Below are 288,358 nucleotides of genomic sequence, written 5' to 3'. Positions count from 1 at the left end.
AAAGAAGGTGAGAACTCCTATTCTATTTCATTCTTTCCTCCAGTAAGGGCTGTAGCCAGTGTAACATGGAATTTCCCAAGGGCATGCACACCTCGCCTTAGCAACTATTCATTTTTCTTCTTAAAACAACATAGTCTAGTCTCATAAATCTCCTATTAACACAACGTTGACTAAACCCCTTGTGAAATATAACGTTATGGGCATTCTTGGACGGAGGAGCATTTTAGCATCTTTCCTGTATCTGTTTACATTACAAGAGCTACCATATTGGCTGAGATCTGAGTGGACTACAGGCAATAAGTGGCACCACCCCCAAAGACATTTTTTTCTCATCCACAAATTGTTCTCCTGATAGAAAGTAGCGGTATCAGTTCACTCACACTTGTGTTAACTTGAAATCTCTCTCCCAGTGTCGTCTGCCCTTTGTTTAGTCAGGAGATCGATAGAGCATCATCCATCATAGAGATACAAATAATTTATCAGAGGCGTGTTCCTTTGGGGAAACAGTGTAACAAAGATCAGCTTTCACACCCTCCTTTGGCACAATCACCATTCTCAGAGACAGAATGCAAAACTGAACAGGCAATTATTTTCAATGCAAGATCTTTTCCTACTCCACTCTTCCCTAAATAGCACTAGGCTTTATTTCTTAAGTCCTTATATTTTTGAGACTTTATCTATTATATCAGGAGCTCTTGAGAGCAGGAATACTTTCTTTTTCATAATAGTATGCCCTGGGTCATAGAGAGCCCAGCACATATGAAGGGCTCAGAGAATGTTTACTGGAGTGGAATGGATGGAAATAAGCATAATATAGATGGATGGATGGATGCCATGAACCTAACGGGGCTCCAGCAGTGCAAGTATCCCATACACTTGTCCTGCAGGTTTGAAATTGTGATTTCCCAGGTAGGATTAGGGGTGAAGAGTGGGCCCTGGTTTTTACCTCAGCGGCCATGATTGCCTTGTTTGGTTGATTTTAGCCATTGCCCAAGCCAAGAAAGAGCAGATCTTGCTCATAAACATGATTATGCCAGATGGGAAACCGATTAAACAGGCCTGCTAACAATATCTGTTCATCTTAATTAGGGCATAGCTTGAAGACGACTGCCTAAAATTCAATCTGATCACAACCAGAAGCAATGGAAATTGCCAAATGTACTGTTCCCTCCCTAAGAACATGAGTCTGGGATGACTATAATTTGTTTAAAAAAAATATTTCAGACGAAAATTGATCTCATTTGTTTGGGCATCATTTGAGGGAGGCCCAAATTACAGCAGAGAAATATGGAAAACGACAAAATCAATCAAAAGTTGACGATAAACAAAGAAACTAGTGTCCACCCTTTATTTCTAAAGGCTTAGAATTTTTTAAAAGGGAAATGAGAGCCCACAAAACTATTATGTTTTATTTCTTCCCCGAGGCTGCCAAAAATTCATGGTTTTCTAAAATAAATAGTAGGTTTTACTACTTGGTCTTGAACAAACTCTGCTACTTATTAACTGGGTGTGACCTAGGGCAGAGCAATTAATCACTTTGAAACTCAATTTCCCAATGTGCAAAAAAAAAAAAAACTAGAAAGCACAGCCTATCTATCCTATGTGCATGTTAAAGAGGTATGCAAACCATTGGTGTCAGGTAGTAAGTCATCTGCATATGGTAATTTCTTTAACCCGGTTGGAGTAGGTGCTATTACACAGGAGGACACTGCAGCAATAAGAAGTTAAGTGACTTCCCCAAGGTCATGTGACTAGCAAGCAGAAAATCCATTATTGAAAAGCAGGATGTTTCACCCCAGAGCTGGCTGCTGTACTGTCTCACTTGGTTGGTTTTCAGGAAGTACTTGTTGAATGCATAGATGAGCAGGAGAGAGGGAAGGAGTGCTGGATGGAAGGTCTAGCTGAATCAGTTTGGTAATTCCCTGCTTTTTCTGATTCAGGCTTACCAACAAGCCTTCCAATTAGAGTTTGACTTTCTCTATAGATGAGATTATGAGGGAAAAAAAAATACGAATTGGGCCAATTCATATGGTGCATTCCACCTGAAAGAAGACTGCTCGTGGCAAATTAAGAAATTCAGATTAACGTTTATTCATAAATCTCTAAACTTGGTTGATGTGAGTCGGTCCCCGAGAGAAAGTCCACATCCTTTGGCTGATAAGCTACCTTCAAGAGCTTACAAGATCAGACTGTGGGCCACGATGAATCTACCTAGGAAATGCCAAGTGCAGAGTCTCTGCAGAACCTGCCAGTCAGTCTTAGGCAAGAAAGACACTCTGAGGGCAGACTGGCTTTCCTCCCCGACCCTTCTAGGGCCAGGAAACTATTTCTATATTTCCCAACCTCTCCTGCAACGAACACTAGTCCTGTGAGATTCTCTGTGAAGAGATACATAGCCAAATGATGCACACTTGAATATTGAAAGGTTTTTTTAATCCTGTTTTTAAAAATGCATTCAGAGACAACTTGATGCTTCCCAATCCCCTTGGCAACAGAACCATTTTTTTCCACATAACTCTCACCAACACTTCCCGGAATAGTAATTCCACTAGCCTAATTCAATTCAGCAAGCAAACAAAAATTAATTGAGCATATACTTTATACAAGGGACCGTGTTAAGTTCCGGAGAAGTCTCAAAGATAAATCTGGGAGATGGGATTTATAATTTTGAATACCCAACGTTTATAAGCTTCTTTGATCTTATCAAATGTAATTTTCACCTAAAAAGTCTCTGAAAGAGATGTTATCAGACTCATTTTACGATGAGGAAATGAAGATTCAAAGACGTCAAGTCCTTTGCTCAATGTCACCCAGATATTAACTGGTATGGCCTGGGTTTGAAGCCTTCTTTGTCTCACTGAAGATCTGATACTCCTACAGTTCTAGAACAGGGATCTTTTCTTAAGTAACTTACAACTGTGTATAACAAGCATGTGTGTGGCCGTATAATATGTGATAGAAAGCCCAGTGTCCTCAGAGAGGGACAGAAAGTGTGCTACTGTGCCTTCAGGGGAACTTGACATTACTTTCATCTAGGAAGATTCAAGAAAAATTTTATTTATGATGCGGCATTTGAGCAGAGCCTAGCAGGAAGAAGTCATTTCACATGGTGGAAATAGGGAAGAAAATTTGGAAAATCTTGTCCTGTCTGAGGAGAACCATCAATAACCTATATAAGGGTAAATGTTCTCCTCTTTTATAAAGTAATTCATCATTGAGTACTTAATATGTGCAGGACATGAGGAAGATGCTAAGGTGGAAAAAGTCCCTGACTTCAAGACAGTTTGCAAAGGAGTAGGGCAACCTTCCCTGAATACAACCATTGGAAACACAAGTGCTCTGGCAAAGCAGAGGAAGTCTAGATTGGTTTCAAGTAGGGGCAAATCATGAAGAGCTTCCTGGAAGAGGTAGAATTTAGGCTGGAGATGTATTTGAATAGGAAGGGCTAGAGAAGAAGGGCAAGCCAAGCAAAAACATCCAATTGAGCAATAGGACAGAGTGAAAGACTTAGAGAAAGATGGAACCTTTGGAAGGGCCAGAGCAATCTGGGCTTTGGAAGAGATGCCTCCATGGCCAGGGCACAAAGAAGACAAGGCATTCCGGTTCTGGATCCTCCATCATTTCTAACCAGACAATCCTGCCTTTATCTGTCCTGTGTTTTACAGCTCCGTACAACGTTTAGTTTTCTTAAAAAGGATTGTTTGTTTAACAAACATCTGAAAGCTGGAGCAGACAGGAGTTGGGTGTAATGGTAGACAAGATTGGAAAAGAACATGGTCAGTTGTTCACTGGCCTTAAACTCCACGCCATGGGTTCTAGGTTAATTTAGTAGGTAATGGGTAGCATTAAGTTTTTTAGTAAGGATGTAAAGTTGAGAAAAATGCCTCACAGTTGGCCATGTCCCATACTCTATTTCTAGAAAGTATTCTCATGGTCCTGAGATATAGAATCACCCTTTCTTACTATAGTCTGCTTTTCACATCCATGATCCTTATGTGGCAGCAACGTCAGGATGAAGACAGACCAGAATATTCCTTCCTGTCCTTCCCTTATCAGGTAACAGGTCTTCTCAAGATAAAGTCACTTCTCAGCCATGATGCTAACAAAGAAATAGAGGACCAAGGTTGCAATTTAGAAAGAATGTCTAGCTAACCTGGAAACCATCTCAAGAAAATACTGTAATAGAAAATTTACCCTCCTTAATGTCCCTCCTTTGTCTTTGATTTCTTGGGTTGAAGCCGAGAACTGGTATCTTAAAAGAAAAGAAAATATAATAAATAAATAAAATATACAACCTAAGTTAAAACGTTTCTCTCAGAGAAAAGTGTTTGCTAGGGGATTTGGGTCAAATGTTACAATCTGAGTTCCCCACTAACAGGAATGTTATCTTCTCTCTTCTCATATCGCTAGTACCTAATTCACAAGTGTGCAATAAATGATCGTTATTGAAAGGTCTCCAGCAATGGAAAAATCCAACGCCATTTGGCCCTAGAAATAGTTCAAGAATTGCTACCAAATAACTGAGGTATTTCCAGTAGGAATGTAAATTGCCATTTCAGTTTCAAAGCTGCTCTCTAGGGCTTGAGAAAATGCCATGAGTAGCAGCAGAATATCCTAGGAGGTTCCAGAATGCTGAGACTTCAACCCATGGGTGCCAATACCAATGTTCATAAACTCACCAATATGGAGCATTTCTCCTCTCTTTTGAAAGATCATACGCAAAGTTTAATAAAGAGCTGGAATCAGACGACAAATTTTCAGGCAAGTTTCAGGTCAGGACCAGTTTTCAGGCCTCCGAATTACGAATCTTCAAGTAAAGTGAATTAGATTAACTCAAACGGGCATTTTCAAGTGAAGTCAATAAAATTAACTCAATAGTATAGCTTTGTCATTAACATATGCATTCTACAAAGAGGCAGCATGGGGTAGCTTGGCCATACCACTTTCCAGCTGTATGAGTGTCCTGGATATTTGCCTGTCATCTCTCCAACCCAGACCCGCCTTTCTCCACTTTGCTCTGCAGGGCTGGGGGTCTGCAGACTCTGTTTCTCAGCTTCCTTCACTTGCTGATTTTCTGGTCAATTCTACTAATAGGAGACACTGGAAAGAGATCAGAAGGCAGGAAGATGAGAGTGGCCTCCTGCTTCTGATTTTAACAGAGAGGCAGTTGCTGGAGACTGCTAGTGTTTTCATTCAGATTATTTCAGAATCTGGCAGCCCACGCTGATTCCAGACCCAGTTGAGGGGGCACCTCTTCAGTGGCTTTGGGACTGACTTCTACAGTGTCTTCAGCAGCTCAGCTCCAGTTAAGGGGCTAATGCAACTTCTCCTCTGAGTATCACCTCCTCTTTCTTTTTGCTCCTCCAATGACCCCTGACTGATTCAGCAGCTATCTAACCTCTCTGAGTTTTAGTTTCCTCATTTCTAAAATCGAGCTAATAATATCTGCAAGGGAAGAGGGTGTAAAAGTAAGATTTTTTAGAGATCCTGTGCACTAGAAAGGTAACAATGACCTCCGTGTGTAATTCAAAATTTTTTTAAATAATAATAAATAATGTAAAGAAATTCACAAAATTCTGATTTCTAGTAGAATGACTTTAATAATATTTTTAATAGAAAAAAAACATTGGTGGCCCTGCATGTCTGGCATCCGCCTAATTACATCCCTTGTCTACCTATTGTGTATCTAGCACTTCTAAGTCCCTTCATAGGGTCATTTTGAGGATGAGCAATAGGTGTGTAAAGCACCGAGCATGGTGCCCGGCCTGTAATAGGTGCTAAACACACAGCAGCGACGGTTATTTGCATTGGAGACCATTTTAACAGCAGCCGTATCTTAACACTTCCTGCACCTTCTAATGTCATTGCCATTGTGATAACTCAGATTGTGTCCTCATTACGCCTCCCTGTATGATGATCCTGGGAAGCCTCAAGTAGAGAATGCACAGAAAATAAGAACTGAAATCCCTCTTGATTCATTGGAATTTGTTACAAGCCATAAACAGGAAGGTTGACGCTCTCCCTAATAAAATACATTATAGAGCCTACTTAATCTGAATGGAAAGTAAACGAACATTTACGGCTGCCGGTCATATATCAGGCAGTTTACTGGCTGCCTTCATCCGTATTATCTCATTTAGTCTTGTGAAACTAACTAGTTAGAAGATGATTTACTTTATTAATTGGATGCACATAAGCAAGGATGATAGATAACTGTTTTAATTAACGAGTATGGATTATACTAGGAAGAGACTCATTCACGTAACAAAGATTTAGTGCACGTTTGCTGAGAGCCACAAACTGTGTTAGAAGCTAAGGAAACAGAGATTAAAAGAAAAACACACACTGGGACTGACACTCCTCACCCTCAGCTGCCTGAGTAGTGGCTGCCAAGGGCTCACAGGTGGCCTTTGTCAAGAGAAGCAGCCTCATCCAGAAAAGTCTGAGATGTTATGCGTCTCGCCAGGGGCAGCCCATGCCACTGACTGACGTGAGGGTGCAAAAAGCCCAGGTGGGATTGCCTTGCCTTAAGGTGGGACAATTCTGCAGGGTAGTCACCGTCCAGAGCACCCCACGGGGTCAGGGTGAGGTTAGGCTCAGTGCAGCCACATCATCTTTGCTTCGCTTCTTCCTCTACTCTAGCCTGCTTCCCTCCCTTTCTTACAGGTTCCTCCTGAGAGCGTTCCCTCAATAGTCCTCTTGACAAGAACCCACATTCCAGGCTCTGCTTCTGGGGAGCCTGGCCTCATCCTGTCCTCAGGGAGCTTTTCGCCTAGTACAGAAACACACCTGTAAACATACAAACAAAAACCAGATCATCACATAAAGTCCTGAATGTAAATGCACCAAGACTGTAGGCACAGGGAGATAAAGAAGCGTGGTGGAATCAGTGCTCGTCTTCATTCCGAAGGGGTATGGGGACAGCAAGATAAAAATCCACCCAGAATTCGAGTACAGCAAGGCATATGCTCCAGAGCAACAAACTTTTTCTTAACGAACCAAATTGTAAACATTGTAGGCTGTTTGGACCTAGAGGAGAAATTGAGTATATTATAAAGAGGTGCTTCTATAACCGTGTAAAATGTGATCACAGGCAGCTGACTGGATTTAGCCTGCAGGCGTGTCTACAACAGCGCTTTTCAAACATTGACGTGCATAGTAACTACCAGAAGCTTTCGTGGAAACACAGATTCTGATTCAGCAGGTCTGGGTGGTGCCCGAGAATCTGCATTTCTAACAAGCTCCTAGCTTGTTAGATGCTGACGCTGCTGGTCCACAGACTACCCCGAGTAGCAAGGCTCTGGAGAGACAAGGATGGCAAGTGGAGAAATCCTACAAGGAAAAAAACTGCTTAACTCTATGGTAGTTAAGAGCAGAGGAAGCAACGGAGAGGGCTCCAGCTTCAGGTCAGAGGGAGTCCAGATAATTTAATTAACAGATATTTAATGACTGTCAACTCATAGTAAATCACTGCTATAACTCACGAGGAAAGATGCCAAGCTTTCACAATCATAAGCATTCATTATCAAAGAATCAGCTAGCAGTTAGTAGAGCAGAGAAAGAAGACCTGTGTGGTCAACTGTAGCAGGGAGAGCCAACAGGCTGGCATTCACGTGGTGGAGCAAGGGCTGGGATACAAGTGGCTAGAGGAGCTCAGCGATAGATGCTTCGGAGATGGGCGAAACCAACAGACAGGGATTTAGATTCCAGCTCAACCCTTTACTAACTCTTCGGCCTAATAGTTGTCATCTAACCACTCTGAGCTTCAAATTTCCAATCTTAATGGGCAGATACTCTACCTCCAAGAGTCATTATGAAGATTAAATGAGATGGTGAGTACGGAGGCACCTGGCACAGAATTGTTGAGTGAAGGTTAATTGAGCTTCCTCTTTCTTTAGTGAATACGTTGGCATGCTCACCTGTTTGTGAAATGTGCAAAGACGGAATCAGTGGTTTTAAGACAGAATTGCAATTCGTATATGTTTTTGCTTATGAACTCATAAACTCTCTCTGGATGGATCCCCAAAAAGATGATAACATTAGTGGCATCTGGAATGGGGAACCGAATGGATAGAGAACAAGGATGAAAGGTAAGCTTTTGTATATCTTAACTCTTTTCTGTGTAAGTGTGTTGCTCATTAAAAAGTGGAATCACACACACACGTACACACACACTGCTGAGTGGATCAGTGACACAGATTTGTGAGTGGGCTCTATTGGCAACAGGTGTAAGTGAGGCCAGGCTTCAGTGTGTGATGGAATTTCTGCCCTGGAAATCAGAAAACTGTACTGGGGAGCATGCTCTGGCTTTTATTTCTAAACATTATTATACCCAAGAAAATTCATTAAGATTGTTTTGGAACATACAGTTAGTTGGTTCACTCAACATCCCTTCCAATTCTATTCTTCCTTGCTTTTTCTGCTTAAAAAATTATTTATCCAGGCTTTCTTATAGCTAGAGGGGACCACACAACAGAGTTCTAGACATTGAGACATAGAAGAAAGCTGTTGGTGATTCCTCACATCCTTCTTCTGTCTGTCGTGCTGGTCTGATACATAGAGATCTGGTAACCACAAGGATGAAAGCCACATGCTTAGGAGAGCGCAGCAGAAAGACAGAAAGTGCCAGGGCTAGATAGCATCAGCGAGCTGTCATCTGAGCTCTACCTTGGTGCTTCTTGTTCCTTTGGAAAATGAATTCTCTGCTTGCTCATGCTATTTTATTTTCTTTTAGTTACAGCCAAAATCAATTCTTAATGATGTAAAGAAGAGCCAAGTTCAAAGAACTGGTGTTTCAGAGAAGGAGTCCATGAACAATGTGGAAGATAAGGAAAGAGTCCATTTCAGAAGGGTAATATTGGACTAGCTTCATCCGAAATATGTCCGTAGTGTATCTCCCTCTCTTCTTTCTATGGAATATGAACATAGCCCTCTAAACAAATATATGCATTTTCATCAGCCCTCTCAGTTCTGTTTAATTTTTAAATTAGGCTCCCTTTCCTAATTTTTCCTATTTTTTTATTTCAAGCAAAGAATGTACTATAAAGATTTTGGGGATGATCATAGAATAAATGAATAATTTATTTAAGGAAGAACTGAATAATTAAGCTTTAGGAACACTGAAACGGAGAAGTTCCATGACCTCTAGCAGCTGGGATTAGAGACATGCTTTCTACAGCACAGCCTAGGGTTATGCAACTCTAACTGCCTTCTATTTCTCTGTGTCTCAACTCAGGTTTTCAAATCGTTAGGAGAGAGAATCTAATTGACCCAACTTGGGTCAGGTATCTCTATTCTTGGAACAAATAGCCATGCCCAAGGGACAGAGTATATCATGCAGGCATGGCACTGGGGAAATCATTAGGAACTGGGCTATCATCCCAGTTTGTGTCTCCTGCATTCCATCCCTTGGCTACCTGGATGTGTGTGTATGTGTGTGCACATGCACACACACAACTACACCCAATGCACATATCCTTTGTCTCACAAATCCATAGATGCCTCCATACAACTAGAAGTAATTATTCCTTGTATAATAACTAATACTCTCACTCTCTTCTCCAATGAAAAACAGTCCAAATCCATATCTAGCAACCAAGCAAGGGACAATGTCATGACACAACATTTTTCTGAGTGACCTGGTTGTCCAGGTGCTATCCATTTGTATTACAGATTTATAGTTATTTTATCTTGGTATTCTACAATAACATAGCCTATGAATGGAAGGAAAGTTCAAGAAATCTAAACAAAAATTGATATAAATGCAGACGTATTATAGGCAAAGAAACGGGAGTAGAGATTTTTGCCTTTGTTGCTGAAATGGATCATGAGATTCTAGCTGGCATTTCTGACTTCCATGCAGACTCTTGCCTCCCTCTGACCCTTGTCCTTAGCTAGGAAGTCACCTAACAAGGATTCTTTGCCCAGAGAAGTTACCCAATATTTTATTCCTGAATGGTCCAGGCCCTTCTGTTTCAGCTTGTATGCTGTCGCAGTGGCTTCTACTAACCTTCACCATTGAACACGGCTGCTCAAGGTGGCTCTTTTCTCTCTAAAAGGTTGTCATCTACATAACTCAACTCTATTAGCCCTGATCTCTGCATCTTCCCTTGCATGTTTTGAATGCCTGTAAAAGAGAATATTTTGAGGTCAGATATCTTTATCCCTTGTACCAGTTGACCACGGCCAGAGGCCTAGGATAAAATGAACATTCACCTTAGGAATAGTTATGAACTGGCTCATCATCCCAGATTTTTCTATGCATAGACCTTTTCTTTATCAATAGCCATTTCCAAGGTTGTATATGAAATTGAAAATTTTTTACAGGATGAAATTTTTATGTTGGCATTAATTTTATTCTTATATACATTTCTTTTAAAATGACAGAATATTCTGACCATTGGCCATATGTCAACTATTTTAATTTAATCTTTTGTTTCTCAAAGTCTTTCTAAACTACATATTCCTACACATTTCATTACATTGTCTGACAGATAAATCTAACAGACAGTGAAATGGCCTAAACAAATAGAGTCATTTTTTTGTGATCAACCTTGTAACATAAATGAAAGAGCAAGGGCTTGGGAATTAGGTTAGTCTGGGTTTTATTTCTGGTACTTACTTGCTATCTGAACTTGAGCAATTTATTAATTGCTTTCAGTCTCATTTTCTTCATCTATAAAATGACCATCATAATATCTAATTCATATGCAGTTTGGGAAAATGTAATTAAATGACTTAGATACAGTTTCTGATACAGTTTCTGGAAAATAGCAGACATCCAGCAATAGATAACCGTAATAATCATAGTTTATTCTTCACATTGACTGGCATAAAATTTAGCAGGAAATACAACATGATGAAGTACCTGGAAATTCACAAACAAATGTTCCAGTTACTTTATACAAAGGCAAAAAATTTCCCATTGTTGTGATCGTCTGCAGCACCATCCGTCTCAAAGTCCTCCTCAGACTTCTCCCAAGGTGGGGCACGTTGGATCATATACAACTCTGCCTCTTCTGGCTATTTTTGCAAGATTGTTCTCAGTTGAGTATCATTAGCAGAAGGTGGGGCTGTTAGCAGGGTAACAGGGAATGGTCATTCTCAGTTCAGTCTCAGTTGGAACTTCTGCTTGATCTGGTCCAACTCCAACCGCACTCTTGGCTTCCCTCACTCTTGTGGTTCCAAGAAGCTAAACATTCTGCCATTTTCTCCTTCTTATTTTGTTTTTCTCCATAGTGTCTCATTGAACTATATTTTCCTTTAAATTTTCTCAACTCAGCTTATTTCTTCTAAGTAAGCTTGATTCTCTAATGCAATAGATCTTCTCATCAATACCACACATACAGTTGTGTGTGTAAGTGTGCATGTGTGTCTGTTGTGGGGGGTGGGGGTTAATCATAAAATATGTTCTTTAATGCTGCATACAAAATATTATTTCTACAAAAATTTTACAAGTAGAGTCTATCATTAAAGGAAGAACTTGCAAAGCTAAGCCAAGTGCCTAATTTTCAACAATATTTTATTCAAGAAAATGCAGCAGAAATATTTTTTTACATCAAGAGGAACAAAAGAATACTTGTTGAACTAGCCTTTGGTCTGTATTTTTCCCCTGGCCAAATATAAACCATGCAGCATTAAGCCATGAACATTATTTCTACGCTTGATGCAAAGTAAAGCAGAATTTTATTTGATACACTAGAGAAAGGCAAAGCTTCCAGCCTGTAGCCACCTCTGTGAATCACAATCTTTCCCTCTTGCACCCAATACAATCCATTTCCTCAAATCTCAAGTGATTTATTAACCCTTTAGAGATTAGCTTAGATGTCACCACCTCCAGGAAGCCTCCTCTCTTGGATTTTAATTGCTTAACCCCCAAGAAGAGATTAGGCGTCCTTCCATTGTGTCTCCATAAGGCACTGTGCTGATGCCTTTCCTCCCAGTTATCACACTGTTTTGTAATTGTCTGCTTTTAATATCTTACCCACTAGGCTATGAGAAACTTGAAATCCATGCCAGGTAGTTCAATGGAGAGAATGTGAAACAGGGGACTAGTTTCAAAGTTGTCAGAAGAGCTGAAAAGACAAGCAGGAAGAAGTGAGGAAAACCAGAAATTAGCACCTGCAGGAAGCCGAAACCATCCCAGAGCTGAGAAGATGAAAGAAAAGTGGTACTGCCAGAGCCCAGGATCCAGAACTCGGGAGGGAAGGGGAACTACGGCAGGATTCTACTCTCAAAACAGAAAGAAAGGGTAGAGAAACGTCCTTGTTTCCTCTGTCTATTACCCTCCAATCTTTCACCAGTGGGTCCCCTCTGCCAAGTCTTTCTAGAAGACAGTTGGAAAAAGCCTGGGACATACCATTTTTGGCATCATCCAGCAATCTGAGCAGAGGCTGGAGAAGGGCAGGGACTGGATCTGAAAGCAAGAAGCAAATGACTGGAGTAGTCACCACTTTAGCCATTCAGCACTCATTCTCGCCCTTCTGTCCAGGATGAACTCTCATGCAACAGCACATCCATTCCTCGATACAAACCAAGACCCTCTTAACATCTTTCCACAAAAGAAGCTACAAATCCCCATATCTGGGTGACGTTACCTCCTCTTTTACTTTAGTCTCTTGACATTCTGTAACCTAAACACTAAAGTGAAGCATCACCACCCTACCTAATAAAAGTGGTAGGAGAAGGGGAAAGAAAGAAAAAGAAATAATCGGTATATGTGTATATATAGGACAAAAAACATACACAGCTGCTGCTACACTCCTCCTATCATGGGGCCAGAATTGATATTTTTGCTTACTTTGTCCACCACCCCTTCCCTTCAGATGGCATTCAGCTGACCAAGTTTCTTTCTCTGGTGGGGTAACCCAAAGCTGAGTTTGTCGTGGTCTTGCCTTTATAAGGTTATGCTAGACTTCCATTAATTTTTACTATTGAACTGGTAGCATCGAGAAACACCCCAGAAAATCTCCTGGATTCCAAACATAGTCCTCCCTGCCGTCATGGTGTAGCCTTAACCCAATTTCTCCTTGAAATTTTGGAAATCTGGATATCTGGTGAAATCTAGAGTCACTTCTCTGCCTCCTGGTTCAGTGGCACAAGGATTCCCAAAATATCCCGGTGGAATTTTCAACTTCCAGTTCACTGGAACCATTTTAGTGTACTCTAATAGAAGCATTCCTCCTTGGGGAATTAAGACCTCTAAACCATAGTTACTGATACAAGAAGAAAAAATGTTCTCAGTGGGTTATTAAATGTAATAGTGAGAAGAAGTGCTCTCACTTCCACCCTTAATTTCCAGACCCAAATATTCTTGCTAAGGCAGAAAGGACACTATAACTCTATTACTGTCCAAATCATATGCCTTATCCTGCAGGCAGCAGGGTTATGTGGTAAGACACTGAAATCTATGCTGAGACTGATGTCAACTTCCCTCACTATAAAACAAATTCCTTGGTCAGTAGTATCATTAAACAGAATACCATGATGGTGAATATGGCATTTGACAGAAACTCTGGGGGCAGGGAAGGCAAATCAATTGCCAGAATAGGCCCCCTTCATGGAGAAATTCAGCATAATCAACCTGATATCATCACATAACACTGACGCTACAGCTGCAGCTTGGGTACTCAGCAGCAGCTGTAGCCACATCAGCATTGGTCCATTTAGCTGAGCCTATGAATGGCCTGTGTCACTGCTGCTATGCGATGGCCACTTTGTACTTAAGACAGTTGAGCAAGTTTTGAGGTAGTTTGGGGAGAGGCCGACTGATATTCATAGAATAGGCTACCTTGTTCTCTTGATTATTGAAGGCCTCCACTTCAGTGGGTGCCCTATGAGGACCATATTCATGAGGCGAATGTGTTCACATTCTGTGCCCTTTCCATGAAGTCCATCCACATTCCTCTTCTCCAGACTTCTCGTCACAAATCTTCCAATCTGGTTCATTCACTAAGCAGCCAAACCATGAATCAGTTTAGATACATGCTTATGGCCATGTCTCCTTCCTTATGAAGTGGGTAACCAGATATATTGCCAGAAGCTCAACTGACTTAGAGGGTTCCTTTCATCATTCCTAAATGGAGCTGTAAAGCAGAAGCAGTCCACTTCCGGCCTTTGCCAACCTATCATGCAGACCCTTCTGGTTCATGTTTTTCTTCCTCCATCAACCAGTCACAGGAAACTCTCCTACGTAGCTTGAAGGAGGGGTGGCAAAGCCACAAAAGTAAACACCCCGGGGATCTGAGTCACTTGCTCATACACCTTATTTGTGTCTTCTTGAACTTCTAGAGCCTGATCTCGTGTTTACCATTTCCACTTGATGTGGTGCTGTTGCACACAGGAAAGGCTTGGTGGATGAGGTAGCATCCAGTTCACCATTTCCATAGCTTGGTGTGACCATGTGACTAAATTCTGGCCCATGGGATGGTAAGGGGAAGGTCATGTGGCAGCTTCCAGGACCCTTCCTTGAGGGACAGTTGGGACATGCCCTGGACTCCCACCTTCTTGCTCATCTCTTCCTTCTTGGAATAAAGAAACTTCCAAAGATCAAAAATTGCAGGTCACATTTAAGGAGAGTAGAGTGATGAGCTAGACAAATCTGGGTCTCTCAGGACTTGGGGGCAAAACTACCATACAGTGCACCACTTATTACCGGTTCATTTACACCTGAAAAAAATACATTTCTATGTAGTGTCAATTCATTCATGCCACATCTGTGTGTTTCAGCCAACCCACTAATCCCACAGAAATCAGGTGGAGAGAACAGCATTCTGGAATTGGTAGACCCTCTTGAGGCTCTGGAGCAGACTGAGGGAATGGATTTGAAAGATAGACTTGCCAGGGTAAGGGTTGAAGGTGATCTCATGTCCAATCAACTCAATCTTCTCTGTTAAGTAGATAGTGAAATCATTACCAGGAGAAGCTTGGCAGTTTGGAGTAGGAGAAAGGCTAGGAGGTGGACAGGAACACATCTTACCATTAACAAGCAAACACCAATTCGAGAAGGTGGAATGAATTTTGTCCCCAAATGAAATCAAGACCATCTCTCTTTCAGAGAAATCGCATGTTATGTCCTAAACACCTGAGCAACAGCTTTTACTATTACCAGCCTAATGGCTGAGATAAAACAACTGAGCTGTAAAAATAATTACTTATGTTATGATTGTTAAATCAGGGAAATCAAGCCAAAGTCCTTCTAATAAACTGCCTTCTTTGGAGGAAGTCAAGAAATTAGAAAAGTACGTTCTTCCCTCTCCTCCAGATCCTTTTGTGTTCTGGCTGTTTGCTCCTGAGGCAGTTGAACCACTGGGGTGATAAGTACTGTGTGAATATATGAGGAAAAGAAAAGAGCTTGTAAATTATCTTGTTTAAGATCTTGAATTGACTTTTTGACTCTACAACGCGTGAGGCACATCAACCACAGGGATCCCCACCCATTTCCTCTCTCTACTGGTATCACAACCAAAGCTCTCAAACTTTAGGAGAGCCAGCATTTTCTGTTTTCCACGGAATATCAGCATCCCTGAGGATGTCAGCAAATATCCAAAGACCAAATGTACTTGGCAATGGGCCATAAAAGGATAATATTTTATAAATATTTTCAGGTATATTTTTAAAGGTCAGAAATCTTGTTGCCACGTGGCTCCTCCTCCATAGCATTCGTTCTGTTGGGAAAGGGGAGCCAAAAATAACTTAGAACAAATTGGACTTTTATTGAAAGTCAGCGTTTGTCAGGAGTGAAAGGAATTTCTAAATTAAAAAGCAAACAGACAAAAGAAAAACACTCTTTACTAATCAAATCAAATGCAAAGTACGAATGAGATCTGATCAGCATCATTTGAGTTTTGAGATTGAACTCATAGAGTTTTACCATAAGATGAAGCTAGAGAACTCAGCACATAAAGACAAGTTAGAGTTGCCTAGAGAGAAAGTGAAGAAGTTCTGGGACAGGAAGATGGAGAGTTTTGAGGAGAGAAAAGAAGAGTAAGCATATGAGCAGATATGTTATCTGGTCCACCGGCTAGGACAAAATTCCAGAGAAAGCTGTGTTGATAGCAACCAAGTTAAGTTGGGAGATTCCAGAGTAGTGGGACTTTACTTACTTTCTCAGACACAGACTAGAAGATTTTGTCTTCATTTGGAAGATTACCATTTAGCTGGTCACCTGAGCAACATGGGCCCTAAAGCACAGGTTAGACCTATGAAGGGAGATGACGAGAAGTGAGCCCAAGTCTATGTTCCCCAAGAGTAGCACAGGGATGCAGAAGTCTCCATATGCCATAGGGAAGAAAAGGAGAGATGCCAACAGGGGTAGTGATCAACAGAGTCTTCAGTCAAGACAAAAAGATCACTATGTAGGAACATCAAAACCAGAGGAAAATGACCAAAACTTCAACAGTGGACACTAGCTCACCATGCCAAAAAGGGCCAGATGAGGCTAGTTATTCACCAGTGGGCACGAGTCCAGGTTGAACTAAACCTGACCCCCCCCCCCCGCCCCCGCCCCTCTAGAGCAGAGACTGGTGCAGATCCAGAATATACCATATGGATCCAAAGTCTCTTGTCCCCAAATGTCTCAGAGATCTACAAGGTTGGGAAGGGGAATAATCTAAGAGACTAAGCATTTACCCAAAAGAGAGTGAGTCATCCAAAATACCCTCTTCAAACTGGAAGAAATGGAGATACAAGATCTATGTTTGCTATACTGCCTTCACACCACCCCTGAATCTCATACATGGAAAGTTTCAAGAAGCATTACATATGTACACCTTCCTTGAAAAAAAATTAAGGACACATACTGGCTAATAAATGACCATAACTTATGACCCTACAATGGGATATTCATGGAAAAGACTTCTGGGACTTAGAAATTTGGGTGGGTTGTGTGGTGAGAGGGTTCTGAAAGCTTATTCCTACAGAGGTTCCAAATGCAATTCTTCTTCTATGTCTACTCTTTTCCCACTACTAGGAATGTTTTTTTAATTCTCTTGAGCCTTATCCTTTATCTCACTTTCCTATGAAATCTCTTGCAACTTCTGATAACCTCTTTAAAAAATAAATGAGTCTTGTCTTTTAACCATACTTGGTAAAAATAGGAGAACCATTCATGAAGTTGGAAAATCATGCTGAAAATATTAGTATTTCAAACATCTTTTTGTTTTTCTTCTATCAAAACTGAGCTCTTGCCCAAGTGGGTTTACTCGTGAATTCTACCAAATAGTTTAGATAGAAATTATATCAATTATCTACAATGCCTTCCAGAAGACAGAAGCAGAGAGAATACTTCCTAACTCATTCCATGAGGTCACTGTTAACCTAATACCAAAACTAGACAAAGACATTACAAGAAAAGAAAATTACAGACAAATATCTTTCACGAACATAGATGCAAAGATCCTCAACAAAATATTAGCAAATAGATTGCAACAATGTATGAAAAGAATTATACATCGCCACCAAGTGGGATTTACCCCCAGAATGAAAGTCTGGTCAGCATTCAAAAATCAATTAACGTAATCCATCACATCAACAAGCTAAAAAAGAAAAATCACATGATTATACCTATAGATGCAGAAAAGCACTTGAAAAAATCCAACACCCATTCACGATAAAAACTGTCAGCAAACTCGGAATAGGAAGAAACTTCCTCAACTTGATAAAGAACATGTACAAAAAAGCTAAAGTTAACATCATACTTAATGGTGAGAAATTAGAAGCTAATCCTTTTATCAGGAATAAGGTAAGGATGTGCCCTCACACCACTCACTTTCAACATCGTAGTGGAGGTCCTAGCTAACACACTAAGACAAGGAAAGGAAATAAAAGGTATACAGATTGGGAAGGAAGAAATAACGCTGCCTTTGTACACAGATCACATGATTGTCTATGTAGAAAATGCAAAAGAATCAACAACAACAACAAGAAAAACCTCCTGGAACTAATAAGCTATCATACCATGGTTGCAGGATGCAAAAGTCAGTCACTTTCCTATATATCAGCAATGAACAAATGTAATTTGAAATTGAAAACACAATGTCATTTACATTAGCACCCAAACTAAAATGAAATACTTAAGTATAAATCTAACAAAACATGTGCAAGATCTATATGAGGAAAACTATGAAACTCTGAGGAAAGAACAAAGAAGAACTAAATAAATGGAGAGAGATTCCATTTTCATGGCCAGGAAGACTCAGTATTGTCAAGATGTTAGTTCTTCCTAATTTGATCTATAGACTCAATGCAATCCAAATTTAAACCTCAGCAAATTATTTTGTGGATATTGACAAACTGATTTTAAAGTTCATGTGGAGATGCAAAAGACTCAGAATAGCCAAAACAATATTGAAGGAGAACAAAGCTGGAGGACTGACACTACTCCACTTCAAGACTTCCTATGAAGCTACAGTAATCAAAACAGCGTGATATTGGTGAAAGAACAAATAGATCTCTGAGACAGAATAGAGATGCCAGAAATAGACCCCACACAAATATAGTCAGGTTAACTTTGACAGAGGAGCAAAAGCAATACAACAGAGAAAAGATAGTCTTTTCAACAAGTGGTGAGGGGACAGCTGGACATGCATGTGCAAAAAATAAATAAATAAATGCAGACATAGACCTTACATCCCTCACAAAAATTAACAAAATGGATCATAGACCTAAATATAAAATTTCAAACAATAAAACTCCTAGAAGATGAGACAGGACAAAATTTAGATGACCACGGGTGTGGTTATGACTTTTAAATACAACAGCAAAGGCACGATCCATGAAAGAAATAAGAGATCAGCTAAACGTCGTTTAAAAACTCCTGCTCTGCAAAAGACACTGTCAAGAGAATAAGACAAGCCACAGACTGGAAGAAAATATTTGCAAAGGACTGTTATCCGAAACATACAAAGAGCTCTGAAAGCTTAACCATAAAAAAATGAACAACCTGATTAAAAAATTGACCAAAGATCTGAACAAACATGTCACCAAAGAAGATATACAAATGTCAAATAAACACAAGAAAAGATGTTCGACGCTGTATGTCATTAGGGAGTTGCAAATTAAAGCAAAAAGATGCCACTACACACTATTAGAGTGGTTAAAATCCAAAACACTGATGACACTAAATGCTGGTAAGAATGTGGAACAGCAGAAACTTTCATTCATTGCTGGTGGGAATGCAAAATAGTACAGCTATTTTGGAAAACACTTTGATAGTTTCTTAAAAACTAAACAGAGTCTTAGCATACAATCCAGAAATCACACTTCTTGGTATATATCCAAAAGAATTGGAAACTCATGTCCACACAGACACCTACACATGACCATAGCAGCTTTATTCGTAATTGCCAAAACTTGGAAGCAACCAAGACGTCCTTTAGAAGCTGAGTGGATAAATAAACTGTAGCACATCCAGACAATGGAATATTATTCAGTGCTACGAAGAAAGCCATGAAAAGACATGTAGGAAACTTAAATGCACATGGCTAGTGAAAAGACTAATCTGGAAAGGCTATATTCTGTATGATTCCAGCTATATGACATTCTGGAAAAGCCAAAACCTTGTAGAGACAGTAGAAATGGAAATACCAGTGGTTGCCAAGGATTGGAGTGGAGGGGAGGCATGAATAGGCAGAGCACAGAGGATTTTGGGGGCAGTGTAAATACTCTATATGATACTATAATGATGACTACATGCCATTATATATTTGTCTAAACCTATAGAATGTCCAACACCAAGAGCGAACCCTAAAGTAAATGATGGACTTTGGTGATTATCATGTGCCAATGTAGGTTCATCAGTTGTAACAAATGTACCACTCTAGTGAGGGATATTGGTAATAGGGAGGCTGTGCATGTTTGGGGGCACTGGGTATATGGGAAATCTCTGTACCTTCCTCTCAATTTTGCTGTGACCCTAAAACTACTCTAAAAAATAAAGTCTATTTCTTCAAACCGAGCTTTTGATAGAAACACGATGTCTATTTTCACACCCAGGAATCTGTCTTCAAAACCCTTATTGAATAACCTGTGTCTTTGGCAGTGATCTCTTTTAACTGAAAAGGACCAATGTAATACTGGCAGAAAATATCTGTCACTAAATTCTTTTCCAAATCACTTATTCTGGTAGATGTTTGTGTGTCACCTATACTTAAAAATCAGAATATGTAGCAATATCTTGATACTCTAAAAAGACAATAGAAGAATGTTGAGGAAATTATTTCTGAATGATGGGATTATGAGATTTTTTCATAACTCATTTACAGTTCAGTATTTTTCAACTTCCTTGTGATGAGTACATATATTATTATGACCAACAATAAACAGATATCATTTCAAAGGCATACATTTATGAATTGCATATATTCATATATACACGTTCATATACACATCACGTCATTACCATTATGGGTGGGGTGAGGGATTGTAAAAAGAGTAAAAAGATTAGAGCCAAACATACCAAAATGGGAGCAGTGACTTAACTGTGGCTACCTTTGTGTGATAAGACTAAGAGACTATTTTAAGATCTACTTTTCTGTGTTTTCCAGATCTTTTATAATGAATCTATATTTTTGCATGGGAAAATAAACCTAGATTTATTAAATAAAAGGAAAAATTCAATAACACTATTTAGAGAAACACAAATAAACTTGAGCATGAAGAAATTGTTATGACTGTTGTGGTGAGCATTTTGAAAGATTAGCAGAAGCGGAGATAATGTGACATTTAGCTGATCTTTCAAGGGAAGCTGGACAAATAACACTTTTCTTTGTAGAAAATAGTAACTAGCAATGAAACATGGTGTTTCTAGTGTGATTCAGAAATGAGGTGTCAAATTTTTCTGTGGAAAATTTCAACATTACCAAACCCAAGAAGGCACATACTTCAAAAACAGAAGTGAAAAGTATCTTGATTCATTTATTTAACACCATTTCAGAGTTTATTCCAAAAAGACTATTTTGAAAAAATTCTGTCTTGTGTAAACTCTCCTCCACAGTGAACTGGCCAAATAAGCGTAGTTAGCGTATGTCGAATACCTAGCACGCTCGGAGCATTTTACATATATCTTCTCTAATCCTTATAACAACAGTGCAAAGAAAGTATTTTTACCCCACTTTATAGATAGGAAAACTGAGTCTCAAAGAGAGAAAGCATCTTCTCTGACATCACACAGCTAACACATGGTGGAGGTGGGCTCTAAATTGTCCGACTGGAAAGTCTGTGTTCTTTTCATCCCTCTGCCTCAACCCAACGGTTGGAGGTCTTTGCCACCTTTTTGTGAAAGTCTTCAGCTCAACGTTATGACCCAGCAAGATGCCTCAGCTAATTTTCAAAGTGTGACTTCAGAAACAAAGGTTGTCATTTCCAAAAACAAAAATCCAACCATGAAAGATAAAGACTTAACCAGTAGTGCTTTACAGAAGGAAGTAATCTAGGAAGTAAGGACACTTCCAGAAATGTCCGGAACCAGAGGGTGGGCTCACTTGTTAGCAACTGTACTCATTTGGAAGCAAAACTTCTTGTGTGCCCATTTAAAATAATGGTATCGTTATTTTAAACCCTCATGCACAGGTACGAATGCTGACACATACATTTGCTCTTTATTCCCTTTGCCTGCTTGCTCCAAGGATAGATTTCCTCCCAAACTTTAATTGTAACTGTAATGTACATAGCTAGATTTAGTTTCTAAGGGTGAGACCACACATAAGTGGATTTGTAGGGATTATTCAAAATCACACACTGAAGAAGTAAGGCCTAGAGGGCAAGATTGGACCTTGTTTATCTCTACAGCCTAGTTGTGTGAAGCACGGTACCTAGTACAAATTAACTACCCATTCAAGACTCCTGGAACAGGAAGTTTGAAAAGGAGTAAGTTTCAGACCCAGTGCAACCCTAAGGAGCTTGTGTGCTGATCACAGTTTGCCCTTTGGAATCCCCAAGAGCATCCCACAGTCTTCCTCCTGGCTACGAAGACTGCTCCTTGAGTCCTGGGTTTTTCTGACTGCTGCCACAAAAGAGTTGAATAAGAAACTCTTCATTTCCCTAGGCTTTGATTTCTCATTTCTAAATCAGCACATGGGAAGAAAGGAAAGGAAGGAAAGAAGGAAGAAGAAGAGAGAAGAGTGAAGGGGAGGGGAGGCAGCAGGGGATGGAGAGCCCTTCTGCTTGCCTCTACAACGCCATGATTTGGACATGGGCCAAGGTTTGGCCAACAACAGTCCATGGGCCTTATCCAACGTGTGGCACGTTTTTGTGCAGCCCACAAGTTAAGAATGCTTTTTACATTTTTTAATCTTTGGAAAAACTCAAAAGAATAATGATACCTGGTGACATGTAAAAATTAAATGAAATTCAGTTTTCGGTGTCCATAAATAAAATTATATTGGAAGTCAGCCACACTTACTCACTTACATATTTCAGTGGCTGCTTTCACACTACAACAGCAGAATTGAATAGTTATGACAGAGACCATATGGGCCACAAAGCCTAAAATATTAACTACCTGTCCCTTTACAGAAAAATGTTTGCTGACCCCTGACAGAGACAATCAACCAGGGGATCCCTTGAGAAAAGTGAAATGTGAGTCAAGGATAAGTGGGGCTGTGTAAATTAGAGGACAATCTTCCCAAGTACTTAACCAAAGAAAATTCACTATTAGAGAGCAGGCTATGTGGCTTGGCAGCACCATTATTACCGCCTGTCCAAATGTACCCTCACCTGTGCCCCTTAAGTGGCCAACATTTCACGGTCATCCATGGAGAAAGAGAAAGCATTTTGATGGCTTGCTTCGCATCTTCCCTTCCTCCTACTTCCTCACATTCTATTTGCTGAGTGGTTGTCAGAGGAACACTGAATCCCGCTGTCATTTTTCAGACCCCAGGGTCAGTTTCTGACAGTCTTGGCACCATGAAGCATTCCAAGTTCCTATCTCGGCTCCACAGCTGCCTGCTCTTCATTCAGTCAGGATGCGCTTCCCACAATGCATTTGCTCTTTAATCTCTCTCTCTCGCTCTCTCTCTCTCTCACACACACACACACTCCAATGATCTAGAGAGAGAAAAACCTTCCAGCTTCTTGCCAAGTCTAACAGAAAATCCCTTTCATAAACAGAGCTGCCCTCGTCATTTGTAAAAGTGTAGCTGTCCATCCTTCTGGAGAGTGTTAGTATTGTTTTTCTGGATGGCCTTTCTGGCCCATTGTGTGAGTGTGTGTGTGAGTGTGTGTGTGTGTGTGTGTGTCTGTCTGTCTGTATATGAAGCTGGGAGGGAGGGAATAAAGGGGAGGGTGACAGGGAGAGAGTACCACAGAGTAACTAGACAGAAGATATAATGTCGACACGATAAAGTTAAGATATGAGGCTCCCAAGTCCGTCACCTTCAAGGTGGGGAAGCTGGAGGGTGAGGAGAGGAGAGGAGAAGAGAGGAGAGTGAGTGGTCCTCTCTGACAACTTATTCACCGTCTAAGACAATTTCATGATCAAAATTATCTTTGGAAGAAAGCGGCTAGAAAAAAAAGTATAGGAAGAGAATATAGCAAAATGTTAACAATGGTTGTCTTTGGGTGGGAGGGAGAGGGGGCAGGTTATGCGTGAGCTGTTCCTTTTATTTCAACCGTTCTGTACCTCCGTTTTCTCTTTTTGATGTTAAGCTGAAGATGTAATGTAAAGGAGAACTTACTGACACAGAGAAAATCACAATGAACCCTGACTTAGCCATAGAGGCACGGGCTACCTTCCATGCCCAAGTATTGAGTGTTAATCAAAACATACCACTTTGTAGAAACTCTTTTAAAAATGTGTTTTGTAATATTCCCCCTTTGGCCTAAAGACTATAAACTGAACACAAGTGAATCTTCCCTATTTCCCTATGACCAATTCAGGATTATTTTCTGAACATCACTTCTTTTTAAACACGAAACGGGGCCAAATCCATATTGACTCCAAAAACCATAGGCCATTGGGTTTGTTTATTACAATAGCATGTTTTCCCCTCTTACTCTCTCTTTCTGTCTCCCTCCTTCACCAAAGTGGAATGCATATATAGAATTCTAATTAATTGAAACATTGCATAATTAAGATTTTACTCCAAGAGAAAAATATAGACTTCAGCTAAGAGGGGTGATTGACTAAATGCACACACCGCCAGTCCTTCATCACATCACATGAAAGCAACAATGAGGGGCCAGCACAGTGATATAGTAGTTAAGTTCACATGCTCTGCTTTGGTGTCCCAGGGTTCATGGGTTTGGATCCTGCATGCAGACCTACACACCACTCATCAAGCTCTGCTGTAGTGGTGTCCCACAGACAAAATAGAGGAAGACTGGCATAGATATTAGCTTAGTGACAATCTTCCTCACCAAAAATTAATTAATTAATTAATTGATTAACAATGACTCTTTTTTAAAAAAAATAAATACATAAGGATGAAGAGAGAAAAGACGACACCTACAGTATTTAGGAAGCTGGAAAGCAGAAAGTATAAGTGGTACCTGACATAGGTGACCCAGGAGTGCTGAATCCTAAGCCAGCAATGGGAAAGCAACCAGGGTCACCAAGAAGCTCAAGAGTTGGTGGCATAATTTACCTCTGGAGACAGAGGTAAATGTAAGGCAAAAAACGGGGTTGAATTCTATTTAAGTAGCAGCTGGAGCCCAGACCTTGTACCTGCTCTGGATGACCACACCTCCATCAAGGTGGCAGCATTCTGGAGATTTCTTCTCTACCGGGTAACATGCAGTGTCTCTGGGAAGGAACTCTCCACAAACAGAGTGCTGAAAACGCTGGAAATAATGACTATTTACATAGTGAATATTGAGATCTTCCAGCTTTTCCTACCCCTGGTTGTAAAGAGGATAGCTGACAGTCAGGTAGGAGAGAAGAAAATTCTTCTCTGGAGAGAATCTCACCTGCCCAAGTGAAAAGGTATAAAGATGGTGGTATTGGGAAAGGGAGGTGGGTGGTTCCCAGAGAACTGACACAGCCAGATCCCTTCCAAGGAGGCCCACAAGCAGAGAGCTTCTAATAGCTTTTAGGTGCTCCATTTGTTGGCAGAAACAGACAACTAAGGGTCACCAGACATCTGAGGGAAGCTTCTAACATGAAAGACAGAGACCAGAGCAAGCAGGCAAATGAAGAAGGATGATGTAAAGAGATAAAACCTTCAGAAACTCATCGTGAGTACCCTCAAAGAGATAAAAGCAGATATTATTTTTATGAAAAAAGAACTCAATCTAGAGAATAAGAAAGTTCTTTAAAATTAAAAATATGAAAGCAGAATTTTTTTAAAATTTTCGTTATAAGGGTAGAAAGACAAAGAGGAGTACAGGACTTAAATTTCCTCCAGAAATAAAGCTAAAAGAAAAAAATAGAAAATAGAAGAAAAGAGGCAAGAAAATTAAAAGAGATTCAACACTCTGATGATCAGAATTCCAGAGACAGACAGAGAGAGAAACAAAGAGAAAAAGAATAAACAAAAAAAAATGAAGAAAATTTCCCAAAGTTGAAAGACATAATGTCCCAGATTAAAGCAAATGAAAATAAATCCACACCAAAGCACAACATCTTGAAAATTTGGAAGATAAAGGAAAGAGAATATCCCAACAATTTCCAGAAAGGAAAAAATGTATTTTCAAAGGATCAAGAATCAGAATGGTTTTGGGCTTCTCAACAGCAACACCAGAAGCTAGAAAAGAATGTTCCATATTTGAAGGAGAAATTATTTTCAACCTAGAATGCTATACCCAACCATTTACTTAAGTGTAATAAAGAATAAGGTCATTTTTCAGAAAAAAACTGCTTCAATGTATCCCTTCTCAGGAAGTTATTGGAAGATGTGTTCCACCAAAATGAGACAGTAAAAAAAGAAACTAAGAAAAGTATGGGATCTAAGACATAGGGGTCCAACCCAGTAAAAAAGGGAAAGCAATTCTCATGTTGATGGTAAGGGGAGGCCCCAGGTTGACAACAGTGCAGCTGGCTAGAGAGCAACCACTCCATATTGGAGTGAGAAAAATCTCCAGAAGAGATGGCTCTAAGCTGGCAAAACTCATAGACTATTTGGTGTGCTTTAACGTAACTAGAGGAGAAGAAGCAACAGCAAGAGGTCGAGGGTGACTTAGCTGCATGGAAAGCCACAACAACCCAGGAAACAGTAACTAACTCTGGAGAACGCAGATATTATGTCAGAAAGGAAAATTATTATAGTATACATATATGGTTCTGCTCTGAATAACATTTATATATAGTCATAAAAAATGCAAATGCTGAATATAGAGCTAACCAAAATGCCATAAGTATCTAGGGAGGATGGGGAAGGAGGGGAGGATAAGAAATGTGTCTGTATACAGAAAAGTAGTGAAAAGATAAATTAGAGAAAGCTTAAATCCCCCCAAATGGAAAGGTAACAGAATAAGAATGCTATTTAGAGACATGAAAACAAATACCAAAAGAAGTAACTATGAGAATTGAAAGTGATTGCCTATTAAGAGCACAGAATGGGGCCACTGGAGGCAGGAGAATGATAAGATTCATGATAAGCCTTACCGAATTACTTGATCCTTTAAACAGTATGCATGTTAAAACTTAAGTCAATTTTTAAAAAGATCTCCACATCCAAACACATATATACAGGTGTATGACACATCCAACACAGAAAAGCAAAACTATACCTAGAAAAGGGGGAAGGTGGAAGAAGTAGTTTGGAACCAAAAAGGATGAGAAGGCATCAGGGAAAGATGAGAGAAACTGACATCACAAATAAGAAGGAGAGATCAAATAATTGAAAAATCATATGAAAAATCCTAATTTTTCATTCTTCTAACATTGCCTAGGGCTCTCTACTTGGCAAGAGTACACATGGACTCTGTGTTGTCTGCCTCCTTCCCCTCACCCCCACCATTAGCTGTTAGAATAGCGTTCCCCAATCATTTTCATTATAGGTATCATTTAAATAGGTGTTTACATCTCATAGTTGATTGAGGATTTGGAAGCAGCAGCACAGGGCAGTGTGAAAGTGGAGGAAGAGAGAGCATTTACATGTTGTGCAATTTATACCCATGAAGATGTCAACTAAAATAATCCATAACCAATCTATAAATGAAAAATGGGGTCAGTTTATTATGAGCCAAATATGAGGACCATATAGCCTGGGGCCTTCCTTCCCCAAGGAAGGAACGGCACCTAAGAAGTGGGGTGTACAGAGTGGTTATATACCCTCCAAGAGCATCTTTCACATATGACTGAAATGTCCCTTTTACAATAGTCACAAGACTGCTCTGTTAGCTCAATGATTGATGGACACAGCAGGGAGGAGGTCTGTTGTCTTGAGCTGGGTGGTCACAGGTGAGCGCAGCAATGAGTTCCTAGCCTAGGGAAAGATGCTTAGCCTTAACAAAATGCCAATGTGGGGGAAGTTGCATCTTTATCTTAAGGCCATTTGTTCTTGTCTTTGGGACATAGCAAAGGCTTAAAGCAGATACTCAATGCATGTTCAACAGCTATGTCAGGCCCTTTTGAAAGAACAAGATCAGTCTGAATTAGTTTTACACCAAATGGCTTCCTCCTATACTCCAATATATCCTGTTGCTCGCCATTTATTTGTCAAAGGAATCCACAAAGACCAACTGGTTGACAAAATGATTGACAGCTGCAGACCTAATAACTAGGAATGGCTGATTGCTGTAGATAACAGAATCTCCCCTGCCCTGTCCCTCTCCTGCTCATTACACTGACAGTTGACAACGGATAGGGCTGGAAGAGCGGGATTCCCCTCTCATAGGCCCTTGTCTGGCAGAAGGGTGCATCCACAGGAGGTCTGTTTGAGAATGTCCCAAAAGCTCCCTCAGAACTTCAGCAAATTCTTCTCATAGCAAGAGCTCCACAAACTGGATTTCTCTCTCCCCTGAAACAATCCTGTTCTGAGAAGACAATTTTCAGTCAATTCGGCTCACCAAAAGGAAAGGCTTTGACACTGGTAAATGTATTTCAAACAAGATGTGGTGACCTTCCCTGGGGGAGAGTGGTACAAACCAACAGCGTGAGTTTGTATCCTTATTTTTTTCCAGAAAAAGAAGAGATTTATTTATTTTCATTTTTCTAGGCTTGCCTGATGATTTTTTTTAATTGAGATATAATTGACATATAACATTGTGTGAGTTTAAGGTGTATAATGTGTTGATTTGATACAATTATACATTGCAGTATGATAACCACTGTAGCATTAATTAACATTTCTATCACATTGCATAATCATTTCTTTTTTGTGGTGAGAATATTTAAGATCCTGTCTCTTAGCAACTTTGAAGTATATAATACAGGATTGCTGACTCTAATCGCTATGCTGTGCATTCGATCTCCAGAACTTATTCGCCTCTAGTTGCTAGTTCGTACCCTTTGACCAATGTCTCCTCAATTTCCCCACTCCCCATGCCAGGATAGGGGTGCCCTGGGAGAAGAAGTCCCCACCAATAGCCCCTGGAGCTTACACCTCTTTCCCACGTCCCTGTGTTCCATTGCTGCCTGTGAATTCTGATCACATATTCCTTTGATAGAGGCATTTATATCACTGATTAGCCATAGTCAAGTGGCTCTTCCTGGGGCTCTGGGAGGCAATCTACTGCTTTCCAGGAAATGTCAATTTGTTTAGTTTAACTATGAGGTCAATGGGTTCTTGTGGGGCTGTCTCAAGGATTGCTTAAAGAACACGGCCCCTCTACTTCTGACTCATGTGACTCTGGGCAACTTACTTTACCTCCCATCCACAAATGGGAAATATGGTATCAAGGCTGTCTTAAGTGTGTAATCAAACAATGAACATAGAGTTCCCAGCCTAGGGGCCACACACAGGAAGTGTCGAACAGAAAAATCTAGTTCCTTCCCCTCTGAGGCCACACCATACGGAAGATCCTAAATCAACCACATCCCCGGTCAGCAGGACAAACAGAAAGCTCAGACTACACTGTCTAGGCCCTTGCCAAATGGCTGCTCTGCCTTGGGGTCACTCACCGCCACCTGACACTGTCAACTCCCACCCCTGAACAGCAAGTCCTTTAAATGCCATTTCTGCCCTGCCCTTCAGAAGACGGACAAGGAGCAAAGAGGCCCTCCCCGAAATGCAAACAATAAAAGCATTCCAGCATTTAATGGAGGCAGAGTTCACGATCCGCCTCCAGTATAGTTATTCAACTGGTAAGTGAGAAGTCCCATGGCTCCGCTCCTCCAATCTGTCAAACAAATGGCCCGTTTTCTCTGCAAACCTAGTTCAGAGCTGCCCGGTCTCCTTCCAGCTGACTCACAAAGCCAAATGAAACCCTTCAAGCCAATTCCTCTTTTAAAGGGGCAACTGCTCAAATGAAGGGCAGTGCAATCAGTTTCGGGCAGCCTGGGGGTCCTACCAGGGCTGTTCAAGAGAAGGTGCTCACAGTTCAAAGGTTCAATATGTGGAGCAGTGGAGTATGGGCTCAGAAATGGGAGGAAAATTGCTGCCTGAATTCTTATCTCCCTGGCAGAGGGAGGTTATAAAAAGCCGATTTCTGAGCAATGAACCAGAAATTAGTTAATCTCTTCTGTTACATAGTTGTGTTTCCCCAGGCAAACACAACACATCTCTGGGTCTTCTCTGTGAAGAGAAGGAGAGGGATTCAAAGGTCTGTAAGACCCCTTTCCACATTAGGGTTCTAACTCCTACTTCCAAAGCACGTTCCCGCAAAATATTCTGCTATATGTGAGACAGCAAAGGGAAACAGATCAGCCATTGTTGCAGGATAATGGAAACTTGCTATCTTCTCCAAGTTTTGCATTGGAGCCAAAGATTAAGTACCAAATAGTTCTTAGGAACCCTCTCACTGAAAGTCATGTTTTAGACTTTCCATGCATGACTTGCAAAGGGCAGGTCAAAAACCAGTTTTGCCTACATAGACTATTATCTACTTCCAACTTTTACAATAAAACACTGAATTTTCAATGGGGGTCCAGAGGAATTCATTACAAGGGCTGTGTGCTTTATACATCCCCTCCTTACACCTTTCCCATTGGTGGGGAAATGTTTCCCCCTTACTTTGAGGCAAGTGAGCTGCAGGAAGAAGAACCACGAAACAACCACTCAGACTGATTGAGAGCATCGCTGAAGTTTGAAGAACTCAGGGACTGCTATTCACATCTGAATCAAGTCCAAAGGCAAGAGGTTGGATTAGAAGAAGGGGGCAGAAAGGCAAGAAAAAGATTTGAATTGAGAGTGGCCCATGCTTCAAGTTATGCTGGACAAAGAGTGCATGTGTTTTCCATAGGCCAAATATGGACTCCACAATAGAGAAGCAGCAGTAGATCTTGAAAAAAACTCTGCCCTAAAAAGCTTCCTCCCAGAGGTGTGGCAACCTCAGCGGGAAGAGGCCGCACCGTGCCATCAGAGGTAGATGGTAGGGAGGTTATAAGGGGCCAACCAGAAAATTGATTGCCTAAGTTAGTGAACTGCAGTCAGAGGTCCCTACTAGGGAAATCTCTGAGGAACCCACAAAAAGGTCTCATGAGAAAGGGCCAGCAAATGCACACCCACGCCCAGAAGGTGTGCAGTTGCACCAAAATGCAATTGACCTATCCAACAAGACCATATCTGTCCGTTTGTCTCTCCTCTCCCCTCTCCTCCTAGAAGGGCCAGAAACCACCACTAAGAAGGGGTAGAAAATAGACAAACAGAAGCCAGACACACTGCCCTTCTCACCCTTCCCCATTGCAGATTTCTCAGGCTGAGGCTGTCACAGAGAGAAGGAGGGCCAAAGAGGTTTTTTGCCAATATTTTTTTATGAACATTTTCAGACATACAGCAAAAGTTGAGAAAATTTTACAGTGAACATCTATATACCCATCACCTAGATTCTTGCTTTATCACACATCTATCCATCTATCCATTTCTCTATCTTTCCATTAATCCATTTTACTTTTTATTTGTTTCAAAGCAAAATGCAGACATCAATATACATCCCCTAAATACCTCAGCATGCATTAGCTAGAGTTCAGTACAGTTTTTGATGTAAAATTTACACACAGTTAAATGTACATATCTTAAGTGTATATTTGCTGAGTTTTGACAAATGCATAATATGTGTAACCCAAAACTCTATCAAATAAAGAACATTACCATAATCCCAGAAGATCCTCTCATGTCCCTTCTCAGTCTATCTCCACCCCTATGCTGTTGGATTTTTTTTTTTCTTGCATAGATTGGGTTTGCCAAATTTTAGAATTCCAGGTAAATTGAATCATATAGTGATGGCCCTTTCCTCTTTCAGTCAGCAAAAAGTTTTTTATTTTTTTGCACATAACCATATCGCTGCACATACCAATAGTTCTTTTATTTTTGTTGCTGAGTAGTATTCCATGGATGAATTACTACAATTCGCTAATCCATTCTCCTGTTTATGGACACCAGAACTGTTTCCAGGGTTTTACTATATGAATAAAGCTATTATGTTCTTCTACATGTCTTTTTTTAAAATATGTATTTTCATTAATCTTGAGTATATACCTAACAGTGATGTTACTGTATTTACAGAGTAGGTGTATGTTTAGTTTTATAAGGAAATTCCAGAAATTTACTAAAGTGGTTGTACTATTTTATATTCCTACCAGCAATATAGGAGTTGTTCCACATTCTTACCAACACTGGTGTTTAGTCCTTCCAAACAGCCATTTCAGTGGCCATGTAGTGGTATCTCATTGTGGTTTTAATTTGCATTTCCTTGATGATTAGACTTTTTCCCATTTGTATATCATCTTTTTGAAGTGTCTCCTGAAATCTTTTCCCCTTCTGGAAGATTTTTCTTTAATCCTTTTATGTGGGGATTGTAAAAATTCTTTATATATCCTGGAAACCAGTCCTTTGTCAGTAAAGAGATTTGTAAATATTTCCTCCCAGTCTGAGGCTTGCATGTTCATTTTCTTAATGCATCTTTTGATTAGCAGAAGTTTTTAATTTATCAATTTTTTCTGCTAGATCCTGTGTCAGTTTTATAAGTTGCATTTTCAAAGAATTTGTTCATTTCATCCAAGTTGTTAAGTTTGTCACCATAAAGTTGTTCATAATAATTTCTTATCATCTTTTTCGTGTCTATAGGGTCTGTAGTAATAACACCTCTTTCACTTCTGATTTTGAGAATTTGTGTTTTCTTTCTTTTTTTCATGATCAGAGTAGCTTATGGTTTATTAATTTTGATCTTTTCAAAGAGTCAACTTTTTGGTTTACTGATTTTCTCTATTTTCTGATTTCAATTTGGTTGATCTCTGCATTTTTATCTTTATAATTTCCTTAATATTACTTCACTGGGACTTTCCTTGCTTTTTCCCCCTATCTTCTTCAGGCTGCTAATTTTAGACCTTTCCCTTTTTCTAATATAAGCACATATAGACACAAATTTCCCTCTAAGCCCTACTATAGCTGTATGTTGATATGTTGTATTTTTATTACCATCCAGATTTAAATGGTTTCTATTTTCTCTTGTGATGTTTTCTTTGACTCATGGATTATATTCAATCTCCAAATATTTGAGGCTTTCCTAGATATCTTATTGTTGATTTCTATTTTAATTTTATCATGGTCATGGAAAATACTCTGTATGGTTTCAATTTGATTTATTGTATTGAGTCTTTTCTTATGACCTGGACTGTGATCTATCCTGGTGAACACCATATGCACTTGAAAAGTATGTGTATTCTGTGGTTGTTGGATGTAGTCTCCTATAAGTTAGCTCAGGATGGTTGATAATGCTGTTCTGACCATATATGTCTTTACTAGTATTTTGTCAAGTTGATCTATCAGTTGCTTGAGAAATGAGTGTTTAAATCACCAATGAAAATTGTGGATCATCTATTAATCCCTTTAATTCTATTTATTTGTGCTTTACGTAGATTGAGGCTCTAACAGTACAAAAAAGTACTTACTTTTTTGAATTTTTTACATCTTCCTGATAAATTGACTCTTTCATTATCATGAAACATCCTTTTTTATCTCTTTGACCTGTAGACATTTTATTTGATATTAATGTAGCTACTCCAGACTTCTATCACTTTCTGTTTTTCATAGTATATCTTTTTAAATACATTTATTTAAACCTATTTATATTTTTATATTTAAAGTGAATCTCCTATAGACAACACATAATTGGGTCCTGGAGGGAGCTTTTTTTGGTCAGTTCTGGCAATCTCTACATTTTAATTGGAGTGTGCAGTTCATAAACATTTAGTGTTCTTGAATATTGATTTCTTGGTGATTGAATGATGTGATTGGATTTAGGTCCACCATTTTACTGTTTCTTTTACTATTTTGTGTGTTTTCTGTTTGTCTTCCCTGCTTTTTGTTTCTATTCTTTTTTTCTGATGTTTTTTGTATTATTTAAATCGTTTTTACAATTCCATTCTAAATTATCCAATGACTTCTTAGATATACCTCCTTTTGTTATTTCTCATTGATTATTCTGTGTACTAAAATATGCAAGGAGAGATGAAGTTTTAAATTGGGTGAGATTTTTGAACTTTGAAATTAACTTGAACAGGATTCCTTGAAACCTAAAATTGCTCAGGAAAATATAGGATGCCAAAGACTTCATGCAAGGAATGGGTAAGAATGAATCTTCAGAGCAAGTTTGAAGGGTAGAGGGAAAAAAGAAAGCATCTCTGATTGCTGCCTGCCAGATCCAGCACATTCAATAAACTTTTTATACTGCTATCGTTATTGTTTATTCATTATTGTCGCAATCATTACAATTACTCCCAGATGAAAAAAATAAGAGCAGTGGGAAGCTGATGGTGAGAAAACAAAATTGACTGAGAGATGCCTATAGCCCTCACTTTACCATTTGGGGAAATATAATCAACACAATGGCTTTTCACACAGAGGGTCAGAAGAGTTTCTCCCTCTGTTATGTTTCCTGTTACATTCTGGATGGAAAATAGATTTTGCTTTCCATGGGAGCCTGTTAGAGATATTTGAGAACAATGCCAGCTCTAGACCAACGTCTACTACCATGTGTTTCATTTCCCTGTTCTTCGCATCTTCTCTTTGCTAGGAGCTGAGGTATGAAGAGAATGAGGTGAAAGAATTGGTATTGACGGACTCTCTACTATGGTCCAAACTCTGTAGATGGACTTTACACACATTATCTTATTTAATCTTTAAAACCACTCTACCAGGTAGTTACTATTACTTCTGCCATTTTACACAGAACGTAAAGCTCAGAGAATCTAGGTACTGTGTCCAAAACCTACTTGGAAATAACCAATTCCTCAGAAACTTAAAAAATTGGCATATGAATAGCACATCTAGGAACTTCTCCTAAGGCAATTATCACACTGATGTCCAAGGACATTTGCAAAAATGTTTTCCACAATATCATTTACAATAATGGAAAACTGGAAGCAATCTAAATGCCTGTCATTAGAAGAAGAGTTAGGTTAGTTATGATATTTCTATATTATAGAATACTGGACAGATGTTGACGGATAATATTAAGTTTAAAAATCACATTCAACTTCTACTCATGGGCCCAAGGGAACATGTTCAAGAATATTCACTGCATTTGTACATAAGAACAAATGTGAAGGGAAAATGATGGGTTATCCATGAGTGGTTATTTATTGCGGGAGGGGGAGAAGAGTGAAGGGGGCCTTGTACTTCTTATATGCTTTGGTCTTGCGTGTTTTCACGTATAAGTTGTGTAATTTTTATAAATATATGTTACGGCATGCATGATTACTAGGTAAGAAGACAACAGGGCTGCTTTAATAGAATCCTTCCTATTACTGCAGCTAATTTCTACAGCCAGAACCTTCGCACATCCACGTGGCAATCTTGGAGAAACTGCACTTGCTAAGTGCTTAATAAGTGAGCTGAATTGGAAGCAAAATCCATGACAGTTGTGAATTAGAAGTAAAGATTACATTTATCATCAACCATAAGGAATATGCAATATATATGTTAAAAATGCCATTTTACACTGTTAAGATTGGCAAAAATTTTAAAGCCTATAGCAGTACCAAATGGAGCCAAAAACAAAACAAGCTTTCCACTGTCGCTTGCGGGAATACGAATTGTTACCAACACTTTAAACAATTTGTCACTTCCTAGTGAAGATGGAGACAATCTCACCCTACACATTAGCAATTCCACACACGTAAGAGAGATTCTTCTCAAGAGACCTACCCAAGAATGTATAAGCAGTGGTGTAATAGGTACATTGCAGTATGTCCATATGGTGGAATATTATTCAGCGGGGAAATTAAATAGACTAGAGTTACACATTTCAATATGGATAAATATTGAAAAGATCAAATTGAGCATAAGGAGCTTCAGTTGTATCTCTAATGTTTTGTTTTGTCAAAAAGGGGGAGGAGGGGGGAACTGGATAACAGAAACAATAAAAGAATCTGAAGTGCATGTAGAAAAATATTAATATTTTTAAAATTTTGATGATGGGTACATGAGTGTTTATTATATATTCTCATCTTTTCTGTATTTTCCAAAAATTTAATCACAAGAAAAAAGACATGGAAAGAATATTCTGAGAAAATACACCAAAATTTTAATGGTGATCTTCTCTAAATGGTAAGATTATAAATGACTTTAGTTTTCTTTTTGATATTTTTCTATGTGTGCTAGTTGTACATATTAAATATACATTTCATTTGTAACAATAAAAATGGGTTATTTTAAAGTTAATATATACAATTTTTTCAGGACACACCATAAGACTATATGAAATACAGACACAACAAAAAAGAGCTAGAATAGACAAAGATATTAACAATTGTTAAGCCTTGGTGCTGAGGTCGTGGGTAACTTTTTTCTTCGTAGATTTCTCCAAATACCAATTTTTCTATCATGGGAAAATGTAATATTTGTGGGTTAAATAAAAGGCTACAGGTTTTATATAAAAAGAAATTCAAATATTTTTCCAGCATTATAAAATGTTCATGTTCCTAATGAAGAGCTAAGTTATGAAAAAAATCCATGTTTTAACAGAAGAATTGAATTAGAGTCAAATAACTTTTAAATGAAGTCTGTTATGATATTGCAATTTATATTGATATTCTGTGAATGTTAGCTCTGCTAATCAGAACATTAAGTTAAACAGCATGAGCTATTCCCTAAATAAATTCTGTGAGTGAGGGTTATTGGGAAAAGAGGAACATGAGATCCTAAGTGGCTTAGTGACCCGAGTTGTTTCCACTCTGAAGGAAGAATCGGAGTCATTTAATCAATGCAGTGTCTTTTATAAATCTTCAGGAACTCTCCTAGGAAGCTTTTAAGAGACGGATTCCTTATTACTTCTGATATATGTTCCAATTAAATTTTTAACATTGTCCTCATGAGACTGCCCAGCCTCAAGGAGGGAAGATGCGATCCCAACCTTCTGACTCCCCACCGCCGCCAAGATTCTTGCACATTCGAGAGGCCGTGACTGGCCTATTGACTAAAATCTACCATGTAAAATGATGGCACAGCTCTGGCAGTCTTGAAGCTCTGCTCTAGAATCTGTGCAAAGCTCTGACGACCTTAGAATTTCCATATGCCGATGCGGACAGGCGTCTTCAAATACAAGAGCCATGCTCTTCTCTGGAGAAAAAAAGAATCTAGAGAAATTCCACAGTCATCTCCTCTGCCGCTCCTCTCCACCCCATCCCCATTAGTCGCAGCTGAATCCCAAGAAGCAGCCGCCCTCAGTCTCTGAGTGTGCCCACAGTGTGTGTTGGGTGATGAGTTTTATAAAGCACGTGTACAACCAATTATCCTGGGGAATCTGAACAGCAATAACTCAAAGCAGAAAAATCAAGGATTATTGGCCCAAAATGGACAAATTGCAAAAAATGAAGCTTAGAGAGTTTAAGCAACTTGCCAAGGTCACTCTTGTAGGCGGCCTTAGACAAGGCGAGAAATGTGAAAGTGATAGTAAAAGGCGGCAAAGGCAGAAAATTAAATGAAATAATGAATTTTAAAATTTAAGTAATTTTTAGCCTTTTTCTTTTGCACTTTTCCTGCATTAATGAGACCCTACAAACTCATGCCCATGCATGATTTCGCCTCTGTAGCTTTGGGAACCTGCATCCGAATAACTATAGGAAATGCAGCTGACCCCTCCCCTAGTTATTTAACAGCCTCAAAGGCCCTCCCCTTTTCACTTTGCTTTCTCAACACCCAGATAACACATACAGACAAGGATTTTGCTGCCCCCAAGATCTTATAGCTTTCTGCTCAGCTAACTACCACAACTGAAAAATGACTGCTCCATCTACTTGGAGATATATGGTAATCAAGCGACTAAAGGCACCTTTTGCTAATGACATGTTTTTTCAATATGTTCAAATGAGAGGCTCATTGGAAATTATTCACTTTCTTCTAAGTTGCAAAGGAAAATGAAAGGCAAATTATGGCTGTATAAGCACGTGTTTGCATGGATTCTATTCCCCTGAATTAATTTGCTGTCCACAGAGCTATTGACAGCTAGCTCTTTCCTCCAGCCTTTTCACTTACCAGGTGGAAATGATTCAAGATTTCGTTTTCTTGAGAGGTCATTTAGGTTGGAGATGGTACTCTTGCAATACAGAAGTCTTCGTATCCACCAAAGACAATAAGAGAACAGTAGCTTCCATAGGTGTTTCAACAGGGGGAAGAAAGTAACGGGGCTGGCGGATTTGAAAGGAATTCAGGCCATCACTCTCATTTTTCAGATGAGGAAACTGAAGTCCAGAGAGTTTAAGGAAGTTGGTCAAAATGGTTTGTTAGTTTGTAGCAGAGCTGAAACTAGAAGCTAAATGTTGCAACACCTGGCCTCTCTCTTCCTCCCCTCTGCCCTACTGCCCACAGTGTCAGTGGTAAATAAAAGCAAGTTCAAGAAAATGTGGCTCAGGGGGGAGTACTTAGAGCAAAGCACCAATGCACATTTGTAATTTTCGCAAATTCTTTAGTTACACAGCCTCCCTTGTTCACAGAAACTGTCCCGCTCACACACAGCCCAACGCACACGCTGTCTAACAGAGAGGATTCAGCGTTATCTTACTGCACTCAGGGCGGCCAGTTCCAGCCAGAATGAAGAAGAGAGACAAGAGTCAAGGGCAGTGCAGAAGGAGCCGCTCTCCTTCACTCTCCAGCCCCCATCCCCTCCCAGCAGCCCAGGCTGATCCATTTTCATTACATTTCTCCTTGACGCAAAATCCAGAAACCTTGGTCAGGCAGCTCTACTTATCAAACCTGTTCTTAATAATCCATTTTTATCACATTTTATCTGATGGAACCAAAATATGTTTGATCTTGGTATAACATACACGTATCAGTCCTACTGCTAAAACGGCACTGCCCCGAAGTAAATGGTATGAGGAGCAAAGTCTTGGGAGCCAGAAAGAAATGAGTTTAAATGCAAAATCCATCACTTCGTAGCCGCAATGCCTTTCCTGAGTCATTCACTCGTTTACCAATATCCTAGTGAGCACATTTGGCTCTAGGAATGCAAACAGATACAGTCCCCGCTTTCCTGGTTTTACACTTCAGAAGCAGAGCCAGACACTAACACATTTGTTACCCAAGTTAATGGAAAGAGTTAACTGTGACAAAAGCTGCAAAGGAAGGTCCCTGGAACTGTGAGGGCACCAGCAGGAGGGTTTGCCCTAGTTACAAACGTCAGGAGAGGCTTGCCCTAGGAAGGGTGGCTGGAGCTGAGATCAGAAGGATAAGTGGGTAATAAGTCAGTGAAGTGAGGAGGAGCCAGCATCCCAGGCGAGGCACTGGGCTGGGACGGACAACGTCTAGTCCGGGAGATTGAGTCTGTGCAGTGTGGAGCAGAGAGGAGGGGCCCATGGAGAGGTCAGAGAAATGGAGAGGGGCCTGTGGCCATAAGGAGGTTTGTCCTCATTCTGGGTGGCGTAGGGAGTGTGTGGCATGATCAGACATAAGCATGGAGAACAGACTGGGACACAGCATGGACAGAGTACACAGGTAGGAGGCCAGTGCAGTAACCCATACAAGAGCTACTGATGATGTAGATGGAAAGAGTGAACAGGATCCAAGGGATATTTAAGAGCTAAAATCAATGGGTCTTAATGATACATTGGACGTGGGAAGTGAGAGAAATGGATACATCATAGCTAACTCAGGACTTTGGCTTGCATTACTGGATAGGTGGCAGTGCCATTCCCTGGAAAACAGAATTCAAGGAGGACCAGACTGGTGACTTAAACCTCTGAGCCTCAGTTTCCCCATTTGTAAAATGGGGATAGTAACACCTGTCACAATGTTGTTGGGAGCATTAGAGACGGTTACTAGCAAGTGCCTGGTGTACGGCACGCCCCCTAATAAATGGTAGCTATTCTCGTAGGCTATTCTTTCATGATCTGATTGCAAGTTCAGGATCTCAAGCATTCGTTTCTTTTCACTCTCTTCTCTGACTGTTCTATCGAATTGCTGGTTTACTGATATAATCACCCTAAATAGTCTCTACTATGCCATCCTAGCAAAATAAGCAAGGTGGCAATTGCTCATAAACTTATTGTTGTAAATGTCACCGCTACAGTTTAGCTCACAAAGACTCACTTTGCTGTTCAAGGGAAAACATCGATTGCAAATGCAGTTCCATTATTAGCCAAATGTTCATGTGCCAATGCATTTATTAACCAGGGATATAGTGCTGAGTCATTTAAGAGGAACCAAAGACAATGCACGCAAATGGAAGGGGAAAAAAATAACATGCGTGCAGCACTTTGTAGTTTATAAAGCCCCATCAAACACACTCTATCAAGGGAAGCTCCCACTGTAGAGCCGGTGTTTTCCTTGTCATTTTTATAAGTGAGATTAACTTAGAAAAAATAACTTGCTCAAGCTCACAAAACAAGAAAGTAATAGAAGTGACTAAAATACAAGTCTTGTGGTTCCCCATCCTATGTCTACGAAATCTCCCACGTGCCAACGGTAAGCCACACAGTGGAGACCATAAACACCAGGCAGCCACTAAACAGAGGAGCAGGGCAAGATCAAAACGCACTTGAAGTTTTATGGTGATATTTTATCAATTCATTATTATTTCATTATTATTGTTGTGGTTGTCGTTAATAAACAAGATGTGTTGAGTAATTGCTACCTGCCAGGTCATATGTTAAACACTTCATATGAACGGTCTCATTGAATCCTTATAGCAACTTATAAATCAGAGTTATAAAAAGCACAGAGGAGAGTGCAGGCTTAGAAAGCTTAGGTAACTTGCTCAGCCCCTAAATCCTGCTCTCTTTCCAAAGCCACTATACTAGATTTGCATTTTTCTATGGGACATATTTAATGCACAGCAGAATCAAATACCAATAAAGCCAGTATAGTGAGTAATTTCAAATTATCCTGAGTTTTTGGAAATTCACACATGCCTCCTATCATCCTAAAAGAAAAGCATTTAATCTAGTTCCGCCTATTCAGTGAGCAAACAGGTGTGAGTCCTTACCTGGGCCAGGTACCACTCTAGGTTCTGTGTAATGGCTCCTTTTGTGGACAGACGGTTCATATCTCAAATTCCAATCCTAGCTCTGCCCCTTACCAGCTGGGAAACCTCGGGAATGTTCCTCAGCAGCTCAAACACTCAATTTAATAGTCTGTGAAATGGGGGTGATGATAATTCCAACATCGTAGGTAAATGGGACCACATGCATAAAGCACTTAGCATCACGCCTGGGACATGGTTGGTGCTCCACACATATTAGCTATGATTATTTTATATTTTGATGATCCTCCAGATAGAAGAACAGATGTTAGTTTCATTCTACAGAAGGGAAACTTGTTCCAAGACACAAAATATTTTGTGCAGTCTCACACAGTTTATAAATGATAAAACAGAGATAAGAAACCAACTCTTCTAAATGTGTTGGAACACATTTTTGTTATTAAAATCCCCCACGGCTCTCTAAGGAGAGTGGGTCTTGGTACCTGGAGAATTTTGAAAGTAGAAGCAGGATGGGGCCAAATTGCTCATCATAAAAGGTTAAGAGATTAAGAGACCTGCAGGATAATTCAGAAGTGGGAAGAAAGGACCAAGGAATAGAGGTATGGAGGGGAGGGTCAGAAAAGGAGGTGCAGTGACAGGAGAGAAGGACTGGGGAAGAAGAGAAAACCATGTCCAAAGGTATTTGAGAAATTTGCTCCAGGGTACACACTGTAAACTCCGTCTTCTTTCCATTTTCAAAATCGTCATGAAAATCTAGACTACTTATAAATGATTTGGTATGAGTCTAGAGATGTAAAGAGGAGCTGATCCCCCATGTAACACTGGTGAGGATGACAGCAGACTGCACACAAGGAGAGGCCCCCTCTAGACATTCTCATAGGAAAACAATGAGCCCTATGCTATGTTGCACGAAAAAGATGAAAGGTGTGGAATGAGATCATATTTATTGAAGCCAAAAGAGGAAAGTGGGGAAGGAAATCACCTAATCACACAATCTGAGAAAATACGGCAAATAGCTTTCGCTTCTAGGGTACCATTCTTAGTCTAGCCACCTGAGAGTGGGAACCCAGGTCATTCATTCAGAAAGATCCATCCTACCACAAAGCCTAGAAGAGGATCACACATGTAAATGCTCTCTGATTGTCTTTGAAGGGACACGCCTGATTTAGAAAGGAGAACACAAAGCGTAAAACTGGAGAATTTTCATTATTGCTCCTAGTTTGTTTTTTCCCCATCCTAAATACAGGAAAACCAGAGCTTTCCTTATAGCACACTGGAAAAATCATGACATCCCCTTGGTTCAGTCCTTCCCTCTTTGCCAAAAATATAATTGATGAAAAACAGAATCTGTATTGGCTACATGTTCACTGAAGTTTAAGTCCTTGGATGGCTGTGTTTTAAAATCACATTTGCTAAGATTTCATCTGGTTTTATGTTTCTTGGTCCGGGCAGAGTAATAATTGCTTATACCTGCTGGCAGGAGGTAGCAAGAGAGATGGAAAAGAGAGACAAGGGCAGGGAGGAGGGTGGAGGCAGTCACCGAATAAAAAACTAAAAGAGCTGACTTCTGTCTTTAGGAGACTGAACAAATACATCCGTGGGGAGCTTCAGTTGGGAGAAGGCCGCTTCCCGGGTGCTCCATTCACCCTCCCTTCTCTCCTTGTGCACCCCTCACTCCCGTTCAAAATGTATCAGATAAAAGGCCAGGTGCAGTGGCAGAAAGATCATGGCATTTTCAGTCAAATGATCTGAGTGTGAGTCACAACTTCTGCCATTGACTAGTTGTGCAATTCTGAATGGAACGCTGTATCCCTTTTGGCTTTTCTTCTTCACATGTATGAAATAAGATTGTGAGTATTGTCAATGTGGTAATGCAAATACTCTGTATGTTTCTATGAATACTCCTTAATATTAAGGGACAAAAACATGAATTAAAGATTTAAATGTAAGACCTGAAAGCATAAAACCTCTAGAAGAAATCGTAGGGGAAGTTTCAAGACCTTGGTCTTGGCAATGGTTTCTTGGATATGACACCAAAAACACAAGCAACAAAAGCAAAATCAGACAAGTGTGATTCCATAAAACTAAAAAGCTTCTGCACAGCAAGGAAACAGTCAACAGAGTGAAAAGGCACCCTACAGAATGGGAGAAAACATTTGCAAACCACATATCTGATAAAGGATTACTATACAAAATACATTAGGAACTCTTACAACTCCATAGCATAAAAACAAATAATCCAATAAAAAATGGGCAAGGGACTTGAATACACATTTCTCAAAAAAAATATTTGGCTTTATATTGCTCAACTAAATGTGCCAGATACGTGTCTTCCCTTTGACCCAGCTCTCCCATTACCACGCAACAAGCACACGTTTGTCTTTCTTCTCGTCCGAGCCATTCCACCCATCCGCCTGACTGCAGTCACAAGCCCAGCCAGCCTGGGATGGCCAGGGCAGAAGAACATAAAAAACTCTGAGTCAGGAACTGAGGGAGCTCCCATCTGCCCACAGAATCTCAGCAACAGGTCAGGAAGATGGTCTGAGTAGGCATGCATGCCTCCCCTTGTTCATGCTTAAGTTTTACTATTTATGAGTGTGTTGCAACTCCCGATGTGACCAGGAAAAAGAATGCTGTGAAGCAGGACTCTGTGAAGTTTGCACTGACTATGACTGGTATGCATGAACTCGCCAAGACCACACGGGTAGACACGGTGATGAAATTTCAACAAGCTACCCCAGGGTGGGCAAACGATGGCCCAAGGGTGAAATGTTTCCTTCCCACCTCCTGTTTTTGGAAGGCCCATGAACCAAGAATGATTTTTACATTTTTAAAAGGTTGAAAAAACCCAAAAGAAGAGTAACATTTCATGACATGTGAAAATTATATGAAATTATGTGAAAATTATATAAAATTCAAATTTATCATCCATAAATAAAGTTTTATTGGAACACTGCCATATGCATTTACATATTGTCATTTACATATTGTCTATGGCTGCTTTCCCGCTACAGCAGCAGAGTTGAGTATTTGCAACAGAGACCATATGGCCAGCAAAGCCTAAAATATTTACAATCTGGCCCTTTACGGAAAACTTTTGTTGACTCCTGAGCTATGGCACATAACTGCTCAAAGGTCACAAATCCATTTATTCTCCCAGTGTGGATCAACACAAAACTCCCTTCATTCCAGAGAGACCCACTTCATCAGCTATAAACTGACTACCTTCGTTCTTGCCCTTTTTTCAAACATGTTTTGCACGATCCTCTTCATGACATCTCCCTGTTCAAAAGCCTTCTGTATACTTTTATAATCGGGGAAAAAGATCTTTTAATATGCCTATGGTTCTCTATCACTTATAGAATAAAGTCTAAAATAGTTATGATACATGCATAAGGCCATTCAAATTTAGCCCCAGCCTCCCCACCACTTCTAGAACAAGCATCCTGCTGCCAAGCTTCTCTCTCTGCCGCAGTGCCCTTCACATTCAGCAACCTGACAACTCCATTACTGTCCTTAAAGTCCAGCCCAAAAGGCCACTCCCCCTTTTCTCATGTCTTCAATCGGAAGACTATGTTTTGTTCATCAGTTGTTCCCCCAAACCACATATTTTTTATAAACTTCTGCAGTGAGAGCTAACAAACAACTTGAAATCATCTAGCCTGACCCACCACATCCCCCAGCAAGTGAGCCACACAAGTCACATCTTCTTCATCTTTGTGACTGCAACACTTGGCACGAGGAAAGAATATATATTTATAGAATTTGACAATTTTTATGATTCATTTTATTATCTTTTTTAATTTAATGTCTTCTTTGACCCAATAGACCCAAAATATTATCATTTCAACATTTACTTAAAAGTTAATAAGATATTTTACCTTTTTTACTTTCAAGCTATGTCTTCAAAATCTGATGTGTAACGTTTTATTGCCTTTTTCATCTCAGTGGTTTAGAGCACGATTCTTAAAAATAAAAAATAGTTGTAGACAGAAGACGTGTTTTACAGATTCTTACTAAGTAGCTCCATGACCTTAAATAAGCCACTTAACATTTCCGAGATGCAAATTCCTCGTGTGACAGAAGATAAGGATGAGACTCAACTGGGTGACTTTACCTACTTCGTGAGAGAGGATAATAATCAATCACAAAAATAACCAGCAAGAATAGTATGTATTCACATTTCTAGAAAGTATTAGTTTAAAAAGTACATTCATAAACAAGACATCTTATACTGACAGAAAAATAAAATAAATGAGTCCCATATAACACAACGTCATTAAAAGCTCTTTGTAAATTTTAAAATACACATGTAAAATAATACGGCTTTTTGCTTCTGTTATAATAACCACCTGGCGTAGCTCAAAAGATCACTATCTAGGCTGGCAGATAGAAGAGTGTGTTTGCAGGGCTCATCATACACTGCAGAGTAGCAGGCAATTTTATTTTGCATGGTAGTGATACTGCCCTCTGGCTTCCTCTGCTTCAGCTTCCTCGTGAGGAAATCAAACAACACCTACAAGGGAGTGGAACTTAGATTTACAGGACACTTCCACATCTGTTATCTCTTTTAATCTTCAAGACTATACCCACTTTGCAGATCAGAAATCTATTCTTCAGACCTGGAAGTGACTTGCCTTAGACCTTCTAGCAAGTGAGAGGGGACTGGAATTTGAACTGAAGTCCTCAGACTGTGAGTCTCTGATCTTTCCATCAGACCAAGAGCCTATAGCGTTAGAGCACTTGAGACCATTGCAAAAATCCTCAACAAAATACTAGCAAATGGAATACAGTAGTACTTGGAAAAGATCAGACACCGTGATCAAGTGGGATTTATTTCAGGGATGCAGGGACAGTTCAACACCCACAAATCAATCAACATGATACACCACATTAACAAAATGAAGAATAAAAATCACATGATCATCTCAATAGATGCAGAGAAAGCATTTGACAAGTTACAGCATCCATTTATGATAAAAACCCTAAATAAAATGGGTATAGAAGGAAAACACCTCAACATAATAAAGCCCATATATGACAAATCCACAGCAAATATCATTCTCAATGGAGAAAAACTGAAAGCTATCCCTCTAAGAACAGGAACCAGACAAGCATGCCCACTTTCACCACTCTTATTTAATGTAGTATTGGAAGTCCTAGCCAGAGCAATCAGGTGAGAAAAAGAAATAAAAGGCATCCAAATTGGAAAAGAAGAAGTGAAACTGTCACTACTTTCAGATGACATGATTTTATATATAGGAAACCCTAAAGAATCCACTAAAAATCTTTTAGAGATAATAAATGAATACAGTCAAGTCATAGCATACAAAATCAACATACAAAAATCAGTTGCATTTCTATACACTAACAATGAAGTAGAAGAAAGAGAAATTAAGAATATAATCCCATTTACAATTGCAACAAGAAGAATAAAATACCTAGGAATAAACATAACCAAAGAGATGAAAAATCTGTACACCAAAAACTATGAAACATTGTTGAAAGAAACTGAAGACGACACAAAGAAATGGAAAGATATTCCATGCTCTTGGATTGGAAGAATTAAAATAGCTAAAATGTCCATACTTCCTAAAGCAATCTATAGATTCAATACAATCCCAATCAAAGATCCAAAGACATTTTTCACAGAAATAGAACAAAGAATCCTAAAATTTATATGGAACAACAAAAGACCCTGAATAGCCAAAGGAATCCTGAGGAAAAAGAACAAAGCTGGAGGTATCACACTGCCTCATTTCAAAATATACTACAAAGCTATAGTAACCAAAACAGCATGGAACTCTTGCAAAAACAGACACAGAGATCAATGGAACAGAGTGAGAGACCAGGAATAAACCCACACATTAACAGACAGCTCGTTTTTGACAAGGGAGCCAAGAGCATACAATGGAGAAAGGAGAGTCTCTACAATAAATGGTGTTGGGGAAACTGGACAGCCACATGCAAAAGAATAAAAGTAGACCATTATCTTACACCATGCACAAAAATCAACTCAAAATGAAAGAAAGAATTGAATGTAAGTCCTGAAGCCGTGAAACTTCTAGAAGAAAACATAAGCAGCACGCTCTTTGACATCAGTATTAGCAGCATATTTTCAAGTACCATGTCTGACCCAGCAATGGAAACGAAAGAAAAAAGAAACAAGTAGGACTACATCAAACTAAAAAGCTTCTGCACAGCAAAGGAAACCATCAACAAAATGAAAAGAAAACCTAACAATTGGGAGAAGATATTTGCAAACCACATATCAGATAAGGGGTTAATATCCAAAATATACAAAGAACTCATACATCTCAACAACAAAAAAAACAACCACCCCATTAAAAAATGGGCAAAAGATCTGAACAGAAATTTTTCTAAAGAAGATATAAATATGGCCAAAATGCATATGAAAACATGTTCAACATCATTAACTATCAGGGAAATGCAAATCAAAACTACAATGAGATATTCCTCATGCCCATCAGAATGGCTATAATTAACAAGACAGGAAACAACAAGTGTTGGAGAGGATGTGGAGAGAAGGGAACTCTCATACACTGCTGGTGGGAGTGCCAACTGGAGCAGCCACTATGGAAAACAGTATGGAGTTTGCTCAGAAAATTAAGAATAGATCTGCCATATGATCAAGCTATTCCTCTGCTAGGTATTTATCCAAAGAACCTAAAAACACCAATGCATAAAGATACATGAACCCCTATGTTCATCACAGCATTACACACAATAGCCAAGACTTGGAAGCAACCTAGGTGCCCATCAAGGGATGAATGGATAAAGAACATGTGGTATATACACACAATGGAATAATACTCAGCCATAAGAAATGATGAAATCCGGCCATTTGTGACAACATGGATGGACCTTGAGGGTATCATGCTAAATGAAATAAGTCAGAGGGAGAAAGTCAAATACCATATGATCTCACTCATAAGTAGAAGATAAAAACAGTGACAAAGAAACACATAGAGACAGAGACTGGATTGGTGGTCACCATAGGGGAAGGGGAGATGGGAGAGAGGGGAGGGAGAAAGGGATGATTAGGCACACGTGTGTGGTGATGGCTTGTAATTAGTCTTTGGGTGGTGAACATGATGTAATCTATGCAGAATTCGAAATATTTTACAATATACATCTGAAAGTTATATAATGTTAGAATCCAACATTACTGCAATTAAAAAATAAAAATTAAAAAAAAAGAGCACTTGAGATCATCTATTTTAACATCTTTAGAGATTAAGAAACTGAGATTAAGAGACTACAACTGATCGGTCTAAGATCATACAGTTAAGGAGAAATTTAAGAATCCAGTCAAGATACTTCCCTTCTTGTCCCTAAATAGGTTTTTTTTTTTTTGAAGATTGGCACCTGAGCTAACATCTGTTGCCAATCTTCTTTTTCTTTTCCCTTCTTTCCTTCCCCAAAGCTCCCCAATACATAGTTGTATATTCTAGTTGTAGGTGCCTCCGGTTGTGGGACAGTGCCTCAGCATGGCTTGACAGGTGGTGCCATGTCCGTGCCCAGGACCCGAATCGGTGAAACCCTTGGCCACCAAAGCAGAGTGCACGAACTCAATCACTCGGCCACGGGGCTGGCCCATCCTAAATAGTTATATTTTGCCTGCTGTGGTAGCTAGTCTCAAAAATGGCCTCCAATGATCCCTCTCTACTAGTATTCACATTTTTGTGTCATCTCCTCCTATACTGAAGAGAGCTGACTCACATAACCAATAAGATATTGTGGAAATGACAATGTGTTACTTCTGAGGCTAGGTCATAAAAGACTTCGTGGCTTGTGTCTTGCTCTTATGGCTCATTTGTTCTGAAGGAAGCCAGCTGCCATGTTGTGAGGACATTCAAGAGCACTTTGGAGAGGTCCACATGGCAAGGAACAGAAATATCTGGCGAAGACGCAGCACCAACTTTCCAGGTAGATGAGTGAGTCTTTTTTAGAAATGGATCCTCCAGCCCCACTCAAGCCTTTAGATGACCGGAGCCCCAGCCAATATCTTGACTAAAACCTCATGAGGGACCTTGAGCCAGAACCAATCAACCAAATTGCTCCTCAATTCCTGACAAACAGAAACTGTGCGAATAATTAATCTTTATTGCTATTTAAATCACTTAGTTTTGAGGTAATTTGTTATGCAGCAATAAATAACTAATGTACTTTTCATTATGGGCAGTAATTTCTCCAAGGTACGTGCGCATTCTCTTTTCTCCTCCTGAATTCCAGCCCTCTATTCCTAAAGTATAGTCGTAAATCCACTTTTCAGTAGTTCCCTAAACTCACTCTCAGAGACATTAATAAGATGAGGGAAGTGACTTCAATAATCTGATTTCTCCATGGCCTTCACCCAGCTGCCCCAGAAGTTTTCCATCTTGTCCTCAAGCAATTTCCTCACAGTATACTTATATCTAAAGCCTGAGATAAAGTTGACTAGGCAAAGTGAATGTCACATACTCTATATCTGATCTATCCTCTAGGAACACATAATAAGATCTGAGACGAATCTCGTTGAAAAATTGGATCCTGAAATGATAGGATCATGGCACTTAGATGTATTCTTGTTTATTTAGTCCAGATCTCATGTTTCTCTCTTTTTTAAATACTTCTACCATCGTCCCGTCCTTTATGATTTATCATCCTTATTACTTACTGAGAAGCCAAAACCATAGAAACTGGTTGTTAGCAGTAAACATGCTCATCCTTTAAAAGAAATGTATTTGTGAATAACAGCCCCTTCTTTTTCCAAAGCAAATAAATTGTGAAATCTCTAGTCTCCTAAATACTGGACCATTTATGCAACTCCCTTGAGAAAAGGAAATAAGCGACAAAAATCCTAAACACCCCATTTTCGTCCTAGGAAAACTTAAGATACTTGTCAAGATGAAGGGAACAAGATGCTGGCCTACCAGGGGTTGTTCCTCATCCTAGCTGTATGGCCAGGAGCAAATGTCATCAAGTCCTTTGCAGTGGGGGTGAGGGTGAATCAGAGCCTGCAGCACCTCCTAGAAGTATTCAATATTACAATGAGGAATAAATGAGGTAGTTGCAAGTGTTTCCAAGAGTATACAAGTTGCCTAGGGATTTTGGCAAAATGCAGAATCTGATCATAAGTCTGGAATGTGGCCTGAGATTCTGCATCTCAGCAAGTCGCCAGGAGATGCTGATGCTCCTGGTCCAAGGACCACATTTTGAGCAATGAGGATATAAGAGAATCATAGCTATTAGCAATTATTATTGGTGGTGTTAATATGATCTCTATAGCAGAAGCAGCAATGCTGATAAGTGGCAGAGCTAGGAATCAAATCCACCACTATCTAACTCCCCTCTAACCCCCATGTTGCTCTGAAAAGGAGAAGAGTATGCTTGGAGCAGGGCAGGCAATGGTTTCAGAGTCATTATGCCATTGGTCTACCAGCCCAGTGACTTCCCTTGTGACATTTCAGCCCCAACATCCAAAAGGCTCCAGAAAATCATCCCAGCAGAGGAGTCATGGATTCATTATAGCCTCCATCACATTATCACATGCTGAGGACTTTCCAGGATGCCCAGAAAACGTCTGTTAGCAAAGACAGATTCAATCAAAAATGAAAATTGAGGCTTAATTTAGCCTGGGGAGGAAACCGATTAACCAGGAGAAGGGAGATTAACCCCCCGGGCCACATCTCAGGGGTGAGCAGGGCTGAGTGTTCTGTGTTCATTAGAATCAATTAAGCACTGTCTGCCCCAGGAATCACAGAGAGCAGTTTCTCTTAAGACTGAGCAGGCCCGGAGACAAGGGCACAGGGCTTAACTCTCATTGCTTCTCAGTGGAGGGTCAGGCCTGAATAAGCAGATATTTGGCTTTGTAGAGGGCTGCTGGCATTATTATTTTACACTTACAGCACTTTTGAGGCATGAGTGCTTTGCATTTTTATATTGATTTATCTTAAATACGCCAGTGGTCGTGGGAAAAGGAAGCAGAGAAAAATTCCAAAAAAAAGAAAGAAGTGGGCAGTCGTCGCATTCTAAAACCTTGGTGTCGGACCCTTTAGAAGTGGTGTGCATTGGAGCTGGGAGTTGGGGCAGGTGCCTCAGCAACTAGTCATGGAAGGTTGAGGTGTCCATTGCAAGTAATGATGTACTTGCAATCACAGCAGTTTAAAATCGGACTAATAAGCGGTACAACTAATAATTGCTACGATTCAGTTTCAGGTGCTGTGTTGAGCACAATAAATGCATTATCACAGTAAATTTTCCCCGTTGTCTTATGGAGTGTGGGTCTGTGACCCCTATTTTACCAAGAACTGGAGTGATGTTACTTGCCTATTTCCACAGGCAGAGGCAATGCTATAAACAAATCTACCTTTTTATACCAATTGAATCTTTTGGTAGAGACAAGATATTCAGTGATGCGGGCTTGGCGAGCCGAGGAGTTGAAGGAAAGATTTCTTGGACTCTCAAGGTCTCGTAGTGGTGCTCTTTTATTCAGAGAATAGCATGGGGACAGGACCCACGGGCAGTGAAGAGCTGCAATGTGATGAGGGTAGGGCTAAATTTATAAGGCATAGGTATGTGAGTTATTTTTTACTAGACAAAGGAAAGATCATGTAAAAATGTCATTAAAATTGTATCAGCGCAGGTGGGCTCTGGTTATGGTGTTTTTTGGTTTTTTTTTTTAAAGATTGGCACCTGAGCTAACAACTGTGGCCAATCTTTTTTTTTTCTGCTTTATCTCCCCAAATCCCCCCAGGTACATAGTTGTGTATCTTAGTTGCAGGTCGTTCTAGTTGTGGGATGTGGGACGCCGCCTCAACGTGGCCTGACGAGTGGTGCCGTGTCCGCGCCCAGGATCTGAACCCTGGGCTGCCACAGCAGAGCGCGCAAACTTAACCACTCGGCCACGGGCCCGGCCCCATATGGTGTTGTTACATTAACTTTAGATATGAATCAGCTCAGGATGTCCTATACTTCCGGGAGGATGAAATAGATTTGCAGGTAGGCCAGAACGCCTTGGTCTTCTCTCCCTGGGGCACCCTTGATCCTCATCATTCAGCACCAATCAGATCACAGAATTTGAGACAGACTGTGAAAGCAAAGAGAATGGAAGAGTCTTGTCATTATTGACCAAAATATAAGCACTATCACCCATTCCTTTTTAGTTATACAAAACATTCAACAGAATACTTGTACGCTCTATTTGTGGGCTGCATGCTAGAGGTTCAGACTAATTCTAGATGTGGCTATAGTTTCTTAATGCTTCTCTCATGCCTCCACTGAGATCCACACCCATATGAGGAAGGCAGTGATCATCTGATGGAATTCTCACTAGGCTTGGCATCACAAAGCCTGAGTTTGGGAGTTATTCTGTTTTCCTGGGTCTCTCCCACGTATACAAGAGGTACGCATGCTATTAAACCTCTGTTTTTCTCCTGTTAATCTGTCTCACGTCAATTTCATTCTTAGACCAACCAGAAGAATTTCTAAGGGTAGAGGAGAAACTCTACCTTGCCAACAATTGGCTTAGTCAGCAGGATCAAGTTTACTGGCTGGAACCCTGTGCTTCCTCCAGAGGCTGCTGCAGCTGGGAGATCCTGGACATCTGACAAAAGCCAGCTGAAGGCAAAATTTCTTACCAATTCAGCCTCCTGGATGTCTGCCTGTAGGGTCCAATGGAAGCAAGACTGGTGAGTTGTTTTCTTTCTAAATTTAGATTAGCAGGAGAAAATATCTGTGGAGTAAGCTCCTTGGATATAGCAACTCTGGTAAAAATTTGGTATGAGTACTCTTGTTTTTATGGATCCTTTTCCTCCAAGAGATGGTCGCTGTATATTTTTTTTTCCTCTGTCTTGTTCTATGTCTTGAGAGCTTGGCTTTATAACCAATGGGAACATTCTCTCTGGCAGAGGATGCTTGTACCAACATGCATTTTGTGGCCAGTGGAATAGACTGGGATTCTGAGCTTATTGGTCAGAAGCACAGGTAACAACCTGGGCTTGTGACTGGTGTCTCTTTGTCCAATTGTGCCAGCTCTCAGGGAAGTTTATCATAAGGGATCCCAGTCCATAAGGGGCCTTTGGTCATCTCAGCCATCATTTTCTCAGTGCTGATAAAGTCCCATCCCAGTAACATGTGCCTGATATCACAGATTAGTGTGTTTGTGAATGGAGGCATCTCATGTTCTCATGGGAAACCAGAGACACCATGTGGACTACACCATTCTTACTGCCTGTAACAACAAAAGGTCGTGGCTTTCAGCTATTGTCTTCTTGTTTGTCTCATTTTTTTGTCCTTTCTTTTGGCTATCTTCGGGAATTAACTTTCTTAATCTTGTAAGGGCTGGATCCTTTGCACTGTCTTGTGGAACGCCTCTTGCATCTTGTTGGTTTGAGTTAGTATTGAGATTAACAGAGCCTACTCATCGATGGCCAGAAAAATGGATCTTTTAAATTGGAAAAACTTCTAAATTGAAAATATTTTTAGAGAGCTCTCAGTCTAAATAATTTCCATGAAGTTCTAGAGCATAGAAACCTTTTGATTTCCATCTTAGTTGGAAATCTCCCTGACATAAAGAAGCAAGTTTAATTGGATGGGCAGATCACTCTCTTGATATTCAGGCTATAAACCAGTACTTTGGGAAATTGAAAACAACTGTCTTTGTCTTGCAAATCTCTACAAAACCAGAAATGTGGCTCTAGAAACAATTCAAAAGCTCGCCTATCTTTACCATCCCTCAAACCTCCCCTATTCATCTCTACCTGCTTGCCGATGTTGGGATGTTAGAAACAGAATTGTTCTGCACTTAAAAGTTTAAATTACTCTAGACTTTTTTTTTTAAAGATTGGCACCTGAGCTAACAACCATTGCCAATCTTTTTTTTTTTTTCCTGCTTTTTCTCCCCAAGTCCCCCCATTACATAGTTGCATATTTTTTTTTAGTTGTGGATCCTTCTAGTTGTGGCATGTGCGATGCCACCTCAGCATAGCCTGATGATCAGTGCCATGTCAGCGCCCAGGATCCAAACCCGTGAAACCCTGGGCCGCCGAAGCTTAGCACACAAACTTAACCACTCAGCCACAGGGCCGGCCCCTCTAGACTTTTGATAATAGGCAAATATGCCCCAAAAATACCTTTGAAAGAACTTGGACACTTTCTCTGTGCCTCTGCGACATAGATTTTCTATCCCTATCTTCTCTAGGACCTAGGAGACATGGCTTTCTAGGAGCCCTTCTTTGAAATGCAAACTTTCGGGAGATGTTTCTCTTCAGAAGAAAAAAGAGAGAGAAGTATTGGGATATTGGGCTAATGAAAAACCTTAAATGTCTTCTCTATAAATATTAGTAAAAATAAAAGCTATAAGCCCTCTGTTTGCATCTGTCTGTACATTTGTATGTGTCTGTATATGTGTGTTGTAGATATGTGATTGTTTTTTACCCTCCAGATGGTATAGTCAAAATTAACTTGTAAAGAGCTCTATTCAATTGGCTTTCAAACAAGGATTGAGTATTCTAAATTCTCAGAAATACGATAGAAACTAACCCAAATAAGTTTCAAGCTCGCATGATCTAGGATTTATCTATAGTAAATAAAAGCTAGTTTAAGTTTGTTGGTTTAATCAAGACAAACATGTCTTAGGAGTTATAAACATTGAATGTAATGTAGATAATTTTTATTCTACCTGAGTTTACTAGTTAAATTCATGTTATCTCTGTTGCAAAATTTGTCAGCAGGAAAAATAACTTAGAATGATGGGTGATTTTGTCTAATATCTCATGAAGTTTTCATGGGTAATTTAAACATAATATTTTTTATCTTATTCACCTGTAAAAATGTGCTTTTTATTCTTTATTGGTTTATTCTAAACACAATAATTGGAAGCAAATAAATTAAATAGATGTAAATGAGATAAGAGTTTATAGATAAATTTTTTAACAATTATATTTTACAGTATGTGTACATAAAAATAGCTTCCAAAATCTTTTTGGTAACTTAAGTTAGAGTTTTGCTAAGTTAGATTAAATGATGGGAATTCATTGAATGTCTAGATAATTTCCAAATAGGATAAAATACTGAAATGTTAATCACTAAACAAGTCTAAGTGTACCCACTCTTGACCTCTTACTACCAAGCAACTAAAGATATTTTGGTCTGTTAGTTTGTTTTATGCCATACTGAAAAGCACATCTCTAAAAATTATAAAATGTATTTATAAAATGTGCCAAGCCATGGACTGTTAATATAAAATATAGTTCACAATTGCTTACTTCTTAATTAGAAATTAAAGCTTCTAAGAGTTAAGAATTCTAATTAATATATGTAATTAAAGCTACTAGAAGTGATAAGAAAAGCAACTCTGTATGCAAGGAAAGTAGGATATGTTTTATTTTTTTAATTAAGAGAAGGTATGAAGTATGGAGATGTTTTTCTGTTACGGGGGGATAAAACTAATCTTTTCCTGGTTGTTTCAGAATGAGAAGAGAGAGAAAGAGAATCTTGCCTTGAGTAGTCAAGTTGGCTAAAATTGGATTGTTATTATAAGAGTTTTGCAAATAGGTTTTAATACCAATGGTGTACTTGTGTAAAATGGAAACTTGATTTTCTTTCATCTGATAAAAGGACAAAGTTTTCTTGGACTATTAGTCTGCTTTTGATAAGATATTGTGAAAAGTTTTCTTTACCCTTTATATAATCTGCCTAGACAAGAAGGATTCTGTGTTTAACAAAATAATTTTCTATGTTTGCTGTCTTTATCATTAGATCTTTGATTACTTAAGAAAGCTGAGGGGCCATCCCCATGGCCGAGTGGTTAAGTTCATATGCTCCGCTTTGGTGACCCAGAGTTTCACTGGTTTGGATCCTGTGCACAGACACGGCACCGCTCATTAGGCCATGCTGAGGTGGCGTCCCACATGCCACAACTAGAAGGACCCACAACTGAAATATACAACTATGTACTGGGGGGATTTGGGGGAGGAAGCAGAAAAAAAAAAGATTGGCAACGGTTGTTAGCTCAGGTGCCAATCTTTAAGAAAAAAAAAAGAAAGAAAGCTGAGTCTTTCCTATTAAAAGAGCTAAGTTTTTCCTTTTTACAAGCATTTAACTTTGTGTATTTGCCTTTAGCATCTTCCATTGTCACTTTAGTTATATGGATAACTAAGCATTGTTTCACAGTGACATATGATCCCTCCTGACCAAGTGTTTTAAATCTTCCTTGATATTTTTGACAAATTTCCCAAAATTAAGTTGCACATGAAGTCTTTTGACCTCAAACTAACTTTGAAATTTTCTGAAGGGCCCCTGGAACATTTCAAAAGATCTGATCTCTCATTATAAAAAGGGAGAAGTTAGAGCCAGTCTTGATGGTCTACCATTTAAATTTCAGTGCACTACAAAAATCAACTCAAAATGGATTAAAAACTTGAATGTAAAACCTGAAACCATGAGACTTCTAGAAGAAAACATAGGCAGTACGCTGTATGACATTGGTCTGAGCAGCATATTTTCAAGTCCCATGTCTGACCGGGGAAGGGAAACAAAAGAAAAAATGAACAAATGGGACTACATCAAACTAAAAATTTCCGCACAGCAAATGAAACCATCAACAAAACGAAAAGACAACCTAACAATTGGGAGAAGATATTTGCAAACTGTATATCAGATAAGGGGTTAATATCCAAAATATACAAAGAACTCATACAGCTCAACAACAATAAAACCAACAATCCAATTAGAAAATAGGCAAAAGATCTGAACAGAGATTTCTCCAAAGAAGATATACAGATGGCCAACAGGCATATGAAAAGATGCTCAACATCATTAGCTATCAGGGAAATGCAAATCAAAACTACAATGAGGTATCACCTCACTCCAGTCAGAATGGCTATAATTAACAAGACAGGAAACAACAAATGTTGGAGAGGGTGTGGAGAGAAGGGAACCCTTGTTCACTGCTGGTGGCAGTGCAAACTGGTGCAGCCACTATGGAAAGCAGTTTGGAGTATCCTCAGAAAATTAAGGATAGATCTACCATATGATCCAGCTATTCCACTGCTGGGTATTTATCCAAAGAACTTGAAAACACAAAGGCATAAAGATACTTGCACCCCTATGTTCATTGCGGCATTATACACAACAGCCAAGACTTGGAAGCAACCTAGGTGCCCACCAAGGGATGAATGGATAAAGAAGATGTGGTATTTATACACGATGGACTACTACTCAGCCATAAGAAATGACAAAATCCGGCCATTTGTGACAACATGGATGGACCTTGAGGGTATTATGCTGAGTGAAATAAGTCAGAGGGAGAAAGTCAAATACCATATGATCTCACTCATAAGTAGAAGGTAAAAACGACAAAAAAAAAAAAAAAAACCACATAGCATTGGAGACTGGACTGGTGGTTACCATTGGGGAAGGGGGGGGAGGGCACAAGGGGTGATTAGGGTCACATGTGAGAGGATGCACTATAATTAGTGTCCGGGTGGTGAACATGATGTAATGTATCCAGAATTTGAAATATGATGTACATCCGAAAAAAATAAAAATTAAAACAAATAAAGAAAGAAAATAAAATTGCTAAATTAATAGTCCAAAAAAAAAAAAAAGTTCAGTGCACTAGTCTTTGGCAGCCCAGGCTTGGTTCTTGGGCACAGAAACACAGCACTCATCTGTCAGTAGCCATGCTGTGGCAGCAGCTCACATAGAAGAACTAGAAGAATGTACAACTATACACAACTGTGTACTGGGGCTTTGGGTGGGTGGAAAGGAAGAAGATTGGAAACAGATGTTAGCTTAGGGCTAGTCTTTCCCCTGCAAACAGCAAACAAACAAATAGGGAGGGGGAGATGTTAAACTAATTAGGCTTATTTGATATGTTAAATTAGATGAAAGCATTGCAAAATAAGTGATGACAAACCTTCTTAGATTATATTTGTGTGAATAAATGTTATTAATATTAGTGTTTTAGAAATTATATACAATTTCCAAAATTCTCATATGTCCTGGTTTAATATGATTGGTCATAATCCTAGTTATTATTTTAAATGTCATGTGTTGTAGAAATAGCCAAATTTCCTTATTGCTTTACAATGAACTCTCATCTGACCTTTAATCAGGGCCATTTTTAAGTCTTTGTCATTTACAGATGGTTACTGTTTTACTCTGATTCTTTTGCAAATATGTTTAATCTTCAGAGAGATTCATGAAAGGACTCTGACACTTACTCTAGAATATAGGGTTCTGAGAAACTTTCAGATCATATCATTAAATTGGGTAAAACTTTGCAGAACTATTACAAAAGCTGATTACTTCACAAAACTGCTAACAAAAGATCAAGATCAACAAGAATTAATAATGTGGGACTGAATGAACTGAGGATGATTATAATTTTTATGACTTTTGTTTGAAACATTTCTGGTTCTTTAATTTTTGTTTTCCAAATATAAGAAAATATTTCCTCTTTAGCTAACTGTGACTTAACAGCAATTTTGTAAATTAGACCTTTGTAAGCAGAATTGAAAGACTTAGTTTTTCTCCTACCTGGTACTTCCAGAATTCAGAATCTCTTAGTGAGTATTCTTATCTTCATGGCAATATAGTTATATGTGTAAGTTCAATAAGAATGTGTTTTCCTTGTAAAAGGACACAATGGGAAACATTGATTATATTGCCAAAGCTTCTACTGGACTGTCTTATTTGATAGAGACATGCATAAATTCAGTGATGACCAGACAGCTTTAGGAAACCACGACTGACTTTATGGAGCCAAATAAAGCCCTTTGGATATGTCAGCCTGGTACCTTGCTTATAGTGTTCATAACAACTTTACCAGGTGAGTAAAGAAGGTCACTTCCTGGCAGGTGCAGGAAACTGAAGATATTTGGGGATCTCAAGAAGAGAAGAATACACCCAAATCTATGGGTATTACAGGTGAAGTCTGATGGCAAGTGCCTGGCTTAGCTTTCCTGGCTTGAAGAGACCTTTAAAATTTCAATCCAAAATTCCTTATGAAAAGTTCCAGCAAAGCAGATTTTAAAAAGCCTATATGATCAATCGCTATTCTCTTCTACTTATGTAGGTAATTGGGCCAAGTTTATTGGAACTAGACTTATTTTGCAAAGAAAGTAATCTTAAGTTGACTATCTTTAGTAAAAATAAGGGTGATTTTAGAGAGAAAAATTACGTTTCACTAAGACATCTTTGTCAATACTAGATTCTAGTGCTGTTCATTGTCATTTAAGGTTTTCTTTTCTACCTATAAACTGGACTGGATCCTGAATTCTTCTAGCTCCCTCCAATATTTGGCTACAACTCTCCAAACTAAGGCTTCCAATTTTTTCTCCTACCCTTCTGACTTGGAGTCATTAAGAACTAAAACTGCCCTTTTTCCAAAGCCATGTCAACTAAAGTTGAACAACTTGATATAAACTTCAAATAAGTTTCAAATAAGCTCAGGTTTAGACAATCTTCTTTGTGCCTGTTGCTATATGGGTCACTCAGAAAATTTACTTGAAGATCAAATGACATCATCAGAGACATTCAAACTGCAAAATATGCTTCAACTCCTTCATCTAGAAATCTTCTCTTCTTTTGACTAGTTGCTCTCCAGGCTCAGACCGATTTATAGTTTGCTCTAATCAGTAACCTTTGTTTTTCTTTTGTTTCTGTAGAAATACCTCTTATTAAATACTTGATTGCTTTCACTTTATAGGCCTAAATTTGGGAGCCCACAGGCATCACCCACCTCCTGAAAAGAGACACAACTTTTTAACTGAACTGACATATTCTCACGACTGAGTGACTGGTTCAATAAGATATGGAGAAATGTACCAAATTAGCTTCTGGACTATGAAACTTTTGGGGGAAGTTTCAAACGTGGGAGTGTTTGGGAGCACAATTTGTCACCCCAAAGTATGTCTCTGTGGCTTAAGGATTATTTTAGGCTGGTTAGTTTTAAGAAACAGCAGACATGGGAGAAGCTTTGAAAACCAAGTGGAAGTTACCCTTTGTAAAATACATTTACATTTGTAAGGGAAATCCCCATTTGTAAGGGTGCCTTCCTCACTGTACCAGGAAGAAGGGGATGACTTAATCTCTAGAAACTCTTATCAATAGAAAAGGCAAGAACTTAAGTCTGCATAACAACTTTACCCTTGTTTACTGTGCTTTTCCTGGTAATTTCCCGTAACTGACTACCTCCACTCAACATCTTCTTTTGTCTTTAGCCGAGGTTGGTATTTAAGGTGATGGCTTCAGCCATCTTAGCAAGTTACTCAGTTTTCCAAGGTCTCTTCCACGTATACAGGAGGTATACATGTTATTAAACCTCTATTGGCTTTTCTCCTGTTAAAAACACAAAAACAAAGAACCTGAGTTTGCACTCAAGTCAACATTGTGCCCTGGTAACTTGGGGAATGCAGCCAACCTTTCTAATCCTGTATCCTCATCTATAAAATGGAGCTAATCCTACTTACTCTACAGTACCATTGAGATGAGCAAACAAAATAACACTTGTGAAAATTACTTGAGTGTGCTGAGTAAATGTTAGGTATTATCCTTAGCGGGAATCACTCTCCTTTCTTCTCCCAGAGAAAATCCCAGTCCCAAGCAGTCTTTAGTGTATAGTTCTCTCTCAAAGGGAATTGCAAGGGATGTATGAAGCATCAGAACACGCAGCACTGCCTTTGCCTTCTTCAGAGTCATTTTTCCTTTTTCTCCTCTTTCTACTGGCAACATGGCCTTTTGAAGACTGAGAGAGCCTGACTGGTTGGCTCACTCCTCCATGACCAACCAGAAACTCCCTTTAGGAAATGGTAAAAAGGGGCTCCTTCCAGCTGAAGGAGACTGAGAGAATGAAGTTGTCATGAAGATAATCCAAAACCCCCCAATACGTTTATATCTAACGTTAGGTCAGGGACCTGCCCTCGAAAATCTCAGGATCAAACACAAGCACACACTCCTGGGAAAGTGCACACAAGATATGCATCTTCATTGTGGCAAGAAACTCTGCCCTATCTCATGCCCTATCTCTAGAAATTTCCTATGATGAAGTAGACAGCCTCTACTTCCACAGCTTCCCACAGTACAGTGTTCTAAAGGAAGTATGCAACTTGACTATTCTCAAATTTTGTCGTAGCTCTGAAAAGTCCCCAGGTGCCCACTCTGTTTTGTTCACTGCCCCATTAAAATACAAGGATCAGCTCTAAGGCTTAGACTATGTGGAGATAATTAGGCATTCCTAAGAGAAAAGGAAGTGAGGATTAACCAAAGAGATCTATTAAATAAAGGGTTAATTCTTTCATCTGAGATATTGTAATAGTCTTTCTCTCCACTCCAAGCTCCTCCCCCAAGCCATCCTCAATTAAGCCAGAAGGCTTTATCTCTTAAAATTAAAAATTTTCTACCTGGAATTGTACAAGGCCCTGAGTTGTAGGGACATATGAAGCAGAGTTTGAAGTACAGAGTAACAGAATGGATTTTCTAGTTGCTTTGGTGAGGAAGATTGGCCCTGAGCTACCAGCCATGCCAATCTTCCTCTATTTTCTGTATGTGGGATGCCACCATGGCATGGCTTGATGAGCGGTGTGTAGGTCTGTGCCCAGGATCCAAACCTGTGAACCCCAGGCCATTGAAACAGAGAGTATGAACTTAACCACTACGCCACCAGGCAGGCCCCATCCAACATAATTTTTAAACACAATAATATCCATCATTTTTTGCATGCCATGTGGTTGATTGGCACTTCACGTAGTGTCTTATTTGGGATTTTCCCATAAACACAGCCTAAGTAAGTAGTTAGGAAGTTGATGCCTGAATATGCAATTGAGGGAACGGAGAGAGTAAGGCAGGGAGGAGGAAAGGCCGGGAAAGTCACTGGGCAAAGCAAGAGGTCTGGCTCTGCAGGGAGCTCTGAGGAGTGAACAGAACACCGCACAACTGAGCGCTGGGGTATTTATCCACTGTCTCCCATCCCCCTTTGGATAAGGCTGCCCTGAGGGTGTTAACTGCCCCCAACCCCACCTCCAGCCTACTATTGTGCATAGACTGAGCCCGTTCCAGATGCTGGGAAGAAAGCCCTGTGGTGGAAAGTGGAAGGAGACTCAGTGCATTGGAGGTTGGGATGCAGTTGCTGCCAATGAGAGCAGATGCACAACTGCCCCATCAGCCACAGCTAAAGTCAGAGATGGACCATCAGAATGTGATGAGCAACAACAAAAGGTCTGCTACACATAGATACGTATCACCACCCCCATCTGCTCCTTTCACCTCATAACTTCTGTGTAACCTCTATGGAGAGCAGTTCAGCAATATCTTTCCAAATTAGGAATGCACATCCCACTGATCAAGAAGTTCAGAATCCAGAGATTTGCCCTATGAATATTCTTGCTCACATGTGAAATGTTGCATGTACAGTATTTATTGGACCATTATTTGTAATGGCAAACAAATCGAGAGGAAAAAACTCAGTGCCCATCAATATGGGACCAATCAAATAAATAATGATATGCTCATGGAACAATGAAATCAGTGGATAATTAACTGTATTTAACAAGCTGCATGAAACTGTCACTAACAAATCAGAATGGACACTCAACAGATAGGAATAGAAGCCAGTTGGCATGCCCGTAACGATGCATGCTGACTGATGTCAGGCACAAATAGCAAACTATATGTCAGTTAAAAAGAATGAGACTTCCCTGTAGTCACAGTTATGCTCCTACTTTTAAGGTTCATTTTAGATCATTGCTCTGTTAAGAAGCTCAGGCTGAAAGTTCAATCATTTTGCCCTCAATTCCCCTGGCTAAATTCTTCTGCTCTGAGAAAGCCTTCCTGTAGCACAGAATGTCGATGCTTTTTCCAAGGGCAAATGGAAGAATATATTCAATATATTAGGCTTATTATGCAGTCATTAGTAGAGGTGGGTTTTTTCCTGTTCCAATCTCCATTTTATTCTCGATGTCTAAGTGGCTGATTGAATTATAAAGCCAGAGTCGTGCATGTGGATGGCCAGACCTCACAGAGTTAAACTAATTCCACAGCAGGATCACTTCATCAAGCAAACTGATAAGTCATACTCAGCAGGGCTTTTTTTCTTCTTCCCAATAGCTTTCCTCTAAGTTTTAATATGCAAAAAAAAAAAAAAAAAATTGTACCTGCCGGAAGAAAAAGTGTACAGAACCTGGAATCTTACTCAGTCCCCACCGTGAGAACCAAGAGCCTAGGGAGCTATGGCTAGACTCGTCTGAAACAAACCCCATCTGGCTTCCTGCATTCTTTGTCTTTGAAGACAGAGAAAACTCACCAACCCAACCCAACCGTCATCATGCTTTTAAATCTCACGAAGGCCTCACCCAGGATCCCATGCCTAGAATCATGGCTTATTTCCAAGGTAATAAAGCAATTCTGATCCTGGATTGGACCCTCCTGGGAATTGGTTAACCCTCAGGGTCCCTCCTGCACCCACTTAGGCAGCCAACCCTCTTTTGGCTTCAACACATGTTCAGTCATGGGCAGGATGTCAACATAGTGGGACGCACCCAAAACAACCATCATAATTTGAACTGTCAAAAATGCAAAAAGCAGTCCCTACACGGGGTGCTGTCTGGTATTCTGCTTTTATTCCAAGTGGGGAGAAATCCCTGAAGATAAAAGGAAAGCCTCCCATCTCAGGGTTAATTCCAGGAGTGGCACAGATTCAGCGCAGTGTGGGATAGTCTCTGTCCATTAAAAACATCCTTCCCCAATTAAAAGTTTTATGAAGGACTGTGAAGAATTCCATAAGGCAAATGCACTTTACCCTCTCTTTTTCCACCCATGGAGACCAGGGTTTGGATCCACAGTAGCTTAAACAAAGTACACGGTGAGAAGGCTCATTCATCACAGTGACAATGACTGCAGTAAAATGTCAAAGAGTTGGGCACCATTCAGCTCTGCTCACTGGGGCTGACTGAATGTGGTGATAAAACTTGTTGATTTCCTAGTCACAAGGGGTTGTGAAGGAGTTCATGGGGAGTTTGGGGGCTGCAGAGGGAAGTGAAGGGGCTTGTGGGGAAATGAGTGCTCAGATCAGACAAGAGAGGCATGTGTGCTGGCATCTGTTTAGAGCATTAGTCTCCAGAACGGCTTATCCTAGTTTTCTGTCTTGTCACTGAACCTTACTCAGGGCTGAAACAGGGACAGAGATGCTAAGCCCACCTTATGAAGTCTGGAAAGTCCAAAGCATAGAAACACAAGTTGGCCTTTTCCTTCCTAGATCTTGCAGCTAATGGAGGAGAGAACATGAGACTTTCTTTTTTAATTTTTTACTTTCTTTTATAAACAAAATACTATTTAAATCATGGTGGCAAATTGTAGAGGTAAGCTTCTTTCCCATTAGAACTCTTATTTTCCATTTGTCGTTAAAAATATTTCAGATACACAGAACACCCCTGTCCCCACCCATTATATTCTCTTCCATCCCCACAGGCCCCATGAGACTTACTCCAAGTTTGGTATTTGCTTCTCACATATGCCTCTATACTTTAATTACATATGTATATAGGACTAAACAATATCTGGCCGTTTTTTTAAGAAATACACACATTTTCTTCTGCATTTTATATTTACCCATATTGATATGACTCCTCTAGTTTAATCTGGCTGCCATTTAATAATCCATTTTATGAATCTGCCACAATTTTTTATCACTTCTTCTGTTGGTAGGTGTTTAAGTTGTTTCCAACTTTTCGCTATTGCAATATTGCTGCAGTAAACACCAATAAATATCCTTGTACCTGTCTCCTTGTGCATATGTGAAATGGTTGTGATGTGTTTTTTAAAAAGCAGTACATCTTAGAGATCTTTTCATGCTAGTACATGTGGTTTTAACTCATCCTTTTAACATCTGACTACCATTCTAGCCTGTGAAAACACTAAAATATACTCAATCCAGGTTTATTGCTGGATCTTTAGATTGTCCATGCCTCCATTTGTGCTATTAACAACAACATTCACATGTCTCCATGAACACATGAGACAGTTTCTCTAGAGTATGTACCTAGAATTGCAATTGCTTGGTCAAAGGGTGTGTGTACTTTCAACTTTGCTACATACAGCCAAATTGCTCTCCAAAGTAGCTTTACTCATTTGCACAACCACCAGCAGCGTGTGAGGATATATCCACTGCTCTAACACCTTACCATCTCTTAGTACTGTCTGTCTTAAATGTTTTTGCAAGTGGATGGATTTGAAATGACATCTCATGATATTTATTTTCATCTACAGGGTCACTCATAACATTCAGACTCTTCTCATGTATCTATTGACTATTTAGCTTTCATCTTCCGTTAATTGTGTGTGCTTTGATCCTTTTCCTTCTGGATGACCCCTATAAAAGTTTGTTTCCAATAATCCCTATATTCTATTTACTTTAGAAGAAGATAGTGTATTGAAAGCTTGATTGAGAAAAATCTAACAAGTGAATAATAAGTAAAATAATTTAGAAGTCTAGTAAGTAAGTAAAATTAATACATGTCTGCTTCTCAGAGCTTTGGAAGTCAACAGTGATGGTAGTACTATAGGTGAGAGATATCTCCCCAAGGAATGTGGTATCTGCTTGTAGTGGGAACCTGACACTGCTTCATGTCCCCTTAGCTAAGGGAATAGGGAGGAAACTAACCTTGTTGAACATTGACTCTCCATCTAGAGTTTAATGGGTATCACCTAATTTAATCCTTGCATCAAAACTGTGAAAGAAATATTATTTCTCTCCTTTGAGGATGAGGAAATAGAGACTCAGAGAAAATAAATGTCTGTCCTGATTTCATAGACTTTGTAATGAGCAGAGCCAGAATTCAGACCCAGGTTTCTTCGCCTCCAAAGCACATGCACTTTCCAGCGTACATGAGAGTCATAATCCTTATGGATAATGTAGTTTGAAGAAAAGATCGGTATTTGGAGTGGTAGCTAATCTTTCAGAAATAATTATTTGGGGAGCTAAAGATTATTCCTAACCTTTTCTGAGTCTGACCATTAGAGACTTTCAGAGGCACAGTCTGTCCCCACCACACCTCCAAGAAAGAACCGTGACCATCACGTTATTGTTCAAATATTGTACATGCTGTGTGGAATTGATATGCATTCTCTTCTTCTTCTTCCCTTAGACTACTTGTCCTCCTGCTAAGGAAAGAGTGGCTAGTTTTTCAGGAAGCAATATCAGCTGCTTCCTCAGGGGGTTGATGATTTGACAAGGCATGCTCAAGGGGAGAGATGAAGCAGGCTTTGAGAAAATACAGAACAAGTTTTCGTTTCAAAAAGTGCTAGAATTTATTTGGAAAAAATTTAAATCAAACATAGACCCAATGAATACATTACACATTTTTTAAACCAATGGTTTATTTCTCAACTACAGTAGTTGGATAATTATAGAAAAAGGCTGGACGGAACCCTCACAGTATGCAACTGTGGGAAACTGACGGAATCTTTGAAGTGATTTTCATAGCTTTTAAGATGTCTTGAACCCTGGAAAACTTCTCACGAGTTTTAGGGCAAAGCATTTTTTTTTTTTTTTTTTTTTTTTACCCCAATGGGAAAATGGCCAAGGCCCTGTGCATTGTATGTAGTCACAAAGGATGTGATTTCAGCTGAAGCTCTGCTGGACAGTTCTCACTGCACCCTCCTACCTCCCAAAAGCGTTTCTTCACTTTCTGCTTTAAGCTTCTTTCTGAAGTCAAGAAAGCTTACTCAGCCTTTTTCAGAGCCAGAAATTCAAGAGAGTTAATGTCTCGGCAGACAACTCTCATCCAATGAAAGAGTGAGTCAATAAATAAACGCCCCGTCTCTGGCCCTTCAAAGGAAAATTCTAAAGTGTGTTCTACATCTTATTTGCCTACAGCAATACTCAATTCAATAATGCAATCTTTCTTGACTTTTCTTCCTTCCCGCTCTCATCTTCCCTACTATCTTAATCCTGCCTCCTTGGAGCTCCTCCCAAATAAACTAATTAGACCTAAGTCTTTTTCTCAGGGTCTGCTTTTGGGGGAACCTAAAGCAAGACCTCCAAATTCTCATGTACACCCTTGTATCATTTTAGATACAACCTCCTTCTCCAGAAAGACTGACCTCTTCTAAGTACAAAAAGTGTAGCTTGGGGCGGGCTCCATGGCCAAGTGGTTAAGTTCGCGCACTCCACTGCAGCGGCCCAGGGTTCGGATCCTGGGCGCGGACACGGCACTGCTTGTCAGGCCACGTTGAGGTGGCGTCCCACATCCCACAACTAGAAGGACCTGCAACTAACATATATGACTATGTACAGGGGGGAGGGGATGGGGGAGTTAAAAAAAAAGTGTAGCTGAACTTCCCTTTTATCACACTATATTTTAATTGGCTGTTTATTTCTCCATACCCCTCACCAGACTGTGAACACCTTGAAGATAGGGACCGTATAGCTTTGCACGCCTAGTCCCTAGCACAATATCTGGCACATTGTAGGTACTCAACAAGTATCTGAGGACTAAACAGAAGCAATAAGATGTAGATAGTGGACTAGGTACTCAGTCATATTCTAAGATGAACAATATTCACAATATTCCCTTCGGTCAAGAGGATTCAATGCACTGGAAGTGACAGACAGAAACGTTAGATCCATGGCAAAGCAACGTGTTTTGAGCTTCAATGGAGACATGAAAGAAACATTGCCTAAGCTTTCCCTTGAAAGGCCAGGAAAATGCATTCAGAAAAGATATTTGAAAAAAGACTTGAAGAAACCTGGCATATCTTCCTGAATGATCAAAAACAATTATAATATAATAACTTACATTTATTGTGCCCTTATTTCATGCCTGCTACTTGTACAAAGGGCTTTTCAGGAATTATCTCGTTTAACCTCTATAGGCAGATATTGAGCAGTTCCACTTCCCAGTTGAAGGGACTGAAGCTTGTGAGGTTAAGAATTTGTCTTGAGTTGCACAGGTAGCAAAGATACAACCAGGATTCCAGTTTATTTGACACCAGGGCTCTTAACTCAGCATTTGTTGTAATAAACCTTGTTAGACTAATGGAAGAAGAGTCGAATCATGGGTTATTCCCCATGTGCCATGGATTCTTAGGTGAAACCAGCCATAGCAAAGATAAAGAAAGGCTCACGCAAAAGGATTATGGTGTCATCTTTGAGGAGTGACAAACACTACCACATACGCCCACATACCCCCAGCCACACCAAAGCTCACATTTATCCTTCTTTAGTTGGAGAGTTTTAGAGCCTACCTCCCCCTCTAATTAGAATGGCATGCACCAGCCTCTTTCCTCCCTCCTTCTTGATTCAACCTTACTTGAAAAAGAAGAAAAATACCGTTCTACTTGAAATCACCTCTTAGTTCTTCAAGCACTTCTCATTTAAAATAAGTCCTCAGAACTTCCCAAGAGGTGCATCTGTGCACACCACACACACACACACACACACACACACACACTCACACAGATGCACCAAAGAAAGATCTCTGACAATCACCTGGGTTATGCCAATAAGGGGTGATTTGGGAACTCTAGTCAGTAACTGGGAGATAATGTAAAACATTTTAGGGCTAAACTCTCAAGTCAAGACTTCAAATTTCCTCCAAAATCTGATCAACTCTTCTTAGAAGCAGATTATTTCAGTTGTTTCATTCTCAGTAGAGTCAGAGTGTTATTTTGGGAACTCCTCACAGGTAAAATTACGCTTAACATGATCTATTATAGAAGTCACTTTATAAAAGTAAGAGAAAGAAAGAGAGAGAGGAGGGAGGGAGAGAGGAAGGAAGGAAAGAAGGAAGGAAAGGAGGAAGGGAGGAAGGAAGGGAGGGAAAGAGAGGAAGGGAGGAAAAGTGGAAAGAGAAGGGGAAGGAGCAGAGAAGAAGCTACTCCTCCTGTAATGGGAATCAGCGCAGCTGCTGAATAAAAAAAGAAAAGGTAGGGAAACAAAATTCATTCTCCAGGTTTCTTTTCCATGAAAAGAAAAGAAGACGCTTCTTACATCTCTTCTGTTCTGCAGGACAGCAGACAGAAGGGAAAATTCCAAAGGAGAAAAAACGTCTTTACCCTTATTTGAAATGCAGTGTGGCTAGATGAAGAAATTGAGATCTTCTAATGGCCCAGATACAGCATAATTGATTAAGCAAGGAGACTGGGATGAAATGAGTGACTTCACTTTATATTCTTTAAAGGAACTGGCCCAGACTCGGAAGAAGGCAGCAAGACTAATCACAGAGTGACGGATGGTTATCGGTACCATATCAAAGGTCTGTTAATAGGATCTTGAAATGAGAATTGAGCTTTGAGTTGGTTTAGCTAAGACTGTTAAGAACCTCTTCCGGTAAGACTCTAATCCCCACAGGATTGAAGAAAGTGACTGCACTGCATAAAACATGACCATAATTTATGGCAGACTTTCTGGCATAGATCTCAGGCAGCCCCTGAGGAATCCACAAAGCTGTGATTCCTTGTTAATTGATACAAAGGGTACTGTTTTCCAGATGACCTCACACCTAATTGAATAAGGCAGACATGCCTACCAAATGTGATCGTTTTTATTGCATGCATTATCATCATTTAGCATTTATCACCTTTTACCAGTAGCATGTACCAGTTAAGAGAGCTGGCTCTGAAATCTGACAGACTGAAGCCCTATCAGAATACAGCTTTGTGAGTTTCATCATCTTCAAAATGGTGCCAAAGAACAGTACCTACCTCAAAATGTTTTTGTAGGTGAAAGAGACTAATGCACGAAAAATACAATATCTGGCACACAGTGAAAATTTGTAAATAGCATTATTATTTGCATTTTCTGAAAGCATTATGGATGGGTTTATTAGCTAGACTTTGTTCCTTGGGCAAATTCAACTAATATTTTTCAAGCACCTATTTTTGTGCACGATGCTTTCGCATATGCTTTTTATTCCTCACAGCACTTGAGTGAGGTAGGCATTATTATTCCTACTTGAAAGCTAAGGGAACCAGAGCTCAGGCAGGACAAAATAATCTGCCCCTCATCACTTGGCTATAAAGTTGTGCAGTGTTTGATTTGAGCTCAGGCCTTCTGCCTCCACAATGTGTCATGACCTTTCACATACATGAATTCTTATAGCCCATGGAAAATCTATCCATTGTTATTCTGATAAACCAGCTCTCCAAAAACCAAGCCCAAACTTGTCACATTTCCCGATTTTTGTAGTGTAAATATACCCGCCGTTGGCAATTTTAAGCTACCAACAACCAGCTTGGAAAATTCCTCTATACTTAACAATCTGTTCTCACTGGGCTTTATAAGCCAGCTCCAGCTTACCACTGACCCTGTTCTTATATAGAACTCATAGAAACAGAATGTGAAAGTGGTTCCCAGGGTCTGGGGTGGCAGAGGAATGAGGGATAAGGAGAGGTGGGTAAAAGAGTACAAACTTTCAGTTATGAGATAAATAAATAAAGTCTGAGGATTTAATGTATAACATGGTGACTATAGTTGATAACACCATATTGTATAGTAGAAACTTGCTGAGAGATTAAAAATTAAACATTCTCACCATAAAGGGGGGGGGGGGCAGTAAATATGTGAGATGATGGATGAGTTAATTAACTCAATGGGGGGAATCTGTTTCACAATGTGTATGTATGTCAAATCAACACGTGTATACTTCAAATATCTTACAGTTTTATTTGTCAATTATTCCTCAATAAAGCTGAAAAAATAAACCAAGATAATTTAAAAGGAGATATATATAGATAGATAGATAGATAGATAGATAGATATATGTAAGCTCCCATATCCAGTTAGCACTAAAATTCAAATTTCAGACCAGTGGTTTTCAGCCTTCACTGCACATTATAGACACCTGGTGAGCTTTTTAAAAATTCTGTTGCCTATGCTGCACCCCAGACTAGTTCCGTTCTAATCTCTGGAGATGGGACCCCGTCGTCCATATTTCAAAGTGCCCACAACTGATGGAGTTAAGGCTTTGGCCTTTGCCTCTTTCTGCCTGTTGCTGGCTATGTTCTTTCACTCTGCAGTTCCCTGACTTTCTCAGGGCTTCTGCAGGCAAGCTTTGAACCACTGTGGAGAGGTAGAAGTGCGTTGGAGGGGCCAGGCCAGCGCCCAGGCAGAGCCAGGCCGTAAGTCAGAGCCAGCACACAGCGGGGCGCAAGGCAGAAGGCAGGGTGAGCAGCAATTCAGAAACAAGACAGGAAGCTGAGAGCGAGGGAGAAATCCAATTCCAGACACAAGGAGAGGGCCTGAGGAGACACAGAAGCTAAGTAACAGATGATCAAATGGGAGTCGGCAAGGCTCAGCATGGGAATCACACAGATTGGGGTTCAGTCCTCTGCCCAGCCACTGACTATGCACCTGTGGGCAATTTATTTAATTGCTCTTTGCCTCAGTTTCCTCTCCTATAAATAAGAGCAATGGTATCTTCAAGTAAAGGATTGAATGATACAAGAGAAACTAACATACAGTAGTATTCAATAATGTTAGGTTTTAAAAATTCTTCTTGTTTCTGGTAAGAAAGCCAACTCTGCCTCAACCAGGAAAGGCTATTTTTATTTTACTTTATCCTATTTTTTGAGCTCAGGTACATAGATTTGAATTAATCATCTTTTTTTTTTCCTTGGAGGAAGATTAGCCCTGAGCTAACATCTGCCACCAATCCTCTTTTTTGCTGAGGAAGACTAGCCCTGCGCTAACATCCATGCCCATCTTCCTCTATATATGTGAGACATCTGCCACAGCATGGCTTGACAAGCGATGCATAAGTCCACACTCGGGACCCAAACCGGCGAACCCTGGGCTGCTGAAGTGGAACGTGCAAACTTAGCAACTTCACCACTGGGCTGGCCCTTAATCACCTTCTTGAATATATGGCACACTATTACCACCCATCCATCAGTGGCACTCTTTTTAAATTGTTTTTCACTTTATTTCTTGCTCCAAACCCGTTCTCTCTACCTCATAAGCACCTTCACTCAGGTATTTAATACACATCCTTCTAATCTACACATATTTTTATCCAATTCCCTTTATACCTATGGAAAATACAAAGTATGGCTGGTGGGTGAACCCTTTAAATTGACATAAATAATATCATATTAGTTTGCAAGACTACCATAACAAAATACCACAGATGGAGTGACTTAAACAACAGACATTTCTTGTAAGTCTAGAGGCTAGAAGCCTGAGATCAAGGTGTCAGCAGGGCTGGTTTCTTCTGAGGGCTCTGTCCTTGGCTTACAGATGGCTGCTTCTCACTGTGTCCTCACGTGGTCTTTCCTCTGTGTGAGAACATATCTGGTATCTAAATTTCCTCTTCTTATAAAGGCGAAACTCAGATTGTATTGGGGCCTAACCTAAAAAACTCTCATTTTAACTTAATTACCTCTTTTAAGACGTTGGCTCCAAATATGGCTACATTCTGAGGTGCTTGGGGTTAGGGTTTCAACATATCAATTTGGGGAGGGGACACAAGTTAGTCCATACCAATTATTGTTCTATTGTGGTAGATTTTAGCAGTCCTGGCTCCCAACGAACCACATACCACCTTGCGTCCATGCTCTCATGTACCCTCTTTGTCACTGGCTCCAGGCTTGGCACATAACTTGTTCTGGCTAATGGGACATTAGCAACACATGATCAAGCAAAGGCTTGATGACCGTTTGTGCACTGGATCTTGATGTCTCTTGCTGCTGGTGACTCTTCTGCTACCAAGTAAGAAAGCCTCAAGCTAGCCTAGAAGTTGTTGTAGACACGAGGCCATCCCAGACATAAGGAGCCAACATCCACAGCTAGATGGGTAGGTGAAGCCATCTCGGACAACCTAGTAACAATTGTTCCAACCAACTTCAGGGGAACGAGCAAGCCCAGGAGAGGCCAGCAGAACTACTCTATTCATCCCAACCCAAAATGTTGACTCACATCTTCATGGCTTAATAAATAGTGGTTATAAGGCAGTAAGTTTGAGATGGTTTGTTAGCAGCAACAGACCTCATAGTAGCTATGTATCTCATTCTGTTTCTTACTTTTTTCCATTTAACATTGTGTATTTGAGATGTTGCTATTTGTAGATCTGTTTCACTCCTTCTGGCTGCTATATGGCATTCTGCCATAGGCACATGTCATATTTTACATATCCATTCTCCTAGGGATGAACAGTTGAGCTGACTCCAATTTTTTACTCCACACACATTCTTGTGGCTATCTCATTATCCATTTGTGTGAGAGTTTCTCTGGACATACTACTCAGAAGTGAAATTGCTGGGTTGCAGGGCATATGAATACTTAATTGCACTGAATATTGTTGGATGGGTCCTCAGAATAGCTGTAGCAGTTTGCATTCCTTCCAGAAGTGAAGGAGGGTCAGCCAGGAGACCTTTATGTTTATTATTCGAGTAGGAATCTTTCCCTGATGATGGCTAGATTTTGGCCTGCAAGAGAAAGTAGGTACAAGTCCCTAGCTGGAACATAAAGGAATGTTCTAGAAATCAAAGCCCAGCTACTTCCAGAAGCAGATCTTAACACTCTTTCCCTCTACTTCTCTTCTTCACTAGACTTCCTTGGAACTGGCATACTGTTGGTTTTTGTTGTTCACCTGATATGTATCAAATTCAGTTCTCTGTTTTCTAGTCCTAAATTGAATTGTGTGACTTTTAATATTTTCATTTCTCCATCATAAAAGATCTAAAAGGTCATCAGAACTTAGTGATAGTAGGCAATTTTGTTGAAAACAACTTGTTCAAGTTATCAATGTGGTTGAAATCATGTGAAGATCAAAACAACAGTTCTTGATCATGCTAGAAAACAATTATGTTATATTGTTAGGAAGTAAATATCAAGTTACAGAGCATATGGAAACCAATTACAGCATTAAGAGGAAAATATCAGGATACAGAATATTATGCAATGCATAATCACAACTATAATGACTGCAGCATTTTCTCTGAGGCTATTTTCCAATGCCACCTGCTTAGACTCTGGTCCGAAGGCTTTGCAGAGCAAGAAGGCGGAAGTTCAGGCCCAAAGCCTGCCCAAGGTTAGGATTATTATACGAGTTGTTTCCCTCATCAAGCATGACCCCTAAGGATAGGGGCAAACCAGACCGAAACCCATCTGCTATCCTCCTATACCAGAGACATACACAGCCTGGAATAGACCAGGAAACCACAAGCTTCTAAGGCACTCTGGAAGAAGGCAGGAAGACACTTTCATCCTTGACCTCAGGGAGGCTGAACAAATAATTTTCAATCACAGTAACCAGAAAGTTGGCAAAGATAACCAGGCATACAAGGTAGCAAGGCAACATGACAGAAAACAAACAAAAGGAATAGACCGCAGAATTACATACTGTTTATAAATCAACCATGATTCTTACGTCTACATAGATGAAAAGCAAGCATGAAAATATTCAGTGGTAACAGGAAAATATAAGAAGTGATAAAGTAGATTTGAAAAAAACAAATAGAACTTCTAGATATAAAATATACAATAAAAGGAATTAAGAGCTCAGTGGTTGCATTGGATAGGAAATTCGACCCAGCTGATGAGAGATTAGGAAGGAAAAAAACATTTTCCAGTGTCTTGGTCCGCTGAGGCTGCTATAACAGGATACCATAGACTGGGTTGCTTATAAACAACAGAAATTCATTTCTCACAGTTCTTTAGGCTGGGAAGTCCAGGATCACAGTACCAGCAGACTCAGTGTTTGGTGAGGGCCCACTTCCTGGTTCATAGACAGCATCTTTTCCCCGTGTCCTCACATGGCAGAAGGGGCGAGCTAGCTCTCTAATATCATTCTGCAATAAAAGGAACCAGGGCTCCCTGGAGAAACGGCTGATTCCAGGATAGGGCAGGAAATATACAAGATGAACCCGGACTATCTTGTAGTGGCAAAAAGTAAGGAAGTGCTCAGGAAAAAAGAAAAGTACATTGACAGGAATATGTCAAAGGGGCACGGGGGCCAACCGAAAGAGTTCCCAGGGACCAAAGATGCAAGAATTTGAGCAAGAACATAAAGAAGTACTGGATTCTAACCCAAAATATACAATAAATAGCCATGAGTCAGTACTGACATAAATACATAATTGAATAAATTAATAAATGGGGAAGAAGAGACTAGTCTTCTGAGGAGAAGAATTTCAAATTTCCATCCTACAGGAGAGGAAGCATAACTCCCCACTCTTTAAGTATGAGCTGCACATAATGTCTTCCTTCCGAAGAGTGTAGTATGGAGAAAAGATAAAAAGAGGAACTTTATGGTGGAGAAACTTGACAAACACTCCCTCAGCCAGGTGATCAAGGACAATAACAACAGTCATAAATGACTCTAATGGTATGTGCCTTTTAGATGATGTGGTGAAAATCCCTCTTTGCTGTGTGATCTTCCTCCCAAAAACCCGTAACTCCAGTCTAATCATGAGAAAAATATCAAAAAAGTTCCAATAGCGAGACATCCTATAAAATACCCGACCAATACTCCTCAAAAACAAGGGAAGTGAAAAAACTATCGCAAGGCGGGAGGGAGAGGGCAAAAGGGGTGATTAGGCTCACATGTGAGGGGATGGACTATAATTAGTTTTTGGGTGGTGAACATGATGTAATCTACACAGAATTCGAAATATATTACAACGTACATCTGAAAGCTATATAATGTGATAATCCAACATTACTGCAATAAAAAAAATAAAATAAAGTAAAAATAAAAAACTATCACAACCAAAAGGAGCCTCGAGAGACATGACAACTAAAAGTAGGATGATATCATCCTAGAGCAGAAAGAGAACATTAGATAAAAACTAAGGAAATCCGAATAACCTATGGACTCTAGTTAATAATAATGTATCCATACTGTTTCATTCATTGTAACAAATGTTACAATTAATATATAGTATAGGGAACATGTACATAGTATAGAAAAACTACACAGAAAAGCTAAGAAAATATAGTGCTTATCCAAAGGGAAGGGAGGAGATTGCAATCACAAGGGCCACATAAGTATTTTCTGGGGTGCCTGTAATGTTGTATTTCTGATCTGAAAGAGGGAGAATTAGATATTAAAACAGACGTTTAGTTTAGTAATATTCATTAAGGTTTATTACTAGATATCCATCCTATGTTCTTTTATCACCATAAAAATGTAAAAAATGGGGGGGCATGAAATACACTGAAATAATAAAGATGATTTTTCTCTAAATGGAGAGATTACGGCTATTTTTTCTTTTTCCTACATTTTAAAATATTTTCTAATTTTTCTGCAATGCACATGAATGCTATTTACTATCTGATGAAAATAAACTCTACTTACTAAAGAAGGAAAGAAAAGCAGGTTGTCAAAGAGTATCTGGCCAGGAACAGCCTTTTTCTTTCCATTTACAGCTTTATATTGTGATAAAATTTGACCATAAATATACCATTTATGGTCATCTGATTGCATACCAAATGGAAATGTAAGGTAGAGCACACTATCTGAAAAATCTAGAAATGCTATATTATAGTTTGCCATAAGTCATTATAATGCTCTAAAAGATAGTTTTCATAATTCCCAGTTCAGAAATAAGCTCGCAAACAACAAAAATACAATGACTTTGGAGAAGACACAATGACCCACAGAAAAGATGGCAAAAAGTTGCTTATCATTTCACAGGCTCCATTTAGAAGCAATTAAGCATCTGGCCTTGTTCTTTCATTTATAATGTCAAATACCAGAGGGGAAATTATATGCGGAATAGACAACAGCCTCAGCTTGATTTTGTGCAGACATTTCAAGGGAGCCACTCCACAAGATGTTTATCCTTAGAGAAGTCCAATATTGGAGAACCTTTTTCATTATATGTGACCTTCGGCAAGTCTCATAGGTCTCCCTGGGCCTCAGCGTCCTCATCTATAAAATGAGGGCTTGGAAGAAATGACCTCTAAGGTCCCTCCTAGTATGAAACTCTTATGAATGAAGCCTATTTAACATACAAGAGGATAGATCTTATGATAAAATCAATGGTAAAGGTAATAGCATTGAATATTCCGTAACATTTCAATCTCTAACAATGCTTTTCAATTTATGCTCATTTTATCCTCAGCAACTTCTATTTTAAGTGGTAACAGAAATATCATTACACCTATCTTGGAAATGAGAAAACTAAAATGAAGTGGATATTGACATAATGCAAGAGAAAGTGCAAAATTTCAGTGTATTCTGAAAACATAGGACTTTCCAGTATGTAAGTGTGGGCTCTTGAGCATTCTGGTTCTCAAGGTTTTGTGGGGGATGGTTTGTTTCTTTTTCCCCATCTGTAAAATGAGCCAGTTGAACTAGACTAGATGATCTCTATGATTCCCTTATTTTATGGTTACAACAAATTCACTTTCTGGTAAGGAGGGGTGCTTGGGCCAAAAGCAAGGTCTCATGATTATAAAAATAACCTTCACCTAGTTAATGCTCATCTCATACAGCTCAGACACCTTTGATGCAAGTGAAGATGCTCCGGAGGTCACTCATTTGGACAATCCCCATGGTCCCCACCAACCAATACAGTGTACGCTAGTCTCCCCTATAATGATCACTAAATTGAGTCTACAAAGATCCATGTTCTAATTCCAATTCATGATCTCAGGACCTCAGTTTTTTAATCTATAAAATTAAGAACTTTAAAACACTACATGGACAATAGATGTCTTTCCTGACAGCATTGTTATCCCCTCTCAATGTTTTATAAGAAAATGCAACGAGGCAGGTGTCATTCTTGGCACAAGACAGCAGCTCAGCCCCAATTGCCAGAATGTTTCCCACATTTACATTAACTGGACTTCATCCCTCCCCTCAGGCACTGGAGTTTCTGTCTCTGCCTTAATCATCTTTCAACAAATTTGGATCCTGGCACTATTTGATTCTGTGGCCTGGCCTTCGTGACAGCAGGTCTCAAACTTCACGGGGCATCAGAAACACCTGAAGGGCTTGTTAAAATAGAGAGCTGGACCCCAACCCCAGAGTTTCTGATTCAGCAGATGTGGGGCCTGAGAATTGGCATTTCTAACAAGTTCCCAGGTGCTGCTGATGCTGCTGGCCCAGAGACCACGCTTGGGGATGCTCACTGCGCTGAAAGGGATGCTGCTCCAAGAGTAGGCAGACTTTGTAGTCGGCAAGCTTTTCCAACTAAATGCAATCTGGCTCCCTTTATTTTTCATCCATCCTTGCAGGTTCTGCCTTCTAGAGCAATATTGAGGAATTCTGCGCTTCTTCCACTTGACTGCCCTTCAAATAGTTGAAGGCAACTTTCCTGCCCATCCCCACCCCCTTATGGTCATTTCCAAGCAGGCTATCATAAAAAGTTGTCTGCTAAAATGTAAACTGTTTTCTCTAGTATTGTGGAGCAGTAGTGGTTGACCATGTCAATACTAACAATTTCGTTAAAAAATAAAATAAACACAAAGTAAGAAGACTGGTTCATGTGGTTTTTAAATTTCTCCAAATTCTAAGGACCTTTGTTTTAAAAACAATCATTAACCACAGTCTGCCTTGTATTATTATCTGTTATTTTGAATAAATCTTCTCTCCCCAGTTTGATTATATAGGTTGGATTCCAAGCTCCACCACTGATTATCTCCTGACCCTGGGCAAATTTGTTTTATTGAGGTAACATTGGCTTATCACATTATATAAATTTCAGGTGTACATCATTATATTCTTATTTCTGTATCATGGTCACCACCCAAAGACTAATTACCTTCCATCTCCATACACATGTGCCCTATCACCCCTTTCACCTGGGCAAATTTTTTTTTAACTCCCGGTGCCTCAGTTTCCCCACATGGTTGTTTTCAGGACCAAAATGAGTGTGCGTGTGCGCATACACGTCATAGAACAGTGCCTGTGCAGGGTAAGCCCTGTATGTGCTCGCTATTATTATAAGCTGCTCAGGGAAAAGGACAATGTAAATAGATATGTTTAAATAAATGTCTTATAAAAGAATTGCTTTCTCTAAGTAACTAAATTGAATTAATAACAGAGCCTAATAGCTCTTAGACTTAAAAATCTACAACTGCTCAATTCCTAGGAAAATGGATTGACTTAACTTAGCAGAACTCATGAATTCAGGGTTTGCTCATAAATATATTGACAAGTTTCTGGGTTTCATGCTTATTTTTCATGTTCCCAATCCCCTCACCCTTCTTCTGGCACCCACCTACCACATCTGACGACTCCATCCAGGTGGGAACCAGGAGAGCCTTGTGAGTCAGGCCCCTTGGCCCCAGGTAAGCCAACCAGAGTGTTCGAAAATCTTAGAACTAGAACTGAGCAAGAAAGTCAGTCACTCCTTCAATTGTTTCCTGTAGGACCGGAAGCTCAGGCTGTATTTATATTCTAGTTTTCTGTGACATGGACTAGAGAAATGGAGGGAACATTATACATTAAAAGGGAGAAGAAAGAAACTAGCGTATAGAGAATCAGAGATAAAAGAAATGGAAAGTCAACTCTGAGCGCATCTGTGTTCCTGATCCCAGATGTTCCTGAGAACTGGTTACATGTGTGTTCTCAGGTTCTATGAGCCCTTTCTCAGGATCCTTAAAATACATACTCCTTTTCCTTAACTTAGCCAGCATGACTTCCCTCCACTTGCACCTAAATGATCCTGAATAATAGCATGTCCACCCAAGGTGGCTCCTCCTCTGGAGGTCATCACAAATTTAGGTGTAATTGAGGCTGCACCCAGAACTATCCAGTGAACTGAGGTTTTTAAATCACCAGTAAAAAATATAAGCATAAAAGTACTTATCTGAGAGACAATACGCAAGATGCTCAGTTCTCAAAAAAGAAAAAAAAATTGATGTAGTGAAACTGGCAGACGCGAAAGTCTGAATCTTCCATTAGGCCCACAGTGAGTAGGAAGAACTAATGAAAGAGATGGGTTTAGCCCAGGCACAACCAGGCTCATCCTCCAGCTCAGCTCTGAGATTCTGGCTTCAGGATAAAAAATATCTCAGCCTTCAATGAGTTCTGCAAATTCAAGGCCTGTACTATCACATGAGGGAGACAGACTGCAATAGACAACCTTGATGTGAGAGAGAAAGAGAAAGGAAAAAAGAACTCTAAGGCAAGAAAAACAAAGAAAAGATGACTATAAAAGACAAAGCTGCTTTTTGGAACTTCTTGAGAAGTCTTAAGCCACATTTCCACTCTCTCGACACAGATCAGAAGACTAGCCTCCAGGGTTACGGGGTGATGGATGAGGAAGATCTTCGGGCCAGGCCTGGAGCTGCTCCCAAGAGCGGCCATGTGTCATCCATTTACGTGCCCAAGGTTGTGCTGGTCTCCTCATTGTCTAGAGCAGCATTAGATGCTCCCCTAACAGGCACTTCCTAGAACTGACAAGCTGTAATCTGAGTTTAATGGTTTCCTCCTTATCTCCAAGGAAAGTTTACCATAAATAATCAAGAAGGTTTACCATGCAAGCCGTGGCTACAATTAATATTATGACTGGCACTAATACGGCCTTGACTCCCGTTTTCAAAGGGAAAATGGGGCAGCCCATTTCCTCCAGCTATTATGCTCTATCTTGCTGCCCCGACTGACTGAAGACCTGAAGCTTAAACCAGCCTACAGAAGGAAAAATCTCAAGGAAACGCTGGAGCTGCAAAGCTTCTGCCTAATCGAGGCCTCCTAGGTTGGGATCTTGCTGTCAGTCCATGGCCTGAGTGTTTAGGCAATATTAGCCTTCCAGCTTCCATTATGATAAACATCCTTTGTTCATTTATTCCTGCTTTGTGGGGTCACTGCCTTCACAAGTCTGACTTGAACTGATTCTTTTAATTGGCCTCTGTAGGATGTGACAGTACAAAACTTCCCACAGACTAACAGAAGAGAGAGACAGAGGTGGTCCCTCCCTGGAAAGCATTAGAATGAAGTGGGGGTGTGGGCGATCATGAGAGGTTTGTAGTAAAGGGAGCTTCCCTTTAATTTAAAGGCTCCCAGAAGACACGCTTGCTTTTCTCAGTTAGTTAGAAAAAAAATTGTCATCACCTTGTGATCATCTTGACGTAACTATTGAAATGGCCAGAATAGGGAGTGGTTCGTAAACTGTAAGATGCCTATAAATGGGAGGTCACAGTTACTTTCTTCATTCATTCATCCTATAAGAGTTCCCTTGTTTAGCTCATCCATCCTGCCTTAAAAGTTATGCGCCTGCGGGGAAGAAACTGGGTAAAGTCTGTGAAAACTTTACTCGTATCACTGTCATTCTAAGGTGACATCCCTGGTTCCCAAAATCAAAGCTGAACCCCCAGATCCACCACTGACCGCTTACATGACCTCAGACAAGTCACTGAATCTCTTTAAGCTTTCCTATCCTCATTCAAAAACACAAACAAAAACCAAGAAAGAACTAAGCCTGTCTGAAAGATGGGGCTGCTACATGGCCATCCATTCATTCTTTGAACCAGCAATTGTAATTCAGTGTGATACGTGGGGTAAAGGGGTTTGAATAAAATCCTGCGGCACAAAGAAGAAGGAGCAAGCGACTCCGTCTGGGGGAGTGGGGACAGGGTGTTCAGGGAAGGCAAATCAGACCTTGGAAGATTCAAGTCCCCCATAAGCAGGGATCAATGTGCGAAAAGGCAGGAAGTCACAAGAGCCAAGTGAATTGATATCTGGGCTCCATGGACGGAGCCTCCCACAAGGGGAACTGTGGAAGCAGAGACTGCAAGGGAGGTTGGGTCCAGATGATGCACACTTGGAGTCAGATGAGAAACCACATTGGAAAACACTTTCTAAATTGCAGGATGAACACAGACGTCTGCTATTATGATTATTTCTTCCCTCTTTCCTTCCCTAATCTCTCTAAGTGCTGCTGAGAATCCCAAATTCTCCCTTCAGGGTTTCGCAAAGAGAAACTCTGAAGCCTTCAGACCTGAGCGTGAACCGGGGCTCTACACACTTGCCACAAGAACCTCAATTTCCCCATCTTCAAGCTGGAGATAATAATGCCTACTCAGCAAAATGTTATGGACAGTGGAGATCATTTATATAAAATGCCTGGCACATTCTAGGTGGTCAATAAATGGTATGTGTTAGCTTATTTTTATTAGCAATAATGTATCTGAAGTGCCAAGATCAATGCCTGGCACAGAGGAGATATTAATAAATCCCCTTCATTACTCTTGGAGGTGAAAAGGGCAGTTTCTGGATTAGCATTAGTTGAGAAGTGTTCAGCATTCTACTTCCCCAATAATTCTTTTCATCTGAAAGTTCTACTCTCAATTATTCAATGGGTTATTGAAAAACTTTTCCAAAGTGAGTTTTCCTATGGTCTGAATATGCATTAGAAACACACACATATGCACATGTGCACGCACAAAGCCACGCGGCATTTCCAAGACTTATGTGACCACAGCACACTTTCCTCTGTGAAGCCGAACTCAGTTGGAGAAAAGGCAGATTTAGGGCTCAATCTTAAAGAGCCCCTGTCAACATCCAGGCATCTTATCCAAGAGGAGATAAAACTTGAACACCGTATAGAAATAGTGATGGTATCGACAGTTCCATATGCTTAGAACGTTACATGCATTATCTCATTTAATCAACATTCATTAAGGTCCTAAAGTAATAATAATCACACCTATATAACACTATGTGCCAGGAACTCCTCCAAGCATTTTAATAATGGCTTAATTCTTGAAACAACCCTATGAGGTAGGTGCCATTAGTATCCCCATTTTAAAGGTGAGGAAACTAATACACAGAAAGGTTAAGTGATTTTCCCAAGGCAACAACATCAAAGGGGCTGAGCCAGGAGTCAAACCCAGGCAGTCAGGCACCAGCGTCCATGCTCTTAACTGCTGCATCATTTACCATCAATTCAGGGACGCTGTGCTGGACGTGTAAACTGAGGCATAGAAATAGAAGAGACACTTCATAGGGAAATCGAAAGATGCTCACAAGAAACATGATGAATACTCAGATCATCTTCTGAAATTCGTGGGCAAACCTAAGACACGAGGAAATTACTTCTGGAGGGTTGCTTATGAGGCAGTAGAGGGTTTGGGATGCACAGGGAGCCTGTCTCTCCGCCAGAAGGCCCGGGAGCAATACACAAGAAAGTGTTTATCAGACAACCCCAAACAAAAGTAGTTCCATCTCCTTCCTACCTGAACCGAGGCCCTGGTTTGACACAGATTCTCTGGAATCTGGTAACGGAACTAGTCCCAGCACCAGTGGCTTGCCATGTGGGCCCCAGAGAGACACGCAGCTTGCTGCCAAAACCCTCCTTACTTGGACTACACCTGCCCAGGTAGCGGGGTCCACCTGCGGCTCACTGTGCTTGTTTAGTCAATTCCTCATTAAACCAATTATGGGTCCGCTTCACTTACTGCTTTCAAATTTAACAAATGAGCTGATACGGCTCCTTCATTGAATTTACAAAGCCACAGATTCAGCCCTACATCTGGCTAAAATATTTTAGACCACAAAATCAAGTCAGTGGGGCTGGAGCCTGGTGCCATGTGTCATTGTCATTGATGGCACCTGCAGATGGCTTTGTTTTTCCTCCCACAGGCACAGTCACAGTGACACTAATATAACATGGAGGACTTTATTACTTCTCCAGCACACTTGTTGTCTTCTCAGGGAAGAGAGGATTTATGGGACCTCAAGAGCCCCCATGCCCTAAGATCCTCCCCACCATCACTCAGCAGTTGCCAACGTCTGAAACCAACAGACACCAGCCCAGGTAACTGATGCTCAGGCTGGAGGCCTCAAAACCTCTCCATGCAATAGTCTACCTTATATAGTCCAGCCAAACGATAATCAATCACCCAGCCACAAAAAGGGATTATTAGAAAATCAGTGTAGAAGTACAAGACAATGTTTTGATGCAAGAAGATTTCAAACAGCAAGGTTCAGAATGGTTCCTATACTCTGGATGCAACTATGCAAAAGTATTTATGCAGGTGGTATGTAATAGGCAAAGTGAAAGCCATTATTGTACTAGTGTGTTTAGAAAGTAATTTTTTTAATTATTGCATATACTTTTTTTATTTTACCAATTTGACCAACACAGTATAAGATTTTGAACATAAAAGAACTCCTCTTCCGTAACAGCTTTTGTAAAGCAAAGAAGTTAATAGCCATTGACTGTGTACTACATGCCAGGGGATATACACAAAATATTGCAATCAACACTTGCAACAAAATTATAAGGTGGGCAGTATTATCTCCTTTCAGATAACACAAAGTCACTTGCTAGTCAATGACTATAATAGTTATAGTTCTAAGTCTTTACTCTCTCCCCAATAATGGGATCATACATCCATTCCCTTTGCCACGTAAACCTGCCGTGTGCCTTTCACTCTGGGTTCAGCTACATGACTTGTTTTGGCTGATAGGATGTTAGCAGAAGGGATGCAAACAGAGGCTTCAAAAGCACTTTTGCAGTTGGCATCTTCTGTTCGATCTCTGTCATCACTGGCTTAGTCTTCTGGTTCCAAGAAGACACCAGAAGCAGAGCCACCCCAACCAAACCAAGCCTAGATCAGTCTACCCACTACCCCCCAACCCTCACACTGTCCCACACACACATGAACTCAATTAATCCTTATTGTTGTATGCTACTGAGAGTTTGTGATTGGTTGTTACTTAGCATTATTGTGGCTGTGGTTAATTGAAATGATGGCTAACTCAGAATTCAAACTCAGATCTCTCACTCCAAATCCACAGTCTTTTTTCTGTGCCATACTAACACATAGTCTAAAACTTGTAGTAAAATCACATTTAATATATGAGAAATTGGGCTGACCCAAATGGGATATTGAACAAGTTAATCTTTGTCGTTTTTCTCTTTTCCCAATATGACCTCCCACGCCTAAATATCCAAATTAGGCTGGTGCACATCCTACAAATGACAATGAATTCTACTAAACCTATTCCAACACAAGTATTGCCCGAACTTCTAAAATTAAGCTAGACATGGTTGGGAATAAATTTTACATAATAGTGTCTGCTATTATGTAAATAGTTCTTAAAGACGCAGCAGGGAAATGGTTGAATATGGAAACAGGTAAATAAGTTGTGGTACATCCAAACAATGGAATATTTTCCCTCTATTTCACATATGAAAAAGCTAAATATGTATATTTATTTTTGCATGAGCATAGAGAAAAGAATGGAAGGATACACACCATGCTGTTACATTGATTACCTCAGGTGGTGGAGCACAGTAGTAAGTGAAAGACGATAAGCATTTACTTTATATATCTTTCTATTGTTTTGCTTGTTACAGCAATTTTATATAACTTATAAGCCATTATTTCTTTGAATGTTTTTCTTCTCTTTTCTCTCTCTGCTTTCCTTTAGGTACTCCCATTATGCGTATGTTGGTGCACTTGATGATCTCCCACATTTCTCTGAGATTCTCTTCATTTTTATTCACGCTTTTTTCTATTTCGCTTCTTGCGCAGTCTCTATTAATCTACAAGTTTGGTAATTCTTTTTTCTGCCACTTCAAGTCAACTGTTGAGCCCCTCTAGTAAAATGCTTATTTCAGTTACATACTTTTTCAGCCCCAGAATTTCCACTTAGTTGCATGTTATAATCTCCATTTCTTTACTGATATTTTCTATTTGGTTGATATTGTCATCACACCTTCCTTTACTTCTTGAATGCTGGTTTTCTTTAGTTCTGGGAACACATACCCAATGGCTATTTTGAAGACTTTTGCTGTGAAATCTGACATCTGGTCACTTTCACAAGTAGTTTCTATTGTCTTTTTTCCCCAGTGTACGAGTCACACTTTCCTGTTTCTTTGCACGCCTCATGATTTTTTGTTGGTAACTGGACATTTCAGATTATATATTGCAGCTACTCAGGGTACAGGTATCCCCTCCACGGCTTGTTTTTGTTATTTGTGTGTTTATTTTTTACTGACTGACTGGATTTTGGTGACATCTATTCCACACACACACACACACACACACACATGCACAGTGTTAAGCCTTTCCTCTTGCTCCTCAAGGAGGCGCAGATTTGGGGGTGCTTATGGTCACCCTGGGATGACGATGGTGTTGGCAAGACTCTCTTTCTTTCCCTGACCTCACCCAGCTATTAAACTCTACTAATTGCCTACTGATTATTGTTTTTAACAATGCCCTGGGGCATAAATTGCTCTATAAACTAATCCAATCGACTTGTGACTCCTTTGGAGGAATAGTTTCTGAGGTTCATGTTTGATATTTGTTCTGACCTCAGGAGGGCTCCTCCCAGCTGTCTCATTCCCCAGTTCTCTCCTGCAAACTAGCCTGCCTACAGTGTAGGCTGTATCTTCAGTAAATCCGTGAATCTCCACCCAGCTGTCTTTCACCACAACCTTCACCGTTCTTGAGAGGATCCTTAGGTTTGAACATCTCCATGCTCCTTTGCAAATGAAGTCAGTTCCTCTGGGAAGAGATTAAGAGCGATCTGTTTTACAACTGCTTCTCCCCTAGCCAAAATCTCTGAGCCACATCTCCGAAGCTGGAAGTGAGGATGATAGCAAGCTTTGCTCTGAGTGACACCTGCTGTATCTGCTGTGTACCTGGTTGGGGTTGGGAGGGAGGCACCCCCTGAATTCCTCTTGGCTTGCCTTTCCTAGCATGGAACCACCACCTCACAGGCCCTGGCAAAGGCAACAAGGCCCGGTATTCACAGCACGCCACACCCAAGAGAGAACATTGTCTCACAGTACGGGCTGGGTGGAAGAAGGGAGCCCTCACTTCCTTTCTTCCTGGGAAGAAAGCCCTCCAGCTGGAAACGCTGTGTTCTAGGCTGTAGCAGTCTGGAGGAAGCCTCTACTTTGTTGAACAGGAGTTATGAGGAAGGGAGTGGTCTTGGTTCAAATAGCACACTCTTCCCTTCCATACCAAATTTTTGTACTTTTTCTTGAACAGGTGTTTTTTCACTTTTTTTTTTCTGCCCTTAGGACCGTTTCCAGAGTCTTTAAGTGGTTGGGGGTTTTTTTGATAATTTTCACCAGTTTCAACGGTGAGTGGGTCGCAGAGCTCCTCATGCTGTCATGCCAGAAGTCGCTGTCCAATCAACCAAACTTAGATAACATTTGTAACTAATGAAAAAGTAATGTGAAAAGAGAAAGATATGGAAGGTTTTTTACTCCAAACATGACCACTTATAGATGTAGAAACTGAGGCCCAAAGTCAGTAGTCCATCTTCATGACCCTTCCTTTTGCTATGGTGCTGGAGCCCAGGGAGGCCCAGAAGAGATGCGGCAGGGGTACTCTTGGAGTCTGACTAAGGGAGACAGCGAGAATCTTCATGCTGCCCCTAGTTCAATCACGTGGTTCCCATTAAAGGGGGAGCATCAGGGGTATTTTATTTATGTGGCACAGAGACCCCAGCAATGCCAGCTAAATCAAACATCACTGGCGAGTCAATTCCCAGGTTTCCGTAGAATTCTTACATTCAGCCATCACTCGTTTAATCTTATATTACTAAAGATAACTCTGCTTTGTTTGACAAAAATGCATCTGGAGTACAGAATCTTAAAAGGGAATGCGCCCAGATGGTAGAGGTATTTAAGGAAATACAGTTTTCCAATTTGGGAATGCGTAACCCCCTCTGATTTCATTGGTATGATTTTTCAAACCCCTCTTTTGCCTGTACTCTGTTCAAATTGCCAGGGGAGATTCGTGGTGTAGTCATGGTAACCATGAGGCCTCACTCTCACCCACCCCCACCCATCCCCCCGCCACAAACACACTGCACACACTTCCCCACCAACCATAACTCACTCAAACCCAAAACTCATTTATATCCTGCAAATGAGCTTAAAATAAGAAATACCAAAGTTGTATGAACCTCCACATGTTGTGTTTTTGTCACTATGTCTAATTACTATTCACACCAAAGGTAAAAAATATAAATGGGATGCAGTAGCAGATTGCTTGTGGTGGAGGACTTCCTTTTTAATAGAGAAGAGAATCGGGAATTCGTCCCTTCCCTCTCTGCTGGAGGAAAGCTGGAATTGAAGGTGGCTTCAGAGATGCACTCTCTCCTGATTGTTTCGCTTTCCTGGCAGTAATAATTATTCTTGGCTAACGGTGTTGGTTTGTAAAGCAGGTAATTAGTGTTTCCAACACTGTAATTGAATTTCCTGAAAGCAAAGACCCGCATTCTGCAATCTAAGTCCCAATTATTTGACCAAGAACCGAACCTCAAGGACAGGAAGTGAGAATTCACCTGTGTTTGCCTTAGTCAGACCTCATCTGGGTGAGATGCCCTGTGCTCACATCACTTTCAAGGAAACACTGATGAATGGATCCCCATTCATGGGCAGGAGACCAAGTCAGTGAGCTGATCTGTAAACCGTGTCTTAAAACTAAGCCCTGAAGAAACTGAGAGTCTTTGGTCTGAAGAAGTGTGTGGGATTTTAAATCCCAAGGTCTGTGTTTTATGTGAAATGATCTCTGAAGAGTAGAGGAATTGCTCCTGAAAGAGGAGCATCCTTAACCAGGGAGATACTGGCCCCAAGCCTTTGCCACTCCCTCAAAGCAGCGGTTGGGAACGTGTCCTCACTATTTGTTCTGAGGCTCCCACCTATCCCTGCTACCTACAGTGACATGGTGACATGTGCAAGAAGCCCTCCCAAGGAATCGACTCCCATCTCCTTCCCCCTCTCAGTCTATTATTTTTCTAGCCTGGGTTAGCCAGGAGTGGAGCCCCAGATAAAGGTTTATGTTGGAGCAGTTTATTCAGGAGGATGATCCCAGAGAGCAGGACTGAGAGTCAGGGGAGGGAAAAGGAAAGAGAGAGTAACGAAAGCCAATACACAGGAGTATCTGCATTGTCTAATTGGCCCTCACTCTTGGGCCATTTACTCGCACAGAATCACCTGAGAATTCACGAAATCTGTCTCTGAATCATCCGCCTGGCCTCGGTAAGAAAGGGGAAAGCATTTACCCACGGGCTCCTGTCCCCTATTGGCCTAGGGCCTCCCCCATGGGGCAGGAACTCCCTTCCATTTCAGAGATGAGCACCTGAGAGTGCTGAGCAGTGTTTTGGGTGTGCCATACTGTGCTGTCAAAAATGCCCCAGGCAGCACACAAGAGGTCCACAGCACAGACCTCAGGAGAGGTGCCATTGGGTTGGACCTGCAGGAAACTCATCACAGCTGTGTGGGTTGATTGCCACAGCAGCTGTGATGAATTAAGAGGCGAGGGCAAGAGGAGGTGAGGTGGTGCACTGGAGGTATCCAGTCCATCCAGCAGAAGAGTAACCATTAGTGCAGAGGGAGGTGGACACACTCCGGGGATCCTCGGTCATTCCTTGGGTGTGTAGTATAAAGACCTGACTGTCCATTTCTGACCCAGGGATGCACTTTCCCATTCCCTTCTCTAGAATCTTCTGCAGCTACTCTACTGTCTTGATGTACATCCATCGGAAACTGCCTGCATCTTCAGACATGAATTCTGCCTCCCTCGGACCTATTGGAATGCACAGTGCTGGCCCAAGACTATAATCTATGATTCTGCCCTTCCCAGCTTCCCCCGTTGGAGGAATCAGGATCTCTGAACACATTCTCCTGCTGTCTCCCTAGAATTTCTCATGATGACCTCTTCCTTGCTTCTGTGGCCTCCACCTGCTGTCCCCTTCTGACCTGGCCTTGTTCCATGTCCTGGCCTCCTCCTCACCTTCTGTGCTCTTCTGCCCCCATCATCTAATTCATTCTCTCTCCCTCTCCTCTTTATCCTCTTTCCCTTGGCTAGGCTTCCCCAGGGAAAATCCTATACGCAGTGTAAACTACATCTGAGAACTTGATGCAAATGCAATATTGATTTTTAAGCAAGATTATGTAAATTTCAGACAGTCTATTATTCTGCTTGCCAAAATTCCTTTAACAAAATTATGAAGTTGAAGTTCTTTAATATGAGGCAGGCCAAAAAAAAGTAAATACCGAATGATCAAATCAGGAAAACATGAGATTCTAAAGCATTCTATTGGCTTCACAGGCATTGCCTTCAGACTCAGTGAAACCCGAACACCAGAATTTTGAAAGAGACATAATTTCTGCTAAACCCCACCCAGTCTTCTTATATCTCTTCTCCATGTAAGAAACCTGAATCTCTCTCTCAATCATTCTTTCTATAGTGCGTGGCCTATGTTTGTATGTTTCTTACATGTTTCTAAGTTTCCTGTCAACTGGGTCACGTTTACAGCAATCGCCCATGTTTCTTAGGGTTTTCTCCAGGCTGTTAATATAGGATTTCCAATCCCATTCAGAGATTCACCTGGTTCTTTCTCGAAGTCCACAAAGGGTGCCACATGTTTACACGCAAGTGTTTTCCTCGTCTCCTTCTGCCTGCTTTGCTTCCCCATTTTGATGTTCAGTGTCCCTCACAAGGCCTTTCTCCACTGTCACCACAGCGAGGGCTGCTGCCCCCAGTCCCACAGCCTTCCTCCAGCCTCCCTCCCACAGGGCTCCATGCGAGTCCAGGGAGGTGGCCAGTGATCTCTGAGACAGCATTGTCTTGCCCAGACATGGCGCGCACATCTGGTCTTTTTTCTTCTCCAGCCAAAAAGAATTCTGCCATGCAAACCGATGCTGGGAAGGTCTCTTTCATGAAACACACAAGACTCAGGCTCAGACACATTCTCAGATCCTTCACCAATCTGTCTTTTCTGGTCTCCTTTTTCTGCATGCTCATCTTCAGCTGCAGAACATTCTGGAAATGGCATGATTCCTTCAGGCCAGATTTAGCATACCCTGATTTTTCTACAACACTTGCTGATGCCCTTTCTACCTGTTTGGCTTCAGGAAGAATTATTTGTACTGAAGAGATGAAACATGAACAGTTTTTTTCCTTAGAACTACAGATTCAAGGAAAAGCAAAGAGGGAGGAGGCTACTAACGTTTACAGACATCAGATGAGTAAAAGGAGGCTTAGAAAGGTCCCTCCCTTGCCCAAGCTTATCCATCTGATAAATGATAGAACCAGGATTTGAACTCTGGGACTGTCTGACTGCAAAACTAGCTCTCTCTCTCTCCCCTCTCTCTCTCTCTCAATTATCTTCTTTCACAGTTCCCACTGATGTGGCTAAATGAGGTTTCCTGTCACTACTTTGTGGGTATCTCACTTAGATCTGAATATGAAACTAAACTCCATTTTCTCTGTGGGCACTTCATTTTTCTTTTGCCTTTAAGCTAGCCCTGAGCCCAGATTTCCCTCCACATTACACTTACAGATCCCCTGACACTTTTTCCTGTAGCAGAAGCCACTGGTAAGGGATAAGCACAGTACATCCTGCCAATTGTCTCAAAATGAAACCTATCTAACATTGCATGCATTCTCTTTCTTGCAACCAACCAGGACTCACACACAGAAAATTCCGTTTCTGTGTTTTGTTTTGTATGCATTCCCTGCTGGATATTGTTCTCACTGTAGAAAGTCAAAACCTAGATCTTACAGCCATTTGTCCACCTCTTCTATTTTAAAGATGAGGAAATTGGGGTTTAGCAACCATCCCATGACCTCACAGCCTTTCCTAGATCACGCAGATTAGATGGGGAGCCAAGAACCCCTGAGCTCCCAGATTGGGCTTCTCCTAGTGTGACAGCCTTTACGTGACCAGTCGTACAGAAAAGATTTGCTCCCATGAGCTCAGCTAGGGGAGTGGCTACATGTTTTTAAATATAGTTAATGTCACCTCCCATATGTGGAAGAGTTCAATTTTTGAGTAGACACAATATGAATGTAGAAGGCACCACTCACTCCTGCGTTCTTATTTATAACACTTACTCTTCACAAATCCCCAGGCACACCCAGAGGTTTTTGCCTATATGAAGTTGTCTGGCAACAAGAAGTGGTGAAGGATGGTTATATAAGCACAGATTAAACACCAGCCACCTGCTAGGATGGTACCAGGTTTTCCACATAAGCATTTAATAAATGTTTGCTGAATCTGAATCTAGACAATTGCCCCAAAGATTAGGAAAGTCACTTTATTTCAAGCCCAAGCATACTACAAATGGGTGAAGGACACCCTGGGCCTCCAGCAAATGTCCTCTGGAATCATCTCCAGATTCCGATGCATCCTAGAGAATAGAGGGGAAATATTCATTGTTTTCCAAAAGCCGTCTCATTCCCCTTGACAGAGACTGGGACGGAAGGCTAACCAACCTTGGAGCGCAAACCTGTTCCACATCTTCAAGGTAGCTACTGCCCTCTAGTGTTGTAAGAATAAAGCAAAAAGCAGACCTTGGTAGAATCTAAAACCAACCTCACAAAGTTTTTCAATTGCTGTCTCAGCAGCCTTCATAGGGACTTGGAAAGTACCACCCAAAGAGGACATTGCACTGGCGTTGACCAGTTGTGGCTCCCAAGGTTTCTTCTCAGCCAATTCACACTGGTACTTCCATACCAATTGGCGAAAATCCACTCTCCTAAGCCCCTTGAGTGCCTCCACCACCACTCCAGAGCCGGGACCCTCTCCTGGACCCCCCAGACCTCTCCACGGTCCAACAACTAAAGCCTTAACGCTCAGCGAAGCTGGGGCCTCTGAGACCCTGATGCAGAGCTGTAGCTGCAGTGTTAGGCCAGCCTTTGAATCAATCCGATGATTAAATATTTTGAATGTGACTCTTTAATCGCTCTTCAGCATTCAACTAGCATGTTCATCCATCTGTCCATTCATCATTTATCAACGCCTACCATGTCCCAGACACCATGTTAGTCACAAGGCACAGGAAAAATGAAAGTTTTATTAGATCACAGTTCTGTGGAATCGTCTACACCTAAGATGGCATCTAATTTGGTTAATGTTGTCCTAGCGGCCTGGAAACATCTGCAGCCAATGACTAATCTATGCCCAGGCTTCTTCGGGGGGTATTCAGTGAGATGATTTCAGTATACTATATGCCAGGTGATGAGGGGCCAGACTTTGGCTCCACTTCTTAATAGCTCTGTGGCCTTTAGCGAGTTACTTCGCCTTTCTACATTTCAGGTTCCCCATCTCTAAAGGGAAGAAAATAACACTGAGATCATTAGGTGAATATGAGGATTAAAGGAGATAGTCTTTAAAAGTCTCTATCACTGTCCTTATCGTATAGTTTTCAATAAGGGTTTGCTAATATTTGGATCACAAAGTATTAAAGGTTAAAGATGTATTTACCAATCACCCGATTAAATGTTTCTACTACTTTAATATATTAAAGACCAAAAAAAGCTTAGACCATCAGAGCAATTCCACTTTCCAGGGACTGTCAGATGGAAAAACACTGAAAGCGAGATGGAAACTAGAGCATGAAAAATATGAAGAGAAAACAAAAATGGCTTTGGTCATTTCACACGCACAGTATCAGTTTAATCATTCAGTAGATGCTGTCACTGTACATGGCATTATTTACAGATTTATCCAAACAGCTCTAGGTGGACATATGGTAAAGGTTTATCCAGCCAGTTGTCAAGTCATTGTAAACCAGATAATGGGTCCCTTTGCCCATAACTTGTAAACTTCCACTTGATGGCTCACAGCATGTGCTCTGTGTCCTTCTTGTGGCCATGAGACCAAGGACTGGTCAGTATGACAAGACTGTGAAACATAACTGACTTTTCATCATCTCAGCTTGAAGGTCCTTTATAGAAAGATGGCAGGCTTCCAAAGAAACATCTTCCTCCAGTGGCTGTGTGTCAGCACATTTCATCAACAGCAACAGTGTTACAAATGCCCTCTATACCTACAAAGTATTCTTCACAAATCACAGAGCACTTCACAGGACTACAGCGGATACCTGATGAGATTGTGTTTATTAACTTTGTTCCCAGACACCACCATTCCAGGAGCCAATTGCCATAGTGGACGTTATTATTCAACCTCTCAACTCTGAAAAGCTAGCAGTGTCTCAGCCTGTTAAAGCACTGATTGGCCAAATTTGTTGCAGTGGCTGTAGAAAAGACTCAACACCATTGGTCAAACATTCAGGGAAGACCATCAATAGTCACCCATGTCTGGACACTGTTGACCTTTGCCCAAAAATGTCACCTCTCTAGTTCCCCTCCCACCCGATAGAATGAAACCTCTTAGTCTCTCAGCATTGTTTATTGGAGCCCGGAGGCTTAGCTTGGACTTTACAAATTTAGCCTACCATTTTGAAGTAGAAAAGAAAAAAAGATGCATAAGCATAAATCATTATAGAAAGATAGACCAGCCAACTTCAAGGAGAGTTCTTCCTAACACCTCAAGCTGCTTTATCTACTTTACCCACCACATCAAGAACAAAGAAGTAATAACAGTGTAGACACTCTTTTAGTCTGTTACGGTTGGGGACCTCCAGGATTCAGATGGACCAAAAAGCTGGGACCAAATCTCATGCAGAAAAATAAATAACCTTAAAGACTCCTTCATTCCTGAAACCGGAAATGCACAGCTCAGCTATTTGAACGTTCGGCCCATTTGAAATGCAGCAGAATTGACAAATCAGTGTTTAACTACTTGATAAATATTTAAAATTTTTAAATTTTATAATATCTTGTTGATTTTTATCCCTTATGTGAAAATAGCCTGAATCAAAACTGACCAATCCATGGCATGTATATTAAACAATGAAATAGTTTTCACATCTATATGCAGTGGGGGTATTTTTTTAATTTTTATATGTCACAAATACCTCCATTTTGCTTAACCAAAACGTAATTTTAAAAAGTTGAGATATCTTTCAAAATCACCTATTAAACTGGATACACATCTGTCTACTCAGGACTACCTATAAAATACCTTTTTCCTGCCTCCTTGTCACAGCCTAAGTTCTAACACAAACATGTCAGCAAGGTACTATCCATATTCTGATTGCAAATCCTCAGTTTATAGTTTGATATTACCCCTGTAAAATATGTAGAATGTAGGTTTCTGGAAATTATCCTTATTAAAATCATTAGTGTAAACACCAACAAATTATCTATTAGCAATCCATTCAAACATTTGTGAAAGTTGGGTTTGCTTGACTCATCCAGACTGACTCTGTATTGAAAAGAAATCTATACCATAAAAACACATTTTAAAGAAGTTGAGTTTTATCACTTTCAAATATTTTTGAGATCGCTAGAATTTGTGTAATTCTTTGGGAGAAATACTTTAATACGTAAGAGTCACTTACGATTTGGTCATCAATTGCTTACCAGTTGTTTTTCTACACATTTTTTAAGCAATCCTTTATGATATAGCTTGAAGTCTAATTTTCCTGGAAAGCCATTTTTATAGGTCTTTTGTTCATACCCTATCAAAATCACAAGTGCTGATTTAGAGACAACTGAATCACTGAGATTCTACATTGTATGCAAGAACCGGAGGACAAGACGTTGGTTTTGAGTGGCTTGCTCTCCTGAGTGACAGCTGCTGTGAGTAGACACACCTTCCTACCTGGCAAAACTATCAAATGTGCCAACCACATTAACTTTGGTAGAAGACAGCTCCTGAAAGACCTTTGCTTCCTAAAGAAAGGCATATTTATGGTCTCTGAAATTTTAAGGTATTTTTAAGCCAACAGGACCAAAGATGAATGGACAGCTATGTGTGTGTTTTCGAGAGAGACGACAAGGACTCCTCATTCCCCAGCTCAGGGCTTGAACATTCTGGAAGACGTATTATGGTCCTGCTAAGTGGATGCCCTGTTCATTCTGTAATTAGCAACAACTGTAACAACTTTTATTTCTCCATTTAACCTTCATGGATAGTTCTAGTCTCTGTTTCATTTCATCATTAATCTTTCTGGAAACCTCTTTGCTGTCACAAAAGCCATGCATATAAATTTCCCCACCGTGCTTCTGCAAATTAAATAAAATGTGCTTTCAGCTTGCTTCAAATTCAAAGGCTATGTGTGATTTATTTCCAAACTGTTCTTGGGGCTGTGCTTAAACACAGCACAGCTACCCACAAAAGCACAAAGTTTTGGATGACACGGGACCACTTAGAGGTAGCAACCTAGTATAGCACGGGACACATGGTAGCCATTGTGTAAATATGTGTTGAATGAGGTCTAAGAGGAAGAATTTATCTCACTCAGCCTTTCTCTTATCTACAGAAGAAATGTTTACCCTTTTCAAGAGACATTTCCAAATCAAGTTCAAGTTGACTGTCAGCAGGTCAGGTTCCTAGCTAGATATGTCTTTATCACTCTCTGTGCATCCCTAGCTGGGAGAAAGCTTTTAGGATCAAAGAGTACAATTAGAAAGCCTAATGGATAACAATGTGCCACAAATATATTTGTGTCTATAAGAATCATTAGCACATGGAAATGGGCAAAACAGGGCTCAGGGACCTCCAGATGAGAAGGTGTTAATTAGAGGTCGACATCCAGACATGGGCTCATAAGGACAAGGCCTGGGTGAAACGAAGCAGTTTCCAGGGAAGAGACGATTTTCACTGACACTCTTGAGTTCCTGAAGCACTGCCACCAGTTGATAGTCCCTGAACTTTAGGAAGATGGTGATCGTTTTTCATGGGCTACTAGCTTTCGTGAGTTTCTGGTCAAGCTAATTTTAAGTTACGGGGGCAATAAAACTTCCCCCAACAAATCAAGTTGGCAGGTGTCAGTGCTGCTCAAAATCCGGTTCAAGGACTGACACCATCCACATCCCTTGGGAGCTGTTAAAAATGTGAACTCTCAGATCCCACCCCAGATTTCTGTGTGAGTTTTAACACCTCTCCACCTGATTCTGACACATGCTTAAGTTTAAGCAGCATGATCCATCTAGCCTCTCTCCCTTTCTCCCTTAGTGCCAAGATCCTCAATCTGGAGAAGCAATGTCCCCAGGTGAATACATTTCCCAGGCTCCCCTGCAGCCAAAGGAGGTCAATGATATATGAATGGAAGCAACTGGAAGGGGCGGGAAGGAGAGTAGTTTCAGGGGAGGCTGTCTAAGCTGGGAGGTGTAGCCCTTTCGCCCCTTGCCCTTCTTTCTGCTTCCTGCCTGAATTGTGGATGTGAGGATCAGTGCTGCAGCAGCCATCTCAGTACATGAGGCAGCCTCAATGACAAAAAATCATGGAGTCTAAAGGCAGGAGTCTGTTCCCAATGATCAGGTCACAAGGCAGCCATACCAGCCACAGCTTTCTTTCCTCCAGATTCCCTTCATATGAGAGACAAATAAACCCTTAACTTATTATAAAGGTATTCTAAGCCTGATTATTTGGGTTTTCAGATATACGCCATCCAACCTAATCCTAACTAAATCCCAAATATTGGGCGTTAGCTCAGATGTCCCCTAAAAAGCCAGATGTGGAGGTAGAAACACCGGTAGGCTTGCCCCACTAACTAACGTCATGCTTGCATTCCTGGCCCCCATCCCTTCTTCCACATAAAATTTTCCGTAAAATAGATTTAAGTAAAAACTTATTATGTTCTGCAAAAAAATGAACAAGTGTGTCTTTTTCTTTAGCTGGACTAAAAGAAAAGAAATTGGCACACTCCTTGAAGAAAAGAGAAACTGGAGAGGGCAACCACATTCAGAAATCCACGGTCGACTGGTAAAGGAGCAAGAATCTTCTTACAAACAAAAGGTGCATTTTACTAATTATACGACCCTTGTACTTTGTTTTTATTGCCAAGTTAATATCCATCTTTCCCACTGGCTGTAAGTGGAATGAGCAAGGAGGCGGAACTGTGACCAGTTCCTTCACCACTGGATCCCCAGGGCTTAGCAAGGAGACTGGCTCACAGAAGGGGCACAGTGAGGATTTGTTGAATGAATGAATAATTGACGAATAAATACTAATTTCTCTCATTTATACTGATCCTTCCACTTATTATAGGTAAAACAATCATGTAGGTTTTCAATGAATGTCCTCAGGGAACGAAGGGCAAGTGTTTGTCACATTGTCACATTCCCCAAAGACGCTATGGGAGGCCCTGAAGCAGGGTATCAGTGACTGAGGGATTATTCCAGAATTATAGACAGAGCATCATTGTAGACGTTATAACCCACTCCTGGCACTACATGTCACTTTGGTCACATCATTTAACCTCTCAAGTTCCCCATATGCAAAATAAGAAAGTTGAAGGAAATGATTCTGAATGTTCCTCCCAGTTGATTCCATCAATTTAGGAATCCAGAAGAGACCTCAGGGTCTGAAAATAATCTCTAGCCCCAGTTCTTAAAGGTTTGCTTACAATCACTTTTATTATTATTTTTAATGAACTAACACAAGGTACCAGGGAACCCTGGAAATGGGGTTATTTATTACATGACCTCAGGCTAATGAGTTATAAACTTCACAAATAGGCACATCCCTCTCACTAATCATTTCCAATAAAACAAAAGATAAAAAACCAGCATCAAGAGATAACACAATACAGTTGGGACTATTAAAAGTAACTACTGTCAAACCGGGCATCATAAAATACAGCAAGAACTGGGAACAGATTTGCTCAGCGAAGGAGCGCCTCTTCCCTTCAGCTCTCCACGGATGCCACTGGGAATGTCTCAGAGTAGAACATGAAATGAAAAAGAAACGGATGGCCAGGAATGCTGTCCATTATCTCCCAATGACCAGCCGCAGAGACTATTTTTAAAGAAGCATTTATCTCAGCAGGAGTGACAGCATTGAAGAAATGGCCAGGTCCCAGCGCCAGACAGTCCTTCATGGTTAAAGGCTGCAGAGAATGGCTGCACCTTTACAAAGGCCTAGTGATGAATGAGATGGGAATTGCCCTTGGTTAGTTAGGTGGTTGGTGTAGGGAGCCATAGAGGCAAAGTCAAAGTTAGAGCTTGGGAATCAAAGGATGTTTACCCCCAAATTATTGCAGCCACCTCAACACTCAAAAATTAATCCAACTTTAGATTTACAAAATCCATCTCAACTAGAAATGCAGACTCTGCCTTGTAAATTGTTTAAGTGGCAGCTGCTCATTGAATTGTATTATCCCATTGAAGAATAATGTTATAAGGGATGTGGTGACCCCAGGTTTAGACAATTCTCTTTTATGAACCTAGCCACTGTATTTCATATCGCAAGAATATGGAAAGTATATTACAGCTATATTACATTGGACCTCTCATAACTGACATGGCATTTATGTTAGGTAACTCCTGTAAAACAATTAGAGAAACACTAATACGCAATGGTATATTTATACATCTGGGGGAATCAAGGTCAGATCAGAGATGCTATGTTGTCCTTCCCCGTACAGAGAAAAAAGGGGGTGCATAAAGAGGTAGGGGACAAGAGAAGCAGAGTAAACATTTTAACCATTAAAACTGATCTCAAATCAAGGGTAGAAAGGTGTCATAATGTTTACTCTTCCCCCCTTTACCTGTTACTCCAGAGAATAACATGGCCTGAAGCTATCATGGAGCCTAAGCATTCCTCCAAAACTGGGAAAACACTCAGCACAGCCATCATTATTCTGTTTTGAATTTTTGGAAATTTCTGGTAGGGAAAGTGTGGCACCTGACAGCATTGAGAGCGTTGCAAATCAACTCAAAGAACTAGTTCTTGCAGACTGATGTTCAGCCGGCCTTGGCAAGTTCCCCTCCAGGGCCAGGAGCTCATAAGCTCACTGTTCCTTCCACGCAGGACAGTTCTGATGGCTCAAACGTTGTTCATTTCCTATTTCGTCAGGTCTTGAGTCTATTGCTGACCCTTGCCAAAGCAATTTGTCTAAGATTCCTCACCCTGCTCCCACCACCACCACCATTCATGTTCCAAACTGGATCACAGGAAATGGCTTCTTAGAGCACTCAAGGAAAACGTATTTCACAGCCACTGCACTCCCTACTCCCGCACCAGTGACATCCATTTCAAAAGCCGTGAACGGGCATACACAGCACAGATTCCTCAGGGGTCTTGACCATGACATCAAATATGGGTCATGTTGTACTGCTAAAATAAATGGAAAGAACTATGCTTTGAAGTACTGTGACTACATTTCCCCAACCCTCTCTCAGTCCCCCAGATTGTCCACTATGTTTTCTTCTTGCTCACAAAGAGAGTGCCAGAAGCCACTGAACACTTCTCCTGTTGTTTCTGGGGGAGCAGCAAAGTTAAATGCCAGCACTGAAGATGCTTGAGTTTCACAAGACAGTGATCTGTGTAAGAGGAAAGTAACTACTCCACCTACACAAAGAAAAGTGCCTGGATTAAACGAACTGTGCGACATGAGTTTGCTAACTGCATCCTCCCCACAGCAAGTTAAATGGCTATAAGAAATTGTGCTTGCATTTCATTCCCTTGGACCCAATTTCTTGGGACTTCAAATGCCAAGTCCTCCCAAAATATGGCTAAAATGCTGGCAAATATTTGCAGATACCATTTCCTCAAATTAAACCCAAATAGAGTTATATACAGTTAGTTTACAGAATACCTATCCCATTAAGTTTCTTTGACTAGATTAAAATAGGAATAAATATCATTGTTAAATTTACCACCTAATCATCATGGAAAGCTTAGGACACTTGGTGGGGAAAGCAGACTTCTATAGATATTGCTCAAATATTTGGTTTTCTATATCAGAGTATCTTCAATGCTATTGTGGTGATTTTCAAATGGAAAATACGATAGGTGATACTTTTAAATGCAAAAATATAAGCAACATGTACTTCAAGCCCAATATTCATATGAGGACTCGAGCTTCCTGCCAAGTCAATCTGATAGGTCATTGGGCTCCAAGGACCATTATGAAGGAACTTGAGTGTTTCTCACCCTCAAATTCATTTTGAAATGCAAATAAGTCCTTGCACCTCATTTGGGGAAATGCACACTCCTTGCTTTGTGTGCGCACCCACGGGAGGGTTTATCCCTCTTCCTCTGCCTTGCGTTGGGGAGACCTGAAGCCAAGCACACAGCACTCTGATTATAAGGGCAGCTCAGGACACCCCCAAATCAGTCACCTGAGTAACAAACATATTGACAGCTGAAATGAGTCCTAAACTAGGGGTCACAAAATCAACTTCTCCTCCCGTGCTATCCAGGTGTCCTCTGGACTGTGACAGACAGGAAGTGTGGGTGCACTGAAGGTTCCTGGACAAGGTTCTTCCAAAGTTTCCTTTCCTCATGTGTTGTTCACATCAGGACCTGTTCTCGAGTCTCTGGCAGTCGAAGAGCAATCAGGCCACCCCCAACGAGAGAAGTGGCAGCCAGAAGGATGGGGACCACTTTGGTTATCCCAACAAAAGAAGCAAAGATGGTGTTTCCCAGGATGGCTCCAAATTTGCATAATCCATTGAGGATGCCAAAGGCTGTTGCCCTGTAAAAGAAGAAGGTAAATCATTCTGAAAGGCACAAACTAGACCTCATTAGATGAATGGGACTGGGTTCTTTTCTCTCCTTGTTGCGGGAGAAGGTATAGTGAAGCTGTGGGAGGGAATTTTTTTCCTAAATATAAAAGTGACACATTCTCATTTTACTCAAATTTGGAAATACAGGATAACATAAAGATTCAGGGGTATACAATCAGATCACTGGAAGGCAATCACCACTATTAACATTTTGGAGTATTTCCTTCAAACTTGTTTCTCTTTCTTTTCAAATATATCTCTTTCTGAAATTTTCATAGGTAGTACACGAGTATTGTGAAATATTGAAAGAATGAAAAAGAATGAAGAAGAAAGCGTAAGTGTTACCCTCTTAACACTCTCAACCCTCTCGTGGCAGAGACTGCTGGAAGTCCCTAAATAGTATTTATTCAAATGTAAGACTACATTTCCCAGACTCCCTTGCTGCTGAATGTGGCCATGTGACTAAGTTTGGCCAATGGGATGAAAGGGCAAGTGGCAGCTCCTGGGAAACTTCCCAAGGCTGCAATTACTTGGAGTTTCTGTCACCTGTGGCAGAACCGAATCCTAATTATTATCCTTCAATCACACTTCCCAGTGATAACTATTATTAACCATCTATCCTTTCTCAACTCCATCTATATACAGAGACAATATTTCTGGCACTCTCTCCCCAGCTAAAGTAAAATATTTCTTTTTCATGCCACAAGTTTATTAAGATTTTGGCTATATTTTCATACTTTAAATTCTTTTTACATTTTTTATATAATTGTACCACACTATAGCTTTTTAATCACCAGCCTCCAATCTCAGTCTGTTCAGAATATTCTTGGATACATTCATATGTGTATTTTTCCAAATAAACTTTAGGATAATTTTTTCAAGTTCCCAGGGGGAAAAGAAATCTCACTGAATTTTGAATGCACCCTTTTTAAGTTAGAGAAAAACTAAAGAAAATTTGACATTTTTGTAAGATTAAATCCTCTTCAAATTCAATAAGGTATATCTTGACATACATTTAAATCTTCTTTAAATCTCTCAGTAAAGCTTTATCATTTTCCTCACATAAGTGTTTTATCTTTCTCATCAAATTGATTCCCAGATATTTTATGATTTCTGTTATTATTAAATGAATTTCTATTTTATTTTTAATATATTTTAAAGTCTATACATTATTAAGTTGGTTTTGTCATTGACCACCTTACCAAATTATATTATTGTTTTAGTATTCTCTTTAAGTAATTCTCTTGGGGTTCCTAGATTTAAAATATATCCCATTCAAATAACAGTTTCTCCTCCTTTTGTTTTTTGTAAAACTTAGAAGTTCTTTGGTTCAGGGAAGAGGGACCCCAGATAAAGTATTCTTTGCTTTTCCTTAGCTACCTATATCCTAGTACTGTGTCACCAATTTAGGGTTTTTTGCAGAATTTCATATACCCCTCTTCCACACCACTTCACATTCCTTTTTGACCACAGGGTCACCTTACCTGCTGTCCGTAAAATTCACAATTCACCCCCCATGGGGAGAAATAACTGCTAAGTAATGGCCTTGACCTTCTGCCTTTAAACCAGGCCTCTCTCCATATGGCTTGTAGGAAGTAAGAGTGAACCCTGCCATCGTGCCACACTCTCTGCACTGTCCTACACCAGAATGCCTCATCCTCATCTTTATTTCTCCCCCATTCTGGGTTTACCTAGCTCTTCACCTTTGCCCTTTATCTCCCACTGGCTCACCTGTTCTCACTTCCCTTGTCGATGACATGACACGGATGGTTTTGCCCTCCTATTCCTTTCTCCTGACCATGGTTGAACTTGTCCTTTGCATCTTGCTGTCCATCCCCACCCTATCAAGCCTTAGCCTGCCACTGCCAGGCCTCTGCCAGCCCCCATGCAGGAGAAACTCAACAACCTAAGAGACGTTTGGTCTATGGAACACCAGGAAGACCAAGATGACCATGGTAGAGGACCATGGAGCAGGTAGACTTCTGGCCAAAGAAGTCCAAATGAGTCCCAGAGGGAAGCCCAGGGAAGAACTGACCTCTGGTTGGTGGGATACAGCTCTACTGTGATCACATCCAGAGCATTCCAGGCAGCAATGCTGGTCCCACAGAACAGACACTGCCAGCCAATCATCGCCGATTCGCTGTTGCCAAAAAACAGGAAGAAGCAGCAGACAGCCGAGATCAGCATGGAGCCACCTGCAGAGGGAGGTCAAGGGCAGAAAGAAACATGAAGCCCGTGTCTCAGACAAGACTGTCACCCACGTGTCTGGCCCCATCTCCCATCCTCACAGTGACGCCTGAAGTCAGGTCACCTGAAGTAGAACGTGCATCTCTGCACAGAGAGCACAGCTTGACTGCATGGTTCCCCAGCCACGGAACCAGAGCTCTTTGCGTGGTCACGTCACCAGAGTCAGCCTCCAGGAAGGATTCTGAAATTGTCATTCTGCAGTGCTTCCCAGCCCAAAATAACCAGGGACGAGGCAGAGAGGGTATTAATTGAGAGTCCGTTGTGTGTCAGACCTTGTTCTAGGTGCTTGAGATCCATCAGTATCAAAAAACTCCGTTCCCATGGAGCTTACATTCTGGTGAGAACACAACTGTAAATAGGCTACAGAAGGAAAACCTGGAAAAGGGGCACAGTGCTGATTCTCCATTTACCCCCGTCTCCACCCGGCTATCTGATCTGCCCTTTCTCAGCCTTGCTCTGCGCCCCAGGAAGCTAACCCACGTGGACCGCACACCTGGGGCTCCCTTGTCAGTTGGGAGGAGAAAGAGATGGGAGTATTTCTTCCCAATTCCGGTCTTGTTTTAAAAGCCCTTTTGTGGTAATGGCTGCATCCCCCTGGGACTACAGTTCCTTCCGGGCACCTCCCCCTCCGCGGTTCCAGCTCTCACTGAGCTCTGTTAATGCTATTTTCTCCCCTTGTCCCTGCAGCCCTGGAGCTGGTGTCTGCTGCCACTTTTGCTCATATCTGGGTGCCTCATCTGCCTTATTTGTTCCCACAAGAGTGCCCGCCACTCTATATGTAACCCCACCAATAAAGTCTCTTCACTAGAAGGAACTGGGGTCGATTCCTTCTCCAGCCAGGACTCTGGCTGACACAGCCAATGATGAGAGATCCCACTGAAAGAAGGGCTGTGTCAAATCCTGCCCAAATCTAACACGGCCACCCCAGAGGAGCTTGGGAAGTCCAGGGTGGATGCAGAGCACAGACCAGGAGTATGGTGGGAAATGAGGTGGGAATAGAGTTAGCGGAAAGGGGGTAAGAAGGCGGGCCCCAAACAACCAGCTGGGAAACAGAGCAAGAGTCCCCAGCAGGAACCAGGAGCCTGGGGGAAGGAGGGCATCCAGTTGCCAAGAAGCCGAGGCTGGCCTCATCAACAACTGCCTTCCTGGGGGGCTCTGCCTGGAATCTCACCCTCAGACCTGGAGCTGCCAAGACTAGCGCCAAACCGTGCTGACCAGCTGGGAGATGGCAACTACCCTCCTGGATTCTGCTGATTCTGGGAAGGGGCAGGGCTGTGAGCAGGTAGCCCAGTAACCTCTTCCCAAACAGCTAGGAGAGAACTAGAACGACAGGAGATGGGCATCGGCTGGACCACAACTGCCCTGACAACTACGTCACTTACATGTATGCATCCCTTAAAGTGCCAGGCATGGGCTTAGCTTACAACAAATGTTGACAAGTGTTTGTTGAGTACAAAATATTATCCTCAAATACATCAAGTGATAGTTAGGGAACTCACCCTTCAACTAGGTTAGGTCTTCCTGCTAGAGGTCCCTATGGTCCATGTACTTCCACTTCCATAATTCTTGTTCTGCTTGTGATTGAGAGGCCTGAGTTCAAATCCCAGCTTCACCTGTGTGACCTTGAGTGAGTTACTTAACCTCTCTGTGCTGTGTCACTTTCCCCATCTATAAAATATTGATAAAAATAGTGCCTATCTCCTAGGGTTATTGTGAGGGATAAATGTGTGAATATTTACAAATGTTTGGAACAAAGCCTGAGCTATAATAAGCATTTCATAGGTGTTAGTTAAATGAAATATCTAGTTTATATCTATCTCTTTCAATAGATCATTTCTCCTTTAACACAAGAATGCTGTCTATCTCAATTACTCTTGTATTCCCATTGCCTACCACACAGCCTGGTAGAGAATAAGTGCTGCATAAATAAATGTTTAGTGAATGAATAAATGAGGAGTGACAAGCTCATCAGGAAAACTTATACTCTGTTGTTAACATGACACTGTTTCTACCCAGGAAAAAGCACAGCAGAGTAGGCAGGACAAAAGACGCTCCAGCAGATTCTATAGAGGGCTTTGTCTGAGGACCGTGGAGAAGGCTATTTCAAAACAGGTCACCCACATCCCACCGAGATCCTTCCTGAGCATCTGCTATTTGCCGTGCACTGAGAACACCACAGTTGATCCATCATGCCAGGCCTTTTACTAGAGACAGGAGGATACAAAGGGGACACGCTATGAGCTCTTAACAATCTTGCTCAAAAGCAAAATACAGACATTAATAAATGAGTAATATATAGGGGCCAGCCCGGTGGGGCCTCCCACATACAAAAAAGAGGACGATTGGCATGGATGTTTGCTCAGGGACAATGTTCCTCACTAAAAAAATAAAAAGAATAGTATATAAGGAATGATTAAACACCCCAGATATCCAATTTGGGAAGTATGGCTATTTAGCATTATAGAAGTCAGTTTTGTTTTTTGTTTTTTAAAGATTTTTTTTTTCCTTTTTCTCCCAAAGCCCCCCGGTACATAGTTGTGTATTTTTAGTTGTGGGTCCTTCTAGTTGTGGCATGTGGGATGCCACCTCAGCATGGCCTGATGAGCGGTGCCATGTTCATGCCCAGGATTCGAACTGGCAAAACCCTGGGCCACCAAAGTGGAGCACGCAAACTTAACCACTCGGCCACAGGGCCGGCCCCCTATAGAAGTCAGTTTTAATCTAGGAGACACTCATGATGACAGGAAGGGCTTCAACGGCCTGGGAAAGGCTGTGTACTCTCTCCCCGCCCTGCCTGCTCCCTGTGCCCAGCCTTCCCTCTGCTCCCGTGTGGGAGGGTGTACCGGTCATGGGCGGAGGGCCATTCTGATGCACGTGTGCACCCACTCTGCCCCTCATAGACGCTGCTTTCCCAAGAACCTCCTCGGCTACTCCAGGACCTGACCACAGAATTCACTGTTCGACCCTGGGACTCAAAAGGCCAGTGACAGAGTGGCAGAAGTGTCACACTCTCACACTTTTCATCCCTTTGGAGCAAACGGAGGTATTATTTTAACACTTTTGAAAAGGGAGCTCAGAGAGGTAAAGGAAGTGCACAGCCTCATAAAGTGAATGTCGGCCAAGCTGGCTGCCCGACTCCCAGCCGCCAGTCTTTTACTCGACACCACCCTGTAGCATTTTCTGCTGGAAAGCACGCTGCTTCGGACTCATTTAGGAAAGAGGCATCCTCACGGGATCCAGGCAGTGCAGCAGCATTACCAAGTGGCACCTCCATGGCGGCCCCGGGCTGGGCTCGGGCATCACAGAAGTTAGTAAGACCATCGTTCCCTCAGCAGGCTGCAGCTCTAATAGGAGACAGCCTCACCTGCCATGTCTAGGAGATGACTCCACCCTCACCGCAAGATGGAAAAGCCGAAATCACAGGCACTTCCTGTGCTCACCATTCTGAATATTCATGCTACTATTTATGATAATAATATTCCATATGAGCCAAACCCCAGGAAAAGCTTCTCTTCCCATAAAGACCTGGTCAATTTGCTCTTTCTTCTCTGACAAAATGCCTCTGTGATTTCTTTTGTTTCCCTTTGGGCTTTGCAGCTAGAAATTGCAGTATTAATGTTACTGATCGCCCACATTCCTAGGGCAGACCTCCCGGCACATTTATTAGGTGTAGTCTCCCCACCCCTGGCCTGGGCTCATATTCTAATTTACATCATCCCGGCCCTGGGTGGATACATCTTGGTTCTTGTTCACCATGCATGGCATGTGTTTCTGTAACAAATTGCTGCAAATCCTGGCAGAATGAAGAAAGCTTACATCATGAATATGGCTACCATTTTTGAGAATCCGCAATGCACCAAGCACGACAAGATGCTTTGGGTACATTATGTTCAATCCTCATAAACCCCTACCAGTGAGTTATAGGTATCATCACCTTATAGATAATGAAACTGAGGACCAGAGAAGTAGAGAACATGTTCAAAGTCAAACAGCCTTTGGGTGATAGGATTCCAACATGAGTCTGTCTAACGTCAAAGCCCAAATTTGTTATCACTATTAAATAATAATAAGTAATATGATTTGTTTAAATCATCTAATGAAACCAATGTTCATTTAAGAGCATTTTATATATTTTTCTGTCAATAATCCTACAAAGCATGTAGGGTGGATGTATTTAACTTCCCTATTGAAGTGCTAAGAGAATAAGTGACTGTCACAGAATTGCTGAGTCAGGAAACAAAGATGAGTTTCCGGCCTGGACCAGACGTCCTGGACTACCCCCGTGGGGTCCTTGGGTTTTGTAAAAATACCTCCTTGGCTCTACACTGTCGGATTCCATCTTACCTGTGCAGTTCCCTGTGCAAGATTTCTTTAGGAAAAAGTAAAATTCCACTGCTTTGATACCCTTTAAGCCACTGCCCTAGCCCACCAGAACACGGATGTCACATCCCTGACAACTCACCAATCATCTTGAGCCTTCCGACTCTATCCATGAGCAGGGCAGAAATGATGTTCCCAGGCAAGACAGACAGACTGCCAAGGAAGCTGACGAGGTAAATCAAGAAGTCGTTATCTTGCTCAAAGTCCATGTGGCAGCCCTCCTTCTGCTCCAGAAAGGTGACGTTGATAAACCGACAGTTGATGAACTTGTGCTCGTAGAGGTCTGGGGAGAGAAGAAAACCTTTAGTTCATGTAAAGTGGAGGGGGCTGGGGAGACTCAGGGCAGAGGCAGGGACGAAGTTATGCCCTTTCCAGGGCCAGGCTGCACCGGCTTCTGGCAGTCAGACAGTCTCAAAGTCAAGGTGACATGTGGCCACGTATAGATGAAGCGAGAAACCTCTAAAAATATAATGTCCTGTTCATGTTCCTATTAGCAAGAGGAAATGAAATGAACATTCCTTGAGGGGCGTGTTTAAGTATAACATCCCTCAAGCCAGATAACAGTCCTGCTTGTATCAATGAGGTGACACTGAGGGCCACAGTGGCTGGGCCCCTCCTCCAAAGCTACCCAGCTTATAGAAAGTAGAAGACAAGAGAATTGAGTCCAGATTGAGATAATTACTCCAGAGCCCATGCAGAAACCCAAACATTCTTCAAAATAAAAGCCATTTATTCAGTGGTTGCAAGGGTGGGACAGGGGAGAGATGACTAGGTAGAACACGGAGGATTTTTAGGGGAGTAAAAATACTCTGTATGATATTAGGATGATGGATACATGTCATTACACAGCTGTGCACGCCCATAGACTGGACAACACCAAGAATGAGCCCTGAGGTAAACTATGGACTCCGAGCAATCATGATGTGTCAATGTAGGTTCATCAATTGGAACAAATGTACCAGTCTGGTGGGGGATGTTGATAATGCCGAGACTATGTGTCGGGGCTGGGGGGGGGGGGGGGTTGGGGCGGGATATGGAAATCTCTGTACCTTTCTTCTAACTTTGTTGGAAACCTAAAACTTCTCTTAAAAAATAAATTCTAAAAAAAATAAAAAACACTTGCTTGGGAACCAGTTCCCGTATCTTGTCACATCTTCTAACACCACCTGTCCTAGCAGAAAGGTCACTAAAGAGGCTCTCAGGGAACCTGGGTTTGGGGATCTGGTTCTGCTGCTGACCCTCTTTAACCTCCCTGGGCTGGCTATAAACTTAGAGGTGTACACCTGATTATCTCCATCGCTTCCCAGCTCTATTTCACGACTACAAGTGTTTGCAAAAATCCCCATGTCAAGAGTATGCAAACAAAGAAGCATCATTAAAACTTGAAAGAAGAAAACGAAAGCTATGCCAGGTTTTAATGACAAGTAGTCAATGCACAGAACTCATCATTATTTTTTAAGTTCAGGCTAAAGAATAAAATTAGGAAGGTCAATCCCATAATGGATTATTTAGAGACTGAGGCATGTTCGGACAGCAGATATTGAACCCTTTGAGGCTGACATCACGGAGGAAGAAGCTGTTCCTGCATAAACCATCCTTTGGTGCTGATGTCAGGGAGAAAGCCCTGATATGGGCATAATGCAAGGAGTTCAATAGAAAGATCACAGACTTTAGAGCCAAACCATTAGGCAATAAATCCGGGCTCCTCCAACTGGCTAGCTCTGGCCTTGGGCAAGCTGCTTAAGCCTCTGTTCCCTTAGCTATAAGATGGGGATAATAGTACATTTCTCACTTGAAACGGTGTAGGTAAAGCCTCTGGTAAAGCTCAGTTAGTTTCCTTTTATCCCAACTCCATTTGGCATTAATTTATGATGAGAATTGTAAAAGCAACAAGCAGTGGTGGAATTCTGTAATTTTTTTTAACTATGGAAGTCTGAAATGGTGTGATTTTAAAATATTCTGTCATCTCACTTCATGCACAAGGCTTGAGAAGATGCCATTTTCCCTTTTCATTCATTATCGTGAGAACATGAACCTTGAATTTTGCAAGTTTCAAATTAGGCACGGTCTTGAAGAACTCACTCTGTGCATAAAATGCAGCCCTCCTGGAATGCTGCGTTTTATCTGTGTCATACTTTGTTCCTACTGAAGACCATTCAGATCAGTCTTGTTGAGATCAGAACACCCGCCCAGAACTTGTGTTTCCATTTTACATGCGATAAAACTGAGATGCAGATAAATTAAATGCTTTGGTAAAGAGTGTGCAACTAATTCATGCCATACCTGAGGCTAGAACCCATTTATCTATTCTAAGGCTCAGCACTTACTTCTGTGAATACTTTCTTGTTCCTAAAGCGTACGACTGAGTAGTTTTGTTCCTAGCCAAGACTAGTCCCCCTTTGTCGCCGTCTACCCACACTGTCCACGTTCTTACCTGTGTTATAAAAGATGGTTGACTCAATGGTGCAATTTTTGAAATAGGTATCAGTAGACGTAACATCTTCGAAATAGCACTCATCAAACAATGTGTCCTCAAAGAGTACATGTTTAAAGTACATCTTTGTGAACCTGTGGGAAAGACATTAGCCCCTCAGTGATTCATCCAGGAAAAAAAGAGACTTGAGACCCAAAAGGAAAATACGGACAGGCAGAAAAAGGAGAATTGCACACCAAAAGCTGTTGCAATGTTATTTTCAACCTAGACTAGTTCCTTATTTCTTGGCTGTGGGTTTATAAATAGAGAAGGGCCTCAGGCCTGTGGAAGCTGGTGCCTACTCCAGGTACATATGGGGTTCTATGCATCAGCCTGGTGGTTCCCAAATGCAGGTCCATGGACCTTCTGCATGAGAATCCTAGAAATGTGAAACAGTGTGAAGTGGGAATATTGATAACATCTCACTTTATGAGCTTTAAAAACATGCATGTCCCTCGCTTGGTCTTAGCAATGGAAGTGTGAGGAAGAATATTCATTTTTAAAATTAAACAAAAATGTGGGGAAATCAGCACTGTCATTCACACTGTTGGTAAAATGTAATTGATGCAGTCTCATTCGAGAGCAATTTTGCACAATTTAAAATGCACAAGCCCTTTGACCTGGGAATATCACTTTTAAGAATTTATCCTACATATACTTGCTCATGTGTTCAAACACACAACGTTCATTGATCTTCATTGCAACATATAACAGCAAAGGATTACTAAGATAGATAGATACATTACAATACAATGGAATACCACATGGCATTATAATAATTAGGTAGATCTATATGTCTTAATATGGAACAATCTTCAAGATACATCATTAACAGAAAAAATTAAATGCAATACTGTGTTTATAGCATGTAACCACTTGTGTGAGAAAGGATATGGTACATATGCCTCCATATGCATAGGATATACCTGCAGATTTACACAAGAAACTGGTAGATTGGTTAGCCCTGGGGAAGTGCAGTGGGCGCTAGGAATGAGAGAAACTAAATTTTTCCTTCATACTAAGTGAATACATTACTTTTTCACTTAAAAATAAAACAGTTAATAAGGGATAAAGCACCCAGATGATTATGAGGTGTAGCCACATTTGGGAGCTGTTGCACTGCTCCAAATCCTGCATAAACTTAATAGGAAAGAATAACTCTACGTTAAAAAAACATATACTGATGGGGCTGGCCCCATGCTGTAGCAGTTAAGTTCATGCACTCCACTTCAGCAGCCTGGGGTTCACCAGTTCGGATCCCGGGTGCAGACCTATGTACCACATGTCAAGCCATGCTGTGGCAGGCGTCCCACATATAAAGTAGAGGGAGATGGGCATAGATGTTAGCTCAGGGCCACTCTTCTCAGCAAAAAGAGGAGGACTGGTGGCAGATGTTAGTTCAGGGTTAATCTTCCTCAAAGCAACAACAACAATAACATATACCTATACATATTAACCTCATTCTCTGTTGCTAACATTTACCAAGGTTGGTCAAACTTTTAAGCTAAAAACCTTTGGATATGTCTTCATTTGTGAAGAATTACAATCCATTCATTCATTCAGCTGTCTATTCATTTATTTACATATTCAGTCTTCAGCAAACACTTACTGAGCTTGGCCCTAGATGCTACGAGTACACAAAGGAAAGACGTGGTCCCTGCCTTAAAGCCTAATAAAAGAAGAAGATAAAAAGCAAACAGATAACTATAATACCACAGGAATCAGCATGATAGAGGTAACATGGGGTGCTGAGGGTCATTGTTCCTCTCCAGGGCCACCAGATAACTCAGGCCATGACCATATATGAGGGCTAGAGCCCCTTACCCTTCATGCAATATTGTGTTCTGCTCAGAACCCTAACCTAGAGCCACCTATCATTAGCTTCTGCAAAAAAACCTCCCGCTCAACAAGAAGGGCTGGGCAGGAGCTTCTCAAAGAGAGCTCTCCAGACCACTCACATCAGAAGAAAATGGAAGGTTATTACAAAAGACACAGTTTCCTACATTCCAACCCAGACCTCTTGAACTGTAATCACCAGAAGCAGACGCCAGATTATTATGCATTTAAAAATGTGAGAGTCATTGGTCTAGAAAGCCAAATTATTTTGAATAATTTTTCTTGAGGTCAAATTTGCTACAGACTTTTAAACAGGAGCCTCCAAATCTATCACTGCATTCTTCAGATTTTCTTGGGAAAACTAATTGGTAAGGCTTTTGTTACAGAAAGATGCCTCTGATTTCAAAATTAATGTAATTTGTGTGCTGGATGTGTTTACTCAAGAAAGCTACGTCTGCACACTGTCTCAGGTCTCTGCCTTTTTTAATATATCCTTCTCTTTAATATAGTAATAGGCTGCTGATGTGGCCTTCAGTGATATTTGAATGTTCTGCCAAGGGTGGGTGAGAAAGCACAGCCATAAATCATAATGGGCCTGACGCAAGCAGACCTTAAAATGTATCTCCAAGTGAGTTATAAAAAGCCAAAGTTATAAAGGAAGAGATAAAAGGGGAAAGGGCCAACGCATATTTTATGAGTCTTTATATAAATCATCTCTTCTGATCTTTAATTTATATACTGAACTGGCTCAAGAGTCTTCGTTCAGGAGAGTTCAAAGGCTGAAAGAAAAGTTAGTAAAAGTAGCTTGTGGAACTTTTCCTTCAAGGAAACAGAAGCCATTGGCAAACCAGAGTCTACGGCAGAATTATTATTGCAAACATTTTATTTCAGTTACCCTCAGGCCCAATGCTTAGTCCACCAAATGATCTAAACTGCGCCAAAAGTCATACCTATGTAGTTGTAGGGGAGGAAGACATTTCCTCTACCTTCTCTGGGTTCGTCTGGCCAGAGAACGAATTAAATTCACATGAGACAAAATAGCAGGAGAAAAATGAACAAAACTTTATAACATGTATACATGGGAGAGGGTCAGGCAAGCTGAGTAACTCGCCAAAATGGCTGAAGCCCCGACTTAAATATCATATCCAGCCAAAAGACAAAGGAGGATGTTGGGGGCGGGGGGGAGTCAGTTATAGGCGGTCACCAGAAACAGGAATAAGATTACTATGCAGATTCAAGTCCCTGCATTCCGCACAGACAGGAGTCTCCAGAGATAAGGCCATCCACCCGCCCCCCTGGCAGAGAGGGAGATATCTTTACAGATGGTGATTTCCTTTACAATGTAAATGTCTCTTAAAAAGGGTAAGTAAATTCTACTTTTCAGTTGCTTTCCTGTCTGCAAAGTAACCAGCGTCAAATAATCATCATGCCAAAGAGACATATCTTGGGGTGGCCAATTCCAGGCCCCCACATAGTCATCATGTTTTAGATTTGATGGTATCACCCTCAAGAAACTCAGTCTAATTAAAGAGAGAAACAAGAAAACTGACAATTAAAATTTAGTGTGATAATTATCGAGATAGAGGTGTCCTATGAAATCACTTCAAAGGGGGCACTTGTGATCAGTTGGGAAAAGCATCAGGGGAGTTACGCTGAAGGACAAATGAAAGTTATCTAAGCAAAGATGTGAAGGACGTGCACAAAAAGACCGCAAAGGGTTCTACTGTGCTGTATATAGGGTCGCTAGGAGTAGGAATCAACTCAACAGGCACCAACAATATACACAGAGACCACATCCAGACAAATTAAGGACCTAAATGTGAAAAGTAAACTTTAAACCTTAGGGGAAGAAAAACTGAAAATGACGTTATGACCTTGAACACAAAGGATGTCTCAAATAAGAGCCAAAAGACACAAGCTTTAAAGGAAAGGTGCTAAATTTGGCATTAAGATATAAAATATCTACACAAGAAAGGACTCCATAAGCAAAGTAAGAAAACAAGTCGCAAACTGTCAGAGCCAAGTGGAGCCCTAGGAGACACGACTACTAAATGTGATGAGGTAACCTGGACGGGATCCTGGAACAGAAAAAGAACATCAGGTAAAAACTGAGGAAATCTGAACAAAGTAGAGACTTTTTAGTGAATGATAATGGATTGATATTGGTTTATTAATTGTAACAAATGTGCCATAGATAATATAGATGTTATAATAGGGACAATTAGGTGTGGAGTATACGGAAACTTTCTGTACCATCTTTGCAATTTTTCTGTGAAACTAAAATGTCCTAAAATTAAAAGTCTATTAAAAGAAAAACAGAAAATTTTCAAACACACAATTGACAATTGCTTTCTACACATAATTTACAAGAATTCATGTCCTATAAACTGAATGTTTGTGCCCTCCAAACTTCATATGTTGAAACATAATCCTCAGTGTGATGGTGTTTGAAGGTGGGGCCTTCGGGAGGAGATTAGGTCCTGAAGGTAGAGCCCTCATGAATGGGATTAGTGCCCTTAAAAGGGAGTCACAGAGAGCTCCCTCCTCCATGTCTCCAGGTGAAGACACAGTGAGAAGACAGATGTCTATCAAACAGGAAGTAGGCCCTCACCAGATACCAAATCTGCCTGCACCTTGATCTTGGACTTCCAGCCTCCAGAATTGGGAGAAATACATTTCTGTTGTTTATAAGCTGCCTAGTCTGTGGCATTTTGTTATAGCAGCCTGAATGGACAGAGACATCATACAAATTAGTATGAAAATGATAATCCAATGAATAAAATAAACAAAGCCCATGAACAGATACAGAAAAGGAAACCTGAATAGCCAATAAACATAGGAAAAGATACTCCATCTCACTAGGACTGGAAAATGCAAATCCAAGTACGATGAGACACCATTCACACTCATCCATCTCACAATACCAAGTTTTAGCCCAGTTGTAGAGAAGTAGGCACACTCATCCTGCTACCGGAGTGTAATTAGTGCACACCCTTCAGAGAACAACTTGGCACAACACACTGAAGTTTAAGATGCTCACCTCCTCCCACCTAGCAATTCCACTTCCAGGTATAAGGGCTAGAAAAAGTTGTCCATAAGAACACTTATTGCAGCATTATGTGGAATAGCAAAAAAAGGAGAATGATTTATATGTCTATCCAAAGGAGATCAGACAAACACGTTATGGAATGCTCATATCATGAAATTCAAGTTAATGAAATTGAATGATGTAGCTATGCTAACCAACACAGAGAATTCTCAAAATCATAATTTTATACCAAAAACAAGTTGCAAAATTTATACTATAGTAATTAAACATTTGCCTATATAACATAGCATGATATTTATCTAAAATTTAAACCATGCAGAAGAGTATTGTACAATGTTTATAGACATATAAATATATGGGAAAAGTATAAAAACACGTGAATGTAAAACGCCAAATTTCTGACAATGGTGATCATTACCCCTGGGGAGGGACAGTAATCTCATCAAGAAGGGTAACAGAGTGAGTAACGCTTAATCTACAGTAAAATCTGAAGTAAACATAGTATAGTTTATGATTTGATAAAGCTAGGTGTGAATAGGGTTGTTTGTATTATTCTCTATTCTCTACGTATTTGGTATATTTCACAATCGAATAAAAAGGGAAAGAAAGGAAACAAAACAATCACTATTTGAAGATGATAGCCTTCTATAACAATAACAAAGGGAAACTGTTGGAACTACTAAAAGAGCTCAGTTAGATACAAAATACACATCCAGAAATCAATAGGGTTTCTATTTATTTGCAATAACCTGTGGAAATGTTTGATGGGGGAAAAGCAATTCCCATTTTCAGTAGCCAATAAAATTATAAAACATCCAGGAAGGGTCTCAGCAAGAACTATGCAGGGCCTATATTCAATTACAAAATTTTACTGAGATGTTTTATTAACTCTGAGGCATTATATACATTATATATCAATACGATCACTTTCAGATGTGGAATTGGAGGCGTAGACACGTCAGAGATGGCTCAGCTAGTTACTGATGGATCAAGGCCAAGGCTTGGACCCAGTCACTCAATCCATGGCTGCTTCCTGAAATCCAGAAGCCAGAAGGTACACTGACACATTTCCCACCATTGGCATCCTCATGGAGCTTTACTGTCCTGAAACAGGCCCACAGCAGCTGCAGAAAATTCTCATTTATGCCCCAGTAAAAGGAGCCTTCAACAGCGTGGGTAGCATTTCAGTGTGACACGTGCAATCAACCTTCTTCTCTTTTCTAGATGTGTATTTGCTTTCTTTCCCTCTCTGCTCTTCCCACTCCCTACTATACTACACAGCTCATTTTAGAGTTAAATCTGGGCAGTCTCATTTTCATCCCAAGCTATTCAACTCTGAGCTTCAAGAAGAACTCATGAGAGCTTTTCTCCTATTTTTCACTGGCCAATTGTCCTATGTGAAGACTACTCTTTCCCATTTGAGGTTCCAGCCATGAGCAGAACACAGCATCAACTCCCCTTTCAGCTGTGCGGAAAACACAAGATTATGACATTACTTCCTGGGTCATGACCCCTCACAAACAGGAATCAGGCACATCTCCCGGATGTCCAGGGAGTTTTAAATCAGATAATCTGAACAGTGTCAAGATAGCAGCATAGGCAGACTCTGAGTTCACCTCCTCCCATGGACACAACAAATTTACAACTACTCTTTGAATAGTTACCCCTGAGAGAGAACTGAAAACTGGATAAAAAGAACCCACACAACAAGGGATGGCGCTGGCTGAGGTGGAAGAGGTAGAAATTCCTTTCTGGAGAGAAAAAGGCCATCTTCAAGCTGTGGTGCTTCATGGATGACCCAGAGCAATCCTAAGGTATGCAGCCTTCCCTGCATGAGGGGCAGACCTGCATTGATGAAGTGTGTGGGGCCTCTGCAGTGGGGTGGCTGGGTCCACTTCAGTGGGTCGGGGTGCATGCACGGGGCAGGACTACGTTGATGGGGTGTGTGGCCCTGTGGGCAGTGGGGCTTGTCAGCCACAGAAGAGCTGTTCCTCTCAAACAGCCACATGGGGGATTGGCCCCACCTTCCAAAGCCTGAAACAATTGGGTTCTCCCATGCCTGGGACTGGCCCCACTCAGCTGCAATCCTGAGAGAGCTGACAACAGCCTTGCAGGCCAGAGGCCTACAGCAATTGTAAGCTCCTGAACATAGCAACTAGCCACACTGAGGGCCTACTCACTTAACAGAAAAATTGCAAAAGAAATTTCCCATTAGACCTTGCAGCCAACTGTGCTGGTGCTCCCCACACCCAAAAAAGTGACTGAAGGGTCCATAGCAACCAAAAGCAGCTGAACATTACAACCAGCCAGCCAGGGGGACTAGCCTAGACTCCCCAGGACCTGTAGCAAGAGCAAGCCTGCCACAACAGAAGTAAACATGTAGCCCACACAGGGGTCGCTCCTGGAACATTTGGAACTGGTGATGAGAGGGAAGCACACTGCCGGGCCTCATAAGGCATCTCATACATAAGGCCACCTCTCCAAAGTCAGGAGATGTAGCTGATCTACCTAATGCATAGATATAAGCACAGAGATAGAGGCAAACTGAGGAGACAAAGGAATACATTCCAAGTAAAGGAACAGGACAAAACCCAGAAAAAGAACTAAGCGAAACAGAGATAGACAATCTACCTGACAAAGAGAAGAAACTAAGAGTCATAAGAATGCTCACTGATCTTGGGAGAAGAATGGGTGAACTCAGTGAGAACTTTAACAAAGAACTGGAACATACAAAAAAGAACCAATCAAAAATGAAGAATATGATACAGGAAATGAAAAATTCACTAGAGGGGGGACTCAAAAGCAGAGTAGATGATACAGAAGAACAGATCAGTGAGCTGGACAAAAGACTAGAGGAAATCATCCAAGCTGAAAAGATAAAAGAAAAAAGAATTAAAAAGAACAAGGACTGCCTAAGGGACCTCTGGGACAACAACAAGTGCACTAACATCCATATTATAGGTGTCCCAGAAGGAGAAGAGAGAGACAAAGGGGCAGAGAATCTACTTGAAGAAATAATAGCTGAAAACTTTCCTAACCTTAGGAAGGAAACAGATGTCCAGGTACAGGAAGTACAGAGAACACCAAAAAGGTCCACACCAAGACATATTATAATTAAAATGTCAAGAATTAAAGATAAAGAAAGAATCCTAAAAGCTGCAAGAAGAAGGCAACAAGTTACAAATAAAGAAAACCCCATAAGGCTATCAGCTGACTTCTCAGCAGAAACCTTACAGGATAGAAGGAAGAGGCATGATATACTTAAAGTGCTGAAAGGAAAAAAACCTACAGCCAAGAATTCTCTGTGGGCCGGCTCAGTGGCGCAGTGGTTAAGTTTACATGTTCCACTTCTCAGCAGCCCTGGATTCGCCAGTTCGGATCCTGGGCACAGACATGGCACTGCTTGGCAAAAGAATACTCTATCCAGTAAGGTCATCATTCAGAATGGAAGGAGAGATAAAAGAGTTTTCCAGACAAGCAAAAACTAAAGGGGTTTATCACCAAGAAACCAGCCTACAAGAAATGCTAAAGGGAATTACTTAAGTAGAACAGGAAAGCTCACAAATAGGAATAAGAAAATTATCCAAAAACAAAAGCAATAATGTCACTGGTAAAGGCAAATATACAGTAAAGGTAGCAGTTTAACAACCTATAAGCTAATATGAAGGTCAAATGACAAAAGTACTAAAATTATCTATTTCCATGATAAGAGGGTATTGGAAAAGCCACAAATATGTGGAGATAACACAAAATGCTACTGAACAACAATTGGGTCAATGAAGAAATCAAAGGAGAAATTAAAAAAATACCTTGAGACAAAAGAAAATGAAAATATGACATGCCAAAATTTATGGGATACAGCAAAAGTGGTTCTAAGAGAGAAGTTTATAGCACAACAGGCCTACCTCAACAAACAAGAAAAATCTCAAATAAACAATCTAACAGTGCACCTAAAGGATCTAGAAAAAGAAGAATAAACAAAGCCCCAAATCAATAGAAGGAAGGAAATAATAAAAATCAGAACAGAAATAAATGAAAGAGACTAAAACAAAATACAGAAAAAAACCAATGAAATAAAGAGCCAGTTCTTTGAAAAGATAAACAAAATTGACAAACCTTTAATTAGACTCACCAAGAAAAAAAGAAAGAAGGTTCAAATAAATAAAATCAGAAATGAAAGAGGAGAAATTACAACAGACACTTCAAAAACAGAAAAGATTACTAAAAGCTATACACCAACAAATTGGATAATCTAGAAGAAATGGATAAAGGTTTACAATCATACAACCTTCCAAAACTGAATCAAGAAGAAATAGAGAATTTGAATAGAACAATCCCCAGGAGGGAGATCGAAAGAGTAATCAAAAACCTCCCAAAAAATAAGAGTCTAGGACCAGATGGCTTACCTGCTGAATTCTACCAAACATTCAAAGAAGACTTAATACCTATCCTTCTCAAACTCTTCCAAAAAACTGAAGAGGAGGGGAAGCTTCCTAACTCATTCTACAAGGCCAACATCACCCGGACACCAAAACCTGACAAGGACAACACAGAAAAAGAAAATAAAAGGCCAATATCCCCAGTAAACATCAATGCAAAAATCCTCAACAAAATACTAGCGAATGGAATACAGCAATACATTAAAAAGAGCATAGATCATGATCAGTGGGATTTATTCCAGGGATGCAGGGATGGTTTAATATCGGCAAATCAATCAACGTGATACACCACGTTAGCAAAATAAAAAATAAAAATCACATGATCATCTCAATAGATGCAGAGAAAGCATTTGACAAGATACAGCACCCATTTGTGATAAAAATTCTGAATAAAATGGGTATGGAAGAAAAGTACCTCAACATAATAAAGGCCATATATGACAAACCCAGAGCTAATATCATTCTCAATGCAGAAAAACTGAAAGCTATCCCTCTAAGAACAAGAACCAGACAAGGATGCCCACTGTCACCACTCTTATTTAACGTAGTATTGGAAGTCCTAGCCAGAGCAATCAGGCAAGAAAAGGAAATAAAAGGGATCCACATTGGAAAGGAAGAAGTGAAACTGTCACTATTTGCAAATGGCATAATTTTATAATAGAAAACCCTAAAGACTCCACCAAAAAGCTTTTAGAAATAATAAAGGAATACTGTAAAGTTGCAGGATACAAAATCAACATACAAAAATCAGTTGTGTTTCTGTACACTAACAACAAAGTAGCAGAAACAGAAATTAAGAATACAATCCCATTTACAATTGCAACAAAAAAATAAAATATCCAGGAATAAAAGTAACCAAAGAAGTGAAAGACCTGTACGCTGAAAACTGTAACACATTGTTGAAAGAAATTGAGGAAGACAGAAAGAAATGGAAAGATATTCCATGCTCTTGGATTGGAAGAATTAACACAAAATGTCTGCACTTCCTAAAGAAATCTACAGATTCAATGCAATCTCTATCAAAGTTCCAACGACATTTTTCACAGAAATAGAACAAGGAATCCTAAAATTTATATAGAACAACAAAAGATCCTGAATAGCCAAAGGATTCCTGAGAAAAAAAAACAAAGCTGGAGGTATCACACTCCCTGATTTCAAAATATACTGCAAAGTCATAGTAACCAAAACAGCATGGCACTGGCATAAAAACAGACACACAGATCAGTGGAACAGAATCGAGAACCCAGAAATAAACCTACACATCTATGAACAGCCAATTTTCAACAAGAGAGCCAAGAACGTACAATGGAGAAAGGAGAGTCTCCTCAATAAACGGTGTTGGGAAAACTGGACAGCCACATGCAAAAGAATGAAAGTAGACCATTATCTTACACCATACACAAAAATTAACTCAAAATGGATTAAAGACTTGAACGTAAGGCCTGAAACCATGAAACTTCTAGAAGAAAATATAGGCAGTACGCTCTTAGGCAGCAGTCTTAGCAGCATATTTTCAAGTACCGTGTCTGACCCGGCAAGGGAAACAACACATAAAATAAACAAATGGGACTATGTCAAACTAAAAAGCTTCTGCACAGCAAAGGAAACCATCAGCGAAACAAAAAGACAAGCTAACAATTGGGAGAAGCTATTTGCCCACCATATATCTGATATAGGGTTAATATGCAAAATATACATAGAATTCATACATCTCAACAACAAAAAACTAATAATCCAATAGAAAAATGGGCAAAAGATCTGAACAGACTTTTCTCCAAAGAAGATATACAGATGGCCAACAGGCACATGAAAAATACTCAACATCATTAACTATCAGGGAAATGCAAATCAAAACTACGAGATATCACCTCACGCTCATCAGAATGGTATAATTAATAAGACAGGAAACAAGTGTTGGCGAGGATATGGAGAAAAAGGAACCCCCATACACTGCTGGTGGGAGTGCAAACTGGTGCAGCCGCTATGGAAAACATTATGGACATTCCTCAAACAATTAAGAATAGAACTACCATACAATCCAGCTATTCCACTGCTGGGTATTTATTCAAAGAACATGAAAATATGAATACGTAAAGATATACACAGCTCTATGTTCATCACAGCATTATACACAATAGCCAAGGTTTGGAAGCAACCTAGGTGCCCATCAAAGGAGGAATGGATAAAGATGTGGTATATGTACACAATGGAATACTACTCAGCCATAAGAAATGATGAAATCTGGCCATTTGTGACAACATGGATGGACCTAGAGGGTATTATGTTAAGCGAAATAAGTCAGAAGGAGAAAGTCAAATACCATATGATCTCACTCATAAATAGAAGATAAAAACAAAAGCAAACAAATGCACAGAGACAGATTGGACTGGTGGTTACCAGGTGGGAAAGGGGGTGGGATGATGGCAAAAGGGGTAATTAGGCACATGTGTGCAGTGAAGGATGGTAATTAGTCGTTGGGTGGTGAACATGATGTAATCTACACAGAAATCAAAATATAATGAGGTACACCCAAAATTTGTACAATATTATAAACCATGAAGTAAAAAAAAAATTAAATTAATAAACAAAAAGGAAATCAATCAATCAGATAATCCCCTTCCCCATCCTAACCCTCACAGTAATGAGCCCTGCCAAGCATACATTTCTTCTCAAGTGGAGAGGGTAAGTTAATTAATTAGTTTACACATGCTCTAGGATGAAAAGCTATCCTGTTTTTAATTAATAGTAAGGAAAACCTGGCCTGATATTTTGGCTCAGGGTTTAAAACATGGACTTTTTCTATTGCCTTTCTTGCATTTTCTAAAAACTCAGGAGTTCTGAAGCAAACGCAGTGTAAGAGCCACATGATCCCCTAAGATGCACCAGGAGGCTGCGGACGGTGCTCGGGGAGCAGGCCAAAACTAATCTGCGTACTTTTGTTTCTTCTTGGGGCGAAAGGGATGGGTTGTACAGAAGGATGAAGTTTAGCTGTCAAGAGGATGCCCTTTAATGACAAAGCCGTGGGGGAAGTCTGAAGCCCTGTTTACACAAAAGTCATTTTCCCCCGTGTGTGACAGTCAATAAAGTAAACAGTTTCCATCTACATTTTAAATCAGCGAAGTGTGGATAAAGTTAAAGGATGAATACTGGTACGAACAGGAGAAACGCCACAACCAACTAAAGAACAGTAGCCTCTCCAAAGAGGCTTGGGGTTTTCAAAGATGAGGTGTTTTCTAGCTCATGACCAGCAGATGGCAGCATAACTCAAGGAAAGAGACCAGATTTGTCCACTCAGCTCGGTTTCAAAGGTTCCTAATCTTCCAAGGAGAAAAACACTCTTTTTATTCAATTTGCCGGGGGCGAGCAATTATGGGCTTCAAGTGACAGTGGTTGTACTTTTAGTATTCGTTGGTTAGAAAACATACATATGACAAGTTAAAATCAATTCATTGTAACTTTTAAAGGAATTTGTATTTTAATATCACACAAAAACACCCACACACAGTTGAAACATAGAAACACGGTAGAACATGTGTGCATGCAGGATATTTACATCCACTCCCAGACAATCCTCAGCATGCGTCTGCATTCCCAGACCCTTGTCAATAACTCCACGGTCCCCTGGGGTCCTGGGTCCGCAAGATGGGACCACAGATTTCACAAACGCTTGCTTCCTCCTTGCTGTACCCAGCACCTTGCTGACAGCTTCAGGAGGCTGAGAAAAGTGAAAAGAACAGAGTGGACCAAAAGTTCCCATTTTCTGCTTAGCTAAGTCTTAGAGCTCCTAAACCAGCCTGTCATAAATCACAAGGGCTCTGGCATTGCAATTAACTTTTTAATGCAGAAAACATCATGTAAAACAGGGCCTCTTGGAGTGGAGATTTTCCCAGTGAGATGATATTAGCAGTTGTCAAGGTTACAGGCTTGGAGCCCGAATGCCTGGTTGGGAGAGAGACATTTCTATTTATGTTGGCTGTGTGGTCTTGGGCAAGTGACTCCACCTCTCTGTTTCCCCATCTGTAAGAGATAAAAAGCATATTTCTCCCCTCCTGAAGGTTTTGTGAGGATTAAATGAAATAATCTATGTAAGGCATTAAGGCAGTGCCAGGCACATAGAAATGCTGGATAATGTGAGCTACCACATTATTGGCATTACTATCATTATTATTACTAATATCACAATAGAGTATCACAGAACATTGGGAACTTCCTAAATGAGGCACCTTTTAGTGAATTCATCTCTGCAGGGAATGGTGTCATAGCATGAGTATCATCTAGCCATCCACAATGACCCTTAGATTTCAACATTTCCAAAGCATTCTAATAAAGCAAGGGCACCATTTCTTCCTTGGCGATGCCAAGACAAGATTCCTTGAGTCATACTGAAGAGCCCTAGAGTGAGTGAGAAATGCTGGGGCTATTGCCACCCACTGCCACTGGCTTTGGAGCCGCCATCCCTGCAGTGACCACTCTCAGCAGATCACAGTGACTCTGAAGTGTCTCTGCAGAGGGCGTGTGCATGCGTGGGTGTATGTGTTTGTGACTCAGCTTCTGCATTGAAAAATAGCATCTGAAAATCTGAATTCCATGTCCACTGACACTTGACACTAACCTTCTTTTCCAAAGGTCTCTTATTTGTAGAAATAATATTCCTCCTTTCCTTTCACGCTGTCTCATCCTAAATAACAGTGAACGTTTGCTAAGGTCTGGCCTGGAAGAGCCGTATGGACTAGACCACAGAAGGCATCCTCCTTGGACTTCACTCAGACACACACTCCTTCCCCAAGTGACTAACAGTCATGGGCAGGACCACTCCACTTGGTCATGTGGGTGGGTGTGGGGAGGAGAGGTAGACCATGAGCTGGAGAAGAGACTTCATGGCATTAATTTTTGTACAGAGGTGGTAAATATGGGGCAGTTTCTATCACTGACACTGAACTATCTGGGCCATGGTATTTCTGGTGCCACCATGCAGCCTGAACCGATGAGCTTGCTAAGTACGATTCAAGAAGGGCAACAGCAGAGAAATAAAAGCTCAGCTTAGTGAATAATGTGGCCTGGGGTAAACTTTAATGTCCTGCCCTGACCCATTTGGGGGGCTGCAGAAAGCAGCCTCAAAGAGGCATTCTTCAACCCCAGTGGGCTGGACCGTGTGTCTCATTTGTCTCAAGAAGAGAAAGAGGGGAAGTCAAACAGATTCAGGAAGCAGCCCACAAAGATGTAGGCAGGACTTTTCTAAAACTCCACTTATCTTTCCCTAAAGGACAACGACACTCTTGATGATGCTAGGCCATGCTAACCAACCCATGGAGGTAATATTAGGTGAAAGACTAACATAGATAGTACCCTGTTGGCCTTAGCCTGGAGAAGCTTCTAGAATCAAAGCAAAAGCTCAACAACCAGGTCCTGGGTTGCTGCAGGGACCTCAGCAGTTAGAGCTCTGTGCCTTCTCTCCAGGCAAGCACCATAAGGGCCACAGCTCTCTTTACATCTCCATCGAAGGTGCAAGGTCTCCGGAAAGCTGGTCTGACTGATTCTCCTCAGTCAAATGTCTCCATCCTTCAATGCATCAGCTACAGCCAGGAGATTAGGGAGGACTGGGAGCCAGCACAATACAGACAGAGCCACTTGACAGAATTGTCATGTCTCTGGCAGCCAGAATAACTTGTGATACTGCAACAGCCTTGGAGCGTCCCCGCCATATTGAATTCCTATCTTTCCAATGGCTCTCTCCCAAGAACAGTGCCCAGGACTGTCACCCCGATCTGGGGAAAGCCTGCATCTCTTACTTACTTGTCATTCACAAGTTTCCCATGTTGGTGAATCTGATTTTCCATCGTGAAGTTGATTGTGGCACCGTACACATGCTCACCAAAAAATACCTTCATTTTGGACTTGTATTCTTCATCTTGAAAATACCGGATCATATCAGGGAACCAAACTGTCAGTCCATAGTAGCTGTAACAGAAAAGTCAGAATATTCTAGCAGCAACACACTTTATTCTACGATCAGAGTCTACATTCTTGACTTGATGTAGATCAAGCTCCTTTGAACTGTATTAGTATGGTTCATTATTAGAAAATCTAATAATATAACTCATCATATTAATAGATCTGCAGAAAAAAGTCATGACATCTCCATAGATGCTGAAAAGGCAGTTGATAAAAAAAAATTCATTCCTGATAAAAATACCCAAAGATGGGGAATTGATGGACACTTCCTTAACATGTAAGAAAATACATATCTCAGCTCAAAAGGCAGAATCTTATCTAAAAGGGAAACACTAAAGACATTCCCACTAAAATCCAGAATGAGACCAGATACCCATTATCACCACTACTATTTATCACTATAATGTAGGTCTCAGCCAACTCAGCTAGACAGGAGAAAGAAAATAGGAATACAAAACTGCAAAGCAAGAGGTAAAACTATCTATTTGCAGATAATACAGTTTTATATCTGGAAAACTCAAGATAATGGCCATTAAACGTATAAAACACCACTCACAGTACGAAAAATGCAAATTAAAACCACACTGTTACAATTCTTGCCTACCAGATTGTCAAAAGCCCAAAGTTTGCCAAAACACTCTGTTGATGAGGCTGTAAGTAAACAGGTGCTCTCATGCATTGCTGGGAAAAGGGAAAAACTGTGCATTACCATATATAGGAGAACTGGTCAATGTCTAAAAAAAATTACTGGTAGATTTACCCCCTTTGACTCCATAATCCCATTTCTAGGAATCTATTCCACTGATAACTTACCCAGCACAAAGTAGCCTACAAACATGGTTACTCATTATAGCATCATTTGAAATAGCAGAAGTCTGAAAACTCCCCAAGAGTCTAGCCATAAGGCCCTGATTGAATAAAGCGTGGTGCTGTACTGTGGTGTGCTAGGCAGACATACTAGGCATGTCACTGCAGAGAAGAATGACAAAAATCTCAGTGTACTGGTATGAGAGACCTCCAGAATATATTGTTGAATGCAAAAAGCAGATGCAAAACAATGTGTCCCTTTGAATAAGAAAATGAGGAAGAAATAAACATGTAAGCATATATATATGTATGTGTGTGTACACGTACATATATATATGCTTAAATTTGCAAAAAGAAACACTGGAATGATGAATAGGAAAACAAAAGATAATTACAAACAGGAGGCAGAAGAGAATGGGCAGAGGGGAAAGAGGTAGATGCAAGATTTCTCTGTTTCAACATTTGAAATATATTACCTATTCCACAAAATTAATTTAGACATAAGTAAGTATAAGTAAAACATATTCAAAAACTATCAGTGAATTGAATCCCAGAGCCTACCCTCTTTGGCTTCTGGAATGTTCTCTCCTAGTTTAGACAGAACAGGTGGAGGGGAACAGCGTCCAGCTTCCTCTCTGCCTTTACCTGTTTGCGTCTCCATGAAGAGGTATTGGCAGAAATTTGGTAAGATATTGGAAGAAAGCAGGTCTCCCCACGTCCCTCCCATAATCAAAGAGGTCATTAGAGCCAACTTAATTCCCTGGGTCAAGGGACTGTGGCTTTTGGCACGGCTGGTGATAAACAAGGCAGTTTCATAGACAGAAGTTTAAAATCTCGCTCAAAGTTCCTAATTGATCATAGCAATTTATTGAGCACTTATTATGTGCCAGAAACCACTGGCAAGCACTTTACATATGCAGTAAAAGAGCCTCATAATGCTGCCAGTGGGCCCCAAAACTTACATAGAGAGAAGGGTCATGTTATTTGGAGGTGAGTGAAACGACCGGGGTGAGAGTCTGCTGTTTGAGAAAGGAGCCAGGTAATCAACAATCATAGTATATTTCATTGTCTTTACTGTAGGGCACATTATTGCAGAGTTTCACTGTTTTATCTATTTAATATTCACAGTGACACTGATGGCTGCCTACTCAGCATTCATTCCTTGCTTCTTCCTTGGGAATAGAAACTTGATTTTGCTCCAGTATCAACCTCCAGGAAAGCTAATGGTACCTTCGGCTCAGAGGCAAATCCCGATTAGTCTCAAATCACTGGGAGATCACACATTCCCTTCACCCCTGATTAGTTTGGCCCTAGGCATGTGACATACATCTGGCTAATATAACCAGGAAAGTGGGGTCTCCTGAGAAAGATTTCCTCACTGTTACAAAGGGAAGCTCAGAGAGGCAGCCGCTTCCTCCTTGGGTCATTTTCCCATGTCAACAGGATGCCAGGAGCAATGCAGGCATCTTGCAATCACACAAGAACAAGCCCGAGGCTGAAACTCCTCCCAGAACCCACCTCTCTACAGAATTCTTATTACAAAGGATAAGAAATTTCCTCATTGTAAAATCTACTACAGTGGGTTGCCTGCTACTTGCAGTCGAAAGCATGCAATCTGATACAGGCTCCATGAGTTAGAACCAATGATAATCCTCAATTTATAGAACAGGGCATGAGGCACAGAGGAATGAATGAACCTGAGTAAGACAGAACTTACCTTAAAGCCATGCTGAACCAGACCACGGCCAGAATCAGCGTGTTCATCCTGTAGGGCCCCAGCACACAGTATAGAGCATTATCCCAGACCTATAACCACACCAAAGAAAGGTTATTAAAGGAACTTGTGACTGGGCAGAGCTCACTTCCAAGATTTTCTAATAAGTTGCCTAGGAATCCATGGAGAGAATGACAGCCATTATCTCCTAGAGGCAGCAATTCTGTTCAAACAACACGGAAAGCCTCTTCTCTTCTTACTGGCTGGCCTCAACCTCTAACAGTCCTGTAGCATCTCTCCTGGAAACACAGCAATATTCCATCCTTGTGATCAAAAGCACAGAGTGGGGATTTCAAGGCACTGAATAACCTTGAGTAGTGAGTCCTGCTCCCTGCCTGTGGGGATGGGTGATACTCCAAACATTTAATGACCATACACCACGAAGGTCATCCAGTCTCAGTAGACTCTGGCCATCGGCTGCCTTGGTGCTCAACAACTGACTTGCCTGTAGGAGCCACTTCTCCAAAGAAATGGCCTTGCCCTTTATGAAGATGTTCTCAGAAATCACTGACAAACCTCAAGGGGTCGTTTCTTTCACTCCCTCCTTTCTTCCTATGGATTCTTCAAAGAAAAATTGCCAGACAGAATAATGTCTACTCAGACTTGACATTTTCTCTACATTCAAAATCTCTGCCTCGGGAAGGAAGCGCAAAGAAAAGAAAATAAGGGGCCGGCCTGGTGGCGCAGCAGTTAAGTTCACACGTTCCGCTTCCGCGGCCTGGGGTTCGCCGGTTCGGACCCTGTGTATGCACCTATGCACTGCTTGTCAAGTCATGCTGTGGCAGGCGTCCCACATATAAAGTAGAGGAAGATGGCACGAATGTTGGCTCAGGGCCAGTCTTCCTCAGCAAAAAAGAGGAGGATTGGCAGCAGATGTTAGCTCAGGGTTAATCTTCCTCAAAAAAAAGAAAAAGAAAAGAAAAGAAGATTTAGAGAGTTTGTGGCTCAAGGCACACAGCCGTGAGAAGCAGGCATGGGCTAGGATCCAAACATCCCCATCCAGGGTTGCTTCGTCTCCACCGTAACTGCCTTGGGTTGACAGGGTAGTCCAGGGTCTTTATTCTTTATCCACTGAGGTTACAGATTTCCACAGAGCCTCCCTCTCATCCACCACACGTCCCCAGTCATACCTGCTTGAAAGTGGTCTTGAACCTGACGAGCCAGCGCTGGTACCAAGTTCCTGTTGAACTTTGGATCTCAATGAATTCATCCATTTGCTTGGGAGTTTTGATGTTGGAAACCTGTAAAGCAAAGATGGGCGAGAGAATCTTAACCCACTCTGTGTCAGACTTTTTAATTTTTCGTCTAATGTCACTGACTTTACTAACTTATGGAGGGCTAGAGGAGCCTTTGGTGACCCTCTCATTCAGTGATTCTTTTTTTATTTTTTTAAAGATTGGCACCTGAGCTAACATCTGTTGCCAATCTTCTTTTTTTTCTTCTTCTCCCCATAGCCCCCCAGCACATAGTTGTATATTCTAGTTATATGTCCTTCTGGTTGTGCTGTGTGGGACACCGCCTCAGCATGGCCTGATGAGCAGTGATAGGTCCGTGCCCAGGATCCAAACCCGCAAAACCCTGGGCTGCGGAAGCGCAACACGTGAACTTAACCACTTGACCACAGGGCCGGTCCCTCGTTCAGTCATTCTTCACCAAAAACGTACACAGCATCTCCCAGGGATCTTCGTCCCACTGCAGACAAAACGAATCAGTCTCTTCACAAAATCATGCCTTTGGGAAATCAGTGGGCCATAATACACTGAATTCCCATTTATATTTGACTTGCCCACAGCAGAGCTGACTCCACCTTAACGTTCACAAGTCTATCCTTAATGGGTATTAACATCACAGAAGTCTGGATCCCATGTAGGCACCCCTTAGAGAATCTGGTACAAGCTTATCCTCCCATTCCCAGGAGCGTGGGCTCTGCAGATGCTCTTCCACCTGGGCTCAGACGGCGCCACCGCAGAGCCAACACAGCAGGCCCTGCAGAACCCCGGCTGGAGCTGGGCTTCCTGTTATCAGATACCCGGGGATTCCATGCACCCTGACTGCAGCCAGAAGAGGCCAGAGGGAAGGCTGACCCAAATCCGGAAGCACCTTAAAAACCACACTCCAAAGCAATAAACTAGCCACTCAAATGCAAATTTTTCTTTTCTTTGCTCCTAGGGAAAATAACACCCTATTCCCTAGGGATTTGGGAGTGGGTGTGTTGACAACTTCGAACATAATTACTCTAATTTACAATTAACTAGGATACTTGTCTTCAGTTCAGTCTAAATTAGAAGATGGTCTGTGTTCACCCAGCCCCGCAGAACTCTGGTTCCCAGGGGACCCTTTCCAAAGGTTTCACAGGGGACAGCTGCCACCTGGCAGTTAGGAGCTCATGAGGCAGTGAATGAGGCTGGTGACACCCAGGGCTCTGCAGGGGAGGAAAAAGTTTCCCTTGACCCTCTTAGGGTCCCTGACTGGGGCTGAAAATTCAACTGACAAAGACAGACTAACAGAAGAAAATCTTATTGAATTTTCACATGTCCATGGGAGCCGTCACAAGGGAATGAAGACTCGAAGAAGTGACCAGAGCAAGAGGCTTCTATACCCTTTAAACAAAGAAAAAACAAATTTGTGAAGAACTGACAAGACAGAGGGGTTTGGGCTAGGGGTAGTAAATGGTGAAGAAGTAACTAGGATGATAAGAGTTAGATTAACCAGGTTTGTGTACACAGCCTTCTCTGCTGATAAGAGCATCTTCTTTCCCCCCCGGTACGGGGGATGCACCTTTCACACTGGAGATTGATGACCTGTTTCAGGGAAGAAGAGCGAGCGGGAAGAGGTCAGAGTGACGTTTCTGGTTCTGCTGTTCTCTCAAACCCCTTCAGGTCCAGATATTCCATATGCCAAGGGGCCATATTCTGCTGTAGCATGTCCTGAACTCCATCAGCTGGAAGGTAAGAGCGGGGAGGGCAGCATCCGGCACTCACCATGAACCCCACCACCAATTGAGAGCCTGACCCGTCCTGAGCTCTTCCTCCAGGCTGCTGAGCACAGTTATGAGGGCAGCGCACAGGAGCAAAGCACGAAACCCCATCCAGGGGGCTGAGTGTTCACGCCTGACTACCAGCCACAGCTCGCTGAGGTCAGTCAACACTTTCCGGTTGGTCCTTTTCTTTTCTTTTTTCCTGGCCCATCCAGACATCCACTCCTACTTAGTTAATACAGTCACCAAGTCAGTATGGAATAATGAGCCTAACCTTTTTCATTCCCTTTCCCATTGAGTGAAACCCACTAAAAGCAAGGTTATGTCTGAGGACGAGGTAACTAGCATGGGTGCTGGTGTGAGACAAAACGCCCGTGTTTCATAGCCCCATGCTCGCTGACTTCTGCCTGGACTCTCTTCCTGGGGCAAGCGAGGACTCTGGTCCCAAAGAAAAAAGGCTTTGCTTTTGCCTTTGAAAATTGGAGGTTTTACTGATTTCCAGGCTAGGATTTCATCCCTCAAAATTAGGCTTTCTACGTTAGAATGGGTTGTTAACATGGGATCACTTCTCCAGAAAGGGGCTTACAGTCAGGCAAGCCCATGCAGCTGGTTGAGAAGTGGTCCTTCGAGAAGCAACATTAGGAAAACCACTATGTGTAAGGTACTGCCCTGTGGGGGGTGGGGAAGGTCGGGATGGGTTTACAGTCACCTGGGGAAGGCAGAGACACACACACAAGTGAAGTGGCGAGTAATCTATCCAGCAGGACCCCTCTTAGGAGAGCTCCAGGCGTGTTTGGAATAAATATGTTAATGAAGTGCTTGAGGTGTGGGAGAATCCCAGGGAGACGCCACTCCAACTTGAAAGACCAGGAACCTACTGTGCATGAGCCAAGCAGAAGAATTTGTTTTATTCCGGAGGGAGAAGATTAGAGAGTATGGGGAAAGGAGATGGAGATTAAAGAGGAGAAAAAGAGGAGGAGGACGCGGCAGGGAGAAAAGAAGGAGAAGGCTGTGTACTCTGTAAGTGTGTGTGTGTGTGTGTGTGTATGTGTGTATGAGTCTGTGTCTTTGTGTCTGTGTCTGTGTGTGTCTGTATATATATGTGTGTGTGTGTGTGTGTGTGTGTCTCTGTGCACGTGTGTCTGTGTATCTTAATATGTCTGTGTATGTGTGTGTTTCATACCAGGTTGATGTGATAGAAAATGAATCCAGCAGATGTGGATTCAGAGGCTGGGGGCAGAGGCAGAAGACAGTGAATAAGCAGGAGCTCAGAGAGCAGGCTATGGAATGGGTGGGGGGTGGAGGGCAGGACTGAGCAAGCACACCCAGATCCCAGTGGACAGGGAGCCCCTGCTAACATCTGGTACCCACACCTGCAGTCAAGCTGCAGCATTACAATCCATCACACAGAGTGATGGGGATGGGGGTTGGGAGAGCCATCTACACCCTTAACATCTTTCATTTGCAGCATTTCTGTTAATTGTGCTTCTTAATAAATGTTTGTGATAAAAGCACTGGCCCCATATTTTGGGTAATTCTAGAAGCATTGGAATTAGGGAAATATGCCATTGAGCAGCTTTCCATAAACTTTATTACTTGAGTTAATTTACGAAAACATATCACAACATTTTAGAATATTAGTTAACATCTATGCAGCCCTTACTCCAAGTTAGGCATGGTTTTAGGTTAATCTCCCTTATTAATCTTTACCATAACCATATTTAAAGACATTATTATCCCTTTTTTCCCCAATAAGAAATTGAGGCACAGAGAGTACCTCGGCTAAGGCCACACAGCTAGAAAGTGCCAAAACTGGGATTTCGATCCAGACTGTCTGGCCCCATGTTGCAAATTAGCTGCCATGTGGTCCTGCCTGAGAATCAGGGGTTTTAAGCAATGGGTTAACAAGGACAAGCATTTTACACCAGACTCAAATTATGGAAGCCAAAGACACCAAAGCAGTGAGTCAGAGTAGGTGAGTGTTAACCCAGGAAGTCTTCCTCGGGGGAAATGGATGTGAAGTTGCTCCAAAAGGAAGTTATGCAAACTGGTACGCAGAGATGCCTGCAGCGGGCATTCCTCGTCATTGGCCACAGAGCTTGATGGGCAGGAGCACCCATCCCGGTAACTAACAGGACATCTTCATGGAAATTTCCATTTACTAGTCTTTCACTTTTTAAACTAGAAAGAAACAAAATTTAGGCTAACAGCTAGGATGCTGTCAGGGTGCAGAGACATGGGTATCCTGTTGATTGTGGCACTGTAGACTGGTACAGCCCCACTGAAACATAATTTGGCAATATATCTCAAGAGCTATTAAATACTCACACTCCTTGAGCCAGTCATTTATTTTATTTCTAGGAGTCTACTCTTAAAAAAGAAACCCAGAAGGTGAAAGAGAAGGAATTATGTGCATGAGAAGGTTTGTTGCAGCAATATTTATAGGAACAAGAAAATAAATCTCTAACGTTAGGGACACGGGTTAATGTTCCTAACAGTACTGTTCATTAAAAGGATGGTTATGACCAGTAAGAGACAACATATAAAATGCTTATGAGTACTCTTAAATCACATGTATATGTAAATATGTGTACATATGCTTACCCCACATGAACACAGCTAGTTTTTCTGTTGTTTTTTAACAATTAGCAGTACCGAGAAAGATATTCATCAAAATGCAAAGGATAATTATGACACAGTAATGAGAATGTCAAGGCTTTTATTCTCCTTTTGACAAATTTTCTGTGATGTGCTTATGTAATAATTTTTAGCAAACCAAAACAGTAAAGAAGAGATGCCCCCCTCTTGCTGGCAGAGGTGACCCCTCACTCACCGTGAACACCTTCTCCGGGGCCCCCTTAGCCCTCATGTTGGTGTCATGCACTTGCTTGAGAATCATCCAGGCTTCGTCATGTTTGCCCATCTGGTAAAACCAAGGAAAGAGACATGAAAAATCCATTGCTGATTAAGGATGGGAATTCCTACAAACCCAAGGGAGAGCTGGCACCTGAGCCTGAGGCCATTAGACATGGACTCATTACTATCTAGGGCTTGTGAAAGACGAGGACAAGTTTCTGTCCCGAGTCCACCTTAGAAGGATAGTAAGATTGTGCCTTCAAGGTGTAAATGCTACATATTACCGTCACCATACATTATGAGTAACTACTCGTAGTTGTAAGGTTGAATAGATGGCTGGGTGGGAGCCATGTTCCTGACAAACGAGGTAAAGCAAAGAAGCAACATGCTATGGATTGAATGGCGTCCCCAGCAAAAAAGATATGTTGAAGTCCTAACCCCCAGTACCTCGGAACGTGACCTTATTTGGAAATAGCATTGCTACAGATGTAATTAATTGTGTTAAGCTGAGGTCCTACTGGAGGAGGGGGGGGGGTCCCTAATCCAATATGACTCATGACCTTGTAAGAAGACGGCCATGTGAAGTTGCAGAGACACACAGGGAGAACGCATGTGGTGACAAAGGCAGGGACTGGAGTGATGCAGCTGCGAGCCAAGGAACGCCAAAAATTGAGGGCAAACCACCAGAAGCTCCAAGAGCAAGGAAGGAGTCCCCTACAGGCTTTCGGGGGCACGTGGCCTTGCTGACACCTTGATTTGGGACTTGTAACCTCCAGAACTGTGAGCCAATAAATTTCTGTTACTCTAAGCCACTCCGTTTGTGGTCTTTTGTTACAGCAGCCTGGGGAAACTGATCTGCAATAAAGGGCAACTTCCGAGATGCCGCTGGTTAAAAAAACTCCCTGCTGCATCTGGCCCCAGGAGGGCACCCCACACCTCCACCCAGCCTTGGGGAACAGTCCTGCTGCTGGGTGCTCAGTGAGCTCCTGAGCCCCTCCAGCTCTGAGAGTCCATCCAGGGCATGCAACCATCACAGAGAGCAATGGAGCCCGATTTATAGACGGGCCAGGTCGGCCAACATGGGGGGGTTTGCAACATGCAAGCAGGAGAGGAGGCAAGACTCAGGGGCTGAGAAAGCAGCACTAGCTCCTGTCTCAGTGCCGTCACTCTCCCAGGGCAATGTAGGGGGAGGGGGGCTGACTCACCTCTAGCAGAAACCTTGGGCTCTCTGGCATGAACCTCAGGGCCACCATGGACACAGTGCAGGGCAGAGCGCAGACGATGACAAACACTCTCCAGCTGTGGAAGTGGTAATTGGTGCCCATGCTGAAGCCCCATCCTGTGAGGAAGCAGGCAGAGGATTTCAGACACGTGGTCTTAGAGTGACATTAAAGATATTGGCTCAAGGGGCCAACCCAGAGGTGTAGTGGTTAAGTTCAGCACACACCACTTTGGCAGCCTGGATTTACGGGTTTGGATCCCAAGTGCAGACCTACACCACTCATCCAGCCATGCTGTGGTGGCAACCCACATACCAAATAGAGGAAGACTGCCACAGATGTTAGCTCAGGGCCAATCTTCCTCACAAAAAAAGGGGGATGGGGAGACACTGGCTACTGGCTCTCAAACTATAGGGCACAAGAGCAACCCCTGGGGCACAGGTTAACAAGCAGACTCCCCAGCTGTGCCCCCAAAGCTTCTGATTCCAAAGTCAAGGATAGGTGCTGGGAATCTGCATTTTAACAACCCCTAGATAGGCCTGGACTGACATTTATAGGGACTTGGGTAGGAGTACAGATAGAGGCAACACACCATATTTCTATATATTCATTAAAATCTACATTAACAAGCTGTTACATAAGAGATGTTCTATCCTTCTGCCTTGACAAATAAGAAGCTGGAAGGCCAGGCCCAGAATTACACAGAACCCACCCTGGCAGGACCCCCTTCTTTTCCCTCGCCCCGCCCTTCCTGCAGAGTGAGGGGCCTCATGTGACAGGTGTGGACACACACTCACACCACCATGGTGAGAATGGGTGTCCTTGTCTGATCCCTTGAATTTAATGGGAATTCCTGGGTCCTGAGCACCGAGAGGGTGATCTGGATGAAGCGGGTGGTCATGATCTCGGGGATCCCTTGCCTCATGGGAAGGGGTGTGGCTGGAGGAGAGCAAAGCAGGGCCTTATATGACCCAGGGTTTCAATCAGAGATCCCTCTTCCCCAGGTCAAAGGGTAATACCAGCTCCAGGTGACTCCAATGCACAGGGTTCAGGAGCACACTTTGAAAAACACTGTCAGTCATAGTATGAATTTTTTTCAATTTAAAAGAATTGAACTTCTATATTTAAAAGATTTCTACCATCATTGAAATTGGGAGGTGACCAGCTCCTACTCAGCTGTCGTTATTCAAAGCATTCCTAAGATTCATTTTCAGAAACTGCCTTCAGGATCTACAAAACATTATCCTGAATAGCCTCATGGGGAGCAAATTTTCCTCTTCTGAGGAACATTACACAGTGGAAAAAGGCTGGACTTTTGTAAATCCTGGCTTTCTCACACCGTTATTGTGTCGGTGTGTTTTCACAGCTGTAGACTGCAGGTCATGATACCTCCACAGATTTGCTATGTGGGAAAGCTCCCAGCAACCAATAATAATTCACCAGCTTTGAGGGTAGATTTGACTTTTTTAGAAAAGCTACATGACATTTAGTGCCAGAGATTTTGAGTAAAATAGATGAATATCGGTAAAGGTCAGCAAAAGAATTGTGTCTGTGTTTTTTAAAAAAAAGCCAAGGTTATAAAATAAAGAGACTAATCTTCTCATGCCGCTCCATCTCTGAAGACAATTCCACAAGTATTTGTTAAAAAGACAAAAGCATATAAATAAACATTGATTTTCTAAAGTTCAGACAGTGGTTATTATTTGGATGCAAAATCTCTATTCCATTTACTTAAAAATATACCATATGGCCAACTCCGGAGGGGAGCAGTTTATGTCCTGAATTCTCCATTACTCCCCATCGCGGTTCAATTTATTCTACGTGCAGTGAAGGCCTAACCAATATCTGCTTTTTCTGCAGCTATTTCTTACTCGATTTGCACAATGGAAGGACTAGCCACAGGGAATCCCAGGTGGAAAAATGTGGGACTGTGGTTGCTTTGACACATTGGCCACAGGACACAACCCACATGTCACCCAACGTTCTCCATCAGACTCAAATCTCTTTTTGCACAGCATGGTGCCTCCTGCTTCCCATGTCACTGGGGTCTGTTTGTTCATTTAATTTTAACTAAAAAGCCTTTCCTTTCTCCTGGGAGTGACACTAGAATGAGGAAGATAAAAGTATAGTAATATTTACACATTCTCAGCTCATATCCAAAAGCTATTGTGGCGTAATTAGAAGTGAAGTTGATCACAGCTACATAACAAACTCCTGTGGTCACAAGGGAAAAGGGGCAGAAGTAGGTATTTTTATAATATATTCTGCCTCAGAAAGATTTTTGCCTTTATGATAATACATATAAATTATCCAAAATCCATTTTCTCTCATGCCTCTACGGGTTTTATGGTGATTTTAGTAATCTGCGCTTATCACATCCATTAGGCACATCTTTGGGGCCTTAAATTAAATAAAACTAAACAGCGAAGTGCTTCCAAATATATGGAGCGACTATTAATTTGGAGACAGGGATTGTTCTGTTCACTGATCTTTTAGCTCGCCCTGCTTTTCTCCATGAGGATTTCACAAACAACTGGTGGAGCTGACTACAATGGGAATTAATCTTCCATAATATATCCATTTTTTCTGGGCCGTGCCCATGAATTCCCAGGAAAACATTCTGAGTTTTGTAATTTTCTCTCTCAATGACTCAGTCTCCCAAATTCCTGGCGCCAAGACCTCCCATCACTTCATTCCTGCAAAAGCAATTAAATGGGTTGCGCAAGCCTCCCATCACATCATCTCCTTTCTGTAGTTACCCTTGCATTTGTCTCTGCTGGGCGGAGGGGGTGTTAGAGGATTAACATCTTAGGCATGTTGAGAAATATTGTCAAATGTCTGGTTCACTGTGGACAAAACATCTGATTCTGGTAAAATAAGGCTTAAAATAAATAATCACTCCTGTTATACTGTGATGCTGGTCTACCATATTTCTAGGATGGGTTTCCCCCAAGCTGATGACTGTTTCAATGAAGGCCAGTCTTCCCAGAGGCCTGTATTTTAAAATGGAATGTAAAAGTCACAGATTTGATACAGGCATACAAATACGAAGAAAGCCTGCCCACTTGAGGTAAAATTTTTAACCACAAGCCCTTCTGTCAGCCAGCAGAGGTCAGCCAGCAGCCATGTGGTGCCTCTGCCACGGGCATCCCATTCGGTCTTGGTCAACGTGCTCCCAATCTGAATTCTTTAGTTCCTTTCTTGGAAACCAGACATCCAGACGTTGGTGTGTGTCTGTGTGTGTAAAGTGAAGTGAAAAAATTATGCAGTTTGTAGCAACTATTGTGGGTTGCTCCCCTCACAACATCCCTCCCATCCTTGCTTCTCCACAGTGTTGCAAACATGTGGTTTGGGTACCAGGGATGCAGAAAGAAGTACATCGAAACCATTCGGGCTTTGGATCCTCTGGGGTATAGTGATTGGCTGAGGTGGGCACATGACCTAAGCTGATCCAATCAGAGGGAAGCTAAAGACCTTTGCTCATTGGTCAGGTGTGAGGCGTGCTTCCCTCATGGAATAAGCAGTCTACAAACAGAAGGTCTAGCATTAATAATGCTGCCAGAAGGGAAGCTAGCCTGAGTACTAGAATCATCTCAAAAATTTTCTCGTCATTTCTCTTTGCATCCCAAGAACTGCTGAATGTTAGGCTGGCACAGATCTCTACAGTCCATTCTCTTTGCTCCCTTCCTCCCTCCATCTTACAGGTGAAGGAACCAAGGCTGGACAAAATGGAGTGACTTGTCCTAGATCACACAGCACCACTATTCTGACTCAGCTTTTAGTCTGATTTTATTTGTCTCCCTCCCCAAAAAGGTTTTTTACTCACTTAACTCAAATGTGGAAATAATGTCTTAGTGTTCACCCATTTGGATCAGTTAACAGGGGAAATGATACTATAGCAAGTATTGTGAGGAAAAAAAAGCAATTCCTCAGACTCATATAACCAACAGCATAGCATATGGATAATTAAAGTGTGTGTTTGCGTGAAGGGTAGAGGGCAGAGCCTGAAACTAGGAGTAAGACAATTTTGTATCTAAAATTATGGAGAACCACTTTTGGTGACAGAATTATCTAGAAAACTCTTCAACTCTTTATTTCATGATCCATGTTCAGATTTCTTCTGTTTCTGCTACAAAATCCAGTGGGTTCTCAAATACTAGATATGGCAAAGATTCCATGATGTTCCCAAAGCCATTTCCTCTACTTTCTGGGCACATAACTAGATTATGTTTCCAAGCATCCTTTGCAGGAGGGTGTAATCATATTACAGATTTGGGGCCAATGGGATGTGAGCAGAGAGGATATGCTCCACTTCCTAGCCTGTCCTTCAAAACCACCCACACACAACTGCTCACGCTCTTTCCCCACCCTGGAGACCTCCAAGCCACTCGCTGAAGATGGCAGAATCACATGCTGGAAGGGAGACCCCAGAAACTCCTGACGGAGCAGAGCCCCCTGCAGATCAGAAACATCAGCCAGACTTTACAGGAGGCACTCCTGTGCCTCTACTGTGTCAAACCATTGAGATTTCAGGGTTTATCAGGTTATCAGGGTAATGCACCTAGCATCTTCTCAACTAATACAGTAGACAATGTCTACACCCAAGCGTCTTCTTAAAAAGATATATATGGAGCATCCATTAGCTCAGAACACACAGAGAGGGTCGGATTTAAAACAAGGACACCAAGGAGGTGAATGGGTAGAGAAGTGTTGGTTAGCTGCAGGGGCCGTTGTCTGCTCCTCCCATCTGTCTGGAGAATTCTAAATGATGGCAAAGCCTACACCCATAACTGGTGGTTCATGGAAAATGGTTTTGAAGGATGGAGATGGCATTGCCCAGGATACTCAAAAGGCACAATCGAATTCAAGACTGCTGCCTTCTCCCTAATTTACTCTTGACAAAACCAATTGTGAAAGTTAATGTTGCCAGATCTCTGTCCAGAGAATCCAGTTTTTGCAATTATCCAGGATAATAAAATTGCCCCGGCTGAAACCAAGACCTTGTAAGGGCTGTTTCCCTTCTGCAGCCAAACGAGAGTGAGGGCAGGCACCAGAGTGGACTGCCACACAGGGGTAGGGGTTGGGCACCAGGATTCAAGGTCACGCCAGGGGCATGACCTTAGCCATGTCACCAACTTCTCTTGGGTTCTGTTACATCCACTATAAACTGGGGTACCAGAGCTTAACTTACCCAGGGGAGGAAGGCTGGAGGAGATGAAGGTTGCAATGCTTTCAAATGAAAGGAAGGAAAGAAGAAAGAAAAGAAGAGAGGGAGAGAGAGAGGACAGACTGTATTATTTCCAGAAAGACATGTGTATCGAAACCAGCAATGTGTCTCCAGTGTTGGAAGTTCTTTAGAAAGACCAGGATCATACACAGAAAATGTGTGTGAGTATGAGGAATGAGACTGTGGATAGGAAATGTTGTTCAGATGCAGCTGCCATAGAAACAGGGGCCGCTGGGCTTCTTTAAGCCAGTGCACTCACCGTAGTGTGGAATGATGCTCCAGGCCATGGCAGATGCATAGATGCCCCCAGTCATCCAGAAGATGCCCAACCAACTGAGGTGCTCTCCTCTCTTCTCCCGAGACAAGAATTCAGAAAAATAGGTAAACACAATGGGCAGAGCGCCCCCAATACTGCAGAGAGAAAATGCCAAAAAGAAAAAAAGCAAGTCATACACTAAAAATGGTCATAGCAGAAACCAAGTTGCCTTATAGCCCAGTCTTAGGCTCTGTGGTAAAACAACTCAGTGAATTTGAAAGACCAGCCAACAAGGTGTTGGGTTATTTTCACCATATACACTGACTTTGCAACCTAACCCCTTTCTAAGCTTCAACTTTAATACAGTATCTTGGAAGTCAAACAAAATACCCAGTCCAAGGTTTTCTGGAGGACCACTCAGAGCAAGAGTACCAGAACGGATGGACCATTGGTCTGGGAGGGTCCAGCTGAGGCTTTGCAATTACTTACCCTATGCCTGAGATGAGTCGGCAGAAGAGGAAGGCGCCATATCCTTGCACGAAAGAGGAGAGGGAAGCGAAGGAGGCGTTGACAGCCAGCGACATGCTGAGGACTCTCTTCCTCCCCAGCTTATCGGCCAGGCCCCCCAGGACGAAGGCCCCTGCCATCATTCCTAGGTAGACTATGAGCCCTTTGAAGAGAAGAGAGAAAGGGGAGAGGGAGGAGAGAGTAGACAGACATTAGAGACCATGTGATGTTTTAGAAAATTCAACGTCTATTTTTATGCATCCTGGAAATTCCGTGTCACAGCCATAAAGGGTGGAATGTAACAGATGTCGGTGGCAAATTAGAAGTGCTATCCAAATGTGACATCTTAGAAATGCTATTCAAAAAAAATAGACTCACCAGGTTTACACATATGTACACGTACTGAAATAGATCAACCACGAGCGGGATGATGTACTTTTCTTAAAGACTCCTCTTAGATGCAGAATCCACAGAGGAGGGTAATGCTGTCATTTTATTGTTAAGCAAAAAAAAAAGTGTCCTTACCTGCAGGGTTGTGTTTAAAGAGAAAAATTTCAGGGAAAACCATAGCAAAGCAGGTATGAGGAACATTAGGAGGGGCGAAAATGGTGCAAGTGAAAAACAACAAGATTGCAATCAAGATCAGCTATTATAAAAAATACCCAAGAAGGACCTTTACAAGCTACAGCCAGTGTTCATGTTTCTTAGTGGAATGTGGAAGAGAGTAGCAACGAGCTGCCCTTTCTTGAACACATGTAACTACTGCTTGCCTTATGATAAAATTAGTTAATTTGAGATATCATATAAATACATTGTTGTAGACACGTTTATGGTGTTCCAGTGAAAACCAGCATCCTCACAGAGGTGGCAAATCTCCAGAAGCATATGGATAATTCTTTCCTGTTAAATATTGAGTGCTTACCCATTATCAATGACCATGCTAAGTACCTACATTATTTTAATAGATCTTTACTAAGCCCATGAAGGAAATTTCTCAGAATGTCTTTCATGCAGAGAAAATATTGAATACAAATTATATCTAAGTATCCTTTTGCCCAGCCTCGACTGTAAATCAAACAATGAACACAAATCCTCTTTCACAGAAAGGAAGCTTCTCCTGGACCTGCAGATGCTTTATTTATGCAGATATGTGCTGAGAAGGTTCGACCTAGAGCAGAGCTTCAATTTGCTGGTTGATCCAACTGAAGGTAGGTTCCCAAAAAGAGAAATTTGACTACGCTCTGCTTTATCTTCTTCTGTGACAGACTTCCTTCTTTTATTGTTTTATCCTCTGAAAAGAAATAACTTTGGTATCATGAATGGTTTTCACTAAATAGGATTTTCCTCGCTCACCTGCATTGTAACTTTTAATCTCTATTTAGCTCACAGTCACGAAATATGTTATTTCTCTTTTCTTTTCCCTATATGATGTCACTTCATGAAACAAGCCTATGAGTCTGCAAGTATTTACGAAATGTCTGTTATTAGGTAAGCGGTGTTTTCATTACTGGGGACACAGCAGGATACAAACACATGAAAATCTCTGCCTTTGAGGAGCTTACATGTTAGATGGGGAAAAGAGATAATAAACAAATAAGTGAGTACAACATATAGTACCTGGGTTACTGATAAGAGTTATAGAGAAAAGCACTGCAGAGGAGGGGAATAGCGAGAGCCAGGGTGGAAGGTAGATGGCAATTTTAAATAAGGTGGTTCAGGAAGCCCCCACCAAGATGCGAAATTTGGACAAAGACTCAAAGGGAGCCAAACATGGGGCTCTCTAGGGGACATTGCTGAACCCATGCTCCTGGACCTGAGGTTTCTCCAAAAATTGGAAGATGCCCAGAGAAGTGATGGAGAGAGGTCTTCCCATTCTATTTAAACAGTTTCCCAGCTCACAGCTCAGAAAATGTAGTAAGCAATTTCCCACAATTTTAAGTCACTGACACTTGTGTTTGAGAAAATGAGTCAAGACTTGCAAATCCAACTCACGCATGCGTCATACTGTATTGTAATAATGTGTGGGTCAGTGTTCCCTACTAGACTATGAGTTTATCTGCCTGAATCAGCCCTGATCAACCAAGCGTTTCCAACATCTGCTTCCCTGCAGACTTAGTCTTTCCCAGGTCTGAGCCATTGAGTGTTATGTCTAGCAGGACCACCTTACTCACTGATGAGAGTATCTTAAAGCCATCTTCTGTCGCCATGATCCAGCTCCATGAAAAATGAACCATGACTCATCTCCACCAAGAAAATCTGAGTGAGCCTCAGGCTGCAGCCTCCCCACTACTCTCACCTGGTGATACTATGCTGCCTGACTGGCTTTGTCCTGAGATCCTGGTCCCCATGCTAGTTTCCTACCATCATCTGATGCTCCAACCAATTGGAAAAGTCCTCTGCCCATGCCCAACCAGGTCCTCCCCAGGAAAGAACTGGGCTCTGCTTCCTCTGATTTAGACAATATCTGAGATAGCCACATCTGAAATAACCTGCTCTTCCTCTCCGACCTCAAGATAGACCCCTGGGATATCATCACCAGCCCAACTCACAGTACATCATTCCTCGTACTTGGTAATTTAAACTTCTAGACCAGAGCAGGAAGAGAATTTTTTTCCAAGTTAGGTCTGTTCAGCTTTCAACCGTTCTTGGCCTCAGCTTCCAAGAATTTGCCAAGAATTTCCAATATCCCATGACACCTGGTCAATAAACATCTGGAATAAAGAAACAGACGTTGAAAGGAAGGAAGAGAGGGAGAGAGGGAAAGAGGGAGAGAGTCCTGCCCAAACTGTAGATCCATGAGCAAAGTAAATGCTATGGTTGCTTTAAGCCACTGAGTTATACAGCAATAGATAACTGCACAGTAAGTGCCTAACAACCTTAAGGAGCCTAATATATCACATAATAGCAGTAAAATAGCAAACATAGAGTGAGCATTTACCCACTAGACAGACTCCTTGTCAAGCATTTCACAGGCATTGCTGACCCCATTTAATGCTTGCAACAACCCATTGAAGTAGATACTATTATTATCCCTGTTTTATACAGGGAACTTGATTCACAGAGATGTAAAGAAGCTCCCCAAGGTCATACAACTAGTGGAGGTACCAAGACTTTGAGTGAGTAGTTCTGACTTCAGAGGTGATGCTTCAACAACTACACTTACTGCTCTTTATAGATAACCATTGCTCAGACTTCTTAGCTCTGTCTTAGTTCATTCTTTCATCATTTGCTCATCCCCAGGACTGCTTGCTAAGTGGAGCATGGTTCCTTCCATTCAAGGAGATAAACAATAAAGTCTGTGATTATCTCCCGGTGAGAAAAAGAGCTCCAATACAGGCCTATGACAGGTATTGTAGAAACACGGAGAAGGCACGCAGCTTGGACACACCTCCCTCCATGTGGGAAGGCTCCAAGAGAAAAGCATTGAGCTGTTGTTGAAGAACAAACAGAAGTTAGTCAGGTCTCCATCTCTGTGATGGGGGGAGTGTATCACAGGCAGAGGCAGACGGCATGTGCAAAGACAGAGAGCCAAAAAGGATGCCCGATGTGTTTGGGCAACTACCTGCAAGTAGTTCAGTGTGAGGAGAGCATGGTGGGAAACCTGGTGAGGGATTCGGGCTGGAAGGCAGGACAGAGGCCAGATCAGAAATGGCTCATAGGGTGTGTGTGCGTGTGCGTGAGAGAGAGAGCATGCATGCATATGTATGAGTACATGCATGTGTGGTTATGTGTGTCGGGGGTGGGGTATTTGCATGCATGTGTGTGGCCCTATAAATTGGGAGTAAGGGAAGAGGGGAAATAGAGGAATGGTCAGGAGATTTACCAAGAACCAATATTTTACACCCTATACCCTGGCCCCACGCTAGAGGAAAACACTAGCACCAGATAAGTTCATTTATTTATTTTTTCACTTCAATAAAGCCAGTTTCAGCACTTCTCAAATTTCACTGTACACACAAATCATGAAGCTATCTTGCTAAAATCAGATTCTGATTTTCCAATCCGGTAGGTCAGGAGTAAGGCTTAAGATTCTGCATTTCTAACACGACTGGTGCTGCTGGTCCACAGACCACACTTTGAGCAGTGAGAGGCTGGAGCACACCCATCTGCCTGGAAACATGGTGAGGGCTAGTGGCGAGAATCCTGGCCTTGGAACCCAAAGATCCCATTCACCAGCTGGGTGATTTGGAGGAAAAGCCTCTCCCCCTCCCAGGGCCTTACCACCATGTTGGTAAACTGATTACTGTGCTGGCTAGTCTCCAAGCTGCCTTCCCATTTATTTGCTTTTTAAAAATATAAATCATGAAAGATGAAGTTCTGTGGATTCCCCAAGAAGAAGACATTCAGATTAACAAAATAAGCCCAGACACAAAGTTCTGATTAAACTATTGCAAGAGCCACACAAGACATGTCTGTGGACCATATGTGGCCATAAGTGGCTTCTAGGCCACCGGTTTGCAATCTTAGCAATGAACATGGTGCAGGCTATTAAGCTATTGTGTCTCAGCTCTGAAGCCACCCATCTAGTCCTCAGTTCGTCCACAAACCACATGTGTGCTTTGCTGGTGGCTCCCTGCCAGGCCCTGCCAACACAGGGCACTGGAGAGAGACTTAAAGGCTGGAGAAGGAAGAAAGGACCCGTGCTTTCTATTCCTGTAAGGTCTACCCGAGCAATACTTCCTCACCTGGTAGCAGCAGTGCCTGTCCACAGAGCAGCTGGATCCAATCAGAAGAACCAGCCACATCCTGCCCCTCCCTCCTGTCCCACACCAGCACCAGCCAGCCAGGGCCCCCTCTCCAGAGATCTGAGTTGTAGCTCCATGGGGCCCCTTCTCTGAGCTCCTAAATTATAATAATTCCAATCTCTTCCCTTTATTCCCCAGTCCTAGGCGTGGCAGCTGTTCCCTGCATTCATGACCTCAGTATGCTTTTTAAAAACATTTCACTCATCCAGTTAATAATTTCTATATTAAATTCTCTCTGTTCCAATATCTGGTATGATTTCTGTCTCCTGACTACACCCTGACCAATCCAGACACAGAGGCAGACTGATGAATCTTAGAGCTTAAAGCCTGAATCCAGCCACTTCGCTTTACTAGACCAGGAGGTTGAGCCCCAGAGAAGGTCAGCGACTCTCCAGGAACCTCTCTGCTGGCCCAGGATCTGCTGGCGCTGCACTTCTCGTCGCCTGGCTCTGAGCCTGGTGCTTTTGCTACCAAACATCAGTGTCCAAGGCAAAGAAGGAACTAGAAAGAACAAGAAGAGCTTCTCAAAATGCTCTTGTAAGGGCTCAGAATATGCTCCCCCAAAACATGCCACTTTGGTAGCAGGATTATTTTGAACTGAAGACAGTTGAGAAAGAGCAGACTCCAGAAAAACGCTCTGGGCCCTCCCCTACATTTGCCTAAAAGCAAGCTCAGATTCAATCACCAGAGACTCTTATCAGCCCAGACATAGCACCAGGAGGAATCTACATAAGAGACCTTACTAAAGCCACTCTAACTTCAAACACTTGGCCCCATATATTCAACTCCCCACAGTTTGCCACCCTGGGAAGACTAAAACCCTTTTCCTTAGTCTTGTCACTTGTCTACACATTTATCGTTCTTTGTGAAGACGCTATCTAGCCTGAGTTCTAACCACCTCTTTGAGTTACTCATATGTATGTGCACTGCACATGTTAATAAACTCTTCTTTTCTCTGTTAATCTGATTTTTGTCCATTTAATTCACAGGAGCCCCAGCCACTGAACCTAGGAGAGTAGAGGGAAGAAGCCTTTCCTCCTCTCCACTGTTTGGGGAGGCTCTGAAAAGGAAGAATGGAGAAAAGATGAGCCTATGGATAGAGAAGAGAAATATGAAATTAACGACGCTTCTGAAATGGCTGTGCTATTAAACTCATTTAAAATCTGTCTTTAGCAGAAGAAATTAAGACAATAAATTTGGAAAATTAGAATGCAATGGAGTTATCAAAAATTACTTTAGCATGAAGCAGATAAGGGACTAGTTAGAAGGCCAGAAAATGTATTATCCTTCAATCCCACTCAACAAGCTCAGCGGCATATTAAGGAAATGTCCCCCTAATATACTGAGCTGTTGAGAGAGATTAAAAACCATGATTGCTACTTGCAGAGTAAGGGAAATGGGGGTGAAGGGAAGTGGATGTGGTGGGGTGAGAAGGACATTTAATGGGTGATGACCCCACAAAGGACATGGAATACCCCTCCTCAGAAGAGGGAAGAGCCTGCACTGATAGGTGCCATACAAGGGAAAGCCCAGTGGAGGGTGAGACATCTGGGTGGCAGTTCTGGCTCCACGGATGGCCAGCAGCATGACCACAGGCAACCCATGCAGCTTCTCTGATCATTGCTCCTTCTTTGTAAAATTCAGATGATAGCACTCATCTTGCAGAGTTGTTAGGATTATATAGGACAGAGGGTTCAAAGTATCTAGCAGGACGCCAGGAACAAAGGTAAATGCACAATTAATAAAAGTCGCTATTGTTATAAGCAGCACAGCTTAGAATTGGCTGTGACCTGAGAAAGCCACAGGATTAGAAAAATGAAAATAAGTTGGTGGTATTTTAAATCAAACCAACTATATAATAAAAGAATTTGAAGAAAGAGGATGGAGACTAGCAGAATAAACTTATTTATAGTAGTATGCCCTTTAAATGTACCTCCTTCTCTCCTACCTGGAGAAGCAGCCAGATGTCAATAAAAAGCTTTTTTTGACTAAAAAACTTTTCAAGTTTCCTCTAACAAGACTTCGGAGGGAAAAAACACTTTTTTTGCTAACACTTACATTTCTTAAATTGCTAGATTAAATGTCATCTCCTTAGAGAGACATTGTCCCAAAATAGTACTCAACAAACTTTTTCTGTAAAGGGCCACAGAATAAATATAATGATGTACACCTGATATGTTTCAGCTGTAAATAATTGACTTTGTAGATATCCTATGGTCTCTATGACTACTTCTTTTTCCTTTTTTTCTTTACAATCCTTTAAAAATGTAAAAATAAAAACAGGCCATGGGCCATGGTTTCCTGACCTCTATTCCAAACAAAATTCTGGTCCCCACTAGTCTTTCTGCAACACGGTATTCCTTCCTTCATATCACATATATCTATTTGCTATTATATATTTCTTGGTTCAGCGTTTGTCAAACTCCTTTGATATAAACTCCTGGAGGAAGGGACCATGTCAGGTCCATTGGCATGGAGACCCCAGTGTGTTTCTAGCACCTAGTGCAGAGACTGGCACATAGTAAGTACTCCATTAATATTTGTTCAAGAAATAAATAATATTAAAATAATCCATATTCACTGTAGGAAAATCCAAAAAATTATCAAAAGCAAAGCAAAAACTATCCATCACACCACCACTCAAAGATAGCTATTGTTAGCATATTTTATTCTTTGTCCTTGTACACATACAGCTACATGGTTGAGACCATCCTGTATGGGAAGTTTCATAACCTACTTTTTCCACTTGATAGATAACTCAGCAAAGAACATCTTTGTGCATATGTCCTTGTCTGTGTTGCTGGTTATTTGCTGGGAATTGAGTCCAAGAAATGGAATCATGAGGTCCAAGGGGCTCAATGAGACACAACGGGTTCTTAAGACACAATGCCAAATTTCCTTCCAGAGACCTGGTACATATCACAAACCTCTCGCCATCTCTAGAGACGCTTTTCACACAGACAGAATATACCCCCTCAGCACCAGAGGCAGCAGGCTGAGGAGATACACAATGAGAGTGCCCTGGCTTTTACGGAGATGTGAAAGAAGAGGTCCCTGCCTGGCAATCTTTTTTATTTAGCAATTAACCAAGAACAAAGAAGCCATTTCTAACTTTTTTTCCTTTGCTTGAATACATAGAAATTAAATGCACTAATTATCCTGGGGGGATTCTGAACTCCCTTTTCCCGCAACCACTCAAATATTTATCTGACTATATGCCTATGCTTTGCAGGGATAAAAATCAGCATCTCCCAACTGAACGATTTTCATTCCATTTCTTTATTATTCAACCAAATATACCTTCTTGAAGGTAATATTCTCTTGGACTCGGGTCTGGGATTCATAGATCTATAAGGTGGTAAATGTGATAAAGGTTGAACATATATGGGAACCCCCTAGAGGAGACTCGCTTTAGTATTAAATCATGGAAGAATATCAGGGTATCCATCTGCACACCCCTATGAGATCAGACACCTTGGGCAGGTCAGCTAAGCACTTTATTTATACGACATCTGGATGTTTGGAAGCTTCTGGGATGAGTAAACACTTTCTTTTGGGTCTAGGTACTAAGCACAGAAAAAGTTTAGCTTTAACAATTTGTCTAGTGGAAACCAATCTGGCAATCACCATGTAGGACTTTTCTAGTTCTTCATGTGTCCCGTAAACTCAAGCAAGTGAATCTTTGGAAGTGGGTTAACTTATGAATCTACTGAAAGTTAGAACTCTTTCCTAAATGTCACATAAGATATTAGGAAACCATGGTGGAGAGGAGAAAGGAAGGAACAAAGAGACTGGCATCCGTTAAGCCTTACCATGCACTAGGTGCTATGCTAGGTAACACATACAATAATTTCAATTTGTCATTCCAACTGTGTGAGGGAAGTATTAATATTTTCATTTAACAGATGAGGAAACTGAAGTTCAGTTTTCCTCTTTGACCGCAATTACTGAAGTAGCTAAATCAAGTTTTCAAAATCTGATGGAAGAAATCTAGGTTTATAGTTGGGTGATTTGTCAATACCTCAAAATATGGAGTGGCTTACAAGAAAAAATGCACCAACACTGTTCAAGGACACTAGGGCTGGATGAGGCATTTGTTACTCTGTCTGAGGATGTAACACACTCATTCATGCCTAGCCGTTCAGCTCAGGAGAAGCCACCACCCTACGGAAGAGCAGAATCACCCGTCCTGGAAGTTCTGGGTTCTGTGTATGGCCAAAACAGGTCCAGAGGTGGGAGTCTGCAGACAGACTGGGAAGTCTGAGGGACAGAAGCCCCTTGCTTCAGTAAGATAGTGTAAGGGTAGCGCCTTAAATCAGAAAGGGACTCTTTCTCCAACCGTACTTATGGGAAACTGAAGACCCTGCAAGGCAGCGTAGAGACTTCACCATCCCAGGCAACGCATAACCAAGCTCAAACCATGAGGCAATATTCTGGACCAAGAGGGGAGCCTGTGAGGAGACCAGATCCCAGATCCCCGTCTATGTCTTTGGTGAGTAGAAGACAGGGCCACAGCCATGGTGGCAGCAACTGTAACAGAAAGGCTTCAGGACACTAGTGAGGTTTCTGACCAAGGCTTACACTAGCTTGGGGTGAAGGGGTAACCGGCATTTTCCTTAATCTTCTCTCAGGCTAAAAACAAGAGGCATTAAGAAAGATTTCTTGATGATGCTGTGAGATCATTGAAATTACCTTGTTTACATATTACCACTCTAGAGATGTCTTAGAAAAGCAAAGTTTCCCTTTGGTATCTCCCACAGCAGCTGAGAAGAGGTGTCACCTGGGCTAAAGCCAACAGAGGTACGACATCTCTGACAGGCCTCCTGGGCCCTGTGGGCATCCTGGATATGATCATTCCTCATAGATATGTATATGATCTGTCTCTCACTAGCCTCTTGTCCTCACCACATTCTTCACTGATCTTAAATTCATGTACCAGAATCATAACCATTCCCTGCATACACCATCAACTTCCTTGTGCCTCTTATTTTGTTATGTTCTCCAACTCTGTTTACGTCTAACTCTGCATCAGTCTGTCCCTGTACCCCGTAGCTGCACGTGGCTGGTGAGACACGTACAATGTTGTCCTCTGGCATCACTTTAAATTCATGATCAAGACCCTCAAGGTGACCCATGGTGATGCCAGCCTTCATTCCCTAGTCCATTCACTTTCCCAGTCTCCTTGATGATTCTCCCATGCCCTATCTGCTGTTCTCAGTTCCCAGCATCTCCTCCCCATCTTCACCCTCAGTGTAATGAACTCGCTTCACTGAGGAAACAGAAGCAACCAGAAAAGAACTCCTGCAGTTCCTACCACCATTATCTACCAACCTAATTGCCCCTCTACTTCCACCTTATTCCTGTTGCCGTGGAGGAGCTGTCAGGCTCACCTGTCCACTCTCACTCTAGACTCCCATCCCCTCTCACCTTCCTAGCACACCACTTTCATAATTCTCACCTTCCTCCTCCTCAGCTGTTCTTTTATCTATATGGAATGATCTCCATCAACACACAAACATGGTACAGTTTCTCCATTCTTGACCCAACACGTGTCTTTTCTATTTCCTTTTCAGTAAAGTTCATTGAGTCAATTTCCTCACTTCCCATTCTCACTTGCACCCACTTTGAGCAGGATTCAGTCCTCACCACTTCAGAAAACTGTTCTTGTCTAGATCGCTAGTGACCCCTACTTGGTCAATCCAGTGATCCAATCTCAGTTCTCCGTTTTCTTACGCTGTCATCAGCAACTGTAAGAGCTGATCACTCCCTCCTCCTTGCTACACTTTCTTTTTTGGACTTCTAGGCTATCACTATCTCCTAGTTTTCTTGTTCCTCCACTGGTGGCTCTTTCTCATTCTCCATTGCTGGTTTCTCTTCATTTTCCTGATCCTTAAATATTAAAACGTTTTAGTACTCAGTCCTCAAATCTCCTCTCTATTGCCACTCACTCCTTTGGGGATCTTATCCAGTCTATGCTTTAAACACCATCCATCCTCTTGACTCTGCCTTTAAAATACATCCAGAATCCAGCCACTTCTTACCACTTCCACTGCTACCTACCACCCCTCCCCAAGCCATCAACGTCACTCACTTGGAATTAAGTAATGACTTCTAACTGGCCTTTAGCCTTTTGGAGGGAGAGGCCACTGTGGATGGATGGTCAAGGAAAGCCTCTCGCAGCTTAGGCCTAGAGTATGACAGGGAGCCAGGCATGCAAAGATCTAACAAAGAACGTGCTAAGTGGAGCAAAGAGCACTGTGAAGACTCCGAGGTGGCAAAGAGCTTAGAACATCACTATCCGGGGGGTAATAAATACCCGATACAAAGGTAAATAGGAAATTAAGAGTAATTGTCATGGTAATAGAAAAGTAAGAGCTCTGACTCATTAGATACATTTTATTTCCATAAAAATGTGAACACTCACTTCCCTAACATATTATTATAACTCTATGTCACACAGGGTTCTCAGTGGATGAAAATAATTGCTTGGCTACTACAGTGTTTTAAAAAGCAAAGAATTTTATTTAAAAATCCATATTTCTGGCTTTTCTGGAAACTCCGGAAATAGGGTCTATATTCTATAACACAGCAATTGGCTGAAATTAGGTGTGGCTGGTCCCTTGGATGGGCATGTATTCCCCGGTCTTTCCTATTCCCTGTTAAGTATACCTGGTCAGCTTCACTTATTTGCATTCCCTGCCTGGCCCCTGTAGGCATCTGATTTTGCAACCCTTGGGCCAGGAGGTGAAAAGATTTCATCAGTTTGGATATTTGAAGGGATGCGCAAGACTCCACTGAGTATAGTCACACAAGACTTTCATCTAAAGGCAAACGACACAGTGGAACGGAGAAAGAGAATATAGGCGAGCCCTGGGGATTCAACAGACATCCAGGCACAGTCCCGAGGGTCCTTCTTTTTCTCACATGGACCTGTCTCCAGGTGGAACCACCAAGATCTGTGCAAGAAATCTTCACTTTGGGAGAGCTCAAGGCAGAAGCACCCAGAGGGGTTTTCATGTTGCTCTGTTTGTGTGGTCGAGTCGGTTGACTAACCTGTTATACCATTGAAAACCAGTAAACACGCAGGCCCTAGGGTCACCAGGGGAGATTCAGACTTTAAACAGCACATCACAAAGGCCATTGTCCTTATCATGGCTGTGAGTCAGAGCCAGATATCCAGGTGTCCCAGAGATAAGATAGATCTTTTCCACTCCATCTGTAAATCAACTCTATCCTAACTAGAAGATAATGGCCTTTGAAGACGAGGCAGCCTGTTTAGAGTCATTGTACTGAAAAGCATCTAAGTTCTGGAAAGCTGTGAGTTTGAGTTCTGCCAATAATCAGCCTCATCACCTTCTGGTCCCTTTATGTGAAGCTTAATCCTGCTACCCCCACCCAACCATCCCCCAACACCCCAACTGTCTGCTTACTCTAAGACAGCCAAGCTCAGCTCCCACCCTTTTTCTACTCGCTAGCTTGCTAGAGTTCTTCTGTGGGCCTTCTCTGGCCCCTGCCCTGCTCCACCACTTTGCTTGTTTCCCTCTCTTTATTTCTGCTAGATTGTGAGTGTCTTTGAAAGCGGAGGACTGGGACTTATTTAATCTCTATGCCCCTTTTCCATAGTCACTGATGTGTAGAGAATAGGGCTAAGCAAATTTCCTTGTAAAGATTTTGGTTTCCTCTCTTGATTTTTTATCAAATGCTCTGCCTCAGCGTCTAGCTTTCAGCCATACTTTACAGTTAATTAGCCCCATCGTGATTCCCCTGTTCTGGTCCTAGATCTCATCGGACACATGGTTCCACCCTCTGGAAGTGACCACAATGGCAGCCACAATTTGGTCTTTAGTGGAACGCTTGAGGGATCACTGATCATATACATATCTATGAGGTTGGAGAATTGTGAGCTGGAAGACTAGAGAGATCGAGCTAGAAAGACAGAAGAAGGGGTGCTTCACATTGGGATTGTGGAGGGGTTGGAGTTACTGGTAATGGTAAGACCTGGGGTGAGACCAGAAGAGTAAGTGAGTGGGATGGGGGCTATCACTAGACAGGATCTTAAGGAACTGAGAAACCAGGATATGGGAAAGCACTTCTTGAACTCAAAATTTATCATTGAAATGATAACATAAATAGTGTTGGAGTGTGACAATAAACCTGGAACTAAAATCCTCAAGAAACGAGGGGCCATGACCTAAAAATCAGTAGATAACTGCAACAGGGACGCATGGTAGGTGACACACTCTGACCACAAGAGATTCAAATATAGGATGTTTTAAGGAGGATGGTAGTGTCGGGGGAAAAGAAGTATTGGAGGGCCTACCAGGAGCACACCAAGTGCCAGAGCCCCCTTCACTCCTGCCAATGAAGGAGTGGAGGTTGTGGGAGAGAAAACCATCTTGTTTATTGTCTACTTCCCCCTAAAATGTTAACTCCATGAAGGAGGGACTTGGGTGTCATTTTTCAATGAGTCAGTCAATAAATAATTGATTCCTTAAAGAGTTATTCAATAAAATAAAGAAAGAATATGCAAAGCAAGCTCGTATTTATTGGGTCCTTATTGGGCACTGTGATAAGGCCTCCATGTGCATTATCTTATTTAATCCTTACAATGGTTCTGTAGGTACTAATAATATCTTAATCTTACAGATAAAGAAATCAAGGTTCAGGAAGGGTAAGTGACTTGTCAAAGGTGGTAGAACCAATATATAACATCAGAGAGTCCACCTTTAAAGCACTTATACATATGGTAGACTCTGTTGGTCATATTCCCAGCAAAGCTATTTCCCTCTTCTTCCTTGTTAAGGGAAGCTTGGTTTTTGTTTAGGTATTAAAATGTGCTCAGAGAAATTGCCACACACACACACATCCAAGCCTAAAGGGTGAACCATAGTTAATTTAAGATAGTCATCTTAATCTAATTCTTAATTCAGGGAGAGCAATAAGACGTAGGGGGATGTCTGTCAGAGACTTCTGGGCAATATTTTTGTGCATAATAAAAGAGGAAGAATCTTGCCACCATCTCTCTTACTTCCTGCTTGGAAAGTCATTATGGGAGGATGTAGAGCATAGAGCCATGGTGGTCATCTTAGGACCATGATGAAAAGGCAAGAAGAATTACAGAGATGCCAGACCGCATGCTCTAACATCAGTAAGCCATCGGCCCAACCCTGAAACTATCTACATTGGGAATTCTTGATAAGTAAACAATAGACATCTTTATAATTCAAAGGCATTGTTACCAGCTGCTAGATGCATCCTAAACACACATTGCCTCCTAAAAAATAAAATATACAGATAGAAGATCATCTGATTACTTATATAGTTATTCGTTAAGAGCAAAAGGCAAGACAACTTGGTGTAGAAGAAGGAGCTCTGAGCAGTAGCCAGGGGGCCCAGATCCTGGTCCTAGAGCACATGACCTTGACCAACTCGCTTCCTCCTTGGGGCTCAGTCCCTCAAGATGGAAGTGAAGGGCATGCTAGGAGTCTCCTTTATTCCTTTCATCACTAATATTAGATGATTCTATAATGTAATTAACAGCTTATGTTTTATAATCTATTATCACGTCTCCTTTCAAGGATAAGATTTTCCTTTCTAGGACTCAAGAGCAGGGGAGGCAGAGAGGCCAAGGAAAGAATGAGACTTCTTTGGGCTGTTTCCTGTACATCCCAGCAGAGATTGATCTATGCCTCTGAGTCAGCAAAATCTCCAGCAGATAAACAGAAAACGCTCACTCTGCACATCTGAGCAGCCCAGGTCAGCCCCATGGAGAGGAGTGTCCACATTCAGTCTGTTCAGTGGACCCCACGGGGCACGTCAAAGGTTATTACATTCCCGGGACCATCTATTTCACTCTCCCTTCCCTCCTCCCTCCCCTGCTTCCAACACTTTCAAGCTTCCTTCTCTGGAAACTAAATCAATCCCTTGCAAAGCAAAAACTAGCTCATCTGAGTTCGTGCTGCATAAAAGTTATAAATAAAGAGGGATTTTACACCCACTGGCCTACAAAGGGCCATTTTAGCTGTGCGCTCATGAACTCCACGTTGGACCTAAGTGTCCTCTGACTGATATGGTTCCTGGTGGAGGGGATGTGGGGGAGTCCTTTGTGCCTCTGCTGCTCTGGGTGATGGGTCATTCCTTGGGACCCTTTTCACAGCCTGACATGGGAGGATGGCAGCGTTGCTCTTCAGCTCTTTAGACAGTCTATTCTGGGCTGATAGTCTATGCCTCAGGGATTGCTGCAGATCCCTATAGTAAAACTGGCACCTGACTTTTCTGCTCCAGCTGGTTGGGATATGAACTATGTCATGCTCTTGTCTACAGAGATGGGCTGTAACTGACTCCAGCACTCTGATGGAGGCCACAGCTACTTTGTAATTGCATCTTATTGAGTGATGCATTTTGCATAAAAGGTTGCTTAAGCTTATATGTATAATGGGCACCTAGAAACCTCTTCCATGGACAGGACAGCAAGGTAAAAGAGGAGGAGTAGACTCTGAAGTCAGACATAACTGGTTTCAAATCCTAGATCCGTCATTAACCAGTTTTGACAAGGTACTTTCACCTCTCAGAACCTATGTTTTCCCATCTGTAAAATGGTGAAAATAATGCTTCCCTTGCAGATTGTTATAAGGATTAGAAATGTCATATATAAAATGCCTACCACAAAATAGTTGCAAGGTAAGAGCTTATTGAATTATAACTCTTGGTGGTGGTGGTAGTATAATTATTATAATTTGCTTTTAAATTTGAAGAAAAGTAACAGAGGTTGTACCAGGCCCTGGGAAATAACTACTCATCAGCCCCTTTTGCTTTCTATGAAGCAATCTGTACAAGAGAACATAAACCTTCCAGCCTCATTACTATAAAGTAACCCAGGGTGAACACAAACGGCAATAAGTGACAACACAGGACAAGGAAACTTCATTAGGAACTGCAGCCCAGAAGGCATTACTTAAGGTCCCCGAGCAGCCCTTCCATCCTCATGTAAACCAGAGATGATCACTCTGACCATCTCACAGGGTCATTGAAAGATCTAATGGGACTATCTGTGAAAACCATTGAACACCTGTAAAGCACTGTGCAAAAGGAAACATGATTTTGGAATGCAACCCCATTTTTTCATGCCAGTCAAGGTGTGTACAAATATCCCAACCACCATCATAAGCACAGGAAGGAGGCCTGTGGGGGGTAGTTCTCATGTAGCACAATAAGCAACAACCCTGACATCTCAGCAGCTCCTACTGACACTGAGTCTCTGTGTAAACTATCTAGCTGTCTACCCTGGCTGCACAATAGAGTCACCAGGGAGCTGTTAAAAAAATGCCTATGCCCACACCACCTCACCCCTAGAGAGCCTGACTTAATTATTCTCCAGCAGGAACTGATTGTTGTCGGGTTTTAAGGGCTCCTCAGGTGATTCTAATGGACAGCCAGGGTTAAGAACATTCATCTCGAGCAGTGGTTCTCAACTGCAGGTGATCCCTCCCACCAGGGGACATTTGGCAATACCTGGAGACAGTTCGGGTTGTCATAACTGGGAGCTGGGGACTATGGGCATCTGAGTAGAGGCCAGGGACGCTGCTAAATATCCTAGAATGCACCGGACAGCCCCCAGAACAAGGAATTACCCAGCCCAATATATCAATAATGTGTGCTGTTGAGAGAAGTCACGCAGAGGACTGGGTCAAAAGAAAGTCAGTAGCTGATTATAGGGTATAAAATGGCTCAGCAATATTTCTGGTCCCATCTGCTCTCCAGAAGCTTGCTACTCCTCCATCAGGAGATGGAGACTATTTCCCCTGTGCCTAAAATTGAAAAGGTCTGTATGACAGCTTCAACAAATAGAATGCTAAGAAAATAACACTGCTTGACTTCTTAGGCTGCACCACAAAAGGCAACATGGCTTCTGCTCATCTTTCTCTCTCAAGATATGCACCTTGGGCTCCCTGAGCCAACAGCTACAAAATCCAGCTGCCTTGAAGCTGCCATGTTGGAAAGATCATAGGGAGAAACCATATAGCATATAAACAGCCCCCAGCTGTTAGTGTCTTCCCAGCCTGGGCACCAGACGTGTGTGTGAGTGAGCTTTCAGATGATTCTAGCCCCACCCTGCAGCTGCCTCAGGTACTGCTAAGTGGAGCAGAGGCCAGGTGCCACCCAGACTGAAGGTTCACGAGCAAAGAAAATGGTGTGAAGGTTTTGATTCCACAGAGAATATATGTTTGTTTATTTGCTATGTGGCAACAGACAGCTAGAACAAAGTCCCTTACGATTCTGTGAAAGATCCATGTCTGAACACCCTTGTGTGGGCCACTGACATCAAAGGCCTGCATATACTTGTACAGGGAATGAGCTGCTCATAGTTATCCAGCCCATGCCCAACCCTGCAACTTCCCCTTCATTCCTAGTAAATGTACCAGTTTACTTAAGAATTCCTCCCATTCATTCCTGTTGTATTTTCCATGGTCTTAGGATGGTATTTTCAAATATGTGGATTAAGAGTCTTATCAGCTTGTTTTATTTGCTGATGTTTTCTATGGTGGAGGCAAATATAAATACAAGGGGATCAATATAAATAAATAGCTAGCACATTTTTACTCTTATAATTAGCAAATTAATAATTACCAAACATCTTTTACTTACAAGTTCTCAAGGACTGTGCATACAACCAAGGAGAAAAAAAAAAACCCTTCAAGTTTTTGAAGGTCTCATTGTCAAAGGAGATGTTCTGCAAGCAGAATAGACAGAATGTACTGAGACTTCCTCACCCTAACCAAAGTTAGAACAAGTTAGAAGCTAAAACATCAGGTCTTGCAGTTGGACCCAAAGAGCAGGATGAGTATTAACTTAGCACATACTGTGTGCAGACTCTGAGCTGGACAGGTAGACTTGGCAATCTCATTTAATTCTCCCAACAACCCTGAGAGCTAAGTACCATCCTCTGCTGCCCTCCCCTTTCTCCCTCTCTCTCTCTCACTCTCTCTCCTTCTCACTCTCTCTGCAGACAATGCCATTTACTCCAAGTAAAACTAAGAACTACACACATACACAAGCTCTAAATATCTTTGATTCGATCTCGAGTAAAAACCCAGGAGCTGTAAGTTTGAATGAGCAATTAGTCATTTGAAGTTGTTGACACAGTGTTTTGAGACTGAGGTAGGCTCCACCCTTTGATGTAGGCATAAGTTGAAAGGCACAAAAAACAAAATAGCTGTAGACAAGTGGGAAAGCGCCTCACTCAAAGCTAAATCCATATTTAACCTATATCCTACATCAGAAAAGTAAGGGTTTTGTGGGCAAGAAGGTCTCCCTGAAAGATTTCTTTGAACACCAATAGTTAATTGTGAAATAACTCTTAAACTTAAGACTGTGATGCTGGTTTCCTAGTTGGTTGGTTGGCTGGTGGGTTGTATAGAAAATTGGTTTTTTATTCATTGTACGTTTTTCACAGAAAATTGAATTTACTCATCGACTTTGTCATAGTCAACCCTCTGACTATGAATTCACTGATCTTACTATAATAAACACAAACAGCTGTGTAAAAAATGTAAATCTCTTGAAGTTAAGAGGTGTTGTCTTCTTTGCATGTCATCTGTTTTCTTCTCTGCATAAATTAAACAAGAAAAAAATAGTGCTTATACCAGAAATATTTTTAAACTCCATCTAAAAATCTCAATTTTTCAAAAAACTCAAGTGGTTTCTACTACTGTCTCTACTTACTAGTCCAAGAATTGCACATTTTTTCCCTGGACTACTCCAATAATCTTCTGTCAGACTCCCACCTCTAGTTCCTCTCTCTGATAATCCATTCTTCATCAATGTGGGGATTGTTCCAGTTGCTGAGTATGTCTACTGCAATTATGCACTCCAGAACTGAGGAAGTAACTACAGGATGGATTTAGGAACCCACTGGACCGACTGAGAGATGGGTCTGAGCCAAAACTCCATTGATCACCTAACCTCCATCAGCCTCTACTCTGACTGGTAGACTACCGTGATGCTTTGGGTCTCCTGGAATTGGTGTCAGTTCAGATCCAGTGGCCAATAATCCTCAAAGGTCTGATCATTTCATTTTCCCCAGTGCACAGTCACCCTGGTAAAAAGCCATAGCTGCCTTGGGAAGGACTGGGAGAAGGATTAACAGTATAAATTTTTGGCAGTGTACTGCGATCCTTCCTCCAGGGGACCCCAGCCTCTCCATTCAAGGGTTCTGGGTCTATAAATTGGCTCAAGTCCAGGAATGGATTGAAGGGCTCTGACTCTGTTTTTATGATACATGTTAGACTTTTTGTTCACTAGAATTTTTCTGCTCATACAGATCAAGCAAGAATTTAGTAGGCATCCTATCTGTTTCACCACGGTCTCCAAAAGCCAGGCTATTCTCATCGCTGCTATGATTCTGTCGCCCATTACAGTAATCACGCCCAGTTTCCCTTTGGTGGCTGAGTGCCGCCCCTTGGCCTCTGCCATCCCAGGATCCAATTACTCCCATTGCATTTAGGTTTCTCAATTCAGTGACTGAAGTCCCCACTGTGAGGTCTGGCTTACATAGAAGAGCCATCACAGAGTTCTTCAAGGATGCTGGGGCTTCTATCACAAATTTATTTCTCACAGTCATGGTGAAAGAAGTGTCTTCTGGAAGGCTCCCAGTGGGGGTGAGCAGGTTTTAAATGACAAATCCACTCCAGCATTCCAATCTCCTTAAACCTTAGAATCTCTTCCTCTGCAGTAAGTCAAGGTAGGTCTGGCATTTCAAGGTCATTCGCTGTGGGCCACCTTTTGTTCCATGTGTCAGCCAACAAACCAAACAATTAGAGCCCTAACTCCCCAAGCTGCAACATTAAATGGAGAATCTCTGCTTAGTACGTCCATATCAATAAATGCAGCTTGATCCAACTTTATGTTCCTTCTACAAATACCCCACACCCTTAATATCCATTCTCACCCATGTTGGATTTCTGTCTGTGTAAAACTAGAAAAATCGAGTCATTCTTTTGCAATATAGCACACCTCCTTATGGGTCATATTTCGTACCTCACCTTACGGGCTTGCTAGGATTTGAGGCTAGTTAAGTCTAGAAGCAAAGAGGGGTGATGAGGGGTGGGTCCTGAGGATAATCAACAATGTCTTGCAAGGCAACTGCCTCAGGGCGGCCATTACAGTTTTCTCAGTCAATGCAGGGCTAATCCCCTCAGATGGGGGTGGAGAGGGTACTTCTACTGGCAAAGGAGACTCATCAGAATTTAGGGGTTCAATGTCCCCACTTTCCTCAGGGTTGAAGGATCCCACACATCCCCATGCCAGCTTTCAGGATCCCATTCCTTCCCTATCGATGCTTTCACTGTAATAGAAGACACCCTATGAGACCAGGAATTCAGTTTGTGCTGTAACCCAGCTGCTCATAGGACGAGATCTGGGGTTGGGTTTTTAGCAATCTCTAGAGATAAAGGTCACTTTCAAGGCAGGCATAGAAGCTTTCAGGTCATTTATTCAGTGCTTGTGCCAGGAATTCTAATCCCTGAGCTCATCCTTTTCTTTTCCCACTTTGTCAGCAATGTTAGGAGCAACCAGCCAATCTCGCTATGCTCATTAGTTTGACAGAAAGTTCAAAGGTCTCACATACATGGTCACCTAAATCTTTGCCTCTTATAAGTGTTTGATTAGGAGGCTCCAATGACGATATTTGGTGTATCTCTGTTGCCACATCATGCCATGGATGATCAGTGCTCTCTTTACTATAGGAAATAGACTCAATAGTATCTTTAAATCTAACCAGATTATAGAATCAATTCCAGAAACTCCAGAACCAATTCAGAAAACTCATCCTTAAGATTCTGTTCCTCTAGAACCACTCCCAGTACCCAAATCACCGGGGTAGAGTGATCATCCTAAACCATAGGTCCCACCTCGTCACTCTCTTCTTCAAAGGCATTTAATGGTGCCCCATTAAACAGCTCCCTACTGCCTGAGGAATTAAGTCCACATTCCTAAATATGGCAATCAGTGTTGACTCTTCTAGGGAGCTCTCAGCTTTCATTCTATTCTAAAGAATCTTATGATCTAAAAAATATAAATAAAAGCAACTGAAACAGATCAAACACAAAAAGAATATATGAAAATTCCTAGTGGTGGATTTCACCATCATGAGTATTTGTTTTCATGACTATAAATAAGTATTTACTGAGCTTGTATTGTGCATCAGGCCCTGGGGCCCAGAGTGGCCACTCCTTTCAGGAATTGAGACTCTGAATTCAGGGCTAAAGAAAAAGTAGCTCATAAATCAAACGTTCTGCCCTGATGCTCATCTCAAATTTGCATATAAAACAATTAAAGGATAATGTTTCATGACGGCAGAGTAATACATCCATTTCTGAGCTGCTATGGAAATTCAACTTACAATTTATTCTAACGAATCCACCCCATCTGACATTGCTCCATATCCTCCCTGGAGCACAGACACCAAGCCCCAGAGGTCCCCTGTTGGCCTCTAAATCACTGTCTGAAGCGCAAGACTCCTTGAGTCTTCTTACTGTAGATGGCAAGAAAAACTAATAGCCAATAAAATATATACCAAGTACCAAGAAATCAAAATTCTGAAGGCAAAAATGGAACTCTTGCCTGGAAATAGGGCTCTCTTTTGGTCGGCAGGAAAGTGGAACTAGCCCATGGTTCCGGCTTAAGGAGTATATTTACAATTATAGAGCAACCTTAGTGTCAATTTACCAAATGCAGGCAGAGGAGGATGCTGTTGGTTTGTCCTATGTGCCACCAATATTAAGTACCATCATAGCTGCAAGGAAACAAGGCTTTGAGATGCCAACAATTGGATGTCGTTTGAAAAAAGCAAATAGCTGGGGCTGGCTCCGTGGCTGAGTGGTTAAGTTTGCGCACTCCGCTGCGGCAGCCCAGGGTTCGGATCCTGGGTGCAGACATGGCACCGCTCGTCAGGCCACGTTGAGGCGGCATCCCACATCCCACAACTAGAAGGACCGGCAACTAAGATATACAACTGTGTACGGGGGTGTTGGGGAGATAAAGCAGAAAAGAAAAAAAAAAACAATTGGCAACAGTTGTTAGCCCAGGTGCCAATCTTTAAAAAAAATAAAATAAAAAAATAAAATAAAAATAAAGTTAAAAAAAAAAAGCAAATAGCTTAACATGCTGACAGCCCAGAACTTCCTATCTTTAAGTCATTTCTTTGAATGATTTTTTTTTATGTATATGAGATAATAGAAACTGCATATTGGCCTCTGCACCTAGTTCCCGGCACAGAGCTCCTGAAACCCTTGTAACTTTCTAAGTGATAAGAACACTAGGAGCATCTCTTGTTCTAACATTTATCTTTGACCCTGTCCCCAACACAGGACTCCTAAAACCTTTGTAAATTCCTAAGTGAGAAGAGTAGGAGGAGCATCTTTTGTTCTAATGAGGCATCTCTGGGTGGCCTCCTGGAGGGCTCCAGGATGGGGGCTGGCCACGGGAAAGACCAAGCCAAGATTAGAAGCTTGGAATTTTCAGCCCCAACCCCCATCCTGCAGAGAAGGGAGAGGGGCTGGAAATGGAGTTAATAATTGATGATGCCTATGTGAGGAAGCCTCCAAAAAATCTCAATAGCATGGGGTTTGGGGAGTTTCCAAGTGGGTGAACACACCCACATACTGGAAGGGTGACACCCCCCAATTCCACCGGGACAGAAGCTCCTGTGCTCAGGACCCTCCCAGAACTCGCCTTATGTGTCTCTTCATCTGGCTGTTCATCTGTATGCTTCATCGTATCCTTTAATCAACCGGTCAACGAAAGTTGTGTTTCCCTGAGTTCTGTGAGCTGTTCTAGCAAATGAATTGAACCTGAGGAGGGGGTCGTGGGAAACTCCAATTTGTAGCCAAGTCGGACAGAAGTTATGGGTAACCTGGGGACCGACTACTTGTGATTGGCCTCTGAAGTGGGGTGAGAGCAGTCTTGTGGGACTGAGCCCTTAACCTGTGGGATCTGACACTATCTCCAGGTAGATAATGTCAGAATTGAGTTAAATGGTAGGACACCCAGCGGCTGTCAGAGACTTACTTGGTAGATGTGTGGGGGAAACCACCCCCGATGCTGTAACTGGGTCCTAGACTCATTACAACGTGTAAGTGGGAAGCACATACATATTACCCAAAAGGAGATAAAAAGAAACGTAGATTCACTCTTCAACCACCTAAAATCAGCAAATCTCAGAAGACGACTTCGGACCAGCACACGTCACGTAACTGTTAAATAACAGAGCAGATGCAAACACAAGCCACTTAACTCTACAACCTGCCAACCTCGGCTCCATCCCTTCCTTACACTGTCTTTGTTGTCCTCATATCTGAATAAAAGTTATAATACTGAATGTGGTATTGCATAATTGCATGTGCTGCTTCTATTTCATATTTCTCATGTGAGCTCTATTTCTGCCTTTAGAATAAAACTCACTGAGTGCCAAGACTTGCCTGCCTTGCATTGCCATAGACCAGAGGGAACACCAGGCACGTGGTAATGTTCAGCGGTTTTTAAAAAAATAATGAATGAAGAGTTTAATTAACAAAGGAACGCATTCCTCTTCTCTTGCAGGGGACCAACTGCTTGATATTAAGCAGGACTGAGCCTTCGCTGCTAACATTTCCCCAGACACTTTTTTCCCCAAGTGAGACAGTTCTGGACGAGTGACCCAGTAAAGCACAACCCTTGAAGGCAGCAAACTTTCATCTTTCTAAAAGCTCAGGAAAGTGGCACAGCAGCACCCAGATATTTTTGTTACCTAGTCTAGGGATACTTCCTTTATTTTCCGAACTGATTCATTCAATTCCAGGAAGAAAATAAAATATTCTATGATTTGAGGCCTGAATTTGGGGTCAGGAGGGGGGTTCTCTTTCCAAATTCTTTTCCTGGAACATCAGCTAGGACTCAAGTCTAGAGGCGTCACTTTCACTCTCTCTTTAAAATAAAGGAGAGTCAAGAGAATGAGAAGACAGGTTGCAAACTAGGAGACAACATTTGCAAAAGACACATTGGATAAAGGCCTGTTATCCAAAATGTACAAAGAACTCTTAAAACTCAAAAATAAGAAAGCAAATAACCTGGTTTAAAAAATAGGCCAAAAACCTTAACAGATGCCTCACCAAAGAAAATACACACATGGCAAATCAGTAAATGAAAAGATGCTCCACATCATATGTCCTGTGGGCAATGCAAATTAAAACAACAATGAGATACCACTACACACCTATTAGAACAGCCAAAATCCAGAACATCGACCACACCAACGCTAGTGAGAATGCGGAGCAACAGGAATTTTCATTATTCCTGGTGGGAACGCAAAACGGTACAGCATTCTGGAAGACAGCTTGGCAGTTTCTTACAAAACCAAACTTATTCTTACCATATGAGCCAGCAATTACGCTCCTTGGTATTTATGCAAAGGAGGTGAAAACTTATGTCCGCAAAAAAACCTGCACAGAGATGTTTATAGCAGCTTTATTCGTAATTGCCAAAACTTGGAAGCAACCAAGGTGTCCTTCGGCAGGTGAATGGATGAATAAACTGTGGTCCATCCAGACAATGGAATATTATTCAGCTCTAAAAAGACATGAGCTGCCAAACCATGAAAAGACATGGAGGAGACTTAAATGCACATTACTAAGTGAAAGAAGTCAACCTGAAAGCCCACATACTGTATGAGTCCAATTACATGACATTCTGAAAAAGGTAAAACTTTATGAAGACAGTAAAAAAATCAGTGATTTTCAGAGGTTGGAGTAAAGGAGAGGGATGAACAGACAGAGCACGGAGAATTTTAAGGGCAATGAAACTACTGTGTATGATACTGTACTGACAGACACATGTCATTACACATTTGTCCTAACCCACTGAATGTACAATACCAAGAGCGAACCCTAAGCAAAAGTGAAATACGGACTTTGGGTGACAATGACATGTCAGCACGGGTTCATCAATTGTAACGAATAGGCCACTCTGGTGCGAATATTGGTAACGGGGAGGCCATGCGTGCATGGGGGCAGGGACATGTGGGAACTCTCTGTACCTTCCTCTCAATTTGGCTGTGAACCCAGAACTGCTCTAAAAAATTAATTCTTAAAAAAAAAAAACACACACACACACAGAGGAAGAGGAAAGAGAGAAAGACCTGGTTTAACACATGAATAGAAAAGAACTTTTCACCAGCCAAGGTAGGGTAAATTGACCTTAAAAGCCTCCAATAAATAATTTTGAATGAAAGAAATGTGCAGTGTCACCTGAGAAAATCTAGTCCTGAATTTGGGCGGTTCATCATTATCAAGCAATCAGTTTAGTAATAATAACAACTTCAGCAATAATAATAACAGGTATCTTGAGCACTTGTGATGTATAGGCACTGTTGTAGGCAAGTTAAATGCTTTAAACTCATTTAATCCTTACCAAAACCCCATGAAGTAGATACCATTAGCATCCCCATTTTGCAGAGAAGGAAACCAAGGCTGAGCAAGAGAAGCTAAGTAACTTTCCTAAACTCACCCTACTAAGAACTGGCAGAGCGAGGATTCCAGGCCAGGCAACCTGGCTCTCGCATCCATGCTGCTCCGTTAGCTCACTGCAACTATAATTCCCTGCAAATGCTCCAAGGGAGAATGTCATAACACAAAGGAACAAGAACTAACACGTGTTTAGCAGGCATGGCATGCAGGTTGCTTTACCAGCTTTATCTCATCCAGTCCTCACAACAAATGTATTATAACCCTAATTCCACATACAGGAAAACTGAGAATTAGAGAAGTCATGATTTGGCCAAGGTCACTAGCTGATAAATTACATTGCCAGTTTCCAAACCTTAGCAGCCAGACTCCAGTGCCCAGATCATTATTCCCCACACCACACTACCTCTCTGTTGGAAGCAATCTATGGTGCTCTAAGCAATCTATGGGGCGCTTAATGACATGGAGAGAAGACTTGTCCCATGGCATGACTTCTTTTCCAAAGACCATGCACAAGAGAAAGGCAGTATGGTGTAAGAGCACAATGAGCACAGACTTTGACATCAGACAGACCTGGATTGAAATCCCAGCTCCAGGAAGTACTGTGTGACCTTATATACAGCTCTCTGAGACTGTTTCCTGATATGCACAAATGGGATAAAACTCTTCTAACCTCTCTGGTGACTATGAAGGTCAGATGAGACAGCAAGTGGAAATGCTGGCCCCAGGAGACCCTTCAATCATCCACCTCCCCGGATCTAGCTAGACATTCCTTTCCTCGACCACAAAGGGGATCCCACAAGCATATAGGAAGTCCATCTCTGCTCAGTTAGTCTCACTGCCCGTCTTGGGCTGAGCCATAGCATCTTCTTGGCAAAGGCTCCAAGCAAAATTGCACAAATGTGGGCTCTCCAGACTAGGACCACGTTCCCTCCACACCCAGCATTCACGCTGGGAGCCAGCAGGAGCTGCCACAATGCTGCAGCTCTGTCCATGAGGCCGCCAGGCACCAGGGCGGAAGAGAGATGGCGGGGTTTGGGGGGTGGGGGGTATGAAATCATTACTGACATTGCCTATTTGGATTAACAGGGACCCAGGGTTTCAGCTGAGATATCACAAAACAATACTGCCTTGGAAATGTTTAGATCAACTGGGGGCAGTTTGTTTTGATTTGGGGTATGTTTTATTTTGCTTTGGGTTTTGCCCTTTCAAAAAAATCTATTCAAGCTTAAAGGCATCTAGCAGAATTTTTTAATTAAAAAAATAATTAAAATAATTTTTTAAAAAACCAACTAAAATTCTGTTGGTGTTTAAAAACTCTGGGTGATAACCTTGCTTCTCAAGTCGTTCCTTCTGTTTATATATACTCAGTCTCTTTTGGTTCCCTAATGGTCATATCTGACACAGTTTAATCATTTTAAATGGCCATTTGGTTAAATAGGAATGGATAAAACAATTTTTAAAAGCCCCCAGGAACAAGTTTTTATGCAGACGTTTTCTTTATTTTATATCCCAAGCTTATTTACAGTGGCTCTAAATCAGGGGCCAGCAAACTACAGCATATTGGCTAAATCTGGCCCTCTGTTTTTTTTTTGTGAATAAAGTTTTATCGGAACACAGTTATGCCCATTTTTTTACATGCTGTCAGTGGGTGCTTTTGTGCTACAGAGGCAGAGTTGAGTAGTGGTGACAGAAATTATCTGGGTCTGCAAATTCTAAAACATTTATTATCTGGATCTTTACAGAAAATGTTTGCCAACCCCTGCTTTAAAGCAAGTAATAGGGACCAGAACCACACAAGGTACTTCATAGCACTTATCTCTACAGTAATTAGGTCAGTCTCTGTGTTTGTTAATGCCTGTTGTCCTGCTGCATGTAAGTTCTTTGAGCGGCAAGGACTATGTCTATCTGGTTCAATATTTTCTCCCCAAGGGCTGAGCACAGAGAGTAGCACACAGTACACAATTAATAAATATTAGTTGAATGAATGAACTCAGTTGCCAGATAGATTTTGAGTTCTTGAGGGTTCTTAAGATCCTGACTCATAGTAAGTTCTTAGAAACTGTATGTTTGCTAAACAATCAATTGCTTGGACTCTAAATCTAGAGAATGGATATGTTTTACAGGACATTTAATGACCAAGACAAACCCTTGTCTATAGTATGGTGACTGTATTTTACACTATACCATTTGTGCCCATCCCCTTTCTAATTTCACAAAATCCTTTCTGCCTCATGCCCTGATATCTGGTTCTTGGCTCTGATGTCGCTAGTCTCATCATTGATTTGCAAAGCTGGTCCTCCATCCTGAGGAATCCATCTGTGCTTCACAACGTGGCTCCCAACTGCCTGCAGGGCTTCCATGAATGTGCTCAACCCAGCATTCAACCCCGAGGCACATGGGCATTCAGCCCACTAACACTTATATGCAAGAGAAACCAGGAGCAGACACCACTGGATTCTGGAAGGAACAAAGAGAAGGACTGAGTAGAAGAGACCTCTGGCTTGCCACTCCCAAAACGTTTGTCATTTGAATATGGAAGATTGCTCAATATGAAGAAGAGAGAAATTGGACTCTCAAGGACACAACAAGATTTGGAAAAAGAACTAAGAGCTTGAGAGTAAGACACACCTGGGTAGGAATCCAAGCTCCAATACTTACTAGCTGTGTAAACTTGAGCCAGTTAATTAATTTCTCTGACATAAAAACACCTTAATGGCAAAATGGGTGTAAAATGATAACTTTGCAAGGACATTGTGATAGATTTAAGGTGTTATACCAATTTTACTACTCTTTCCCCTTCAAATTTTAATGCCACCAAGAGAAGGATCTTTGGAAATTTCTACTTACCAAGCATTCCTTTCTTGGAACTGGACAGACACATATCCTTCTCTGCACTGGGCAAGACAAAACTCACCACGAACACCTCCACCCCATCGGCCATCAAAGCCAAACCCAAGACGAAAAAGAGGGTCCACTGGAAGCGTCCATGGCCGCACTCATCAATAATGGTCTCATACTGGTGGGCCAATTGCTCCTCATCTTCCATCCTCTCAGCCATTAGGTCTGCCTGGCCTCGAAGGCCATCTGCCCTGGAGGGTGCCATCTTGGCCTGCTTGGCCTTGATGTCATCCGGGTGAGGGATGCCCTGGTACTCGCCCTCGTAGATTTCATCCTCTTCATCATGGCCCTCTGTAACATCACTCTGTGCGTCCTCTTCTGGGTTGGACTCGCTGCCACGGTAATAGCCATCATTGGGAGCATAGCCCTCATAGTTATCCTGATATTTGTAGTCATCCATTCCTTGGTTCCGGGACTGCCTGGTAGCCTCTCGAGCTATATCTCTTGCACCGTGGTAGAGGTTTGGGCTGGTTCGATAACCATCATCCATTATACGTGCAGAGCTTTAAATGTAGAATATGTTCGTGTGACTTCTTGGATGAAAGTGACACCTGTATTCTCCCCCTTGGTCTCTGAAATAGAGCAGATTTATGCAAAGCAACCCAAGTATCCTTTTGCATTCAATGTCTAGTGGAAGTCTGTGGAAAGTTTCAAATTCTGGTCCGGTCTCCTTCAGTGACACAGAGGTGTTATGTTGGGAGATGTTGATTAGAAATGGGTCCAGCTGGTTTCCTTGACAAGGAGCCTGCAGGACTTGGCAGCTTGCTGGCTGGCCTGATTTGTTCTGCTACTGAAGGTTATGCCCTGGAGTACAGAGACGGGAGAGAGAAGAGCGTTAGAAAAGGAGGAAATTCTGACAAGATACCCTCAGAATTAAACAAATACATTTATTAATGCCAGTGCTTGATGTGTAAGGTGGACGAAATCTTGATTAGACGTTGGGATTCACATCAAATGAATGAGAATTGAATCCGTGAGACAAAGGACAAGGGGAGAAGGTACAGGGGTCAGAGACGCCCTTTGAAATGTTGATCAATCCATGAAAGGGGTCAAATCTTACCCAAGAAATAAAATATAAAGTGGACAAGGCATTTTCAATACAAGACAATTTTGTGTTATGGATTTTCTGTTAGAATCTATCAAGCCTTTGGCAACAATGCAGGTTTATTACAGCTCAGCTTCTATTAAGAAAATGCCAGCCTTTCTAACTTTGTTATGTACAATTTTACATCCAGAAATGTGTAGCAAAAAAATATCCAGGACCATTTTTCCCAGCTTACTTTTGAGACTCAGGATTGTGGTTCAAGGGCCACCCTGACCTTGTACTTCGCTTAAATAGGCAAGAACAGGTGCTGAAGACCCAGAGCCAGAGAGCTTAGGTCTAAACTTCCTTCTGCCACATAATGTCTGTGTGACCATTCACACATCTTTCTAAGCCTCCATTTTCTCATCTGTAAAATGGCAATAAGAATAGCACTTAACTCATAAGGTTGTGGGCAAAGTGCTTAGAACAGTGCTGGACCTGCACGTCTATTTAAGCCTGGATGTTACTGTTGCTCTTTTTTCCCTAGTTCCGATTCTGGAAATCAGGACCCAGTATTGCCAGATCTAAGACCCTACGCCATACCCAAATTCCAATCACTGTGTCCACCTGCTGATTCCTATGCCCAACAGACTGGCATATCTGCCCTAATTACCCTTCTAGAATCTCAGTTCTCACAGGTCTGGAGCCACCATTTAACGATGCCTACTGTGTGCCAGAAACTGTGCTGTGTGTCCCATCCCTTATCCCTAACCGTCGCCACAATCAAAAGAAGAAGAAAAAAGTATTTGTCTCTTCATCTTACAGTTGAAGAAACTGTGGTTCAGATGGGGTTAGATCAAGGTCACATAGCTAGGACTCAAAGCCAGGTCCAGTGATCCCAAAGTCAGTTTTATCCACGGCCTCCCCCGACGGTGCTTCGCAAGTGCTGTTCTGAGAGACTGTCACTTTCGATCCCCTGAGGAGCTTTAGAAACGCAGATCCCCAGAGCTTGCAGAAGGGCTGGTTCAAGCTCAGAAATCTGAGTTCTCATACAGCGCCCCAAGTGGCCAGACTCCTCCCATGGCCCTTACCCCTCCCACTCCAACTCTCCCCCACTGCCAGACCCTTGGACACAGATGGATGCTCAGATCTCTTATTGAGGCTGCCAAAAGCCCACTCCCCAGCTCAACCCACCTGCTGATAAGTACACACACCATCAACACTTACGACCCTCCCTGTCGCACTTGAAATCCACACTGTCCTTTCACCAAGCTCAGCAGATGTCACTTCACAATGGACTGAACACCAGGCTCTCTGCACAGCAGCTGGAGTCCTGTGCCTGCCCACAGCGCATCCCTGGCCCTCCGCCCCACACCTGCCTGCCTGGCTCTCCTCACCCTCAGACCCGGACAGGCTCCAGCTCTGGAACTCGTTTGACTCAAACAACACAACGCATTTCTTTTGGGGAATCCCAGAAATCAGTGGTTCTCAAAGACAGGGTGGGCCAGAACCACTTGGGGCAGGGGGGGCTCATAAGAAATGCAAATCCCAGGACCCCTCCTCCAAAGACTCTGAGCCTGCAGAGTGGGGGTGGGGCCTAGAAATCTGCATGTTTCACAGACACCGCAAGGAATCCAGTGGACCGCACTTTGAGAGACGATACCTTAAGAGGCAGCAAAAAATATTTACTCAGACCTGATTCTCACTTTATCCTTCCAGATTTTTCACCATGCCCAGGAAATAAATTTCTACTAGACCAGGCTGGCCTGAACCATGTTAGATTAATATTCTAAATCTGTTTTTATTATATCCATTTAGAAACCACAGGAGGAATATAAATCACACGTAAACAGCATGAGAGTTTTGCAGAGGGCTATAAAAAACAAAGAAAGAATGCCAACTGCCTGAGATCTGGTGTGTTATTTCCATCCTGGGGGCTCTGCAAAAATGTCATGAACCAGAAATGACAGATTTGCAATTCCAAAAGCACATGTGGGAAATACCACTCAGGGCAAAGGTCCTGGGACTTGCTCTACAGAAAGCCGCACATCTTCGTCAAAACCGCCCGCGCTCACCTGATCCAGCTAAATGCACTGTTGTGAAAGGCAAGTGCAGTGGAATAAGAAGGATTCACCGCCAAGTGTTGGGTTTTTTTCCTCTTTCAGAAAGGCCAAGTTATTTTCTCAGCAAAGGATTTTCTAGAGAGTATAACTGTTAATCATTTTCAAAGTTATGGGCTGAATCGTGACCTTCCACCCCCGCTAAGAAGGTACGTTGAAGTCCTAAGCCCCAATACCTCAGAACGTGACCTTATTAGGAAATATGGTCCTTATGGAGGTAGGAGAGTTAAGATGAGGTCACTAAGGCGGGCTTTAATTCAATGAGACCGGTGCCCTTATAAAAAGGGGGAATTTGGAGACAGAGACGGACACTCGGAGGCGAGATGATGTGCAGACACAGGAGGGGCCATCCACGAGCCAAGGAAGCCCGGAGGCTCCCAGAAGCAAGGAGAGAGGCCTGGAACAGATTAGGAGGCATCGACCCTGCTGACACCTTGATTGTGGGTCTCTAGCCTTCGCAACTGTGAGACAACAAATTTCTGTTGTTTAAGACACCCAATTTGTAGTACTTTTTTGGCAGCCCCAGAAAACTACTACATTCAACAACATTAACGCTCCTAGTGTTATCAACGAAATAGCGATAATGAAACAACCAGAAGCATAACTATGAACTGAGGACTAAGTGAGCATTTTATAAGCAATCCCTCACTTATCCTCAGAGCCAACAGTGGATGAGATTATTCTCCCCATTTCACAGACAAAAAAACCGAAGACTAAGAGGATTAAAGAATGTGCCCAAATTATCACAGAGAATCAATATCAGGGCTTGCCAGTTTCAAAGAGAATGTTAGGGATGACATGCAGTCCCCCTTGGACTGGGACTCCAAGAAGACAAGTCAAGGTCACACACCGAGTTGCCCACAGAGCTGAGATCAACATCAGGCTTCTGAGTGATGGTTCGAGTTTGTTTGCGCATCCTCAACGAACATTCCCCAGGATCTTTGGTGCTTAACGCATTGTAATAGATATGACAGGACCTGATCCCCATTCTTAAGAGGGCTACCCCTCATGAGAGAGTCAGAGTAAAGCAACACAAAGCATCACGCAGTCATAAAAATGATCATCTTAATTATTAACAATATTATCTCCCATTTATTGAATACTGGCCTTGTGGCTTTGGGCCAGGTACTATGCGAAGTTCATCATGTGCTTTATGTCTTTTAACCTGGACCAGATCCTGTGAGGCACGGACTATGACACCCATTTTACAGCAAGCAAGACTGATGCGGAAGATGTTAGATGGATGACCCAGAGTCACGGATAGTAGGTTCTCCCGGGGGTTTCAGAGGACTGGAGGGTCACTATGGGCTGGGATCAGCTGAAACAGCATCCTAGAGGTCAGGGGGATTCCAAGGGCAGAAAGGGGCTCAGAGAAGCAACAACACAGCCTGGAGAACAAGAATAAGCAAAGGCACGGAGGCAGGAATGGCTTCGCTGATTTGGGCAGCAAGGAAGCATCTCCCTACAGCAGAGGATCCAAGAAGGGGAAATTATGGGAGATACAATGGGAAAGTCAAGGGCTCAGTCGGAATGCCCCGCCCAGGGACTGGGAATTTTCCTTTGAGCAGGGGACCGTGAAGGTTGTTAAAATGAGCAGAGCAGTGTGTGATGCAGAGCATGGATCTGGAAAGATCTCCCTAGTGAGGATACGTGTCCTGGTTTTTAAGACAAAACCTAGGGACAGTGAAACCAGGAAGAAGTTTTCAAATGTGTGTGTGTGTGTGTGTGGTGGCCACAAAACTGGGAGAAAAAGGATACAGAAGGACTCCCCCAGGAGAATAAGTGGTGCATACCTGTCAGGCGAGAGGGAGAGGGCAAGAGTGACTGGGATAATGAAGACTCTAGGGAGGCAAATCCTGGACTAAAACTCTTTGCAGCATCCTACAATTGCTGTGTAATTAAGACAAACGAAACTCTTTTTTCAGACTGACCCGCCCTTTTGGTTAGCTGGTAGGATACACAGCAGAGAGGTTGAAGAGCACGAACTCTGGTGTCAGAGGGCCCAGATTCAAATCCTGACTCTGCCACTTCCGATTACCTGTGTGCAAGCTACTCATCACCCTGAGCCTCAGTTTTCTTATCTGTAAAGTTGTTGTCATAATAGTGCCTACATCGTAGGGTCCTTGTGATGATCCAGTGAGATAATCCACGGAGAGTGCTTAGGATAGTGCCTGGCACAGATGCGATCCATATAAATTTGATCTTATTGTCATTGTTGTCGTCATTATGATTGTTATCTGATTGAGTGTTGACAATTAAAATGTAGGCAAGATTTTGGCTTTAGCCCAGCCTAGCTCCCCTTGAGATTTAGGGCCCATCTGGGCTGGGCTGGGGAACCAAGTATAGAGAAAAACAAACTGACATTTAGGCATTCATGAAACTATTAGCTCTCAAAAACATCCCAGCGCTGATCTCTTAAGCATCCTCCTTTAACTCTTGCAGTCTATTAACCGCTGAGTTGATGCCACTTGATTCAAAATCATTGTGTGATAAACATTGTTCATAATTAAATATCACAGAGAACAAAGCTAAAAAGAATATTGTAATCAAATGATGTAATGCTTCCCAAAATGGGTTCTGTAAAACATTAGGCCTTGAATACGCTCATGTAAGGGAAAAAAGAATTCCAAGAACAAATGAGTTTAGGGAACATCGCATACGCTTTTCACCATGCTCTTTTGGAGATTCATAATGCACATTGCTATATTAAAGGCTGTGAGAAGACCCGAATAAAAACCTATTTCACATCACAATGAGTTACCAGCATACACCCATCAGATAGCTGCCATCAAGAGACAGGCAGTAGCAAGTGTTGGCTAAGATGTGATCAACTGGGACTCTCATCCATTGCTGGCAGGAATAAGGAATAGTTCAGCCACTTTGGAAAAGAGTTTGGCAGTTTCTTAAAATGTTTAACATACACTTGCCAAATAACCCAGCAATTCCATCCTAAGAATCCACCCGAGAGAAATAAAATCATATGCCCAAAGACTTATACACGAATGTTAATAACAACATAATTTATAATAGCTGAAAACTAGGAAGAATACAAGCATCCATCAGCTGATGAATGGATAAACAGAAGGTAGTCCATCCACGCATCGGCATGACAATCAGCAACAAAAAGAAACAAACTACTGATACCTTCTATGACATGGATGAACCTCAAAAAACATGCCACATAAAAGAAGCCAAACACAACAGGTCACAGAATATAGACTCCATTTACACGAAAGGTCTAGAACAGGCAAATCTATAGAGACAGAAAGTAGATCAGCGGTTGCCTGGGGCCAGAGGTGGGCGTAGAGATTGACTGCAAGTAAACTCGAGGGAATTTGAGCTGGAAGAGTAATGGGAACGTTCCAAAACTGGATTAGAGTGATGGTTGCATAACTCTATAAATTTGCTAAAAATAATTTAAATCTGAGTAGTATTTTATGGTATGTAAAGTAGAACTCAATGAAGCTGCTGTTCCTCCCCTCCCCTTCCCCCAAAATCTATTTAATTTATTGAAATCAGTGTTTCCTATGACCATGGGCCTCTTTTTCCTTGGAACCCATGTTAACATCCATGGAGTACAGCCTCTTCTAAATAGTTAAGTACTGATTTTGTACCTCGAGCCTAAGATCTATTCATCCTAGGATTTTGTCATGTCTTGAAAGCCTATTTGTCAAGCATCTTCAAGTCTGTTTGCACACAGGACCAAGAGCTTTCTACTGGCAGTGACAATTAGGGATCACAGCCTGGTTGTAACCCAATGGGTCACAGCTGGAGGGAGGGATAATTCTGAGCTTCGTCATCAGATTCAGTCAAATCTTGGTGGTATATCAAGAGCCCAGAATGTAGTAACTTTGAAGCAAGCAATAATAGAAGATAGTCTCCTTAGCAAAGATAACAGCATCCTCAGCATCCATCCCTGGAAAGCTGAGCACACTCACTGGCCCCCTTGGCAGGAGTCGGTAGCAGCTGTGTCTTCAGTTGCAATTGGCCTTGATAAGAGATTCATTCCAATGAGTCAAGGCAGAAGAAAATGGCCAACTACCTGAGCTCAGAAGGACTCATGCACCGACACAAGAGATAGCCTTGGGTACTCCTGAAAGTGTTTGGCAGGAATTTAGGGGGAACTGGGGCATGTAGGAGTGAAGCCTGAGAAAATATATTTAAGAACTTTAGTATAATTCTATTTTACGTGAACAAAAGGAAAATCAACAAACTCAAATGGGCATTAATGCAACATCCAATGTGCCAATTAGCTTTGCAGACATCTCTTACTTAATTTCTTAGCCTAATTGTGCAGGTCATGCCGATAGTGAGTACTAAGAGAGGTCAGGGGACTCCATACAAAATATTATCACTGTGTAAGAGAAAGGCTGCTCGACCACTGGAGAGAGGACCTGAATTACAGTCCTATCCTTGCCATCAAGTCCTTGTGGGACCCCAATGGGCCACTCACTTTCTGAAGCCCTCAGTTCCTTGCCTCTAAAGTGAGGGGCTGTGACCAATGACTTCTAAGGTCCTTTCCAGCTCTCTGATTCAATATTTTCTTGTGTATCTCTGACAATGCTTTTGACCATCTAAACAATATATAAAACATTATTATTATTATTATTATTTTAATATCTAGGATAGTGCCTATTTCGAGTTTACAACATTTACAAACTGATTAGCCATTTTTTGGTGATTTGATGGCTCTTTATTCTTAAACATTCAGAATTACTCCAAGAGCTCCCATGGCATTACGCACATAACTCTATTATCACATTATGTTGTAACTGTCTATGTGTCTCTCTGCCAGGAGACTGTGAGCAACTCCAGGCCAGATAAAGCCCTGGATTTTACTTATTTTTTAATTTCCAGCACCAAACACAGTCTTTAAATGTAGACAGTCCTTGAAAATGTTTGCTCAATAAAGGAGATTAATAGTTATTCAGTGCCTGGCTGAAAGCAAGTCAAAAATGACCCATGGGCCGGAGTGGCCCTGGCCTGCTGTAAATAGACCAACTGGTTTACCTTTGTTTAGAAAAAGAAGTCGGATCAGCTGACATCCTGAACACACCACCTTTCACAAGGAGCCATTCATTCTCAGACTTCCTTGCTGGGCTTCTATTAACACTACGTTCCCAGCTGAGATGGCTGGTGGGGGTATGGGGGAAGTGTGGGGGTTCTAAGGACTGCTTGAGTTATTTGTTACCAAATTCTTGCCTATAAAATATGTTTTAACCACCTGCAATGCTTCCTGAAATACACTGCTTGATGTTTCCGGGGTAGGTTACATCAACCTGTGGGCCGAAAATTCTAGGACTTTTCTAGCTGGTACTGGGAGACAGTGTTCTCTGAGGTTTCCAACAATCACTGTCCTTGTCCCACTTACACCAGTGTCTGCTCATGGGTATGACGTTAAAAGTACTCTCCTCTTAGCTGAATCACTCAGTGATTTCTATTGTGTTAAACAGAAAGCTAGTTTCCAAGGAATGAGAAACAATTGATAATTAAATAAGAGCCATACCACGTGATCTTTTTGCAGGGGGAAAAAATTGCTTTTAAGTAACATCAAACTCTTTAAAGTAATGCCAGCCTTAATTGGAATGTTTCAGAACAGTTCTTTGTTTTAAAACACAAAAGCAAGATAATTTATGGAGAAGTATGTTAATCAAAGTATTATTTATAACATCAAACCTGGAAAACAACTCATATATTAAACAACAGGGTAAACAAATGTTAGCATACTTACACAGTTAAATATTATGGTGATATAAAAACTATATTTCTGAAGGACTTATGAAGAAAAAAACGAAAACGATCACACTATAACAGTAGGTGGAAATGCTAGGTAAATCATATATTTACATCATTATGCCAACAGCTTCCACAATATTATATACTATAAATATGTGTTTATATTATGCAAACGTATCTGGCAGGATGATCTGTTAAGATGCCAGTGTTGCCTAGTCCTCCATGAGGTGCTGATTTTCTCCCTCTCTGCTCCTCTGTGTTCTGGAGCCAGCTCAGTGTTTTGCACAGTGTGGTCCTCAAACCCCTTGCAGGAGGGTCACTTGGTCCCAGTTAAATACAGATTCCTGCACCCCATTCCAAACCTTTTGAAACAGAAGGGGGACAGCCATCTGTTTGATTAGCAAGCTCTCCAATTAATTCTTGAGCTCACTCGAAGTCAAGAACTCCTGGCCTATGCTCTTCTTACCCCCAGGAAGCAGTGAACACTTTGTGATTCCACGGCAAGGCAAAAAGGCCTTCAACCAAGTCTTCAGACAGTTAGACTCTCCCAGGAGCCAGGCTGGAAGGAAGGGGAGATGGGCAGTGCTCTGACTTGTAGGAAAGGCGCCCAAGCCCTGGAAGAGGGGGACTCAGAGAAGTGGGATGTGAGTCTCCAAGAGCCGATGGAGCCTGGCCCTCTTGCAGGCAGCACCGTGGATGAGGGACAGCTGTGGGCACCTCTGCAGCTATTACCCTGCAGGCCCGGAATCAGCAACAAGGGTCCCACCCCACCGTACAATCTATAAACCGAATCACGAATTGTTGAATGGTGTCCCTGTATTCAGCCAAGCCAGAACTGCCCAGCAGCTGGTGGAAAGCTTGCTGTACTGTAGGCGGCACTGAGTAGCAGAAAGAATAAGGAGAACTTTGTGGCTACAGCCATGGACTAAGAGCCAGGCGCCCCCACTGTTTGGGGAAGCACTTCAGTGGTCCAATGCAGCAGGGAAGGGAAGAGGAAGGGAGCAGGAATCCTAACCAAGACTGGTAATGGCCATCTTACCAACCCTACTGTAATTTGATTAACAAAAACACTTTTCAATGATACTTCCTGCCTTGGAGTGATGTTGTAAAGCAAATTCTCCCCACTGCATACGTTTACAGATACCAGCTCCACCACTTTCCTGCTCTGAGAATCAGAGCAAGCTGTTAACCTTTAAGCTTCAGTCTCTTCACGTGTGAAATGAAGAGAATATGGGTTCCTATTCACTGGGTTGTTACGAGAATTAAATGAGTTAACATGTTCAAAAAGCTTGGTACAGTGCCTATCGCCAAGAAAGAGCTCCATAAAAATAGTTATTATTATGTAAATGTACAACACACAGGTAGGCATTTCTACGCATTCACTAACATCTGCAGCAAAGCATAACAGAGCCAAAAGGACAATAAGAGCCTTAACCTCACCCCACAAGCAGTGACTCTGCAGCCTTTGAGGTGAGACCCTCTGGATTTTGAGCATCTCACTCTGCAGGAGCCCTGCCCTGAATCCCCACACCCCCCAGACCAGGGTTCTAACCACGTCTCCCCCTTAACTCCGTGCCAGCTCCTTTCTCTACCCTCACTCTGACCCACATCCCTGCAGTCATCAGCTGATACCCTGCTCCCAAATGGCTGATGCCCAAAGTCTGTGTTTGCCAAAGTGGAAGATGCTGCCTTTTGTGGTACCTGACATGATTTCAAATATAGAATTAAATAACACTGAACCACAGAGAGAAAAAGTGATTGCATTTTCAATGTTCTTTCAGTCCCCTTTGATTGTCAAGGAAAAATTCTCCTTTGGGGGAGTAGAACACAGCTCTACTACTTACTTGCTAATTTGCTAAGTGCCCTTTTTAACAAAGTGAAAACAAACCTCAGATTCAGAGTGTTTACCAGGAATAGTATCTGTCCGAACATCAATAATATAACATTGTCTCATTTTCATTGTGTTTGTTTTAATAGTTACCCTATATTTATAGGAGTGATATAGTTTCCTTCCTAAATAAATGTATTCCATTTATAAGAGTGAATTGATTTTTTTAAAAAATTAAGTAAGAGTTGGGACCGGCCCGGTGGTATAGTGGTCAAGTTCGTGCACTCTGCTTTGGCGGCCCGAGGTTTGCAGGTTTGGGTCCCAGGTGCGGACCTATGCACTGCTCACCAAGCCATGCTGTGGCAGGGTCCCATGTACTGAAAAAACACTAAGTAAGAGTACAGGTGGTGTATGATCTTTTCCAGGGATAAGGCAAAATTTTTGAGGATTATGCATGAATGGTGGAAGATTGGCAAATACCACACAGACAGAAAACACTGCCTTGAAAGCAATATTTTCTTACCTGAGCACTTTAAATTTATCATCTCATTTCAACTTTACAATGCTGCGGGATAGATAACCTTATTTTTCTATTCCATAAATGAGAAAACTGAGCTCAGAGAGGTCAAATCACTTGCCAAGGTCACACAGCTAGTAAGTTCAAGAATCAAGATTCAGACTGTCCACCTACCAAGCTTCCTCTCCCACCACCTTATTGCCTCTCCCACTGCCAGATAGGTACCTCTTGGAAACCAGTGCTAGCTTAAAAAAAAATTAAATGTACATAGGAATCTCTTGGCTACCACTGGGATAACTAAGAGCCCTCAAGCCAGGCCCTTGGGATCCTGGCTTCCTCTAGTCTATACCAGAACATTCCTCTACAATTCCACTTTACCCTACAATCAAACACACTCAACAAAGAGTATAAGCAACAACTGAACACACCCCTGTATGTTTACTTAGGAACAAATGTGCCCTAAGTAAACTGTCAGACTGACAAAATTATACAGTGAATCTTAGCAAATTTGGGTAATGTAGGGGTGGAAAAATTTTCCCTTATTCCCTTCTAGGTTCTTTGGCTGGCCTAATAATTAAATCAACATAAGACAGACTAAGAGGAGAAAAACAAATTTAAACTCATATGTACGGGAGACCCATAAAAATGTGAGACTCAAACAAGTGGCCAAAGCAGGAAGCTTTTATACCTTTTAGACAAAGAAACAATAAATTTGTAAAGAACTGACAAGACAAAGAGGTTTGAGCTTCAGGTAGTAAATTAGTGAGGAAATAAGAAGGTTCGTTTATACAGCCTTCCTGGCCCTAATTCCCTATTTCTGGTGATGAGGATGCCTTCTACCCTCCTGGTACAGGGAAGGTAACTTTCACATGGGAGATTTATTTCCTGCTTTCAGGCAGGACAAAGAAGTGGTGGAGTTTCCTTCTTGCACCGCTTCGCAAGTCACTTTAATTCAAAATAATCAATATGCCAAAGTGGCATCCTTTGGGTGGCATATTCTGCTCTCCTTCAGTAAAGCCAACTTATCTAACGATGGCATCTACACGGCAGCTGGTGAGTTTAGAGGGAGCTTAGGGGCACTTGGGAAGGAGGGCTGGAGATATCTGTGGAAAGGAAGGTACGGTCAGATTGGGAAGGGGCTTGAGTGGCAGCAAAGAGTACTCAACTAGTTAACACCTTGAAGCTTGAGGAGTGAAGCCAGCACGGATATCCGTGAGCTAGACCGGAGGAAAGGAAAGGAATGCGGGCAAGTTTTTTGTTTTGTTATGTTACTTCCTGAGAAGCAACATTCCCTCTGGAAAGAAAAATAAGAGCTATTAAAACGCAACCCTCTGCACTGCCCAAATCTACCTGGAGGCCTCACAGAACACAACCTGGGCCTATGAAAGGGACCATTTATAGACAGGTCACACTGCTGACGGACTTCAATCTCCCAGAGCAAGAAGAGATATTGGAACCTGCTGGGCATTTCAGACACATTTTTTTCTTCCCAAAATAGATCTGATTCAAAAACAATTCTACGGGTTGAAAGCCCAGCTTAAAGATAAGAAACAAATAGCTTGGACCGGTACACCAATAGCAGAATTGAATGCAACCTTGAAGACAGCTATGGCCATCATCAAAGAAAGTCAAACACCCAGGATCCTCTTCTTGTGTGGTTTACAGATTTTCCCTGATGACCCTATTGGCTTTTAAACTTTGACACTACACCAAAAAAAAAAAAGCTCCAGAGACAAGGCCTCTATTCCATCCCACTGACACTGTCCTAGCGCATCTCTCACCTGAATGACCCCAACGCCATCAGCCCACCTCCGCATGGCTTGGCTAATATCTCCCCAGGATTTCTCAAGACCTTCAGACCACTATCCTTAATTTGGTCTTAAAGGACCTTCATTAAACAACGCCCACTCCACGTCCCCAGCTTCATTCTCTCCCTTTCCAGTCTCCCTAGGGGACTGGCCCTACTAAATTGCCATCATTACACTTATTCACGTATTCCATAAATACTTTGGGGGCACCTACTGCTGAGAACACTGAGGAGCCTGTAACAAGCTCCTGCTTTCATGTCCCTTACAGGCTAGTTAATAGACATTTTACTAAACCTAAGAACGACAGACTTTCCATAAGAGAACGGTCCTCCCTTCACACATAAGATATTTTCCATCTTCTGGTTCATTAGAACCTTTGGACGTGTATCCCAAAAAGTAAAAATACAGAATTGGCATTGAACTTAGGCCATTTATGGCACTGGTTGAAAGCTTGGATCTCTTCCTAAAAGACTTTAAACACTTTGTGGATACAGATCTATGAGGAAAACAGAGACTGGCAGACAGACAAATTAATATAGATGATACCAAGGAGGGTCCCAGACCTCCCCAACTTGCCCCAAAGGCAAGGCTGAGTCATGTCTTGATGTGCCTCTGCTCTCATCTTAGCCCTCGTGCATTTTTTTCCTTGAAACTAACCTGCTCTTTGCTAGATTCTAGCCTTGCAGTTACCCAGCCATGGAAACGCCTCCTCCTCCAGGATTGCCTGTAGTTAGCCCCTCTGCGCTCAGGCCTGTGGACTTAGCACACTGCTGGCTTAGGGTCCCCCAGTCTCCGCTGCCCACTTATGTGCTCCACACCATACCCTATCAGTGTGCTGCTCTCCCAGCCCCTGGCATCCTCCCCAACATTTCTCACTTTGGGGAAACTTTAAGTAGAGGCCTCAGAACTTATCTTGCTCCTATCAGTCTCATGTATTTCCCTGAAATAATAGTTTTTTTAATTTACCCCAGTGTGATCGAAGTCCTGTCTCCACCTCCTAATTATCCTGGAATTACTCAGCCTCTGGGTGTGATTGGCCCTCTGGTTCGCCTCTGCCCGCCCCCCCCCCCCCCCCCGACTCCTGTGTATTGTGTCTCTATAATTAGTCCCCTCCTTCTCTCCATCCTCGCCCCTAATTCAGCTTTGGCAAAGTATAAACTTCATAATTAGAAAAGGCTAAAATGTTGCCAGGAATGCAAACATATTTAGTGCTAGAGCCTAGCATTTTGTACAGTTCTGGGCTCCACTCCAAATCCTAGAGTAACAGCTAAAGAAAAGGGGAAAGAAAGAAAGCCTTTAATGAGCTCGTAGTATATGTCAGGAGCTTTCTCACACGCCATCTCACTTAATCCTCACAAAGATCAGAGAGGTAGGTTTAGGTAACAGGAGCTCAGACAGGTCAAGAGAATTGTACAAGGTCACAAACCTGGAGAGAGGCAGAGCTGGATTCAAATCCGGGTCTATACCTTGCTGCCTCTGCAGTGGTCTTCGGGTTCCCCCTTATTATCACAGAATAGCACATATTATCTCAATCTGGCACCTGACCGGCTCAGCTAATTGGGTGATGAAATTCCTCGACATGCCTCTTTCCACTGTTTGGCTTTCCTGTTGAAATTACTCCTACATATTTGGCAAGGAAAGATTTCAAATGATGTCAACATTTTAAAGAACTCTGCTTAAGCCCCCACAGCAGTACTGCCACAATCACTTACTCCTGCAGTGGACTGCCTCGATTGCAAGCACCTTGAGGGCAGGTCCGTCTCATATGCATCTTGGTCTCCCATGCAGCAGCTTGCAGGACTTTGCATTGACAGTCACTTAATAAATATATTATTACAAAAGAAAAATAAAGAGAAGACAGGACTCCTGCCCAACTGAAGCTCAGGGCAGTGGAGACCCAAATAATCCATCACAGCGTCCTTTACACTGTTCTTGGATACTAAAATGAAGTGTGAGAGACCCCTGTCCTGGAGTCCCGAGAGGGAGAGAAGAAGGAAGGAGGCAGGTAGGAGAAAGCCAAAGTGGGTGACAGGAAGAAGATCGTCTTTTTAAAAGATGTATCCTCCTGGTCCTACTATGCCTAACTTGCCTTATTATATAGCAGGTTGTCAGATACAAGGAGGGAAAAAGATGAATTTTGAGAAGACCTGGCAGGGATATTTTCACGGGCTCCTCAATAGCTCTGAGAATCATCCCAGAAACAGATGGCACATCACTGCCACATACTGCATGAAGGACAATTCTTGCTCAGGCGTCATCCGGGGTCCACCCCCAGAGCCGCCTGCGGCTGTCATCGGGAGCCTTGAAACCAAATACACCATGTCTTTCTGTGTTCCGTGAATAAGTGCCTGTCATTAGCAAAATGATCTTTGGGAACTTTCAACTCTGAAATCAACTAACTCAACGTTGTTTTCTTTTCAAAGGGAAAAAAATACTTTCTTCTTCATCATAAACCACACAGTAATGACTCCCCCTAGAGATCTAAGGAAAAAAGAGGTAATTTGCAAGCTGTCGTGCATATAAATAGAAGGGTAGATACACAAGTTTTTGCAAAATGGGAGTGGTCTCTGCTGGGGAATTTGAAACCAGCTGCTCAGACATCAGTTAAGTTTCCACTACATCAGAAAAGCTGCAGCTGCTTCCACTGGGCTCCGAGACCCTGGCTAGACTGTTGACATCAAGCTGACCACACAGACTTGATGGACATGCCCCTAATAAATTGAACTGAATGAATCGCTGCCTTGCTGGGCGCCACACAGACCACACAGGCCATTTTCAGTTACAGGGACTAGAAAGATTTCCTACCGAACCGGTTGTTTGCTCTCGACACAGGTTACTTTCCACAAAGGGATTCTTCAGTGCTGCTTTTGAAAATGTACAGCAGAAGAATGTTTTAAAGAAATCTGCTTATGGTTCAACTTGACATTTCTTATAGAGCTAACATCTTGCCCTTGGTCTCAACCAAAACGCTCCTTCTCCTCTCTCAGGCCTCTCTGGAAGACACGTCCCCAGAATTGGATCACCACTTCTCTCCTATTTGGGGTGATGTCGCTAAATAAGGGATCCTAACATCAAAACATCGGCCTTTCACACTTCTAAATTAATCATTTTCCCTCCTCTGGACACCTCTGCCTTTAAACTTGCTCTCTTTACAATATAACCAAGCCAAGAGGAAAGATAACAAGTACTAGGTCAGACATTTATATCCTTAACAGCACATGAGTTGACAAACCAGAAGACAACTCCATCATCCTCTTAAAGAAGCATGGACCCCTTCATCCCCAAGCCCACTCACTCCAAAGGATTGTGTCGTGTAACTATTAGCTTCCTAGCAGGCGTTGCCCACAATGTCCCCGGATAGCCAGCCCTTCTCAAGTCCCAGGTAAACTGAAAATTTTCAATCTGGTTCTAATCCAAAGAAATTGCTGGAAGGGTTTCTGACTTTTACTGAGCTGAAATTCAAAGTCATAACCACAGCGAAGCTTTTGAAGAGCAGTCCCCTGCGGATCAGTGCACCATCCATATATGAAGATGGCCTGCATGTGGCTATATGCATGAAGAACCTTCTGGAAGGGTGAACTTCCTTAACAAAATATTAACAGTTACCTCTGGGAAAGGGAAATCATGTGCATTGTACCAGACAATAAAGCTTTCTAGCTGAAGAGGAGGCAAAGGAGGGAGAAGAGGAGAAGCAGCAGCAGTAAGGAATCCATGGACTTCTTTCAGAAGCACAGTGACTTGGTAATCTTTTAGCAGATGCTTATTTCAGAAAACAAACACGGGGGCCCGTACTTTAGGATTAGACCAACCTGGGTTCAAATCCAAATTAAGATCACCTGCAAGTTATTTCATCCCTCCTAACCTCAGTTTCCCTCTGTAAAAATTAACTACAGGGTATCGGTGAGGAATAGAAGAAAGCTAGTGGATGCATAAATAAGCACCAGTGGATGTGTGTAAACCTCAACAAATATGACCTAATTATCATCAACTCTCAACACGTCACAAATACAGGTTGATTTTTCTTCTAAACAAATATCCCTATGCAAAACTAAAAAACGTTAGAAATTAAAGAAGTGAAGGCATTACCCTCATGCACTGTTCAGCTGGACTTTCTTTGCTGCCCATTACAGTAGCCACCAGTCACCACTGACTATTGAGAACTTGAAATGTGGTTGATACTAGCTCAACACAAGGTTGACATAAGGGAAGCCATATTGTAGAAAAGAAACCATGCTGTAACTGTGAATGACCTCTGACTAACTAACCCAGCTAGATCTCCACCCTCCAGGAGATCTACCTGCTCTGCAGATTTTATGACCCCTGCTTGTATACGTACCTACCAGCTGCAGTAAGACGATAACTTTGTTCCTTTGAGTTCCTTAGGAATGTGATGACTCCCAGACAGCGAGTCTATGCTGATAGCCATCATCAATGACAGCTGAAAGATCTGCTGTGGCAACTCCCAGTCTGTAACACCAGAGGGTCAACATTCCTAACCCCTCCCCTGTAACCCACTGGCCTACATAACTGCTTCAAGATTCTGTGCCCACCTTAAGATAGTTCTTTAGGATGCTATTCCTCCATCTTCCAATTTGCTAGCTTATCACTTAATAAGATGCCCTTTCTCTGCCACCATCTTGCCTCTTTTTTTTTTTTTTTTGAGGAAGATTAGCCCTGAGCTAACATCTGCTGCCAATCCTCCTCTTTTTGCTGAGGAAGACTGGCCCTGTGCTAACATCTGTGCCCATCTCCCTCTACTTTATATGTGAGACGCCTACCACAGCATGGCTTGCCAAGCGGTGCCATGTCCACACCCAGAATCCGAACCAGCGAACTCCAGGCCGCCGAAGCGGAACATGCAAACCTAACCACTGTGCCCCTGGCTGGCCCCTCCACCATCTTGCCTCTTGACGGATTGGCTTTTGCCTCACGGAGAACAGATCGCGCCCTTTGTGCGGTAACATAGCGTAACTGAGGAACTGAGTTAAATTTTAATTTTAATTTTAATGTAAATAGCCATACACAGCTAGTGTTGGACAGCACAGAGCTAGATCTATCCCTCTTTTTACCCAAGGGGGAATGAGCTTCAGTGACATTAAGGAACTTGGCAAAAGTTCTCAGCCTTCTCAGTTCTCAGTTAGAGCAGATCTCACGCTAGACTCCAGTTCTCCTGACTCAAACGCTCTTTTTCTACTGTACCCTAACCCTTCTCAACGAAAATGCCCAAATGAAGAAATTTGGACTATTTTCACTGAAAATGTATGAAACCCAAGCTGAACCATAAAATGATGACCACATTTAGAATATTTTAAAATAAGAAACTTAATAGTGTTTTTGAATAAAGATATAAAGGCATTTCATCACAAAAGTTTAAGCCGTTAACGTTTACAGAGTTATTTGCATTTCAATAGAACACTCTGGATGCTTTTTAAAATGCTTCAATACGTAATGGGATTCTAATGGTAGGATTCCAGGCAGTGGGAGGGATTTCCTTGAAATGGCATCCAGCATTTGATTGCTGACCTAGACTACTCAAAAGGCTCACTTTATTTTGTTCTGAATTACCTTAATCACAGGGCATGGGGTAGAAACCACTGACACCTCAGCCGTGACCTAAGCCATTGGGCAGCTGGGCAAGTCTCTGACTTGAGGAAGGCAACAGGGAGAAAGGCTTGTAGATGAATCCAATTCTAAATCTTTACGGGGAAGCCAAGACTCTCAAAGGATGGTATGGGTTCCGTGCTCAATGGGCACGCAAATAACGAGGACTTCTAAGCAGGGAACTGATTGCTGGGTTCAAGCAATGCAGTAAGAAGGTGTGATCCCAAGCATTTCCTGAAGTTTACCGCAGCAAGTGCTGGCACGCTGCACCCAGGCCTCCACATGAACCCACATCCAGTACTGAAGCTCTCATTCTCCAGCTGCTGGGAGTGTGGGTGGCTGTGAGCCCTCCCTAAAGGTTGCCTGGGACCAAAGAGTGGCCACCCAAGGCCATGCCCTCCCCAGAGCAGCCTGAAGCCAATGACAGAGATTCAGGAATACAAAGGCCAGGTCCGCTTGCCCCAACACAGCCAACTCTAGTGGGTCTTTCTAGCTCCAGTTTCACCACCCTTCCCACCCACCAGTGATGAGACTGCAGCCCACCTTCTCCCTCTGGCCAATCCTGCTGCTGGTGTTGGTTCCAAGTGCACTGATCCTATGTGTGAATCTCCCCTGGCTTCCCAAGGAAACCACCTGCAACAGGTACTAAGTGCCAAGCACTGTTTCCAGGATTTAAGGGTACTTACTCTTAGAGATAATTACCATTATTATCCTCATTTTAAAGATAACGGAACTGAGGCTAAACAGAGATAAATAATTGTTCCAAAGACACCCAGGTGGCTTTGGAAGATCTTGTGAAGATTCAAAGAGATGATACATATCAACATGCTTATAACAGTGACTAGCACAGAATAAGTCTTCACTTCATCTAGTCTCCAAATATTTATTGAGAACCTACTATGTGCTAGGCAGTATTCTCAACACTGCAGACACAGCATTGAGCAAAAGAGTCTGAGTCTCTGCCCTCATAGAGCTAACATCCTAGTGGGAGGGGCCAGAAATACACAAATAAACAAATAAACGTATGTCAGATGCGTGCTGTGCATAAAAGCAAAACAGGTTAAGGGGGACAGGAGGTTACAGCAGTGAGGATGCGGCTATTTTATGCAGGGAAATGAGGGAAGACCTCATTGAAAAGTTGACATTTGAGTAAAGAACTGAAGGAAGTAAGGGAGTGAGCCATGTAGATATTTGAAGAAAGAGTATTTCAAGTAAAGGGGCAAGCACAAAGTCAGGAATGACGAAAGATACTGAACAGAGGTACAACATGATCTGACACATCTTAAATGAGTCATTCAGGCTGCTGCTGTGTTGAGAATAGGGATGGAGGCGGGGATGGGGATGGGGGACAAGGAAGGAAGCAGGGAAGCCACATAGGAAGAAGTCTCCTGCCATGACCCAGGCCAGCAGCAGCAGTGGCTTAGACGGAGATGGTTACAGTGGAAGTGGGAGAGACTGTCAGATCTGGCTCCATGCCAGAGGTAGAACCATCCAGATTTGCAGATGGATGAGATGTGCTTGTGACAGCAAGAGAAGAGTCAAAGATGACTCCAAGATTTCGGGTCTGAACAGTTGGAAGGTTGGAGTAGCCATGAACTGGGATGAAAAAAAACTTGTGGGAGGAGCAGCTTTGGCGGAAGATGAGGCCTGATGAGGAGATACGGATTGACACAAGTTAGCAAGTATTGGGCAGCAGTGTTTAGGGAGAGACAGTATGGCACGTTGGTTAGGGACACAGATTCCAGAGCCAGACCACCCAGTGCTGAGGTTCAGCTCCACGACTATTAGCTGTGTGACATTGGGCACCAACTGCACCTCTCTGGGCTTCATTATTCTCATCTGTAAAATAGGTAGAATATTTGTACTTACCTCGTATGGTTGCTATGAGACTTAAATGAGTAAATACATGCAAAAGTGTTTAGAACAGTGGTTCTCACACAATGAGCACCATATTAGTATTTAAAAATAAAAACTAGGCCCTCAATTAACGTCAAACTTGAGAATTCACATAAGTACGTAGGGGAGAAAAAAGTTTTCCCCCGCCCTCTTAGGGTCTCTGGCTGGGTCTGAAAATTAAAATGACAAAGACAGATTAACAGGAAAAAAGCAAACAAATTTAAATAATATGAGTTTATGTGACATGGGAGCCTTTGTAAGGAAATGAAGACCCAAAGACCTGAGAATATTTATGTGACGTTTGAAGACAAGGGGCAGTGGTATAGAAATACGATAGGTTAAGGAGTACCATGTAAGTGCAGTAACCTGGGGGAGACTGAGAAAGGCCTGCTTATTGGGATTGTTCTCAGGATCCCTTTGTCTTCCGAGATAAGGATGCTCCTTTCTGCCAGGTATAGGAAGGCCACCTCTCAACTGAGGGCTTTCCGACCTGTTCAAGGGGACAACGGTCAGGTGGGGGCGGTCAGAGTGACCTTCCCACTTCTGCCATTTCCTCAAACTCCTTCAGCTTCAAATATTCAACGTGCCAAGGAGCCATATTTTGGAGTAGTACGTCCTGCACCCCATCAGGTATAAGTTGGTACCTGGGAACGGTGATTCACTGCATCTGATGATTTGCTGTCCAGAGGAGGTGAAACCTGAGCTTGACTTTCAAAGATGAATAGGAGGGAGCCAGATGGACAAAGGGTGGAGGGGTGGGGGAGCATTCAAGACAGAGCGGCCAGCATATCCATTTCCCCAAAAATATAGCCAACATGCAGTAAAGACCAGCTGTGAAATGGTTATCTTATGCCACTTGTATTAATCGTTCTCCCTGGCGCTCTGTGATATGCTCCACCATACGTCTACAGAGAATGAGAATGGCTTTCAGTTCATTTATTCAAAATAAGTAAACCCTAGTACAGTCCATCTGACCCTCTCCTGCACCTGTCCTGAGTGGTGAGCTGCCACCACTGACCGTGTGAAAGCCCGTGTTGACATACTGGAGTTTCCGATAGCCCCCAGTGGCACCTGCTGACACCCCTGAAGTCTCCTTCCTTGTCCCCCTGGCAAGTGTGTTCAAAAGTAATCAACAGGAGCTGGCATTTGCCTTTCTTCTAATTATATTTGAACAGGTTTCAAGGCCATATGGCTCAATAAATATCCTAAACTCTCTGTACCTTCCCGTTCCTATCAATTCTGCTGGAGAAATAGCATTTCAAAGGTCAAAAGCTTGATTCTAGCGGAGAAATTCTGCCTGGATCTCAGTGAAAGGGGCCACAAAGACCAGACACAGAAGGAAGGAATCCGATTCCCTCAGCGGAAACCTTGCCTCTTGGTAAATTATCATATATCAGAACATGGGCAATAGGAGAGGCTTGACCTTGTGTGGGATGTAGGCATTTCCTGGACTTTTTAATGCACCTTAGATACATAAATATGGAAAACTTTAACAGTGATAACAGATCATTAAGAAGAAAGCCAGAGCTGTCTGTTGGAGCTTGCCTCTCCGGATGGGCAGCCCCTGTGAAGCCCCTCAGCCTGCAGCCCCAGCCCCGTCTAGTCCCCAGTCAGGGGGAAGCAAACTTAGCGATCCAGGTGCCACACCACCTGATAGCAAGATGTTCTGAAGCGTAGCAGAATACGCCACTTTGGCATATTAATCATTTTGAGCTGAAGATAATAGAGGAGAAGCAGACATAGAAAAGCTCTCTGCCCTCCCCTATTTGCCTAAAAGCAGGACATGAATTTGTAAAGATGGCCCCCTTCCTTGTCTACCAGGAAGGCCAGAAGTTCACCACCAGAGACAACTCTAGACCCTTAGGAGCCCAGAGGCTGCACCAGAGGCATCTACATAACAAATGGTCCGAACTAGCCCTTATCTTCCATTAGTCTCCCCATATATTTGCCTTCCCACAATTTGCTACCCTAGAAACTCAAAGTCCTTTTCCTTTGTCTTATCACTTCTCTAAAAATGTGATGTTCTCTTGTTGAGATACTGTATAAGCCCAAGTTCTAACCACCCCGTTTTGTTTCTCATCACCGAGTGCTGCCATGTGTATCTGCACTGCGCATGTTAACAAACTTCTGTTTCTTTTTCTCTTGTTAATGTGTCTTTTGTCAGCCTAATTCACAGGGCCCCAGCCAATGGACCCAAGATGGGCACAGAAAACCCCTAGAGTTCAAAGAGGCTTCCTCATCAGCAAGAGGGCCTGAAATTAATAGCCTTCAGCCCAGAGCAACCCGTCAAGCCCTCATCCCCACTTTGCATGTCCAGAAACTTCCATCGGGGTCTCTGCTCCATTGCCTGGCTTACCCATGGCCCCACCTGGGCCCTGAAACCCAAGTCCCTCCATGGTTCCTCTCAGCCCTCACTGCCTGTGGTCCTGCTTCAACAGCGACAGGCTTGGAAACAAACAAGGAACAGCACTGCGTGCAACTGGGCTCCAAGCATTTGCTCTGTCCCCAGGCCCCCGAGGGCCTGTCATTCCCCCTCCCAACCCCCCTGACCCCCGCTCCAGGTGAGGGAATCACAGAGACAAAGAAGACCACCCACTATTTGTCCAATCACCCCATCACCCTCATCATCACCACCAAGATTCTGGCCCCCTGCGCACCCTGGCCTAGAGCAGTGACCTTTTTCTCCCTTGGCAAATCTCACAGCCACTCATTCCCTAATCCTCGTTCTTCCCGCCTGGAGTGATGGCTGCAGTTAAGAGTCAAATTGTTTTCTGGAAATTCTTCCCCCAAGATTTGTTGAGTTTAACTCTCTGTAGTTTACATGCCAAAAAAGTTTTTATGTTCCAAATAGAAAATATATATATATCTTTTAAGATTGGCACCTGAGCTAACAACTGTTGCCAATCTTCTTTTTCTTCTTCTTCTTTTGCTCCCCAAAGCGCCCCAGTACGGAGTTGTATATGCTAGTTGTGAGTGCCTCTGGTTGTGCTATGTGCCGACTCAGCATGGCCTGATGAGCGGTGCCATGTCCGCGCCCACGGTCCGAACCGGAGAAACCCAGGGCCACTGAAGCTGAGCACGCGAACTTAACCACTCGGCCACGGGGCCGGACCCAGAAAATATATTTTATAACGTCAAATACGCTGTTGCCAACTTTAAATACACATGCAAAACCATAGGAGATTCTGCCAGTCCTATAGAGGCACCTCCACAGGGTGAGAACCACTGCGATTTATGTTCCCTTCACCAAATCAGGCCACACGCACACAGCAACACTAGTCTGTGTCAGGCCCAAGTTAGCCACAGAACTTTAAAAATTACAATTAAGATCTCTAGCCACTCTCCCTGGGGAAGATCACCCATAGCCAGATTATTGCTTTCCCCCATATAGTCCAATTTACCCCTTCAATTCCCCTCATCCTTTGTGGCCTAGGCCCAGTTACCCACAGTATAAGCCCTTCTACTCATTAAGGTAACATATTCTGCATTTTGTTTAAAGAAAATATGTTTTTAGGTTTCTGGTACAAACACAATACTCCATTTTGACAAATGTGCTGCCTTCCTCTAACAGACCTCCAACACACACCTACACGTACATACACATCATGGGTGAAAACCCAAAGCTGTCATTGGGAAGAAAAAGCAATGAGAAAACCCATTCAATGCCAAAGTACTGTCATTGTTTGAGTAGGTCTTGGTGCCTCGATTAAAGCATTTCTTTTAAAATTTTGTTGTCTTATGCAATTTCTCTTCAAATTCAGAAACAGGAAAAGAAAACAATATAACATAATAAACAGCCATGAACTCACCACCCAGTCGATCTAATCTTAACATTGACCATATGGATTTTTGCTTTCAAAACAAAGAAAGCACCACAGATAGAGTTGAAACCCCCTGTCTAGGCCTTTCCCTTCGTGTCCCTCTCTCTTCCTCCAGAGATTTACCAGTATTTCCATCTTCCGACATATTAATGCTTATGTCCAATATGTTTTGTGCATTTTTTAAACTTTATACACGTGGTATCGTATTTAAGCATCCTTGCTTTTTAGCCCAACATTATATTTTAGAGATTTAGCCATAACATATACATAGTTCTAATTAATTTAACTGCTATAAAGTATTCCCTCATGCACTTGTTGTTAAGGATCCATTCTCCTCTTTACAGTGATTTAGTTTTTTGCTATTGGAAACAATGATCACGGCATCCCTTTATAATGATTGATGGTGACTCTCTGGGATGAAGTGTAATATTCTGATAAGGCCAGCCTCCCTCCTGTATGTATTAGAGGCAGGGCATCTAGGCCTTTCTGACTTGCTTCCATCTAAGACCAGCATCTATGGGCCAAAGGCTGCCCCAACTGACAGGCTGAGCACAGGAGGGGCAAAATCCCCAGGCCCTGGGATTGGATATAAACTTGCCCTGCAGCAGGGCCATTTGCGAAGTGCCTGTAGGCGGCCCCGCCTGTTTCTGGCGCTGTGTAAACAGCAGTCAGCATTATTATTATCATCTGCCCTGCTTGGCTTACATCCCAGTCTTCTCTTTCTCAGTCTCCCCTTCAGGCTCACCCCACAGTGAAACTTTTACTCATTAACAGTCCCAAATGGCACAGCATTCATTTTTGTGCAATTTCATCTCAACAAACCTACGTAGGCACACCTTGTTCAGCAGACAAAAAGCTTTGCCTGACATATAAATAGAGGATAATTCATAACCTTGCTGATTTTCCTTGCTCTCTGTCTCTGGTGTTTATCCAACGCGTATGTGCCAAATGCATATGTCTCTACAACGCCCCGCCCTTGCCCGCAGAATCAAGTCCAAATTTCCTAATATAGTATTGAGGGCCTTGCAACCAACCGCAGCTACTCATGTCATCTTTAGCCTCATCCCATATCCTGTCTCCCAATCTGTGCCTCTGTCCACCCCACAGGACCCTATGTATCCAAGGAGTGTCCAATTTGCCTATAAATGCCAATCCAAACGTCACATCCTCTCCAAGGCTTTGGGCAGGCCCCACCCAGACATAATATGTCACTCCCACATCTATTTCCCATTGCTTTTTCTCTGTAACTCTGTAGTGCAATGGCACTTAGAACATCTCATTTTAATTCTTTATGCACAAACTCATCTCTTCCTTCAGACTCTGAGCACCTTGGCACAGAGGCCTTGCTTTACGCGTCATTTTATCCCCGTGCCTCGCCCTGCACATACTAGACTGAATAAATGTTTCATAAACATGTCAAATGTGATTTTTCTTTCCAAGACTAATTTCTAGGAAGAAAGAGAAAATTTTAGTATCTTGGCCTGTGTGTGAACTATTGATTTATTTTTGAAAGAAGACACTTTTAGCTGCAGATCTTTAATAAATTATTATGAACACAAAGTCTAAAGCATTTAAATGATTTTCCTTGTATAGATATTTTCCCTGCCTGCAGATTATTTTTTAAGAGAGAGATGTACTTGTTCCAGTTGTAACAGAATAGAATCGCAGAACCCCAGCCCTCCCCACGGGCCCTCTGATTCTGATGCTGACAGAAAATGCACCTAGACAACATCAACATCCATCACACAACCAGGGCAACTATGGCAGGTAACCTCCAGCACGTGTCCAGGCCCTGTGCTGTGTTTTCTCTCTCCTTTTGTAGTTAACCTGCCCACCACCCTATAAGGTAGCGATGGTGCATTTTGTGTGTCCACCTGCCCGGGCCACGGGGTGCCCAGATTAAACACTATTCCTGGGTGTGTCTGTGAGGGTGTTTCCAGATGCGATTAGATTGGAATCCAGGGACTCAGTAAAACAGGTTGACCTCCCCAATGTGGGAGGGCATCATCCAGTCCAACACATGGAGGGCCTGGATAGAAGAAAAAGCAGAGCAAGGGAGGAATCATTCCTCTTCTGCCGCCTGCTTGGGCTGGGACATCAGTCCTCTCCTGCCCTTAGTCTGGGATCGACACCACCGGCTCTCCTAGTTCTCAGACCTTCAGACTCAGACTGGAATCACGCCACCAGCTTCTCTAGGTCTCCAGCTCGCAGACAGCATATCTTGGGACTTCTTAGCCTGCATAATTATGTATATAGCATTATATTGTACATAATTCTATGTATACTGTGCCTCCCTCCCTCGACCCCACAGGGCCTTACATATCCAAGGGATGTCCTATATATATGTAGGTGGACACTACTATGATCCACACGTTTTTGAGCTAAAGGAACTAAGGCTTAGAGGGGTCAGGTGACTTACTCGAAGTCACACAGCTGGTAAATGACCCAGCTGCTTAAGTCTAGGGTCTGAACCTTGAACCACTAATCAGGTTACACCACACTGCAACAAGAGAAACCACGCCTCATGTGTAGAGCATTTGCAAAGCAATTTCACAATCTGTTGCTGATTTCACTCCTCACAACAATGCTAGGAGGTTGCATGAGCCCAGTTAGATGTCCGTCCCCCCATTTCATAGATTATGCAGAGGTGGGTCAAAGAATTTACATGGCATGCCCAAGGATCCGTGGCTAGGAAGTGCTGTATCAGTCTGGACAGGCTGGGTTATGCTGAGCTAACAAATAATCCCCAAATATCAGTGACTTAAAGCACCAAGTGCTTGTTTCTCACTCATGTTTCATGTCCACCGTGGGTCTGCTCTAGCCCTGCTCCATGCAATCTTCATTCTGAGAACCAGGCCGGTGGAGCAGGAGCGCCCTGATCTTGGACACTGTCAGGTGTTATGGTGGAGGGGAAAGAGAACACAGCAAATTATATGCCGCTATTAGAGCTCTAACCACCAGGACACAGGTCATTTTCATGCATATTTCTCTAGCCAAAGCTAGTCACATGGCCATGCTTGAATTCAACCAGGAAAGATAAATAATCCTCCCCTAGAAAAGGGCATCACAAGGGTCCCTACAAGAAATAAGAGCATCAGGACCTAAACTCAAATATGCTGCCTCCCTTCAAGTCAATGAGTTTTTCCAGAATAGGGAATTTCCTTCATTCATGCCTGCATCCCCAGAAGGTTTGCTGAATAAATGAATCCTTGTCTGGTGAGTTCTCCAGCCCTCCAAGGTGCTTCATCAAAGTTGAATTTTACACAACGTTCCACAGAAAGAGCTGGTTAAGCCAAACATATATACACCTACGACTCTGCAGATCCGCTTCTGGGTATTTACTCAAGAAAAAGGAAGGCTTATGTCCACCAAAGGACATGGACAAGAAGGTTCACAGTAGCTTCATTCATAGTCATCCCAAACAGGAAGCAACTCAACCGCCCGAAGGCATTATCCCAACTTTAAAAAACGGAAATGAAGCCCATGAGGCCCAGGGACGTGAGAGGGCTGGCCCAGGGTCCCACCTTTACAAGGCAGAGCAGAAGGGGGAAGCGAGCATCCTCACTCCACGCATTGCTCTCTTTGTCACCCCTCAAGTCATGGAACCAAAGCTCCCTGATTCTCAGTTCTACTATTTCTTTAACTGAAACATCGTCTTCTCTCTCTAGTTCCCCTAGTAAAACGGCCCCTGACTGATCCCAGCTGACTTTGCCTAAATTCAATTCTGTGCTGCACTGGCCAACCACTTCAGCCTCCCAGGGCCCTGGCCAGGATCCTATGAGAAAGAAAGCTCTCTGATTCCTCTACTCCCTGATGATTATCTAGCTAACACAAACATAGGTTTGCAATTCCCACATTTACACTATAAGAAGAGGGAAAACCTTTGTGGGTCTTAATGGTTATAATTTTGGTTTCATATACCTAAGAATGCTGGAATATGGAGGAAAACAAAACCTTTTCCCGGCCTGCTGTCTCTGAGACAATAAGTACCTTCCCATCATTTCAATCTATTCCAGCAATCTCTTTTGTGGTCATTTGATAAGCACTTCACTTGAGAATTAGTCCTCATGTTAATATAAATGGACAGATATGAAAGCTGAGTGCTTTCTAGAACTAGCGTGTGAGGCAACTTTGAGAAGATGAAAGCTACTTTCATTTTGTGTTGGCAAAACGTCCTTGCGCTTTTCTCACATATTTGGATGTCTTCAAAGGCCTTAACATTTTAAAAATGCATAAAGTGGGTCTACTTTTAGTTCTGCCTCTTGCTTAGACCTGGCAAGTGGAGCCGCCATCTGCCCTGCTCCGAGGAAGAGAAGGAAGCACAGAAGGTCTGGGTCTTCCTAAGGGGGTTCCCCGGTTCTGATGTTGTTTTTGTTTTTGTCTTTTTAAACATTGAATTTGGAAAATGTCAGCACCCAGCAAAGTTACCCTGCTTCCTTGGAAATGAGAGGCTAACCATACACATCAAGCCAACAGGTGCATTTTTCAACAAATGCTTGTTGAGGGACCATTATGTGGCAGGGCACCAGGCAGGTGTGGCAAACAACCCCTTTCAGGTCTTTTCCATCTTGCCGCCTTCTCAGGCTCACCTCTCCTGACTCCGTCACTCACTCACTTCCAAGAGCTGAACAGGACACCATATTGAGCAAACACAGATGCCTGAGAAACAGATGCCTCATTGAGTTTAGGTGACCACTAAGTATTAATAGACAGAAAACAAATTAGTGGCCAGACTTGTTTCTTTATTTTTTTTTTTTACTTCAGAGAGGAAAAGTTGGGGAAAAAATAATGTGTGGTATAAGAGTAGCCACGAGACTGAAAATGACAGGTTTGAATGGCCGAGGCCAACTCAATGCATTCGGGACAGCATCCATCCTGCCCGGCCTCAGGAGTCTGCACAGCAGGTGCCTGGAAAATAGCACAGCTTGGTTTCAAGCTGGGAATCACACGCCAGTCCCTGTGGCTCGTCTCATAAAGAGAAGCTGCTGAAAGTCATTAATCTGTCCACAGCTAGAAAAACTTTCTATGACTTTTAAAAATGGAAAAATCGCAGTGAATTCCCTGACCTTGTGAAATAGAAGAAAATGTGTCCTGTTCTCCCTTTTTCTTCCTATCCTTTCATAAATGGAAGAATTTTGTCAAAAATCTTAAAGCCACTGTAGTGACAACTCAGTGACTATTCTCTTCTCTAGAAACACATCGAGAATATCACATTTTCTCAATACTACTTCATTCATTTCTATCACATTCCTTGCAAAATACACACTGATATCATCTCATTTGACAGATGAGGAACTTGAAGTTCAAAGAGGCCAAAGGTCACTTCCAAGACTGACCTCAGACCTCACAATAGAAGAACTAGACTCAAGAAGTCATATTTCCAAAGACTTAAAGAAAGGAACTGAATTCAAAGCAGCCTAGACTTTATGTCAGCCCAACTTCCAATTAAACGCAAGAGTGAAATAAAGATTTTTTAGTCTTTCAAGGCCTCAGGAGGTTTATTACTCAAAAACCCACTTTGAAAATAAATTCTAGAAGGACACTGCCAGATACAGGAAGGAAAAGTGAGTAAATATGTTTAAAAAAAGTTTATTTTCTAAACAAGTGATGACTCAAAAATAAAATATATGTATTAAAACCTAGGGGCTGGCCCCGTGGCCGAGTGGTTAAGTTCGCGCGCTCTGCTGCAGGCAGCCCAGTGTTTCGTTGGTTCGGATCCTGGGCGCAGACATGGCACTGCTCATCAAACCACACTGAGGTGGCGTCCCACATGCCACAACTAGAAGGACCCACAATGAAGAATATACAACTGTGTACTGGGGGGCTTTGGGGAGAAAAAGGAAAAAAATAAAATCTTTATAAAAAAACCCTAAAACTAAAGATCAACACTTACGTGGTATTGGACAGGGGAAGGTCAGACCAGAGTGAGGTGAGAGCATGATAATGTATTTGCTCTGTTTGGTGGAAGAGTTGGAAAGACAAGTATAGTTTTAACGATCTAGTGATAACCACCAGAAAACTGAAACTTTAACTTGAAAACCTGTAAAATAGAATTCAACATATACACCAGAAAGTAGGAAGAGAGAAAAAAAAAGATGTACAAAAGGTATGCAAAATTAAAAACAGCAAACAAGATAGAGCAATGGATCCTAATATAATAATGATTACAATTAAAGTAAAAAGTTAAACGATAGAGCAATGGATCCTAATATAATAATGATTACAATTAAAGTAAAAAGTTAAACTTTATATAAAAGAAATATTTTGCACCAGACACTTGTTAAAAATGGCAAGAGAGATTTTATTTGAGCTACTGCAGCAGGGGAGACAGGCTTCAGGTAGAGCTGAGCTCATCTCCAAATGCAGCAAGGACAGTTGGAGCTTTATAGCAAAACAGTAGAGCAAGGGAGTCAGTGGATGGAAAATTTCTAAGAAGAATCTGGCTAGATATCAAGGGTATGGGGATTTTTGCTGAACTGGCTTAACAGGATTCTTGCTAAAGGCAGGCCAAAGGCTTAGATATCAAGCGTGAGGATGAGGAACTTGATAAGACACCAAGGGTAGGGAGATTCTTGCTGAACTCACTTAGCAGAATTCTTTGCAAAAACTGGACTCAGCAGACCAATGGCAGGGCAGCAGGCCTGACAAAAACTAGGTCAAGGAGTGAGTCTTTGTCAGGTGAAAATAAAGGAATGGAAAAATATGAACCAAAGAATTTCAGAGTAACATCCTTAATATCAGACTAAATAGAATTTAAGGTAAAAATTATCATAAGAAAAAAGACATATGATATATACTGATAGAAGAAACACCAGATCAAGAAATTATAGAATAGTGGGAGTGACGTCAGCAGAAGAATGGGAGTGACATCAGCATCACGGCAGAGTGAGGTCTCACAGAAATCTTTCCCCTCCAATATACAACAAAAGAATCCATAATCTAACAGAGGACATCCAAACACAACACAAAAAATGTCAGAGAGACCCATGCAGTCATATGAAGGAGGGCAGAGAGACTGGAGCCCCCCTCAGGGGAAGTGGCATGGGGTAAGAGAAATCTTCACTCCCTCCCTTTAAAGAAGGCAATCTGGGACCATGGGAGGCCTCTGAGAGGGAAGGAACAGAGGAGGGCACGGTCGTTCATGGGAATATCAAGGACTGCCAAGGGCCCTTGCAGCCTAGAACAAAGCCCTCTACTGGGGCAAAAGCTTTTGCTGGGGGTGACCTTATCAAGCCAACACCCCAGGAGAGCAGAGGGACAAAACCACAAGAGCACAGAGGAGAAAGTGCCCCCCACCACCACCCACTCAGCACAGCTCCAGCCCCCGGGATTTTGGCTGAAGGCCGAGGGCTCAGAATACACAGATCTTGAACCCCATCCAGCGGCGATAGATGGTAACTGTGACCAAATAACACCAGGATGCAAAAGAGCAGAACTCCTTCTAACAATATCAAACACTACATTAGATCTCCAGACCAGAGCGAAAATGACAAGTACCCAGAAATCAGTCCCGAGGATGCAGAAATATATAATCTAAATGACAAAGAATTCAAAACAGCTATCATCAAAAAACTCAATGAGGTAAAAGAGAACGTAGATAAACAATTCAACAAATTCAGGAGCTATTTCACAAAAGAGATTGAAACTATAAAGAACAATCAATCAGAAATATTAGAGATGAAAGACACAATGGAAGAAATAAAACAAAATACGGATTCCTTAAACACTCAAGTGGACACCTTAGAGGAGCGTATCAGCATAATCAAAGACACACATGCTGAAATACTCCAGATAGAAGAGGAGAGAGAACTAAGACTAAAAAGAAATGAAGAAAGTCTCCAAGAAACATCCAACTCAATTAGGAAATGCAACATAAGAATTACAAGTATTCCAGAAGGAGAAGAGAAGGAAAATGGAGTAGAAACCTTGTTCAAAGAAATAATAGCAGAGAACCTCCCAAATCTAGGGAAGGAAATCCACGTGGAAGAAACTGCCACTTCTCCTAAATATGTCAATGTAAAAAGACCTACTGTAAGGCATATAGTAGTGAAACTGGCAAAATTGAATGACAAAGAAAGAATACTAAAGATAGCAAGGCAGAAGAAAATAACCTACAAAGGAACCCCCATCAGGCTTTCAGCAGATTTCTCAGCAGAAACCTTTCAGGCTAGGAGAGACTGCAATGACATATTCAAATCATTGAAGGACAAAAACTTTCAGCCAAGAATACCCTATCCAGTGAAAATATCCTTCATATATGATGGAGAAATAAAAACTCTCTCAGACAAACATAAGCTAAGGGAGTTCATAGCAATGAGACCCTCCCCCTACAATAGGTAGACTGAATCACAGCAGGATAGCTAATACTCAAGTATAGCATTAAAGACAAAGGGAAGGAAAACACCAAAAACAAAGATAATCTTGTCATTTTAACCACACACGCATAACACAAGATGGAATAAGATGTGAGAAAAACAACTTAGGAGGGCTAGAAGAAAGGGACTGAATTGGTTTAGTTTAAGGAAATTAGAGGTCATCAGAAAAGGGCCTATCTTATCCATGAGATCTTGAATACAAATCTCAGGGTAACCACTAAACAAAAAAAGCAAAACAGAGACACAAATAATAAATAAGGAGAAAATAAAGAAATACAACATAAAAAAACTACATAACTCAATTGGTACAATTGAATATACAATCAAAATATGCAGGATAAGAAACAATATACATTATTGTTTTTTTGAACAATATACAAGTGCACAGAGAACATTCTCAAGGATAGACCATATGTTGGGAGACAAGGCAAGCCTCAATAAATTTAACAAGATTAAAATAATAACAAGCATCTTTTCTGATCACAATGCCACAAAGCTAGAAATTAATTACAAGAAAAAAAACTGAGAAAAGGACAAAGATGTGGAAAGTAAACAATATGCTATTGAACAACAAATGGATCATTGAAGAAATTAAAGGAGAAATCAAAAAATATCTGGAGACAAATGAAAATGAAAACATACCATACTAACTCACATGGGATGCAGCAAAATCTGTATTAAGAGGGAAATTCATCGCAATACAGGCTCACCTTAACAAACAAGAAAAAAACCCAAATAAGCAGTCTCAAACTACACCTAACTGAATTAGAAAAAGAAGAACAAACAAAGCCCAAAGTCAGAAGAAGGAGAGAAATAATAAAAATAAGAGCAGAAATAAATGCTATTAAAACAAAAAAGGCAGTAGATGGGATCAATGAAACAAAGAGCTGGTTCTTTGAGAAGATAAATAAAATTGACAAACCCCTAGGCAGACTTACAAAGAAAAAAGGAAAGAAAGCCCAGATAAATAAAATTAGAAAATGAAAGAGGAGAAATAACAACAGATACCACAGAAATACAACAGAGTATAAGAGAATACTACGAAAAACTATATGCCAACAAATTGGACAATCTAGAGAAAATGGATAAATTCCTAGACTCTTACAACCTCCCAAAGCTGAATCAAGAAGAAATAGAGAATCTGAATAGACCAATCACAAGTAAAGAGATTGAAACAGTAATCAAAAGCATCCCAAAGAATGAAAGCTCAGGACCGGATGGCTTCCCTGGGGAATTCTACCAAACTTTCAGACAGGATTTAATGCGTATCCTTCTCAAGCTATTCCAAAAAATGAGGGAAGATGGAACGCTTCCTAACACATTCTACAAGGCCAACATCACTCTGATACCAAAGCCTGACAAGGGCAATACAAAAAAGGAAAACTACAGCCCAATATCACTGATGAATATAGATACAAAAATCCTCAACAAAATATTGGCAACCCAAATACAGCAATACATCAAAAAGATCATACATTATGATCAAGTGGGATTTATTCCAGTGACACAGGGATGATTCAACATCCACAGATCAATCAATGTGATACACCACATTAACAATACAAGGAATAAAAAATCACATGATCATCTCAATAGATGCAGAGAAAGCATTTGACAAGATCCAACAGCCATGTATGATAAAAACTCTTAACAAAATGGAGATAGAAGGAAATTGCCTCAACATAATAAATGCCATATATGACAAACCCACAGCCAACATCATACTGAATGGGGAAAAACTGAATGCCATCCCTCTGAGAACAGGAACAAGATGAGGATGCCCACTCTCACCACTTTTATTCAACATAGTACTGGAGGTTTTGGCCAGAGCAATTAGGCAAGAGAAAGGAATAAAAGGTATCCAAATAGGGAGTGACGAAGTGAAACTCTGTTTGCAGACAACAAGATCTTTTATAGAGAAAACCCTAAAGAATCCATTGGAAAACAATTAGAAATAATTAACAACTACAGTAAAGTTGCAGGGTACAAAATCAACTTACAAAAATCAGTTGCATTTCTGTACTCTAATAACGAACTTACAGAAAGAGAACTCAAGAATACAATTCCATTTACAATCACAAAAAAAGAATAAAGTACCTAGGAATAAATTTAACTAAGGAGATGAAGGACTTATACAATGAAAACTATAAGACATTATTGAAAGAAATAGATAATGACATAAAGAGATGGAAAGAGATTCCACGCACATGGATTGGAAGAATAAATATAGTTAAAATGTCCGTACTACCCAAAGCAATCTACAGATTTCAATGCAATCCCAATCAGAATCCCAGTGACATTCTTCACAGAAATAGAGCAAAGAATCCTAAAATTCATAAGGGGCAACCAAAGACCCCACGTTGCTAAAGCAATACTGAGAAAAAAGAACAAAGCTGGAAGCATCACAATCCCTGACTTCAAAATGTACTACAAAGCCATAGTGATCTAAACAGCATGGTACTGGTACAACAACAAGCACACAGATCAATGGAACAGAACTGAAAGTCCAGAAAGAAAACTGCATATCTACAGACAGCTAATCTTCGACAAAGGTGCCAAGAACATACAATAGAGAAAAGACAGTCTCTTCAATAAATGGTGTTGGGAAAACTGGACAGCTACAAGCAAAAGAATGAAAGTAGACCATTATCACATGCCATACACAAAAATAAACTCAAAATGGATCAAAGACTTGAAGATAAGTCCTGAAATTATAAAACTCCTGGAAGATAATATAGGCAGTAGACTCTTTGACATTGAACTTAAAAGGATCTTTTCACATACCATGTCTTCTCAGACAAGGGAAACAAAAGAAAAAATAAACAAGTGGGAGTTCATCAGACTAAAGAGTTTCTGCAAGGCAAAAGACACTAGGATCAAAACCAAAAGACAACCCACCAATTGGGAGAAAATTTTTGCAAATCATGTATCTGACAAGGGGTGAATCTCCACAATATATAACACAACTGAACAACAAAAAGACCAACAGCCCAATCAAAAAATGGGCAGAGGATATGAACAGACCTTTTTCCAAAGAAGATACACAGACGGCCAATGAACTCATGAAAAGATGTTCAACATCACTAATCATCAGGGAAATGCAAATCAAAACTACACTAAGATACCACCTTATGCCTGTTAAAATGGCTATAATCACTAAGACTAAAAATAACAAATGTTGGAGAGGGTGTGGAGAGAAGGGAACCCTCATACACTGCTGGTGGGAATGCAAACTGGAGCAGCCACTATGGAAAACAGCATGGAGATTCCTCAAAAAGCTAAAAATAGAACTACCAGATGACCCAGCCATCCCACTACTGGGTATCTACCCAAACAACTTGAAATCAACAATGCAAAGTAACACATGTACCCCTAGGTTCATCGCAGCACTATTCACAATAGCCAAGACATGGGAACTATCCAAGTGCCCATCGACTGATGATTGGATAAAGAAGATGTGGAATAAAGAAGAAGATGGAACACTACTCCGCCAGAAAAAAAGACAAATTCACCCTATTTGCAACAACATGGAAAGACCTGGAGGGAATTATACTTAGCAAAATAAGCCAGACTGAGAAAGACCAACATCAGGTAATTTCATTCATATGTGGAACATAAACAAGCACATGGACAAAGAAAACAGTTCAGTGGTTTTCCCAGGGGAAGAGGGGTGGGGGTGGGCACAGGGGGTGAAGGAAAGCACCTATAGCCAGGAAATTATGTACAACTGAAATTTCACAATTATGTAAGCTATTATGAACTCAAATAAAAATTTTTTTGAAAGAACTTATAACAATCATGAACATAATGCTCTAAATAATACAGTTTGATATTGATATATTTTGATAATATATGAAGCATCATTGATAAAATTACAGAGAGTAGATAAATCAACCGTTGTTGCTGGAGATTTTAATGCTTCCTTCTCAGAAAAAGATAAAGCAGACAAAAAGAAAAGTCATATCGCAGAAGAACTAAAAAATTTGTGTGTATAGGTGTGTTAATACGTATGACACACTTGCAAAAAGTTACAATGTACCAAGTCACAACAGAAAGTTCACAAAGCAATAAATAATATAAAGAAAGACCATAAAGCAATAAAATTAGAAATCAACATGATATGTTGATATGAAAAATAAGAAATATTCTATCTCTAGGAGAAAGATGAAATAAAAATAGAAAGTTGAAGACACTTGGAACTGAATGAAAAAGACAGTACTCCAGGTAAGTATTTGTTACACAGATTAATTCTGATTACCAAAAATCTACAGCAAACATCACACTTAACGAGAAAATTTTACATGCATTCACTTTAAGATCAAGAACAAGAAAAGAATGCACACTTTTGCCACAACCATACAAAATGGTATCGGAGGTTCTCACCAACACAATTAGGCAAGAAAAAGAAAGAAGGAAAAAATGGAAAACATCAGAAGTGAAAAGGCATAACAATCATTATTCATGTATGAGATTGCAACATTATATATAGAGGGGAAATTTTCTTAGAATTAGATTGTGTTGGTAAATTAATTTGGGGAAAATTGACTTCTTTACAAAGTCAGAAGTATTGAAATACATATAAACAAACACGTATATATTTTGACATGGGTAGATCTTTAAAAATAGAATTGAATGAAAAAGGAAGAAACAAAAAATTATGGTACAATGTCACCTTCGTGTATAAAATATATAAAAATAACACAATAAATATATTTTAAGGATATACATAAGTGGATTTATTAAACATGTTGGAGTGGATGCCTATGAGAGGAGGTAAATGGGGATGGAGGTGAGAAAAAAATGACAATAATTAAATTAACATAAAAATAGGTGAAAAAATGATATCTGGAGAAAAAAACTAAGGTAAGAAAGAGAATGCAGATAAATGAGGGCTTGATATTAGAAGCCATTAGACTGGGCCGGCCTGGTGGCACAACAGTTAAGTGCGCACATTCCGCTTTTCGGCGGCCCAGGGTTAGCCGGTTCGGATCCCGGGTGCGGACATGGCATCGCTTGGCACACCATGCTATGGTGGGTATCCCACATATAAAGTAGAGGAAGATGGGCATGGATGTTAGCTCAGGGCCAGGCTTCCTCAGCAAAAAGAAAAAAAAGGAAAAAAAAATGAAGAGGACTGGCAGTAGGTAGCTCAGGGTTAATCTTCCTCAAAAAAAAAAAAAGAAGCCATTAGATCATGAGAATAATAAGAAAGACAACCTGCAATATTTGATGGGTCATAAAAGCAAGAGCTTTCAAACTGATTTTGTTTTTCAAAAAGTCTCTAAATAACTTGCACTATTCAAACCACACATTCATAGTCAAAGTAAAAGTCATCCTTCTGGCTTCCAAATTCTCTGGACTCAAGAGGTTAAAGCACGAACTCAACTATTAGACGTCTTCCTGGGATCTATCTTGGCCTCTGTAGAAGGCAGGTTGTAGAGTTCTAATTCCGTCACTTAGTTCCTCTGAAATTCTTCCTTATAAAATAAAGTGAGCATAGAAAAACCTATTGATAAAATAAAATAATTAAATAAAAGCCAATAGATAGTCTTAATATAATACTATGTTAAGCTTTCAGCCCCAAATTTCTTAGTAATTCATATTTGGATATTTCAGGAGTACAATATAGCTTCATTATTATTGCTATTTTGTTTATTACGGCATATTATGGTTTTAAATTACATCCAAATGTAGTGACTCACAGCTGGTTTAACTTTCAATTATGCGGTCCAGTTCGTCTTCAAAAGCTCTAAGCACCAAAACATCAGGCTTAAAAGAAATATATTCAGTGTTTTGTGAAAATGGAAAACCACAAATCCCAAGTGCTGCTTCATGGTAAATGAATATAGAAAACTATTAAATTAGTTATAATTTACACTCAATAAAAATTATACAAATCCACTTATCTTTGCAGGAAGGAGAAATTTTTATTTGTTGCCACAATAAAAAAAATCAAATTATTTCAAGATTATCACTATTTTTCTAGATATCAAAGCAGTATTTCATAGGTTATCCTACAAGCCACAAGAAGCTTTACTTTAAATACTGTGAAGTATTTTTAAATATTGGATTATATGTTAAAATGAGGTGTCTTCCAGAAAACAAACCCAGGGCCACTTATTTCATAAGCGGTAGCAGCTTTCAGCACATTGGACAGTGACACTTACCCGCTGTTTTCTGACGCTGGCGAGCAAGCTGGTCGGAATGCCCTCCTATTCTGGTGTCAAGTAAAACATTATTGATTAAATGTGAGACTCTGGAATTCATCTTTTACTGAGAAACATTTAAAAGCATTATAGAATTCATTTTATCCATGCAATAAATCTACTGAGAAATGAGAAAGAAGAATCCACTTGCAAAGATGGAGAAATATTTCCTCAAGCAGTCACACTAGATAAATTAGTCACCTCCAACAAGACGCCACAAAATGCAATGCCAGGAGTATTTTTTTCTAATGCAGTGTTCACGCATCCAACGATGGATGCCTATGAAATGTTAATGCCTGTCAGTTTTTCTTAAAAGAATGCCTTGTGCATGACTCAGGACTTGTCCTGTGCTCATTATAAGAATGGAGCATGTTCAAACAATCATCTCTTTCTGGTGCAAAACAAATGTGTACTTTTAAATGAGAAACAAGTCCCAAAAATAAATCTCTTGTATTTGGTTGATATACCATGCTTCCACGTTAATTGCCTAAGAAAGACTTGAGTCTTCTCATATTTTTTAAAGTTCATTAAGCATCTAGGATCTCTTCATATTTCTATAATGCTAACAATAACCCTAACCCTAACCCTAACCCTAACCCCCAACCCTGACCCTGACCATGACCCTGACTCCATTCAATAATTCTGCTGTAATTATCTCCTCTTAAAAATTGGAAACCTCATGGGGCTGGCCCAGTGGTGTAGTGGTCAAGTTCATGCACTCCACTTCAGTGGTCCAGGGTTCTCAGGTTCAGATCCTGGGCACAGACCTACACAGCACTCATCAGGTCATGCCATGGCGGCGTCCCACATACAAAATAGAGGAATATTGGCATAGATGTTAGCTCAGGGTCAATCTCCCTCACAAAAAAATATACATATATTGGAAAACAGTCTCAGAGAGTGAAGCAATTTGCTAAATGACACACAGCACATAAATTGTGGAGCTGGGCTTTGAAACTAGCTTTGATCAAGTCCATGTACAATGTTTGTTTATTTATCCTGATGCTGCTCCACTCTGATATATTTTACAAATAATTTTTGCTCAGTGATTTTTCTCACTTATAGTCAAACATAAAGAAATAAATTTAAACTGTATCATTAGTTCTAGTTAAATAAAAGAAAACACGCTTTTGACAGTAAGCTGCCAAATAGGTCTCCAGAGGACTTAGAGTTACTAGCTTTGGGTGTAAAAGAAATCAGCCTCAGCCTTCTTTCATTCCATGTCTCACTAATAGATATCCAAATTGGCCAGGGTATATCTTATTAGGAGAAAGTAAGTAGGCAATTCCATGCCAACACTCACACTCTTGTTCAAAGAAGAAAAATGCCGCAGTATAATAATCCCTTATAAAGACTCCTCCTGTTTATGATGATGAAGATACAAGAGAAAAGGAGCAGGGATCCAGAGACAGCCTCAGACAGGCAGAAGCTCACCTTAGGAGGGGTCTGGTTACACCCCATTGGGGTGTAAGGACACACTGATGTTAAAGCACTGGTCAACCTCATTAGAGGGGTGTGGAGGTGATGAATGTGGGATTTGGAGTCAGGCCACAGGGACAGGAGGTTGGGCAAGCTGCTTTACCCCCCTGAGTTTTAAGTTCCTTCATCTGGAAAAAGGAGATAATGAAATCTACCTCGCAGAGTATTGTCAGAGTTCAATGAGTTACTGAGCGTAGGCTAAGGGATGAACAAATGCTAGCCATTATCATCATCTGAATTACCGTCATATCACTTTTCCAGTTCAGCAATTTGACCTTTGGAAATTGTCAGTACTATTTTCCCCAGGAACCCGCAAACGACACTGACCTATGGGTGTGAAGGGCAGAAACACCTTCATTCCATTCCTCTTATTCCCATAGGATTTGCTGGGGAAAACTACAGTATCTTCTAATATAGCTCTGAGCTTTGGACCAACAAAACCAGGACACTTCTCATCAGTGTGCCAGAGACAGCTGCCTACCTTACAGGATAAGCAACGTCCACTGACTGTTTAAATGGAAGGAAAGAAAACATCATCCATATCACGTCAAAATAACTACATGCAAAAACCCAAATAGATGCAAACAGACCAAAGGTGGAAAAAACACCAGAAATATGCTACACATCTTTGCGAATTAGAAATCAAAATAAATCTGATTTTGAAGAGGTTAATTTTTTCTTAAATATCTTTTAGCTGATATTCGACTAGATGAACAGAACATCTGTTTCAGAGGAAAGTTTCAGCGACAGGATGGAATAATTTCCAATATCATATCTCTTTAAATATGAAAGTAACTTTTATAAATATTTATCTTATTTGAAGTAGATTCCTAACAATTTTATTACACTAACATTAATAGGCCAAGTATATATGTACATTCTCTTCTGTACATTTATGCAAAACAGTCTTAGAACTTTTAACACATGATGGTGTTAGAGTTTTTAAGCAAACATTTGAGGAGATGAAGGTAATTGCTTCTGACTGCTTGAATTCTGAATAAAGTGCTGAAGGTCAGATAGATAAGTTGGATGCCAACGATAAAATGAAACATATGGCTTCGAACTAACAGATAAGTCATGAGTAGGCACTTTTCAAGCTCACAAACGAAGAAGCAGCTGACAAGCAATGGAAAAAAACAAGCTAAAGAAGAAAGAAATTGGGGAATAGAAAGTCCTGGGGTGATGAATCAGAAGGCAGTATAGGCTCCAAGAGCAGGACCTTGGAGAGTTTAAGAGAAAGGGACATTTTAGAGAGCATTACCAAAGCCAAAATTTTCCCCAAGAAATAACTGTCACCTATTCATCAACTCACACCATCTGACATGCCCTCAAGGAATTAACAGGTAGCATTTACTGAAAAGTTACTATGTGCCAATCATCGTGCTAAGCACTTTACAAGCATTCACTAATCCTCTGAGGTGGGAACCACTATCATCTCCATTTTTTAGATGAGAAAACTAAAGCTCTCAGAAATTACATGACTTGCCTAAGGACGTGTAGCAAATCAACAGTGGTACCCAGGTATGAGCCAGGAAATGTGACTCGGAGCCCACGCTCTTAATACAAAACTGTACTTCTGTATATATGATGGAGTAAACTGCTGGAAAGTTAAAAAATTTTTCATACAGGCAACCTAATGAAATGAAAAAGAAAGAATTCCGTATGCAGCCCCTCTTCCTTCAATAGTAAAATCTCATTATATGATGATCCATTCAAATTCTCCCCAAGCCGTACCTAGGTTAGAACTGACATCACAGGAGAGTCCATGGACCTTGGGGATAAGAATTCCACGGCATCGGGGACTTTCTTATGCTAGGTAGTGCTTTCTTCCTTTCCTTTTAATACATACAAATGAACACTACTTCTTACCATTCTAAAGCATTCTCTAAAAGTTTTATTCCAGCTTATTATCTTTAAATAATGACTCACCCCATTAACCAATTCGATAAACAACGGATAAATGGAATAATCAGTTTGAGATAAAGTACGGATAAATGGAATAATCAGTTTGACGACGATGATGAGGCTGTCACTTCTCTAAGTAAAGGGATTGTCACATGTTACTTCTTCCCTGTGGGAGTCATGGCTGAACCTGTACTGGCGATTTGTAAAGTAATGTAACAAACTTCATAGCATCTGGTCTCTTAGAACCAGGAAGATTTTAGTTCAAGCTGTATTGTATGTCTCTGCAATCTATATCTGGAGATAGATGAATAGATGATAGATAGATAGATAGATGGATAGATAGATAGATAGACAGACAGACACATGTATGTATATTTACATTATAGGCATTTTCTTAAAGAGCTTAAGTCTAAAAGACAAGGAGAGAAAATAAACTCTTGGAATATTGCACTTTATTCTTTCATTTTCAAATATTTAGACATTTCAAATGTAAGATTGTCTAGACCACGTTATCACTGGACTTCTGATAAAAAACTGCATTCAAATTAAAAACATACTGACGCTTCAAAATTAATTCAAGGAGGAGAAACAGGCTTGTAAGAAACAGAAGAGGGATGTTTTTGCTATGATTAATTTAAAGCAAGTTTCAGTTCAAGCGGGAAATACTTTCCTTTTCAGAACCACTCAAGGCCTGATGTGTGACCACCCATCTAACCGTCACTGTGGTGGAGCGCCTGCTTGCTCCGGGCTTGCACTAAATTTAGTGCCTTGCCTTGTGGCTGGCACTTAGCAAGTCCTCAATTAATATTTGTTGAATGCATGCATACATGAATAATTGAATAAAAAGTATCTGAAAAACCTCAAAATCTGAAAGTTTCTATTTCAAGAGTCTGAAACAAGATTATGAACCTGAATATAGTTCCTAAGATGATGATAGTACTGATGATAATCTTCAGGCCACGTGCATGAACTTGATTCCCCTGGAGGCCACTCCACTTTGGTTACTCTGAGCCGCCACACTAAGCCGTAAGCCCAGGCAGCCACCGACCACAAGGGCATTTAAGATGGGTCAGCATTGAGTCACAGCTGGATGAAACAATTTCAAGTGCCTGTTCTCATGGTGAAGGTCAGGCACACCTCTTTGGATCCTTCATTTCAAGAACTTCATCTAAATTTTCTTGTCCCTACCACCTTCAAAATTGCCCTTTGCCAAAAGAAAAAGATCTACAATTCTGCTAGACATCAGTTAACCACAAATGAACCTCAAAGGCACGTAAACTGTCAAGCTTGGAAACTGTCAGAGAATTGTCATCCATCTGCATACCCAGTGGCTCTAAGATTTGTGCCACCACTTCACGTTTACTTGTTCAACAACCTCTATTGAGCACCCACTGTGTGCCAGCTACCATGACAAGTCTGGAGAGACTTGCTACAGATCCCACCCTCATGGAGTACACCTTCTAGGGAAGAGATAGACACTACACAGACATACAATCCTATAAAAGCAAAGGAGAAAGCATCATTTGGAGTAACTAATATGAGGACTTAACCTAGTCTGGGATCAAGAAAGACTTTCCTGAGGACGTGGCCTTTGAGTTGAGAGCTGAAAAATGAAAATTAGTTAAAAAATAACTATGATGGGGCCGGCCCCATGGCTGAGTGGTTAAGTTTGCGCGGACCGCTGTGGGCAGCCCGGGATTTCGTCAGTTCGAATCCTGGGCGCGGACATGGCACCGCTCATGGAGCCACGCTGAGGTGGTGTCCCACATACCACAACTGGAAGGACCCACAACTAAGAACACACAACTGTGTACCTGGGGGCTTTGGGGAGAAAAAGGAAAAAAAAATTAAAATTAAAAAAACAGCTATGATCACCACCAAGTAACCCCAATTGCATACAAATTGGGGGTAAATGTGGGGAAAGTTGACCTTCACTTGAATTACTCAGATGCTTCAATCTGATTTTCTGTTTTGAACTATTGAAGCATCAAGTGGAGAATCAAAGCAATTGACCAAACAATCAGGCAGAAAATATTTTTCCCTTAATTATAGGGACACTTATGCAAAGTAGTTAGATAGGAACTGTGTAGATGGTGGCTTGGGTTCTCCACCTCAGTTGGTGAGCTTACATCCAGCTTAAGATTTATGACTTGTTATAGGTCAAAACTTGGAGGCATATTTCTCTAAAGCTCGCCACATACCATGGTAGATTTCATCACAGGTTACTTCTTTGCTTGTAAGATGGCCTCTAGCCTTCCCCAGATACTCAGTTCTACCGTTGAATAGGTTTTATTGGACTTCACAGTCATTTTGCTATGCAATTGCCCAGGCATTCATCTAAATGACAAAGGAAATGAAAACCCCAGTCCCAGAGCTGTGTGAATGTCAATGAGCACAGATCAAAGAAGTAAACAAGCCAGATCCACATTCACTTGCCGATTAACAGGAAAACAGAGGGGGAGGAAACTGACTATTTGCCAAGGACAGGATGGAACGCAAATTGAATTTTCCTCCTGGCCTTTGAAAATGTTGACATTTTCATCTGCTCATCATTTCCACATGTCTTATTTTCACAATTTTCTTAACACCCTAAATAACTGCCTGAGGCCAAAAGGATAAATGCAATATCATCAGGCCTTATTTAATTGCTGGTCTTATTAAGAAGATAGTGTATCCATACCTTCATCTTTTATGAAGTGTTGAGAATACTTAACATTCATAACATTGTGAACTCATTATGCATGAGAGAGACTTGAAGAATAAATGTCTCATTTATCTCTGTAGCCCCAGAATCTAGCACAGACCTGTCACAAATTCCCATTAAACAGAGCCTCCTAAAACCCCTGAGCATGAAAGTGACTTGCCAAAGTACCCGTCATCAGCAGGAAAGATAATTCAGCAAGTGGAAATTCATGGTTTCTGGAGTCAGACAGATGAGAGCTTGAATTCTGACCTCTGTTTTCTAGCCACACAACCCTGAGCACATGGCTTAAATTTTTTAAACCTGAGAATTCTCATGTATCAACTGGAGATAATTATCACCCTTATTATGGGGATAAGGTAAAAAGCAAATCAGATCATAATATGCACATAAAATGCCAGCACTTACAAGGAAAAAAGGAAATGTTTGTTCTCTTTCCTTTATTTAAAACACCCAGTAGATCAGCTTGTGACATATCAGAGATACGGAATTTTTATTTTTCTTTTACTAGTAGGGGAAAGGCGGGATGGGGGAGTAGACCATATTACATTTGCTATGACAAATATTTTGTTGTAAAGTTGCTCTTTTCCAGACTTGCTTCATTTATGCCAGAAGAGCGCACTATATATTGACGTGTCTGAAACATGCTCCCTACAGTGACATAGCTACGGGGCTAATGGAGAGGACTCCATGCATCCACGCTCTGAGAAACCCTCTCCGTCATCGTTCTCACCTCCTCTGATGCAATGAACACAAAGAACGACATGGTCATCCACCTCCCCTTGCCATCTCTTTTATGAACTACAGGACGGAAAGTTCTCCCCCACTTCCAGATCAAGATGGCGGGCTCTAAGCTCACCTTCACTCTGCTCAGTGTCTACAACTCAAGCTGAATCCTACCCTGGAGACACCGGTAGGCTCAGAATGCTTGATGCCGAGAGACTGGCCCATCCAGGAGCATCCTGAACCATCTTTTAATGAGCTACATAGAAATGTCACAAATTTGGAGAGCTATTTTAGAAAAAGCTTTTCTTCCATTATCATTGCAGTAAGATTCCATTTGCCCCATGAAGTAAAATGCCCACCATGGGCTGCTCCCTAAGGAATAAACTGCCGGAGCTAGCCAGCAGCTTTATGCATGCTGGATCTCATCAAGGAAGAAAACGATTTAATGAGGGGACAAAGGAAGATACGATGGGATAGTGCAGGGTACTTAAACTGTTGAAAGAATGTGATGTTTGCCTTTAAATCAAGTCTCTTTTCTCCCTAAGCTAAGTGATAACACAGCATTCAACCTTCCATTTCCAGCCAGCAATGGAACTAAAATGTACAGAGTACCTACTACGCACTGTCAGACGGTTTATGTAACTGTCACATGCAGAACTCTCACACTAGTAATTGCAAAGTCTAATGATGAACCCCAACGAAGCATAAAGAACTTAACAACTTGCCTAAAGCCACGAAGATAGTCAGTGAAGCTGAGATGCAAAGCCAAGTTCTTTCTCTCTCAAGTCAAGATTCCTTAACCACAGAACCTTCTATTTTCAGGCTCTAGTGCACTTCATTGGCCATTTGCTCAAATCAGAACTGGAGTTGCTCAAGGCTGTATCTCTCCAGTGATCCAGTGGCTCTTTAGGAATCTGTTTAGGGTAAACCCCATCAGACAAGTCCTCAAAGGCCCCATGCAATCAGTGCACTAAGCTGGTAAATGATGGGGGGAAATCATTGAGCATGTTTTCTCACATAGACACTGGCTGGCTTGATTTGAGGACCATCACAGTAGTTCTCAACATACAATGAAACCAAGATCCCAAGGACGAAATGGAAATCCTCCGATGGGTAAGATAAAGGCAAACCCACATCAAAGTACTGAAAAGATGACCAGAGGAAGAGACGTGCATGTTAGAGACATGGCAAGATCTGAGAAAGACACAAAGAATGGTCCTTCTGCCCAACATTTTCCCCAGCCGGTTTGCACGATGACTGATTCTGTTGTTGGAAATATTCACCTGTGCATACCTGCATTTCCTCCGTGGGGCTTCCTGTTAAAAAACTTTCAGTCATTTGGAACAGACTAGGAACATTTCTCCCAGGTTGGAGCTGGACAGTCAGTTAGGAAGGTCATGAGGGTGTGGACACAGGATGGGTAAGTTTGGATGGACTGGGGACAAAGAGGTGGCCTGGAAGGACTTTGAGGACAGGGCAGCCACGGGTGGGCTACTCCACTGGGGAAGAAGAATCACAAAACCACCACAGGAGAGCCTTTGCACAGAACAACCCAGAAGACAGTGCTCCTGGTTTGGCTTCAACTGGAAACTGAAGCTTTTCAATGATCTGGTAGGTTCAGACGTGCTTAAGTCCCTCCAGCGGCGTCCAATGCAGTCAGAATCTAATTCAAGCTTCTTGGCTTGGTTGGCACACACTTGCCTGACCAAGCCCCTGCCAATGCCACAACCCCGGCCTCTCTCTGCTCCAGCCACAGCAGCTCCCTTCTGCTCTTCAAACGCGCCAAGCTCTCGCCCTCCTCAAGGCCTGCTCACTGGCTGTTCTCTCTTCCTGGAATGCCTCTCCTGTGGTCTTTGCACGCCTGGCTCCTTCTTGACACCCAGGCTTTAGTTCAAATGTACCCACTCCCCATGACCCCAACCAAAAGTCCCACCTTTCCTCCAAAAATAATATGCCCTAGCATGTCGTTCCTTTCATAGTAGTTATCACAATATGTATCATCTTGGTGTTACCTGTCCACATGTTGACTGTCTGCACTTCTCCACTAGAAAAAAACACCCCTTTGAGGTGGGCTCTTACTCATCTCAGCATATTTGATGGGCAATAAAAATAATAGCAATACTTATATAACCTTTATTATGAGCTAGATACTATCTTTAGTACTCTACATATATTAACCCACTTAATCCTTTGGGGTGGGAACTATTTTTTTGTCCTCATTATCTTACAGATATGAAACCAAGGTACAGAGAGGTTAAGTAACTTGCCCAAAGTCACACAGCTAGTAAGGATCAGAGCTGGGAACCCCTAAAGACCGTCTCTAGAGTCCAAACTCTTAACTGCTCTGCTCTCCGGCATCTATTTGTTGGAGGGAGGACAGAAGACTTCTTGGAAGGAGGCACAAAAGAGAAGCTGTGGGACTCTTGTTTACATCAGCCTGCCCCTATCCAGACCCTCCTACCTGCTCATGCCTCCCCTCCTTCCCCTCTGTTCTGAAGATCCCAAGGGCCTCAAGAAGACGAAGGACTCAGTGCAGACGGAAATGCTCCAGAGGGGAGAAGGCAGGCTTGCTCGGTGTGACCTGGAGAGGGTGAGCAGCATCTTCTACTCCTTTGTGGCACTCGTGCCCAGCACAGCGCCTGGCACATAAGAAGTCTTGAAAGGAAGAGAGGGAGGAAGTTTCCTCACTGGGAAGGGCTGAGATGAGTTTTCCTAGAAGAAAGAACAGAACAGCACACGCAAATATCTGGGCCTGTGGGGGTGGGGTATGACAAAGGTAGGGAAAGCTGTGTGGCTACAGCGTAAGGGACAGGAAAGCAGAGCACGAAGAGAAGAGGCTGGAAAGAGGCTGTGGCTGGGCAGAGAGGAGCTCCGAGCCACCAAGGAGCGAGTCTGGGCTTTTCTCTGCTCCTAATTCCTTTTATTTTTTTGGAAGCGTGATTTACATACAATACATTGCACCAATGTTAATGATGTAACATTAGTGCACAGTTTGTTTCATGAGTGTTGACGTTTGACCACCACTACAATCGTGATCATCAATATTTCTATCGTCCAAGAAAGTTTTCTCACCACCGAAGATTTTTAAGCAAAAGAGTGATACAATCAGATTGGTGTTTCAGAAAGATGATTCTGCAGCTGGCACGGAGAGAAGGTGGATCAAGGAGAAAATGATGTCCTCAGTCGTCTCAGTTTTTGATCCATGGAGCAAGAAAGATTCGTAAACAGCCGACCACTTTAAAACTCCTCTGGAACATTGTTAATTCACAGACTTTGCTAAAAAGCCAAAAGAAAAGAGAGCGCTAAACGATGGAAGTGGTCTGTATGGGTTAAGCACAGGGTCTTTCGGAAGAGCAAGAGTTTGCGCCCGATCGATAAAGCTGCAGCAATCCATACGCATCACGAGGAGCGATGATGACCATTTTAGCTGGATCTGCGTGTTTTATGACTACGGGCACAGCCTGAGTCCCATTCCAACCAAATGCTCTGAGAAAATTAGCTGCCAACATGACACACGACCCGAACCAGCAGACCAGGCGAGGATAGAGTGTCTGACATCCACTGCAGTCTATTGCACGGGGCTAGGCTGCTGTCGGAGTTACTGCAGTGGCAGGAAGGCAGCCCGGCCTAGAAGATCAAGACAATATATGCCACCAGCCCAGTACTCCTACCAGCTCGAAAGACCAAACTCCCAAACTCTCTGTGCTCAGAAATAAGGATAGGAAGTTATTTCTGTGAAGCACTTACTATGTGCTTTACATAAAAGCTTATTTAATTATCTTAACCCTACTGTATTAGGTGAGTACTATTCTCATCTCAATTTTAGAGGAGATGAAACTGGGGCACAGAAAGGTCTAGCTACCTGTCCAAGATCACACAGCAGAGCCATGATTCAAACCCAGGAAGCCCTGTTCCAGAGACCACAATCCACATGCTTCCCTGCCTTTCCACAGCATAGCGGTTAAGAGCACAAGTTTCAGAGGCGGACAGATTGAGAACCAAATTCCGGTTCTGCCACTAACCAGCTGCATGACCTTGAACTTAACCTCTCTTGGCTTCAGTTTTCTAATCCACAAAAAGGGCAGAGTTGTGAAGATTCAAATGCGTAAGAGCGCCAGACCCACAGAGAGCCCACAATGAAGAGCGGACGTCACAGCGTTTGTCTGGGAGCTCACAAACCTCTTTATTCCAAGATGCATGCATATTATTCAGGCTTCACTGTCAACTAGCCGCCAAAAACCCCTGAATACTAAAGAACTTTGTTGGTTTTAATCAAAGCCTTATTATCCCATTAGATCAGAAAAACTCCCCCAGAAGCATTTACTCATTTGACAAACATCAAGTCCTTACTCAGTGCCAAGCACGGTTCTGGTCCTGAAAACATGATGGTGAACCCAGGAGGAAAGTCCTTGACCCCACAGGCAGGGACGGTTAGATTTTTTTTAAATGTGTTTTTAATCAAGTTTGTGTAATGTTCTTTTTAGTTTTAAAAAACTCTCACAAAAAAACATGTTTACCTCTAATAAGGCTACACAGGTAATCTAAAAAGAAAAAAGTCAAATGCCTATCTTTTGTCTGGAATAATACCCACCCCATGTACCACGGCAGCAGTCTCCTGAGAAATCTACTTAATTAATCAAGGTTCTTTCTGGTGGTCAAACTCTTTGAAGACGTGGACCTAGGGAAACTAATTAAATTAGAGTAATTTTTAAAAATTAACCTTTGATGATTAAAGCAAAAAACACTGGGCTAAAACAAATCATTGGATGTGCCCTAACACCCCTTCAACAATATGAAAGGAACTGATTCTCCTCAGTCAAATTTAACAATTTCTCTTTCAGTCTCATTTTCACTATTGATTTTCCCTGTGAAAACAATGGATATGTTAAAGGAGAGGAAAACTCCAGGCTGGAATGTGACCTGCCGGTGAATGAATGAATGACTGCTTCTTTCTCTTGCTCAGCTCAAATGCAACCTCCTCAGAGAATCCGCCGACCATCCTAACTAAAGTAGCCCACACCCCCCAGGTCTACCCATCACCCTATCCTATTTCTCCATATCACTTGTCCCCACCTGACATGATCTCATTCGTTTCTCAGTTCCTTGCTTCTTGTCTGTCTCTCACACATGAGAAGGTATGTTCCACGGGGCTGGGATCCCGTCTGCCTTTCCGCACTGTATCCCAGCAGCCAGAATGCTGCCTGGTGCACATATCTGTTGAGTGAACAGATGAAGAGCAGAACTGGTGCATTCCTTTGAAAGGATCTCTCCCCTCAGCCGCAGCAAGGAAAGCTAAATTCTCCTTAAATAAACGGTAAAGCAGTATGGGGGGGTGTGGGAGGTCTTGCATTCATTCATTCACTGAACAGAAATTTATTAAGCACCTACGATGGACCAGGACCCGGGCTAAGTGCTGGGTGCATGTAGGAGAGTGAAATAGACGTAGTCCAGATTCTTAAAGAAGACATTATTGCATAAGCCCAAGCCTGGAACAGCAAAGTACACACTGATGGGGCTACCTCCAAGATATATGATGTATGTGAAGCCCTTAGCATGGGTCCTGGAACTTAGTAAGCACTCAGGAACTGATGAGGAAGAAGAGGAGGGTAACCATGATAATGATTTTGATGATTACTACTTTATATGCAGAGAGATAAAGTAACCTCCCACAGACATCAAATGAGCGATAAGCATTTACTGGGGTCATTTCAAAAGTATCAATAACCTTCCCCTGGACCAACTAGGAGAATTCAGTATCAGTTCTTTCTGCAGATAAGAAGAATCACCACAGCCAGGACTGGTGATGTATTTCACTGTCTTATCTACAGCCACAGCCATGCCATCATTTATATTATTAGTAATCTACCTAGGACTTCACTTCTGGGGAAGATGGAATGAGTACACTCTGCTCTCTCTCCCACTGATTACAGCTAAAATCTCTGAACCAAATAGATAAAGCAACCGTACGAGGATTCTAAAAAGGAAATAATAGCAGGTGTGCTGGGGAGAAAACTCAAAACTCAGAGAACAACCAATACAGCAGTGAATTTCCTGGTTTAATTTTTTAACTCTCATTTCTCCACCTTAGACTCCAGGGTGGCTCAAATCCCAGAATGCCACAGCAAGCACAGATAGAAAAAATCTCCAAGAGAAACTTTCTTTTTCTGGCCAGAAGACTGGAAATGGGGGCCCCTGGGAGACAGAGGGTGTTCAGTGATCCCCATCTTTTTTCTTCCTTTTCTCTCTGCTGGCCCTGTCCTGAGTAAGCCCAGAGATGAACCTGCACTTCTATAGCAATCGCACCTCTGTTGGCCACACACGCACAGAAAACTCTGAGCGAAAATCCTGCTCCTTGACCAGAGGAATGGGCCTCTTTGGTGTGAAGAGTGTGAGTGGAATCTTGTTATTTTTCTCTCTCTCTTTATCTCACTGCTTCACCCTATGGTGGACCCATTCACGCAAAGTGAGGGACTGTGCAGGGAAACTAACACTCAAGATTTCTAGCCAGAGGACCCAGAAAAGGGGATCCAGAAGCCAGAGAGTATGAGGGCATCACAAACTGGAAGGGCTGGTAAAAGCTATCCTCTAAATCTGAACATGAAATCCCAGGCTCACTTGCAAGCCACCCAAGCGTAGAATTAACCCAAAGCAGCATAGCAAAAACTCTGACAAATGAACGACAGGATAGACCATCTCCCAGATCCCAGATCAGTCCCTCAGTGGGCAGACCCAAATAGCACTACAAAGGCTCTGAAAACAGACATCGGAACCCAAGCCTACAGAATGTGGGACTTGCGATCTGAATCTTACAGAATTGACTACCCACTTAAAAAAAAAAAATCAAACGAAACTCCACAACATTCTCCAGAGAATTTTAACAGGACCCAAAGTCTCATAACAATATTCAATATGTACAGGATGCAATCTATGGTAGCATGAATAACAGCCCCTCAAATATGTCCATGTTGTAATTCCCAGAAACTATAAATATGTTATCTTATATGGTAAAAGAGATTTTGCAAATGTGATGGAGTTAAGGATCCTGAGATGGGATTATCCTGGATTCTTTGGGTGGGCTCAATGTAATCACAACGGTCCTTATACAAGAGGAGCAGGAAGATAAGGATCAGACAAAAAAGAGATGTGATGATAAAACCAGAGGTTGAAGTGATGCATTATGAAGATGGAGAAAGGGGCCACAAGCCAAGGAATATAAGAACTTCTAGAAGATAGAAAAGATAAGAAATGTATTCTCCCTCGAAGCCTCCAGAAGGAACAAAGACCTGCCAACACCTTAATTTTGGAATTTTGACCTCCAGGACTATAAGGCAATAAATCTGTGTTGTTTTAAACCATTAAAACATGGTAATTTGTTATATCAGTAATAGAAAACTGATGCACAACTTAAAGTTACTCAACAAAAACCCAGGAAAACCTGATTAACTCTCAAGGAAAAGACAACAGATGCCAACCCTGAGGTGACCCAGATGTTGAGATTATCAAAGACTTTAACACAACTACTGTAACCATGTTCCATGAAGTAAAGTCAAACACTCTTTAAAGGGATGAAAAGAGAAATTTACAGCAGAAAAATAGAAACTACAAAGAACCAAGTAGAAATTTTAGAACTGAAAAATATAATAACTGAAATTTAAAATTCCCTAAAGGGGTTCAACAGAAGAATGACGACTCGAGAAAGAGTCAACGAACTTGAAGATAGATCAATAGAAATTATCTAATCTGAATAATAGAGGAAAAAAATTTTTTTTAAAAATTAACAGAGTTTCAGGGACATGTGGGACAACATCAAAAGTTCTAAAATCCATCACTGAAGTCCCAGAAGTCCCAAAAGGAGAGGAGCAAGAGACCGATGTAGAAAAAAAATATTTGAACAAATAATGGCTGAATACTTTCCAAATTTTTAGGACATAAATTTACAGATTCGAGAAATTCAGTGAACGTTAAATAGGATAAGCTCAAAGAAAACCATGAGCAGACACATCATAATCATAATCTGAGAACCAAAGATAGATAGATGATAGATACATACATACATACATACATACATAGATATACACACAGATAGATGGATGGATGGATGGATGGAAGGAAGGAAGGAAGCAAGGAAGGAAGGAAGGAAGAAAAGAACTGCTTTGCTTGGAGAGTGGTGAGGAGTGCTACAGGAGAAAGAAATACCTGGATTACTAGAATTTTTGAGATACTCTTGCTGTTCCTCCTGCCCTCAGATGCCCTTGTGTTGCTCTCCACATCAGCTCCAACCTTTACCAGTTTACGTGTCCCATTTTTTTCAAGGTCACTTATTTCCTTATTAGAATCTTACCTAGAACCATTTTTGCAAGGCTTCCATTATGTTCTAACCCCTTTCTTATCATTTTCTTTACCATAAAACCTTTGTTCAAAGCAGAGCCGTCACCAGTTGTGCAGTTTTTAAGCATCCCTCATCCTGGGTGCCTCACTACCCGTTACAGGAACATGATCTCTCACTGTCTTTCCACACCTTCCCTTTGTAGGGAAAAGTTTTGCCTCCCAGGTCCATTCTGGGCATTGCATCTTTTACAATCCACTTGTTTGTCTGATTCTTTCCTGCTTCATCATTCCTTCATTTGCATAATTTAAGTAAATTCCTTGCTAATTCTGTGCCCACTAAATATACTAAACGCATAAACTCTGTCCACAGCCATAGACAGAATCCTTTCCTTTAGGAGGCTTCTCCCCCTAAATTCGTCTAATATTACCTTTGAAGGGAACAGCATCATGCCTTGGGTTACGAGCAGAAAAATAATGAGAGACAGTGTGACCTGAAGATGGACCACTTTCCTCCCTCAGATGTGTCTACTGCAGTGATGTCTGGGACCTTAAGCGTTCAAATGAGTCCTTAGGGTGTGCATTCTTTTACTTTAAATACTAAAAACCGTAAAAAGATAAGTATCCATAATTTCATAATTTTTAAAATGTAAAAACATAAAGAAAAAGTAAAATTGCCCTCTGCCCCATCCAATCCCACTCTCAGAAATAACCACCGTGAACAGTGAGCCCTTGAATGCTCTTGAATGGCTCTCCACTGTCCAGCTCCATATAAATCTATGCCTATATATATGTAAACATATCCATCCGTACAGATAAACATAAACCTCTTTAATGGATTCATGCTCAATCTTTTGATCTAGGAGTAGCTTTCTCATTTGCAGGCTATCATTGTGGTAAGCAGCATTCTAAGATGGCCCCAAATATTCCTGGACCCCAGTGTACATACACCTTCTCCCATTATTCAATCAAACATGAATCTAGGCATTACTGTGAAGGAATTTTGCAGATATAATTGGGCCGCAAATCAGTTCACCTTAAGATAGGGAGATTAACCAGGTGCACCTGACCTAATCAGATGAACTCTTTTAATCTGAGTCTAGAGGTCAGAAAGGAAGTCCGAGATTCAAATCATGAGGGGGATTTGACTTGCTATTCTGGCTTAAAGATGGAAGGGAAACATGACAAAGAATGCCGATGTCTCCGGGAGCTGAGAGCAGTCCCTTGTTGACAACCAGCAAGGAAAGAGGGACCTCAGTCCTACAGCCACAATGAGCTGCATTCTGCCAACCAGAGAATCAAGTTGGAAGTTGATTTTTCCCCAGTTTCCAGATGAGAACTCAGTCCAGCCGATATCTCAATTTCAGCCTTGTGAGCACAGAACCCAGCCATATGGACTTCTGAGTGTTATTTTAAGCTCCTAAATTTGTGGTAATGTGTCACACAGCAATAGAAAACTACACAATAATATACAGCTTTCCAAGTCAATATAGATAAGTGTTTTACTTATTTTAAGGTTGTATAACATTATATTGTGTTCATATTATTTTGATATAGCAAAACATGTTCAAACATATCTCTATTTATAAAATTCACCCAGTTCCCATTTCTTGTTATTTTCAAGTAACATATCAACAAACATCCTAATGCATTTGTATTGACATATCTGTGCTATTTTTTTCTGGAAAACAGATTGAAAGAAGAATTATTTTACCAAAGGCACACACATTTTCCATTTTAATAGCTATTATCCAGTTAATCTCCAAAAATGTTGAACTGATTTACACTCCTAACAACAGATTGTCCATTTCCTCACACCCTCACAGATAATACTAAGTATTATCAAATGCTATAAATTTTGCCAGTCAATAAGTTTTAAATTTTCATTTCCATGGCTACCTAAGCAAATTTTCTCATTTTATTGTCCATTCATACTAGGGTCATCTGTGAATTTGCTAACTTGAGATTAGATTGTTTGCCTCTTCTAATTTTTATAAGGTTTTATATAATAGAAGGATTCACTCTTTGTTTTTTACAAATGATGCAAATACTTTCTCCAAGTCTGTTATTTGCATGTTTACATTTTAAATGTGTCTTTCCCTATGAATTTTGTTAATTTTTATGTTATCAAGTGTCGATTTTTCTAAATGGCTTTTCTTTTTCATGACTTGCTTAAGAAAGCCTTCCCCATTACAAGGTTATAAACAATATTTTCCAACATGCTACTCCAATTTTTTTTATTTCATATTTTTCCTTTTTTACCCTTAACATTTTTAATAGCTTTATTGAGGATAATTTACCAAAAAAATCATCCATTTCAACTCTACAGCTTGATAACTTGTACTGAACTTACGCAAGTGTGCAACCATTGCCACAATCCAGTACTGGGACACACTCACCACCCTACAACTGTCCTTCACACTTGTTTTCAGTCAATCCTTGCTCCCCTTCTGGCCCCAGGAAACCACTGATCTCTACAGATGTTGCCTTTTCTGGAAATTTCATATAAATGGAATCACACAAGAGGTAGTATTTTGTGCTTGACTTCTTTCAGCTAGCCTAAGGTTTTTGCGGTTAATCTAGGTTCTGTGTGTATCAGTAGTTGTCCTTTTTTTGCTGACTAGTGGTCCATTGCACAAATAAACCACATTTAACCATTCACCAGTTGATGGCCATTTAGATTGTTTCCAGTTGAGGGCTACTCTTAGATTCCACATTAAATTTATTTTGATTATAAAGTTTGATGTAGGAATCTATTTTTTTCTAAATGGGTAATAATCCTTCCACCACTATTTAATGAATAATATTAACCTCACTGATTTGAACTACTACATTTATCACACATTAACGTCCCATTTATCCCTGAATCGATTTCTAGATTCCCTCTTCCAGTCCACTGATTGTTTTCATCATAGTAGCTTCATGCTCTATTTTAATTCTAGTAGGGTAAGCACCCTCCAGCTATTTTTCTTTTTCAACGTCTTCTTAACCATTTCCATACATTTACTATGTGATTTGTAATTTAAGATACATTTTTCAGCTCCCTACCTCTTCAAAAAGATAACATTATGATTCATATCACAATTGTTTGAAATGTTTATATTGATTTTAGAACGATTTTTATCTTTATGATATTAATCTTCCATCCAAGAACATGGCATATCCCTTCATTTATTGCTTTGATGAAATTTACATCCTTCTGAAAAGCTTAGAATTTTCTTTATATTGCCATTACATTTCTTATTTAATTTGTCCTTAAGTATTTTATAGCTTTGTCACTAATTTTTATTCCATTTTGTTTTCTAAATCATTTTTGATACTGGAAAAAGGAAAACTTATTTTTGCACATTCACCCTAGTTCCAGCTAAATTCTCTTATTAGTTATAACAGTTTTTCAGGCTCTTAGAATTGCTCTATATAAAGTGCTATCAGAAGTATGTAATGATAACTTTATCCTTTTCTTTCAATGCTTAAATCACTTATCTTTATTTTTGTGTTCCATCAATTAGAACCTTCAAAATTTTGTTGAATGATAGCAGTGTTAACAAGTACCCCTGCCTTATTCGAAACTTGAATGGAAATGTTTTATACCATTCATTATAGTGCTTACTGTTGATTTTTAATAAGTGTATCTTCTTTATGAAGTTTTCTTCTATTCTTACTTCACTTAATGCTTTGTCAGAAATGGTTGCTGAATATTAGCAAAGGCTGTTCTGTTATTTATTGACTTAGCCATACGAATTTTCTAATTTGTTAATGCAATTATTCGGCTAGATAGATTTCCCAACGTTGAGTCATCATGGCATACTTATAATACCCCCTGTCAGTAGGGCAGAGCTTCGTTGTGTAGGCAGATAATCTGAATAACTAGACATTTTATTTTCAACCCTACCTCCAAATATCCAGTAAATCATTTGGATTTCTTTGTGCAGCTAGGACTTCTCAATCTATAACTAGATATGCACTTGAGGGAAATAATTCTGTATGAAAGATAACTTCATTGATTGCATTTTCTGCCTCTTCAATTTTGGTGCAAATGGAGTCTATGCTTCTCTTTTGAGAAAATAATAATAGGTCTGTAGGATAAAACAGGATGAAACTTCTAAATACTCTCAGAGTTGTTGCCACTTTCCTTCTCAAACAAAAGTCAGAAACAACGAACTTTCATAGCACGCTTTACCAATTGTGTAATTCCATGCTTGCATATTACGGATTAACTCTGAACTTCCACTGGACCACAAGCTCATGAGGGGCAGACATCTCATCTCTTTTACTCACCATTGTATCTCATAGGCTGGCTCTGTAGGTGCTCAAAAAATATCTATTGAATCAACAAAGTTTTTAAAATCTATCTAAAAAGGAGAAGTCAATTCATATAATTCCAAGAAAAGTATTCTGAGTTAATTTTCCACCCTTTCTATCTACAATGTCAAAAGTAATTTAAAAAAAAAAAAAAAAAACGCTGTATTTTTGAGTTGCTAAGTGTTCAACATGCACAAGCGCCAAAAAGAAAATTCTAACATGGGCTCTGAGTCTGCCAGTCACGGGTAGTGGCTGAGGGTCTCCCAGATGCAAGATCATTTGTCCAGATCACAGAGGAAAAAGATGGAACATTACATCCAAAAGCTGAGCACAGTCCTGCTACAAAGTCCAGACACAGGGAAGCTGAGCAGCAGGGCTGAGAAGCTGAGGTGGTGGGGAGGATGGCAAAGCAGCATGGAGTCTACGGGATAAAGCAGCTGAGCCTTCTGAAGCAGCCAAGAAGCTCCAGGCTATTTACTCAGCCTCGCCCTGCCTGGCCACCCATCTCCCAAGCCCAACCTGTCTGTTATCCTCCTCTCCCTTGCTCTTCATGTTGAATCAGTCAGTGAACCTATCAGCTGTATCTCTGCTGATGGAACGAAGCCACTCCTCTCAATCCAGCTGGCTTCTGCCTTTAAGGGACCTCACTTCATGTCTCTCCTGCGCCGCCACAGCCAGGGCTGCCAAGAGCCTATAGGGCACCTTTGATGGCATTTGCAAAAGGGCCAACTAGTTTGAAAAGGTGCCCCTCTAAGCTGACTCAGCCCTATGTGGCTTAGAGCCTGGAGATCTCTGAGGGAGGGAGGGAAGGAAGGAAGGAAGGAACGAAGGGAGGGAGGGAGGGAGGGTGGGAAGGAAGGAAAGAAGGAAGGGAAGGAGGGAGGGAGGAGCAAGGGAGGGAAGGAAGGAAAGGAGGGAAGGAAGGAAGGGAGGAAGGGAGAAAGGAAAGGAGGGAGGGAAGGAAGCAAGGGAGGGAGGAAGAAAAGAAGAAAGGGGGAGGAGGACAAAATTTAAAAAGAAAAGATTTTCATTTAAAATTTTAAAAGAAAAGAAAACAAGCCACATTTCTCCAGCCCTTAATCAGCCCCCCACTCACCCACCCAGCCAGGCACTCTGTGCAGGTCACTAACTACAAACCCGCACTATGTGCCCTATCTACACCAGCATCCTAACTGGTCTCTCCCCTTCCAGGCCCATTCCCCGCTAATCCTTCCCTCCACAAAGGATGTCTCCGCAAAGGAAAGCTGACCACACATTGCCCCACTCAGATCATTCAGAGGTTCCCCATCACCCACAGAATAAGGTTCGGACTCCCAAGCATGACAAGCAAGGCCCTATCTGCTATTCCCTGAACCCACCGGGTTCTCTTCCAACATGCTCTGTCTCAGCTGTCTTTATCTGGATAACTCTTATTTAACCTTGGGCCTCAACTCAGGTATCATTTCCCCAGGGAAGCTTTCTTTTTCTCTTTTGTTTTTTTGGGGGTTTTTTTGCTGAGGATGATTCACCCCGAGCTAACATTTGTCTGTTGCCAATCTTCCTTTTTTTGCTTGAGGAAGATTGTCCCTGAGCTGACATCTGTGCCAACCTTCCTCTATTTTGTATGTGGGTCACAGCCACAGCATGGCCACCAATGAGTGGTGCAGGTCTGCACCTGAGAACTGAACCCGGGCCGCCAAAGCAGAGAGCACTGAACTTAACCACTAGGTCACAGGGCAGGCCCCCCCCCCCACCCCCGCAGGAAGCTTTCTCTGGTGCTCCCAGGTTGGGCTGCATCTCCCACTTCTCTGTTCCCAAAGATCCCAGTGCTTCCTGCTGTCCCATCTCTTTCTACCCCTTTGGGGACCTCAGAGTTGGCAAGCCCTTGCAATTCCACTAGCCAGGATTAGAGAGTTAAATTTAGATTAAGAGAGTTAAGTAACTTGCCCAAGGTCATACAACTAGGAAGGGGAAGAAGAGGTACTCAAACCACATGTCCCTGACCCCAGCTCCACGCTTTTAACCACAAAGTCATCATATCTAATCAGAAAGGCACATGGTCAAGTTCTCTTTATGTTTTTAAGCTATATTAGGTAGGCTACAGAGAGTGTCCATGAAACCTAAAGGGACTTCTTAAGAAAAGTGGCCCAAGTTGGGTCTTTTCTGAATCCACAGTTAAGGCTCCCACCATGAATGTTAAGTAAAGCCAACACGCTCCGCTGACCACAGCCATCTGGAGCAGGGATCGACAATGCCTGTGCCAGAGGCCAGCACATCTCGGGTGGACATGACAGGTCAACCGCCTCTGTGGAAGTCTGGTGTAAAACTCTGTCCAGTGGGAGCATTCCATATGGGACAATGACAAACTAAACAAATCAGAGCCTGTCTTGGGAAACATTAAGCAGCATGCGCGCACAGAAACTGAACCAGGATGTAAGGCCCAACCTAGGCCCAGAATAAAGGAAAGTCATTGATCCACATCCATCTGACTACACCGTGGTGTGAGAGCATCCTAGAATCCCAGCAGGTCTGACCTGGACCAGGCAGAGAGACCATGGAGTCCAACCTCCACCTTCCATGGGTAAGGAAACGGAGGGCCAGAGATGGAAGCTGACTCATCCAAGGGCACACAGAGGTCAGAAGCAGAATGCGATTCAACCAAATCCTCAGAATCCAAGACCCGTGCTCCCACGTGCACTCCCAGAACTGGACAGATTTAGGAGATCAGAGAGGACACTCCAGGTGGAGTAAAGAAAGCACCCGGTCTGTTGAGGACACACAGAGTACTTGGAGGCACACACAGGGGACAAGGTAGATGGGGCCCAGGTGGTGGAGGACACTGAACACCAGCCTGATGAACTTGTTCTTCCTCCTACAAGCAGAGAGATGGGAGCGTGGACTCTCCATCCAGACTCCCGGGTCAAACCCTGGCTCTCCCACTTACGGCTCTCTGACCTGGCACAAGTTAAACCCTCTAGGTCTCAGTTCACTCCTCTCCAAAATGGGGATGACAATATCATCTCCAGCGCAGTGTTGTTGTGAGGAATAAATGAGCTAGAATACGCAAAGCGCTTAGAACACCACCCAGCATACTGTAAGCATCGAAAAGTGTTTACTTTATTATTTTTGATCAAGAGCAAGTCGTGAAGAAAACTATGTTTTTAGATTGTTACTCTGGCCAAAATTATCCTGGAGCCAGAGAGCGATGACGGAAGTGTTAAGATCTCCTCTTGTGTGGGAGGAGAAGAGAGAGAAGAGAAGAAAAAAGGGAGCAGGACGGCTGGGTCTCCCATGGGCAATCTAGAACACCTCTTCTGATTTCATGCCTCTTTTCCAGAAACCTACAGAGACAAGGTAACACAGAAACCATTTATTCTCTGTGCATCTAGTGATTTTATGCCCAGTTCTTCCAGAACAGGGATGGTAACGGGAAAAGGAGAAAATCTTCTGTGAATCCTACTCTCATTTCCAAGCTCAGCTCCCCCGCCCGTAACCCGCCCTCCTGACTTCGGTGTTTAATATGCACAGGGCCTTGACATGCCCTCACGGTGGCCTGACTGACCCTACAGCTGGGGACCAGGACAGTGAGAGAGAGCCCTGGGCAGCAAGCAATGGGCTTGCACCTGCACCTGTTTACCTGAGGTTTTAATTTCCAGTGCTTTATGAAAACACAAGCATCACAATTAGCTGCCCACATAAAGGAGGCAGGGAGCTCTCCACAAGGCCACGTGGCTCATGGGGGGGCCGGGGGGGCGGGGTTCATGCCCAAGAACAATGGGATGAGAGGACATTACACCTGGAGGTTTTCCAGGCAGTGTTAGAGGCAGTGATACTGAGCTCCTCTGGGATTCTGGTTGTCATCTGGCTTGATGATGAGTCTCCATCTCTCTGACTTTGCCTTAGCCTAGAGATTTCTGGGAAGGAATGAGAGCATGTCCCTGTGTGTTTAAGCCAGGCCAATGACCATCAAGGCTGGACAGTCCAGACACATTAGCAGCTGTCTCTCCTGTCCATCTTCCCATCGCTAACCTGCTCTCATTCTGCTGCGGTTTCTCCCATCACCTTGCCTTTGCCTTCAGCTACTGGTTCCCACTCTGCTCCAGCCATTTTGTTCAGAGTTTGGGTTGATTTTTCTGAGCTTCGATTGGTCTGATGCTTAGACACTCCTGCCTACCCCCAACTCCAGGGCTCATATAGCTTCTGGTGTCTTGTGTAGTGTCCCCTGCCGCGAGTGCATCCCAGAGGATTAAAATCCCAGCAGGCACCATGCTGGCCCCCAAGAAGGATCATTAGGTAAAGGGAGGCTATGCCTGCCACCCTGGTGGCCAGCAGAGTCACACTTCTCTAGCACCGGAAATCCCCGAGTCTCTCGTCAGCCTTTTCTAGGTGCATAAACCCATCAAGTGACTTCACACAACAGAAGCCATGTCCAAGAAGTCCTGAGTGGTCACTCTGGGGCTTTCATTCCACTCCAGGGAAGGAAGGATGGCTATTTGTACCCTTTCCCTACAATCTGAGAGAGAGAATGCAAGTTTACTGGGGCCTCGCCTTTCCTTAGTCCCTTGGGCATTGCTGCCAAGTTCATCTCTCCCAGCCCCAGCCTGGAGTGACCTGGAGATCCCCCAAGACACGAACATAACACTTCCCCATTCCTTGTTTTCCACTTGACCTTCCTGCTTCTCTCCAACCAAACCCCTGTATTTGAAATTCATGTCTGTATGGGCTCAGCAGAATAGCAGTTTCTGAGCCCATCATTTCTTGGAAAGAGGCAAGATAGCGTTCACAGTGAATGTGAGTCTTCAGAGTGGCCACATGGGTTTAGAGAACTGCTTAGAATGCATGAGATTCCACTGAGTCCAGACGACAGTTTTAACTGTCTAGAACAATGACCACCACACAATATCAAAAAATTCCATCCTTCCAGTTTGTCAGATGGCACAGATTATTTTAAGCCCCCTCTTCAGATTAAATGCAATTCAGCTTGATGAGGTTTCTTCCCATTTCATAAAGGCTATTGTGAGGGAGAAGGGCATCCTCCTGGAACAGGCAGTGGAGGGAAAAATCAGTCCCCAGCCCTGACCCTTAGGTCTTAAGAAGTACACTCAGCCATTAGACCTCAGGCCCCATGCCCTGACCCCAGGCAGAAAGCTATGTCCTGCATCCAGGGATCCAGAAGAGTCCAAAGAACATAGAAGGAATGCTGATCACAGCTCCGGATCTAGAGGAACAATGACTATAATTAGCTTCATCTGCCCGTCAAGCAAGGAATGTCTCTGAAACCATGTGCTGATGACCAGGCAGAGAGGCTGGCAGAGAGCTGGGATGGAAGTGCTGTGTGAGTACCACATCCGCCTGCAGTTAGTGCTCACTGGCAGTGACTTCAGCACTGGGGTCTGGGGCCTGGGACACCAGCGCTCTGCTCTTGACCCTCCAGGAAGGGATTCTGTTTTTCACATCTCTTCCTCCTCCCCTGCTTGCTACCCCTCCTACCTTAATCACGCCCTTCCCTCTCCCCTGTCTGGCTCCAGGGCTCCTGCCTTCTTCTTTCGGTGGCTTTTCTTGGAAGGTGGGGGCTGGGAGGAGGGTGGCAGGTGGGTGGGAAGAATCAGAGTCCCGAGGATGGGTGTGAAACAACACTTGAGGATATTATGGCACATTGAGGACAGGTAACTCATGAGTAACACGTGATCAACAATAACCACAGAATGCTGGCACCTCACTCCACTTGGTCACCCCCATCCTGCTGCTGGCGCCTGCCCGAAGACCCATGCTCTTGGATCAGAGGTCTGAGTTTCCTAGAGCTGCCATAGCAAATAACTACGAACCAGGTGGATTAAAACAACAGAAATTTATTATCTCAGTTCTGAAGCCTGGACGTCCAAAATAGAGATTTTGACAGGACTGTGCCCTCTCAGAAGGCTCCAGGGAAGAATCCTTCCTTGCCTCTCCTAAATTCTACCATCTGCTGGCATTTCTGGGCGTCCCTTGACTTGCAGCTGCATCACTCCAATTTCTGCCTCCATCATCACATGGCCATCTTGCCTCTGTGTGTGTCTCTGTGTTCAAATTTCCCTCTCTTAAAAGGACACCAGTCATCGGCTTAGGGTCCACCCTAATCCAGGCTGACCTCATCTTAACTTGATTACACAGACCCTATTTCCAAATAAGGTCACATTCACAGATACTGGGGCTCAGGACTTGAACACATCTTCTTAGGGGACAAAGCTCAACCCACAACAGGAAAATAAGGACAGACACCGAGAGCACTAATCTGACTGCACACAGCCAAGTGGGGTCTAGGACTCGGTCTGTCCTGTCCCTGCCTGCTCCTTCCAGCACAGTTTGCCTCTCTAGTACTCAACTTCTGTCGCTTGATTCCAGTATCTCCAGGACCCCATGCCCTGAGCCTTCCTGCCCAACCACGTTTCTGTGCTACCATGCCTAGTGCCTAGCACGGTACCTAGTAAATAGAAAAGTGATGAATGCATGACACCCCACCGGTCTTGTTCTGGAGATAAGACCAGGGGGCCTAGACATAATTGTCTTGGGGGAGCTGAGGATTAGAGAAGCTGTGTCTCCCTTAATCAGAATGGCCCATCCACAGATGAGGAATGAGGGCCAGCAAGACCTCAGGCACACCTCAGCACTGCCCGCCTCTGTTTCTCTGTTTCGGAGGCCCTCTCTCTTACTCCCACCATGTTCTCGGCAGATATTCAATTATTGCCCCCTGCTCAGGGTTCTTATTGATTTTGTTTTGATCTTCATCTCCAGCCCAGCTCTTGATACAATAGGAATTGACCCTCTGTACTCAGCTTGCCCTTCCCCACCTGGCCGGTTTGAATGGACATCCCTTTTGACCCAGATCTGACCTCTAGGATCCATCCAGGCACTGGGCATTTGGCAGATACACAACACAAGCTTGTCTCAGCATCCTAGCTCACATCTATGGAGAACTTTATATGTCAGACACGGGGTTAATGGTCTTCCATGAATCAGCCCACTAAATCCTCAGAGCAATGATGAGAGGGAATATCAGTTACCATCCCCATTGCACAGACGAGGAAACTGAGCCTTGGAGGGGTTAGATACCTGCCCCAAGGTCACACACCTAGGAAATGGTGACACTTGATTCCATCCTGGGCCTGTAACTGTGCAGCCAGTGGTCTCAGAGCATGATGCCAGTTTCGCAGAGTGTGGGACACACGGTCTTGTTGGCACCACAGATGATTCGGGGTACAGGGACATAGCCCTAGTATTGAATCTTGGCGCGAGATTCCTCTTTCAACTCTCCGTCATCTTTCTGATCACATTAGGGAGACATTCTTGGTTTGATGTCGAATGGGATGGGACTTGACACCTTTCTGACATTTGCTGTTATCCTCGTCACCATCACCCCTCCTCTTTTTTTTTTAAGGCAAGCCTCAAGTTCAGGCAATTTGACAGGCAATCATCTAGAAAAAAATGATACTGGTCATCATCTCATTTCTTTTTCACGGTTATTTTGAATCTATGCAAGTGACATTGTTTTTCCTTTTATGGTAGTCGATTAAAGGCTTCATTTTGTAATGCATGTATTTAAGCATAAGGGGTGAAGCCACTTCTTCAAAATTAAGTAATAGTACATGGGATACACCCAATGTGGACAACCCAGGAAGGTGGAGCCCAAGAGACTGCAGAGTGGAACTATGCCCCGTGTCCTGCCACCTCCTGCCCGAGACTGGGGATCCCAGCTGGGAGAGCAGCCGAGCTGGCAGTCCCCTCCTCGGTATTCCTCCAACACCTTTAATGGTTTGTGCTCATACAGAATACCTACAAGTGTTCACAACTTTGGGAGACATTGAAGAGCACTGACCTGTTAAACCACCACATTCTCCTCCAAAGAGCCCCAAAGCCTGGAGAAAGTAAAAATTAGCTCAGAGTGAGACAGTAAAACTCTGCCCTGCCATTATCAGGCTGGGATGACAGATAGAGAGAAAACCAGCAGCGGAGAAACAGGAAACAATATTTCTCCCAAGGACACACTGCAGATGTTAACCTTCTTTGAGCTACCTACCACTTTCCTGCATCCTGGAAAGCCTTGACCTTTCAGATCAGAGACTACCAGAAACTTTGCTGTTGGAAATTACACAGGTAAGAATGAAACCCTTCTCTCTTGCCTGGTGAAAGATCTAAGTCACTTTGACACAAAGACGCAGCCTCAATTTTGAGGCCAGGTGCAGAGCTTCAGAGTGGGGAGTCTGAGGACAACATTCATATTTATCTTAACTTTGTCGTTTCCAAGGAAACAGGACCCTGGAGCCAATTTACAGCCCCGACCTGACATTGACACCCTTACACGCAGCTCAGCTTTGCTTGGAACCTTTATTTCCATTTTACCTAAATTTTACCCTTCCTAAAAATCCTGCAACAATTGTATCTTTTCCTGTGTTTGGTGAGAATGCCCACCTTTCTTCCCGTGTGCAGCCTCCTGCAAGGGGCCAATACATCTTTGTCGGGCCACAGGTGGCGGTCTTAGATTGATTGGGTTAGGATAGTTTATACTTAACTTTTGCATATTCCAGGCTTTTCTGGTTATTGTTTACCTTTTTAAATAAACAAACAAATCACAATTCGCCCCATAGGGATATCAGAGCAAAATTATAAAACTGCAATTTAACTTTTAATAGAAACTACGTGGTAATTAGATTCATTTTTTTCTAGGTAACCATTAACGTTATGGTTCGTCTTTTCTTTGTTTTCGTTTTTGTTTTGTTTTTGCTGAGGAAGATTCACCCTAAGTTAACATCTGTACCAATCTTCCTCTATTTTGTATGTGGGTCGCCACCACAGCATGGCCACTGATGAGTGGTGTAGGTCCACGCCCGGGAAGTGAACCCAGGCTGCTGAAGTAGAGCATGCCGAACTTAACTACTAGGCTATGGGGCGGGCCCCTGTGGTTCATCTTTTTTGATGGTTGTAATTTTGTTCTGTCTCAATTAGGAGTTCTGACTTTGATCAACATTGCAAGTAAACACACAGGCTTGAGTTTCCACAAGCCTGCTTAACTGTCCGTGTTCCACATAAGCACAGGGTGAAGTTCCATGCCCAGAATGAGGTGGCATCTGTGGTCAAAACCCACAGCACCTTACACAAACTGTCTTGACCAGGGATCACCTGAATGATGAGAAACCCACGCCCCCTCCCGGCTACATGCATAAGGGAGGTTCCTTTAAGCATAATCGCATGGCTCTCTTAGACGAGAGGAAGAAAGTCCAGCCCAGGGAGGGATGGGGGTGCAGGGTGCCAACTCCTTCCACACAGAGCCATCTGTTCTCTTGTCTGCTTCCCAGCAAGCATCTGCCTGCTCTCTGCTCACTCCAGGCTCCTCTGCTCCCGGTATCCGAGGCTCACACTTGATTTTGCAGCTTGGTTGGTCACAGGGTGACTATTTCAGTCTCTCAAAGCCTCAGAACTAAAGTCCCAGGACAGAAAACGTGATCAGATTGGTTCCCTCTGAGGCATGATGGGTCCATCCTTGTGCTCATGAAAGCAGACACAAACACGGACACCAAAGCAGACACAAACACGGACACCTGGTCCTTCCTTCAGCAGGGGCTGTGGGTCAGGAGCAAGTCCAAGGAAGCAGAAGGGCATCATGCTTCTATTTGTGTATTAACCTTAATAACAAGGAACAAAGAAAGCCAAGTTTTATTCGCAACTTATGTTTCTCTAACTCAGGCATTGCAGCTGACTACTTTTTATTCTTCAGGAGGAAGTGTCAGTAGGTCAAGGGTATGGTTAGCCCGGACCAGGCTGACGTGATTGGCTCAGGAACATGACACCAGATGCTAGCAACAGCTGCAGGCACCTGTTCCTAGCAAGAGAGAAAGGAGAGGAGAGGAGAGGGGAGGGGAGGAAAGAGGGTCAGTGCAACCTATCCCCCCATCAGAAAACCAATTTTCTGCCACCGGCCTGGATGTGAGGCAGAGCAAGAAGTGTATAAGTGTATAATTATACCATTACTAATTCCTACTCTGCCTTTGAAAGGTCACTTTCCTGGGGGAACAGCCGGGTATCATGGAAAGGGCACCAGTTTTATCATTAAGCAGCCCTAGACTCCACTCTGTGTGTGTTTTCCAGCTGTGTGACTTGGGCAAATTCCTCCCCCTCCCTGAGCCTCAGGTTTCTCTCCTGAGGACAGCAGACAGCACTGCCTTGCCCAAGGTTGAATCTGAATGCTACCTAATGTGATTCATCCTCCCTTTGGGCTCCAAATCACATCCAAGATGGGAGACCAAGAGCCTCAACTCCCAGCGGTGGTAACGTCAACAGTGCAATCACTTAAGATTCTGTTTGCAGAGTCCTCATTCTTTCTTGGTTGTCAGAAGAGCACAAGTTTCTCTTCAGAGATAAAGTCCTAAAGGTCAAAACATCTGAGACTTAGAATCAATCTCCAGCTTTTTTTTTAATTGAGTGCACATTGGTTTATAACAATATATAAATTTCAGGTGTGCATCATTATATTCAACTTCTATATAGACTGCATTGTTTACCACCAAAAGTCTAGCTGCCATCTGTCACCATCATCATGTGCCCCTTTATCCCTTTCACCCGCCTCCTCACCCCTTCCCCTCTGATAACTACCAATCTGTTTTCTGTATCCGTGTGTTTGTTTGTTTGTTTACCTTCCATATATGAGTGAAGTCATACAGTAATTGTCTTTCTCCATCAAGAAAACCATCAGCAAAACAAGAGAACCGACCAAGAAGGAGAAAATATTTACAAATCATATATCTAATAAGGGGTTAATATCCAAAATATATAAAGAACTCACACAACTCAACAACAAAAAAACAAACAACCCAATCAAAAAACGGGCAGAGGATACGAACAGACATTTTTCCAAAGAAGAGATACAAAAGGCTAACAGGCACACAAAAGATGTTCAACATCACTGATGATTAGGGAAATGCAAATCAAAACTACAGTGAGATATCACCTCACAACTGTCAGAATGGCTATAATTAACAAGATGAGAAATCACAAGTGTTAGAGAGGATGTAGAGAAAAGGAACCCTCATATACTCCTGGTGGGAATGTAAATTTGTGCAGCCACTATGGAAAACAGTACAGAGATTTCTCAAAAAATTAAAAATAGAACTACCAGATGATCCAGCTATTCCACTTCTGGGTATTTATCCAAAGAACATGAAAACACTAATTTGAGAAGATATACGCGTCCCTATGCATATATATGTTCACTGCAGCATTATTCACAACAGCCAAGACTTGGAAGCAACCTAAGCGCCCATCAATGGATGAATGGATAAAGAAGTTGTGGTGTATATACATATTTATACATATACAATGGAATACTACTCAGTCATTAAAAAGATGAAATCTTGCCATTTACTATAACATGGATGGAACTTGAGGGTATTATGCTAAGTGAAATAAGTCAATCTCCAGCTTTAAAATTTTTTTTTCCGAGGAAGATTCACCCTGAGCTAACATCTGTTGCCAGTCTTCTCTACTTTGCATGTGGGTCACTGCCACAGCATAGCCACTGACGAATGGTGCAGGTCCACGGCAGGAAACTGAACCCAGGCAGCTGAAGCAGAGTGTGCCGAATTTAACCACTAGGCCACAGGGCCAGCCCTTTAAAATCTGTTAAAATAAAAAAGCATTTGTTGAAATCCAGGTGCTTTACCACACCCTCTGTGGCAGACTGTGTTGGTTGATGCAGCTGACGCTGACAGTGCCCACCCATATCCCGTCACCTTGCTACTCTAGAGCACCCACCAGACTTCCACGGGCCACCAGCTGCACTGCTTTGCCAGATGCCACTCCCTGGCCAAAGCCATCTGCCAGCTCATGGGCAGGACAGAAGCATCAGGGACTGAAACTCCCCCAGCAGCCCTCAACCAACGACTGGTGGGAGTACAGAACTCCCAAGGGCATGTTTTACTCTGGCTCCCAGAGTTGCTCCAACAGGATTAGGCTCCAGCTGCCCGCAGGGGTAGCCAGCTTGACAAGGTTCTCTTTCATGGTGTGATGGTTAACCATATATGTCACCTTGACTGGGCCACAGGGTGCCCAGGCATTTGGTTAAACATTATGGGTGTGTCTGTGAGGGTGTTTCTGAATGAGATCAACATCTGAATCCATAGACCAAGTAAAGCAGATTGCCCTCTCAAATGCGGGTGGGCCTCACCCAATCCATTGAAGGCCTGAATAGAATAAAAGGCTGAGTAATAAGAAATTTTTTCTCTCTGCCTGACTGTCTTTGAGTTGGGACTTCCATCTTCTGCCTTCAGATTCACTCAGACCGGAAATTACACCATTGGCCCTCCTCATTCTCTTGCTAGCTCTCTGCCAGTCTTAGACTTCTCGGCCTCTAGAGTCTATGTAAGTCAATTTCTTATAATGTGTGTGTGCATGTGTGTGTGTGTGTGCGCGCGCGCATCTTATTGCTTTATTGGTTCTGCTTCTCTGGAGAACACCTATGGCTTCTTCTCTTCTTCATCTCACTTCTCCACTTCTCTCCCAGGGTTTGCATCACCAACCCAAACAAACTACTAACATTCAAATCTTTGTACCAGGCTTGGCCCCTAAGGGAACTCAGACTAAGACAGCCTAACCCAACGGCATTCCTGTCCCCCTCCTCTCCTGCTGTCTCCCTCCTCGAGGCTGGGAACCCAGCATTGGCTTTCCCAGCTTCCTGCGTAGGGAGAGGCGGCTGTGTGACCCAACCCTGGTCAATGAGACATCCAAGTTCATCTCTTGGGAGGAACGGGGGCTCTAAAAGACTATTTTACTTCTTGTTACAAGGGAAAAGTATGAAAAGAAAACCCTCGTCTCTTCCATTCTTCTTCCTGCCTTAAACGCTGAGATGATACCTAGAGTTTCATCAGCATCTTGCAACCATCATGAATCAATGGCCCCTGAAGTCTTGTAACACTTGCCATCTCTAATGAGACCAGTCCCAGAATATAGTTATTTCCTCCTAGGCATCATGTATATAATATTTTAAGATATTAACTCTCCCTTCCACTATTCAGGCAAGTAGTGAGTTTTGCACATTGGCACCCAGGAGACATTTACAGCAGAGCAGAAAATAAATTGCCTAAAAGTGTTTCTGGCTCATGTGTTCCAAAGACCAAAGGCTTTCAAGAAAGAGGGATTCTGGGTATGAGACTGAGTGTCTTAAAGAGCAGAAAGGGAGATTGGTCTCACACAGGCTAAAAAGAGATTCTCCTGTGCTGGGGGAAGAAGAGCAGAAGCAAATATTAGAGAGAGATCTCTGTGAGCCGAGGAGACTCATGCGCCACTGCCTGTCACGTTCTGCTTGCACATAGCACTGTCACTGGCCAATGACAAGACCCAAGAGAGGAGTGGTTGCATAGCACATCTGGGCAGGCCAGACCACTGGCGGGCGTCCCTGCTAAATTCCACAGCCACCTCACACCTCCAGGAGCCTCAGAAGACTCCCAGGCCAGAAGGACCATCCGGGGAGGAACAGCGCAATTCTCAGTGCAGCCTTCATGGACTGGCAGGCCCGATACTCCGCCGAGGAGGTAAAGGAGGTCTCAGTAATGGGTCCAAACTCCTTTGGGGATAGAGACATGTTAAGAGTTTAGGGCTGAAAAGTTTGTCCATATCCAACACTAGCCACTACACTACTGTGAAAGTTACTAATCCAATAAGACCACTTCATCTTTCATCCTTTCAATAAATATGAGTTCCTACTGTTACTAGGCATTGGAGACATGGATCAAATAAGAGACAGTCTCTGCTCCCAAGGAGCTTACAGTCTGATAAGATAAACACTCATGGCCAACTCGTAGGCTCAGGAATCGAGTTACATGTCTCAGAAGTTTCCCAAATATTGCCTGAATTAATTCTAATAAAAGGAGGTGTTCTGTGCCCCATTTATGAATGAGCAAACAAGACTCAGATTGGTTAAGCAACTTACCAAAGATCACACTGTCACTACGGGGTGGCATTAAGACTCAGACCCAGATCTGACTGATTTCCACGGATAGGTTCCTTCCATTTTGCTCTTCAACCTCCACTGCCCACAGAGAGCCTAGAGGATTCCGGGGACCACTCTTTATACCTTAGACCCTGGTGGACTCTATCAAATAGAATTAGTCATATCTTGCTATTCAGTGTGAATGTTTCCCAAAGCCAATTCCCACATCTGCTAAAGCTCTAGGTGACTTCCCTGAAAACCAGTTCTATTCATCACACCTTAAGGGAAAACAGTAACCTCCTGTATGCACATGTTAATTAACACAGCAGAAATAGGCTAGAGTTAATTATAGAGCCCTCCTAGTTAAAAATAAAGATCAGACCAGCTGCCAAAGAAGGCTCAGCATCACAGAATAAAGTGGAGGAAGGCCCAACCTCTCCACACTCTCTCTGCCTGAGAGCTACCCCTTTGCTGAGAAGCAAAAGGTTTAGGGGTCAATGCCTCAGAGCTGGCCACGGACTCAGAAAGTCTCTTCTCAGCTTCACCCATGTTATATCTCCCTTTAAGGAGAGGCCTTTCACCACTAGAAAATATGTGTGCATTAATTATTAAGAAGGGCTTACATCAAAGAGGAAGGAAAATTGCATGTCATTTTTCTACTATTCAATATTTTTTCATTATTTATTACCAGCATCCATCTATTTGGAGAAGAATGAGCCAAAGCTTTATAAAAAAAAATCCATGAAAGGTCCAGCTCAAGAACTGGAGAGATATTGGGCAGTGTATTCTCCAAGGCCCAGAAAATATACATTTACTCCTGAATCCCCCAAGAATTTTTCTTTTTCTGCTTCAAGACTGCCAAAGAAAAATGTATTTAAGCATCCTATATTCCCCAAACCATCTCTGTCCTGTGTGTACTCCTCCATTTTTTTAATAAATGTGATATCAGCTAAGAATCTCATCTTGATCCCTCTAGCTAGTTCCCGCAGATGTGTAAACATTATCCACCCTCTTCAAAGTACACCGTGTGCGGTCTGCTGGCATCATCAACAAGTGCTACTAGAGTAAATGATATTTTTCATTACAGAGAATGTGCAACCCAGAAATTTTAAAGGCCGCTGAGTATTCTATCCTCTCCAAGAACAAAATAGGAATGACATTTGACCTCTTGTCACTGCCCACATGAATAGAACATTGTGCTTTAAAGAATAGAAGATGAGAAGACCATGACTCTCACTCCCCTAACAGAAAACAGAATTCATAAAACCTCGCGACAGAGACTTTAATGGCAACCTGTCCCAGGAGTCCCCAGGAGTCCTCAAACCTGTGTCCATTAGAATCAGCTGCGGAGTCTATCTGAAATGCCACTGAGCCATCCCAGAAATGATGAACCATCTCTAATAAGACCCAGGCATCCGGATTTTGAACATCTGTTTTCCAAGTGATTCTGATGGACAGCCTTATTTGGGCACCTCTCTTTCAAATCAGAATGCCTACAACATTGCAACCAAGGGGCCCCACGGTCTTTGCTGAAACGCCTCTCGTGAGAGTGAGCCGACCCACTCTGTCCCCGGATGAAGCTAGCTGTTGGGAAAGCAGCCTCCATGGAATACCCAACCACTCGCCCTGCAATGACAGGTGAACTGCACACATAAACTGTACTTATGAAGCGGTCGATTATTATCACCTTCACTCAAGAAACCGTAAAAAGAAAGATCTACACCAAGATTCCTATTTCAGGCTATAAAAAAATAAGGGTACATCCTAAACGTTATTTTTAATCACAAGTGGTTTTGTACTAAATTAGATTAGTATATTAGTGCATAAATTAGATAGTGCTAATCTTATGAGCTGGACTAAATCCAGTTTTAGAACAAACCTCTCACTCTCTGTGGTGGAAGTGTCAGTGATTAAGAACACAACACAAAGAATACAAGTCTTTAAACCCTACCTGGGTTGGATCCTGGATCTCCCATTTACTGTTTTGAGTGGCCTTGGGCATAATATTTAACCCCTCTGAACGTTGTTTTCCTGGAAAATTGAGATAAAACCAATCTAAAAGGATGGTTGTTGGGATTACAGAAGATACCAGTATTCAAATACATGTTGGTTTCTCCCTTCTCCTTCCTATTGTTTTTCTTCCATGCCTAATTTGTTGTGAGATCTTATCATTTCCAAATATATCTTGGATCCAGCCTTTCTCTCCATTACTAACACCACCACCACCACCCACATTATTGTGCCTATATTTGTTCAGCATCTCATTGCTTAAATATTTAGGTTTGGATGGGGATAAGAAATAAATTACCATCTTAAGAGCAAGCCCCATAATTCCTTTCAAGGAGTTATCCTCTTCGTTCTGGAAAATATCTTGCAATGCCACTTGGGGCAGCAGATACCCTGAGAGCATAGGTTAGCAAGTGAAAAAGTAGCTATCTTGTTCTGCATTTGAAACGAACTGGATGAGCTCAGAATAGAAGAGAGAAGAGAGAGGAGAGGAGAGACAGAAGAGCGATAATAAGGCTAAGCAACAAGGAAGAGGGGTCTTACAACAGGAATGCTTCATATTTGAGTGTATGTTGTTGTCCTGCTGTGATATAAACTCACGTCCATTTCTCCAAACTCAGGTAAAATTTGTTACGCATACAAAGAGTTTTTGAGGCAAACAAGGAAAGGAGCTGCCCGAGACAGTAAAGGACAAGAATCAGCAGAGGGAAGAAAGCAAAGTTGACCCTGGCATGAAAGCCCCAGGACTTGCAAGACAGCTTGGACTTTTCCACAGCGTTGACTGGAGTATGAGCCAACCACATCCAGCTCCAAAGGGTCAGAGCACCTCCAGCTAACACCTGGGCTGCACTGAGATCCCTGAAGAGTCGCCTCCATCTCTCACCTCTCTGCTCCCTTCCTGCCACTCTTCTGCTCAGAAGTTCTGAGGGAGCCTTGCACTGACATCGGTGGGACCCCATGTTCTTCCTTACCAGCTTCTAGCAGAGTGTCAGTCTTTTAAAATATTCTTTCAGGTATGGCATTCACTTCCCTAAATGAAACTTTCTATAATCTCCCTTAGCAGAAAAATGTTGCCAAAATGTGACCTCTGTCCAGGAAAAAAAAAAAAAAACTATGTGGCAACTCTATAGACTTGAATCTTTAAGGGAAAAAAATGATATCAACTCCTTATTGAGAACCCGCTATGTGCCAGGCTATAGACAAAATATTTTACTTATATCTCTAATTTGATCTTCACAAGAGCTTTCTCCAGTAGATATTACTCTTACCATTGTTCAGGTAGGCAAAGTGAGGCTCACAGGAATTTGGTAATGTGCCCCAAGTCTCAGGTGTGAGTGGCAGAGCCAGCCTTACCTTGTCTGTGCTGGCACCTGTCTGCACTCCTGACCAGGCCCCCTTGATGGGCTCACCCTTCACTGGATTGGGACTAGACTGGAAGAGCAAACTGCAAAGATACTCCCAAAATCTCAAGTCTTCCTAAGAAGAACACTTCCCTGCTCTGCAAAGGACCCTAGATGGCATCAGTGAAAGATCTGGAAAAACTTCAAGGCTTCGCTGGAACAGCTCTAACTCCGCATAAAGGGTTCCAAACTCAAGGGGCACATCAGAACCCCCTGATGAATCGGAGTTTCTCAGGTCTCAATGCAGATCTGCTAAAGTCAGTTCTTTTGGGAATGGGGTGCAAAAAAGACTGTATTTTTTTAAAGGTCCCCCAGTAATGTAGCCAGTTCCAGAAATGGGGTTTAAGAAACAGTGTGATTCCATGTCACTCTTAGGTACAATCCCTACCACCCTAGTGTTTGTAGCACTTCTGGCTTCCATCCTCATAATAGCTCTATTTTTAAAGAAGTTGGGGGAAGGGTGGGGAATCTTAGTGTTAACATACGTTCAGCTGAAGCTGTATGGGTTTCTGTTTGGTGCCTGTGGCTACAAGAAAGCAGAGGGACTTCTATCTCTCCATATGTTTATCAACTCCCAGCAAAGCTGTAATTAATGAGGGGCCCATCCTATTACGCCTAATGCAGAGGTGATAAACGGCCACTGAGGCACATCAGAAACTGGTTCAGGACAAGCACCAGCACGCCTGTAGCAGAACAGGGTGTTCTAGGTCACAGAAATACCTGGTACGTGCCCTGAACCCGGTCTGAACAGTTCAGAAAGCCCAATGGGGAAAGAAAAAAAAGGAACATCAGCCGCGTTCTCCAATTTCTGTTGGAGGAGATCAAAGAGAATAGGCAGGAACGGCTCCTGCTCAGACCCCAGGTTAAGTGAGACCAGACCTAAGTGATCTTGTGCTAACTAAGGACCAGTTTCAGCCAGAATGTTTGCGAACTTAACTTGGAGGAAGAGTTCACGAATTGGTGCACAGGAGAGGCATACACCTAATTAAAGTCTTTTTTTTTTCACTTGAGGTCATATTGGCTTTTAACATTGTGTAGATTTCAGGTGTACATTATTATATTTCAGTTTCTGTAGAGACTGCATCATGTTCATCACCAATAGTCTAGCTTTTATCTGTCACCATACACATGTGTCCCTTTACGCCTTTCACCCGCCCCCCACCCCCTTCCCCTCTGGTGCCCACTAATCTTGGTCTCCTTCTCTATATGTTTGTTTGTTTGCCTTCCACATATGAGTGAAATCATTCAGTATTTGTCTTTCTCCATCTGACTTATCTCACTTAGCATAATACCCTCAAGGTCCATCCATGTTGTCACAAATGGCATGATTTTCTCTTTTTTATGGCTGAGTAGTATTCTTTTGTATATTTATACCACATCTTTATCCATTCATCCATTGACGGGCACTTGGGTTGCTTTCATATCTTGGTCAAGCCTCTTTTGAGAAGGCAATATTTTTGTGCTATTTCTCTGGGAGAATCACCAACCTTTGGGATAGAAAATGTTTACATAAAATGCTAAAAGGCGCACCACTAGAAGGACCTACAAGTAGAATATACATCTATGTGCTGGGGGGCTCTGGGTAAAAGAAGAAGAAGAAAAAAAAGAAGATTGGCAACAGATATTAGCTCAGGTACGAATCTTTTAAAAAAAACAATGCTGAAAGGCATTTTTATTATTTTTAAGTCCTTCTTAATGGATAATGGCTGAATGACTTTTATTAGACTATGTACAGAATTACCTGGTACCATTAAAACATTTATTATTTGGAAAATGTAGCTTTTCTCCTGTCTGCTGTTACTTTTAAGAAAAACATCACTGGCATTGTGATACTCGTGGCATGTCTGCTAATAGCTGATAAACACCAGTTTAAAAACATTTACCTGGACCAGCGGGTCTCAGACTTGGCGCATCAGAATCATCTGAGGGCTTCTTCCAAAGCAGCTTGCTGGGTCCCACCCGTTCATTTTCTGCTTTATTAGATCCAGAGTGGGGCCCAAGAGTTTGTATTTCTAACAAGTTCCCAGGTGATGCTGGATCTCCTGGTCTGAGGGCCACCATTTGAGAACCACTGATGCAAAGCATGAGATCCACTTCCAAATGATCTCTCACTCCCACCAAACTCCAGGAGCAGAAGAGGCTGGACCTTCCTTCCTCCCCTGTTCACCAAGAGGACCATATGGCTTGGTTTCTCCAAGACAATCCTGGTTTATCTCTTTTGCAATAACTTACACCTGTTAATTATTTTAGCCTCCCCTTTCATCCTCAAAGTGTCCCAGTTTAGATGATAATTTTTATATTCACCCTAATATTTGTTCACATGTGCTTGACCTTAATATGTAGAATCCCACATACCTAAATGGAAGATGCTGTCCTCCAGAGAGAATTTGCTTTTGCTTTTGCTGAGAGCCAGGGACGCTGCAGACCTGGGATCCCTTTAGCTGGGGTTGCAGCTTAATAGAGAGAAGTCCGAATTCCAGGTCCAGCTCCCCAGTGCTGCCCTGGCCCCAAAGCTTACACTCCTTATTGCAGAGTCGATAGCGGTGTTGTGCTAAGGGATGCTGCCTTTCCTTTGGGGTACCATTTGTACATCCTTCACGGCCCCCAGTTCCCAGCTCTGACTTCAGCCCAAAGGTGATGTTTTGTTGGTGCTGCTGTTGTTTGAGGTTTTAAAGAGTTTCCTTGGAAGTCTCCCTTACTTCTTTCGGTTTTTCACACTTCATTGTGAAAATTTTCAAACAGCTTCAAAAGTATAGAGAGTAATATAATGAGCTCCCATGTACCCACCAGCCAGCTTCAACAATTGTCAACTCATTCCAATCTTGTTTCACCTACACCCCACCCAGTTCTCCACCCTCCTTCCCTCTTCACACACACACTGGGTTATTTTGAATTAAATCCCAGACATCATATGATTTCATCCGTAAATATTTCAACAGGGGTCAGCCCCATGGCTGAGTGGTTAAGTTCACGCACTCTACTTCAGTGACCCAGGGTTTCACCAGTTTGGATGCTGGGCACAGACATGGCACTGCTCATCAGGCCATGCTGAGGCAGCATCCCACATGTCACAGCTAGAAGGACCCACAAGTAAAATATACAACTACATACTGGGGGGATTTGGGGAGAAAAAGCAGAAAAAAGAAAAGATTGTCAACAGTTGTTAGCTCAGGTGCCAATCTTTAAAAAAAAAAAATTTCAATAATGTCTCTAAAAGAATAGGACTATTTTTTTTCAATAATCAGAATACCATTATCCTATCTGAAAACTTAATAATTTTGTAACATCATTATCTCAGTTTATTTGTTCAAATCATTTTTCAAATAAGCTCCATACTTTGAAATTGGTTGATATCACCTGTCTTTAATAATTTACATGTTCCCCAGACTATCTCTTTTTCATTCGTTGCATCTTATTTGTTAATGAAACCAGATAGTTTGTCCTACAGAGTTTCCTGCAGAGTGTTTTGCTGTTTGCCTTCCTATGGTGTCATCTGACATGTTCCTCTGTCCCCTGTGTCTCCCATAAGTTCGGGAAATCTAGAGCTGTGCTGTTCAATGCAGTAGCCCTTAGCCACATGTGGTATTTAAATTTAAATTGGCTAAAATTCAGTAAATTTTAAAAATTCAGTTCTTCAGTCACACGAATCTTATTTCAAGTTCTCAATACCTACATGTGGACAGGGGCTACTGTGTTGGACTGCACAGATGGACAACATTTCTATCAATACCAAAAGTTCTTTTGGACATCGCTGCTCTCGCTCATATTCACGTCAGCTTTTTTCTTTTTTCAAGGCTACTCCATAGGCAGTGTTGTGGTACTTCTATCAAGAGGCACATAAAATCTTGTTGTCTTTCTTCTCATCTCACGATAGTATAGCCATTGGTGATGGTTGCCTGGACCCTGCAATTCAGGATTACAAAGATCTAACTATAAACTTCTGTCTTCAGTAGTTAGCTGGAATACTTATATAAAGAGAAACTTCCCATATCTCCTACCGGGTTGTCCTCAGATAGTCTGCACAGGAAGGGCAAGATCTTTTCCCCTTATTTACTCTTATTTTCAAAATAATAAGTTGGTTCCCTAGCATCCTCCAGAAGTGACTAATGAGGTGTTTATTCTGAGTACCATTAGGACCCCATGGCTTTTAACATATTTGATACGTTTAGATTCAATCGATGTTCTTAGCTGCAATTAATAACCATGTGTATATACTTTTTTATATTTTTCATATTTTTGTCCCTGTAATTTTGGAATTAAATCTCAGAAGTAAGATTTCTGAGTCTAGAGGTTGACGCACATGTAACTTGTCCACCACCGCATGCCTGGCATGTGGCTACTCACTAGTTATTTGCTTACTCTTTAGCCACAGTAAATCTAATTACAAGTTAAAAATAAGCAAGAGTTTTGCGGTAAATGCTTTGACGCCTTTCTCATCTTCAATCTCACGTTTAGAATCACACAATTTTCAAAATGACTGAGCTGGCTCGATTGTGATATGAGGGGGCTTAAACACTCCTTAGTAATTGGGGTGATTAGTAATTGGAGTCTGGAGGGGTGTCCCACTAGCATATTAAAGTTTTCAATAAAAGCATTAGAGGCTGGCCCAGTGGCACAGTGGTTAAGTTCACACGTTCCTCTTTGGCGGCCCGGGGTTTGCCGGTTTGGATTCTGGGTGCAGACATGGCACTGCTTGGCAAGCCATGCTGTGGTAGCTGTCCCACATAGAAAGTAGAGGAAGATGGGCACGGATGTTAGCTCAGGGCCAGTCTTCCTCAGCAAAAAGAAGGATTGGCAGCAGATGTTAGCTCAGGGCTAATCTTCCTCCAAAAAAAAAAAAAACCCCATTAAAAAAAATTTACAGAACCAGAAGAAAAGATAAATGGGTCATGGAGGTTATCTGACCCAACCCTCTCATCTTATAGCTGGGTAAACCAAGGCTTAGCAACAGCCTGGTTTTCCCAAGTCATCCCAGCAACTGGGTTATAGTTGGGACTTCTATTCCCTAAAAATCTGGCACAGGCATTGCTGATTTGCCTACAGACTGTCTTCTGCACAGGATTCAATTTTTTATTTAGGAGCAGATATTTCTTCCTTAATCTGCCACGACCCTAGTCAGGTTAAGTAGCCTGTGACCAGGAGAGCAGGAACAAGCAGCCTCCTCAGAGCCATCTCGCTTCTCTGGCCAAAGCTGCCACTCTGTTCATCACTGCCAGCTCTGGATCCCCATGAGCCAGCCTCCAGATGCCACTCAGCACGACAGGAGAGCCAGCCAACCCTGGCTGTCACCGCCCCCGCCTCCCCCAGGGAAGGAAGCAGCCAGTCCTGCTCCTGGAGAGATAGACATGATGACAATTAAAGAGGCAGCTTGCCTACCAGAGCCTAAACCTTCCTTCCTCCAGAGTATGGAAGGAGCCCTTGGTCTACCTGGACATCAGGTCAGGGCTCAGAGAAGCAAGCCTAATGATGAAATGAAGCTGGAAGGGGCTTGCTGACAGTTGCCTCAAGATGCTTTATTCCACTCCACAGTTCTCTGCCTCGGACAAAGCACCCAGTGGGGCTGGGTCCTCCACTGGTGCTCCACTGGCTGGGATCAGTACATCTAGATAGGGTTCTCTCCCCAAAGATATACCAAAGGCCCCTAGAGAGTAAACCCCACAAACTGACTCCTCATGTTCTGGAGTTGTCAGACGCAGTAACCCTTAAACCCATAAACCTCCCGACACCATGCCGAAGGCAGGCCCCCTCTTCCTGCTAACTGAGCTTCACACCCAAGCCACAGGCTCCAGCGGTGACCACGGTCTCTCTCTGGTCTAACAGAGACCAGTGATTTAATCTGGGATCCCACAGCCCCAGGAGTTTGCGAAGGTAGTGATATTTACGGTTTTCAAAACATTATAGTTTATATTTCTCTTTATATCTAACTGTGCCCCCCCCCCCAAAAAAAGAACTGAGTGTGTTTGGGGAAGGGGGTTGAGTGCATAAAAAACTGGCCATGGGAGGAAGCAACCACTTGGGGGTTCTCCCGCCCATCCTGCAAGGTAGGGCTCAGAGCAATGCCTCCTGGGAGTCATGTGACCGACAGAGAGAGGGGTTTTAGGAGCAAGCAGACCAGGTTATAACACAGCTTCATGAACACTGGCGGTATGAACTTTAACAAACCCCTTTTTTGTCTCTACAACTAGAGCCATCTCCCCCGCTGCACCCAGTGGAGGCGAGAATTAAATGAGATAAAGTAGACGAAGCACCTAGGGGTGCCCCCGGCGCACAGTGGGAGTGCAGTTTATGCTGACTTCCTTCTACCATTATCTTCTCCCTGACCTTCACGAATGAAGAGGCGGTGTGGCACAGCAGCATCGATTTTCATATACGACACACAGAGTCTTCAATTCTCTCTGTCACTCAACAGCCACATGGCCGTGGGTGACCAGAACTCTCTGAGCCTGAGCTTCCTCACTCATGAGAGAAAGTTTTTCTTGCAGGGTTGCTGCAGAGATCCGAGATAACGTAGCTTGAAGCATTTGCTCGACAGAAGGTGGTTCTTACTGGTTTTCACGGCTTCTCCTCACTCCCCCGATGTGAGAGGCACCACACCCCACGTGTGGGAGAATCTGAGATGGAGTGGGAGGAGCAAAGGATGACCTTGTATTCTCAAAGCCGGTGAAAATCACTTCTTGGAGGGGGCGAAAATTGGTTCTGCAAGGGGTGGTGTCAGGGCTGGGCTCTAAGATACCCCAATGGTTTCTGGTTCCTCAAAGGGCCAAGGTATGTAAACAGACATACAGTGTACCTGTGGGGAGGGAGGGTTTGCCACGTAAGGAGGAAAATGTCTAAAAGGCCCCTTAGGAGGTAATTAAACAAACAAAAAAAAAAAGCTGAGAAACACCGTTATATACAGACCAGAAACACCCGCGAAGCAAAGGAAATGTTTGATGGGGAAAGCAACACTCCACATCTGGATCAGCAGGAATGCCGGTGGGGGGAGGTGGTGAAAGCAGGTGGAATTCAATCCCTACCCCCACCCCACCCATCCCACCCCCTGCTGGTGCACAGCGGTTTTTGTTGCTGCTGTCACTTTTATTGGGTTGGTTTGTTTTTTAAAGAAAAGGAGTTAACATATATTGAATACTTATATGCTAGAAAGTGTACTTGGCATACATACATATATATTACTCCAATGTGATCATGAAATAGGTTTCAGTTTAACAGATGAGAAAAATAAGGTCCTCTGAAGTTAAGCAAAACTTAATTAAAGTTAATTGCAAAGCCCCTGTTCTTTGTAGAGTGGCCATCCTCCCGAATTGCCCTGGACAGTACCTCATTATGCCTGGTGTCCTGGAGTCATTAAAGAGCACCGCTTTTCACGCTCATAAGTGTCCGGATTTGGATAATAAATTAAATAGCACGTTACATTGCACCTACATGTTGCCCTGTCCATCCCTCCAGGAAGGTCCACAGGGAGGGTCCAGAATCAGAGCGATCCGGAATGGCCTCAGCAGAAGAGGCAAAGAAGTTCCCACGGGAGAGGAGGATGGGCAATGAAAAGAAAGGGGCGGACAGGTCTGAGAGGACTCCCATGTTGAGAAATCGCAACATGCCTCACTTTTGGAACCATCCTGCAAGAGGCCCCGATGCACACGGGGACTTTTCGGAGCTCAGAGAAAGGCAAAACCGTATGTGATCCCAGAATTGGGTGCAGGAGTTCCAGCTTCTAATGGACCGCATTCTGGGGAGGCCCACCGACACCCAGGGGAGGCAGACGAGGAACCCGAAGAAGCCCTGGCCAGGGCCTGGTTGCCATGGCGCCACACCTTGCCCGGGGACCCTGCAGCCTGGGACTGGAACAGGGAGGGTTTGGTGCCAGCAAGCCTCGTGTCCTGGGCGCTGGATCAAAGCCCTGCCGCCCACCCCCTACCCAACATCTGTGTGGACCCTTGCAGGGTCCACAACTGGACATCTGCAGGTTCAAGCAGGAAGTTGAGGCTGCTGGAGACATTCTATTTGTGCCTGCGTCTGAATAATTTAACACTCCCTCCAAAATAGACGATCATTAGAATTTGTCAATTCCTGTGCATTTGAGCAGACAGCCGCAAAAAAAGAAAAAAAAAGAGAGAAAAAGTTCTCACACAAACTGCCTCCGATCAGTGGAGTGGGAGGGAGGCAGTTCACTGTTGTTCTTTTTTCTGGCGTCAAAGCCCCTTGCTCACCGGTGCACTTGACCCAATAGGAAATGCTGCCCTTCCTGTCTCATCAGCACTAAACCAAGGCGGCACAGGGGCACGGGATGCAGGGTAAAATGCCTGGTTCTTACAGAGTCACGGGTGTCCACTTCCACCTTCGCCACCTATTCTATGTGACCGCTTTCAAGTCACTTAACTTTTGTGACCCTCAATTTCTCCATCTGCAATGTGCGAATCATAAGATGGCCTCCCTCGTGGGCTTCTGTATAGTATTAAATGAGCCAGGGAGGGTAAGCCACCTCTCTCAAGGTCTGGCACACGACAGAGACCCCATAGTCTTTAGTCTCCTAGTCCTCATTATGCACTGACCTCAAGTGAAATGGTGCTAGTTCCCATGAGGCACCGCAGACAGGAACAGTTTCCAGCCCTGCAAAAACCCCCTTTCTTTTTGCCCATTGCTTAGGCTGCCAAGGCTCATGGTATAAAGCAAACATATATATAGGATATATATAGGTATATACACATATATACCTACACGTATATACACACACACAATACACGTATATGTAGACACACACAAGTATGCTCACCAGCTCAACCTCCAATACAGACGTCAAATCAACTCAGCTCAGTCCTGCCTGTCAATGTTGGTACAGCCTTGATTGGGTACCTAGCTCTATTCCCCATGAGGATGCTTACAAACCTTTTCCATGCAGCTCACCCTATTTCCCTTCCCTCTTCCTTCCTGGCCTATGTAGACTTCTCTCAGAATGTCTCCAGGCCCCTCCCCTCCTCCTCTGTCTGCCTCCACAGCATCACTACCCATTTCTAAGGCTCACCCTGTGCTCAGCCCCAGCCCCTCCCATTGGTTCCCGAACTTGGCTCCATCCACCACCTCCTCCTTTTGCGTCTTCAAGCTTTTCTGCCTCACATTCTTCCTTTTTACCCTGTAAAAATGCTCAAATAGAGCACAATCAGAAAACATTTCTTGCGACTCTCCTTCCCACGAACTCGGGCCACATTCTCTCCTTCCTCCTACCACCAAACATCTTAAGCGGTGTCTGGATTTACCGGCCTGTGTCCCTCACATACTCATTTCTTCGTTCCTGGCACTGCGGCTCTTGTTCTCACCGCTGCGCTGGCAGCAAGTCCTTGAGACGCACCCGTTGGTGGGTCCTAATTACCATTCAGGCGCCCCTTCTGGGTCCCCATCCTCCTGGCCCCTTCCTGGTCAGAACTCTCCTGCTTCGGGGTCCATGATACCGCTCTCTGCCAGCCATCCTGCTGCCTCCCTGAATGCTGCTTCTCTCTCCCCTCCCCTACTCCTCACCCTCCACCTCCATTGTAAATGGCAATGTTCCCTATGGTTTGATGCACAGCACTTTTCTCTTCTGCCTGGACTCTGCCTCCCTGGAAGATTGCAGCCACTTCTACCACACCACTTGACCCTGGCCTTGCCCCAGAATTTGCAATGAGCTCATGAGCCTGCCACCATGAGCACCGTGAGCTCACGAGACGTCCACCAGCCCCTGAAACGCCCAACATGGGATTCCTATTTCTCCAACACTCCTCCCATCCTCCCCCTACTTGCCCTAATCCAGGAACCTCTGCTGTCTGCCTGCTCCCTCTTTCCTCAGCCTGGCTTCCCATAATTGCCAAGTCCTAGCCATTCGGTCTCAGCATCATGACCTCCCCCCGGCTCCCCCTCCCCATCCAGGTTCAGGCAGTGACCTGCATGCACAACAACTGCCCACGTGGCCTCAGGCCTGCAGTCCCTCATCTCCTCAACCCACCCCCTCCCCTTGTGGCGAACCATCTCCTCGGAATGGCTGCTAATATGCGCTTCCTTTGCTGAGCTTTGCCAAGTACCAGTCACCGAGCGAAGCATTCTGCACGTGTTATCACACTGAACTCTCCCAAGATCGCTATGTGGGTACTGTTGCTGCCTCCATTTTCCAGATGACAAGCAGAGGCTGAGGGAAGTCATACTCACGAGCGCACAACTAGTAAGCGGCAGGGCTAAGACTCGAACCAGGGAACAGGACTAAAAGCACAAAGTCATACTGCCTCCAGCCACAGACCAATCAGACCCAAATAATCCCCCACAGAAGCCTTGAGTGGCTCCCTACTGCCTACCCATTTCCCCCCACCTGGTAGCCATCATCTGTGCCAGGCTCATCGCAGTAGACACTCCACACGTCACTTCCATTTGGGTTCTGTCCACCCTTGTAGCGACATCTGTGCACTCAGACCACGGTCCTCTTCCGAGCTTTTCCCAAACGTACGACACCTTTGCTGGCTTCGCCATCTCACTTGGCTCAGCCGCGATGCTCCCTCTTCTAATTCCAACTCCCGACAGTTATTTCTCCTTCTCCAGCACACCCAGCACTTTCCCTATATCTTTGCCAAGCCTTCATTTCAGCGTACCTTATGTGATGGCCATTTGCATGTTTATTTTGCCAGTTAGACTCCTATCTCGAGAGCAGATACCCTCAACATATATTCATCTCTGTATATGTCGTGTATCTAACCCAGGGCATGTTAAATATTCATGAGACGACTTGATCCCAAAGATCTCACATATGCACGGTCACTGTGATTCCGTTTACCCCTGTTTGAGAAGCAGCAGGACAAGAGGCTTGTACATGGCAACATGGGAATCGCATATTCAATCAGGTGGGGAGCAGGTGGGGTTCCAGACCCTGGGTCACTACCTGGTCCACTCACTTGTTCTGATTGTGCAGAAAAATCACCACTTACAAGCTGCAAAGTGAATTTTCAAGGGAAGAACAGAACAGCTTTCCCGTTCTGACACCTCCTCCTGCTCGCCCATCCCACCTTCTCGGAGAGCGGCCTCTGAGGATGACTCACTGGCGGGAGAGGGTGGAAACAGCTCCTGGGAGGGGCCGACAATTTCGCTAGACACACAGAAGGGCTGGCGATGCGATGTGTCCCCGCAGGGTGGAAGTGCAGCTTCTGCACAATCTCAGGTTTGATTTGAGCCCTTGGGATGAACCTAAGAAAGATAAGAGTGTTTTCAAGTGAATTCCCCTCCTTGTCTCCATGGAATGTGCTCGAACACCTGAGGGATGTTTTTCTCTGCAGAGCACCAACTGTCATTATTCCCTACCTCCTCCCAAGGCTCCTTCAGTCTGTAAGATGCATGTCACTTTAATGCATACAATGACAAAAAGCAAAGAAAAGCTCACAGAACCACTGAATCTGCTTAGCTTGGCAGAGTTAACATAGAAATCCTGGCAAACCCCTGGGACTATTTCTGCACCCCAATATGTAGAGGTTAAAGCCTGAACTCCACCAATAAAGGCATCGTGCCAGAGCCCAGCAGAACACTCAGGCCAAACGGCTCCCTCCCCTCCCCTCACCCACCCAACCTGTCCACAGTCATCTCACTCCCAACACACCCCAACATCCTTCCGGGCTGTGCCTGGCCCCATTCTGTGTCTGTTACGCCTCTGGATTATTTCTTTTCTTTCTCATCCTAGAAGCTATTTGTTCCATCGAAAGAGCTTTTCTTTTCCAAAATCAGGACTGTGTGGACAATCTGCTTTCTAAACACCGACCAAGCCTCTCTGCCGGAGGATGCAAGAAGAGTGGCTGGACAGCACCGTCAGCGTGTGGGCGCCCTCACACCGAGGGCCTGGCAGGATGGGCCTGTTCTGGAACGGCCACACAAATGGCACCGGTGATCTGTGTCCAGCCTGGCCTCTGCCCGTTGATTAGAACACCACAGAAATGCTGAAATTCACCTCCCACACTCCTCACCCCATCTCATCCACACTCTTCTCTTTTCTCTAAAGATGGACCTAAGCACCCAGAGGAAGGAGGGTAGAGAACATCTCATGAAAACTAGCCATGTGCCCAGCTCAGAGCTAGAAGCTTGACATTCATTCAGTCCTCATAAGAATCCTCCAAGGCAGGAGTGGTTATTATCCCATTATATAGAAGGAGGAACTGAGGTGAGCTCAGAGAGGTTAAGTAACTTGCTCAACATCACACAGCTAGTGATTGCTAGAGCTGGCATTTGAGTCCATAGCTTTCTGTTCCAAAGCCCATGCTATGTGGCCTACAGGACAAAGGACCAGACTGGACCACTCAACTGTAGACTCCTTGAGAACAAGAGCTACACCTTAAACCTCTCCATATTCCCCACAGCACTCACCAAAGAAAAGGCCCTCCATGGACAATGAAAGAATGGATGAATGAATGCATGCATGCATGAATGAACAATTCAATGAAATATGGGATTCTCCCACTTCCTTCTTGGGGTAGTTTGTAACCTGATTTGTTGATGACGTTTTACAAGAAAGCCAAAGGCAGAGCGACACCAGCAACCAAGGAATGGGAGCTTTTGAAGCAGACAGAGGAATCCCCGGCACATCATATGAAGATCTATACCTAGATGCTTTATTTTGACCTTCCCACTACCTGGGTGGGAAACTATATTCCCCCCTATGGTTCTCCACTTACTCCTCTTAATGGAAATATGCCTCAGTGTCCCTATGTGCTAGATGCATTGGAAAGGAAGCATGGTGCCGTGGAAGTGACAGGCTGCTAGCCAGAAGAGGTTCCAGTCCCGGGAAACTACTCAGGCTCTGTGAAGCTCAGGTTCCCTGACTTTCATGTGGGGTGGTAATACCCTCGTCCCTGCCTCACCAAGTAGGGAGGATCAACTTCCAAAAGTCAGAACGTACAGCCAACATGAAGCTTAGGCGTAACTAAGTTGACCAGCCGACCATCATCCAAGAGTGCTCCCAAAGGGTATGCCTTACCTCAGTGACGGTAACTGTCGGGGGCAGAATAATGGCCTCCCAAAGATGTCCACATCCTATCCCCTGCAACCTGTGAGTATGTCATTCCACACGGCAAAGGGACTTGCAGACGCGATTAAGTTAAGGATCTTGAGATGAGGAGACCGTCCTGGGTTATCTGAGTGGACCCATCATAGTCACAAGGATCTCCATAACTAAGAGAGGAAGGCAAGAGGGTCAGAGTCGGAGAGAAATTTGTTAATGGTAAGCTGCTGGTTTTGAAGACGGAGAAAGGGGCCACAAGCCTGGGAATGCAGTTGGCCTTGAGAAACTGGAAAAGGCAAGGGAACTTATCCTTCCCCAGAGCTTCCAGAAGGAACGCAGCCCTGCCAACACCTTGATGGTAGCCCAGTGAGACCCACTGCAGCCTCCGATCTCCGGCACTGTGAGACAGCAAATGCGTGTTGTAAGCCATTAAGTTTGTGGCCATTTGTTACAGCAGCAACAGGAAACTAACACAGCATCCCAACCCAAGGTCTGGAGCTCACCCTAAATCAGGTGTTCTCAGGCCTACAGCACAAGTCGCTCTCCACACCCAAGCATTCCAGACTGAGAGATCCACCAGAATGCCACTTTACTCCTTTGCAAGGATAGATCTACCTGTAAGACAGAATCCTCATCTTGGCATGACCAGCACCCTCTCCCCCGTTAGGCAGTCCAGCACGGGAAGCCCATGCATATTGGGAAGGATGCCGAGGAGCATGGAATTGGAGCAAGCAGACGCAGATGAGTCACTCTGCTCCCAGCTCCAGCTTACAGCCTGCTGCACTCATGCCCACAGTAGGCACAGCCTTGCCAAGGGGACTCTTGTACCTGAGTCTCTTGGCTGGAATGCCCTTTCTTGGGCAGGTTTCAGAAGGCAATGCCAACACCACCTTCTACGAAGCTCTTTTTTCTATGCATACTTGGCTGACCAACACCTCTTAAGAGTGTGCGATGTGCTCTTTCCTTAGAATTGTGACTATTAAATAAGTAACACATTTAAAGCACTTGGGACACAGTAAGCTCTCAGCAAATATCAGTGATTATCATTACTACTATTATCGGAATTATTAATATATTCAATCCAGTTACATTCAAGTATAGTGGGGCCTGGGGCACTTTTCTCTCTTCAAGGTGACTTCATTTTCCCACTTTGCTCTTTATGCCCAGGTGTTGAATTTCCAGGTTCCTGAAGGAAGCCTCATGCCTCGTAGTGACAGTAAGATGGTGACATACAAAAGTCAGCTGGAATCACTGTCGGAGGATCTGTAAGGTCCTTTTCAGTAAATGAGAAAACACAGGTGAAGCTGCGAGTCCAGTGCTTGGCATGGAATAGAAACTCAACAAGTGTTTATATCCTCACTCACTCACTCTCCGTTATGGGCTGAATTGTGTGCCCTCAGAATTTGTATGTTGAAGTCCTAACCCCCAGGACCTCCGAACGTGACTCTATTTGGAGACAAGGCCTTTAAAGAGGTGAGGAATTCAAAATGAGGTCCGTAGGGTGGACCCCGGCCCAACCTGACCACTGTCCTTGTAAGAGGAAATCAGGACATGCAAAGAGACACCAGGGATACATGCACACGGGGACAACCACGCAAACAGGTGTCAATAGGGTGGCCATCTGCAAGCCAAGGAGAGAGGGTTCAGAGGAAACCAACCTGCTGGCACCTTGACCTTGGACTTCCAGCCTCCAGAACCGTGAGAAACAAATGTCTGTTGTTTAAGCTACTCAGTCTATGGTATCTTGTTATGGCAGCCCGAGCAGACTGTTACTGTCCCCTTTTGAGAACAAATATTTTTTGCAGCTCTGGACAGCGGAAATCTGTAGTTTGACTTACAAGAAGTCCCTGATCCCTCTGTGGACCTGAAGGTCTGTTTTGTGAGGTGAGGACGCATGTTTTCCCAGAAGGACTTGGCTGCTGGGCCTGGCACTCAGGAGACGGTTCCTCACTAGCTGAGGAGGGAAGTTCCATTGGCTTCACAACCCCCCCAGATCCTGCACAGAGAGCCGAGCCTGGGAGCCTCTCGGAGGAAACCCCACTGGCACCACGGATATGAAAAACTGTAAAATCACAAATGACAGATTCGTGACTTCCCCAAGGGAATAAATAGCGAGAACAGATGGGCCCTGAGGCTGGGAGATTTCATTTAAATCTTAATAACGTTTTGATAATTTAATGAATGTGGTGAGAAAAGAATAGCAAACTAGTACCAGCAAGCCAAAACACAGTTTGTCCACCCTGGTGCTCACCCAGGATGATTTTCTCGTAAGGAGGGGTGCAACAAGCTTCCAGGGACAAAGTATGTCCCGAGGGATTAGAAGCATCCTCTCTGAACTAGCAAAGCGAAACACCTTGTGATGGGGGGACATTCAGAGCAACCCAATGCACCCCATTGTCCCTACACACTTCTTCAGGGCACCTCTCTGGGCAACAGTGCACTACACGGTCCCAGGTGACTTCCAGGTAAAGAAGTAACTTCGAGACATACAGGAGACAGACAGCAAGTGTGCTCAGAGCTCAGGATTGTCTCCCCGAGAGATGCTCATCTAGGAGATCCAGCCTGTTCCCACGTAATCGCTCCTTGCTCATCTCTGGAGACCTTCAGTGAAGACATGCCCAGTATAGAGAAAAGAGCACTGGACCAGGAGTCTGAAGGCCTGCATCACAACTCTACCACACACCAACTATGAGACTGGATGAGCGACAGCTTCTCTGTAAAGTGAGCATAATATTTGCTACCTTGCTTGAATTTGTTGTAAAGAGCAAACGAGGTCTACTTTTTAGAAAATCGTAGGCAAATAGCTGGCATTCAACAAATGCAAATCCCCCCCTATTTGTTCCCACAAATAGCACTGTGTGCACAGGGGCCCATGCGTGTTTACTGCACGGATCTTGGCTTTCTAGGTTATTCCTGGATAAACAAATGCAGGCCCTGTGGTTTTATGGCCCACCCACACCATCTCGTCCTTAAGCTCTTATGTAAATAGATGTCTTAGAAAGTGCAGGACTAAGGACAGACAAAAGGTTGGGGAAGATGAGCCCCAGATGCAAAGAATCTTAACTGGGATGTCCAGTTTTGTTACATCACTCAGAGACAAAGTGAAACTAGAAGCAGCAGAAAGGATGGAGGGGGAGCCAGAACTTGGGGCACCAGCTCTGCAGCAAGTGTGCTGGCACGGAACGAGCAGGGGACTGGTGTCCAAATGGCTCACAAGGCAGAAGGATGGAGCAGAGTCAAGCCAGCAGGAGAAAGCTGAGAGATTAAAGAGGATTCAGGCAGAGAAATCAACCCCAGGCACCCCTGCTTTCCCAACTGAGTCCCCAGGCAGCATGTCTGGGACCCCATTCGTGAGCATCATGACTTAAGTCTTGACAGAGGGGAGGGAGGGCATCTTTGATAACCACCTACTCTGATCATCTTACCTGCATCCACAACATCTCTGGCCTAACGGGACATCTATCAGTGAAATACGTTTATAGTACTTGACATAGTGGGAGTTTACCAAAATGGGGCCTCTTCAGCACATATTGGGAATACAGTCTTTGTCGTGAGACTCCTGGAGTCAACGGATAAGCATTACTTTCAAAAATATTATTAATAAAATAGATGTTTCTTGAGGTGGGTACAGAAGGGAAGAGAGTGGCAGAGAGGAACTAATTCCCTGATTGGGATGAGGACCCATGTGGTTCAAGAGAGCTGATCTCATTTGCTTCCATTTTTAAGCCAGCTCCTTTCTCTTCCCTTCCAGCTAGGCGGTGCCCTGTTTGGTCTGCCCATCTGTTGAGTCTACCTTCAGAGAAAAAAGAAAAAATTTTATGAAAGGGTAAAAATTATGAAAGAATATAATAGACGTGAAAGACAAAGAAACGAGATTCTACTCAAGAATTATGGAAGATTCTAGAAGGAAAATAAAAACAATCAGTGATTCTGTCATTGGGTCTCAAGGTCTCAATCCTTGGCTGCACGCTAGGATCACGCTAGGATTTACTTTCTTTAAAAAATTCAGTTTGCCAGCCCCATCACTAGAGTTCTGGTTTAAGTATTCTCAGGAGGGTTAGGAAATTGATTTTTTAAAAAAATAAACTCCTCAGCTCATTCTGATGTACAGCCAGGATTGAGAACCACAGCACTAGATAAAAACTTGCCTAATGAGATGAAAATTTTGACTCTTCTAATCAATAGAGCTCACTAAATTCCAAGGAAAGTTAGCCCTACCCGGACACCTTTTTTATTTCAAAGAGAAAATTTAAAAATAAGTTTTAACATAAAAACAAAGATGTGTATGTTCAGAAACTACTTCCCTGCCACTTTAAACTATGGGAGATAATTTGCAGGAATCTTAAGGGAGGGCATATCTCGCAGAGGTTAACAGCTCAGCTTCAGAATCAGAAAGCCTTGGGTAGGTGCCCAGCTCTGCCATTTACCATCCGAATGATCTGGGGTAAACCAGGAGAATTCAATGAGATACTGAATTTAAAATACCTAAAGCTTAGTACATAGTAAGTTCTCAATTAGGGTTAGTTTCTATTATTTTATTATTATTGTTTTAACATACAAAGCTTTATAAAGAGACCAAAAATAATCATTGAATAATTAAAGAAATAGACCATGTTCTGAAATGCCAAGTCTCACCAAATTAATTTGTAATGCAACTATGTAAATATAAATGTAAATTGTAATGGAATTAAACTGTAATTCCTATCCAAATTCCAACAGGATTTTTTTAAAACAATGTGATGAGAAAGGCAACTTTTGTTTTTCTGAGTTGCTGCCTAGGCATCTTACGGTATTTCAACCCTGCTCACATCCAGAGTCTGGACATTTAGATAAGGACCCAAGCTTAGAATTCTCACCATAAATTCCCACTTTGCTTTTCCCAGGGGACCTTTTAAAATAACCACTTAGAGTTAAGCACAAGAAAAGCTAGTGACCTCTGCCCCAACCATCTTATCAGTAATAGATGCTTGCTACCCTGCTTTCTATCTCCTGCTCGCTTATGACCTGGGATGGAGAACGGCCCTTCTCCCAGCTCACTGTGCCCCCTCGCTTCTAGGATCTGTAAATAATAAATCTTGTGACTCTAATTCTTTTGTGTGGATGTATTGAAACTGCATCTTCAACCAAAATGACCCCCTGGGTTTCACTTCCCCAAACTGGGAGCTCGGATGCGGAAGGGGCTACCTGCCACCCCCGTGTGGGTGGCTTATGACCTCTCATTCAACAGGTCATAATCTGCATATTCTGAATTCAATACACCAGCTCCAGCTTCTCAACACACTTGGCAACAGGATTCAATAATTCAATTCATATGGAAGAATAAAAGGGTCAAAATAGCCAAGGAACATTTTTAAAGTAAAAACAAAGAGGGACTTGTATTGCTAAATATGAAGACACAACAAAGTTATAATAATTACATTAGTTTTGATAGAAGACACAGAGAGATCAAAAGGAACAAAATATACAGGTGGCTTTTCAACTCACTGGGGAAAGGAGGAGCAGTCATGAAATGGTACTGAAGGAACTGATTAACAACAGTTAAGATGGACCAAATATAGACAGGTCCCTACCTCACACTATAAGTCATAATAAAGTGCAAATGATGAACAGATCACCTATGAAATTAAAATAACAAAAACAGTCAAAATTTACAGGTGAATACTTTTCTGATTTTAGGATAAAGAAGGACTTCCTAAGCATGGAAAGAAAGAGATTTTAAAAGACTGGCAATATGAATACATTAAAAGCTAGATTTCTACGTGGCAAGAAGACCATATAAGCACAAAATTAAAGGCAAATAAATTGAGAAAATATTTACAGTAATTATGAGAGTCACTAATTTAATATCCTCAATATACACAGAGGTCTTACTGGCAAATATGGAAAACACTAACACTCAATGTAAAATGGACATAGGGCATAGAAAGACAATGCTTAGAAGAGGAAATACAATTAGTCAATAAACAAAAGTGCTCCATCGCATTAGCAATCAAATAAATGAAAAGTATTTAAATAAGATATTTTCTCAACTAAAAAATTGACAACATTTGATTTTTCTTTTAATGATAATAGTACAAGCAAGGATGCATTGAGGGGGCACTCATATATTGCCGGTTGTAGGGTAAATTAGAACAAACTTTCTGGAAAGCAACTTGGCGGCATGAATAAAGAACTTCATAATTTATAAGTTTTGCTATTTTCCGAATCTTATTCAATTACAAGTCCAACTTTTTTAATCAGACAAAATATTGATAAGCATAAAGAAACCAACTACTGGATGGCAAACTTGGATACCCACCAATTTCATCAATACATTTGGGTAATTCCAAATTCTCTTGCAAACACTAGGCTTAGAATAAGTCACATCTTGTGTATTATATTAGTTTACAATGACCAGAGCCAGGAGGGAGATTCGTCACTTGCTAAATTCAGGCAAGTCACCAAGCGGCCCAGACTTAAGCATAGGAACAAATGAATTGTTCACCACAGCTTTGTCCTCGCATCTCAGATGACAGAGTACCTTAGGCATAGCTTACCTTCTTTCCTCTTCCACTTCAGCCATTTAATCTGTCCCTAAAAGCTAAGAGATTGTCAAATTGGGAAAGGATTTATCTCTAAAAAATACCTCTCACCATTGGGGAAAGCTTGTTCCCCCTGGAAATGCCAACCCTTTGTTCCTTGCAAACATACACTCCAGACCAGCATTTTATTGATGTATTTTGGACATGGTCTTATTCTGAAAAGTGGAGCAACTCAGCTGAACATCCTGCAGAAGATTCCATCTGCTGCCGGCCAGACAGAAGCTGGGGATTAGGAGCAAAAGCCAGAAGCCTCAAGCGGATCAGCCAGCGTGCCCACACCCCTAGGCCCTGCCTCCGCGCAGAGGGAGCTCATTAGCCAGTGCGTGAAATTTGTGAGACTCCAAAGAGAGCTGAAGAGAGGAGGAAAAGAGCTATGAAGAGGGGCCAGAGTGGAGGAAGGAAGTAGACTGATTTTGTTCATTCAAACTGGAACGTGAGTAAAGCATAACAGTAATAACAATGATGATGGGGAGATGCCCCACCCCAGGATTGCTCTGGTTTTGCTGGCCCCTCCGATGCCATCAGCTCATGTGTATGCAGTTTTCTTGGAGCAGTGTTCAGCCTCACCTTGAGCTCCTTTGGCACTAAGGAGCCTCTCAGAGAGGGGCAGCTGGGATCCACTTCAGATCTACCAGCTGTCAATGCTTCTGGCCACCTCTTCAGGCATATTTCCCCCTGTCATGATTCAGCTGCTACTTGGGCAGCCCTGGGGTTCCCACCCCTCTCCTAAGCTTCATGCTTCCTCCTGTGGAGCCTTCCGCACCTTCCAAAGCCCTCAATGGATGAATAGAAGGATGTTCTTTTCTTCCTTTGGCACTGTACTACCAACCATCTTTCTCTACTAGTATGATCTACTCCATTAACCCTCCTGCCTGCCAAAATTTCCAGACTAAAAGTAGGCACCAGGCTCTATGTCATCCTTGCCCCAAACTCCAGGGGCCACGCTAAGCCCTCCAAGGAGCTGTCTCGCATAGCCCACTCTACCCCATTAGTACCACAGGGGAGTGGAGTGTCTGCTGACTTGCAGGTCAGCAAACACTCAGCCAGGGTACAAGACGCCCCATCTGCTCTCCTTGCAAGCATCCCCAATCTCTACCAGGGAGTCTCTCCAAGTGCCTTCACTTGACTTTGTGGGGAGTGAAAAGTCTTTCTCCTCAAGCAAGTACTTCCTATAGGCCAAGATGCCAAAGATCATACCTTCACTTTCCATCTCTATACTTCTACAAACCTGGGGGCTTAGAGTTGAGGGCTCCAAGGCCAGTTGTGATACCTCTTGGAAAGTCATGAGGGACCCCAGTTATTTGTGGCTCACTTGAAAAAGCAGAGTGCCTAAGACTTCTTATTTTCAGATTTGCACTCTGCCCATTCCAGGACAATAGAAAAGTCCCACTCGATATCCTGTTACATAGTTAACTTGCTTGGGTAGATCAAATTATTATTCCCAATTCTTCTCTCCCACGTAATATGATTATAATCCACATTCTTAGGCATGCAATGTTGCAGTGCTTTCCACTGTGAGAGAGCATACTTTCCCACCTCTTTGATGTTGGGTTTGGCCATGCGATTTGCTTTGGCCAAAGAAATGTCGGTAAGCATGATATGCACAGAGGCTTTCAATGTGCTTGTACAGTTTGGCATCCCTCGTGTCCTCCTATTGGCCATGAGAAGAACAGGTCCCTAGTGGCTGCTGTAGCATGCTGGTAGCTGTGTGAGAGACACATGGAGCCAGACGTGAACCTGACCCACAGGATGAAGGACAGCCACTCCAGCTGACTGGCAAACCATCAGTGAGATAAATGACACTTGTTGTGTGAGTCACTGAGATATCTGGGGCTGTTGGTTACGCAGCATTATTATTATGCAGTAATAGCTGATTAATACACTTGCTACATGCCCAACATTATGCTGAGCACTGTATTATCTCATTTAATTTATTTCTCTTGACCACTGTACGAGCTAGGGCATGATTAATATTACCCCTCAGACCTTAAGGGTATAATGCCAAGCAAAACAGGTCAGACAGAGAAAGATAAACACCGTATGATTTCACTCATACGGGAAAGATAAACAAACAGATGGATAAAGAGAAGAGATTAGTGGTTACCAGAGGGGAAGGGGGTTGGGGGAGGGCGAAAGCGGTAAAGGGGCACATACGTATGGTGATGGCTAAAAATACAATGGTGTTGGTAGTGAACACGATGCAGTCCATACAGAAACTGAAATATAGTGATGTCTACCTGAAATTTACACAACGTCGTAAGCCAATACGACCTCAATAAAATAATTTTTTGAATTATCTTTGTTTTATAGATAAAGAAACTGAGGCACAGAGCACTTAAGCACAGTTAGTAAGTAAAGGAGATTAGTTTAAACCCAGTAATCTGACTCCAGAGCCTACACTTTAACCACCGTGGAACATAAAACAGAAAGAGAGAAGGGTGTAGCTCTCTGCTCTTCTGAGTCTGTACTCTGGTGCTGACCTTGGGCTCAAAGCCACAGTGGCTGCTTGCAAGCCCCTATGAGCTCAAGCCTGACCAGATCCCAACGGCTGAGGCAATTTTTCTAGCTCGGTCAGTGCGTGCAAAGAGAATGAGGCAGGCTTCCCTTCCAGAATGCATGACCCTTCCCTGAACTTTGAGGAGGGGAAGTCCCACGGGGAATTCTAACTGAAGAACAATCCTGCCTTTGTGACATGCAGTCATGCAGCGTTCCGCACAGGGCTGCACAGCACACCTCACTCTCCGCCTATTTTGATTCTCTCTAAGCAAATATCTCCGGCTTTTCCTTCTAAAAATTGTTACACAATTGCCAGCTGTCGGGATTATACAAATAACCCGATAATAGCAAAGCAATATGCTGTCCGGTGTTCAGACACCAACACAGCAGCCTGGGGTGCCAGTTCCCATTCACAGCCTGCAAACAGAAGCGGCACAAATGAGAGCCACCCACTCTCTCCCAGGTTGGGAAGAACAGAGTAGGAAGTGGTTTGGTCCCAAGATGGATTTTTACTTTGAAACTTCCAAGATGTTCTATGCACGGGGAGAATGCAAAGTCACGTTCCTTGGCAGAATAACTTGTCAATGTGGTTCAACGATGCACTCCTTTCATTAACCAAAGTTAGTACCCCTCATGGGCAGCTGTGGGGCTTACAGGTCTTCAAGTTATAGACAAGCTAGCAATTTAGAGGGCAAGGATCATGTCTTCCTTGCCTACCACTAACCCCAACGCCCAGCACAGCAGGCGGTCAATAAATATTTGCTGAATAAATAGATGTAAAAGGGATTTAAGGGGGCAGAGGAATCCATCTTTGAATTGTGCATATTTTAATTCTTAATGCAAGATTAGGGCTTGCAAGAACAGGGTATGAACACTGGAACCCCCTAGAAAAGGAGGGAAAGATGAGATACAGCCAGACTTTCAATGTCTGACACTCACCCACAAAGCTAATATTCTGCAATCTTTATTTCAGCAAGGGAAGCCGGCTCAGTGTGTGTGGTGCACATCTGTGGGGTTTCCCTGGCCAGAACCATGCCCCCTTCTTTTGGCAACAAGTCCTCAATTTTCCTTTGAAGAACCCCCCTTCCGTCACTCCACGCGGGACTCATAGTGTGCCCTCAGGTATGGCGTGTGGTCCCAACTGGACCAGGCAGATTTTCTTCATCCCAGAACGGGAATGTTGAGCTGAACTCAAAAAGCCAGAAAAATGGTTGGGGGACTCAGCCCCTTGGGGGTGCCTCCAAATAGCCCATCTATTAGCAAGGAAGCAGGCTGGACTTTTCACAGCCAGGCTGGACACTTCCCCAGAACACAATGTGGAATGTGCATCAGTACTCGAGCACTCCCACTGATCCAGTGTTTTGCTCTTTGAGCTAAGCTCCTTTTCCTGAACCTTTCATTGGAGACTAGCACAGAGCAGAAGAGAGAACTCCAAGCTGGAAACAGCAGTTCTGATCACAAATCTGCCACAGGAAATAATAAGTTACCTCCCCTGTCGGGGCCTCAGTCTCTCCGTCCAGAGTGTGAAGGGGCTAGGATTAAATAACCACAAAGGAGTCTTGTGTGCTGGGTCACTAGAAATTGACCTCTGGAAGCCCTGGTTCTTGGCAACACAAAGCTCACATTGTCAGGGCCAGTGAGGCTTGGAGTTTAAAGCAGTTAATCCCCCGGCTGGATGACTCGGACAAAGAGGATTAACCCTCGGACAAGAGAGTCATCATCCAAATATAGAGCAATCCCAAGCACACACATTAGAAATGAGAAGTGCCCCCACCTCCTCTTGCAAATTCTTGTTCTCTAACCCTTTTGGTGAGCTGATCGATTAACCCTCCAGCTCCCCAAGGTCGAGGCGTTAGACCCTCTCCACGTTCCTCCGTCATCTTTCTCAGTCCTCCAATCCAGGGGTACAGCGTTTCCCCTGTGAAATATGCAGGTTGTTTAAAGCTCCTCCAAGTTTGGTAAATTACTAACCATTGAGCACCTGCTGTGTGCCAGGGACTGTGTCAGACACCAGAGCTACAATGGTAGACAAGATGACACAGTTCCAGGTCTCATGGAGCTTTCAGTCCAGTGGGGAAACACCTACTGAGGGCCATACTCTGCTAAGCACTAGACAATCAGTATCTCCTCACTAAATGCCCCCTCGATAGCCCCAGAAAGTAAATCTTATTAAGACCATTTTACAGATGAGAAAACTCAGACTCTAAGAAGTTAAACAACTTGCCTGAGGTTATGCAACCTATAAGGGTCAGCGCGAGCTTCTCAGCTTAAAAACTATGTGGGACACAGAATGTCCAACTCCAAGAGGGAACCGTAAGGTAAGCTACGGACTCTAGGTGATTATGATGCATCAACGTTGGTTTATCAATTACAACAAATGCACTGCTGTGGTGGCGGATGGTGACAATGGAGGAGGCTGTGCATGTTTAGGGGCAGAGGGGATAAGGGAACTCTCTGTTCCTGCCTCTCAATTTCACTGTGAACCTAAAACTGCTCTAAAAAAATTAAATCTTTAAAAAAATGATAACATCATTTTTAAATGAAAACAATCCCATTTACAGTTGCATTAAAAAGAATAAAATACCTAGGAATAAATTTAACCAAGGAGGTGAAGGACCCATTTGTTGAAAACTGCAAGACGTTAATGAAAAAAATTGAAGATGACACAAATAAAAGCTAAGATATTCCACGCTCATGGATCAGAAGAAACAATATTGTTAAAATGTCCATACTACCCAAATCAATCTACAAATTCAATGCAAAATCTACCAAAATTCCAAGGACATTTTTCAAAGAAATAGAACAAATAATCCTAAAGTTTGTATGGAACCACAAAAAACTCCTGATAGCCAAAGTAATCTTGAGAAAGAAGAACAAAGCTGGAGGCATCATGTTCCCTGGTTTCAAACTATATTACAAAGCTACAGTAATTAAAACAGCATGCTAGTGCCATAAAAACAGACACATAGATCAATGGAACAGAATAGAGAGCCCAGAAATAAACCCACACATATATGGTCAACTAATTTACGACAAAGGAGTCAAGAATATACAGTGGGGAAAGGACACTCTCTTCAATAAACAGTGTTGGGAAAACTGCACAGCCACATGCAAAAGAATGAAACTCAACCACTATCTTACACCACTCACAAAAATTAACTCAAAATGGATTAAAGGAGGCCGGCCTTGTAGCGTAATGGTTAAGTTTGCACACTCTGCTTTGGTGTCATGGAGTTTGCGGATTTGGATCCCAGGTGCAGACCTACACACCACTCATCAAGCTATGCTATGGCAGCATCTCACATACAAAATGGAGGAAGACTGGCAGAGATGTTACCTCAGGGACAATCTTCCTCACCAAAAAAAAAAGAGAGAGAGAGAGATTAAAGACTTAAATATATGAACTGAAACCACAAAACTGCTGGAAGAAAACATAAGCAATAAGCTCCTTGACATTGGTCTTGGTGATGATTTTTTGAATCTGATACAAAAAGCAAAAGCAACAAATTAAAATATTAAATAAGTGTGACAACATCAAACTAAAAAGCTTCTGCTCAGCAAGGGAAATCATCAACAAAATGAAAAGTCAACCTATCGAATGAGAGAAAATATTTGCAAATCATATATCTGATAAGGGACTAATATCCAAAATATAAAGAACTCATACAACTTAATAGCAAAAAAAAAACAATCTGATTAAAAAATGGGCAAAAGATCTGAATGGACATTTTTTCCGAAGAAGACATACAGGTACATGAAAAGATGTTCAATATCATTAATCATCAGGGAAACACAAATCAAAACCACAATGAGATATCACCTCACACCTGGTTAAAATGGCTATCCTCAAAAAGACAAGAAATAACTAGTGTTGGAAAGGATGTGGAGAAAAGGGAACCTTTGTATACTGTTGGTGGGAATGTAAATTAATGCAGCCACTGTGGAAAATAGTATGGAAGTTCCTCAAAAAATTAGAAAGAGAACTACCATATGGTCCAGCAATTCCACTTCTGGGTATTTGTCCAAAGAAAGTGAAAACACTAACTTGAAAGATACATGCACCCCCATGGTCATTGCAGCATTGTTTACAATAGCCAAAATATGGAAGCAACCTAAGTGCCCATCGACAAATGAATGGATAAATAAACTGTGGCATCTATATATGTGTGTGTGTGTGTGTGTATATATATATATATATGCACATAATGGAATATTATTCAGTCATAAAACAGAATAAAATCTTGCCATTTGCAACAACAGAGATGGACCACGAGGGCATTATGCTAAGTGAAATAAGTCAGATGAGAAAAACAAATCCTTATGATCTCTCTTATATGTAGAATCTAAAAAAACTCAAGCTCATAGATATAGAGGACAGATTGGTAGTTGCCAGAGGTGGGGAGTGGAAGGGGTGGGAGAAATGGGTGAAGGGGGTCAAAAAGTAAAAAGAAAAACAAATAAATAAATAGGCTGCATTGCTGAGCAACACCAGAAAATAGCTTACTATTGTCTAGGAAATTGTGACTCCCCCCCAAAAAAGAAAATTCTTTCAATGAAGAAAAACAACCTCAAACTGGATGTAAATTGCATATATACTGAAACTAAACAGTGGCAACAAAGTCATACCTCAAATTCTAAATCTTATCTGCTAGATAATACACATTTATACCTAGATGAAGTACTCCACAATTCAACACATATTACCTATAATCCTAAATATGACAAAGAGTTTAGAAGGTGAAAAAAAAATCTATTCCCATTAAAAAGATTTCCTGAGGCCCCACTCAGAAATTATCACCTATATCTCAACAGCTAGAATTAGATGGGTCATATGGCCATCCCTAGCTGAAAAGGAATCTTAAGAGAAAGCATTTTTTATCTGAGCATATTGCCCTTCCCTCCCTGGGGAAAAAAAAAATGAGGTTCTCATAGCAACAAAGACAAGGGGAAAAAATATTGGGCAGGCAGCTAACAGTGTTTTCCACATAAAAAACTATTTTGCCTCAACAAAACAGAACTAGCTTAAGCAATAAGGAAACAGAAAGCCCAGATGTAAGGATTTCAGAATGAGTTGATTCATAAACTCTGTGATCATCATCTGGAGCCCAGGTTCTTTCCACATCTCTGCTCTGCCACCCCTTAGCATTGGTTTCAGCCTCAAGCTGATAGCAATGGCTGCCACCATTTCAGGTATAATATCTACACATGACAATGTCCAGAGGAAGAGAAAGGACTGTGTTTTCTGTGTGTTTTTCCATCTTAGGAATGAGAAAACCTTTCCCAGAAGCCCTTTTACTAATTTATCCTCATGTTTCATGAGCCAGAATTGAGTCAAATTTCTGAGCCAATGACTGGCAAAGTGAATGGGATTATCGTTGTTGACCTAGACTAAACTGGGTGGAAGTGAGTTGGGGAACCCACCAGTGTTCACTACATTAATTCCTATAGTGTTCACCAGGGGAAAGAAGTCTCACTAAGACCACATTGTGACAAATTTAGAAGCCAATCACTTCATATTAGAATAACAGATCAATAGGATCCAAAAAGAAAAAATAATAAAAAACTAGAAATAGAACGGTTAAGTGTCACTTTTGAGCAAGAATCAAATTTAGGGGGCCGGCCCCATGGCCGAGTGGTTAAGTTCGCGTGCTCTGTTGCAGGCGGCCCAGGGTTTCACCAGTTTGGATCCTGGGTGCCGACATAGCACCGCTCATTAAGCCATGCTGGGGCAGCATCCCACATGCCACAACTAGAAGGAGCCACAACTAAAAATATACAACTATGTACCGGGAGGCTTTGGGGAGAAGAAGGAAAAGTAAAATCTTAAAAAAAAATCTAAAAAAAAAGAATCGCATTTATACTATGCTACACTTGGCCGCCAAACGCCTTCCACACCTTCACAACATCAGCTTTTGAGAATACACTGGCCAATAAATCTCTGGCCATGCCTCTCCCCATGCCCTTTGAGAATCTACACTACAGCATCAGAAGCAAAAAGACTGAATTCACCTGTGAGTTATTTCCAAGCCTCCGTGGATGGCAAGGTCCACAAACAGGGATACACACAACCAACTTATCTGGAGAAGTCAGCTCCACGTGAGGCATATATGCTACACGGTGGTCGGGTATATGCCAATAAAGGTAGAGTTAATGTCCAAGAAGCTTTCCTGACTTGCCTAGCACAGTTCTCAGCCCATAAGATGCTAGATTACACAGCATAAGACAACTAGATCCAACACTCCATTATTCATGTGGCGAGAATTTCCCAGATCTTCAGGAAAACAGATTATTATTTGTGGAGCCTAATTTCTTTAAAAAATGATATGGGATTCTACAAGATATCCCAATCATTTCGTAGAAGTCAGAAACAATGGGGAAGGAACGGGGAAATATTGAACTTTAGTCTTTTCAGAGGGCAGACACTCCCGGAACAGTCATCGGAGGAAAAACTATGTTTAACCTCGTACCCTTTTCTGCATTGAAGGAGCTCCCAGGAAACGGGCAACCCAACAGCCAGCCCTGAGGTACCTTTTTAATCTTTAAGTTCTCAAGAACCATTCTTCTTGATGCTGCACCATGTGTTTTCATAAGCTTACAAGAAACTGCTAATTAAATTTTCAGATTCTGTATTGGTAAAGGGAGGCTAACGGCTGTAACAAATTCTAAACTGTCAGTAGTTTAATGCAGTCAGGGTTTATTTTTTGCACGTGAGACAGCCCCAAGTAGGGCCAGCCAGTGGATGGGAAAAGAGCCTGGGGGAGCATACGTGGAGCTTCAGGGACCAGGCCTGGGAGCGGAGCGCGTCACATCCATTCTCAACGCATCAGTGGACCTGTGGCATGGCCACGCCCGCTTGCAAAAGAGGCTGGGACATGGAGTCCGCGTGCTAAGGAAGAGGCGGACACGGGTTTGAGGAAGAGCTTGCCAGTCTCGGCCACGGGCTCCAAAACTGCATACTTAATACGGGTATTTCTAAATAAAGAAAATAATTCAAAATGCTTACATAGATGGTGGGCTTACAGCTGGATTTTCCTTTCCTCAATTTTCAGGATTATCCATAATGGGGTTGTAATATATCCAAAATGGTGGTGAGAAGGGAAAAGGGGGGAAATCCACTAATTACTAACTCTTGGAGCAGTTATGAGTGGAACCATGTAATCCAGGCAACTGCCTGAGAAATAACGCTACTCCCTGGTCCCCTTGCATCTCTCTCTTCTATTTCAAATACAGAAAACAACTTTCTGCTCCATTTGTTCTGGGCGACTGCGGTCTAAGGGCTTCCTTATATTTCCTAAATGTCTTCCATGCTCTGTTGGCTCTTTCTATACCTTCAAACATCTCTAAGACATCAATCACAGTTTCCACAGCTGTTGCTTCTCTAGTTGGATGGATGTCTGTGATGGAGGCTGTGTCAGACTTCTGATCCACTCAACTGACCCTGAGCAGAGTCTCGTGGCTGAAGCACAGGACAGTGGTTATCTCACCACTCACAGACTACTTTAAGGCACCAAGACCATCAGCTTCTCCATTATCTCAGTGGGTCTTGAGTTTTTTCCTCCTCAGCACACCTGATGATAACCTTTAAACCCCCGAGAGATTCCACTGGGTCTCCATGCCACTTTCCACCATTCTCCCCATCCTTTTCTCTCCCTCTTCCACTCCCTGGCCAACACCACCTCACAGCCCAGGTTTTAGCCACATCAGACTGCCTAGTGTTCTCAAATCAACCAAGCACTTTGAGATCTATGTGCTTCTCCTCAAACTACTTTCTCTATCAGGAACACCCTTCTCCTCCCCACCCCCCACCTGGAGAAGCACCCCTCCTTCAAGGCTCAGTTAAGCAGTACCCCTTCATCTGGTCCAATAGCCTTTACTGGCCCTCAGTTTTCTCTCTTCATTCAGCAATAGCAACTGCTTATAGTTGGTGCTCCCACAAGCATTTACTTAGTATATACCTCCATGATATCACCTTCTCACCTTGCATTATAATTACTATTTAATGAGCTTCCCAATGGCACAGCCCAGGCATGCAGCCCGTATAAGACCTGGCCAACAGAGGAAGCTTGGCCCCCACCCAAGTCATGATCCTCCTTCTCTGATGAATCAGAGGTTGTGGGGCCAAAACCATTGACCATGTGAGCTCTCAAGACAGGAAAAAATGGTATGAAGAGGTTGTGACCTGTGCCCTACTTTTATTGTGCAGACAAGTCACCCAGAGATCTTGTTAAAATGCAAGTTCTGATTCAGCAGGTCTGGAGTGGGGCCCGAAATTCTACATTTCCCACAGGCTCCCGAGTGATGCTGATGCTATTGGTCCCATCCTTTGAGTGACAAGGCCCTGAGGTTTGTTTCCCTGGGCACATGAAGCACCTGGGGCAGCAAGGGAGACAAACCTCAAAGACCCCTGCTTCCAGAAGATGAAAGGTTTCAGAGAGAGAAACAGAGACCCTTCCAATAAGAGAACGGCTTCAGAGACAAGGCCTAGAACGTAGCAGTGGCCCAATAAATATTTGTGGAAGAGTATGGTTTGGGCCTGGGCCCAAAATCAATCTTAGAGTCTAGAATTAATGAAGTCAATTATGCAGAGGAACACAGATTTCTCTCAACTCCTCCTTGGGGAAGACAGGAAACTGGTCTCAAAGTTATAGAAGAAACGAGTTATGAGCCATGGAGCACTGAGTTAGGGCCCGTTATCATCAAGGACGCTTGAAGTTTGACCCCTTTCACAGTGAAAATATCTCCAGCTTCAGGTAAGTACTGGCCCTGAGAACAAGCCTACAGTAGGGCAGGTGGACGTATGAGAGAAGGAGAACAGCTCCAGAGGCTGGGAAGCAGGTGGGTCTGGAGCCTGGTTTAAGCCCATTGGGCACTAGCTAGATACTTGCAAACTCCCGTCAGAGACAGTGTGTTGTCACAGCAAGAGTGGGGGACCCTAGAGTCAGGGTTGCACGTTGAGGCCCAGTGCCACACCCAACAAGCCTTCACGGACGAGGTTGGGAGGGAACACAGCACAGGGCAAAGAACATGTTCTAGGGCATCAGGTAGCTTCTTTAGTAGACGCTAAACTTTGGGCAAGTTATCTAACTCCTCTGAACCTCCATTTACTCCATTATAAAATGGAAACAATAAACCCCCACTTTACAGGGACTGTGAGAATTAAATGAAATCATATGTGCATAATAATAATCATTATTGTCACATGATCACGCTTCAAGCTCCTAGAGGAACAACAGCTGACGCATATGTGCATCCCCAGTACTTAGTACAAAATTAATGTTGGCTGTAAAATTAAACTTCCCTGTTTCCATTTCTTTATCTATAAAGCGGGAATAAAACAGATTTACAGGCTGCTAAGTCAAGGGCTGTCATGAGGATCCCACGCTCGGGACACTAAAGTGCTGCGCCAAAGCTGGTGGTGAGCCTTATAAGCTGAGGGTGACTTTTCCCTCCCATTCTCAGATGGGCAAGCCCTAAGCATGACCTTGTCTCTCTGAGTTGAGAGCACAGGGGGCAGACCAGAGTCCTGAGCAAGCTCCAGGGAGTCTGGGGTGACAATCTCTATCTGGAGTGGCAGCTGCCATAAATGGACCTGAGCCAGTTGTTGGATTCAGGACGTGGCGTTGAATACTATCTGCCCTCAGTGCGCTCACTGGGAGGCAGGCACCGTTCTAGCCCCTTTGTGCAAGTTAACTCATGTCTTATTCTCCATAAGTCTACAGAGTAGGTAATACTATCATCATTCCCGTTTTACTGATTGGGAAACTGAGGCAAGAGCTGTTAAATGACTTGCCCAAGATCTCACATTAGTAAGAAGCAGAGCCGGGCTGGGAACCTAGGCAGACTGGCTCTGGAGCTCTTTGCCTTCTACCATCTCAAAGAAGTCAAGAATCCAGGAACTGACTAGAAGGTCGACTCCGCCAGAAGGGGCCTTACTTGTCCGGAGGAAATGGGCTGAAAGTAACAGGATGCCAACCTGGGAGTGACACAGGTAAAAAACTGAGAAATGTGATAGAACTAAGCTGGCCTCTGAGAGCCCTCTGTGATGCCCCAAGATCCTGCACACTGGGCCACTTGGAAACAGGAGGCCACCAATCCTGTGATGTGAGGACTGGAGCCTGGCACAGCTTCCATGCCAGAGATTGGCCAGCACCACCAAAAGAAGAAAAGAGAAGTCATCCATCATGGGGAGCCAGAGGAGAACCTGGCTCAGCTTCCCACCCTGTTTCCCTATTGCTTCTGACCCTTTCTCATCTACCTCCGCTTTGTTCCACTTGAGCTTGTCTTCTGTGACTTAAATTTTTAAGCTACTGCTTCCCTTTAGCTTCCCTTTCCTTAAAGCTTAAGTTTATGCTTTGCTTAAAAAAATAAAAGTGGCTGCATGTAACCCATGGACATTTAAGCAGCCACGGGTGGGATGCATTCATCACTCATCATAGGAGTTGGTGTGGAACTGAGTCCCTCGAGCTCTCCAGGGCCAAGGTCAGGAGCTCCTGACATTGTCATGATCTCTCCAGCCCCATCCCCAGGCCCAGCCCTCTGCCCAGAGCAGGCCACCCCACAAGGCCGTTTCCTCTCCCTCAGAGCCGCCTACATGCCAGCTGGGCTCCATTCCTCAGCACCATCTGCTGCAGCGCAGATCAGGCGAGAGGCCACGGTCAGATTCTGTGCATGGCAGGAGAGCGGGGGCCGCAGGCAAAAACAAGAGCAGCCTCCCTGGGCCTGGGCTGTGGGAGCTGGCAGGGGAATCCCAGAGGAGCTCTCAGAAGAAGCAGTTGAGGAGCCTAATCAGGCTCTCAGCTGCCTGGGAAAACACGTTGTGCTGTTTCAGAGGATTTCTAAGCATAATAACGAAGGAGACCCAGGCCCTGTTTTCCCAGTCTCTCTTATCCTCTACCCTCAGATGAACTTATGTGGCTGTGGCGCTGACTTGGGCTGGATCCTCTCTCCATCATTAACTTACTGTAGGATCTTAAATAAGTCATTGCCTTCTCTGGACTCAGCTCCCTCCTTTGCCTAGTAAGGAGTTTAGATTCCTGCTTTCTAAGGTTCCTTCAGCTCTAAAATGGGAAGACCCCATAGCTCAAATAAGTCCTTCCATTGCCTTGAGCTTGCTCTGGATCTGAAAAGAAAGCTGCCCATGAAATATTTATTAAAACAAAACCTGCACACTCAGAAATAATGATGGATGGCACGTTTATCCAAGGTCATGTTCTGTTCCTTCTTCTTAGCAATATTCATTTGCAGGTTTCTGTCATGGAAAGACCTTGAAAACTCACACCTTTCCCTGCTTGGGTGAGTTTTAGGAGCCCAGAGCTCCTGCCAACACAGGCATCATCTGGGGTTGACATAGGAAGCAGTTAATGGCACCCAGCTCCCAGCATGAACGGCCAACTTCCAGGTCCAGACATCTGTGATTCCAGAAGGCCCCAGTGGTCTTCAAAATTACCTTCTCTTGCATCTATGCAGAGCTGGAAGCAAAAGAATTGAGTTGTCTGTGATTGCCTTTCTCTGGGCCCCAGGTTTCCATCTATAAAATGGAAACGGGAGAAAGGAGGTGGCCTATACCATCTAGCTCCTAGAAGAGGTCAGTTCAACTCTATCTCTGAGGGATTACACAGTCACTGGTTAGGGGAGAATTTTCAATTGCCTTTTGGGCAAAGAAAGTTCATGCTACTCTCTTCACTGCCACCCAAGACAGAAGCAAGCTCGAATGAGTAAAGGAAACAGGAAGTGAGTGGAGCTGGAGTTTCTACAGAAAACCGGAAGACTTGCTAGGACCACAGGCTCCTGTTTGGTGAGTTGAAGGAGAGTATCCATGGTGTGGTCTCCGTTGCTAGAGCACGAGACACTGTTGGGTGAGCTGTGATCAATGGGCAACACAGCAAGGGAGCTGTAGCCTTTGCTGCTGTTGTGTCTGAGGGCTCCAAGCGAAAGCTGGGCGCGTTTCCTTGATCTAAAGGAGGCCAGATTGGCAGCAAAAGCACAGAAGTGGGGGGAGAGAAACCATTAGCTGCTGAGTACTGACTAGGTGCTGAAGACTTAGCCCATCACTGTCACTTACACTCATTTCTTGCCCAGGCCAGTGAGGAATAACCAGGAAGAGGCTCAGCCACCAATGCAACCATAACAGCATTTACTCATTCATGATGTAATAAATATCTATGATGTGCCTGGAATGGAGAGAACAGCAGACTTGTCCAGTAGAAGACACCTGGGGCAGATTCTGTGGAAGTAATGCCCAGAGGCATCTGATAGGGAAATCTCTGCATCTACATAATCCAAGGGACTCAGAAATTTTCATCATGGAATTCCAACAAACCATGGACGTCACAGAGATGAGCTAGTGGGCTTGGCTTATTGCAGAGAATAGAAGGTTGATTCCCCTCTGAGCCACCTTGGAAATCTCTAGCCAATAAGGCTGATTATTATCCACTTGTCTCATTTGGAACAGCATGGCCCCATGCAAATAATCTTCTCAATAGCACTGGCAACATTAAATGACAGGTTCTCAATTCTCTCTTCACACAGAAACTTTAAGTACCTCACCAGGTACAGTGATCCCTTAATCGACATTTAGACCAACATATTTCCAAGTCCAGGAGCATAAAGGGAACTGGAAAGAACTTGAGTATTATCATCAGCGTCACCATCATCATTTTACAGCTGAGGAAACCAAGACTTGGAGAAGTTAAATAACTTGCTCAAGTTTACACAGCTAGAGAGTAATGAAGCTTGAGTTCAAACCAAGTTCTGTCTGATTCCAAACCCCATCGCTCCATCCTACCCCCAACCTGGTCAGGCCTATTACCCACTCACAAAAATGGAGGTCAACTGGCTATCTCTTTCTCGTACTTCCTTCTGGACTTCAATTCTCTTTTTTATCCCACTATTGGCTCTCTCTCGCTCGCTCTCTGTCTCTGTCTCTCTCTCTCTCTCTCTCTCTCTCTCACACACACACACACACACGCACACACAGGAAATGACTTTCAACTGTAGCACCTACTTTTTTTCCCACCTTCCGCCCCCAATATCTTTGCAAACAAAACTCACACTCATATTCAGCCACACCATGGGGAGGAAAGGCAGGGTACCTAGAGTTTGAGACTGAGGTCATTCCATCCCTCTCCTTTCCCTGTAAGGCTACTGCCTATTTCTCTCCTTTTATAAACAGGAACACATTATGCAAGACGCTGTGGATGTGGGATTTTTCAACAAGCCGGTGACACTCTTTCGCTCGGCATAAAATTGATTTAAATAAGTTTCTCCCTTTTACAAGATTCTTCCCTGATCCTGCTTAATCTTAAATTAAGAGCAGTATAATAATAACCCAGGAACATCACACCCCTGAATTTCAACCACTTCTCTCTGGAAAATCTCGTCTCCTTTTTTGAAAGTACGAGCTATTTTTTGGTCTCCACTTGTTTCTCTTTCTTACTTGTCACCACACATTGCTTTCTGTAAGGTATAAGCAATTGGAGGCTTCACATTTAAAGTCTGTTTTTAGTCCACAAGATCTACAATAAGGCTCCCAGGAGACCTTGGGAAGAAAGGAAATAACCTCAAGGAGTTACCCTTCAAGAGCCACTGAAGCAAAGATCTGCAGTCACCTCCAGTGATAAAAGGGTTCCATTCATTCACTCAGTAAATATTCATTGAGCACATACTATGTGCTAGGCAATATTCTGGGCACTGGTGATACAGCAGTGACCTGGCTTATTGAAGGGAAAAACAGATAACATGCTAATGATACTCAAATGTGTATCTCCTTCTAGGACCTCTTCCTTCAACTTTAGACTCACACATATAACTGCCTACTTAATATCTCCCATTGGATGTCCAGTTGAACCCCATAACTGTTCCTTCTCCATCTCAGTAAAGGGCAACTCCTCCCAGTTACTCAGGTCAAAATATGTGGAGTCATCCTTGACCCCTGTCTTTCTCTCATACCCTAAATTGAACCCATCAAACCCACCCGCAAGTCCTCTCTGCTCCATCATCAAATACATCCAGAATTGGACTTCTCACCATCACCGCCATACCCTGGTCCAAACCACCATCACCTCTCATCTGGATCACAGTGGCCTCCTGACTGATCTCCTTGTTTCCACACTTGAGCCCTCAGAACCTCTTCTAAGGTCTAAAGCTCAAGTGAGCATTGAAAACATAAATCAGATAATGGCAACCTGTGCTCACAATTCTCCAATGGCCTCCCATCTCGCTCAGAGAGAAAGCCAAAGTCCACACAAGGCCCTATAAGACCCTGTATCACCTAGCTCCCTGCTATTTCTCTGATCTTACCTTATACCATGCTCCCCCTCTCTCAGATCCTTCTACCTGAGTCTCCTGGCTATTCTAGAACATGCCAGTACTCTGTTGCCTCAGGCCCTTTGCACTTGTTTCCCTGCCTGAAAGGGTCTTTCCCCAGATCTCCATCTGGCTCACTCTTTCACTCCCTTCATGACACCTTGATGACTTTATATAAAGTGCCCACCCCCTACTCCTCCCTACCCCCCACCCCCACTCAACTAAGCACTCCATCCTCCCTTCCCTGGTTCAGGTTCTTTCATCACCTGATATTACACATTTACTTGTTTACTTACATATTATGTCTCCCCCAACTAGAATGAATGCTTCATGAGGATAGATCTCGTTATTTTCACTGCTGTCTCCTCTGCCTATAACATGCCTAGCACATAGACAGCACTCAATAAATATCTGGTGAATGAATGACTGACTAAAGAAAAATAGGTCTACAGTTGGTCACACACGGAAACACAGAAAAAAAGAAAAAGGAAAAAAGGGTAAGTTGCAGACATTGCTCATTCAAGCAAAGTTTAGGAGAAAAGAAGCCTTAGCCAAGGGGACTTTAAATATTAAGGTCCCTAGGATAGATTGATTGCAAAAATATCCCCAGTTCTTCCCCTCCCTGTATCCATGCTCTTTGCAATGTGACTGTGCAGCAATGCCCATCAAAAAATGCCATCTTCCCCTGCTTCTTCACTCTGGGCTGGCCTTGTGACTTACTTTTGTCAATAAACAAGGATGAAGTCACAGTGTGCCAGTTACAAGCTTAGGCCCCAAGAGGCCATGCGAGTTTCCATTCTCTTGGACTCCTGCCGCTACTATGTGAACATGCCAGCATCGCCCACTGGAGGCTGAGAGACCACATGGAACAGAGCCAAGGCATCCCAGCTGAGGCCATCCTAAAGCAGCCAGCCTTCGGCCACTCCATCAGCAGACCAAAGCCACATGAGCAAACCCAGCTGAGATCAACCAAGCTCAACCCAGATCTGCAGAACTGCCCAGCCAACCCACAGACATGTGAGAAAATAACAAATGGTTGCCATTTTAAGCCACTAAGTTTGGGGGAGGTTTGTTCTGCAGGCCTGTCGGCAAGATCAGCCCCAATGTGTGTGATGAGTCCCAAGGGTAGGCATCTCAGCTGCTTTGCTCTGGGTAGGTGCTCACGGGGAAAACTTCTTGTGATTTAGTTCTCACAAAGGGGCGTCTGCAGGAAGAAGACACACTAACCATACCACACCATGTCTCAGCCACTGCAAATCAGCAGACCGGCATGCAGGTGAGCAAGGTCACTGTGATGTGGCCCCAAGAGACAGATCAGGTTTCTGAGGCAGCAAGACTAAAAGCCATGGGGGAAATTCACAGAGGTAAATGTCACCTTCTGAAGTAACTTGGGGGACACCCGGGCAGCTACCCTGACCGTGACCCAGCCTCGCCATATCCTATTTCAGAGAAACTTTGACAAGATTCTCAGGCATCCAGTCCCATTTCTGTCGGTGGAGCACACTGCAGTAAACCTACTGCATCAAGGACGGCCGTGGGATGGAGCTCTCAAATCCCCAAACACGCTCTCGAGAGGAACAAACCTCAAAAGGACACGGCAGCAAACTGCGACTTTCACAGGAAGCCTCCAAGATGGAAGGAAGTCTCAAATAAATGCGTCATATGATATTATGTAAATGCATTCCATGGTACACCAAAGGCCAGTATATTTCCATTTGATTCCGACACCTTTCCATAACCATAGAAACTATTATTGCTCTCAAAGAAAAAAGAAAAACAACCAGCAAGGAGAATACCTGCAAGACTATTCAATAAAGGAGACCCTTTCTTTCATGGTGGGGGAAAGGAAACTAACAAAATACTAAGGTTCAAAAGAAGCACAAATACAGTCCTTGATGTGGAGGAAACGCATCAGACACTGTTTGCCACTTGCTCCCTAATTCCTGTGCCTCTCGTCGCCTTGCAAAGATTTATGCCTCTGCTTGCTGCGTTCATTTACGCTCTGAGTGACCACAGGAACCTATGTCTACCACCCAACCTTCTAAACGTAGAGTGTAGAATTCCAGCCAATTCCTTAAACCAGAGCTCAGGACATAAATCTGAGCGACAAATAGAAATTACAAGAGGCACTACCCCAGTGACCTTGCTATGCTACCCCTCTGACCTCAAGTCCTATTGCTGTTCCCCTCACTCACTCAACCTCAGCCTCCCTGGCCTCCTTTCCAATTTTCTCATGAACATGCTTCTCTCCCGCATCAGGGTTTTGCAGGTGCTGTAGCGCTGCCCACAAAGCTCTTGCTCAGACATCTGCCTGGCTTGCTCCCTCACTTCCCCAGGGGTCTGGTCAAATGTCACTTCTCAGCAAAGCCTTCCCTGACCAAGCCGTATAAAAAAATAACCATGCTTACGCTACCTTCTGGCAGCACTCCCCATTCCACTTACCCTGCTTTATTGCTCTCCCCTATAATGCGTCATAGGCTGATACACTATCTAGTTATTTATTTGTCCATTATCTTAAACACACACATATACATACACAAGTTAAGCTCCTTGAGGGGCTTTATTTACTTCAATTCTGCACACATAGAGCAGTACGTGACACATAGTAAGTACTCAGGGAATGAAGTGCCATTTCTTGAGTGCCTGCTTTGTGCCAAGCAATTTATACATGACAATCATTTCACAATGAACAGATATTTTTAAGCACCTACTATGTCATTATTATAACAACTCTATTGTTAATTCCATTTTACAGATCAGGAAACCAAAACTCAAAGAGAGGCAAAGTAACTAGCCCAAAACACTTGCCTGTGTCTGAGCATCAAAGCCCGTGCTCCTTGCAATGCGCCAGCCTGCTTTTCAAATACCTCAATGATGGTTTAGGTTACAAAATACATGTGATATGCATCTCTGGCAAACATACATAACACAAGAGCTCTTCATTTTATCATTTTTTAGCTTTTGTCCAGGAAGAAACATCCATGAGACTGGATTTTCATCTCCCAGAGAGGACTGGTGGTAAGGGTTTTAATTTTCCTTTATTCCACCCATTTAGATATAATCAAGGTCAGAGCTTTTCTTTTGAACTGGGCTGGGACAAGCACAGACAGGTCAGGCACCCAACGGGGAAAAAAGCAGAAGTTCTGCTCAGAAAATCCCTCAGAATCTTCCAGAATCCCTGATTTTGTGAAGCACTGCTTCAAAACCTTCCTGGTCCTGGAATGTAGGAAAACAATCCATTAAAATAAATAAATAAATAAAAAGCCTGGCCTGCCTTGGGCACACTCCTCCTTTGGTGTCAGCCTGTGTCTGCGTCTACTGGGGTCTGGTCACGTCCGGCAAACACCAGCCCTGTTGTGACTTGAAAAGCTCTGCCCATCCAGTGGCCGTGATGTTGATGGGGTGGGAGAGCGATGTGGGTCACTCACAGACCAAGGACCAAGGGAAGAACCCAGTCCCTATTTAAATCTATGTAATTCCTCATCTGTGAGGGTTTCATACTAAAAATAATCACTGTCATAATTAATTCCTCCCTCCTCTCTGCTCCCGCCGCTCTGTTTTCACACCTGCATTACTGAACTTAGCACACTTCATTATTACAGGTGCTTCTCTCCCACCAGGTGTGAGCTTCTGGGGAGCCCGCACTTTTGTTTTCATCATCTCTGCATCCCCAAGGATTAATCTGGCCTCTGGCACACACTAGGTGCTGGATGAGTCTTTGCTGACTCAAGAAAGATGCAGAATGAGCCTGTACTGTATCTACTGCATCGACTGGAGCAAGCAGGACAAGTCACCTCTTCTGGAAAGGGCAGGAAGCAAAAACATAGAAGAGACCAGAATGACCACTGAGCTGGCTACAGTGCCCAATTCTCCCTCGCACACACCTGTCATCCCTCACCTGCCATTCCCTGAGCCTCAAACCACCCACATTTACCTCTCAAACAGGCTTTTTTAAAAAACGAGCAGGCACCTCTTAGAGCCCACCCCACCCCTCCCGACCTGAGCTGCTCTTATCAGAGCTCAAGAAGCTGACTTCAAGTTACCTTTAAACGGAGCTAGTTTGCATCTGTGACTTCTGGATAAAGGATCGTGTTTCAGCAGCCCGGCTGAACCCTGGACAGCAGAGATCTCTAACACCCGTCTGCGGAAGAAACGGCAGTGCCTCGCTCCTCCCTGGCTGAACGCATTTGCTCGCCCAACCCTGCAGAACAAATCATGTTCTTTTCCTTGCGCTAAAATCCATCTATAAACAAATCCTCTCTGTGTCCCTAAGAAACGGCTCCCACGCCCGCGGAGGGCGCCCTCCACATACAGAAATACACACTCACAAACCCCAACCCAGAGCCACCAGGTGTAGGCATGTTTTTAACCTGTTCTTTCAAAACAAACCAACAACAACAGAATCCATCTAGTAGGAATCGAATTGAAACTAAAAGCGGTGGCTAGGAAGCTTACGGAAACAGTTATAAATGTCAGCAGCCTAAGTTGCAAAACTATGTATGGCGCTAACAGTTCAAATAGGGTTTAAAAACAGCCCTTGGGGATGCCACCTTGAAAGAAGCGCGCAGCCCCGGGGCAGCGGGCAAGTCCTTGCTTTTCGGCGCCCGCTTTCCAAGCGCCTTCCCTGCCTTTTGTGCAATTTACTATAAACAACATTCAGAGGCTCCGGCGTGTACGTTTCAGCCCCGGCGGGCGAGCTTGGGAGCCCCCAGGAGCGCGCGGGGTCCGTGCCCCGGCCGGGTCTGCACGCACCGGAGCAAGCAACGCCGTCCCCTACCTGGGTGGGAAGTCCGCGGGCGGCCGCCTCCGGGTGCGGCGGGGCAGCGTCCGCCCTGGCGGCCCCGCCAGCAGCTCGAGCTCACGCGGCGCTGGGGCGATCCGGGCCGAGGCAGGAGTCCGCGGGTGTCACACCTGCATCACCGCGCCCACGCCGCCGCAGCCGCCTGCCCAGGCGCAGCGCGCAGCGCGCCCCCGCCACACCGAGCGCCGCGGGCGCGAGGCTCCTGGGTCCTCTGTTCAGCAGGATCAGATCCTAACCCGCTTTCTTCTCGGCCTGGGCATTAAAGGTATTCGCGGCCGGCAGCTGTTAGCTTCTAAATCCCCTTCTGATTCAAGGTTTGGAATAGCTCAGTGGAAAGGGGACCCAGTGGGGCCCCAGGCCCTCCGGATTTGCAGACCGATAGATATTAAACTTCTTATTCCTCGAGTTTCGAGTTTTGTACCCAGGTGATTATGGTCTTCATCTCGCTTTGCTCTCTCCACCCCGCCTGGGGCGAGGGGGCGCTGTGTTCGCTTTTCACCAACTCCCAACTAGGATAGGTCAGAGAGGACTCAAATTCCTGGGAAGGGGAATCCTCTGATAGTGCCATCCCAAAAGTATCTTAGACCACGGATGCAATTAAATCGCTCTGTCCTCGTTACCTCATCAGGGAACGTCAGGGGACTGAAAAGAACCTACTTGGTGAGCGGGAGGAGGGAGGAAGACTTGGAGGGTGTGATGCGTTACAGGAAGCCCTCCACGTGCACCTGTCTCCCTCCTTCCAACCCTCGACTCCACCCACGAAAGAGCTGAGCAAATTCAACTCCCAAGGCTCACCCTGCAAGGAAAGGCTCCTCCCAGGAGGCAGTGTGAAGCAACGAAGGGACACTGGAAATTCAGAGGAGACATCGAACAGCACAACTCACCAGGCGCTGGCGTCGTCTAGGGTCTGGAACTACATTCCTTTCTTAATAGGGCTAAAAGGAATCAAGTCCTGAAAGTCTGTTTCCTCTTCCCCACCCAGCACACCCCACCATCATAAGGTCTTCAGTTCCACCTCCTCACCATCTCTGCAATCCTGCACTGATGGCCAGCTCCTCTGTCCCTTCCCTACTTCAGACCCCCATCATCTCTCACTTGGGCCACCTCAAGAGCTTCAACTGCTAAGCCTCCTGGCCTCGTTTCTTAGAATGTAAATGTGATCTTGGCTCTTTCCTACCTAAAACCATGCTTTGGCTTCCCAACATCCTTAGAAAAGCCAAAACTCTTTGAACACATCTCATTTAGTCACCAAAGAACAGGCCCCTGCTGACCCCACAGCCTCACTTCTTCATCCTCATTCTTTCCTGTATGCCAGCCATACCAAATGTTTAATTCCTTCTCACTCGCTCACCTCCAGGCCTTTGCACATCCTGTTCCACCTGCCTGGAATGTTCTTTTCTTCCCAATCCTCTTACCCACACCTAATGCCTAATGGTTCTCGGTTGAGCCATCTCTTCCTCACGGAAGTCTCTCTTCATCCCTGGAATGAATGAGTTCTGCCTGCTCCGTGTGCCTAGAGCCACCACTCCTTCCTTTACCACAGCACCCAACATAGGTCACTAAAGTTAGTTGCCTAGTATCTGCCTGCCTCACTCAAATGTAAGCTGCAAAAAAAAGAAAAAATGCCTTTCTCATTGGCCATGTGCAAGGGCACATAGCATATGGTGTCTGCTCAATATGTATCAGTGCAGCCACCATGGAGACTAAGATAGAGAACAGTTCTGGCATCCAGAGGCTTCTTTATGCCCCATCTCAGGCGATAACCGCTCATCCTCCAGATGTAACCACCACTCTCACCTCTTTCCACATCAATTAGTATTGCCTGTTCTTGAACGACATATGAATGGAATCATACAGTATAGTGTGTGTTTGTTAGTGTATGGCTTCTTTTACTGAAAATGATGTGTGCGATTCACCCATATTGTTACACATATTAGTAGGTCATTCTTTTTTATTGCTGCGTAGTACTCCCTTGCCTAAATGTAACATAGCTTCTTTATTCTCTTCTCCTGGGGGTGGACATTTGGGTCACTTCCAGTTTTTAGCTATTATGGATAAAGCCACTGTGGACATTTGATAGACATATGTGTTCTTTTCTTTTGGGTATGTAACTAGGAGTAGAATTGCTAGGTCATAGGGTAAGTATATGTTTTGTGTTAGTAGATGCTACCAAACGGCTTTCCAAAGTAGTTGTGCCAACTTACAGTCCCCCCTGCAGTATTTGAGGATCCCAGATGCTCTACTTCTTTGCCATAACTTGGCATTGTCAGAGCTTTTAATTTTACCTATTCTCATGGGTATGTAGTGGTATTCCAATGTAGTTTTACTTTGCATTCCTTGTTGACTAATGATGTTGACCATTTGGCTTATTGGCCATTTGAATATCATTTTGTGAAGTGCCATTTCAAGTGTATGACCAATTCCTTGAGTTCTTTGTCTTTTACTTATTGGTCTATGGGCACTCTGTCTATTTAGATGTGAGTCCTTTGTCGGATATATATATTGAGGTCTTGTTTAAGAAATCTGCATCTACCTCAGGGTCAGGCACCTATTGTCCAATATTTGCTTCTAGAAGCCTTTTTGTTTTACCCTTCATATTTGGGTCTATCTTCTATTCGTGTGTAGAATGCAGTTGGTTCAA

The 288,358-nt window shown here is 42.5% G+C and overlaps 1 protein-coding gene across 16 annotated transcripts; it reads right to left on the bottom strand.

Moving 5' to 3' along the window:
- Nucleotides 1-92,761: 92,761 nt before the first annotated feature.
- On the bottom strand, nucleotides 92,762-286,477 carry SV2B (synaptic vesicle glycoprotein 2B). 16 transcript variants are annotated; one of them, XM_023650695.2, is made up of 15 exons: nucleotides 285,694-285,778; nucleotides 284,960-285,117; nucleotides 255,593-255,737; nucleotides 168,781-169,635; nucleotides 140,673-140,853; nucleotides 140,187-140,338; nucleotides 134,686-134,819; nucleotides 133,458-133,547; nucleotides 128,778-128,888; nucleotides 127,591-127,679; nucleotides 124,908-125,072; nucleotides 109,752-109,885; nucleotides 107,400-107,600; nucleotides 102,726-102,885; nucleotides 92,762-100,659 (listed from the first exon to the last, which is right to left on the bottom strand). In XM_023650695.2, the coding sequence occupies exons 4-15, from the start codon at nucleotides 169,319-169,321 to the stop codon at nucleotides 100,476-100,478; spliced, it is 2,142 nt and encodes a 713-aa protein (XP_023506463.1). In that variant the 5' UTR covers nucleotides 169,322-169,635; nucleotides 255,593-255,737; nucleotides 284,960-285,117; nucleotides 285,694-285,778; the 3' UTR covers nucleotides 92,762-100,475. The 16 variants fall into 16 exon arrangements, with proteins under 16 accessions (XP_023506463.1, XP_070123274.1, XP_070123234.1 ...); XM_070267173.1 differs by lacking the exon at nucleotides 285,694-285,778 and adding an exon at nucleotides 257,512-257,705 and having other exon boundaries at nucleotides 255,449-255,737; XM_070267133.1 differs by lacking the exon at nucleotides 285,694-285,778 and adding an exon at nucleotides 257,512-257,705 and having other exon boundaries at nucleotides 255,482-255,737.
- Between the last annotated feature and the right edge of the window lie 1,881 nt (nucleotides 286,478-288,358).

This window comes from Equus caballus, chromosome 1 (assembly GCF_041296265.1).
Source record: "Equus caballus isolate H_3958 breed thoroughbred chromosome 1, TB-T2T, whole genome shotgun sequence".
NCBI classification, from domain to species: Eukaryota; Metazoa; Chordata; class Mammalia; order Perissodactyla; family Equidae; genus Equus; species Equus caballus.
Note: the sequence above shows the minus strand (reverse complement) of the source record. Positions and strands in the feature narration are given on the sequence as shown.

Bases quoted from the DNA above. Each gene is read 5' to 3' on its own strand.
- SV2B (XM_023650691.2), bottom strand. From the start codon at position 169,321: ATGGATGATGGTTATCGAACCAGCCCAAACCTCTACCACGGTGCAAGA. The intron at 125,073-127,590 runs GTAAGTTCTGTC...TTTCTGTTACAG, and splicing joins TGGTTCAGCATGGCTTTAAG to CTACTATGGACTGACAGTTT. The intron at 107,601-109,751 runs GTAAGAACGTGG...TTCTCTCCCCAG, and splicing joins AACCATCTTTTATAACACAG to ACCTCTACGAGCACAAGTTC.